Below are 232,611 nucleotides of genomic sequence, written 5' to 3'. Positions count from 1 at the left end.
TACAAAAAAGGATCAATCTTGAAATTTTGGAGTTAAATTCAAGACTGAAATTTTAAAAATTACTTAGAGGGTCTTAATAGCAGATATAAGCTGACAGAAGAAAGGATCAGCAAGCATGAAGAAATATTACTTGAAATTATCCAGTCTTAGGAATAGAAAGAAAAAGAATGAATTAAAATCAAGAGGGCCTCAGAGACCTGTGGGGAAACCATCCAAAGTCTCAGAATGAAAGAAGAAAAAGAAAGGAACATAAGGAATATGTGCAGAAGGGGCACCTGGGTGGCTCAGGTCATTTTTTAGCTCAGGTCATGAACCCAGGGTCTTGGGATCAAGGCCCACCTCAGGCTCCTTGCTCAGCAGAGAGTCTGCTTCTCCCTCTACCCCTCCCCACTGCTTGTGATTGCTCTTTCCCTCTCTTGCATGTTCTCTCTCACAAATAAAATAAAATCTTTAAAAATAAAAAAAGGAGTAATTGAAGAAGTAATGGACAAAAGCTTTGAAAGTTTGATGAAAAACCATAAATCTATACCTCCAAAAAAACTAGTACAAAAGTGTCCTGGAAGCAGAACAGTTAAAGAGGTAAAAATTCCCTACACTCATTTGATAATTAATGACTTTTTTTCTACTTTGTCTTGGAGACACAGGAAATTTACACATGTGACTATTGCTCATTGTACTAAAGTAGACTACCCATGTCCGTTTTCTAAATTGTTATCACATATTGCAACAAAGAAAACAAATGGTCATGCTCAAAAAATTCCTGAAAGAAAACTCCTTATCCAAATCAGCTGAGGTCTCACACTGATTAAGAAATGTCACTGTATTTTTTTTTAATGCTTAAAAAAAAAAAAAGAAAATTCCTTGTCCAAATCAGATTTGGGTTTTTCTGTTTTGTTTTTGTTTTTTTGCTCATAAAAGATGCTATTTTTGAAAGAAGAGAGTGGATCTTCATAGTGTACCAACCTCAAATTGGGCAAAGAAGTATGAAAGAATTTCAATATTGCCGTCATTTTTTTTTTTTTTCAAAAGGAATGTATGAGTCTGAAATCTTTCCTCTTTGAAGCAATGACCACTTGTGAGCAAAATTCCCTTTGAAATTTTGAAATCTCTAAAGTAGTGCAAAAATAGATATCTAAGTATTACCTGATATAATTTTGGCTTTAAAAAGACAGAAAAATGCCTAGTGTAAGTATATAAGAATCTTGAGGCTTTTTTCCCTCATTGCTTATTTAAAAAATTAGCTTAAAAATGAAATAATTATTGGGGTGCCTGGGTCACTTAGTTAACTGTTCGACTCTTGATTTCCACTCAGGTCATGGTCAGGGTTGTGGAATCAAGCCCCATGTTATTGGGATGCCTGGGTCACTTAGTCAGTTAACTGACTCTTGATTTCCACTCAGGTCATGGTCAGGGTTGTGGAATCAAGCCCCACGTTGGGCTCTATGCTCAGTATGCTGAGTCTGCTTGAGATTCTTTCCCTACCCTCTCCCTCCCCCTCTGCTCCTCCCCCACTTGTGCGCTCTCTCTCTCCCTCGCTCTCAAATAAATAAATAAATAAATAAATAAAATCTTTTAAAAAATCAAATAATTATTTTAAGGACTAAAAAATTAGTATTAGTCCAGAGGAGGAAATCACACCTCACTGGCAAAACAAATGGTTCTGGGTCTTTACTCTTTAATGGAGAGACTGACAACCTATGGAGTAATAGAATAAAGAGGTGCTGTATAATACAAAAAGTCCTCCGGATGATTCTGTGACTCCTCCCTTTCCCTCTATCTCCCTCTACTTCTAATCACTAAGTGATAGCCGCTCCTATACCAGGTTGATCATTAGACTCTCCTGGGGTGTTTCTAACAATATAAACTCCTGGATTCAAACCCTCAATACTTCGATTCAGTGGGGACCCTTCCAGGCTAGGCTTGGTGTGCCTATGGAGCAATCCAGCCTTGACCATACTTACATAACTCATGAATATGGCCACATAATGCCCTGTCTCATCAGGCTCCAAAGTCTCATTGTCAAATCCTTGTGAAGTTTAAGTGAAAGTGACTATGCAGGTCTTAGACTTAACTAGTGAAGAAGCACAAAAAACAGTTGTTTTCCTATCCATTATAATTAAGGATGTGATATGAGAAAAAGAAAGTAATCACAGTCAAATATAGGTCACCCCACCCCTTGGAATGGACATGAGCAGACAGGCATTTGAGAGCAGAACCAAGGCAGGAAGGGCAGATACTGGAACTAAGTTTTGCATTCTCAGGACAAACTACCAATTCATGTATCTGTCAGTGATGGAGATAGAAAACTCAACAAAGAAAGTGGGTTAAGCCGCTGCCTTTGGCTCGGGTCATGATCTCAGGGTCCTGGGATCAAGTCCCGCATCGGGCTCTCTGCTCAGCAGGGAGCCTGCTTCCCTCTCTCTCTCTCTCTGCCTGTTTCTCTATCTACTTGTGATCTCTGTCAAATAAATAAATAAAATATTAAAAAAAAAAAGATGACTAAAAAGGATTACATGCCACTCTTAGAAAACATTACATCTGAGGCCTGGTCAAATCAGAAAAAGTTCAGAGTAGAATCACAAAAGGGGATTATCCACAGGATAAGGTTGGCTTTTACTTTCAAGGTCTATGTGGTTACCTCTGTGAAGGCTGTTCCTGCAGCATCAAGCACACAGTTCCCCAAACTCTCCTAACCGGTGGGTCCCTTCTGACTACAGAGACAGCTGCCCTCAGATTATATTACAGCAGTAGTGAGAGGGCTTTGATCTCAGGGACATCTCCTCACGAAGGGTCAGATTTAAAGGAACAATTTTAGCTTAGACCTAGCTCTTCACAAAGTCTTCTCTGAATGCTCAGGTTGTGTGTCTGTTCCCTGGGTGCCAGGACCACTGCATACATACTTTCTTTATAGCGCTTATTCAATTATTTAGAAAGTAGTTGTTCATATGTGTGTCTCCCCCCAAAAAACCCTATGGTCTCTCTATGGGGACTGGTATTTCCCTTTGTTTTCCTAGCCCTAGTTCCCAGTAGAGTAAACAGCACACGAAAGGTGCTAACAAACATTTGTTGTTTAGTTTGCTAATTCAGGTTGTCTTTCCAAAAGGATAAAATATCTGTCTTCTCCTTCTGTTTGGCTCAGCCACACCAGGGAATTGTGCTGGCCTAAAGTACTGGAGCTCAAAGTGAGTAGACTCAAGTGCTCCCCCTGTCACAGAGGAGTGAGGTTTCACTGCAGAGAAGCAGAGGAACCTAGCACTAGAGGGCCTACAGGTGGGGGAAAGGATTCTGTGTGGTTCTGTCTTTATTACTTTCCATCCCAAGAATTCATCTCAATTCCAGATATGCCTGGAGGAGACAGCATCACATCAGAAGGAGGTAGAGGCTTTTCCTTTTCTGCGTGTGATTTTAAAAGAGTCCCCAAAGATTTATCTTTGATAATTTAGAGGATGCCTGAACTAGAAGACAAACCTCCCATGTGAGCTCTGACTTTCTCCTGCCACTTGAAACACAGTTCATGGGAATAACATTTGCCCTTACCAAAAAATAATCCAAATGAGGCTCAAAGAAGCCTCCAATACTGTAATCAGAAACGTGGCAGTAAAAAAAAACCAGACACGATTAGCTAGGTGGGCAACCTTCAAGTCAGCCTAGGAACTCTGCATTCCCAGGTCTGCTCTGAAGTAAAGACACAATAAGCATTTTATCTAACACCTGCATCTAGATGAGGAAATTAAAGGTCAGAGAGGTTATGGAACTTATCCAAGGTCATGAAGCAAAGCTTTGATTCATATCCAGGCTTTCTGGTTCCTGAGCACATGCTCTTAAACCCTCAACCATTTGTGGACCGACAGAAAGAAGGATGAGGCAGCCAATGATCAGACTGAGTACGTTTCTGTGGGAAGGGGTACAAAAATGGGGCTCAGGACATTTCAAGGCCAGTGGCCCCAAAATGAAGATTGGAGAGCTTCAGACTAGAGGTAAGCATGGCTAAGCTCCAAGATGGAAAGTCGCTGTAACAGGGGACAAGATAGAGATTACCTACCCACATTAACTCGGAAAACTCGTACCTGGAGAGATTTCTGTTTCATCCGGCAGCCCAGTGATAAGCTGAATCCTTCAATCTACTTGGCTAATCACAGGGTCTTTCTTCAAAAATACACTGAATAGGGAAAATCAGGCATAAGATAAGAACAGATAGAAAAGGGCACCAACGTGAGTCAGAAGCAGCAGATGGGGTAGAAAATGAGGGGAGGGATGAGGGGTTCAGAGATCATTCCTCCTGCCTATGTTACAACTGTCATTTTTGGCTCAGAAATGCCATGGGAGAATCTTCAGAATCCTCACAATGTCAGCATTCACAGAGTCCTCTGAACTAATCCCTTCCAACCCTCCCACTTGGGAAAAACAATTCCTTACTGAGGAATTAAATTGCCCAAGTTTATAAAATTAGTAAGTGAGCAATGACTATAACTCAAGGCTTCAAAATTTTAGTCCTGTGGCTCTTTTGGTGATTTAATAAGACCTCCCAAACTTTTACATAAAACTCAAAACTGGTCCAACTATAATAAAAAGGTATGTATTTAGGCTAGGACAAAATCAGTCCTGAGACCTATAAACAAACAGAAATCCTATACACATACATACACATTCACACATAAGCCCACAGAGAAGTATGCACACACAGTTACACACACCTAAGGATAGTGTGAGAGACAAACAATGAACAAGTGGGGAGACAACAGTGAACATCCAAGTCAAAGAAATCTCACATATATGAATGAGGTGACTGGAAGAGATGCCAAACCACCCCATCCCAAGATTATCTTTGGATGACCCTGACTTTAGATGAGTGGACAGAAGCTGAAGTAAAGACTCTGGATCGTTTCGTCTAGGAAATAGAACCTGAAGATGAATACAGGCTAGTATTCAAACTAGTGTACCCATACCTCCTATGGTGTGCACAATTTCAGCAAGAAATACATAGGGACTTACTTCCAAATCTTCAACATCTATACATCCTCTTTCATAGCTTTGTTCAAGTTTTCTTTTCAAGTAGTCTTTCCCCCTACTATTCAAAAGAAATACACCTATAATTTTACTGTGATATATTCCTCCCAGATGTAAAACTTCCAGAGCATCAAAAAAAAAAAAAAAAAAAAGGAAACAATATTAAATACTATTTCAGCGAAGTTTCCTCCCAGTGAAGTTTCCTCTAGGTTAACCAAGGCACCTAGTAACTCACCGTAGGGCTTCCTGTATCTAACATATTTGTGATAAATACCAAGTATGGCATTTGAAAATGGGGTATTCTGGCCTTTGTGGGGATGTTGTGAATAAAACTATTTGTAAATTAGGACAGTGTAACTTACATATATTTTTGTTTCACAACTTTGCCTCTTCTATCCCTTCATTATTTTCAAAGAAGATCCTACTCATGGGATGATATAGTAAGGGCAAAGTGAGTAGTAATATAGAATATTTACATGAAAAATGGATTCATATATTTAAATACAAGGAAGTCTTTTTTTTAAGATTTTTTTTTATTATTTGACAGAGAGAGAGGGATCACAAGTAGGCAAAGAGGCAGGCAGAGAGAGAGGGGGAAGCAGGCTCCCTGCTGAGCAGAGAGCCCGATGCGGGCCTTGATCCCAGGACCCTGAGATCATGACCTGAGCTGAAGGCAGATGCTTAACCCACTGAGCCACCCAGGTGCCCAAATACAAGGAATTCTTTTCAACTATTCTTAACATTCACCCATTATCCATGCTTACAGTACAACTAGAAAACAAAGGAACTACACATTTCTGTTTTCTTTAAGTAGGTAAATAAACACCAGATGTCAGCAGAGCATTCCAGAGACATCTAAGCAAAGAATCTGTCTGAGGCTCTACAGAGGGTGAAAAGTGCAATGTGCTCCTAGTGGTAGTGAAACACCATTAATGATGAAAAGGAAAGTCATAAAATTTCATCTGAAGTGTTGCTTCCAGAGGGAAAAGGCCCTTCCTTGAGTATGGAAATACTAAGAGAACACCTCAGGAGACTTAATCAATGAGTCAAGTTACTATAAGTAAAACAAACAAAAACAAAAACAAAACCATAAAATGAAAATCAAAACTTTACAGGAGTTGAAAACACAATGAAACAACTTATCCCCAGCAAAGAAATAGGAAAATTATAACAAAATACTATAATATAAAGTAAATATAATTAAATAAGAATGATAGACAGGAAAGAATATCACAAATCAGAAATTAAAAAACTTAGAATGGATACAGACAACAACAAAAAAGTAATATAAAAAACTAATCATATCCAGGAAAACTTTAAAAAATAGAATTATCTCGGATGTGTTATAAGTTATAAGGTGCCCAAGAAAGACAGGGATATGGCCAAAAGTATACTAAGTCACACAGAGGACAGAATGAGAAAAGTGTAGAAAATAAAGCAAAAATGAAGATGAAGTTAAACAGGATCATAAATAGTTGCAAATATAAAAGGTTGACAAACAGCAATATGGGTATTACTAGAGTCCTTAAAAAATGAAAAAGAATGGAAAGATATATCTTAGTAAAATAAGGAAGTATAAAATATAGTTAACTAACCTAAAATTATATGTCAAAACTGATACTAAGCATGTCAATCATGATTAGCTATTAATATTATTACTATTAGTTACTGCTATTTACTAATGATTAATAAATACTAGTCATTAATGTGGATAACTGTTACGATATTTATTAATATGGAAAATACAAATTTTTTTATTAAGAATAAAAGATTTTTAGGGGTGTGTGGGTGGCTAAGTTGGATAAATGTCCGACTCTTGATTTTGTCTCAGGTCATGATCTCAGGGTTGTAAGACCGAGTCCTGAGTTAGGCCCGGAGCTAGGCACAGAGCCTGCTTAAGATTTTCTATCTTTCTCCCTCTGCCCTTCTCCCATTGCTCAGTCTCTCTCTCTCTTTAAAAAAAAAATAATTAATTAAAAGATTTTTAAATATAATTGAGTAGGCTCCTATCAGACAGACCATAACCCTAGATACAACTATAAACACTGGACAAGATACAAAAAAAATAATTGCTTGAAGGTAGTGCAAAGTAAGCATGCAGATTATGGATGAAAGTCAATCCTTGAAATAAGGGAATGGTACACTGGTTTCCCATTTTTTTTAATGGCTATTAGCCTCAGGATGACCACGGGTGACATAGTTCAGGACTGCTAAAATTCTGATAAAAAATCCAAAGTTTTTCTAATGTGAAGAAAGATGTTACAGAGTTTGGGGCAATCACAGATGCTAAAAAGTGAAAAGCAAATCCCAGTAAGATGAGAAAGAGAAAGATTCAAATTCTATGTATAAGCTCTGACAAAATCTCTTGCAGACCTCGAAACAATAATGCAATGGAATAATAATGTAAGTTACACTGCAAGCAGCCCAGACAAGAATAAGAGAACTGAGTTGCACAAAAAAACAACAACAACAACAAAAAAAACCCAAAAACAAACAAACAAAAAAAAACGAAAGTTTGTACTGAACCAAGTTAACTGCCTGTATTGGAACAACAGGCTGTTGCAAGACGGTGATGTAGGAGGTTCCCAAACTCACCTCCTCCCGTGGACAAAATGAATCCACAGCTACACGTGAAACACCTCCCCCTGAAAGAAATCCTGAAACTGAGCGACTACTACCCACAGGGCGAATGAGAAACAAAACCCTCATCACAAAGGGTAAAAGAAACTGAGAAACAATCTCAACATAAAACCCAATCCTGGCATGGTGGCACATAAGTAGGAGGAAACTTACAGCTTCTCCCTAAAGAGCAATGAGTTTGAATTCCTTATCTAGCATCCCAACTTCTACAATAGGAGACATGGGCCTTAAAACATCTAGCTCTGAAAGCCAATGGGGCTTGCATCCAAAAGCTCAACAAGGATATAGTGAATTAAGATATGGTTCTTAAATATCGCTTGCACAGACTCACTGTGGCTAACCTCCCAAGACCCAGCAGAGGCAGCAGATAAACCAGTATGAGGGCCCCACAAGAGGCAGCAGATAATACCAGTTTTTTGTTGGAATAGCCCTAATTGCTTTTCTTAATAGCTGTGGCCCAAAGGATAGGCTTCTAACTTATCACATGTCAAGAGACAACTGCAAGATTCTGCAGAGACCAGGGAGGTCAGCCAGCACTATTCCTTGTGCTTTCCCACTGCCTCACTTTAGAATGCTAATATCTCTTTAAAAGAGCCTGTGCACACCTCTGATGCCATGGATTTTGTGGCAGCAGTCCAGGGAATGCCCCTTGAATGTGTGGCTCTGGTGGCCAGTGAGGATTATATTCATGGGTTTAATAGGATGGCAGCAAATAGAGTTCACCCTAGGGCTCAGTGCAGAAGGAAAAGACAGAAATGCCCATCTCCCAGTCTTCACTTGAAAGAAGTACATTTATATAGCTTAAAAGCTTCTGCCTGAACATAGAGAGACAAGGAAAATGAAGAAACAGAGGGATATGTTCCAGATGAAAGAATAAGATAAAACCTCAGAAAAAGGCCTTAATGTAATGGAGAGAATTAACTCTTTGTCTGATGAAGAGTTAATAATAATAGTCATAAAGATGGTCACTGAGATCAGGAGAATAATGTATAAAAAAAGTGAGAATTTCAACAAAGACAGAAAATATAAGAAAGAGCCAAGCAGAACTAATAGAGCTGAAGCACACAATAAATGAACTAAAAAATTCATCACAGGGGTTCAAAACAGCCTAGATGAAGCAGAAGAAAGGAACAGCAAATCAAAAAACAGAGAAATGGAATTCATCCAATCGGGGGGTGGGGTGGGGGGGAGAAAGAAAAGAAAAAAGAAAAGGGAAAGGAAGGGACGGGGAAGGGGAAAAAAATGAGACACAGTGAAAACAGCTTAAGGGACTTAGGGGACAATATCAAGTAGACCAATGTTCACATTATAAAGAAGGGACAGAACACTTATTTGAAGAAATAATGCCTGAAATTTTCCCCAACTTGGGAGAAGGAAACAGATATTCAGATGCAGGAAGCCCAGAAAGTTCCAAATAAGATAAACCTAAAGAGACACATTATAATTAAGTGGCAAAAAGTTAAAAACAAAGAATGTTAAAAGCACCAAGAGGAAACAAATTTTCACAAGCAAACCACCATAAGACTATAAGCATATCTTTTAGCAGAAACTTTGCAAGCCAGACAAGAGTAGCACAATTTATTCAAAGCACTGACAGGAAAACTGCCAACTAAGAATACACTACCTAGCAATGCTGTACTACAAAAGTGTAAAAGAGATAAACAGTTATCCACACAAGCAAAAACTGAAGGAGTTCATCACCATTAAGTTGGCCTTATATGAAATGTTACAGAGAATTTATTAAGCTGAAATTAAAAGGCACTAACTAGTAACAAGAAAACATATGAAAGCACAAGTCTCACTGGTAAAGATATATAAGTAGTTAAATAATTTAATGTAACAGTAGTGGACGAATCATTTATAAATCTAGTATAAAGGTTAAAGCATAAAATTAATAAAATAACTAGAGTTACAATAATTTGTTAATGGATACACAAGATAAAAAGATGTAAACTGAGACATCAAAAACAAAACATGGATGGGGGAGTAAATAAATAGAACTTTAAAATGAATTCAAACTTAAGTTATCAACTTAAAATAGACTTTATTTACAAATATATTTTATGTAGACATCATGATAACTACAAAGCACAAAAGTATAGTAGATCTACAAAAGACAAAAAGAAAAGAAGAGGGGTGCTTGAGTGGCTCAGTCGGTTACACATCTGCCTTCGGCTCAGGTCATCATCCCAGGGTCCTGGATCAAGTCCCACAGCAGGCTCCCTGCTCAGTGGGGACTCAGCTTATCTCTCTTCCTTGGCTCCTCCCAACTCGTGTTCACTGGGTCTCTTTCTCTAACAAATAAATAATCTTTTAAAAAAAGGAAAAGAATAGAGAAAATCATCAAATCACCAAAAAAAGAAAGCAAGAAAAGAAAGGAATAAGGGAATTAAAAAACAGAAAAAAATTAACAAAATGGCAGTAAGTCCACACCTATCAATGATCACCTTAAATGTAAATGAACTAAATTCACCAATCAAAATGCATGTAGTAAACAAATGGATAAAATAATACCAGCAATATACTGTCTACAACAGACTCACCTCAACTTTTTAAAAATATATCTTTATTTATTTAGGGGTGCCTGGGTGGCTCAGTTGGTTAAATGACTGCCTTCGGCTCAGGTCATGGTCTTGGGGTCCTGGGATCAAGCCCCTCATTGGGCTCTCTGATCTGCAGGGAGTCTGCTTCTTCCTCTTCCTCTGCCCCCGCCCCCCGACTCATGCTTGCTCATGCTTTCTCTCTCTCTCTAGAAGAATCTTTAGTTAAAGATTTTATTTATTTATTCCAGTCAGAGAGAGCTCTCCATCTCTCTTAGGTAAATGAATTTACCTCACAGGTAAATGAAACCAAAGAAAATGAAACAACAGATAAGGAGGGACTACTGTATTAGCAAACCAGATTTAATAATACATTAAAAGGATGATACATCATGATCAAGTAGGATTTATCCCTGAGATGCAAGGATTGTTCAGTATTCACAATTCCATCTTTGTGATATACGACCTTAACAAAATCATATTAGAAAAATCATATTAGGAAAAAGTCATATTATCATCTCAAGAGATACAGAAAAACTATATGACAAAATTCAACATCTGTTCATGACAAAAAAGAAAACTTTCAACAAAGTAAATATGACAGAACATACCTCAATATAATAAAGACAATATATGAGAGGCCTGTAGCTAACATCATATTCAATGGTGAAAAACTGAAAGATTTTCTTCTATGATTAGGAACAAGACAAGGATGCTTACTCTTGCTACTTTTATTCAACATAGCACTGGAAGTCCTAGCTAGAGCAGTTTGGCAAGAAAAAGAAATAAAAGGCATCCAAACTGAAAAGTAAGAAATAAAATATCAATTTGCAAATGATCGATCTTATACGGAAAACCCTAAAGACTCCATCAAAAAACTGTAAACTAATAGACAAATTCAGTAAACTTGTAGGGTACAAAATCAATATAAAAAAATCAGCTGTGTTTCTATACACTAATAATGAACTATCACAAAGAAGAATTAGATAAACAATCCCACCAACTGCATCAAAAAGAATACAATACCTAGGAATAAATTTAACCAAGAATGTGAAAGATCTACATGCTAAAAAATACGACATCATGAAAGAAACTGAAGAAACAAATAAATGAAAAGATATTACAAGCTCACGGAATGAAAGAATACTGTTAAAATGTTCAAACTACCCAAAGCAATCTACAGATTCACTGAAATCCCTAAGAAAATTCTAATGGCATTTTTCACAGAACCCTGAGTAGGCAAAGCAATCTTGAAAAAGAAGAACAAAGTTGAAAGCATCAGACTTCCTGATTTTAAACCATATTACAAAGCTGCCACCATTAGAAGAATATGCTATTGGTATTAGAACAGACACATGCATCAATGGAACAAAACAGAGAGCCCAGTAATAAACCTATGTATGTATGGTCAATTAATTTATTAAAAAGGAGCCAAGAATATACAATCAGAAAAGAATAGTCTCTTCAATAAATTGTGATGAGAGAACTGGACAGCCACATGCAAAAGAATGAAACCAGACCACTAGCGTATGCCATATACAAAAATCAACTCGAAATGGATGAGACTTGAATGTAAGACCTGAAACCATAAAAAACCTAAAAGAAAAAAAAATAGGGGATAATCTCCTTGACATTAGACTTGGAAATGGTTTTTTGGATTTGACACCAAAGGCAACAGCAGCAAAAATTAGAAAAGAGGACAACATCAAACTAAGAAGATACTACAGAGCCAAAAAACTATCAACAAAATGAAAAGGCAACCTACAAAATGGGAGAAAAGATCTGAAATCATGTATGTGATAGGGTCTTAATATCCAAATTATAAAAAGGATTCATACAACTCAATAGAAAAAAAGATCCAGTAAAAAATGAGTACAGGATCTGAAGAGATGTTTTCCCAAAGAAGACATTCAAATGGCCAACAGATACATGAAAAGGTATTCCATCATCAATCATCAAGGAAATTCAAATAAAAACCACAGGGAGATATAACCTCACACCAGAATAGCTATTATCTAAAAGACCAATAACAAGTATTGGAGAGGATGTGAAGAAAAGGAGACCTTTGTCCATTACTGGTGAAAATGTAAACTGGTGCAGCTACTACAGAAAACAGTGTGGAGGTTCCTCAAAAGTTATAAAACAACCATACAATCTAGCAATTCTACTTCTGTGTATTCATCCAATGAAAAAGAAATCACTCTTGGGGCGCCTGGATGGCTCAGTGGGTTAAAGCCTCTGCCTTCGGCTCAGGTCATGATCTCAGGGTCCTGGGATCGAGCCCCGCATCGGGCTCTCTGCTCCGCAGGGAGCCTGCTTCCTCCTCTCTCACTGCCTGCCTCTCTGCCTAGTTGTGATTTCTCTCTGTTAAATAAATAAAATATTGAAAAAGAAAAAGAAATCACTCTTTTGAAAATATTATCTGCATCCACATGTTCACTGCAGCGTTATCTACAATAGTGAAGACATGGAAGCAACCTAAATGTACACTGAGAGATGAATGAGTAACAAAAATATTTCACACACACACACATACACAGATGGCAATATTATTCAGCCATTAAAAATGAAGGAAGTCTTGCCATTCGCAACAACAGGGATGGCACTTGAAGGTATCAAGTTAAGTGAAAAGTCAGAGAGGGACAAATAGGGGATGATTTCACTTACATGTGGATCTAAAAACAAACAGGGCACTTGGCTGGCTCAGTCAGTGGAACATGGAACTCTTGATCTCAGGGTTGTGGTTTTGAGCCCCATGTTGGGTGTAGAGATAACTTAAAATCTTTAAAAACAAACAAACAATGAACTCACAGATACAGAGAACAGACTGGTGGTTGCCAGAGGTGGGGAGTGGAGGGTGGTAACCAGTGAAGGTGGTCAAAAGGCAGAAATTTCCAGTTATAAGAAATAAGCCCTGGAGATGTAAAGTGCAGCACAGTGACTATAGTTAACAATACACTACTGTACATTTGAAAGTTGTTCAGAAAGTAAATCTTAAAATTTCTCATCACAATGAAAAAAATTTGTAACTACATGTGGTGATAGATATTAACTAAATTTACTGTAGTAATCACTTAGCAATATATACATAAGTCAAATCATTATGTTGTACATCTAAAACTATAAAACTATAAAATGTTATATCTCAATAAAACAACAACAACAACAACATTCTTCAAAGGAATGTAAAAGATTCTAGAGCCCCAACATCATTGTTTTACAGAAGCCAGGATAACATAGTAAAAAAAATTACATGACATTTGAAGAATGAGGAACACGTGACCTATTCTCTAGAGATATGACATAAAAGAACTGACCCAAAGATGAAATAGATTGGAACTAGCAGACAAGGATTTTTAAGGAGTTATTACAACCGTGCTCAACAACGTAAAGAAAAGTAATTATTGAGAATTCTCAGATTAGAACTAGATGACAGCAACAACAATAAAGAATCTACTGAAAAACAGAACATCCATATTTAAAACTGTACTGGGTGGAATTATCATGAAAACAGAGATGACAAAGAGAGAATCCCTGAGGTTTGAGGTACTCTAACAGATATCACTCAATCTGAAGGAAAGAGAGGAGATCCTGTGAAAAGTGAAATGAAATGCAGTCATATTATGTGCGGGAGGTTTAAAATGGAGCCAAGAGGCCATTAAGGAGATTGGCCCTATGCTTATCCTCACTAGAGGAACCATGAACTTCTGAATTGGCCAAACTGGAAATACCCCAAGGACTTAGCCTGAACACACTGCACTGCATCACTTTGGATCCCATTTCTTTTGATACCAGAAATGTCAACCAAAGAAAGGAGGCAGAGTTAAAATAAAAACAGGTATTTTATTTGGGTGTCTCAGAATTGCAATCGGGGTGGGGAACGCAATTTTGGGCAGTAACCCAAATCGTGCTTCCTTCAAAGGAATAAATCAAACTTTCTTTAAAAAAAAAAAAGGGGGGCACCTGGGTGGCTCAGTGGGTTAAAGCCTCTGCCTTCGGCTCAGGTCATGATCTCAGGGTTCTGGGATCGAGCCCCACATTGGGCTCTCTGCTCAGCAGGGAGCCTTCTTCCCCCTCTCTCTCTGTCTGCCTCTCTGCCTACTTGTGATCTCTCTCTCTCTCTGTGTGTCAAATAAATTAAAAAAAAAAAAACTTAAAAAAAACTTTTTTAAAAAAACTTTGTAAAAAAAGATTTCATTTATTTATTGGACAGAGAAAGACACAGCAAGAGAGGGACACAAGCAAGGGTCGTGGGAGAGGGAGAAGTAGGCTCCCACTGAGCAGGGAGCCCAACATGGGGCTCAATCCCAGGACCCTGGGATTATGACCTGAGCCGAAGGCAGATGCCTAACGACTGAGCCACCCAGGTGCCCCAGTCAAGTTTTTTAAAGACAAAAAAAGCAATGCTTGTATCCACATTTACAAAAATATTGATTGGTACTGGTAGCAGAAAACTAAACTTGAATGAATATAACTGGTTGGAAAGTCTATAACTAAGCAAAATCTACTATAGCAGATGAATCACAGTTACATAGGTTCCAGGGACTAGCTGGATACTGCCAGAATTGGATCCCTAATTTTTCTGCTATTGCTCAACCCGTATATATCTTGCTTAACGCTAATCAGTCTGAGCCACTTCCATGAACTTAGCTAAGCCAGAAGGCATTTGAAGAAATAAAACATAGCTTATTTGACCCTCTGACATTGAAACATCCAAATTCTAAGTTATCCTTTTTTCTTTTCGTTTATGAAAACAAAGGCAATGCCTTAGGTGTTTTAACTCAAAGGCACGGAAGCCAGCAGAAGCTCTTAGGATATTATAGCCAGCAATTAGACCTTCTAGCCAAAGGACTGCCACCTTGTAGCAGAGCCACAGCAGCAACTGCAAGCCTGCTGGAAGGGCAGAAGAATTAGTCAGGGCTGCCCTTGTACTGTTTATGTTCCTTATTCCATTGAAGCTCTCCTTAACTCTCACCAGACTCAACACCTGTCTGCTAGGCAGATTTACTTCTTATGAAATCCTACTTTAATTTCCAAATGTCACCACTGCCAGGTGCCACTCCTTGAACCAGCTACTTTCTTCTTCTCCCTTCTGGCAAGACTCTTCATGACTGTATTACAGTGACTGGCTGACTGGTTACTAACTCCTAAACTGGATCTTTAAGAAACTCCTACTGACAATGCTGACTAATTTTGGTTCAGTGATGATTCCTATTTGAAAGACAGAATGGAGAAATATCAGGCAGGGGATGTTATAACTTCAGTTACTGAACTTTTTGAAGCAAACCCCATACTGGAGACTTTCTTGGCCCAATAGGATGAACTTTTTGCTTTAACGTGGTCCTGCCTCTTAGCAAAAGATAAAGTACAGCATGTACACTGATGCCAAGATGCTTTCAGGATTACATACACTTCCATATACTCTGAAAACAGACAGGATTTTTTTTCCCTTAAGATTTTATTTGGGGGGTGCCTGGGTGGCTCAGTGGGTTAAAGCCTCTGCCTTCGGCTCAGGTCATGATCCCAGGGTCCTGGGATCGAGCCCCACATCAGGCTCTCTGCTCCACAGGAGTCTGCTTTCTCCTCTCTCTCTCTCTCTGCCTGCCTCTCTGCCTACTTGTGATCTCTGTCTGTCAAATAAATAAATAAAATCTTAAAAAAAAAAAGATTTTATTTATTTGAGGGGGGGCAGGGCAAAGGGAGAGGGAGAGAGAGAGAATCTCAAGCAGACTCCCTGCTGGTCAGGGAGCCCCAGGTGGGCCTCAGTCTCACAACCCTGAGATCACGACCTGAGTCGAAATTAAGAGGTGGATGTTTAACCGACTGAGCCACCCAGGTGCCCCAAAACAAAGAGGATTTCTACCCTCTATTGAGCAACAAATTTAAAATAGTTCTTAAGGGGCACCTGGGTAGCTCAGATGGTTAAGCATCTGCCTAAGGCTCAGGTCATGATCCCAGGGTCCTTAGATCAAGCCCCACATCAGGCTCCCTCTAGGTGGGGAGCCTGCTTCTCCCTCTCCCTCTACTGCTCCCCCTGCTTGTGCTTTCTTGCTCTCGCTGTCAAATAAATAAATAAAATCTTTTAAAAAAATAGTTCTTAAGTGTTAAAATTACTTGAGTCAATTCAGGTACCCAAACTTCTAGCTATAATGAAAATCCATGGTCATTTTGCAGCCAATAGGAAAAATAAGGGCAATCGTATGAAAGGTACAGCTGCAAAACACAAAACAAAACAAAACTTCAGCTTTACAAAATCATTCCATATTAAAATTACTGTCAGCCTTAACTCCTTTTGGGTCCCCTAAGGATCCAAAACAATTAATGAAAGATAGAATGCTACTACTAAAGAAATAAAAGAAGGGCTCAGAATCATATTGTAAATTTTATCCCAAACACTCAACCTTGGTATGGCCCAAATGGGCAGTCAATCCTCCCTGATTACCCACAGAAAATGATTTTTAACATTATCCATGAAATGACCCACTGGAATACAGATAAAATGGCACACTAGGAAAAACATTTTTTTTTTTGGTACCCATCTCATATAACCACAGTGGAAACTTACCACTCCTGTTTTATTTGTTCTAAGCATAACCCTGGGAAGCCAATTAATAGATCCATAGGTCATTTCCCATTATTCTCAGGACCCTGTGAAGTTTAGCAGTGGGATTTCATCCAGCTACTCCCCTCACAAGCATACAAATATGTAATGGTAATGGTATGTGTATACTCCCATTGGGTGGAAGCCTTTCTTTGTCACAGAGCTGTTGCATTAGCAGTAACCAAGGTATTACTGAAGAAAATCATACCTACCTGGGGAATTCCATCTGAATTACATGGTGATAAAGGAATTCATTGCATAGGACAAATAATCAAGGCAGTTTGTAAAATCTGGCCTGTGCTACAGCATTTTCATTGCACCTATCATCCCAATCATCAGGGCTGATAGGAAGAACCAATGGCATCATTAAAACACAGTTAGCCAAAATGACAGAAACTTTTAATCTACCCTGGCCTAAGACTCTGCCACTTCTGTTATCAAACCTAAGGCCCACAACCTTTGGGAAACATAAACTATCTCCTTTTGAAACAGTAACTAGAAGACTTCAAGACTGGACTCTAGGGCCTGTGAGCCCACACTGGTCAAAACAGAAATACTTGAATACTGCAAAAAAAAACAACTAAAGGCCTTAAAGAAAAGGCACGCATACTCCCAGGAGATGAAGACCTCCTCTGCCATGATCTATAGCCTGGAGATTCCCCTACTAGAAAAGACATCGCTTGAAAAATACCCTACAATCCCCAAAAGAGAGACCCTATCAGGCACTCTTAACCAACCCTTGCACAGTTAAATTCAAAGGTATTGATTCTTGGATTCATATTTATCATTTAAAGCAAGCTCCAGACCTCTAATCTAAGTTCCAAACATTAAACCAACTGCATACCTAACACTCAAACTGACCCAGAGTTGAAGCACACAACATCTTGGTAGACAGTTTTCCCAAAAAACTAGACCAGGCCTATATATTTCCTCGTCCTTTTTAATTTTTATTTATTTTTTAAAAGATTTTATTTATTTATTTAACAGAAAGAGACACTGCAAGAGAGGGAACACAAGCAGGGACAGTGGGAGAAGGAGAACAGACTTTCTGCAGAGCAGGGAGCCTGACACGGGGCTCGATCCCAGAACCCTGGGATCATGACCTGAGCTGAAGGCAGACGCTAAACGACTGAGCCACCCAGGCACCCCTCCTCGTCCTTTTTTTAAAAAAAGATTTTTATTATTTATTTGAGAGAGAGCATGTGCACACATGCACAAGCATGAGGGGGGAGAAGTGGAGAAGAAAGAGGGTGAAGCACACTTCCTGCTTAGCAGGGAGCCCAATGTAGAGTTCCATCCCAGGACCCTGAGATCATGACAGAGCAGGAGGCAGACGTATAACTGACTGTGCCATCTAGGAATCCTGGCCCTTTTTTTTTTTTTAAACCAATAACTTATTTTCCTTATAACTCTTTTTCAGAATCATCTTATTGGGGAAGCTCCTTTATCTGCTTTTCCATAAAGCACTATGACACCCTTTGTAACGTATATCCTTCTACTCCTTCTTGAGGACCACTTTGCCCGAAATGAAGAATTCTTTCAATAGGTTTCCCCTCAGATTCTTTAAGAAATTAGTCAAGAAGGAATTTTGGATTTAACTATTTGAGCTGTTTTTGTCCTAAGAAGTATCTTAATGCTTTTTGTTACATTGCACATAGTAGGACCCCTTAATTGAAGGTAAAATCCTATAGTACTGGAAGAACTGGCTGCTTTCACAGTGGTTATGTGCCCTATGGATTAAATATCTCACTTGTTAATTACTCTATCCTACAAGGAACTCATATACTAACCGACATATCTGTTTTTCTCTAAGTTTGTCCTACAATGGTCTCTGTTATTAGGAATAATTTTAGCCTCTGGGTTAACATTTTATTTTTTCTTGTGACCCTCATTGCTGATGGTCAAGTGTTATCAGAACCCTTTGTCCTTACCCGGAAAAAACTTCCTGATTCTGAAAACCAACCTGACACTTGGATTTATGCCAGAGCAAATCACACTCATGAGGTGCTGAATCAACAGCTTCACCTCTATTTTGAGGAAAAGAAAAACTTAACTGCAAAAATGTCAGATTCTTTTTTTGGTGTATTTAAAATACTTACCAACTTCTATCTGGAAAACATACCCTAGATATAACTGCCTTCTACTGGGTTCCTCTTTGCTTGTTAAGGAAATACCTCTCATTCACATTGGGACATTGACCAATAATCTTTACTTATGTTTTGAAAATATAAATGGCACTGGTAGAACATTAGGTTATCTTCCACTGGATGTTTGTAACCACACACTTATAAAAGATTCAGACAGTCATGAATTCATTCTACACTGGAGTTTACACGACCACAGTGTGATGTCTCAAAATGTGTCCTTACAATGGGAAAATGAACTCTATGATGTAAGAGGATAGTGTGAAGCAAATGTGCCTCCCCTAATGGAACAATATGGGAAACTGATAAAAGAAAAATCTGGAGAATAGCAGAAACTTAATTTCAACTATCTTTTTCATAGAAACATGCCATAGCTTAGCCTGTGTCGCATTCCTAATAATCAAACTAATTTACTACTTCAAGTATGTAAAAATATAAAACACTCTCAGGGCACCTGGGTGGCTCAGTGGGTTAAAGCCTCTGCCTTTGGCTCAGGTTATGATCCCAGGGTCCTGGGATTGAGCCTCACATCGGGCTCTCTGCTCTGCAGGGAGCCTACTCCCTCTCTCTCTGCCTGCCTCTCTGCCTACTTGTGATTTCTCTCTTTCTCTGTCAAATAAATAAATAAAATCTTTTAAAAAAAAGATTTTTAAAAAATATACAAAACACTCTAATAATCACTTGCATAATTCCAGTAAATGAGATTATATGTACTCTGCGAAAATTATATCTTGGGTCATGATATTTCTTCCTCTGAAATTGACAAGAGTCTGGGCAAAGAGACCCACTTATCCCCCACCCCCTTTTTTAAAGATTATTTATTTTTGCAAGAGAGAAAGAGAATGCACACAAGCAGGGGGAGGGGCACAGAAAGCAGCAAACCCCCCGCCAAGCAAGGAGCCTGATGTAGAACTCATTCCCAGGACCCCAGGATCATTACCTGAGCTGAAGGCAGACGCTTAACTGACTGAGCCACCCAAGCACCCAAGACCCACTTAGCTCTTGTCCCTAGAAGGTTCTGGATATTTTTATGTGTGTGGCACCAATATTTACTCCATCCTCCTGTTAAGTGGAAAGGGTGTTTGTGAGGTTGTTCTTGCCCCAGACACCACCACTGGAAAAGTTCTTCCTTGCATTGCTCATTTACCAAATCTGAGATCCCTTTCATATCACTTCAAAAGAAGTTGGTAAAGCTGGAAAGGTTGTAATTTTGGGTGAATGCCATCCAGTAATCTAATGGCAGACAGAAGGGACCTTGGGTCTTTCCTTTATCCAAGACTTGTTTCCTTGGATGGGAATAATAGACCAGGAAAAGCGATATGCAAACCTATCCATAGCCATGGTGGTCACCACCTTTAATGCTCCCCTTCAAGCATCTGAATAGTAATACATGCAAACTAATAGCCTGGTAGAAGTTGTCCTACAAAACAGATGGGCACTTGATATCTTAATGTCCCAACAAAGAGGCACTTGTGTCCTAGTAGAAGAATGTTGTTTTTATGTTAATCAATCTGGCAAAATAACACAAGAACTAAAAACTATAAAACATAATAGCAACTTAGATAAGGAAGGATACATGCCAAGACATGAACATTATTTCAATCCCTTTAGTTGGTTACCATCAGGAATAGGATCATAGTTAAGAATGATAGCACAAACAATAGCACTATTAATCAAGTGCCTACTAAAAATAGTGTAACTTTTTACACTTTTCTGTAACTTGTCCAAGTGTACAGTTTATATTTGCACAGATGACCATGTAAGATGCTTTTCATCAGGATGGATTTTATGGACCCAAAGAGCTGGAGAAATTAGCTGTTGGGTTTTTATAAGACACCCCTTTGAGGGACTAGAAGGAAACAGAGCAGGTAATGAAACCACTCCCACCTTGAGAAACTAATGTTACTCCACGGATGTCTTCTCTAGAGAAATGGGAGCAAAGGGAGAAAAATATCAAAAGAGTTGCCAACGATGACTCCATTTTTATATGCTGGACTTGATCTTGTTAAAATGTGATTTTGTACAGGCCTTGTTGACTTGCCAACAATTGATATAGTTTTATAGACAAATCAGATCTGCTCTATAAAACTGATAAATTTGCTGAGAACTTACATAGTTAATCATCAACATTCTTTTTTTTTTAAACATTTTATTTATTTCTTTGACAGAGAGAGATCACAAGTAGATAGAGAGGCAGGCTTCAGCTCAGGTCATGATCCCAGGGTTCTGGGATCAGGCCCCACGTCGGGCTTTCTGCTCAGCTGGGAGCCTGCTTCTCCCTTTCTCTCTCTGCCTGCCTCTCTGCCTACTGTGATCTCTGTCTGTCAAATAAATGGATAAAATCTTTAAAAAAAAAAAAAAAAAGATAGAGAGGCAGGCAGAGAGAGAGAGAGAGGGAAGCAGGCTCCCTGCCGAGCAGAGAGCCGGATGCGGGACTCGAGATCATGACCTGAGCCGAAGGCAGCGGCTTAACCCATGAGCCACCCAGGCACCCATAATCAAACATTCTTAACAACTGAATATATTAATGCTTATTGTCTGCAAGATTTTTAGACTATTATTATTGCTAATTGCTCTTTTATGCTTATCACCTTGCTAAGAAAGTTCATCCAAAACCTCTAGAGGCATCTGATTATGGTTACTCCATACACTGATTCACCTGAACCTCCAGGTAGCTTAATAAAGCCCCTGGGGGCGCCTGGGTGGCTCAGTGGATTAAAGCCTCTGTCTTCGGCTCAGGTCATGATCTCAGGGTCCTGGAATCGAGCCCCGCATCGGGCTCTCTGCTCGGCAGGGAGCCTGCTTCCCTCTCTCTCTCTGCCTATCTCTCTGTCAAATAAAAATCTTTAAAAAAATAAATAAATAAAATAAAGCCCCTGATGAGGACACTACCTAAGAATCATTTCCTGCCTCCTTGTTTCTCACTGGGGCCTGACCATAACAATACTGACTCCTTGAAACACTCATTAAAATAAAAAATTCCCCCCAGGGCGCCTGGGTGGCTCAGTTAGTTAAGCGACTGCCTTCAGCTCAGGTCATGATCCCAGAGTCCTGGGATCGAGTCCCACATCGGGCTCCCTGCTCCTTGGAGAGTCTGCTTCTCAGTCTGCCTTTCTCCCCTCTCATGCTCTCTCTCTCAAATAAATAAATAAAAATAAAAATCTAAAAAAAAAAAAATATTCCCCCCCAATGTGAAATGGAATATGAAAAGTATATTTAGTATGTCTGAGGAAATGAAACGATGATTTAAAATAGGACAAAATTACACCCCCCAAAATGTGTGAAACAAAAACTACCTAAACGAAATATATAACTGAATTTAAAAATTTAATGCATTGGGACTTCTTTTAGCCATGATAATGTAGCTTATACTGAACTAACTTCCCTACCAAGAGCAACTATAACATATGAACAGAATCCATAAAAGAACTATTTGAAGGTAGCAGACTAACTTGAGGGCTATATTCCCTAAGAGAAGAAAGGTACTAGGGTTAAGCTTCATAGTCTTCCTAAACTTTCTAAAAACTGTTTCACTGTATAGTTAAAATAAATGGATTTTATGGAATGTAGTTCCTTAATAAAGCCGTTAAAAAATCAGAGTGCTTCACTATTACAAATTGAATAGCCCCATGGAAAAGATCAGATCTACTGGCATTTTGATGCTTCCTAGGGTAGAAGCAGCGCCCTGTCCAATAACTAAGCCAAATTCTGCCAGTATAAAAGTTCCTCCACATTTTTAGTATTTCCAACAGGTTTTTAGTTTTTTCTTTCAACATATCCTCTCTGATACCAAACTTCTCTAATATGAAGAGATAATCAAAAATTTGTCAGGCATTTAATGAAAATCTCCAACATCGAATCCACGATAATACAAAAAGGGAGAAAAAAGGTTCTCGGTGGGAGGCCTGACTGGCTCAGTCAATTAAAACTCTGTCTTTGGCTCAGGTCATCATGCCGAGTCCTGGGATTAAGTCGCAAGTTAGGCTCCTTGCTCAGTTGGGAGCCTGCTTCTCCCTCTGCCTGCCACTCCCCCTGCTTGTGACCTTGTGTGCTCTCACTCTCTCTCTCTCTCTCTGGCAAATAAATAAAATAAATAAAATCTTTTTTTTTTTTGAAGGTTCTTGGCCAGAACACATACAGTAATAGGAATCGATAAAAATTCCCTTAAAACTATTAAATAGGGGCATCTGGGTGGCTCAGTCAGTTAAGCATCTGACTTCGGCTCAAGTTATAGTCTCAGAGTCCTGGGATTAAGCCCTGTGGTGGTGGGGGCAGGGGGAGTCACCCCTGCTCAGCAGGGAGCCTGCTTCTCCCTCTCCCTGCTCATGCTTTCTCTCTTGTTTTCTCTCCCTCTCAAATAAATAAAATCTTAAAAAAAAAAATGTAAAACTATTAAATAGTACTTAGAGATATTTATGATGAGAATACTTCAAAAACACAAATGTAAAATGCTGTGTAAAAAAAATGATCAAAAAATAAAAATTTTATAAATTCAAAATATGACTGCCAAAATATAAAATTAAAAAAAAATTGTCAGTTCAAGGAAGCACAAAAATAGGTCAAGGTGCAAAAAATCTGAGAAAAAAGAAAAGCAACACTAGGATCAATGCAAAAGAGCCCCCATCCAATTTATTTGCGTTCTAGAAAGGGAGAAGAAAGAAAATAGAAGGAAAGAAATGATCAGAAATACAATACAAATTACCAGAGGTAAAGGAAAATACATCTCTGTATTAAACAGGCTCACAAAGTGGGAAAATGAGAAAAACAAAAAACTCCCTAATATTTAAAATACCAAAAAATGGGCAGAAGATATGAACAGACACTTCTCCAATGAAGACATACAAATGGCTATCAGACTGAAAAAATGCTCATCATCACTAGCCATCAGGGAGATTCAAATTAAAACCACATTGAGATATCACCTTACACCAGTTAGAATGGCCAAATTAGCAAGACAGGAAACAACATGTGTTGGAGAGGATGTGGAGAAAGGGGAACCCTCTTACACTGTTGGTGGGAATGCAAGTTGGTGCAGCCACTTTGGAGAACAGTGTGGAGATTCCTCAAGAAATTAAAAATAGAGCTTCCCTATGACCCTGCAATTGCACTGCTGGGTATTTACCCCAAAGATACAGATGTAGTGAAAAGAAGAGCCATCTGTACCCCAATGTTTATAGCAGCAATGGCCACGGTCGCCAAACTGTGGAAAGAACCAAGATGCTCTTCAACGGATGAATGGATATGGAAGATGTGGTACATATACATGATGGAGTATTATGCCTCCATCAGAAAGGATGAATACCCAACTTTTGTAGCAACATGGACGGGACTGGAAGAGATTATGCTGAGCGAAATAAGTCAAGCAGAGAGAGTCAAGTATCAGATGGTTTCACTTATTTGTGGAGCATAACAAATAACATGGAGGACATGGGGAGATGGAGAGGAGAAGGGAGTTGAGGGAAAGTGGAAGGGGAGATGAACCATGAGAGACTATGGACTCTGAAAAACAACCTGAGGGTTTTGAAGGGGCGGGGGGTGGGAGGTTGGGGAACCAGGTGGTGGGTAATAGGGAGGGCACGTATTGCATGGAGCAATAGGTGTGGTGCAAAAACAATGAATACTGTTACGCTGAAAATAAATAAATTTTAAAAAAAGAGACCAAAAAAAAAAAAAAAAACCATTGTGAAATCTCCAGCCCAAGGATAAAGATAAGATCTTCAAGAAAGAAAAAAGTTGGGGTGCCTGGGTGGCTCAGTGGGTTAAAGCCTCTGCCTTTGGCTCAGGTCATGATCCCAGGGTCCTGGGATCGAGCCCCACATCAGGCTCTCTGCTCCATGGGGAGCCTGCTTCCTCCTCTCTCTCTGCCTGCCTCTCTGCCTAGTTGTGATTTCTCTCTGTCAAATAAATAAAATATTTTTTAAAAAAAAGAAAGAAAAAAAGTATTTTACAGAGAAGTTAAAATTGGACTGCTAGTCTTTTTTTTTTTTTAAAGATTTTATTTATTTATTTGACAGAGAGAGAGATCACAAGTAGGCAGAGAGGCAGGCAGAGAGAGAGGAGGAAGCAGGCTCCCTGCGGAGCAGAGAGCCCGATGCGGGGCTCGATCCCAGGACCCTGAGATCATGACCTGAGCTGAAGGCAGCGGCTTAATCCACTGAAGATTTTATTTATTTATTTGACAGAGAGAGATCACAAGTAGGCAGAGAAAGAGAGAGAGAGAGGGAAGCAGGCTCCCCGCTGAGAAGAAAGCCCAATGCGGGACTCAATCCCAGGACCCTGAGATCATGACCCAAGCCAAAGGCAGCAGCTTAACCCACTGAGCCTCCCAGGCGCCCAGACTGGTAGTCTTTCTATGAGCAACACTGACCAACAGAACAACAAAAGTTCTGAAGCAAAACTAGTTACAATTTTGGCATACTTTTTATAAGAGGATACTTTTTATAAGAGGATCAAAGAGCCCACATATGATAAATACAAAGAAAACCACCCTAAGGCACATCATAACCAAATTACTTTCACAAAAACAGAGATGAAGATGAAATCATTATATTCAGGGGGGCAAAGACAAAAATGACATCAGATAGCTCACTGGAACTATGAAAGTATGCAGTCAAAAGAAACAGAAATAACACCCTTGGGGCACCTGGGTGGTTGGGTTGCTTAAGTGTCTGACTCTTCGTTTGGCTCAGGTCATGATCTCAGGGCCCTGGGACGGAGCCCCTTGTTGGGCTCCCTGCTCATTGAGCAATCTGCTTATCTCCCTCACCTCCGCCCCTCCCCTTGCATGGGCTCTCTTTCCCTCAAACAAATATACCAAGAAAGAAGAAAAAAAAAAAGAGAGAGAAAGAAAGAAAACCTTCAAATTGCTGAGACAAAAAGGCCCACATTGAATTTTATATTTCATGAAAATATCTTTGAGAAATAAAAGTGAAATGAAAACCTTTAAGACAAAGAGAAGTTAAAAGTGCTCATTACCAGATCTCCACTACAAGAAAAGTTCAAGTTCTTTAGGCAGAAAGAAAATCATACCAAATCTAAACTTGTATACATACAAAAAAAACAGAGTGCTATTAATGGTAATTATGTGGTTAAATATAAGAAAGATTTTTTCCTCATTATTTCTTTTAAAAATGACTACATAAAGCAAAAGTAATAGCAAGATACTGGGTAGTTCACAATGTATGCCCAAGAAAAATGTTTTATTCTAACAGCAAAAAGGAAGAGAACAAGAAAATGGAAGCATAGTGTTATATAAGGTTTTTATATTTATGTGAAGAGGTATAATATTACGTAAAGGCAGACTGTGATAAGATAAAGCTGCATGCTATAAACCTCAAAGCAACCATTACAAAAATAAGACCAAAAAATTAGAGCTAATAAACCAAAAGTGGGGATAAAATAAATCAATAAATATACTGTTAATCCATTGAGAAGAAAAAAGAAGATACTAAGAAAAAAGAACAGGAAAATGGTAGATTTAAAACAAAATATTTAGATAGTTAAACTAATGTAAATTGTCTAACCCCAATTAAAAGGCAGAGATAATAAAACTGAATAAAGAGCAGAACCCGCCTCGCTACTGTTGTATTAGGGATATCAAGACCACCTACAGGTACAAGTTTGACAATTCACTAGCAAGTTCTACATGTCCTGAAATACTGTTATACTCATAAATATTATTTGTTACAATAAAAGAATACAAAGCAGAATCGGCAAAGAAAAAAAGGAGCATGGAAAAAAGTCTGGAGGAAATCAGGTGCAAAATTCCAAGAGTTCTCTCCCACAAGAGTCACACAAGAAGCATCTAATTCTTCACAACTGTGGACAAATTATGAAATATTATCCACCAAGGAAGCTCACTAGAGACCAGTGCCAAAGGTTTTCACTAGAGATGGCTTGCTTACATGCTCTGCCTAGCCCATACCAGAAGAGGTTCTCAGAGGATGGGAGGCATTCAGTATAATCCATTGTTTGCACAGTTTAGCCAGTGAGTCACAACCATCAGAGTGGTGGGAGATGCCACTCAAAGGTCAACTTTACAAGCAGATCTCACCAAGAAGAGTAATGTCAGACCTGCCTTGTTAACTCATTTCTAATGCCAATTAGATCCAATTTACTGATGGTGCTATTCATTCAGTTCAACTATATCATTACTGATTTTCTGCCAGCTCTATCTATGAATTACTGATAGCAGAGTGTTGAGGTCTCCAACAATAATAGATTTTTCTATTTCTCCTTTCAGTTTCCTGTGTTATGTTATGTTATGTGTTAGGTATGTTATATGTTATGTACATCAGGTTAATTATGACTTCTTGGAGAATAAGTTTATTGTAGAATGCCCTTCTTTATCACTGATAATTTTCCTTGCTCTGAAATCTGCTTTGTCTGAAATTAATATAACTACTTCAGCTTCCTTTTTTAAATTTTCTGAAGTTTTTATTTATTTAAGTAATCTCTGTACCCAATGTGATGCTTGAACTCGGGACCCCGAGATCCAGAATCACATGCTTTTCCAACTGAGCCAGTCAGTGCTCCCTTCAGCTTCCTTTTAATTAGTGTTATCTTGGTATATCTTTGTCCAACATATTATTTTTAATCTATATATGTCTTTGTATTTACAAAAGGTTTCTCACAAACAACATGTGATTGGGTCTTGTTTGTTTGTTTTAAAATCCACCCTGATTGTATCTGTCTTTTAATTAGTGAATTTTGATTATTCACATTTACAGTGTTTTTAATACATTGGATTATACATACTATATTTGTTATTCTATTCAGTACCCTTGTTCTTTGTTTCTTTGTCTTCCAGACTTTTTCTGTCTTCTCTGGATTTAATTGAGCATTTTATATGAATCTATTTTTTATCTCCTGTAGCATATCGCTTATATATCTTTTTAAAAACTTTCAGTGGTTGCCTAAGAGTTTGTAATTTATCCACATCCACTTGTAAGCAATACTCCACAGTTTCATGGCTTGTACATGTACCTCATAACAGAGTATTCCCAATTTTTCCCCCTCATCCCTTATAACATTGCTATCATTCATTTCACTTATGCATAGACTAAAATCACATAATATATACTGCAGCTACTATTATTCTGAACAAACTATTATTTGTCAGACCAGGTCTAAGTAAGACAAGTGAAAGATTTTATTTTGTTGTTGTTGTTGTTTTAGAAAGAAGAGTTCTGTTTTGTTTTTAAGATTTTATTTATTTATTTGACAGATCAAGAGAGAGCACAAGCAGGCAGAGTGGCAGGCAGACAGGGAGGGAGAAGCAGTCTCTCTGATGAGCAGGGAGCCCCATGTGGGGCTCGATCCCAGGACCCTGGGCAGCCGTTTAACTGACTGAGCCACCCAGGTGCCCCAAAAATTTTATTTTGGAAAAAAAAATTTGTTTTTGCCTTCATTAATTTCTCAAAGACCCTTTCTTTCTTTATACATATCCAAATTTCTGACCCATATCATTTTCCTTCTCTGTAAAGAACTTCTTACAACATTCTTGCAAGGTAGGTCTGGCAGAAACAATTCCCTCAATTTTTGTCTGAGAAAAGTCTTTACTTTGCCTTACTTCTGAAGGATAATTTCACTGGATACAGAATTCTAGATCAGTAGTTTCTTTTTCTTTCAACACTTTAAATATTTCACTCTCTTCTTGCTTATATAATTTTGAACAGAAGTCTGATGTAATTTTTATCTTTATTCTACTATAGATAAGGTGTTTTATTTTCCCTATCGTATTCTTCAAGATTTTTTTCTTTGTCTTTTATTTTGTGCAGTTTCAATGTGATATGTCTAAGTGTAGAATTTTTGGTATTTTTCCTGCTTGGTGTTCTCTGAGCTTGTTGGATCTATGTTTTGGTATCTGACATTAACTTTAGAAAATTCTAAGCCATTACTACCTCAAATATCTCTTCTACTCATTTTTCTCTTTTTTCTCTTTCTGCTATTCTCATTATGCATATGTTATACCTTTTGTAAATTTCCCCACAGTTCTTGAATATTCTGTTCTGTTTTTTACATTAGTTTTCTCTTCAGTTTGGGAAGTTTCTGTGAAAACAACTTTGAAGCTCACTGCTTCTTTCCTCAGCCCTTCCCAGTATACTGATTAGCCTTTCAAAGCTATTCTTCATTTCTGTCACAGTACTTTTATTTCAAGCATTTACATCTGAAACTTTCTTAGAATTTCCAGTTCTCTCCTTACATTAACCATCTGTTCCAGCATGTTGTCGCTTTTCCATCAGAACCCTTAGCACAAAGGAAAAACTGGGGAATGCAAAATGTTCACAGAGAGCTTTGAAGAACTCAAATGTAGACTAGGACTTTCAAATGCCATATACATGCCCAGTGTTGTGTACATTAGCAAGAAAGACCTAAGAAATCCCTAATCTCTCCTGTCCCACTGTCCTTGACTCTGCATAGGCAAGATGTGAAATTTAAGGCAGAATTGTAGACTACCTGCCAGAATACTGAAGGTGTGCCCTGACACCCACAGAAGGTCCCTCAGCAAAGGCTGAGAGACGTCTGGTTCCAGATATTTTCAGAAATCTTAGTCCAATGATTAGCTGACCATCAAGTTAGCCAATCAGAGATCATCAAGTGGCCATATGAGAAAAAGAATATACATAAAGATTTACAGCATGAAAGTCACTAACAAACAGTATAAACAACAACAAACCCTGGGAGTGGGAGGAAGGGGAATGTGATTTCCAGAGTTCTATATTCTCTAAAATGTGCAATTTTCACACTCTAAAAGTACAAAAAATTCAAAGAAACAGTTAAGTATGGCTCCTGCACAGAAGAACAGCAGTCTGGAAGCCTACACACTGGACTTAGTTAATAAGACTTTAAACCAGCTATTATAGTAAGTATTTTCAAAGAGTTAAAGGCAACCCATGACTAAAATGTTAAAGAAAAAAAAAATACCTCATCAAAGAGAAAATATCAATAAAGAGAGCAAAAGTATAAAAAAAGAACCAAATAGAAACTCTGAAATTGAAAAATACAAGAACTGGAATATAAAATTCTGTAGAAGGGCTTACCAGCAGATCTGAACTGGCCTAAAAAACAATCAATGAACTTGAAGGCAGGTCAAATGAGATTACCTAGTATAAGGAAGAGAGAAGAAAAAAAATGAATAAAAATAACAGAGCCTGGAGTAAAAGGGAAAATACTAAAGTAGGAAAAGCCAGGAATCTATCTTTCTAGACAGTAACTGCTCTGCCTGAAGTTGTCTGAAGTGACTACTGAAAGTTTGCAACTTCCAGGGGAAAGCTTGACTGGTAAACTGCAATTAATATCATTTGATTACAGACCTCAGTAGAGTTGCAGCTCCCATCACTAAGGCAACCCACATTTCTGGCTGAAGCCACAGTGAGCAATGAAGACCTTATCCTCCAAATATCAAGACTCTCAGTTCTGAATAAAGATTCCTGTTTCTGATTATGGAGGTACAGAGGCTGGCTAGCATTGTTCCAATCCCTAAAGGCTAAAGCAATGCCCAGGAGATTTAAAGACACACATCTATTTTTATGGACATTCAAAAACAATTGCATAATTGATGGAATTTAGAAAGTCAATGTGCATGCCCAAAGAAAGGTACAGACTCAGAAAAGACGCTAAGAAAACCTTACACTTTCATCTCAGGCTGCTCCTGAGCACAGGACACCCTATAATAAAACAAAATATTCAAACCCTGGGAAGAGAGAGAATCTTGTTTCCAGAATTACCACATTATAAAATTTATACATTCAGTGTTCAACAAAGAAATGAAGGCACACAAAGAAATATGAAAGTCCGGCCTATTCAAAAGAACAAAATCAACACATACTGTAGGCAAGGAAACCCAGATGTCAGACCCACAAGAAAAAGCCTTAAAATTCTCTTTAAGATGTTCAAAGGGGTGGGGGGTGGTGCCTGGGTGGCTCAGTGGGTTAAAGCCTCTGCCTTCGGTTCAGGTCATGATCCCGGGGTCCTGGGACAGAGTCCCGCATCGGGCTCTCTGCTCTGCGGTAAGCCTGCTTCCTCTTCTCTCTCTCTCCCTGCCTCTCTGCCTATTTGTGATCTCTGTCTGTCAAATAAACAAACAAAATCTTTAAAAAAAGAAAAAAAAGATATTCAAAGGGCCAAATGAAGACTAAACAAAGACAGGAAATGATGTATGAACAAAATGAGAATGGCAATAAATAGCAAAATGTTAAAAAATGAGCTAAAAAAATGAGATCAAAGGAAATTATGGAGTTGAAAAGTACAGTTTATAGCTGCTTCAGTTAAAAACTGAAATTTTAAAAACTATACTAGGGGATTTAAAAGCAGATTTGAGCAAACAGAAAAACCAGACTTTAAATCCATAAAAGTTAGAACAGACTAAGAAGGACATTATATATCTATTAGAGGTTAATACATCAAGAAGATGAAACAATTATAAATATTTACACACCTAATAGAAGATCCTCAAAATCTATGAAGGAACAATTGATAAAACAGAAGGGAAAAATAGACAGTTCTACAAAAAGAGCTGGAGACTCCAATATCCCATTTTCAAGAATGGATAAATTAACTAAAGAAGATGAGTAAGGAAACAGAAGACTTGAATAATAAAATTAGCTAACTAGACCTAAGAGACACATACAGAACAATCCTTCCAACAACAGCAGAACATTCTTCTCAAGTGGACATTCTTCTCAAGTTCATATGAGACATTCTCCAGGACAGATCATATGTCAGGGCACAAAATAAGTTACAAAGATTTTATAAAACAGTTATCATAACAAATTTCTCCTGTGACTATTAAAGGATAAAGTTAGAAATCAGCTACAGAAGGTAAACTGGGTAATTCACAAACATGGAGAAATTAACAACACATTCTTTTAACAACCAATTGGGGAAAGAAGAAATCAGAAGTAAAAGTAGAAAATAGAGATGAATGAAAATGAAAACAGAATATAACAAAACTTCTAAGATGCAATGAAAGCAGCAGCAAGAGGGAACTTTGCAGCTGTAAATGCTTATGTGAAAAATGAAAGATCTCAAATCGATAACCTTACTTACAACTTAAGGAACTAGAAAAAGAAGAACAAACTAAACCCAGTAAGAGCAGTAGCAGAAGGAAGGAAATAAAGGTTAGACTAGATATAAGCAAAAGAGAGAACAGAAAAACAATACAGAAAATCAATAAAACCAAAAGTTGGTTCCTTGAAAAGATTAACAAAACTGACACACCTGCAGCTAGGCTAACAAAGAAAATAAAGAGACTAAGACACAGGATGCAAATAACCAAAATCAAAAAAGAAAGCAGGAAAAAACCGTCAGGGATAAAAAGGAGCATAAAGGAATTCTATGAACAACTGTATACCAACAAGTTAGGTAACTGATAATGGACAAACTCCTTGGATCATACAAGTTACCTAAACTGATGCAAGAAGAAACAGAAAATTTCAACAGACATAACAAGTACATAAATTGAAGCAGTAATCAAAAGCCTGATGAAGTAAAGTCCTAGGCCAGAAAGCTTCACTGGTGAATCTCATCAAATGATAATAATCCTTCTTAAACTCTTCCAAAAAATTGAAGAGAAGGGAACACTTCCTAACTCATTGTATGAAGCAAGCTATACACTGATCCCAAAGCTAGATAAAGACCTTATAAGAAGAAATTAAAGAATATAGAAACAAAAATCTTCAACAAAATATTGGCAAATCAAATCCAACAGCACATTAAAAGATTATTCATATTAAAGTGTTATTTATTCCATAAATGCAATGGTTATCATTGCAAAGCTTATCATTACAATAAGTCACATTAATACAACAGAGGAAAAAAACACATGATCTTCTCAAATGATGCAGAAAAACATTAGACATAATCCAGCACCCTTTTATTATTAAAAAAAAAAAAAAACAACTCTCTTATAAAACTAAGAATACAGGGAAAGTTCCTTAACACCATAAAGGGTATTTAGGGAAAACCCACAACTAACATCATATTTATTGGTGAAAGATTGAAAGCTTTTCCCTTAAGATCCAAAACAAGGGAAGTATACCCACTTTCGCCACTACTATTCAAAACTGTGCTGGAAGTTCTAACAAAGCTTTTAGTTATCTTTTAGACAACTAAAAGAAGTAAAATGCATCTAAATTGGAAAGGAAGAAGTAAAACAATCTCTATTCGTAGATGACATGATCCTTATACAGATCCTTAAAAAAATCTACAAGAAAACTAGTCCTGCTAATAAACTACCAGTAAAGTTGTTGGGTACAAGATAAACACATCTAAAGCTATTGTGTTTCCAAATACCACTAAGGAACAATCTGAAAAGTATATTAAGAAAGCCATTCCCAGGGCACCTGGGCGGCTCAGTGGGTTAAAGCTTCTGCCTTCAGCTCAGGTCATGATTCCAGGGTCCTAGGATTGAACCCCGCATTGGGCTCTCTGCTCAGCAGGGAGCCTGCATCCCCCCTCTCTCTGCCTGCCTCTCTGCCTACTGTGATCTCTGTCTGTCAAATAAGTAAATAAAATCTTAAAAAAAAAAAAAAAAAAAAAGGAATGAAGGAAAGAAAAGAAAGCAATTCCCCCTTTTCCCTGGCTGGTGGAGGGAGCTCTGGCAGCCTTCTTCAAAAAGTCTGGGAAGCTCAAAGTCCCTGAATGGGCAGGCACTGCCAAGCCAGTCAAGCATAAAGAGCTTGCTCCGTACAATGAGAACAGGTTCTACACCTGAGCTGCTTCCAAAGGCCGGCAACTGTACCTCCGGGGCAGTGCTGGACTCCACTCCATGACCAATATCTATGGGGGACATCACAGAAACAGGGTCATGCCCAGCCACTTCAGTAAAGCCTCCAAGACCGTGGCCCACAGGTCCTTCATGCCCTAGAGGGGATGAAAATGGTGGAAAAGGACCAAGACAGGGGCTGCAAACTGACACCTCAGGGACAGAGAGACCTGGACAGAATCACCAGACAGGTGGAAGCTGCCAACAAGAAGCATTAGAACAAATGCTGGGTTAATAAACTGCCTAATTTGTACTCCTGGGGGGAGGGGGAGAAAGAAAGCAATTCCCTTTATAATGCATCTAAAAGAAGTAAAAATTTAAGAATAAATCTAACCAAGGAGGTGAAAGACTTGTGCACTAGAACTACAATGCACTGCATAGTCTCCCTTTAAAAGGGAGCTAAATAAATGGAAAGACATCCATGTTGGTGGATAGGAAGATTTATTGTTCATATGTCAATACCCACCCAAAATAATCTAAAGATTCAATACAATCTCTACCAAAATTCCTAAAATCTTTTTTGCAGAAATGGAAAAGCTAAACCTCAGATTCCTCTAGAATTGCAAGGGCTCATGAATAGCCAAAACAATCTTGAAGAATAAAGTTGGAGTATTTATACTTACTGCCTTGAAAACATAATACAAAGTTACTACTATAATTAAAACAGTATGACTGAACAGCAGTAACAAAAAACTGATCAAAAAATGGGCAAAGCGCTTGAAAAGACATTTCCCCAAAGATGCACAAATGGCCAATAAACACACAAAAAGATGCTGAACAACACTAATCATTACGGAAATGCAATTCAAAACCACAAGGAGATACCACCTCATACCCACTAGGATGGCTTCTATCAAAGAAAAAACAGAAAATAACTAATGTTGGGGCACCTCGTAGCTTAGTCAGTTGAGCATGGGACACGTGATTTTGGCTCAGGTCATGAACTCAGGATCATGAGATCAAGTACCAAGTCAGCCCCACGCACACTCAGGAGGGAATGTGCTTAAGATTCTCTCTCTCCTCTCCCTTTGCTCCTCCCCTACACCCTACCCTCCACACCTCACTCATACACAAGGGCACACTATAGCTCAAATAAATAAACCTTAAAAAAAAAACCAACTAGCATTGAGAAGGATTTGGAAAAACTGAAATCCTTATGTACTGTGAAGGGAATCTAAAACATGAAAAACAGAATGGCAGTTCTTAAAAATTAAAAAGGTAATTACCAAATGATCCAGCAAATTCAATTCTGGGTATATATCCCCAGAAGAATTGGAGGCAGAGTCTCAAGGACTTAATGTACACTCACATTCATAACAGCATTATTCATAACAGACAAGTATCCATTGACAGACGGTAAATGGATTTAAAAAATGTGATATACATATCCAATGGAATATTATTCAGCCTTAAAATGAAGTAAATGCTGAACATGCTACAACACAGATGAACCTTGAGGACAACAGTTAACTGAAATAAGTCACTCACAAAAAAGCTAATACCATATGGTTCCACATATAAGTCAACAAGAGTAGTCAAATTCATAGAGACCTAAAGCAGAAGAGTAATATAAAAATTCCTGAAACTCAACAACAAAGCAAACAACATAATAAAAGATGGGCAAAGGATGTGAACAGACATTTGTTCAAAGAAGATATACAAATGGCCACAGGGACACCATTTATTAATCCTATATTAATATAGGATATATTGGGATATATTAGATATATATAAAGATAATCTTAAGAATGAATGCTGGGGGGGGGGGAATTAAGATGGCAGAGAAGTAGCAGGCGAGATGACATCAGGTAACCGAGATCAGCTAGTTTATCAAACCATTCTGAACAACTACAATTCCAACAGGAGATTGAAGAGAAGAGCAGCAATTCTAGAAACAGAAAACTGACCACTTTCTGAAAGGTAGGACCTGCGAAGAAGTGAATCCAAAGCAAAGGAAAGATAGACCGCAAGCGGCGGAGCAACTGAGCACAAAATCAGAACTTTTTTTTTTTTTTTTAATATTTTATTTATTTAACAGAGAGAAATCACAACTAGGCAGAGAGGCAGGCAGAGAGAGAGGAGGAAGCAGGCTCCCTGCGGAGCAGAGAGCCTGACGTGGGGCTCGATCCCAGGACCCTGAGATCATGACCTGAGCCGAAGGCAGTGGCTTAATCCACTGAGCCACCCAGGTGCCCCCAAAATCAGAACTTTTAAAAGTCTGCTCCACTAAGGGACATCACTCCAGAGGCTAAGCCAGGGCGAAGCCCATGCCGGGACAGTGTGGTCTCAGGTCCCACGGGGTCACAGAAGGATCAGGAGTATCCGAGTGTCACAGAGCTCACAGGTATTAGAGCAGGTAAGCTGGCTACAGAGATGGAGCTGAGGAGTGAGCTCTCAAGTCAGGGTTACCTTAAACTGTGATCCGTGGCACAGTCAGGCCACTGCTCTGTGAGCAGAGACTCCACAAGATCTGGGGAGACCCCCCTGGAAGAGCACAGGGAACTGCTAGGTTTGGAGACTCCAGGCAGGGCCCTATGCCAGACAGAGATGCTTGGTCACAGGCTGGGTAAGCTCAGAGGAGGGCTGGAGGCCAGGGAGACAGGAATGACTGAGCGCTTTTCTCCGAGGGTGCACTAAGGAGTGGGGCCCTGAGCTCTCGGCTCCTCCGGCCGGAGACTGGGAGGCTGCCATTTTCATTCCTGTCCTCCAGAGCTCTACAGAAAGCATTCAGAGAACAAAAGCTCCTGAAAGGGAACCCAAGTGGATTACTTAGCCTGGCCCCTGGTAAGAGCAGTGCAATTCCGCCTCAGGCAAAGACACTTGAGAATCACTACAACAGGCTCCTCCCCGAGAGGATCAGCAAGAAATCCAGCCAAGACAAAGTTCACTTACCAAGGAGAACAGTGGAATTCCAGAGGAAGAGAAAACAAAGCATGGAATTCATGGCTTTCTCCCATGATTCTTTAGTCTTGCAAAGTTAATTAATTTTTTTTAATTTTATTTTTTTCTGATGCTAAAATTTTTTTAACTTTTACTCTTTCCTCTTTTAATGTTTTTTAACTAGTTTATCTTAACAATACCTTTAATAAAAAAAAAACATTTTGAACCTTCATTATTATAGCCATATTTTATCCTTCATTGTATCTAACTTTATTTTTTGTATACACATACAGTTCTTTCTTCTAAAAAAATTTGGGATACAACTTCTTCTAACAGATCAAAATATACCCTAAATCTAGCACAGGGCTTTGTTCTAGTCTCCAGCCTGAGCATATTCTCTCCACATCATTTTTCTTTATTTTCTCAACCAACTTATCTTATCAATTCCTTTTTTAGAATTTTTTTTTAATTTTCATCTTTATAGTCATATTCCATCCCTTCATCGTGTCTACCCTTATTTTGTGTGTGTGTGTGTGTGTGTATATATATATATATATTTGTATATATATATTTATATGTATATATATATATTTTTCATTCTTTAAAATTTGGGGAGGTAGTTTCTTCTAAGAGACCAAAATACTCCCAAAATTAAGTGGGTGACCCTGTTCTAGTCACCAGTCTAATCTATATTTTTTTTCTTTTTTATATTTTTCCTTTATTTTTGTTTTTTTTTCTGAACTTCTTTTTACCCCCTTTCTTCCCCCCACAATTTGGGGTCTCTTCTGATTTGGTTAAAGCACATTTTATTGGGGCCTTTGCCACCCTTTTAGTATTTTATCTGCTCCTTCATATATTCTTATCTGGATAAAATGTCAAGGCGGAAAAACTCACCACAAAAAAAAAAAAAAAAAGAGCAAGAGGCAGTATTGAAGGCTAGGGACTAAATCAATATGGACATTGGTAATATGTCAGATCTAGAGTTCAGAATAACGATTCTCAAGGTGCTAGCTGGGCTCGAAAAAGGCATGGAAGATATTAGAGAAACCCTGTCTGGAGAAATATAAGCCCTTTCTGGAGAAATAAAAGAACTAAAATCTAGCCGAGTTGAAATAAAAAAAGCTATTAATGAGGTGCAATAAAAAATGGAGGCTCTTACTGCTAGGATAAACGAGGCAGAAGAGAGAATTAGTGATATAGAAGACCAAATGACAGAGAATAAAGAGGTTGAGCAAAAGAGAGACAAAAAGTCCACTGGACCACGAGGGGAGAATTCGAGAGATAAGTGATACCACAAGACGAAACAACATTAGAATAATTGGGATTACAGAAGAAGAAAGAGAGAGGGGAGCAGAAGGTATATTGGAGAGAATTATTGTAGAGAATTTCCCTAATATGGCAAAGGGAATAAGCATCAAAATCCAGGAGGCACAGAGAACCCCCCTCAAAATCCGTAAGAATACATCCACACCCCATCATCAAATAGTAAAATTTACAAATCTTAGTGACTTGAGAAAATCCTGAAAGCAGCCAGCAACAAGAAGTCTGTAACATACAATGGTAAAAATATTAGATTGACAGCAGACTTATCCATAGAGACCTGGCAAGCCACAAAGAACTGGCATGATATATTCAGAGCACTAAATGAGAAAAACATGCGGCCAAGAATACTATATCCAGCTAGGCTATCATTGAAAATAGAGAGATAAAAAGCTTCCAGGACAAACAAAAACTAAAAGAATTTGTAAAAACCAAACCAGCTCTACAGGAAATATTGAAAGGGGTCCTCTAAGCAAAGAGAGAGCCCAAAAGTAGTAGACCAGAAAGGAACAGAGACAATATATAACAGTAACAGTCACCTTACAGGCAATACAATGGCACTAAATTCATATCTATCAATAATTACCCTGAATGTAAATGGGCTAAATGCCCCAATCAAAAGACACAGAGTATCAGAATGGATTTTTAAAAAAAAGCAAAACCCATTAATATTCTGTCTACAAGAAACTCATTTTATTTATTTATTTTTTTAAAGATTTTATTTATTTATTTGACAGACAGAGATCACAAGTAGGCAGAGGAGGCAGGCAGAGAGAGGGGGGAGCAGGCTCCCTGCTGAGGAGAGAGCCCTATGTGGGGCTCGATCCCAGAACCCTGGAATCATGACCTGAGCCGAAGGTAGGGGCTTTAACCCACTGAGCCACCCAGGCGCCCCTACAAGAAACTCATTTTAGACCCAAAGACACCTCCAGATTTAAAGTGAGGAGGTGGAAAACAATTTACCATGCTAATGGACATCAAAGAAAGCTGGGGTGGCAATCCTTATATCAGATCAATTAGATTTTAAGCCAAAGACTATAATAAAAGATGAGGAAGGACACTATATCATACTCAAAGGGTCTGTCCAACAATAAGATCTAACAATTTTAAATATCTATGCCCCTAACGTGGGAGCAGCCAACTATATAAACCAATTAATAACAAAATCAAAGAAACACATCGACAATAATACAATAGTAGTAGGGGACTTTAACACTCCTCTCACTGAAATGGACAGATCATCCAAGCAAAAGATCAACAAGGAAATAAAAGCCTTAAGTGACACACTGGACCAGATGGACATCACAGATATATTCAGAACATTCCATCCCAAAGCAACAGAATACACATTCTTCTCTAGTGCACATGGAACATTCTCCAGAATAGATCACATCCTGGGTCATAATTCAGGTCTCCACTGGTTATCAAAAGATTGGGATCATTCCCTGCATATTTTCAGACACTATGCTCTGAAGCTAGACTCAATCACAAGATGAAATTTGGAAAGAATCCAAATATATTGAGACTAAACAGCATCCTTCTAAAGAATGAATGAATCAACCAGGAAATTAAAGAAGAATTGAAAAAATTCATGGAAACAAATGGTAATGAAAACACAATGGTTCAAAATTTGTGGGACACATCAAAGGCCATCCTGAGAGGAAAATATATAGTGATACAAGCCTTTCTCAAGAAACAAGAAAGGTCTCAAATACACAACCCAACCCTACACCTGAAGAAGCTGGAGAAAGAACAACACAGAAAGCCTCAACCCAGCAGGAGAAGAGAAATAATAAATATCAGAGCAGAAATCAATGAAATAGAAACCAAAAAAATAATAGAACAAATCAACGAAACTAGGAGCTGGTTCTTTGAAAGAATTAATACGATTGATAAACCCCTGGCCAGACTTATCACAAAGAAAAGAGAAAGGACCCAAATCAATAAAATCATGAATGAAAGAGGAGAGATCACAACCAACACCAAAGAAATACAAACAATTATAAGAACATATTATGAGCAACCATATGCCAGCAAATTTGACAATCTGGAAGAAATGGATGCATTCCTAGAGACATATAAACTATCACAACTGAACCAGGAAGAAATAGAAAACCTGACAGACCCATAACCAGTAAGAAGATTGAAACAGTCATCAAAAATCTCCCAACAAACAAGAGCCCAGGGCCAGATGGCTTCCCAGGGGAATTCTACCAAACATTTAAAGAAGAATTAATTCCTATTCTCCTGAAACTGTTCCAAAAAATAGAAATGGAAGGAAAACTTCCAAACTCATTTTATGAGGCCAGCATAAACCAGACAAGGATCCCATCAAAAAGGAGAATTACAGACCAATATCCTTGATGAACACAGATGCGAAAATTCTCACCAAAATACTAGCCAATAGGATCCAACAATACATTAAAAGGTTTATTCACCACGACCAAGTGGGATTTATTCCAGGGCTGCAAGGTTGGTTCAACATCTGCAAATCAATAAATGTGATACAATACATTAATAAAAGGAAGAACAAGAACCATATGATACTCTCAATAGATGCTGAAAAAGCATTTGACAAAGTACAGCATCCTTTCCTGATCAAAACTCTACAAAGTGTAGGGATAAAGGGTACATACCTCAATATCATCAGAGCCATCTATGAAAAATCCACCACAAATATCATTGTCAACAGAGAAAAACTGAGAGCTTTTCCACTAAGGTCAGGAACATGGCAGGGATGTCCATTATTACCACTGCTATTCAACATAGTACTAGAAGTCCTGGACTCAGCAATCAGACAACAAAAAGAAATTACAGGCATCCAAACTGGCAAAGAAGAAGTCAACTATCACTCTTTGCAGATGATATGATACCATATGTGGAAAACCCAAAAGACTCCACTCCAAATCTGCTAGAACTTGTACAGGAATTTAGTAAAGTGTCAGGATATAAAATCAATGCACAGAAACCAGTTGCATTTCTCTACACCAAAACAAGACAGAAGAAAGAGAAATTAAGGAGTCAATCCCATTTACAATTGCACCCAAAACTATAAGATACCTAGGAATAAACTTAGCCAAAGAGGCAAAGAATCTATACTCAGAAAACTATAAAGTACTCATGAAAGAAATTGAGAAAGACACAAAGAAATGGAAAAAATGTTCCATGCTCCTGGATTGGAAGAACAAATATTTTGAAAATGTCTATACTACCTAAAGCAATCTACATGTTTAATGCAATCCCTGTCAAAATACCATCCATTTTTTTTCAAAGAAATGGAACAAATAATCCTAAAATTTATATGGAACCAGAAAAGACCTCGAATAGCCAGAGGAATATTGAAAAAGAAAGCCAAAGTTGGTGGCATCTCAATTCCAGACTTCAAGCTCTATTACAAAGCTGTCATCATCAAGACAGTATGGTACTGGCACAAAAACAGACAAAGAGATCAATGGAACAGAATAGAGAACCCAGAAGTAGACCCTCAACTCTATGGTCAACTAGTCTTCGACAAAGCAGGAAAGAATGTCCAATGGAAAAAAGACAGTCTCTTCAACAAATGGTGTAGGGAAAATTGGACAGCCACGCACTGAAAAATGAAACTGGACCGTTTCCTTATACCACAAATGAAAACAGACTCAAAATGGATGAAGGACCTCAATGTGAAAAAGGATAACAGAGGCAGCAACCTCTTCGACCTCAGCCACAGCAACTTCTTTCTAGGAACATTGCCAAAGGCAAGGGAAGGAAGAGCAAAATTGTATACTGGGACTTCATCAAGATCAAAAGCTTTTGCACAGCAAAGGAAACAGTTAACAAAACCAAAAGACAACTGACAGAATGGGATAAGATATTTGCAAATGACATATCAGATAAAGGGCTAGCATCCAAAATCTATAAAGAACTTATCAAACTCTACACCCAAAGAACAAATAATCAAATCAAGAAATGGGCAGGGGACATGAAGACACTTCTGCAAAAAAGACATCCAGATGGCCAACAGACACATGAAAAAGTGCTCCACATCACTTGGCATCAGGGAAATACAAATCAAAATCACAATGAGATACCACCTCACACCAGTCAGAATGACTAAAATTAACAAGTCAGGAAATGACAGATGCTGGCAAGGATGCAGAGAAAGGGGAACCCTCCTACACTGTTGGTGGGGAATGCAAGCTGGTGCAACCACTCTGGAAAATAGCATGGAGGTTCCTCAAAAAGTTGAAAATAGAGCTACCCTACAACCTAGCAATTGCACTACTGTGTATTTACCCTAAAGATAAAAATGTAGTGATTTGAAGGGGCATGTGCACCCGAATGTTTATAGCAGCAATGTCCACAAAAGCCAAACTATGGAAAGAACCTAGATGTCCATCAACATGTGGTATATTTATACAATTGAATACTATGTAGCCATCAAAAGAAATGAAATCTTGCCATTTGCGACAACGTGGATGGAACTAGAGGGTATTATGCTTAGTGAAATAAGTCAATCAGAGAAAGACAATTATCATATGCTCTCCCTGATATGAGGAAGTTGAGATGCAACGTGGGGGGTTTGGGGGGTAGGAAAAGAATAAATGAAACAAGATGGGATCAGGAAGGAGACAAACCGTAAGAGACTCTTAATCTCAGAAAACAAACTGAGGGTTGCTGGGGAGAGAGGGGTAGGGAGAGGGTGGTGGGGTTATGGACATTGGGGAAGGTATGTGCCATGAAGTATGTAAACCTGGCAATTCATAGATCTGTACCCCTGGGGCTAATAATACATCATATGTTAATAAAAAAATAAAACATTTTTTTTTAAAAAATGAATGCTTGGGGTTGTGCCCCATATTAGATGTAGAGTTCTTTTAAAAAAAGAATGAATGAATGCTGCAGGGAAAACTGGATATACCACACAAAAGAATGAAATTGGACCCCTGCCTTAGAAAAGAATCAAGAGTCACACACTCCACTGACTGAGCAATCACGCACCCCAACAGTACTCATTCTTAAGATTTTTCTTTCTTCGGGGCACCTGGGTGGCTCAGTGGGTTAAGCCTCTGCCTTCGGCTCAGGTCATGGTCTCAGGGTCCTGGGATCGAGCCCCACATCGGGCTCTCTGCTCCGCAGGGAGCCTGCTTCCCCCTCTCTCTCTGCCTGCTGCTCTACTTGTGATCTCTCTCTCTCTGTCAAATAAATAAATAAAATATTAAAAAAAATAGCTGGCAGATCACAAAAATAAAAATATCCAGAAAAATAACATTATAAAAAAAAAAAAAAGATTTTTCTTTCTTCATTGAACAATCACAGCTTTCTTGTTGCAAATCAATTGACCATATATGTAAAGTTTTATTTCTGGGCTTTCTGTACTATTCCATTGGTTTATGTGTGTATCCTTAGGTCAGTTATAATTTTTTAAATTTTTAGCTGTGGTAAAATACACATAACATAAAATTTATCATCCTTACCATTTTTTTAAAAATATTTTGTTTATTTACTAGCGAGAGAAAGAACACACAGAGAGAAGTAGACTCCCCACTGAGCAAAGAGCCCCATGTGGGGCTTGATCCCAGGATCCTGGGATGATGGCCTATCAGATGCTTAGCAGACTGAGCCACCCAGGTACCCCTGTTTAATTTTTATATAGTTTATGCTGAAGATGATTTTTTTAAAAAGTTTTGGAACACAGAATGGTAATGGGTATGCTACTATCTTGTGAGTTTATTTAGTGCCACTGCATTATACTTTCACAAATGGTTAAAACGATAAATATTATGTTATATATATTTTACCATAATAAAGAACAGAGAAAAAAATAAAATGAAGACCTGATTCTTTAAGAATTTTTTAAAATTTATTTATTTGACAGACAGAGATCACAACTAGGCAGAGAGGCAGGCAGAGAGAGAGAGAAAGGAGGGAGCAAGCTCCCTGCTGAGCAGAGAGCCAGATTCAGGGCTTGATCCCAGGACCCTGGGATCATGACCTGAGCCAAAGGCAGAGGCCCAACTCACTGAGCCACCCAGGCGCCACAAGAATGTTTTTTTAAATAGTCAAAATGGCCAAGAAAAAAAATATATAAATCAGCAGTGAGTTAAGAATAAAAATAATCAGCAATGCCCAAGTGGCTATGTCAGTTACATGTTTGACTCTTAACTTCGGCTCTGATCATGATCTCAGGGCTGTGAGATGGAGCCCTGCATTGAGCTCCATGCTCAGTGTGGAGTCTGCTTGAGATTCTCTCTCTCCCTCTGCCTCTGCCCCACCCCCCACTCATACATGCACTCCCTCTCTCTCTTAAAATTAATCAATAAAATTTTTAAAAGAATTAAAATAATCAATAATACTAATGATAGTTAATAGCATAAAGAAAGAAATATAGGAACAGGAACAGGCTAATAAATTTCAAAAACCAGAAAATACAAAGTAACAAAAGCTGGTACCAAAAAAAATAGGAAGCTTAACCAAGAAATATTAAAGAAATGAAATACATCAAATACCAGTCTCTAAAACAATTTTCCAGATCTTGATAGTTTTGTTTGTGACCTCTAATAAAGTTTCAAGGAATACATTCTTAAATACCCTCACAAGCTCAGAAAGAGATTCAGAAGTATCAGGGAAAGCTCACGTGTACATGCGTATACCCAAGTGTGCACATGCACAGACATGCACACACACACAGACACACACAGCGCAGCTCACCAACGGATGGGTCCTGAAGGGCAAAGCTCTCTGCTAATGACTCAACTTGATTTAGACACTTCAGTACCTTGTACACATCCACTAACTTTCCCAAGTCTTCCTTGTCTTCAGGTATTACGAGGTTCAGTGCATTTCTTTTCTCAGCCCAGCTATGGGACTGGTTGAGGGGAAAAAAATGAGAAAATAAAAATAATTAATTCAAAATTAAGAGATTTTATTTTATAATAAATTTTAAAAGCACACCTCAAATACTGTGATTTTATTATGTACCAGGGCCTAGAATAAGGAATTATGACCATTAATCTTCCCAAATATCAAAGCTAATCAAATATGAACACCTCCCTGACCTCCAATGATGCAGATAAAACCAGCTCAGAGAAGTTGTTATATGACTTCACAAAGTCATACAATTGGTAAATAATAATAGTGTATACGCTCAGGTAGGTTAACCCCAAGACCAAAATGCTTTTAATAACTAAACTATAACTGCCTCACGGATCAGCAAACACGGCAGCAGTATCTAGTTGAACAGGTTGGGAAAGAAGGTAAGTACATCTACACGGTCAGCTAGATATAATCCTTCTGAAGGAAGCCTGCTTGTCTAGAATTGGCAACTTTATTCCTATGACTTTACCGCCAGGAAAAAAAAAAAAAAAAAAACCAGAAAGTGTGCAAAGATATTTTAACAAATTGTTCACTAAAGCATTTCCCAAGTATTTAACATGTTCAAGAAAAGGAAATTATGACACAGCTACATAATAAAAATACAGCACCATTAAAATGATGAAGAAATCTGTATTCACTAACAGAAGAGCAGTAGCTACCAAGTCATGTTACAATTGTTTTGATTAAAACTTAACTAAATTTGTTTAAAAGAAATATCTATTTTTTCTGTGCCAGTGTATGCCAAAAAAAAAAAAAAAAGTCTACACAGACATCATGATTATCTCCACTGGGCAGTCTTTTTTCCTACAACTGTCGTGTCACTGCCAACTCTGCTCTCATGCTGGTAATCCCCTTCTAGCTTCCTACGAAAACATGGAAACAGAGCAATTTACTTCAAGAACAGCTAGTGCCATCCACTGATCATGTCCTGAATACCCTCTAAGCTAATCAAGGTGGAGCTGCCGCCTTGCCAGTGATTTGTTTTGGAATGGTCATGTAACATAATTTAGGCTACACATACGCTTACTGAGAGACTTCAGAAAAGATTTGTTCTGGGGGCCTGGGTGGCTCAGTGGGTTAAAGTCTCTGCCTTCGGCTCAGGTCACGACCTCAGGGTCCTGGGATCGAAATTGGGCTCTCTGCTCGGTAGGGGGCCTGCTTCTCCCTCTCTCTCTGCCTGCCTCTCTGCCTACTTGTGATCTGTTGGTCAAATAAATAAATAAAAAATCTTAAAAGAAAAGATTTGTTCTACGTTATCAATACAAGTAAGAAATGGTTCTTTGGCTGTATATTGTGCTATGTCTAAACATGAACCTAAACTTTTAAAGACATTTTGGTTGAAGAGAGTTAATCTGAGAAGCAGATGTGTTAAGAGCAGCAGAAAAAAGATAAAAACCACCTGAGTTCATAATATTGTTGAGCCTCTTGATCAACCAGCCCAAAAACTGCCTGAACTTGGGATTTTTCACATGTGACATTACATTTTCCTGTTTAAGTTATTACCTCCTGGGGCGCCTGAGTGGCTCAGTCAGTTAAGTGTCTGCCTTCAGCTCAAGTCATGATCTGGAATTCTTGGGATCGAGCCCAGCAAGAGGCTCCCTGCTTAGTGGGCTTGTTCCTCTCCCTCTAGCATGCTCTCTCTCTCTCAAATAAAATCTTAAAAAAATACAAATTATTACCTTCTACCAAAAGCATCTCTGGCTACTTTAAAATATTTCTGTATAGCCTTAATTTTGTTTGCAATGTGAATGCATGGTTTTACATGTGTTTACCTGTTTACTGGGTTGTTTTTTACTGCTTTGCCTAGCTCCAAAAACCTGTGTCTAACGCATGAGAAGTAATTCCTAAATATTTGCTGAATGTTAAATACATGAGTATGTATTTAATGAATATTTGCTGAATGTTCAATACATAAATAAATGGGGCAGGTGGTGATAAAACCATTGTCATTGTTCCAAAAGTACATCTCAATCAAACTTATTTGAGAAACAATAAATTTCTCAAGGAATTTGAGGAAACTATCCAGGATTCTTAACAGGTCAAGCAGCTGACTACACAGTGCAAGATTAGTGCTGTGAAACGGGCATTCAAGGTTGTGATCAGACCCTAGAGAAGCAACAAGGAGACACAGAGCCTGCACTGGAGTCTATTCCTATGCAGCTAGCTGAAGAGGTGAGCATTCTTAGTAAAGTAACTGCCTGTCCCCTTTTCCCCCAACCTCAAGAACCCTGGATTCATGCCCTAATTGTCCAGGTACCACCCATCACACCAGGGAGAAAACATGGAACGGTTAACAATGGGGGAAGTCCAAAACAGGACAAGACAAAATGAGCAACTGCAAAGTAGGCATGTGAAATGTCAAGTTCACATTTTTTGAGCATGAACCATCAAGGGCTAGGCTAGTGGGACAGCTTTCTAAGTCTTACCAAGCCCTTGAGCAGCCCAGATCTTACACAGACTTTAAAAATAGACCACAACTGGAAATACAGTCACAAACAAAGATTTCCAAGCAAAAGCTATACAAAAACAGTTTCAAAACAGAAACTAATAGGGAAAGACTGATGATATTAGACTGGCTAAAGTAGAGGGTAGGTGTAGGGGACCAGTGGGATTTAAAGCTCCAAGTGGCTAGGAACCACATAAAGAAGGGCCATAGCTTCCAACTGGCTCTATCAACTCTTCCCTCACACTCTCACTGGAAAAGAAGAGAAGGGCTGAAGCCAATCAGGGCAGATCATAGGAACCAAAGTAAGAGTAATTACTATCTTTTTTTGGTAGAACTAAATTTCTGAATTACATCTTGAATAATTAATTATATGTCTATTCATGTTTTCAGATTTGGTAATTCATTTTTCTAAGCTTTTCATTTCATTCAACTTTTCAAAATTATTAGCACATAATTAACATAAAATCCTTTATTAATAAAAAAATTTTATTGATAAAATTTTAGTGATAAAATACATGTAAAGCTTACCATCTTAACCAGTTTTAAGTGTACCGTTCAGTAGAGTTACCTCTGTTCACAATGATGCGCAACGAATCTTTGCACATTTGTTAATCTTATAAAAATGAAACTCTAAGGTGCCTGGGTGGCTCAGTGGGTTAAAGCCTCTGCCTTCGGCTCAGGTCATGCCTCTCTGCCTACTTGTGTTCTCTGTCTGTCAAATAAATAAATAAAATCTTTAAAAAAAAAAAACCAAAACTCTATATCCATTGCACAATAGCTCCCCATTTCCCTCTCTCCTGCTGGCCACTGGAAAATACCATTCGACTTTCTGTATTTATGAATCTATTTTAGATATCTCATATAAGTGGAATCATACAGCATAAATCTTCTTATGGCTGGGTTATTTCACTTAGCATAATGTCCTCAAGCTTCATCCACATCACACCATGTACCATAACTTCCTTCCTCTTTAGGCTAAATTACATACCACTGTAGGTGAATACCACAATGTGTTTTATCCACTCATCTGTCAATGGACACTTGGATTGTTTCCACTTTCTGACTATTGTGAAATAATATTGCTAGGAACACATATACACAAATAAATCTATTAAGACTCTGCCTACAGTTCTTTGGAATTGTTAGATCATATGGGAATTTCTATTTTTAATTTTCTAAGGAACTGTCATACTGTTTTCCATGGACACTACACCATTGTACATTTCTACCAACAGTGCAACAGGTTCCAATTTCCTCCCATCCTTGCAAATGCTTGTTATTTTCTGACTGTTTTATAGTTCTTTGTTTTTAATAATAGCCATCCTAATATGTGTGAGGTAGCATCACATTATGGTTTTTATCAGCATTTCTGTAATGATTAGGGCATACTAGGCATATTTTAATATGCTTATTAGCTATTTGCATATCTTCTTTGCAGAAATGTCTATTCAAGTCCTTTGACAATTTCTGCAGTCAAATGCTCTGCCACCTTTGACAATTTTTGAATCAAGATGTTCATTCATTTTTAAATTCATTATATGAATAGTTATGTCTCAATTTTTCCTTTAACTAATGCTTACTTGTATTTTTTTTTCTTGACTAACTCACCAGGTGATTAGTTATCTTGTTAATATTTACAAACATTACCAGCTTCTAGTTTTGATAATTCTCTAAATTGTACCTTTTTTCCTACTTCATTAATTCTGCTTTATCTTAATTATTTCCTTTCTTCTACTTTATTAGGGGTTTCCTCTGTTGTTATTTTTCTAACTCTCTGATTTGGACACTGTAGAAACAGAAATCTGTTAAATCTCACAATTGCTAACTCAATGTGTCTGCAAAAATATAAATGAAGTCAGGGGCTGTTGGCAAGCCTCAGTTAATGGCACGAAAGAATTGTGAAAGCAAAGAAGACTCTTACAGATATTTTGAAAAGACAAATCATACTATAATTAATTAGATCAATAAGGAAAAAGACTTAGATAACTATTCATATAAAGTTTAATTTATATCTCTCCTAATTCCTTTTTTTTTTTTTTAAGAAAGAGACAAAGTGTGAGCAGGGACTGGAGAGGAGCAGAGGTGAAGGGAGAGAGAGAATCTTAAATGGACTCCATGCCCAGCACGGAGCCCCATGTGGGACTTGATCTCATAACATGAGATCAGACCTAAACTGAAATCAAGAGTTGGGACACTTAACTGACTGAGCCACCAGGTGCCCTTATCTTTATTTTTTATCTTGTCATTATATGTAATCAAGGTTCTAAGTCATGATGTAATGCTTGTTACAACAATTTCAAAGTATATTTAATTGTGTCTGTATGTGTTTGCTATAGCAAAGGAAGATTTTTAAAAAATAATTGTTATAGAAAAGGTATGTGTTCATTAAAGATGTAAACTGTATTTGTTGTAAGAGATTGGTTTTCTTCATAATAAAAATTCTTTTAAACATTCAAACCATAGGTCTCCTGGGTGGCTCAGTCAGTTAAGCACCTAACTCCTGATTTTGGCTCAGATCATGATCTCAGGGTTGTGAGAATGGGCCCCACATCGGGTTCTGCACTAGTATTAGAGCCTGCTTAAGATTCTCTCTCTTCCTCTCCCTCTGCCCCTCTGCCCCTCCACCTCCCTTCCTGCCCCCATGTGTGCTCTTTCTCTAAAAAAATAAAAATAGGTGTCAACAGTTCTTGGGGCTCTAATTTTAACTTTGCTTTCTATTGTTTCTGCTAACAGTTACCAAGAAATTGTTTTTATAATTTAGAATGTTAACTCATCTTCAGGAGGACCAGTGTGGTCTGGATTTAAAGTATGTCCCTTCAGAGATTTGTTTTACGTCTGCTAGGCAACCTAGAGGACCATGTTCATATCTGGAAAATGAGAGAAAGGCAGAGTCCCTTACTCTTACCTTTTCATTATAGACATTTTGGCTTCATCCAAAAGGATATATTCTTTCAGGGGCTTGACCAGTTGTTTTTCCACAGAAATTAAGTCAGCTAAGTGTCCTACAAGAGGACAGAAGAAAAGGCCAGTCAGAACTGGACAGATGACTTCAGCTTACTTCACTGGGGCAAAAGTGCCAATGAAAGAGGCAGGTCCCCAAAGCCAAGAGAGATTCAGCTTTTTCTCAATCACTGGATCTCACTGCTTAAGGATATAGTCCCACTATTCTATCCTACAGCTTCAAGAAAAGAAAGAGAGGAATTCCCACAAGGATGTTAAAGAGTGTGGCCAATCAGTGACCTCTGTCATCCGGGAGTGACCTTTACTTCATCCTTTAACCCAGCGAGTAATCTTGTCCTGTAAACTTGGAAAGTGTGGGGGAGAAATCATTTAAATACAGAAGAATAACCTCTGAAGTTTGAAGTGACGAAGGAAAACTGCAGACAGGACTTTCAGGCCATAAAATTGTACTTTGCCCACAATCAATGACCTTCCACAACAATTGTATGAACATTCCTTATATGATGACTAACTGAATTTAAGTTTTTTTTTAAAGGAAAAAAAAAAAAGAAGTGTTTGGGCATTCCTAAAGGCCCTGACAATATCTACACTCCACAAGAAGTAAATACACCACAAACACTTGTTTCCCAGAAAAAAACCTTTGCTCCGTTGAGGTTTAAGCCCTTAAGGGCCTCTACAAGGAACAGCATTAATGTCTGGAAACTCTTTTCTCACTGTGTTCTAGTTTCAAGTAAACTTATTGGTGAGGCTGTTCCACCCTGCTAGAAAACAAGCAGGCTATTCCTGAGCTAGGAGCTAAAAATCATTTGTGGAAAATACTACCTTCCCTGGCCCATACCAAAAGATGTGAAGATCTCAGCCCAAGTGAAGCCCAGGAAACCAGACCAGACCATCACTATAATGGACATGTGAAGTTTCATGATGCCAGATGTCAGCATCTGCAAGGCATTTAATAACATTCATGAGACCACTGTAGTAAAAAAAAAAAAAAAGACTATTATGAGGAGAGTAATACAAAATGCACAAACATGTGCAAAAACACCCAACACAAACCAAAATAAATGACTTGCAGTATAACAGCTTAAGGAATCTATTTTATTATACGCTCTTAGGAAACCAAGCAGTAGACTGGAGCAATGAGTTGGAAAGGAGCCAGATGTCGGTAAAGGAGTATTTTAACAGCAGGATGATCTACTAAGAATCACAAGTTAAGCAAACCATGAATTTTGGAACTAAACAGTTCAATCCAGAAAGGAAGTGATCAAAGCTGAGCACACAATTTATAACAAAGCAAAGTTCAAACAACTAACTGGTCAAAAATGACATCAAAAACAACAGAGCTCAATAGACAAAGTGTAATTCTAGATTTCACAGATAACTTAGGTGTCTTTATTTAAATTTGGTCCCTGAGGTCAAAAGAGAGGAGCATGTCCTGGAAAGTTACAGATTCCCCTGGGCGCATAAGCAAGAAGATGAGGGAGAACATAACAAAAAAGCTATATATTCAGACTCAGGAAACATACATTTACTTTTTGAAGGACAAATCTCTTCAGTAGTAAAACGATGTATCTACACGTCATGATCTTTAAGGCCACCTCTACTTCCAAACAATTCCTATGACATTTATCATATCTTGCCTCAAAGAAGAAATATAATATAGGTCTATATTGTTGTGACTCTGGAGTCAGCTTTTCCATTTACTAGCTATGATGCTTTGAGCAAGTTTATCTGCCTTTCGAAGTTCTGCTTCTTATTTTGCAATGTGGTTAGCACAGGATGAAGATTAAATAATAGATGTAATGTGACTGGCACATACTCAGCATTCTATTAAAGATAACTACAGCCATTACGGTTTTGGAAACATAAAAAGTAAAAAGTGTCTGCTTTTTTTAATGTTGTTATGTTTGCCCTTAATTCTGTCCTTGGTCTACTTCTCCTTCTATATCCTCTTAGAATAACAGTAACTAACATTTATTGGTGGTTGCCAGTGTTCTACATATTCCACTTGTACAAACTTTAGTCCTTGCAGCAATTCCATGACGGTAGGACCTCTTAATTTCACCATTTAATACATGCGGAAACTGAGCATTGAGGGATTAAGTCATCTGTCCAAGGTCACACAGCCAGTAAAGTGTCAAAGCAAAGCAATACGGGTTTAACGTTCACATTCTTAACTACTATGCCACAGCTACCTCAACTAGCAAACCTAAGCAGATAATTCCCAAACCTAGCATTCTGGGGCTTTGGACCAACATTTCAAAACAAGGCTAAAGCCAGGAGGGTGTTTAAACCAGCCAGTGGATTTTCTGTCCCTAAGAGTTCAATCCCAATGGTAAAAGTTGCAATGACAAAAAGTGCTACATTTGTAAAACCAGTTGGTAGTGACCACAGCAAGTTTCCTGCTACGCAGTACTCTAAGATGAATTATGTCAAACAGCAATGACATACACCATTCCTATAGTAAAAGACTTCTATACCCACTTATACTTGTTCCCATTCTCTGGAGGATGACTAACATTTACTGAGTGGTTACTACTTTTGAAACTGAGTCTACAAAAAGACAATTACCTTACCAAGGTAACACAGAGTTGAGAATACAGGATGTACAACATATGGCTTCAAACTCTAAGTACTGAGCGCTTTGTACCTGGTATCAGAATATATTAGAAATATTACTGAATCCCTGTTGCATACCACTCAACCTGTTCACCCCAAAAGCCATGGAATCATCTTTGGTTTCTCTTTTCCTTTCATGATGTGCATGCAATCCCTTACTTGTTTCTACTCTGTATACCAAAAGTAATTTCTTATTACTTTTCTTATTACTATTCTTATTATCCTTATTACTACCACTCTCATCCAAGCTACTATAACCTAAGTGTCTTAGCAGCGCTTTCTTCTACCTTGTCCCCTCTATAATCTATTCTGCACAAAGGAACCAGAAGTGATCCTTCATGCTCTCACTCACTGGAAAACCCCGAAGTCCTTGCCCCAGACTGCAAGGTCCTTCATGCTCTGGCATTTGGCTACTTCCATCTACTAAACCTCCCACCCTTGCTTGTCCACTCCACTGACAGTAACCTTTCCTTTACTGTTCCTCAAAAACACCAACTATTCTTCATCACTAGGTAGTTTGTATTTATTATTCCTTCTGCTTGAAATGCTTTTCTTTATTCATTTAGGACTCTACTCAAAAGTCACTTACCAAAAAAAGGACATACCTCCTCTTTCTATGCAAAATACCACACTCCAGCATTTTCTGTTCCCTTAGGCTGCTTTATTTCTTTTCACAGAAGGTACTCAGAAATAACTTCTCTTCTTGTCTTCTGTAAAAATCTAAGCTCTAAATCAGAGCTTATAGAAGAGTAACTTCTGAAAACAGAAAAAAAGGCCAGTAAAGTAAGGAAAAAGACAAAAGTCTAGTTAAGAGAACTGAATACTACACTCACAAACAGAATCCCTAGAAAAGAAAGAGAACTCAGAATTGATGGTTCTGTGGTAGCAAAGAGGACCAGGATCCCCATTCTCCACAGATTGCTGAACCTCAATGTGACACAAAGCAGAAAATTGTGATCCTTTAATAAAACACCATATACGTGAACAAACATCCACACACTACCAGCAACAATCAGGACAAAGTTAAAGGTAGAGGCGTTCCTTCTATTTTCTGGGGTCCTTGTTATACTTGACCACATAGACTGTGGTAGGAACTTTGTAGAGGACAGACCAAGAGTAAATCTCTCACCAACACAGCAGGAAAGAGGCTCTAAGTCTGATTTTTTATTTGAATTAATAAAATTTTTTAAAATATACTACTTTCTTGCTTAGCAAGATTTTGTCAAGTGCTCTCTGTGCCTCCTAGGTCTGGACTTCTGTTTCCTTCCCCAAACTAAAAAGTGTTTTCAGCTTTGATTTCTCCAAATAAATTTTTGCCCCCTTTTCTCTCTCTTCTGAGAGCCCTTTAATGTTACTGTTTTATGCTTGATGGTGTCACTGAATTCGCTTACTCTATTTTCCTTTTTCATTATTATTTTTCTCTTACATTCAGCTTGATGGCTTTCCTTTACTCTGTTCTCCAGGATGCTAATCCATTTCCTGCTTCCTTTGGTCTACTATTTATTCCATCTCGTGTATTTTTCATCTTAGTTATTGAGTTCATCTCTGAATGGTTCTTTTTTATGCTTTCTATCTCTTTGCTAAGGGTCTCACTGAGGTCTTCCACTCTTCTCAAGTCCAGTGAGTATCTTTATGACCACTAAATTAAATCCCTTATCAGGCCTATTACTTACCTTTGTTTCATTTAGGTCTTTTGCTGTGATTTTGCCCTGTTCTTTCATTTGGGACATATCCTTCTGTCTCCATATTTTGCTAAGTGTGTCTGTTTCTATGTCTTAAGAAAGTTAGTTGCATCTCCTGATCTTGAAAATAGTGACCTTATAAAAAAGAAATCCTTTAGTGTCCTTCAGGGCAGTCAATGTCCCATGTTCACCAGAACCTGGCCTTTTACAGGTGTCTCCTATGCACATGTTGCCTGAGCCCTACTGTTGTGGCCGAGCCATATCTGCCTTCAGTCCAGTTGTCTGCCATGGCTCTCTTAGCCTGCTATGGGCAGGGTCTGGTCCCTGTGTTAGTGGGCCAGTCTGAGGCCACCTTGGGCTTGAGTTGGTCTAATTAGGCATTTGTCAGATCTGCAGTACAACTAAACTGCATGGTGCTCTCACTGTATTGTCCCTGAGAAGTTTCATTGATAGGTAGGACCTCCAGTCAGACCAGATGTCTGCCCCCAGCCCACTGTGGGGTTGCAGTTGAACAAATGTGTGTGGTTTTCTTCTGCTCTCCCTTGGGCAAGAGCCAATTCAGGGTGGCACTGACTTCTGTTGGGCCTGCCTGCACACTGCTATGGAAATCTTAAAGCACATTTTGAATGAAATATAAACTCCTGATTGCAGTCTTCAAGACTCTACATGGACTTGTCCTTTTTTAGCAATCTAACCTCATCTACCCCCATGTTCCCCTCTCTCCTTATGTAGCATACTTCTCTTTTAGTTCTTTAAAAATGTCAAGCTGTCTTATAATTCAGTTTGTTCCCTTTACCTATAATGCTATTTCCCTTCGTCTATTCCCTCTCTGATTCCTTTTAGTCCTTAGGTCTCAGTTTATATGTCACTTTCACAAAGAGGTCTTCCTTGAGCATTGTATCTGAAACTCTCCTGCCCCAAGATTCTCCATCACTCTTGGGGCACCTGGGTGGCTCAGTGGCTCATTGCTGAGCTTCTACTTTCAGCTCAGGTCACGATCCCAGGTTCCTGGAATCAATCCCCACATCGTGCTCCCTGCTTGGCAGAAAGCCTGCTTCTCCCTCCCCACTCCCCCTTTTGTGTTCCTGCTCTCTCTCCCTCAAATAAGTAAATAAAATCTTTAAAAAAGAAAAAAAAAGACTATCCATCACCTCTACCTCTTTGATTTATCTTAGCAAAAGGCAGAGTTTTTCAGTTTATATAAATAAAACAAGATCCAAATACATACTGCATACAAAAAACAACCTTACAATTCAAATTATCTAAGACAATCTGTAAGTATAAGAAAAGTAAAAGATACAAGGTTCAATGGCTATATTAATACCTGACAATATAAAGTTTAAAACAAGAACTAGTACTAGAGACAAAAGGGAATATTTCAGAGCACGAGTGTGGCTGAGTGAGTTAAGCATCTGCCTTCAGCTCATGATCTTGGGGTCCTGGGAGGGAGTCTGCTTCTCTCTCTCCCTCTGCACCTCTTCCCACCGCCCCCACTTGTGTTCTCTCTCTCTTGCAAATAAAAATCTTTTAAAAAAGGAATATTTCATAATATAAAAAGTCAATATGTCAGAAAGATATCACAGTTATAAATATACATACTTAAAGAAAGTCCCCACATACATGAAGTAAAAACTGACACATATTTCAATAATAGCTGGATATCTGAATACCTCATTCTTAATAACTGACCTAATACTATACAGAAAATCACCAAGAATATAAGATCTGAATGATGTTACTGAAGAGTAGCAGAATATGTTCCCCCGGAATATGCCATTTTAGCATAAGAACTATTGTGAACTAAAGACATTTGAAAAACAGCAGATGCAAGAAAGGCACTCTGGGGGTGCCTGGGTGGCTCAGTGGGTTAAAGCCTCTGCTTTCAGCTCAGGTCATGGTCTCGGGGTCCTGGGGGTCCTGGGATCGAGCCCCAAGTGGGGCTCTCTGCTCCGCGGGAAGCCTGCTTCTCCAACCCCACCTCCCCACCCCCCACCCCACCTGTTGTTCTGCCTACTTGTAATCTCTGTCAAATAAATAAATAAAATCTTTAAAAAAGAAAAAGAAAAAGAAAGACACTCTGACCTTTCCTTTTCTTCCTAAAAGCAACAGATAAAACTCTTATGGGAAAGATTCCTATATCAGGAAGAAAAAAAATTCTAATCAGCATCAAAGAAAAGTAGAGGCCTAGACAAGTTACCTTGTCAAAGTAACTCTTAATTTCTGTTAGTCTCCCACTTATTTTGTTACTTTTCCACAACTGCTACTCTTTGTTCAACCTAATATAAAAGCACTTGATCCCAACCACTTTTGGGGTCTTTATTTCCCCATGGGGGCTCCCAAGTACATGTTAAACTCAATGCTTTTCTCCTGTTAATCTGTTTTATACCAATATAATTCTCAGGCCCAGCCAGATACGATGGAGGGTAGAAGTGAAGTTTTGCTTCTCCTACAATATCAATCAATTTGATCTGACATCTATAAAATATTTCACCAAACAGCACTAGAATACACATTCCTTTCAGGATCACACAAAGCACTCTCCAGGATAGTTCATAAGCTGGATCATAGAATAAGTCTCAAAAAATTTGAAAAACATTTATATCATACAAAGTATGCTGTTCAATTACATGAAATTATTATTTTTTAAAAGATTTTATTTATTTGACAGAGAGAGAGTGTGCGCACAAGAAGAGGGAGCAACAGGCAGAAGCAGAGGGAGAAGCATGCTTCCTGTGGCACAGGGAGCTCAATGAGGCCTCAATCCCAGGACCCTTGGATCATGATCTGAGCAAAAGAGATGCTTAACCAACTGAGCCATACTGGCACCCCGAAGTTACTATTTTTTAAGAGATCTTATTTATTTATTTGAGAGAGAGAGAGAACATGGGAGGGAGGGGCAGAAGAGGGAAACGCAAACTCCCCACTGACCAGGGAGCCCAACTTGGAGCTCAATCCCAGGACCCTCAGGTGCCTGAATCACATGAAATTAAATTAAAAACTTAAAAAAATAGCAAAAACTCCTGGACATCCTCAAGTATTTGGAAATTGAAAAACATACCTCTAAAAAATCCACTGGTCACAGAAGAATATTCAATGGAAAGTAGAAAATATTTAGAGCATACCTCTAAAAAATCCACTGGTCACAGAAGAATATTCAATGGAAAGTAGAAAATATTTAGAGCTTAATGAAAACAAAAATAAAATACATTAAAATTTATAAGATATAGCTTAAAACAATACTTAAAAGGAAATTTATAGCATTAAGTGCTTTTATCAGAAAAGTCTCAAATCAATAACCTAAGCTTCCACCTTAAGAAACTAGAAAAAGGGCAAATTAAACTAATCAAAGCAGGTAGAAAAATTAAATAAGCACTGGACTGAAAAGCAATGAAAGAGAAAACAAAATAAAGGAACCCAAAAGTTAAATACAGATTAAATGGACAGCTAGACAAACACATAAACACAAACGTACAGGAATGAAAAAAAGAACAGCACTACCGACCACGCAAGAATGTAAGGGATTATAAGGAAATATTATAAACACCTTCAGGCCAACAGAGCAGACAACTTTGATAATGGGGAAAATCCTAAAACTCTAGTATCCTAGAAGGTACGATTACCAAGCCAAACTCAAGAAGATATAAAAATTTTCAGAAAAACCTGAAAACATGGTGGAGTAGTATCTTAAGCTGATCTCCTCCCACAGATACACCTAGATAACAGCCACAGCAACATCACTGTTAACTAACCCAGATAACAAAACTAAGACTGACAGAATACACTCTCCACATTCAATCATAGAGAGGAGGCCACCTGGTGGTAATGGTGGGGGGGGAATGGTAGGAAGGATAAAGTCCCAGTCAAGAATCAAAGTATCATGTGAGACAAACTACAAACTCAAGGGACACCACAACCATGGAGAATGGAAAGGAACAAACCCCACATCAGGCACCCCAGAAAGAGGGGACCCGTACTAGAGACAGGGAAGACAAGTCCCCCCAACACTTGGCTTTGAAAACTAGAGGGGCTTAGCTTCTTGAGCTTTTACTATCAGTAGGGCTTAATACCAGAAGCTTTAAAAATCAGTAGGCTCAGTTCTGGGAGAGACAGAGGACAAAAGGAAACAGTCTCCACCTTTTAAAGAAACAGCATAACAAACACCCCATTGAGATATAGCAAAGGACAGCAGTTTAAAAAGTACCTAGGTTATATGGGAAGAAGATTGACTTACTAATCTCAGAACTATGGTGGAAAAGCAGTAATCTTTAGGAGACTTCAGGAACAAAAGAGCTGGTGAGTGTCCTTTCACTCTCCAAACCTCACCCTCCAGTCTAGATACTCAGACACCTGTGGGAACCAGTGTAACTACTCTCCACCTACCTTCTAAGGCCCTGTGCTCTCCTCCCACATTCCCATACAGACTAGCCCCATCCAGCAAGAATACCTACAAAGCATTTCATTCTGTAAGCAGACCTGGCAGTAGCCAGCAGCACTTCAAAGTGACTCCTCCTAGGGTGCCTGGGTGGCTCAGTGGGCTAAAGCCTCTGTCTTCAGCGTAGGTCATGATCCTGGGGTCCTGGGATCGGGCCCCTGCGTCGGGCTCTCTGCTTAACCGGGAGCCTGCTTGCCTTCCTCTCTCTCTCTCTGCCTGCCTCTCTGCCTACTTGTGATCTCTGTCAAATAAATAAATAAAATCTTAAAAAAAAAAAAAAAAAGTGACTCTTCCCCTAGGAACAGAGGAGAACAACCCCATACACCAGATCAAAGCAGCCCCACCAATGGACTGGAGGCAAACACCTGATCTGACTGCTATCCCACCACCAACAAAAATCTTACAGGAGGCAGCACAAAAAGAAAGCCCTTTAGTTCAGGGTCACTGAAATCCCAATAGACAGACTCCGGGCAGATATCTGGTCTGAGTGCAGGCTTCACCCACCAACAAAATCCTTTCAGAGTACAAAGCAGAGAGAGTGCCCTGCAATTCCAACTGACTACAATTCAACAAAACAGGCCAGAGACAAGTATCTGCTCTAACCCAACCACAAGCCCAAGATGGCCCGAGAATTGCCCTTTAACCAACACAGAGACCAAACCCTGTCCACAACAGGTTAAGAGGGCAATTGCAGCCAAGCAGACTGAAGGCAAACACAGCTCAACTGTAACACCAGGATGCACGCAAAACACATACCGGGCATCCATGAAGCATCAGGTCTGGTGAACAGGGGACACTACATAGCAGAGCACTACAGGACCTCTTCTTCATAATGCCACTACTTTCAAGATGAGGAGACACAGCAGACCTTCCTAATATATGGAAACAGATTCTCTGTAAGGAGACAGAGGAATCTATACCAAATAGAAGAAGAGAACAAAGCACAGCACAACAACTAAATGAGATGGAGATAAGCAATAGGCATGATAGAGACATAAAGACACTTACTGGACTTGAGAAAAAAGTGGAGGATCTTAATGACTCCTCTGACAAAAAGATGCAAAATTAAAAGGAACTAATCAGAGATGAGAACTCAGTAATTGAAGTTCAAAATATACTTGGGAGGGTGGGGTGCCTGGGTGGCTCAGTTACTTAAGCATCTGCCTTCAGCTCAGGTCATGATCCCAGAATCCTGGGATCAAGTCCCACATCGGGCTCCCTGCTCAGTGGGGAGCCTGCTTCTTCCTCTCCCTCTGCCTGCCACTCCCCCTGCTTGAGTTTGCTCTCTCTCTTGCTCTCTCTCCCTGTCTGTCAAATAAATAAAATCTTCAAAAAATAAAATAAAATACACTCAAGGGAATAAATAATAGACTAGAGGAAGCATAAGAATTAATCAGAGAGTTGGAAGATAGAGTAATGGAAAGTGACCACTGAACAGAAAAGAGAAAAAAAAAATAAAAACATGAATAAGTTAAGGGAACTCAACATATCATGATATGTAATAACATCAGCATTATAGGGATCCCAAGAGGAAAAGAGAGAGAGAAAGAGAGCAGAAAATTTATTTAAAGAAAAAATAGCTGAGGGGCCCCTGGGTGGCTCAGTCATTAAGCATCTGCCTTCAGACAGGTCATGATCCCAGGGTCGAGCCCTGCATCCGGATCCCTGCTTGGGGAGCCTGCTTCTCCCTCTCCCACTCGCCATGCCTGTTCCTTCTCTCACTGTATCTCTCATGTGTGTCTCTCACATATAAATCAATAAAATCTTGGGGAGCCTGGGTGGCTCAGTGAGTTGAGCCTCTGCCTTCGGCTCAGGTCATGATCTCAGGGTCCTGTGATAGAGCCCCACATTGGGCTCTCTGCTCAGTGGGGAGCCTGCTTCCCCCCCACACCCCGCCTGCCTCTCTGCCTACTTGTGATCTCTGTCAAATAAATAAATAAAATCTTTAAAATAAATAAAATCTTAAAAAGAAAAGAAAAGAAAAAAAATAGCTGTCAACCTGTCAAATCTGGGGATGGAAACAGAAATTGAGGTATACGTGGCACAGAGAGCCCTCAAAAGGGTCCACCACAGACACACAGTAATTAAAATGACATAAAGTAGGGGCACCTGGCTGGCTCAGATGGAGGAGCGTGTGACACTTGATCTCAGGGTCATGAGTTTGACCCTGTTTGACCCCATATACTGGGTGTAGAGATTACTTAAACAAAAAAGAAAAAATAGTAAAGAGAGAATTTTTAAAGCAGCAAGAGAAAAGAACACAATTACATAGAAGGGAAACCCTAGAAGGCTATCAGCTGATTTTTCAGAAGAAACTGCAGTCCAGAAGAAAGGGGCATGATGTATTTGAAGTACTGAAAGGAAAAAACCTGCAGCCAAGAATACTCTATTCAGCAAAGCTATCATTCAGAATAGGAGAGATAAACAGTCTTCCAGGAAAACGAAAGTTGAAGGAATTCATTCACTAAATCAGGTTTATAAGAAACTTTAAAGGGAATTCTGAGTGAAAAGAAAAGGCCATAATCAGGAGTAAGAAAATTAGAAAAAGAAAAAATTTCACAGGTACACACAAACATAACAAAAGTAGTAGATTAATCACTTATAAAACCAGTCCAGCAGCTTAGAGCACTAAAAGAGTAAAATCAATTATATCTACAAAAATCACTCAAAGAATTCACAAAATAAAAGGATATAAATAAAGTATGACATTATGTACATAAAACATGGGAGGGGAGTGAAAAATTAGTGCTTTTAGAATGGGTTCAAACTTTAGCAACTATCGTCCTAATACAGACTGTTGTAACCAAAGGATGTTATATATAAAACTAATGGTAACCACAAATCTAAAGCCTAAAATACACACACAATAATTAATGAGAAAGGAATACAAGCAAATCGTTAAAGAAAGTCATTACACCACACAGGAAGAGAACAAGAAAACAACAAACTACAAAAACAACTCTAAAACAAGTAATAATGGGGCAATAAGTACCTACCTATCAATAATTACTTCGAATGTAACTGAACAAAATGTTCCAATTCAAAGACACTCGGTGACAAAACAGATAAAAATGCAAGACTACTCCACATGCTGCCTACAAAAGACTTTCTTGATTTCACACCTAAAAACACATGCAGACTTAAAGGGACGAAAAACATTGATCATGCAAATGTAAGTGAAAAGAAACCTGGGGGAGTGGGGTGCCTGGATGTCTTGGTGAGTTAAGTGACTGCCTTTGGCTCAGGTCATGATCCCAGGGTCCCAGTATAGAGCCCTACACTGACCTCACTGCTCAGTGGGGAGCCTCCTTCTCCCTCTACTCTCCATTCATGCTTCCTGTCACTATCTCTGTCTCTCTCTCTCATATAAATAAATAAAACCAGGAAGAAAGAAAGAGGGAGGAAGGGAAGGGACAGGACCTGGGAGAATAATACTTACATCAGACAAAAAAGAGTTTAAAATAAAGACTGTAACAAGTAAAAAAGGACACTACAGAATCATAAAGGAAACAATCCAACAAAAAGAACATTGCAGCCACCATGGAGCACCCTAATATATAATGCAACTATTTTTTTTTTAATATTTTATTTATTTGACAGAGAGAAATCACAACTAGGCAGAGAGGCAGGCAGAGAGAGAGGAGGAAGCAGGCTCCCTGTGGAGCAGAGAGCCCGATATGGGGCTCGATCCCAGGACCCTGGGATCATGACCCGAGCCGAAGGCAGAGGCTTTAACCCACTGAGCCACCCAGGCGCCCCTATATAAAGCAACTATTAACACACATAAGGGAAGAAATCAATAGTAATACAATAATAGGGACTTTAACACTACACTTATATCAATGAACAGATCATCCAGACAGAAAATCAACAAGGAAATGGTGGCTTCAAATGGCACTACTCAAAACAAATCTAACACATACATTCAGAAATTTCCATCCTCAAATGGTGACTAAACTTCAGCAAATGGTGTTTTCTTTCTCTGATTTACTTATAAAGCTTAACATAATATACTCTAGTTCTATACATGTCATTGCAAATGGTAAGATTTTTTTAATGGCTGAGTAATATTCCATATTTGTGTGTGTGTGTGTGTACACATATACAGATACCTGTGTGTGTGTATATATATATACACACACATATACACCCATATACAAAACATTCCATGATCATGGATTGGAAGAACAAATATTGTGAAATGTCTATGGTCCCTATAGCAATCTACACATTCAACACAATCCCCAGCAAAATACCATCAACATTTTCACAAAGCTGGAAAAAATAGTTCTAAAATTTGTATGGAACCAAAAAAGACCCCAAATAGCCAAAGGAATGCTGAAAAAGAAAACCAAATTTGGGAGCATCAAAATTCTAGACTTCAAGCTCTATTACAAAGCTGTAATCATCAAGACAGTATGGTACTGGCACAAAAACAGACACACAGATCAGTGCAACAGAATAGAGAACCCAGAAATGGACCCTCAACTCTATGGTCAACTAAGGTTCAACAAAGCAGGAACAAATATTCAATGGGAAAAAAAGACAGTCTCTTCAACAAATGGTATTGGGAAAATTGAACAGCCACATGCAGAAGATTCAAAGTGGACTATTCTCTTATACCACACAAAAAATTAGACTCAAAATGGATGAAACACCTAAAGGTGAGACCTGAATCCAACAAAACCCTAGAGAACACTGGTAGGTCCTAGTTAATTTGACAGTGTAAATCCAGGGGAGTTGGTCAATGAGATGTCCTATTTTCCTTGTGAAATGTCATGGGCACAGTTAGAGAAGCAAAGAGAAATTGCTTTGCTGTGTGCCCACTACCTAGGTATTCATTTCCCAAGAAAAGTAACTACCCACAGATGAAAACAAACCCTATGGAGGCATAAATTATTCCCAATAGGGTAGTACAGAATTTCTGTGTTTACCTATTCAAGCCAGGGAACAGGTTCTCAGTGCACATGGGAAGAAAATCTCCTAGCCTAAAAGAATGAGTCATTCTAAATAACTTGCGAAAACAGGTGGGGCTAGTGAGATCTCTCAGGGAGCAGGGGCAAATTGAGTGTGGTAAGTGACTTCTTATGGGGTTCAACTATAGTTTAGGGTGACATTAGGAAAAAAAGAGAAATTAGCCATAGGAAGAACCAGGGAGTTTTTAGCATCATGGACAGACCAAAACTTTTGATGACAAATCCAACAGGCTAAAAGGTTACCCACTTAGCAATAACCTGGGATCATTAGCAATGACAAAGAGAGTTCTCTTTCCAGGCCAATGCTACAGTAAACAAAAGGAAAACTAAAAAAAGATTTTTTAAAAGATGTTATTTATTTACTTGAGAGACAACAAGTGAGTAAGCAAGAGAGAGAACAAGCACTCACACAGAGGGCAGAGGGAGAAGGAGAAGCACACTCTCCTCTAAGCAGAGACCCCGATATGGGGCTTGATCCCAGGACCCCAAAATCATGACCTGAGCCAAAGTGAGACACTTAACTGAGTGAGCCACCCAGGCAAGATTTTGTTTAATTAAAGTATTAAGTCTTGTTCTGGCATCTTGGGCAGAAGGAATCTACCTTGATGTAGTATTTTTATTATTATAGCACAGGTATAGGACCTGTGGGCAGAAAGAGCTGCTTTATAAGTGTGAGAAGTGTGAGGAGTGATTGATCACATAGGGTTTTCTAACCTATGGAGGAGGAAGGTGTATTAGGGCTCCAGAAAATCGAGTCTATAAGTTTCTGGAGATCTGATGATTCTCAAGATTGGGCTTTTCTTTTAAATCATTAAGACATGACAAACTGATGGAGTTTCATGTTCTTCATGACTGTGATCTTTATCAGCTGACCATTGGCTTCTTCCTTTCTTTCTTCTTGAGCAGTTGTGAGTTCCTGAAAAATGTTGTATACATCCCACTCCCACCTTGGCAGGGGCCATGAAAAATGTCACTTTCCCTATTGCCTTCAGCTTGCCTTTTGTTATCTCATCATTTTTCCCCCTGAACAATTCTGACCCTTTAATCTTTAAGGTTGTTGAAAGTGGAATGTCTCCTCTTCTGTAGCTTCTTCCTGCTGAACAAGGGCAGAAAGATGTCCCTACCTATGAGTCAACATAGGTCAGTTGAGGAATATATAGGGGATTTATGAAAGGCAGAGGCAGTAGAGTCCAATCTGGACAGCAAAGAAGTATCTCTGTGGGTGGTAAAGGCTACATGTCAACATGAAGTTATTGTAGTGATGGAGTCTCAACAGCAAATGGAGAAACACTAGAAAAGGCAACCTATTAGAATTAAAATGGCTATAAGAATAAGTCCAGGGGCACCTGGGTGGCTCAGTTGGTTGGATGACTGCTCTTGATTTCAGCTCAGGTCATGATTTTCAGGTTCCTGGGATCACGCCCTGCTATACTCAGTGAGGAGTCCACTTAGGGATTTTCCCCTCTCGCTCTCCCATGGCTCACAAGCTCTCTTTCTCTAAAATAAATAAGGAAATCTTAAAAAAAAAAAAAAAGAATGAGAAGCCCAACAGCCCAACAGAGACCCTTAATAATTGACCATAGTCCTCCTCAAACCAGGAATTTGGGGCCCCTGGGTGGCTCAGTTGTTGACCCTGCCTTTGGCTCAGGATCGAGTCCCCCATCAGGCTCCCTGCTCAGCAGGAAGCCTGCTTCTTCCTCTCCCACTCCCCCTGCTTGTATTCCTCTCTCACTCTCTCTCTCTGTCAAATAAATATATAAAATCTTAAAAAAAAAAAAGCCACCAGGAATTTAACCACAATATCTTAATTTTGAAGGATCACTGGAAAATGGGAGGAGACCTGTCTGGGAATATGGGCATCCCCAAGTGCATCATCCAATTCAATCATAAGCAAAGCTGTGCTATCCATTATCTCCACAAGCACATAATTAACCCCATAAAATGGAGTATGTCCCAGCTTTAACCACTGAGCCACCCAGGCACCCCGTATGTCCCAGCTTTAAAAGAGGAACCCTATCATCCCGGCCACAAAGAATTGATGAAGGTGATAGCTGAGTTATAAAATTGGTGGGGAATCCATCCCACTTTCCATCTTGTTCAAATAATCTTATGCCTATGGGATCTTGTTAATATCTCCACAGAGTAACAAGCAAGATTGTCTATACATTAGCTATTGTGGCAATTTCTCTGAGGTTTACCTCAAGTTGTCTAGCTTGGGCAAACAGCAAACATTCAAAGGCAATCAGAAGTAGAATTTAACATGCACAAAGATGTGTCACTGAAACATAATTTTTCTCTCCAAAATTATCATTATTTCCAGAGATAGACAGATTAAGACAAATTTATTCAAAAAACAAGTTCAATTTTAACAAATTTGGCCTATTTATTTATACAAGCTCAGTAAGAATAGTGATTGATCATATAGATCTTTTAAAAATTTGCTTTGCTAAACTTTTCATAAGGAATCTCGATTGAACTTGTAATAGCCTCTATTCTAGGCAACAAGCCAAGCCAAATACTTGCCATAAGACATGCCTGAAATACGTGTAAATGTGGGTGAATTCCTCTTCTCAAGGCCCCCAAAATACTCTGAGCTTCCTGCACCTGTCAGGAAATGAGATTCTTTACTCACCTGATAAGGCTGCTGGGAACTCTGTAAGTAAGGTATCAGGCCAATATTGGCTTCATGCTTCATAAAGTCATCCTTAGTTCCCTAAAGCAGTATGGTAATATCTGAATCTATGCATGTCTCTTTCAAATATGACATTACAGTCAAAGCCTTGGTAAAATAACCAACGTTTCTAATGGCATTCTGTTACAAAAACAGATTCTCATTGAACTTATGCAAACAACTGTAATTGCCATGAAAGAAAGGATATGCTCTAATTTTCTGAATTTCACATGGTCTACATAGAAAGAAAAGTTAAACACTTCAATTTGCTCACAAATATTTTATCGTACTTTTGTATATCATAAATATCTTTTTTTTTTCTTATTTGACAGAGAGAGGTGCAGCGAGAGATGGAACACAAGCAAGGGGAGTGGGAGAGAGAGAAGCAGGCTTCCTATGGAGCAGGAAGCCTGATGTGGGGCTGGATCTTAGGATCCCAGGATCATGACCTGAGCTGAAGGCAGCTGCTTAACTACTGAGCCACCCAGATATCATAAATATCTTAAGAGAAAGTTTCCTTAATCTGGATGAGCAAACATTGCAGCACCAACAATGTTTCAAAGCAGAGTCACGAAACTATCATCTTTGTCTTCAGCACATTTAGTCCCATGCTACTATTTCTTGTTCAGTTTGAATGCAGCTTCTATTTAGTTCTAGAAATTCTTACCCATTTCAGTTTTATGATTTTAAAGATACCAAAAGCCTGCATTTGTTTAAAAAAAAAAAAAGCACTTTTTATGAATCTCCTTGAAGACGAAACTCATTTTTGATGAAAAAAAAAAACTAAAAAAAAAAAACAAAAAAAAACTATAATGTAACTGACAAGGAAATTCAGTTATTTCTGTGACACATAACCCTTCAGTAATCAAAATATCAAGTGATGGCCTTATACCAAAACATATTAAAACTTTAGCAACTGCATATAATCTCTAGAATAGCTACAGAATTTACCCAAACATAACCCTTAACTGTACTTCCAGAGTAACTTAGGCCTAATTAGTCAAAAAGACTTCATTTACAATTCAAGTATTGGGGAAGTTTGTTAAAAACCCTCAGAAAGTTGTAAAGTACATGCCTAAATAGCATTATGGATCATTATAAATCTTAAAACTTAATTATTTATTTAACCAAGGTGACAAGAGATTCCAAAGGCAAATATGTAGGGTTATATGGTTGTTAGCAAAACTTAACTCCTTTAACACTGAGAAGTTTTTTTGGTTTCTTGTTTTTTTTTAAGATTTTTATTTATTTACTTGACAGACAGAGATCACAAGTAGGCAGAGAGACAGAGAGAGGAGGAAGTAGGATCCCTGCTGAGGACCCCAAGATCATGACCTGAGCAGAAGGCAGAGGCTTTAACCCACTGAGCCACCCAGGTGCCCCAAACATTGAGAAGTTTTAACTTTCTTAAGTAACCAAAGACCTGATAAAGACAAAACACAAAACAAAGAAACTTTGGTTTTCTGGGTAAAGAAAAGAGGAAAAAAAAAACTTCATTTACAATTTTTTCAAGTGCAAACCAACAATCCAAGAAAATTTTGGCTTTTTAACAGAGAATAAAGCAGAATTTCAAACTTATACCAGTATACTTTTAAAATCTATCTGATGTGGAGAACAAAAGCAAAAGGAAATGTAGATAAAAGTAAATTTCCTTATAACCTGCAGCCCACTGACAAATACTTGGGAAAGACAGAATATGACATTCCTCTAGGAACTTCCAAGTACCTTAATGTTAATGCTTTGCTAGAGGGAAAAACAACCTTAGCTCAAAAACAGCTAGGCCTCTAGGATTCTGCAACTCTTCCTTAATATATGAAAATCCTTTTGGAAACTTCCCTTGTGTTTACCTCCCCCAACTCCAAAGTATATCATCAATTGCTCCACACAACTGGGCAGCTCATTCTGTCCAAAGGTCCCCTCCCTGGGCTTTAATAAAACCACCTTTTGCACAGAAAACATCTGAAGAGTTCCTTCTTGGCCACTGGTTCCAGGAACCTACTGCACACATCACATTGATTTCAGCTTTAATCCTGACCATATATAAAACTCCTTTCCAAAGATTTCCCTTCAGCTTTCTACTTTTTCATTCAGAGTTGCTTCCCTTATTTCCATCAGTCTTAATTATACTAAGCAGAATTCTAATTCTTAGAAACCTTAGTCTCCAGAGAAAACTGAGTAGTGACCAATTGTGAACTGCTGTATCAGAATTCTTTAGATCTGAAATTTATTTTTTCAAGATCTTATTTATTTATTTGAGAGTTGGATACCAGGCCAAAGTCAGATGCTTAACCACGTGAGCCACCCAGGCACCTCTAGATCTGAAATTTATAAATACATTTTATAGTTTCTAAAAACATGGTTTTTTCCCCATAGTATAATTTTTCAACAAAGCATAAAGCATGTTTACAAAGAGATCCAAGTATCCTTAGTTTCTCTGCAATAAGAAGCCGAAAGTACAAACCTATGTTTGGAAATCAATGCTTTATACCTATTTGGAGAAAGCCTATACATCCAACGAATTCAATCCTATATATCATCTAAGAAAACTTTTAAAAGTTTCAGGTTACCAAAGACCATGAAAAGCTACCTTAACAGTTACCCACGGAAACTTTGAGACAGATAAAATTAACCCTCATTTTTTTTTTTAAAGATTTTTTATTTATTTATTTGACAGAGAGAGATCACAAGTAGATAGAGAGGCAGGCAGAGAGAGAGAGAGGGAAGCAGGCTCCCTGCTGAGCAGAGAGCCCGATGCGGGACTCGATCCCAGGACCCTGAGATCATGACCCGAGCCGAAGGCAGCGGCTTAACCCACTGAGCCACCCAGGCGCCCAACCCTCATTTTTTTTTTAAAGATTTTATTTATTTATTTGACGGAGAGAAATCACAAGAGAGGCAGGCAGAGAGAGAGGAAGGGAAGCAGGCTCTCCGCTGAGCAGAGAGCCAGATGCGGGACTCGATCCCCAGACCCTGAGATCATGACCTGAGCTGAAGGCAGCGGCTTAACCCACTGAACCACCCAGGCGCCCCAAATTAACCCTCATTTTAAGTCATCTTTTGGCTGACAAATTGCAACAGAAACCATGGGCTTATTTGACCTTCCACAAACCTGGATAAAAGTTTTATATTTAGGGGCGCCTAGGTGGCTCAGTGGATTAAGCCGCTGCCTTCAGCTCAGGTCATGATCTCAGGGTCCTGGGATCGAGCCCCGCATCGGGCTCTCTGCTCTGCGGGGAGTCTGCTTCCTCCTCCTTCTCTCTGCCTGCCTCTCTGCCTACTTGTGATCTCTCTCTCTGTCAAATAAATAAATAAAATCTTTAAGAAAAAAAAAGTTTTATATTTAATGCTGATAACTCTAAACACATGTCTATCTTAATTAAACCAACAACCTTAAAATGGTTTCAATAATAAATATGTTCCACCTGGGTCCACTTAACAGTCAATCAATTTGCTCCCCAATTTTCACCTGGGACCCTAGTGAGGAAGTCTGAAGTGGGCTGTCTAAGCCCAAAAAGCTCTCTTTGCTCCTCGACACTGAGGGGAGGAGGAGGAACAAACCTTGGCAGAGACACAGAGGACGGTATAGGAACCAGTTACGCAGGCTGCACCCAAGGTGGTGCAGAAAGATGAGGAGGGGTAGACAGGAAGGCAGAAGAGGTGCTGTGCTGCCTGGAAGGATAGAGGCAGCTAAAAGCCCAGAGGGCAGAGAAAGAGGTCTCTGGGTCCTAAAGCTCATCATCTTAGACAGATGAAAAGGTTTCCTTTCCACCAACAAATGGAAATAGGCAGGGCAATCCATGTCAGGCTGGAGAAGACAGGGAACTTCACCAAAACAAAAGGAGTTTCGGCAGCTGCTTGGAAATATTCCCGAAAGTCCCCATCCCAAGATGGGCTTACCAAAGACAGTTGGTTCCAATTATCATAGCCATTAACCCAGGAAATGAATGAGGGAGAAGGCCCCACATACAGCTAGAGTAGCCTAGGTTTATTAGAACAGTGAAAGAAGAGAGTCAAGTGTCCCCTTTATCAGGGATGGCCTGTGTTTCTTCCAGGAATCTGGGTTTATTCAGAGGAGGTCCCTTTAGATAATTATCATCCAATATGTCAGGAAAGGGTTTTCTAGCCTGGTTAGTAGCCAAACACACTCTGCAAGAGGGCCTTGCAGAGGGGTTCTGACTTAGGGCCATGAAGGCCTGGACATAGGGTACCTCCATCTACTTGAGTTTCCTGCAGAAGAGATCTAATTGGTAGATCTTATTTTAAGTTTTGTATACCACTAATGGGCCATTCCCCCTCAATTCCTAAGGAGTACCGAAGCCATGCAGTGTTACAAAAGATCAGTCCTTTCTTAAATTTTGCAGTCTGAATTCTTTCTAGGGGGTTAAAAGGCATCCCAAAGGAGAGTCCTTGGGAACAAAAGAAGCCTAAAGAAGGTCCATTACCAGGAAGATCCTCTGAGTCCTGGGTGGTATCCCACACAGGACATGTCAGAGGTTTCTGGTGTCAAAGCAAATGAAGACATCAGTCAAATGAAATTGCTATGATAGGGCACCTGGGTTGGTCCAATCGATTAAGCATCCAACTCTTGATTTCAACTCAGGTCTATTTCAGGGTTGTGAGTTCAAGCCCTGTGTTGGGCTCCTCACTAGCTGTGGGGCCTACTTAAAAAAGGAAGGAAGGAAGGAAGGAACCACTATGATCACTGCCATCAAGGTCCTATAGGAGGGATTGCCATTGCCTTCCCCCACCCCCATCCTAGGCTACAGATGAGTGCCAGTGAATGGACTGAAATGTTGTGCAGTGAAGAACCCACTGTTTTTAATCCATGGAAAACACGAAAAAAGTTTTACAAGGGGGAAATTACCCAATTTTGTAATTTAATTACAAAAGTAGGAGACACTGACAGCAAACTGTAAAGACAGAAATCCACCATGATCTAAGTGACATTCCATCACATGTAGTCCTTACAGCCAACTTCCAAAAAAACAGTCCCCAACTGGATTTTAATTTAATTAGGTACTGGCTTCTATAAGGACCTATTTAGCCAGAGCACTTCCATCCCGTTAAACAATAACCTTGTTGTTTAACCCTTAAACTGTCCCTGTCCCCCTTCCCTCAGTGGACTTACTTAAAAACAAGTCCGGGAAACTAGTCCCAGGTAACAAAGCCCAAATACAAGGGTGGGTCAGGCCAGGTGGAGACATCCAATCAGTGGGGGGGCTGATTGGTTACCAAGTTACCTAGTTGCCAAGGAGTATGGGCCCCACTCTTTGGGAGCCTTTTGGGCGCCAATTCTAACCAAGGTGATAGGCTAGTTCAAATATCTACTAGGGTAAATTGTAATTCAATTGGTCACTTGTGTGTGACCTAACATGACTGTGCAGCTTTCTCTGTGTGTTACAATTTCACTGGCCACCTGTGGTGGCCAGGCCCAACCACATGGCCTTTGCCCTTAAAGCTAGTCTGTGAAACAGAGAGAGGTCGCCCTCTCTGTAAGAGGCATGGCCCCAAACGTTTGGTTTGATTCTTAATGCTTGGCACAAAATAAAGCTTTGCTTGACCTTCGCTTTGTATCAGTCTCACTCCTTTAATCACAGACCCATTATTGGGGGACCTAACATTTGGGGGCTCTGTCGGGATTAAACTGAGAACTGAGCCAGCATCAGAATTTCTGGGAAAAGCCTCCGGAGGTAAGATCTCCAGATTTTATTCTGTGCACTTTGGTCTGTCTGTCTGGTTGCGGAACTCCAGGGTATGACCCACTGGGGAGAAGCTGGACGCAGCCATGCTCCCCAGGGCTGGAGTGGATGCAGGGGATGCCCCATCCCTCTTCTGGGACCTGCCGGGGGTTCGAGTCCCTCTACGCGGTCAGGGGATCGCCAGGGGGTTCGAGTCCCCCCTGGGTGGTCAGGGACCTGCTGGGAGGTTCGAGTCCCCCTAGGCAGCCAGGGGGTTCATGTCCCCCTAGGCAATCTCCTCAGGTTCTAAACCGCTGGGCCTGCAGTTGCCTTTGTTTTGTCTTTTTGTTGTCTGTTCTGTTGTTCATTCTGTTTGCAGGGGACGGAGAAAATTCCCACCAGCAGTAAGATCTGGTTGAGGACCGCTGGGCCTGCTTGTTGTCTTCATCTTGTATTTTTGTTGTCTATTGTGTTGTTTATTGTGTTTGGAGAAATGAGGCAAGCAGAGAGTAAGGGGACTCTGACTTTTGTCTCTCTGTTCCTCCTAATAGATATAGGGTTTCTCCCTCACTCATTTCGTGTGTTAAGGGCTATAACTGGAGCCAACTGGGGTTAGTCTAACTCGAGACAGAGACTTTAAGGAATATTCCCAAGCAGCTGCTGAAACTACCTTTGTTTCGGGGACATTCCTTGCCCTCCCTGGCCCAGCGTGGACTGCCTACCCTTTCCCCCTTGCTGGCGGGAAAGCATGGCATCTGCTCCTCTCTTGGAGCTGATGAGCCCTAGAACTGGGAACCCTTTCTCTGCCTTCTGGTGGCACTTTGTTCTGTTCTTAACTGTTGGGAAACAAGAAGAGCACCCCCTGGACCCCCCACTCCTGATCTTCCCACCCGGGTTTAGGTAAACATTCGAAGTGGAGTGAGCCCAGGTGGAACGTAAATCAGTATTTGAACTAAGTTGTTTGTTGGGTTAATTAGGATGAACATGTCTTTTGAGTTAACAGTAGTAAATGTGAAACTTCAGAGTTTTTACTTAAGGTCAAATAAGCTCGTGTTATTTGTTAAAATCTGTTAACAAAGAGATGACTAAACTGATGGTTAACTGTCTGGCTCAAAGTTTTAATGGGTAATTGTTAAAGAAGCTTTCAAAGTCTTTGGTAACCTGGAACTTAAAACCAAATGGGATAAAATGCTAGAGCGCTGGTTGCTGGAACTAGGTTTGTATTTTTGAAATCTGTTGGTAAACATGTTTTGTGCTTAACTGCTGTTGCAACAGTTCACGATTGGTTTATATTTAGTCTTCAATAGAGGTTAAGGTATTTCTAAGAGTACAAAATTCTAAGACTGATGGAAATAAGGGAAGCAACTCAGCATGTAGGAAGGTAGGAGATATGTAAAAAAGAGAGAAAAAGACCAGAGGCCTGATCCTGTTTGAATAAGAAAGAAAGAAAAACAGCCCCAGGGCCACTGAGCCAGACCCATTTGTAAAGAATGGAAGGGGAGACTGGTCACATCCCATTAGCCAGGGATACCTGGGCTGGGGGTGGGGGGTGGGGGTGGATGTCCAATCTGTTTAAATCTGAAGTGTGCGTGACTGTGTGAATCTGTCTGTATGGCTCCACCGCTTCGGCTACGGAGTCTAAGTGGGCTGCACCCTGAGTCTCGCGGGGCATCATATGGCAAACGGTCACCTACTCCATGGAGTAGCCTGGTCCGGAGCTTATACCGACAGACCTTAGCTAAGATGCTCCTAAGTTCCTGCAAGGGACACGAGCAGGACAGCATCTGAAAGATCCTCCTCCCTTTTTTCTGTGACATCATTCACAATGGGAGGGAAACCCAGTAAACCCACTATCTTAAGACTGCAGGCTTAAGAATAAAAAGGAAAGACACTGGTATTAAAAAAGCTGGTTTTTTCTCTGTTTAAAAGGGCAAAGTTTTCTTAGGTTAATTGATCTGTTAAAAAATGTAAATGGGGGGGGGCGCCTGGGTGGCTCTGTTGGTTGAGTGACTGCCTTCGGCTCAGGTCATGATCCCGGACTTCCAGGATCGAGTCCCGCATTGGGCTCCCAGCATCTTGGGGAGTCTGCTTCTCCCTCTGACCTTATCCTCTCTCATGCTCTCACTCATTAAAAAAAAAAAAATGTAAATGGTTTTCTCTTTGCCTGCTGGGAGTTGTAAATGAGACCTCTTTGACTCATAAGGCTTTTCCTTGATATGCTAAGTTACTCAGGGAGTACTGCTAAGCCAATGATAAACCTTGGGTTACATTTGGGTAAATGCTGTAACTACTCTAGAGGGTCTATACACATTTCCTAAAGATTTAATGTTTTGATAAGGGTCATCACTTAATATTGAACCATATCTATTCTGAGTTTTTGTCATTTGTAATTGTTTTAATTCTCTTGTAAGATGAATTCCGCCTTAAAGGAAATTCATATGGGAAGACTTCCAGGACAAATACAGGTTTTTGGTTTTTTGTTTTTTTAAAGATTTTATTTATTTACCTGACAGACAAAGATCACAAGTAGGCAGAGAGGCAGGCAGAGAGAGAGGAGGAAGCAGGCTCCCTGCTGAGCAGAGAGCCCAACATGGGGCTCGATCCCAGGACCCTGGGACCATGACCCAAGCTGAAGGCAGAGGCTCTAACCCACTGAGCCACCCAGGCACCCCAAATACAGGTCTTTGATATGTTAAAATCCTGGAACTGAAATGGGTAAGAATTTACAGAAGTAAAAGCTGCATTTGGACTAAACCAGAATTAGTAACATGGGACTAGATGAACTGAAAGATTGTAATGCTGTGTCTCCTAATGTTTTGTCTTATTTTAAACATGACTGGTTCTGTAATGTTTGCTCCTCCAGACTAGGGAAACTTTCTTTTAAGTTATATGTAACTTACAGAGATGTAAAAATACTCATTTGTAAACAAATCAAGGCATTCAACTTTCTATCTGAACCCTTTGAAACGAAAAGGTCTTAGTAAGTATTCTTTTTTCCATGGCAATCAGTCATTTGCATAAGTTCAATAGAATCTCTTCTCCTTTGTAACAGGACACCATTGGAAACACTGGTTATTTTACCAAGGCTTTGACTGGAATGTCATATTTGAAAAGACTCAGGTATGACCAGACAGCTTAAAGGAACTAAGGTTGACTTTATAAAACCTGGAGCCATAAAGCCCTTTGGAACTGTTGGCCTGATACCTTGCTTACAGAGTTCCCCGCAGCCTCACCAGGTGAGTAAAGGATGTCACTCCCTGGCAGGTGGGAGCCTCAGGATACTTTGGGTACCTCAGGAAGAGGAATTCACCCAAGTTGACAGGTATCATAGGCATGTCTGATGGCAAGTACGTGGCTTGGCTTCTGGCCCAGAGAGGCTACTAAAAGTTCAACCTAGAGATTCCTTATAAGGAGTTCCAGCAGAGCAGATTCTAAAAGATCTATATTATCACACTCACTGTTCTTGCTGAGCTTATGTAAGCAAATTAAGCCAAGTTTGTTAAAACTGGACTTGTTTTTCAAATGAATTAGTCCTGATTTGGCAATCTCTGAAAATGAGAGTTATTTTAGAGAGAAAAATTACGTTTTAATAACACACCTTTATGGATGTTAAATTCTAGGTTTGGTTGTCTTTAAGTATTTGTTTACCTAAGCTAGGTGACTTGAGGTAAACTTCAGAGAAGTTGCACGATAACTCGTGTAGACAATCTTGCCTTTGCTAGTCAGTCAGCCCCAGATATAAGGAGGAAACTTCAGAAAATTGAAGGATTTGAAGGGAAGAATCTGAGTTAGTGGGAATAGTGGAAATAGCCACTGAGGACTATGAGTCATGCTTTCGGGAGACGAGAGCTCTCTTACAGACTGCAGGAAAAAGGGTAGTGGGTGTGAGCAAAGAAAGCACAGCTTTGTCAGAACCACGCCACTTATTTAGGCTTTGATCTCCACGAGGGAGTTCCTTGGGACGGTGGGCTACTACAGGTTGTGGATACTGCGGTTCGTGGAGATGGCATGACCTCTCTACGAACTAAGGGAGGACTCACTATGGTAGAGTGGACAGCTGAGGCAGAAGGAGCATTTCGGGAATTACAATTGGCCATCCCAGATGTTACCAAGCCCTTCCACTTGTATGTGGATGAAAGGGCAGGGGTGGCTGAAGGAGTTTTGACTCAAACTCTGGGGCCTTGGCAAAGGCCAGTAGCCTATCTTAGCAAGAAACTAGATCCAGTAGTGGCTGGGTTCCCCCTTGCCTCCAAAAAATTGTTGCCATGGCCCTTCTGGTCAAGGAAGATTTAAGATATTTACAGAAATGGACTAAATTAGACTACGAAGGGGATTGGGCTAAGACTAGAACAGGAAAGTTAATCCTTCCTCAAAGACTATTAGAAATTAGTAAGCCAAATACATCAGGGCACTCACTTGGGGACACACAAGCTTAAAGAGCTTATGGATAAGAAGTTCCAGGTTTCTAAATTAGGGCATATGGCTCAGGATGTGGTCGATAGATGTGCTCAATGTCAGGTGGCCAATGTGGGAGGAACTAGAATGGGAAGAGGGAAAAGAAAAAGAGGTAAGGAACCAGGAATTTATTGGGAAATAGATTTTACAGAGATGAAACCGGGAAAATATGAGCACAAGTATATGTTAGTTTTTGTAGATACCTTTTCAGGCTGGGTAGAGGCTTTTTCTGCCAAACAAGAGATGGCAGGAATAGTAGCCAAAAAGCTACTAGAAGAAATAATTCCCAGGTTTGGGTTGCCCCTCGCAATCGGGTCAGACAACAGCCCTGCATTTGTGAGTTCAGTCTCATAGGCATTGGCCAAAGCTGTGGACACTAGTTGGAGGCTACATTGTGTCTACTGGCCTGAGTTCCAGGCAAGTAGAAAAAATGAACAGGATTCTTAAAGAGACCTTGACAAAGTTAATTCTGGAGACTGGGGTGGATGGGTGGATCCCCTTCCTTTCACCCTCTTCAGGGCACAGTGTACACCCTACTTAAACAAGGTGACCCCATTTGAAATAATGCTCGGGAGACCCCCCCGACTCTGCCCTCGGCTACAAGAGGTTGCCCTAGCAGAAATGACTGATCAGTCGGTCTAGCCCACACAGGGATCCGAACTGCCCACACGGAGACAGGGACAGAGGTGGAGCCACATCCTTACCAACCCGGGGAATTGATTTGGATACACCGCCACCAAGTGGGAAACTTGGAGCCTTGCTGGAAGGGACCGTTTACTATCATCCTGACCACCCCCATGGCAATAAAAGTAGAAGGCAGGGATGCCTGGGTGGCTCAGTTGGTTAAGCCACTGCCTTCGGCTCGGGTCATGATCCTGGGGTCCTGGGATCGAGTCCCACATCGGGCTCCTTGCTCGGCAGGGAGCCTGCTTCCTCCTCTCTCTGCCTGCCTCTCTGCCTGCTTATGTGTACTCTCTCTCTCTGACAAATAAATAAAATCTTAAAAAAAAAAAAAAAAAGTAGAAGGCATCAGGGCCTGGATTCACGTGGGTCACGTCAAATGAGCCGAGGACGAGGACGCCCCCCAGAGGTGGATGCCACTGCCAATGGACGCCGCCAATCGTGGACTAAAGCTAAAAAGACAACTTTGTATAAGGATAGAAACAAAGAGAGCAGGGCGCCTGGGTGGCTCAGTGGGTTAAAGCCTCTGCCTTCAGCTCAGGTCATGATCCCAGGGCCCTGGGATTGAGTCCTGCATCGGGCTCTCTGCTCGGCAGGGAGCCTGCTTCCTCCTCTCTCTGCCTGCCTCTCTGCCTTCCTATGATCTCGGTCTGTCAAATAAATAAAATCTTTTTTAAAAAAAGAAACAAACAAACAAAGAGAGGGCTTCAAGTTTCTGGGTCTTATTAGCATTCCAACCAGGGTACTAACGTCTACCCAAAAGGCGGGCTTTTTCTTCACCACAGAGCAGCCATAGGCTGGAGGATTACAGCCTCAACAATTAACATGAAAGTGTTTCAAAAAGACCATACTCCTTGAAAAGCCCTTGGAATCAAGTATAGGAAGAGAAGAGGAAGTATTCACTAAGTATGCACCCAAGCTCAAAGTCCAGATGAAGAAGATGGAGAATGCCAAATATATGATGCAGGATCATTGGGCCCAATGGTCAAGAAACAATTCCTAAGACATTTTAAGTGCAAAAAAAAAAGGGTTTTTTTTTTTATTATTATTATTATTATTAAAGCACAGACTCAGGATCTGTGGGTAGAAAGAACTGCTTTTTAAGTGTGAGGAATGACTGATTACAGAGGGTTTTCTCTTTTTTAAGATTTATTTATTTGACAGAGATCACAAGAAGGCAGAGAGGCAGGCAGAGAGGAGGAAGCAGGCTCCCGGCTGAGCAGAGAGCCCGATGTAGAGCTCCATTCCAGGACCTGGGATCATGACCTGAGCCGAAGGCAGAGGCTTTAACCCACTGAGACACCCAGGCGCCCCAGGGTTTTCTAACCTAGGGAGGGAGAAGGTGACTTAGGGCTCCAGAAAATTGAGTCTAGAGGTTTCCAGAGGTCTGACTATTCTCATGATTGGGCTTTCCTTAAATCATCAAGACAATGACAAACTGATGGAATTTCATGTCCTTCCTGACTACGATCTTTATCAGCTGACAATTGGCTCTTTCCTCCCTTTGTTCTCCAGCAACTGTAAGTGCTTAAGAAATGTTACATGCATACTCTCACCTTGGGAGGGGGGTAGGTACATGGTGTCACCATGCCTTTTGTTATCTCATCAATTTCCAGTGGGGCTCCTGGGCTGTTTTCCTTTGATGATGTTCCCAAAATACCTAGTTACCAACAAGATCTTTTGAAGTGAGGTCAGGTAAAGCTTTAATGTGGTGATGATAGGCGTTAGCATATAAGGCACTGAAGATTTACAGTAGCTGGTTATATTAGTAGGGGATAAATAGAGGATCAGCAGAAGGTTGTATACCAATATACAATGAACAGTCTACTGGTGACTATCTCATATGGAGGGAGTTCATGTTTCTGAAAGAGGATACTGTGAATAGTCAGCAGAGCCAGAGGTAATACCTTTGGTCAATATTTATAATTTGAGTCATGTCAAACGCACCACGTTGGATAAACAAATGCAAAAATAAAAAAATGGGATCTGCCTGGGAGCAGGAAGAACCAAGTGGCCATCATGGGTTTCCCAGAGCCTTGAATGTCATTGAATTTACAGCACACTTCAATGTAATTCGGGAACAGACTGTTGGCCATGTCACAAAAACATCAGTAAGGTAAAAGTCTGGCAACAGGAGGTCATTCTTTGAAGGAGCAGAATGAATTTCATCTACATCTGCCATAACCTTTACAGATTCTGTTGCTACTGCCTTTCCATGAAACTTACTTAGGACATTTCCCTGATATCCTGGTTCAGTCCTTTCAGTATGAGCCTCGATTTTCATGATGGTAATTTCAGAAAGAAGAACAGCACTGAGAAGACTGTTTTACTGGAATATTTTTTATTCAGGTCCCAGTGAATGTGAGGAAACCCCTTTCTTTCCATAACATTCCAAAGTCACAGAAAACCCTGAAGGCACATCAGCTATCACTATAAATATTAACAACTTGGTAAGGGTATAGAGCTCTGCTTGTTGGGATGATTTAGCTTGTGGGAGACTTCTCTTTTCAAATACTTCGTTATCGGGTGGTAACAGCACGGCAGCCTGAAACTCCCTTTCTCATTTTTATGATATGACACATCAAACACACAAAATTAAATCAGAATTAAAGGGATATCTTATAAATCAGGATATGTTGTCAAGAAATGTTTATTACCTGGCAGTCATAGGGCTCACCTTGGCCTGGCAGGGGTGGTAATGTAACAGAACTGAGAATGTTATATAATGTTTGACATGTAGATTAGGTGGTGAATGTAGAAAGATCTCATAAAAGGTAATCAAGTGATGGGTATTAAGGACACGTGTGGTGATGAGCACTGGGTGTTATACACAACTAATGAGTTGTTGAACACTACATCAAAACTTATGTACTGGGGCGCCTGGATGGCTCAGTGGGTTGAGCCTCTGCCTTCGGCTCAGGTCATGATCCCAAGGTCCTGGGATGGAGCCCCATATCAGGCCCTCTGCTCAGCAGGGAGCCTGCTTCCTCCTGTCTCTCTGTCTACTTGTGATCTGTCTGTTAAATAAATAAAAATCCTTAAAAAAAATTATGTACTATATGTTGGCTAACGAACGTAAAAACAAAAAGGATAGTGGGCTCACATAGAAATGTTGAGTTAATTCAGAGTTAACAGGCTTTGGACAGCAGTAGAGTTTGTAAATAAATGTCATTTCCTAAGGCTAGATCTGCTGAGGCTTCTACCAGTTTTGCAGCTGCCTTGAGGTAGTTTGGATAGGCCCAAGTAATTAAATCAAGTTTTATGCTAGAATAGGCAGTAAGCCTATGTTTAGTATCATGTTTTTGTGGAAGCCCAGGTCTTGATTCTCTTTCATGTATAAATAAGGTGAAAGGTTTTGAATAGTTAGATACCCCTAGGACATGTGGCTCCTGCAGGGCTTGTTTTGGTTTTATAAAGGTCTATTCATGTTCATCTTCACAGGAAAAGAGCTTGAGGACTGAAATTTTAGTAAGCTCACAAAGCAGGGAAGCAAATAAAGAAAAATTAGAACCCCCTGGCGTATAATAACCAGCTAGACCTAGAAATCCACAAAGTTGTCGTTCTAGGAAACTCTTGGTTTGGCTTAATTCTTTTTGGAGACAGCTAGATTCCTTCAGCACTTAGATTACGGCCTAAGTAATGAACAGTGTACAGAGAAAATTGTAATTTTTTTTTTTTAGGTTACTTACATCCCTTTTCAAGCTGTTATGGCAATAAATGGAATCTTTTATGGATGCCTCTTTGGTAAATGAGCACAGCAAGAAGTCATCCACATATTGCAAAAGGGTCAATTCCCAGTGAGTTGGAGGGTATTTAAATTTTGATGGAGCACTTGGGAGAAATAAGAAGGGGCCTCTGAGAACCCTCAAGGCATAAATGTCCAAGTATACTGTTGACTGTTGCAAGTAAATGCAAATAGAACTGACTATTGTGATCTACAGGAATGCTGGAAAAGGTCTATAAGAGTAAACCATTTTGACCCTGGTGGAATTTGTAACAAAAGACTGTTCAGGTTGCGAACAACTGGGAAACAGGGAATAACTACCTGTTTATAACTCTTAAATCCTGGACAAATTACTATCCCCTCCCATTAGGTTTCTGAAGCAACAGGAAAATAATAATACGGACTAGTACAGGTAATGATTAAGCCATGGATGATCAGTCTTATATTAGTAATGTGTTTTCATTGAAAATGAATGTTTCTCAATGAAAGGTCCCAGAGTCATTTGTACTGGCTGAGATATAAATTCTCTCTGAACTTTATTAGTACCCCCACTAAGGAAACTTCTTTGTCATTCTGAGGGATTTGTTGTGTACGGGAGTGGGGTTTAAAGCAGAAACAACAGCTCTGATATCCACCAGAATTTGTCAATGTTTTCATTAATTTTAATTTTTGTTTCTCCTTGGCTGTTTAAGGATATTACTGGTAGTAGTTTACCAGTGGGTCCCTGTCAATATTGGGAGGGGACCATATGGATATTTGATTAAGGAATTTGTATAGGATCTTATAAGACAATTTTTTTTTCACCAGTGTCCTAATTGATTACAAGTGAGACATCAATTCCTGATCAGCTTACTGGTAACAGACTCCCAGGGAGATGAAACATGGATGGCTTAGGTGTTAACTGAGGTCTCTGGCCTTGGAGCTGATATAGTTATAAGGACCTTAGTTCATGATCTCAGTCCAAAGCTTTTCAAAGTGTTCGGTATGGTGATGAGTTGAATTAGGCCAGTGGCCTCCTACCCTATTTTGTCTTTTTATTAATCTACTAATGTCAGGGATAATCCATTCACAAATAAGGTAGCTAGAGCAGGTTGGGTGGCCTTATTTACCGTGTGGAAGAAAATGCTGTAGGAAGAGTGTTTTCAGAGGGACCTTAAAGTGTGCAATTCATTTTTCTTTTGTTTGCATTCCTGAATAATGGACCAACCAGTGTGGACACTGTTGTGGACACAGTGTGGACAGGGAAAACTCTGGGAATGGCTTATAAAAGTTCAGTTGCTATTCTGTGAGTCTTTTCTGGTGGAGATCTCAAATATTATCCACCATGTTTGGCTATCTTCTTGCATCCATTTTTGGGGTTCCCCAGGTTTGACCATCATGTACACAATAAGGATTTGCCAGCTTGGGGTCACAGGCCCTGTAGAAGGTTAGGGAGGGACAATAAAGTATCTCCCAAAGTGAGAAGGCCCTTTGAGACTGGAAAACAAAGCAGGCCACTCCAGTTTACACAGTTTCAGACAGGGTAACTTACTGACAGGGGGAGTTGGGTGAATGACAATCCATGTGTGCAGTTATTCGCAGCAGTGTCTTAACCTTAGTCCACAGATTTTAGAGAAAGGGAATGCTCAGAGGAACACTGAAATAAAATCAAAAGGTCTGCACACACCTCAAAGAATTTGCAGGCACCTAACTGACAGATAGCCTTGAATTAGCTCTTGTGGCACCACCTCTCAGTTAGGAAGGGGAAAGGCTGTGTTATCTTCAACAAATCCATGGGAGGCCAGAACAAGCCTCCCTGTATCCCAGCCTTGGTGGGCATTTTGAAGGTATGTATATTAACTTACAAGGGGCACAGAGCCATAGGCCCAAGAGAGGTCACACACAAGATGGAGGACCAAAGACTGAGTCAACACTCCTACAAGCCCGAGTGAAGACTCTAAATTCTCCAAAACACTTTTGTGCTTCCTCTGGAGATTCAGAAATTTGACCAATGGGTGAAAGATAACTGAGGGGGTTTATATGCACCTTCAGGTAACTTAATTTTAAAACTTAACTATTTAACTGTTTAACAGACTGTTTAAGAGTCTCTCAGACAGTAAGTAGAAAGTAAGTTCAGAAAAAGAAGTACTAAATATGAGTACTCAAGTAAAGAAAAACAGAGAACAGCAGTAGCAGTCATATCAATCATTAGCCTTCTGTAATAAATCTTTCCATGAAGATATTTTAGAATCCTAAAGCCTTCTGGAAGCTTCTACATTCCAATTAAAAGAGGTATCCCATTCTGTTCATTTAAAAAAGGAATCCTTACTTTCAAGTGCACTTTTCAAATGAACCATCTTGTATTAACTGTAATGTTCCCCATAAAGGCCACTATAATTCAACATTTTAGCAAAATGTTGCCATTTTCTTTCTTTCTTTTTTTTAATATTTTATTTGACAGAGAGAAATCACAAGTAGGCAGAGAGCCAGGCAGAGAGAGAGGAGGAAGCAGGCTCCCTGCAGAGCAGAGAGCCCAATGCGGGGCTCGATCCCAGGACCCTGAGATTATGACCTGAGCCGAAGGCAGAGACTTTAACTCACTGAGTCACCCAGGCACCCCAAAATGTTGCCATTTTCAAAGATATTCACAGTTCCTAGTACCACAGTTTTTAGACATAAAATAAGCATGTGTGCTAGAAAATAGTGCCCTTGACTCTAGAATTTAAGGATCCCATTAACTAAGCCTTTCGGTCTCTTGGAGCTGAACTAATACCTATCGACCTGTGCCCATCAATTTTTAGGGCTTTTTGGTGTCCAAGATCCCAGCTAGCAATAGCCTTTATTTACACAAAACAAGACAAATAGATGTGCACTTTAGCACATCAGGACTGTGTGGACTGTCAAAGTGGACTGGCCAGCAGAAGGCCCCCTGTGCACCACCAGCAATTCCTTGCATGGACTAACCCAGCAAACCCCAGAAAATGAGGACTGCAAATGGGAAACGAGGGAAAGGACTCCAATGTGAAACTGAGGACTAAACCAAGAGCTAAGAATTAGTGCACCATTAGCACCTCCTCTGTCAGGCTAGAATGACTTGTTATCCTGGGCTGGAAAGCCAATTAGATCAATAGCTCAAATGCAAAAAAGAGCAGGGCTGAAACTCAGGAGGGACTTACCAACAGCACTTGGAAAAGGCAAGACAGACTATGAACTCAAAAAAGGTGCTACCCCTGTGTTTCTCCTTGTCCCTAAATGCCATCAAAGTTCACTTGGGATCCTGATGTTGTCACCGAATCTATTAAAACCCAAAATTTAACCAAGAAATGTGAGGATCTAACTGGCTTTTTAAAATGATTCATGAATCAGGGAGCATTCCATCTAGCAAGTAGAGGGGAATTCCACCGAAGTTAAACAAAAGGAAGGTTTCTTAAGGCAAGGATAGGGCATATAAAAAGGAATTTATGAGAAAGGAATGCATTGTTTATACAAAGTCACCCTTCTAAGGGGAATGGAATGAAGACTATCAGTAAATTTCCTAGTAGCGCCTGGGATAGTCCATGTTGAGTGATTAAAGATTATAGTCCTGGAAGCCTGAAACTAGTTAAGTTAGATATAAATCTTGTTTTGTTGACACGGGACCTTAACCTAAATAACTCTATCATGGGCCTATGATTTTCTCTTTAACAATATTATGAATATCTCATAATTTAGCATCATATTTAATGGCGAAGGACAGAATGCTTCCCTGCCTGCTAACAGCAGGAACAATGTAAGGATGTCTACTCTTGCCACTTCCGTTCAACACTGTACTGGAAATTGTAGCCAAGGCAATAGATGATTTTTAAAACTTAGAAAGGAAAACATAAAACTGATTCACAGACTACAAATAGAAAATCCAAGAAATTCATAAGAAAACTATTAAAACTGATCAAAAAGTTTAGTAAGGTCATAGAATACCAATACACAAAAATCCATTGTATTTATATATACGAATAATGAACATTACAAAAATAAAACTAAGAGAACAAGCCCTTTAAAACAGCTTCAAAAAGAATAGAGACTTCGATATGAGACCTGAAACCATAAAAATCCTAGAAGAAAACACAAGCAGTAATTTCTCAGATATCAGCCACAGCAACATTTTTCAGGATATGTCTTCTGAGGAAAGGGAAACAAAGCAACAATAAACTATTGGGACTACAACAAAATAAAAAGCTTCTGCAGAATGAAGGAAACAATCAAAAACAAAAAGAAAACCTAATGAATGAGAGATATATCATTTGCAAATGACATATCCAATAAACTGTTATTATCCAAAATATATAAAGAACTTATACAACACAAAAAAAACCTGCAAATAATCCAGGGGTGCCTGGGAGGCTCAATCAGTTAAGAGTCTGCCTTTGGCTCAGGTCCTAATCTTAGGGTTCTGAGACTGAGCCCTGCCCTGGGGTGAGTGGAGGAGGGGGAGGCTCCCTGCTAACTTCAGGAACAATATAAGGATCTTCTCCCTCTGCCTGCCACTCCCCTGCTTGTGCTCTCTCTCTCTCTGTCTCTTTCAAATAAATAAATAAATAAAATCTTTTTTAAAAAAATCCAAGTAAAAAAATGGGCAAGATACCTGTGGCCAACGACACATGAACAGATGCTCAATATCACTCACCATCAAGAGAAATGCAAATAAAAACCACCATAAGTTATCACCTCATACCTGACAGAATGGCTGACCTCAAAAACACAGGAAATAATAAGTATTGATGACAATGAAAAGGACAAGAAACATTCTTGCCTCTTGGTGGGCATGCAACCTTGTGTTTCTACTATAAAAACTAGTATGGAAGTTCCTCAGAAAATTAGAGGTTAAAAAAAATACTCTATCTGGTATTAACCAAAGAACATAAAGACACAAATTCAGAAAGATATATGAACTCCTATGTTTACTGAAGCATTATTTACCATAGCCAAAGTATGGAGACAACCCAAGTGTCCACTGACAGCGGAATGGATAAAGATGTGGTATATACACATACATACACAATGGAAGAATATCACTAGTGCATAAGAAAACTTTTCTACAACATGGATGGATCTAGAAGGTGTAATGCTAAGTGAAATAAGTCAGAGAAAAACAAGTATCATATGATATCACTTTTATGTGGAATCTAAAAACAAAACAAATAAAGAAAAAAAGAGACAAACTAAAAAACAGACTCTTAACTATAGAGAACAAACTGGTGGTTACTAGAGAGGAAGAGGGTGGGGGTATGAGTGAAACAGGTGAGGGTAATAAAGAGTACATTTATTGTGATGAGCAAAGAATACTGTACAGAATTGATGAAGCACTATATTGGACACCCAAAATGATTATAACACTGTACATTAATTATACTGGGATTTAAAAAACAAATATATGTTTTTTAAAAGGACCATAAGGGACATCTGGGTGGCTCAGTCAGTTAAGCGGCCATCTTCAGCTCAGGTCATGATCCCAGGATCCTGGAATTGATACCCACATCAGACTCCTTGTTCAGTGGGGAGCCTGCTTCTCCCTCTGCCCACTGTTCTCCCTGTTTGTACTCTCTCTCTCTCTAACATAATAAATAAAATTTAAAATATAAAATAAAAAGAATGCAATACACAGAAATGTATTTAATGAAAGCATAAGACTTACATATTGAAAACCATAAAACAAAGATAAGAAAACAGTTTAAAACTCTAAATAAATGGAAAACATTTTGTATTTTTGGGCTGAAGACTTAATATTAAGCTGGCAATACGCCCCCAAATTGATTTAGAGATTCAATGCAATCCCTATCAAAATCTCACCTGGCATTTTTGCAAAAATTGACAAGATGATTCTAAAATTCATGTGGAAATGCAAGGGATCCAAAACAACCAAACACTTTTGAAAAAGAACAAAGCTGAAGTACTTCTATTACCTGAAGTACCAAGAAAGTCTTCCCTCAAAGGCAACTATGCTTAGCCCACTGAAATAAATGAGTAGGACCCTCATTTTCCTATTAGTAACTTGAGGTCAGCCTCAGGACACCCTCCTCACTCCCCCAACTCCTCCAAAATACTTCAGTAATAACACATAATCAGGGAGTAAGGGGCCCTCTCTCTGAGATGATATCATAATTTCATCCAGAACTCCACAGTCTTTATACCTCTCTCCTTTGACTGACCAATTAGGAAAACTCAATCATTTGCTTAGTTCTTTTGTTTACAAATTCTTTCAATTGTCCTATCTAAGCAATGGGCTATTTGTTATAATAACAAAATTATGGTGCTCGCTTCGGCAGCACATATAATAATAACAAAATTATGGAATTGACTATTGTCCAATTTCTATAGCTATGGAAATTAGCAGAGCGTCATTAAGTTAACTTGCCTTAGATCACCCAGTAAATGGTAACTAATTGTGTAACTAGGATAGGAAGAGCTTACAAAGTGAATAATCATGATCTAAGTTAGTATCAACTAGTTCTGATACAACATTCAATGAACTCTACAGGTAGATAAAACAAGTATTTCCTTACTGTTTGGAAGAAACCAATACTCTAAATATTTAAGTAATATGTCCAAGTATAGACATTTGAGGATGATTTGCTGCTGGCTATTTCCAAAACTGGAAATGTGAAAAAAGAGAGAAAACTTAATTAATTTTATATGATTTATAGAATTTTTTTAAAGATCATATTGAAGTGACTGTGAACGTTGGAAATGAGGAACTAAGCCAACTTAAACAGGGCATTGTCCTAGCGTTATTCTGCTTTTGCTAAATGACTTTAGGAAGAAAGCCTGGTATTTCTCTTCAAAACAAAACAAAACAAGAATTATCACCAAGAGAGAAAAGGCAAGTCATTAAAGCAAGAGCATATTTTTGCAACATATAATACAGTATAAAGGTAGCATTCAGAATATGTAAAGTATCCCTACAAATGATTAAGAAAAACTATAGAAAAATGCACTAGAAACCAAAAAGAACTCATAAAATAATATCCAAATGGCCAATAAATATATGAAATGTGTTCAATATCATTCATAATCAGAGAAATGCAAAACAAAACTACAAGATACAATCACACACCAGCAGAAAGTCTAAAATTCAAGAGTGTGACAAACACAAAGACATAGTAGGCAAACAGTGCAATGGAAACTCTCTCACATGGCTGATCAGACAGAAGATATTACTGTTTCAACAAAGTGCCATAATCTAGTAAATTTCAATGACCCAAACATTCCATTCTTGTGTGTGAAATGAATAGAAATGTGTGTACAGGAAACAAGTACAAGAATATTCACATCAGAGTTCATTATATCCCCAAAGTGGAAGAAACTCATATGTCCACCAAAAGGAAAATGGATAAATAAGGTATACAGCCATTCAAATGGAATACCACAAAGTACTTAAAAAGAATGAACTACAGATACACAAAAACAACACGGGTATATCTTAAGAACATAACATTAAATTCAAAAAGTAGTTTGTAACTGATGATGTTAAAAGTGGCACATTTAAAAATTAAAAATTGAAGTGTGGAAAAAAAACCCACATAACACTGAGTAAAATAAACTAGATAAAAAAGAATACATGATATTCATGCACATAAACTTCTAAAAAGTAAAATTAAAATTGCTAAATTATGAAATTGAATTATTTCACAAGACCACTAAATTTAAATACCTAATTTTAGGGGCTGTTTTGTATACTGTAGACATTTAGCAATATCCCTAGCCCCCACCTTTTGGATGCCAGTAGCATCCTCTCAGTCATAACAAATTTGTCCTCAGTCAGTCAAAATTATCTTCAAACCTTGCTAAATATTTGGGGAGGGGGCTGCAAATCATACCCAGCTGAAAACCACTGGTCTAGAGACAGGAGGAAGAAGGCATTTTAACATCTTGCTCTGTTTCTGTTTTGTCTAAATTGTTTAGAGGGAGCATGTACATAGATGTTCTTATGTAATTAATAATTTACAAAGAAAGCCTGTTTCCTCATGAATAAAATGGGCAGTATATACCTAAACTCCTAAACTCTAAATATTAAAAACAAAATAGAAACAAATCAACTTCTTGTCATAGTTAAAAAAAATGAAAGAAAGTCATTTCACATGAATGTCATTAGAAGCAGTGGTAAGAGAAGATGGAATCTGGAACAACACAAAAATCTGTGACTGCCATTTACAGAGACAGGTAAAACAAAAACAAAAATCATTTAAGGGAAATAAAATGACCCTGGTTTGGGATATATTACAATGGAAGAACCTTAGGGCCATTTAAGTAGAGTTGACACTGCTAGCTGGAAAACGATAAAAATAAGAATTAAAGATTCAAGAGTTATCAATACATAGGTAGTATTTGCAATCATGAGCCCTCAGAGAAAGCAAAACAGTCACAAAGAAACTGACCATAACTTAGGAGTGAGAAAGAAGGACCAGGGGAGAGTGGAGAAGTTGAAAGAAATTCAACTCAGGAAAGAATGAGATGAATCTCAAAGTAGCAGTCACCATTAAAAGAGTAACTCTAGAGCTTGGAAATCACCAGCCCTACAAGTCATCACAGAAGGAAGGTTCTGTTAAAATAAAATCTCTCAAATCTCTTGTACCTCTATTATTCTTGCCTACTCAGACAGCAGCAGGCCTCAGAACCTGAGGTGTACTGTGGTCCTCAGGAGAGAAGCAGGCTACACTCTCAGTAGCAAATACTTTCTGAAAGGTGTGCAGTGCTCTGGCCTCTGACCAAAGTAAGGTAGATCCCGTTTGGACTATGAAACACACCATCCACAGTTAATCAGAAACTATCATGCTCGGGCTCCATTTTAGATTCTGCTTCTAAAGATCAAGCTTCCATAAATATGTCTGATGGATATATTACAACATTACAATTTGGGTAAAGGGTCCATGGAGGTTAGAATACAATGTATACTCATTATAAGCTTCTAAATCTAATGTATATCTATGAAAACACACTTCTGCATTTTCTCATTATTTCAGAAAGTCCTAATCCAGATCTACGTTCTTAAACTACACCAGATCTGGGAAGCTCCAAAACTAGAGGCAAAAATTAGTGTACACCATTTTAGGGAGAAAGTCCTTGATTTTCCTAAGATTCTAAAGATGGCCTGTCCCCCCAAGGGTTAAAAGCACTGTAAGTCGGGGCACCTGGGTGGCTCAGTGGATTAAGCCGCTGCCTTCGGCTCGGGTCATGATCTCAGGGTCCTGGGATCGAGCCCCACATCGGGCTCTCTGCTCTGCAGGGAGCCTGCTTCCTCCTCTCTCTCTGCCTGCCTGTCTGTCTCCTTGTGATCTCTCTCTGTGTCAAATAGATGGATAAAATCTTTGGAAAAAAAAAAAAAAAGCACTGTAAGTGCATATTTTCCTACCTAGGGTCCTATTTATGATAATTCATTTAATAATTTGTATTCATTCTTTAGATTCACATGGGAAGAACAGGTAGATACATCAACTAGAAACTTCGATATAAGCAACTAAAATATAATTTAAGAGAAGGATGTGACTGCAAAAAAAAAAAAAAACACAGTTTAACAAATCATAAGCATATAGCCATTGTTAAAGTAATAGGAGAGGATAAGATACTTCCTCCTAGGGGCGCCTGGGTGGCTCAGTTGGTTAAGCTATTGCCTTCAGCTCAGGTCATGATCCCAGAGTCCTGGGATCAAGCTCCGAATCTGGCTCCCTGCTCAGCAGAGAGCCTGCTTCTCTCTCTCCCTCTGCCTGCTGCTCTGCTTACTTGTGCTCTTTCTGTCAAATAAATAAATAAAATCTTTAAAAAAAAAAAAAAGATCCTTCCTCCTACAGGAAAGCATTGTGAAAAGGAAAATGGAATTAGATTATGGAACACATACTACGGAATTAGTCTGGGGAACACATACAGGAGAAAGGTGAGCTGATGAAGAAGAGCCAGGAAGGGAGGCTGGAGAAAAAGGAGAACCAAGAATCACTAAGTGTGCTTCAATTAACCAGAAGAAAAAAAAAAGTCAAAAATACCTACTGAATTTGGCCACTAGGAGGACCCTGACCACCTGACCAGAAAATTTCAGGAAATTAGCTGGCGTAGACTTACTGTGTCAAAAAATGAAGACAGGGAAGTGAAAGGGCAATAAACACAGTAATATAGTTTTAAGCCGCTTGACAATGAAATCAAGTAGATAGAAAAGATGACAGCCAAGAGCTCGTAATGTACAAGGGAGGGTTTGGTTATTACTTTAGTGAGGTAGAGGTACAGCAAATTCACGAGGTAAGGAAAGACTTTTCAGAGACAGTAACATCAGACAAGGTAGACCTCTGTGGTGGGGGTGGGGGGAGACAGCTGACACCATATTACAAAAGCACTTTCAGAAAGGCACTAAGAGAGTCCCTCGAAAAACAAGATTTTGGCTTTGTCTAATGCCTATGCCTTTTTCCAACCGCAAACTTCTCTCTACCCTCAAACGATTTACCAAAAAAAGTTATCTTTGGGGTGCTGGGTGGCTCAGTCAGTTAAACATACAACTCTTGACCTCAGCTTAGAGCTTGATCTTAGGGTCCTGAGTTCAAGCCCCACGTTGGGGAGGAAGCTTACTTAAAAACATATATACATAAAATAATTTATTTTCCCTCACTTCAAAAGAATAATGAATCTGCACAAAAGCGAAATAAACCTCAAGGAGGGGCGCCTGGGTGGCTCAGTGGGTTAAAGCCTCTGCCTTCAGCTCAGGTCGTGATCCCGGGGTCCTGGCATCAAGCCCCGCATCGGGCTCTCTGCTCAGCGGGGAGCCTGCTTCCTCCTCTCTCTCTCTCTCTCTCTCTCTGCCTCTCTGCCAGCTTGTGATCTCTGTCTGTCAAGTAAATAAATAAAATCTTAAAAAACAAAAACAAAAACCACCACGAAGTAGCCTCAGTCTTCAAAACGATTTCCAAGATACCACTGGGAACCTATACACCCCTCCTCGGGGCTCACACACTGCTCCGTTGTCGAGCAAGCCCCTCACAGGAACAGAGCCCACATGGGCCCTCTGTAGCCTCGCAGTCACAAGCCTCAAGTCAGAGCACCTGCAGGTACTGTATCACCCAGGTTTCACTACCCCACACCATCTCTCACCTTCACCTCTGGGAAGACCGCCACCGCACCAAAACTTTTCCAAGAAGCTTTTGGCACGGTTCCTTCCGGAGGCAACCACAACAAGCCCCGCCCCTTCCTGGCGCTTCTCCCACCCAGCGCCAGTCCTCATCCGGGTACAATCCAGCGATCCGGAAGCCGGTTGTAGCGTGACAAACGCGTGGAAAAGCAAAGCTGCTTCCTTCAAGAAGCTTCTATTCCAATTGAGGGATACCTACCATAAGCTAATGCACAAGGAAATATATTATTTAATGAGGGGGTGATAAGTGCTATAAAGAAAAATCAGGGAGGGGGGATGAGGACACAGTTCCTTCGTAGTAGTCATCTTAGTCACCTGATATGCCTTCCTGGTAACGTGGTATTTGATCGGCCGGAAGGGAATGAGGGCCATAACTCAGTGACTAACTAGAAGAAGAACGATGCAGGGAAGAGGGACCAGCAAGCACAAGGGCCCTGAGGAAGCGAGTGTGGCCGGGGCAGAGGCAGCAGGAAGGGTGATGGATGCTGACTCCGGGTCTCTCAGACCTGGTAGGATCCGAGGTGCCCACAGGCCGCTCAGCAGGACACTGTCCTCTTGTAAGCCGGAGTCACCCCTGCAAAACCAGCGGCAGGACTGATGAGTTTTTGGCGCGACAGTAAAACTGGACCAAGAAGGAGACGGCTTTCTCAACCATGTAACATAATTATGTTTAGGGTTGCCAGGTAATATTCAGGATACCCACTTAAATTGGAAGTTTCGAAAGGCAACGACTGACTTTTTGGTATAGCTTATGCAATTCGTTGTTTGCCTGAAATTGAAGTTTAACTGGGTGTCCTGTATTTTTTATTTGCTAAATCTGACAACCATAACGCTAGAGTTCAGACGCCAAGTTTGGAAACAGGAACAGTGCTGTGCCAGCCTTATTGGAGCCTGAGGCAAAAGAAACATGTGCCTCTTACATACATGTTTTTGTGTGTGTTCGAGTGTTTAGTGGTTAATGTTCCCAAAAGTTTTAAATAGTGAAAAACTGAAAAGTTGGTGTATTGAAATTCACATTATTTTAAAATTTAAATATTTAGACCAAAAAAGAAATACTATCAATTAATTTTCCTGGATTTAATGGAAGCTCACAAATTTTTCAAGACTTACTTCTCTTGACCAAGTACAATCTTAAATTTTTTAATCCTAAGTAATTTTTAATTAACATTGGTTTATTGAGACTTGTTTTGTAGGATGCCGCCACTGTGACTGGTAGTGTTTTAAAAAATCCGCCCCCTCCCCAAGAAAATTTTTTTTCCCAAGACCATTTATATATTTGGATAGGATTCCATTAAGAAAAATTTGTGAATCTGTTTTACAGGATCCAAGCACAATGCTGATTTTTTTTTTTTTTAAGATTTTATTTATTTGACAGAGAGAGAGATCACAAGTAGGAAGAGAGGCAGGCAGAGAGAGAGGAGGAAGCAGTCTCCCTGCAGAGCAGAGAGCCCGATGCGGGGCTCGATCCCAGGACCCTGAGATCATGACCCGAGCCGAAGGCAGCGGCCTAATCCACTGAGCCACCCAGGCGCCCCACAATGCTGACTTTTTAATTACGAAATTGTTTGCTGCCTAAAACCTCCTCAGATGGAATTTCCACAGGATTTAAATCATCAGGCTACTCTTTGACTGCTTTTGTTAATCAGATGTATTCATAGAAAATAGCCTTTCTCCATAGAAAATAAGTTCTCCAATTTAAAATATTCGAAGACATCTCCATTCCTAGAACATCTGTAATCTTCTTTAACTTCTATTTGGTAAACATATTTCCTATAGTAGTTGATACACTCAAGAGTGATTTGTTCATTTCCAGTCTCTTCAAGTTCAAGACATATATTCATATCTCTTGCTAATGCTTTACATTAATCAAACATACTTTCAGAGTACTTGCTCTCATTTCTTAAAAGCAAAGGAATAGGCCGCCTATTACGCAGGTAACATACTTTGTATATGGTCATAGGGATTTTTTATTGTAACAACCTTTAACTTTTTCTACTTAGTTCACAATATTATCCCATACAGATAAGATGCATAAAAATTTGTAATCTCTTTGCACTGAGATGCTTGCTATTCAGCATTTTTTGTCATTTGATGTTACTTTAATATTTAGCAGACATCTTCAATTTGTGTGAAGTACTTTGATGGCATTTGATCTTGATTCACCTTAAGATTCATGTGTGTGTTTTAGTATAGTTTTTATTTCTTTTTTTTTTTAAGATTTTATTTATTTATTTGACAGAGAGAGATCACAAGTAGATAGAGAGGCAGGCAGAGAGAGAGAGAGGCAAGCAGGCTCCCTGCTGAGCAGAGAGCCCGATGAGGGACTCGATCCCAGGACCCCGAGACCATGACCTGAGCCGAAGGCAGCGGCTTAACCCACTGAGCCACCCAGGCGCCCCTAGTATAGTTTTTAGAACAGAGTTAATATCCTGCCTCCTCACTGAATTCACAAAATACATAAATATCCTTTGTCTAATACAAAAAAGGGTTATATATGAATTCCTTGAAAACAGGATTTTTACACATTAGATTACGAGCTGAACAAGGTACAAATTTGGCATAAACATTTTTGGGGAAAATAATGGTTTGTATACTCTGCTGTATTTGTTCTATTATCATGATTCTGGCCTCTAAGACTTTTTGTCAATGCTTTTTCCAATTTAAGAATTTTATTATTTTGGGGCGCCTGGGTGGCTCAGTGGTTTAAGCCTCTGCCTTCGGCTCAGGTCATGATCTCAGGGTCCTGGGATCGAGCCCCGCATCGGGCTCTCGGTTCAGTGAGGAGCCTGTTTCTCCCTCTCTCTCTGCCTGCCTCTCTGACTACTTGTGACTTCTCTCTCTCTGTCAAATAAATAAAATATTAAAAAAAAAAAAGAATTTTATTATTTTTATTATAATTTTTTAAAGATTTTATTTATTCATTTGAGAAAGTGCATGTGTGAGAGAGCGAGCATGAGCAAGGGGGAGGGATAGAGGGACAGAGAGAAGCAGATTTCCCCACTGAGCAGGGAGCCTGATCAGCGGGACTCGATCTCAGGACCTCAGGATCATTACCTGAGCCGAAGACCCAACCAACTGAGCCACCCAGGAGCCCCCAATTTAAAAATTTTATTAGCTAGCCCATGTCCTTCTATCTCTTCAATAAAACCAGTAAAACTTTCATCCCTTAAGACAGTCTTAATGCACACATAATCATCTGACACATTTGTTCAAGATGGGCTACATCTGGTTTACAAAGAATAAGGAAAAGTACTTCCTTTATTCCCAGGTGTGTTTCAATCTGACACAGTTTTCAAATACCATTGTATGTTCCTCCTAAAATTGATGTGTTGAAGTTCTAACCCCCAGTACCTTGGAATGCAATATGACTGTTTTTGGACCTAGGGTCTTAAAGATGTAGTTAAGATAAAATGAGGTCATTACTGGTGGGCTCTAAATAATATGACTGGTATCTTTTTAAGAGGAGTTGAGGTCATACACTACACACAGACCAAGGGATGTCCAGAGTGAGGACTTAATAAGCATGTGGCCATCTGCAAGCCAGAAAGAGTCCTCAAAAATAACCAAACTTCCCACACCCTGATCTTGGACTTCTAGCTTCCAGAACTGTGAGAAAATAAATGTCTATTGTTTAAGCCACTTTGTCCGTGGTATTTTATTATGACAGCCCTAGCAAACATAAAATTTATAAATTTGTTTTGAATTTTATTAGACAAATACAGCACAGATTCCTTTTTGTGATAGCTATATCAATATTACAGCAAGTTCAATTAAATAAAGAAACATAGTAAATGGTTTTTCAACTGTTAGTACTAATCTACTTATCCTGGAAACGAAAACAATGTCTAAACTGACAAGTTGTGAAGTAAATGGGCATGTAATGGTGAATTTTATATGTCAACTTGCCTAGGCTGTTGTGGCCAGTTGTTTGGTCAAACAGTAGTCTGGATCTTCATCTCACAAATTAGACTGTTGTACAAAACAACCTTAAGCCTACGTGTAGAACAAAAAGGACGTTTATGTTACTAGGCAACCAAGAGAGGACTATAAATAGTAGAACTATCAAAAAGTAGCAAAGGGTGGGTGAGATATAATGAAGGATAGTGAAAATAGCTAGATGATCATCTCTCAAATTTCCAAAGTGTTAAAATCAAGAGATAGCGCTTTGCAGGCATATGATTTACAGTTGGAAAAATGAAAACAGACAGTGGAAAGAGGTAGCAGAGGAGAGCAATAGGGTGGGGAAAATTATTCATGGTTAGCTCTTGTTCTTTAAATTTCAAAGCCATGTGCATGTATTTTTAACTGGGATAGCAGAGAAAGCAAATTATTACCTATGCTTCAAGCCCCAGATCTAACGTTGCCTACTGTAGTGCCAACTTCCTGGTTAAGTTAGATACTTTTCCTACTACTTAAGCACTTGGTTCTCTGTTGTCAGACTTCTATTTTACTTACCTATTTAGGAATCTTTTACATTACTCCAAATTATTTAAAGGTAAAAGCAGTATTTTATCTTTGCTTCCATATCAGATCTTTTGTAACTGTTACATGGATGAAATATAAAAATAAAGATTTACTTATTTGAGAGAGTATGTGCAGGGAAGGGGCTGAGAGTCCTAAGCAGACTCCATGCTGAGTGCAGAGCCCAACATGGGGCTCACTCTCACCACCCTGAGATTACAACCTAAGCTGAAACTAAGAGTCAGATGCTCAGCCAGTGTGCCATCCAGGTGCCCCCAAAATACAAATTATTTTGAGCAAACATTTTGGGCAGCTTCCAGATCAGGATTTGATTCCCTGGCTTTTCACTGACCAGCACTGAAATCTCATGTGACCTCAGGTACATTACCTAACATTTCTGAGCTCCAGCTTGTTATTCTAAAGGTTTGCCTAAAAACCTGTTATTCTCAAGTGAATTTGCCTAGCAAATTCCCAAATGCATAGTGAAATGCTCAATTCTTTAGTGCCATATTGAACATGTTAATGCTAAGCTAAGTTAATATAGATTACTGAAAATAGTTTCCTGTCTCTAATTTTGTCCTTTGTTTCCAGGACCACAATGAGATTGGTAGGTAAGCACCAAGAAATAACAGATTCCTTAATGGTTGACTCCATGCTTAAAGCAGGAAATGTTCAAAATTAATGTGAAACATCTTGTTAGGCCATATAACAAAGGAAGATACCAAAGATAAGTTTTTCTGTATCTCTGTTTTATTTCACACGAAAATGAATTTTAAACTCAAAAGAATAAGAGACATCCACTCCCAGCTAAGAAGGAGTAGATTCTGGTGGACCAACAGAACCAAGTTGCTGGTGGTCAAACAGAACCATGACAGTTGCATAAAACCTCTTAAAAATCTGCTTTAAGGCATCAAAGGACTGCTAAAGCAAATAGGACTTGAGCATCAAAATCCCAGGAAAGAATGATTCTCAAGTCGGTGAGCCTAAAGTCCTTAGTCTCTTTTATCCTTAGATCATGTTTTGATTATAGGCATGGCATAAAAACTGAGAATGCAGATAAAGGATCCAAGAAATGGGCAGTTGCTAAGAGGCAGAGAAACCATCAGACATCATGGCAGTCTCGATGGGTTATAAAAGGTAAAAATTAGACTAATTTGTTGAATATTGAATAGAAGGGAAGGGTGGAGAGCTTAGTCAACCACTCAGCCTGTTCACCCATTTAGACGTTTTCTGAATTCTGAAGCTACGCAGAATGTAAAGTTAAGAAGGAGGAAAACCTATAAAGAAAAATGAGTTTTTCAGGCAGTATCTAGATACTAAGGATACAAAGATTAGAGCTGTACAACTGACAGAGGGACAGATCCAGTTAGCACTCTGGGCACTCAACTGGAAAACCCCTAGAGGACTAATTCTCTTAAGCGGGGGAAGGGGGAATGAAGATAAACCAGAAGTAGTGTCAAGAAAACTGAAACCCAGCCTTAATTAAGTTAGCTGAGACTCTGATTAGATTAAGTTGATCAGTCCCCACTCTACCTAGTAGAGGAAAAGGATGAACCCATTGTGTAGGACATTGTCACCATCCAGAGACTCTATAATTTGTCATACACAATGTTGAGCATCCAGTCAAAATTTATCAGCCATACCAATAGAAAGGACTAAATGATCAGCAGCCAAGAGAGAGGGGAAAAAAAAAAAAAAGATCTACAGAAAATTTTTATCATGGAGTTATCAGACAAGAACTTATTATTTTTTTTAAAGATTTTACTTATTTGAGAGAGATAGCAAAAGAGAGATCACGAGCTGGCGGGGAAGGGCAGAGGGAGAAGCAGACTCACTGCTGAGCAGGGAGCCAAGTGCAGGACTCAATCCAAAGACCCCAGGATCATGACCTGAGCCGGAGGCAGATGCTTAACTGACTAAGCCACCCAGGCACCTAGACAAGAGCTTTTAAATAGCTGATTCATTAGTTGGAGAAAAACACGGACAAAACACAAAGATTAGTTCCCTGGAGAATTAGAATCTATTAGAAATTGAATGGGTAGATATTCTAGAACTGAAAAATATAAGAACTGAAATTAGGAAGTCAGTAGATGGGTTTAGGAGAAGTGATAAATTAACTGGAAGACAGAAGAACAGAAAATATTTAGTATGAAACACAAGTGGGGAAAAAAGGATGAGAAACAGGAGAAGAGTATCAAACCTGAAACTAAAAAGGTCTAACATCCAGATTATTGGAGTCTCACAGAAGACACAAAAAAATGAGACCGTAACTTGTTAAAGACAACCTACAAATTCAAAAACCCTGTACACCTCAAGCCAGAAAATAACAAGAAACCCACCATAAGCACATCATAGTAAAACCACCAAAAACCATAACAAAAGTCTTAAAAAGCAGACAGCAGGGAGGTGATGGGGGGTGGGAATTACTTTCAAAGGAGTAACAAAAGGACAAAAGAGCTGAATTTTCAACAGGAATGGTGTAAGCCTGGAAATGGTGGAATTACATCTTTAAGCTGGCTAAAGAAAAACATGTAGATGAATTTAATAGAGTAGAGAATAAACTGGGTGCCTGGGTGGGCTTAGCCTCTGCCTTCCACTCAGGTTGTGATCTCAGGGTCCTGGGATCAAGCTCCACACAGGGCTCTCTGCTCAGCAGGGAGCCTGCTTCCCCCTTCCTCTCTGCCTGCCTCTCTGCCTACTTGTGATCTCTCTCTGTCAAATAAAGAAATTTAAAAATCTTAAAAAAAAAAAAAAAAAGAATAAACTAGAAAACAATTGTAAAAATTACCCAAAATATACTATAGTTACAAAAAAAAAAAAAATGAAAGCAGGTTAAGAGTTAAGAATAGTATGATATAGTCTAATTTACATATAATCAGAGTTCCAGAAGGAACATAGAAAATACTAGAAGAGAAAATGGAGATGCCTGGGTGGCTCAGTCACCTAAGCAGCTGCCTTTGGCTTGGGTCATGATCCCAGGGTCCTGGGATTGAGCCCTGCATCAGGCTCCCTGCTCGGTGGAGAGCCTGCTTCTCCCTCTCCCTCTGCCTGCTGCTCTGCCTACTTGTGCTCACTCTCTGTCAAATAAATAAATAAATCCTTTTAAAAAAAAGAGAGAGAGAAAATGGCTTAATAGTTTTCCAAAACTGATTAAAGAGATTACTACATACCTTCGAGAAGCTTGAAGACTGTCAAATGGTGGGAGTGGGGATGACCCACCTAGCATGCCAATAATTTTTCCATTGTTTCTTAGCTCTGAGCAAATCTTTCCATACTCTTGCTGCTATACTGGAGGTGCAACTCTGTAAATTGTGTTTCCCATATTCCTTCACCAGCTGACATCCTGTTAGGATCTGCCAATAGAAGGTCTAGAAGATTACATGGCATTAGATAAGTGACAGGTGCCCAAATCCAGCAATTTTTTTTTAGAAGAGTTATCATTTTATATATTAAAAGCCACTGAGATTTAGAGGTTTGATTACTACTGTAGCATAATCCTATTCTATCCTAACAAAATATGCAAGAAGATTTTAAGTAGACCCTTGCACCAAGAAAAATAAAGCCCAGGTATATGAAAGACATTAACGTAAAAGACAAGACTATAATGCTTTTGGCAAAGAATATAGGAAATACCTTCATCATTTTGGAGAATAAAACAATTTCTTAAACAAAATATAAAAAGCATTAAATCAAGAAGGGAAAGCTTGATAAATCTGACATAAAAATAAAGAACTTCTTAAGAAAAAACTTAGACTGAAAAGACAAACTAGAAAAAGGAAGATACTTGCAAAAAAAAAGGGAAGATACTTGCAAAACCTATAGCTTATGTCTATAACATGCTAAAAGTTCCAGTCAATCAGTGAGATAAAGACTTGAAAAGACACTTAAAGATGGAAACTAGGGACTAATAAAAAGGTATTCAATGTCATCAATAATGATGTTAAAATAGATAATAATATGCATATAATAAGCTAGCTGTGGCACCTGTAGGGTGGCTCAGTCAGTTAAGCGTCTGCCTTTGGCTCAGGTCAAGATCCCCAGGGTCCTGGGATTGAGCCCCTTATTGGGCTCTTTGCTCAGTGGGGACCCTGTTTCTCCTTCTCCCTCTGCCCCTCCTCCAGCTTGTACTTTCTCTCCCTCGCTTGCTCATTCTCTGTCTCTCAAAATAAATAAATAAAATCTTTTAAAAATTGCTAGCTAAAATGCAGATGTTTGACAATACCAGATACTGGAGAAGGTTGGAATAACAAGAATTCTCATTCACTCCTGATGAGAGTATGGATAACCACTCTGGAATACAGTATATGTTGAAGACTAATTACTAAAACTCCACATATCCACTGCTAGGTATATATTCTATAGAAATGTGTTTATGTGTACCAGGAATCATGTATAAAAATGTAAATGGTAGTTTTTATAATATACAAAGATTGAAGCCAGTTCAAATTATCTATTAACAGTACATTGGCTATGTTATATACTGTCACATTAACAAAACTGCTTCTCTACAAATTAAAACAAACCAGAGCTACACAACAGGAATGAATCTTAAAAAGATGTGTCAAACTTTAAAAGAAGCCCAACACCCTTAAAAATACATGATTCCATCTGCAAAACATTCAAAATCAGGGAAAACAAAATAACTACTTATTTAGGGAAGCAGACAGATAGTAAAATTACAAGCACAAAGGAGTACCTGCCACAAATCACTAGACAATGGTTACCACTAAGGTACTGGAAGCAGGACAGAAGATAGGATCCAGAAGAGGGTTACAACGGACTCCTGAGGAGCAAATTTGAAAATGATCCCTTCTCTAACCTGGGTGGTGGTCATATGAGTGCTTATGTTCACCTTCATATTCTTTAAATTGTACATCTACGTTTCAAAGTTCTATGTATCTCCAAATTTTTAAATAAGAAATTTTAAAAAAATATTTTCAGATTTTAATAGCAAAATACTCATGAACATACATGATCACTATGTTCTCTGGAAAGCAAGGAGAGACTGTTTCCCTCACTTTCCAGAAAGGATACCAAAGTATGGAACTGTAAGTGTTGAAACAAGATCTAGAACCCAAGGTCAAGGTTTTGCCAATCAAGTATTCACTACCCAGATTCTCCCAGCACAGAGGAGATGCATAGGAAAGAAATTGGAAACGTGGTATAAGCTCCCCCATCTCAAAAAAGACTCCAAATAAGGCTCTTTAAGGCTTCCGGCAGGGACACTTTATTTTTTGGTTAAAGCCACATTGACTGAAATGCCATAAAAACAAACATGTAAACAAGGTATCAGAACTTTGGTTCACTGAAAACACCTCACACCTAAAACATCTGAGGTACAAAGGCACCTTGCTAGGTGCTAGATAGCCTGATTCTGCTGCAGCCACCCTGACCCAACTTTTGTAGCCAGAGGTGGCACAGGCTGACCAGAGAGGTCAGGATCCAGGTCACCCAGGACCTTCCCCAGTCGGTTCTCCCTTCGCTCCAGACAAACATTTATTCCCACAAAGTCCCAAGTGATAGGGCCTGGAACATACAAAGGTGTCTGTCATGTTGAACTTGTGGAGGACATGGGCTGTAGGGCCAGGAAAGGGAGGGGCAGAAAACGAAGTCAGTCAACTTCTGTTGATCCACATGGCCTCAAGAACTCCTGTCCTCGTTCATGGAACCACTTATTGGAGACTGTGAACAAAAGGAATGTATGTTACAATCCTGTTGGTTAGTTTAGCAGCCAGAATGAATGACTCCCATTCATGATGAACCCCACACTGGGCCTTGGAACTCAAACATGAGTAAGATATGGTCTCATACCTCAAGTTGCTCATGAGCTGGTAAGGAAGAGCTCTGTATAAATAGATGACTGTTCAAAGGTGATAAAAGATACATACGTGTACATTGCCTTGGAAACTGAACCAAAGGGCATCTAACCATGAAGAGGAGACTCCAGGCTGGGACAGAATACTGAACAGGAGTTATCCAGGGAAGAAGATGGATATACCAGATGACTCCTTTATCAAGGTAGTCCAAGAAGTGGAAACAGGATGAGAAAGACATCAAGGCATGAACCACCCTGGCATGTATAAGGGACCTCAAGTGGCTTGATATTATTGGGAAGGAAGTGAGATATAGAAGCTAAGGGCGAGGAAGCCTGTCAGGACTGTGGAGGGCCTGGACATCAACCTCAAGACCTGGGGGCCAGCCGACCCAGTGTGTGTACTTTGGGCAGCAGAGGAGCAGAGCCGGTGCTAGCACTGTCATCTGAAGCTGTGCCCCCAATCCATGTGACACGCCAGTTCATTCCTTAACACAGACTCTTAGAATGATAAAACAAATTTATTCCAATGCACTACTAAAGCCATAGAGCTTTTAAAGTAGAAATGCACTTAGTCGAAAAAAATTGTTTACAAAGCTTAAAATGAATAAACAGCAATTTTCTACCCAACCCTTCCACTACCAAACCCGACTTCAAGAGGACACTCAATACCTTTCATTGTTTCTTCTATTTAACCACATATTTCTAAATAACATGCTTATACTGCTCTCTTGGCTTTTAATTTTTTAATTCTTTTATTCTACCTCTAAAACACATACTTATCACATCCTGTCTTCCCAATAGTGTTAAATCACAAATTTTAATTAAATCAACATACAGTGCTTTCATTATCATGTCACGTAAATGTTGCTCATGCCTGAGCCACCCAGCAGTGTATGCTGACATTTCTCATACAACGTTTTCTTTTCCTTGAAGTCAGCAATTGTTCATTTTGTTTCTAATTGCTTAACTTTCTGTGAACCTACCACTCTTACCCCCCAAACTCTCCAAGAGGTATAAACCCCTCTGTTTGCAATCACTTCCTATCATCCTCACCCAAGCCTCTCTCTGGTTCACCATAGCTGCTTCCAGAACAAAGCTCAAAGCTCTGGCTTCGGTCTCTGTAATATGGTCCCAGACTTGAGCCTCATGTTCTGGTCCCTGTGCCACAGGCCTCCCCTTATTCAAGGGACAAAATAGCTGGACCCCACGCCCATGATGCCAGTTTTAGTATGGCCCTTGTTCCATGTGAGCCTTGCTTGTCTGGGTCACCCCTTCCCCATTCTGATTCCAGTTCTCTCCCACTGCTCACTCAGAACCCCTGCCTGAGGCCACTCCTCTGGGAGCCATCCTGGACCTACAGTGGCTGTGCAGCTATTCTTCCTTGGAGATCCCTCAGCTCTGTGGACATCCCTGAGCATGTTCCCAACCAGCTGTCCTGGCCCATAATCAGCTTTAAGGACAGCTACATGGCTGGATGAGGCAACCAGTTAGCAGGGGGGAAAGGAAAAACTCAAAAAGGAAAACAGTCTTGGCACTGTGAAAATAGGGCAGCAGGCACCTCCCAACTCAGAGTCTAAGGCCCAGGCTAAGGCCACTCACCCCATTTGCAGCCCACAAGCACGGGACAGGCAGCGTGTCTCGTACGGTAGTCACCTTCCCCGCTCCGCAGGAGGTTGTACCAGAATACAGCTGTGCCCTAGGAAAAAGAGACAGTCCATCAGACAACACTCTTAGATATGGGGCTCAAGGACTTGACCCTAAACACCTCCCTAGGCAGAAACACCCTCACCTTCCTGTGTACAAAGGGACAGGGCCCTGGCATTCCAGCAATATAGAAGCATCCACCCTTCACAGTGGGGCAGGTGTTTAATAACCCACCTTCCCCCACCCTTCCCAGCCCATCTCCCTGAGATGGCATGAAGCCGAGGCTACAATGTCAGAGTTCAGGCAAGGAGGGGCTAAGGCCTCACTTCATAGTAAGAGTCAAGCAGTCAGGGAATGGGAACTGGGAGCTTCAACCTGTGACCCACAAAAACTAGAACTTACCTTCTTTGGCCAAATCGCAGCCCCCAGATCAGGAAAAACAGTGGCACCACCAGCTTCTACATCACTCATCTGGGAATACAAAGCATAGAGCTTGGCCCCTGTACTCAAAGCTCTCAGAGCAACTGAGCCACCTAGTATGCAAATTAGTATGCAGATTATCTTTCCTGAGCCGGAGTGGTACTGCTTGAAGGCTCTGCTCCACAGCCAGCCCTTCCACCAAGAGAAGCTCATCCCATGCACTACCCCTCCCTAAACTCTGCTTCATCTGTGTGGTTCATCAGAATAGTCGTATGCCAGGGACACTGGAGAGCGGTAGCCCTGCAGGAGACCCAAACCCTGGCTGTCCTTGGATGGGAACAATCCGAGTCTGTACATGGAAAATGCCTGATGGACCCCTCGCTCTCGCATCAGCATCCAGCCTGGGCCACACCTTGGGCACTGTGCCCTGGGAACTGCCCTAACTCAAAGCTCCCTGCTGCTCCCAACACCATCTGTAGCCCCCTCTGCGGGCTCTGTTTCTCAGTTCTAGCACCACCCTCACCTTCCCAGAACGGCAGCCCTCCCCCAGGGCCAGCGCGGTGATTACACAGGGTATGGTTCCACAGGCCCTGCTTTCTCCCAGGGAGGCCTCCAACTACATGGAACACAAGCACCACGGTATGGAGGCTACACTTAGGACCATAAAATGGGCCTCAACTGCTGCCCAAGGCACCACTTTGCTCTCATCTGGCTCACTTCAAGTATTTTTTTGTCTATGATGTAATAAAACATGGAGTTTTAAAAATATTTCCACAGGATGCATGCCAGACAGACTAAAAAGCACTCAACAGACATATGGTAAATGAGTAAGATGAAAACATTTGATGGCTTCCCACAGGCTTAGGGATCAAATCCAGGCTCTTTTCCAGAACCCAAAGGCCCTGTCCATCTCAGCAGCCATTCTCTCGCTCCAGCCACTCTCGCCTCAAGCACTGCCTCTGAGTCACACCAGTCTTCTTCCCTTTTTCCACTATGCCCAGCTCCTTCCCTTTTCCAGGTCTCCAGACATTCTCCCCTCCACCAGAAACCATGTTCCACCAACTAATTTCCACTCAACCTGCAAGCAAGTCTCCTTTGACACATTACTCCACAGGGAGGCCTTCTCTGAACCTAAACCCTGAGCCACTTTTTCAAGGTACTTGTCCCCATAGTAACTAAATAAATTACCTCTCCTATGGTTAAAGCAAGTCTCTCATGTTAGACTGTAAAGCCCACAAGAGACTCCACATGTCCTGCTCACTAGCACGTTCATGGCCAGCCCCAGAACATAATAACTACACACAAAAACATAAATGAGACATCAAAGGAAAAGGTGGCCACAGGATTCTGTCTCTAAGTTACCTGACATTCTGTATGCCTCTTTAGAGCAGGCTCTCTCAGCAGAGGGGAAAGCAAACTGCTCCTCGTGTGAGAGGTAAACCTGACGGCCTGTGGCTGGAGCACAGGCAGCAGATGGGAGGCAGGCCACTGAGCTCTGGGGAAACAAAGGCAGCTTTCATTTAGGAGGGCCTGATGGCAGCCTCCTCACTCTGCTGCCAAGGATGGAACTCTCCAGAGCACTCACCCCAAAAGTCCTGACTAGCACTGGGCCCATCAAAAAGAGCCAGGAATATGAATGTCAGGGGTGTGGGTGAGCACACAGATGGGAACACAGGCCAAATCTCTCCTCCAGCCAAGAAGAGTGCTGAGGGTCAAAAGGGTCAAGCCACTGAGCGACAGCTGTTGGTATCAGCCCTGGCAAGCGGGGATATGAGATAGCACTCTGGACCCAGATTCCCCGAAGGCCCATTTGCTGCATGCATCATACTCACGTAGTTTAAGAACGTGGCCACACGATTCCCCGTCCCTAAACGCTTGAAAGCATCTTGCTCATTTTTCTATAAAATTAAGTGAGAATGAACAGGTGGACCTGGCCCCAATACTTACATAGTTAAGAAACGTCGCTAACCTATTTCCCTCCGTTTTGAGGCCGCTGTCAAAAGGTCGCTGCAACAAACAACAACTTTCACCTACGTTTGCAGATGATTCCACCCCCCACTTACAGGACTGGGGCCAAAAGGGTCAAGGGACAACACTAAGCATGTGTTCCATACATCAGCCAGGACCATGGTTTTTCCTTTCAGCAAAGAAAACCCTGGCCAGGGCACAGGGGGACAGGGTCAGGAACAGCTTTCACAAAGACCTAGTCAGGGCCCATGCTTTATATCATGGCACAGTGAAACAACTAGGCTGCACTGGGCTCCAAAGGCCCCATGTTCCTGATTTGGACTTTTCCAGGAATAAAGACTTGGTCCTGGTAAGGCATGGGGTGGGGGGTGGGGGGCGCTGATGTCGAGGCTGAAATGTTCCAAGAAGCTTCAGCTTTCTCAAGTCAGAAGGAGCAGGGTCCTCTACAACACCCATGGTTTGGACCTTACCCTAGAGAAGTCAAAATGTGGCTCGTATTGTCCTCCCATTCCATAATTAGCAACCTGGTGGGAAAGAATAGCAACAGACCTTGTCAGCAGCATGAACAGTCCTGAAGCAGCCCATCTCCACAGGGACACTGTGTCCCCCAACATGAACTAAAATAACCTGCATCCTTAATAACCAGAACCCCCAAGTGCATCCTCTCGAAAGTAGATGGTAAGTATGCCCTGCCAGCACAGAAAGCCCACGTGCATCAAATGTATCCATGGCTCTGTCGCAGAGTCAGGCTGCAGCATAAATGGGGAACCTGCAGGCAGCCCCTGTGGAGAAGCTCCAGCCCTTCAGGGACTGTCAGAGGGCAGAAGAGAGTGTTTTCCTTGAGACATGCCCTGGCTGGGGCCCTATCTGTGTGCAGGATGATAGAAAGATAATCCAAGGAAATCCAATAAGAAACTCAAGACAGGAACTTTGCTTTTATGCTAGTTCAGTAGCTCCTGAGGACCTGACACCGCCCCTACCCCAGGTCACTTCACCCTGGTTGCTGTCCCAGGTCAAAGGGAGCCGGCAGAACATACCCTGCTCCCTCTCACAGTGCTTGCCTGCACGGAGTAGCTGTGCATCCAAGTGAAACAGCAGGCCCCGGGGCAGCTGAGGACTGCGGCGCCCTCAGCGTCCCCAGAGGGAGCCTGTGCCTGGAGTAGGACCTGAGCCATCTTAACTTCCGCAACTACCAGACATCATTAATTGGATTATAAGCTGCAAATGCCTGACTGAACAGTTTACCAGCAAAATGTAAGTCTTAAGTCAAACACGGTTATTCTAGCCACAGTGGACAGAATGAGAGACAAAATTCAAGACAAAGTGCAGAGTCTGATAAGGAAGATGATAGATCAGGTGGTACCACCGATGTCCACCTGGGAACACTTGGCTACTGTATTGTACTGAAACCCTGAAAACCTCTGGGGCTCAGCTATCGGTATTCAGGAAGTTGGGTTTTTTTTGTTTTGTTTTGTTTTGTTTAGGAAGTTGGTATTTTTTGCATATCCTTTTTGGCGATTCCAACAGTCAGATGTGAGAGTCTGCAAATGTGGCAATAATGAAGACCTATAGACATGAGGGAGAGAGTAGGAAGGGGAATACTTTACCAAAAAAAAAGAAATCCTCTTATTGGAAAAGAAAGCAGGATCTATCAAATGTGATGTAGTGAATTGGGACAGCATGATTTTCAGTGTCTGCAAAATTAAAAATTTGATATGAAGAAAATATGCTATCACAAGCTGCTTCAGCCTTCAAGATGCCTGCACCAGAAATACCTGGAAATCCTGTCAACAGTTCAAGAAGGCCAGATTCAGCAGATGGCCCTAAGCCTGGAGGTATATCTAAGAAGGGAAGTGCTGCAGCCATTGATAAAGTCATATTACAAACACTTTCGTTGGGTCCACGTGTTGGGAACTTGGAAGAAAATTTCCAACATGACTGGGATTAGGGTGCCAATGCTCTCTGCAAAATTTGATCACCGCTTGTTGTGGGAACTGCAGAAAATGACTATATTTTCCAATACTCCCATTTGCGGGATGGGATGCTTAAACTTGCAGATGTCATGGAATGAAAGAAGCCACATCACCACAGCAGGCTCATCTTTTAACAGTTTTGGGAATCCCACTGGATCATGCACCGATGCTATTGTGTTTACACTATTTAATACTGTCCCCAAAGAATGCAAGTGTCATGGGAGGTGGTGGATGTGCAATTGTGGATGTGGGAAAACTCCAAGCCCAGACTCACAACTTTAATAACAAGCAACTATACATCAAAACTGATTCCTTGGCTAAAATTAACAAGTCAGGAAATGATATATGTTGGCGAGGATGCAGAGAAACGGGAACCCTCCTACACTGTTGGTAGGAATGCAAGCTGATGCAGCCACTCAGGAAAACAGCATGCAGCTTCCTCAGAAAGTTGAAAATAGAACTACCCTACGACCCAGCAATCACACTACTGGGTATTTACCCTAAAGATACAAATGTAGTGATCCAAAGGGGCATGTGTACCCCAATGCTTATAGCAGCAATGTCCACAATAGCCAAACTATGGAAAGAACCTAGATGTCCATCAACAGATGAATGGATAAAGAAGATGTGGTGTATATATACATGCAATGGAATATTACTCAGCCATCAAAAATGGAATCTTGCCATTTGCAACAACACAGATGGAACTAGAGTATATAATGCTAAACAAGATAACTCAATCAGAGAAAGACATTCATCATGTGATTTTAATCACATGTGGAATTTAAGAAGCAAAACAGAGGAGCATATGTGAAGGGAGGGAAAAAATAAGATGAAATTGGAAAGGGAGACAAATCATAAGAGACTCTTAATCACAGGAAACAAGGGTTGCTGGGGGGCATGGGATAACTGGGTAATGGGCATTAGGAGGGCATGTGACATAATGAGTCCTAGGTGTTAAATGCAACCGATGAATCACTGAACTCTGCCTCTGAAACTAATAATACACTATGTTAATTAATTGAAGTTTAAAAATAAATAAATACCACCCCCCCAGCCAAAAAACACCCTGATTCCTGTGAGAGCATTCATTTGAATCATTAGATGTGTTGTTACAAAAATAGAAGAGCCGATCATTTGAAAACCATGGGTATGGGGCGCCTGGGTGGCTCAGTGGGTTAAGCCGCTGCCTTCGGCTCAGGTCATGATCCCAGGGTTCTGGGATCGAGCCCCGCATCGGGCTCTCTGTTCAGCGGGGAGCCTGCTTCCCTTCCTCTCTCTCTGCCTGCTTCTCTGCCTACTTGTGATCTCTGTCTGTCAAATGAATAAATAAAATCTTTAAAAAAAAAAAAAAAAAAAGAAAACCATGGGTATTTATCATACTGAAGTCAGAGTGAAGACAAAAAAAATGGTCAGAAATTACTTTTTTAGTAAAGCTGAGACATCAAGTCAGAAGTACGTTCAATCTTAGAGAATTCCGTCAGTGTAGCATCTCCTCCACTATCAGACAAGCCTTCATCCAATTCATAAGAAAGCCTCAATTGCTTTTTCTTCCAAATGATCGATTGCAAACACATCGGCCACAGGTGAAAGAGTGTCAACAGGGAGCAGAAGAACCAGCTCCTTTCCAGAAGCCTGTAACATTCTGAGGGGCCAGGGGGTACAGGCTCTTGCTGGTACCTAGGCACTGGTTATACCACAAACAGTCCATGCTGAATGAGCACCTAGGGGGAGGTGCTGAAACCCAGGTCCCTGTCCCCCAGACCACAGAGGGTCAAAGCTTTCAACACTGCCGGCAGGCAAAGTTAATGCCAATATAGTTCCTAGGAGGAGACAAACAAAAATGGGGCCTCAGTGCCTGGGCAGTGTGGTCTGGGTCTTCAGAAGAGCCTTGACTGTTAGAGCCCCTCCACACAGAGTCCTGGCATTTGGATCCCACTCATCACTGACCTACAAAAGGATGATAGGCCAAACTTGATGGAGCCAGGGTTGTGGCAGAGGAGCCAGTCCAAGTATGAAGCTGCTGCCTTCTCGGCTGCATGTGAGATAGCATACAGAGCGTGTAGCCAGGGAGTCAGCCAGGAGGGCAACAGTGGCACAGGTCCCATCCAGTCTCTTCAGCCCACTGGTCCAGGGTATGGGATCAGGCAAACAGAATGCTGTCCTCGATGGGGGCCATGAGAGTCCTAACACTGGCTCTGACCGCGAAAGATGTTTTATAACAGACCTGCTCCACAGAGACAGGAAACCCAACAATGCCAACAGACAACAGAGATGCACCTAGTGCACTGAGAGTCCCTACTGCTCCTGAAATGGTGGAAGTGGGAGATGTGGCAGAAGTCCTCTATCAATGTGCTTGTTTATGGAACTACCTTAAAATTAAATTAAGCTTGGGGTGCATGCGTGGCTCAGTTGGTTAAGCATCTGACTCTTGATTTCCACTCAGGTCATGATCTCAGGCTGGTGAGATCAAGCCTCAGCGTGGACTCTGCTTGACATTCTCTCTCTCCCCCTCACCCTCTGCCCCTTCCCCTGCTCACACACACTCTCAAATAAATAAAATCTTTTTTTTAAAGATTTCATTTATTTATTTGACAGAGAGAGAGACTGCAGAGAGAGAGAACAGAAGCAGGGGGAGTGGAAGAGGGAAAAGCAGACACCCCGCCAGGGAGCCTAACAGGGGTGGGGTTGGACTGCAGGACCCTGGGATCATGACCTGAGCCAAAAGCAGATGCTTAATGACTGAGCCACCCAGGCACCCCAATAAATAAAATCTTTAAAAAAAAATTAAATTGGGCTACTGGGTGGCTCAGTCATTAAGTGGCTGCCTTTGGCTCACGTCATGATCCCAGGGTCCTGGGATCAAGCCCTGTGTCAGGCTCCCCACTCAGTGTGGAGTCTGCTTCTCCCTCTCCCTCTGCCTGTCTCCCCAGCTCATGTACACATGCACTACCTCAAATAAATAAAATCTTCAAAAAAAAATTAAGTTTACAAACTCAACATTAAGTTGGATTGAACTGAAGATTATATAAAATTTTCACAACACTAAATGGTAATTAGCATGTATTTAAAAACTGGTGGATTTCACACAAATCCACAAAGAGGGTCTTCAAAATTGGTTTTCTGATTGCTGACAGAGCTACAGAAAAAACAAACAAACAAAACCTCAGTCATTTGCTTGATTAGAGAATCCTCTAAATGCTCTTCGGTTCAATATTCTAATGAAATCTATGGTTGCCAAGCCTAAAGATCAAAGGTGCAATCCTTAAATATACAGAAACTCTGGCCAGACAGACCCAGGGGACTCTTAAAAAATGCCAGTGAGGAGTACCTGGGTGGCTCAGTCGATTAAGCATCTGACTTTTTTTTTTTTAAGATTTTATTTATTTATTTGACAGACAGGTATCACAAGTAGGCAGAGAGGCAGGCAGAGAGAGAGGAAGGGAAGCAGGCTCCCTGCTGAGTAGAAAGTCCGATGCGATGTGGGGCTCGATCCCAGGACCCTGGGATTATGACCTGAGCCGAAGGCAGAGGCTTTAACCCACTGAGCCACCCAGGCGCCCCAAGCATCTGACTCTTAATTTCAGCTCAGATCATGATCCCAGGGTCACGGGATCAAGCCCCAAGAAAGGCTCTGCGCTCAGCGTACAGTCAGCCTGAGATTCTCTCTCTCCCTCTGCCCCTGCCCCTCCTCCCCCTGCTAGTGTGTATGTATGTGCTCTCTCTCTCAATAAATAAATAAAATCTTTTTTAAAAATGCCAGAAAAACTTCTCTGGCAGTGTCTCAGGTCATTACTTTACAAAAGAACCGAGAAGTTCCAATGTTCAGAAGGGAGCATGGACAAAACAGATTTGAACTCAATATACAATAGAGAATTTATTATTAGGAGCCCTACCCAACTGCCATGTGTCTTCACAAACACCTTCGAAATAAAGGCAGAAAGCCAGGGTTCCACAGGGGCTACTTTGAAAAAAGGTCTCCATTCTCATCAGCATCTCCCAACCTCTCACTTTTCTGACCAACATATCACAAAATACCTTACCTCCAGTTGCATGTGAACCACGGGCATCAGAACTATGACCTCTGCTTAGAAGTGTTCCTAACACAACGCAGGACTTCAGCTTCCACAGTCAAGAAATACAAATGGGTCTGCCATGCCCACCACCAATCCCTAGCTCCTCGTATGATACTTGGGCACATAGAAGATGATCACTACCTGTTGCATGATAAACTGTCAGAATGACAAGAGGCATGCTTACTTCTGGCTTCCCTGTGTGAGGTCACTCCATACCCAAAGCACTGTGCAGCCACACAGTTCACTGGGCAAGACTCCCGGAGCCTGGCTCTGGGCACCCTGCAAGACCTTTTAGCCAGAAACAGCCGCTTCCCAACCCCAGCAACCCGGGGGCCGGCCATACCTGCAGCAGTTCTGCAGTCTTTACGGTGAGCCCTGTGATGTGCTGCATCCGGCGATTCACTCGAGCCACAACGGGGTCATCGTCCTCCTCCAGCCATGAGCTAAGCCAAAGAAGGAAGAGAAAGGAAGGTGGGAAAGGCAGCTTACATGAGGTCTCACGATCTCCCCACCAGAGTCAGGGCCAGTACTAACAGGCAGTACAGGGTGAGTGTTCTACGTAGGGAAGGTGCTGGCAGGAAGGACAAGCCACGCCAAGCTCCCTGGAGTATAAACTAGGAAGCCCTGGAGATAGGGCTGGAGCAGCCACCCCTGCCACCGCCACCCTCGCCACCACCACCTCTGCTAACCTTTTGGAAACCCTGTAGCTGGCAACAGTGAGGACACCTGTCTTGGGATCACGTACAGTGGCTCGTGCAAGCTGGAAGGCAGGAAGAGAGGGCAGACTTATCCTTCTTTGCCTTGAGTGTTTTCCTAGAGAGACTGGGACCAGATCTGCCATTCAGACCAGTGGGGGAAAGAAGTTTTTCAGGCGGTTGGCCCTAGACGAGGCACTGTGATCCTGCAAGCCACACGAGGGCAGGAGTCTAAGGCCCCCACATTCCTGCTCTGCGGTCACCCCCGGGCCACTGCCCTGCTCTCATCCAGGTCTGTGCTGTCTGCAGAACTGTGCCTCTGGAGTCCCCTTTGACCATTCACCCATCTCATTCACCCATTCTCACCAGGCACAGATATCACCCCTGCCTGAGCACCACTCGTGCATGGCTACTCCCACCACATTCAGACTGTGTCTCTGTCCCTGAGCCTCAACCTTGCACGCTCCTCTTGACCTGGTCCTTCTCAACCACAGCAGCCTCCTCTGCCAAGAAACCTACCCAAAAGCCCTTCTGCTGCAGCAGCTCACACTGGGCTCCCACTGCTGTGAAGAGCAAAGATAGGAGGCACACCTTCTACTCACTTAGGAGCCTCACAAGGTCAGATGACAGCATCTGGAAAGGACTATACAAGTTGAAATACGTGATCTGCTGCCTGAAAGCCACCTACCTCTCCACATGTATGCTAACACACACACACATCCACAAACACCCCTGACCTATCTCATATCATCTCGCTCTCCACAGACAACTATAGTGGTGCTCCCAGGAAGCACATGCTGCCCAAAGGCAGCTCACCATGCTTCAGCTGTGCATGGTCCTAATGACCTCACATGGGTGGGCCCACAGACCCAGATATTCCCACCCAACAGCACTTCCCCCCAATTTCAATAAATACTTAATGAGCACCTGCTATGTGGCTGGCACTACACTGGGTGACCGAGACATGGCCCATGCCCTCACACAGCTCAGTCTGTGGGAAAGGCAGAAAACCAGCTGCCTAACCCCGCAGCACAACATGGGAGGAGCTGGGAGCAGGTAAGCTTCATGTCTGTGGAAGCTTGGTCTACACAGTCAAGCATGGTCAGGGGAGACCACCTAGCTGAGACCTAATGGGTAAGCAGGAGTTAGCCAGGTAGGGGAGCACTACAGAACAGCAATGCAGAGGTCCAGGCACAAAAATGGGTGTGACACCATGACCGTGGATTAGACGTTAGAGGTTAAGATGAGAAGAGGCCAAAGAGGCAAGTGGAGACCAGGCCTGGAAGCAAGTCTGTGGTGAACAAGAAATAGGGAAGGCAGGTAACAGACACTCACAATCACAATGTGGACACCTCAGGGAGAGCTGACTAACAAAGGGCTGGGGTGGTAACAAGGTGGCCAGAGAGGAGCTTCAGGCAGAGGGCAAGGCAAGAGTCGATGGCAGAAGGGATAGAGAGGTGTGGATGGACCAGAAGACTGGCCAGGAGACCACCTTGCCAGGACACTGTACTGCTGCACCCAGTTCTGGCAATGTGGCAGTGCACCCGGGACAGATGGCTTCCCTGAGCTCCTATCTATGATTCCTTCTGATGACAAGTGCAGCTGCAGCTAAGCCCCATCCAAACATCTAAGCCTCATCGCTGGCTTGACATCCACAAGGAGGCTGTGAGCAGCTGTGCTCTCCTCCCAGAGATAGGCAGGGCTATTTTGAAAGCAGGCCAGGGACCCAAAAAAGCAGCTGCCAGGCATTCTACACAGACCAAGTTAAACTCACAGGCTCTACTTCAAAGTCAGAATAGCATCTGTCCCTCACAGGCTCCAGAAAGGAGAGGTCAGCTTGTGACAGCCCATGTCATGGCTTCTATTCAAAGACAAGTTTCCCAACACTACCCCCCACACTGCCCCTGCCACACACGTGCACATACACACCCAGCATGAAAAGACACACAGAAATGTTTTAGTGCCTTCGCCTGAGGGACCACTGAGGAATCTCAGGAGGTCCTAGCATAACAAAGCCTCTCTCACCTGGCAACCAGAGAAAACAGTTTTCTTCCTTGGAGGACTTTGCAGCTGACCCAGGGAGTAGAAAGGGTGGATCCTGGTCCCCATTCTCCACACACACTTGCTAGATCATCCCTCAGCAACCTCAATGGCAGATTCTGGGTGCTAGATGTTCTTGGACCTCAAGCCAAGGTCGCTTCAAGATGAGGTGCAGGGTGGCCAGGATGGGAACCTATTTTCCGTCTCTCCACAAGTTTAGGGCCTCTTGGCCACTACAAGTCTATCAGGCACAAAGCAACAGAAGCTCCAGCTAAATGTCCCCCTTGTAATCACCAGTGATAGGAAAAGGGTGGGGACATGGTAGGAAGTGGTTCTCTGAATGACGTCAAATGGGAACAAATCTTGTATGAACTAGAAATACAAGAATAATTTTACAGCCTAATGACGCATGTACAAAACCAATGGTCAGCTGCATACTTAGCACCGAAATACCAGAGGGATCTCCAGGAAATTCAGGAAAAAGACTAGGATGCCAAATGTTAACAATGCTCAAGGAGTTCCGGGCAGTTCAATGAGATGATAAAAACAAAGGAAATATAATTATTAGGAAAGAGAAAACAATCTTTATTTGCAGCTGATGATAGTGTCTGAACAATGCAAGAGAATCGGCTAAAAAATCAAAGAGTAGTAAGTTGAACAACTAGCTGCACTCTGCACAGGTCTGTTTCCCTGTGGGTAAATGAAGACAGTAACAGTGCGCTTACCAGATGTGATAGTTAATGTATGTTTAAGCACTTAAAACAGGGCCTGTATCACACTTAAGAACTCGGAAAACAGGGGCACTTGGGTGGCTCAGCTGGTTACGAATCCGACTCTTGATTTCAGCTAGGGTCATGATCTCAGGGTTGTGAGATGGAGCCCTGAGAAGGCTCCACGCTCAGCGGCAGTCTGCTTGAGATCCTTTCCCTCTGCCCACCTCCCCCGCTCACCCTCACTCATGCATTCTCTCTCTCAAACAAATAAATCTTAAAAACAAACAAACAAACAAAAACCACCTCAGGGGCACCTGGATGGCTCAGTTGGTTAAGCATCTGCCTTCGGCTCAGGCATGAGCCCAGGGTCCTGGGATCAAGCCCCATGTTAGCAGGGAGCTTGCTACTTCCTCTCCCTCAGCCCCTCTCCCCCACCTGTGTTCTCTCTCACTCACACTGCTCCCTCTCTCTCAAATAAATAAATCTCCAAAAAAGAAAAGAACTCAGTAAACATTTGCTGTTATTATGAAATGTATTTTTATAATCAATACTTCAGCATATAAAATAGTAAACTAATAAAATGATGTAAGCAGTGAAAATATGATGATAAAAAAACAACAAAATCTACCTAGGAATAAACCTAACAAGAAACGTGCTGAGCATGTATGAATAAATTTTATAAGATAGGTATAAATAGAGAGACCCAGAGTGGGGATGAGAAGACTGAACACTGTAAAGATGTTCATTGTCCATGTCAATCACTTCTTCACAGCACTAACTGGGATCTCCACACGACCCAGGATGGTAACACCCTATGGTAGTTCCCCAAAACTCACCCACACACCAGCCCCCCAGCAGGAGAGTTGACACTTCCCGCTGTGGACCTGCCCTGCGCCCCAGGAGTCCTTCTGTCATAGCACTTGGCGGTCCACATTGCTTCCTTCAGTTTTCTTTGCCACTGGACCATGAATCCACAAGATCAAACTGAGTCTTCAGTACCTCAGGACCCAGAGAGCAGACTTACACTAGACACTGGCAAAGGCCAGTGGAGTAAGCAAACAAACCACCCCCATGATAATGGGGATAAGGCACCCAAGAAAGAACTGCAGACACACGTACTTTGGGTTTTGCGATCTCCTTGATCCTCTCGATTTCCTCGTCAGACATGACATCGTAGTACCTGACGATGTGTGGACTGTCCCACTCATCCTCCTCTTTGAAGGGGGCAATGAGGAGCTGTGGTGTCCTGTTGCCATGGTGGTACCTACAGAAAAGCCTCTTCTGCCTCCGGGGAGTCTGGGGAGCATACAAAGCAACAGACTCTGGGCATAATGAGTTCTAATCCTCAGCCCCAGACTGGCTGGCTGCAGATGTGGGTCTCATACCCTGTGTCCAGCAGCTGCTCCCTCCTGCCCCACCACAGAAGAAACAAAAGTCCCACAGCTTGACTGAGAGAAATGATACCCCCACAAATGATGCAATGTTTCCTCTTACAAAAATTCCTCATGTTGGGGAGCCTGGGTGGCTCAGTGGGTTAAAGCCTCTGCTTTGGGCTCAGGTCATGATCTCGGGGTTCTGGGATCGAGCCCCGCATCGGGCTCTCTGCTCAGCGGGAAGCCTACTTCCTCCTCTCTCTCTGCCTGCCTCTCTGCCTACTTGTGATCTCTGTCTGTCAAATAAATTAAAAAAAAAAAAAATTCCTCCTGTCTACATGTCCTGTGGCACAAGGTTAATCCCTGATCCTTCTCACAGAGATATGAGTAAGTCAGAAGGACTGAGGCAGGGGAGAAGCCATTCTAGGTGAAAGAGCCAGTGGGAGGCACGAAGATATAGACATGGACAAGGCCCAGAGACCGCCTCAGACCTGAGCCTACTGAGGAAGCACTGGGATCCCAGGGCTCTCAAAAATCAGTGACACTGAAGGCTGAGCTGTTAGCTAAGGCCACATCTTCACAGCTTCCCATGGGGCACATCCACACCCATGGTTTTCCTCACAGCGTGAGTCAAGCAGAAGCTGGCCACGCTGGGGTAGGGAAGGGAGCTGAGCAATAACTCAGAGGATTCAAACTCTGCCAGGGACATTGGGGGAGACAGTCTCCTGTCCTATACCTCAGAGAACACCCACCCGTCAGTCTCAGCAGATGCCTCAAAGAATTGGGCAAGATACTGAGGAAACAGCCTACACACAGAGGAACATCCGTCCCAAATCTCTCCATCCAGAGCCAAAGTCTAGGTCCACATGTGGCGTGCAGCTCACCAGTTTGACACCCTCCCCACGACAGAGGCTCTCATAGACGTCCCTCTCAGGCAGGTAGTCCACAGGCCTCTCATAGATGCTTTCCTGCGTGGCTAGCCCAGCTTCTGTCTGATTCAATAACATTTTTTCTCTTTCTTCCTCCAACAACCGTTCAAAGTACCGCAGATTTCCTCCAGCTCGTTCATGGCTTGGGTCTAGAAAGAGCAAAGAACAAGAAGGAAAAGGAAACCACAAACATCTGTTAGGTCATTTAGAGAAATTATTCTGTAAGAAGTTTTCTCTCCCAGCAGCTCATCTGCACGCAGCATTCTGCTTTCCACAGCATCTTACCAGGGCTCTCTGGTCAGAGCAGAAAAGCCAACATGGGCTCTCCGGCTTGGCCACAGATGGGAAAGGAGACACTGAGAAGGTCACTTAGCTAGCCACACGGGGGGCTCTTCTCTCAGGCCGCCCTGGAGGGCCCAGCACAGGTCTAGAGAAGCAGTCCAGACTCCTGCCACCTCCTCCCAACTTGGCTGTGAGTCACTTACATCTGTCTCCTAGAGTACATCCATTACTGGTGACCAGATCACATGCTGGCCACAGTGAGAAGGCAGGCTGAAATCCTGGCAAAAAAGAACAGCCACATGACAATGCCATAGCCTCATCTTGTGGGCCTCACAACACAAAGGAGCAAGCTTGGCAGGATTACTGTGTCACTCCATAGATGAGGAAACCAAGGCCCAAAGATACTAATAGATTTAGGCTAAGGTTAGACCGAACAGGAAACCAGGCTTCCTGACTCCCAGGCCAAGGCTCTTACTAACATGATAGCATCTACAAAGCTCTCTTCCCACATCAGTCTTGCAGAACACTCATATGGTAGCTGGCATCGGACTCAAGGCCCATGAAAAGAAGCAGCAAAAGAAGTCTTTGCTGATCTGTGAAATTCCAGACTATGATTATCCCATCTATCAGTAAGAGGTGGAACATACAGGATTTAAAAACACAGTGCTTTTAACCTCCTTCAATCCAACACCTCAAGACACTTACAACACCAATGCCATAGCAAGTCCCACCAGTAAGACCTTGAACCCTGAATGAACGGGTCAGGCCGCAATCACTGCAGCAATCGTGAAGCACGGCTTGCCTCCCCAGCCACTCCTGACCACGTGAAGGCTCACCCTGCAGAGCAGCTGTTGCACCGCACCATGGGATTCCTATTTTCAAAGGGACTGTATAGAGCCATGGGTCTAACTATATCCATAAGCAACCAAGCAATGGCTACGGCCAGAAATGAGGTGGGTAAAGAGCTAACCAGCAGCCAGAATGGGCCTGAAAGCAGTACGGCTCGGGTCACTGGCCAGGTAACATGTCAAAGTGGCTCAGTCCCAGGAAGCAGTCAGGTAGTGGCTGGTGGAGTGACCAGTTATCCTGCCAGCACCCCTCGGCTCTGACCTTCCCCTAGAACTTCCTCACCAAGAGAAAGCAGGCGGCGGGTGAGCTCCAGGGCACGGTGCAGGTCACCCAGCTGGAAGACAGCGTAGCTCAGGTAGTCCAGCACCTCGGCCTTGGCTGTGGTGGCCTCCTCGCCAGCATCAAGCTGCTTCAGTACCTGTTCCATCCATAGGACTGTGTGGTAATAGTCACCTTCATTGTAGGCCGAGCGGCCCATCCCAAAGCAGTCATCCACACTCAGCATGGCCTGGTACTTGGTTCCTGCAGCAGGAAATGCAAACAGTCAGGCTCTAAAGAGCCGCTGGGCTGGGGAGAGAGATTCCCACAAGGAATCCTGGGCCAGTGGAAGGGAGGCATCATCCCAGCAGAGTTCTACCCAGACTTCTAAGTGAGCACAAGCAGGCTGGGCCTGCCTGGGACCAGGATTCACAGCCAATCTCCTGGCCACAGACTCCCATTCTGCCATGTAGGAGGGGGCCTCTGTTATGAAGAAGCCCAAGAAGCAGTATTCAGGAGAGTATGATGGTCCTGTGAGCCAGAGGAGATGTCTACTGGGCAGCTGGCCTTATGAGTCTGGAAGGTAGAAAAATTAGTTAATATAAAAAACAGAACTTCGATGGCAGCCAAAGCCATGGATGGGGATAACCACTTCCAGCAAGACTATAAGCAGAGAGTAGAGAAAGTGGCTAAGGCCAGAACCCTACAGAGAAAGGACAATGAATGACACTGAGCAGGACCGGAGAGGTAGCAGGAACAGAGCAGGAGCAATGGGACAGATGCCAAGAGAAGTCAGAGCCAAGACTGCAGAGCCAGCTTTGACCGTTAGGTGGCGGGGAACTTGGTGAGCATCAGCACTGCAGGTCCTGAGACCACAGGTTAGTTGCCATGGGCTCCATACTGGAAAGTGACCGTGAAAATAGTCTCAGGTCAAGAAGGATGAGATACAGTATGCTTACCTATGGGAAAATGTAGGATATAGGGTAGGGGTAAGGTGGGAGGGGCATGAGTGTATTCCTCAGGGAACAATGAGAAAGCAGGCCCCATGCAAAGGAAGGAAGGGCTATGACCCTCCCTGGAAGGCTGGGGAGTCTCCGTTAACCCCATTAACAGACACCTAGACATGGGTGACATGGAAGAGCTGCCTTAGAGGGGCTTCTTTCTGCCTGATGTCCAAGGTGGGGCTCTGTCCACAATGAAACCCCTACTGCAATGGGTTGGCTACTTCAAAGACAGAGGTCTGCTCACCATGATGGCTCAGCATTAGGCAATGTGGGATAGGAAGATGAAGAGAGTACACATGAGATGGAGTTAGTAGACGGGCTAGTGATCAAGGGGTTCCTTGAGCCCCTGGTCATTATCCTTGGGCCTCTACAAATCTCCTTTAGGTATGCAGTTTTCCAGAACACACAATGAGGCAATATAACCCAGCAGCTGAGCCAGCTGCACAAAGCCAGCTCTGTGTGGGCCTCGCTAGGGCTCCCACCAGCTGTGTCACAATGGATAAATTACTGAGCCTCTCTAACTCTCAGTCCCCTTAGGTCTAGAGTTAATATCATCAATTTTAGAGAACTGGTGGCAAGAAGTCAATGAGATGACACATAAAGATGTCTTCTATGATCTCCAGGATGCTAATAATCAGTAGCTATGATCCACATATCCTACAGAGGCCAAGAAGGTAAAGAACAGCTCCCAGGGGAAAAAAAAAAAAAAAAGGAAGAGCTCCCAGATATTCAGCATCCTCCCCAGAAGCCCAACAAAAGTCTATGCCTTTGGAGAGCACTCCCTAGAGAGTGCTCTTCATTCGGAGAACTGAATGCCAAAGGGCAATCAGACATGAGATCCAGCTGATCAGGTGGGATAGGCAAGGAAGCTAGGTGGTGGGTAGTTTAGTACAAACTTAATATAGATAGGCAAGTAGGCCCAGGAGAGAGGCCCATGCAAGACCTCAAAAACCACACACAGGAGGAATTTGGGTTTAGCACTTAAAGTTAAGCTTTGTGATCAGCAACTGATATAAACAGAGATGCACTTAAGACCACATGGAGAATGATTTTTTTTTTAAAGATTTTATTTTATTTATTTAACAGAGAGAGATCACAAGTAGATAGAGAGGAGGCAGAGAGAGAGAGAGAGAGAGGGAAGCAGGCTCCCTGCTGAGCAGAGAGCCCGATGCGGGACTCAATCCCAGGACCCCAAGATCATGACCTGAGCCGAAGGCAGCAGCTTAACCCACTGAGCCACCCAGGCGCCCCTGGAGAATGATTTTAAGGAGTGATCTGGAGACAGAAGAAAAGTCAGAAAGTTATTTCAATAATCCAGTTGAGAAATAAGTGATGAAGCTGGAGTCAGGACCTCCAAGTAAAGAAGACATAAGAGAGGCAGGACCCATGGGCCTTAGGATTCTGACTTGGGCCGCCAGTGGCCAGAGCTGCTGTTTTCTCAGGCAAGGAGTAAGGGAGGAAGGTAAACATTTCAAAAAGCAATGAGGATTTTGGTTTGGAACACGTGACTTTGGAGGAGCCCAGAGAACACCCAAGTGGAGATGCCCCAAAGGCATTTGTCTTCAATAGCTGGAATCTTTGGTGATAAGCCTTGATAGGAAACACAGATGTGAATGTCATCTATGTACATTTGATGGAAATGGCTGGACTCACCTGCAGAAGGTGCTCAGGGAAAACTCTACCTAAGGGAATCCACCTTCCCTGCCCCTCTAGGACAGGCAAGGATCTGTTAAATGAATGTACAAGGTCAATGCTTGGTTGTGGCTCTCTCCTCCTACCAACCATTCTCATAGCTACACTGGGAACACATCTTGCAGGTGTCCTGAGGGGCCTTCTCTCACTGGCTTCATGGCCTAGCTTGATCTAAGATTTGACAGAGGCAGGAATAAGAAGCTTACACTCCTTCACATTGGCTCACCAGACTCCTCAGTGCTACAACTCTGGACCTTAACTAGCCGCCAACAGAGTGTCTCTTTGTCCTACATACTGTGATTCCCTGGGCTTGTGCCTCCTCCTGGGTCCTCAAGGGTGAGTGACATCAAAAGTATAATGGGGTCTAACTGAACCCCATGGTTTATTGGCCTCTAACAGTCCCCCAAACCAAATATACCTTCTTCTAATCATACTGAGGCAATCGGGAGAAAGGGGCATGTTTTTAAAAAAGAGAGAGAGAGAGAGCAGAAAGCCAAAAAGAGAAGCAGTAGAGATCAGCACCCTAGAATTCAGATAGTATCAGGAAGACTGAGACAATCAATGTGCCAAACACTGCTGAAAAATTAAAGGACGTTCTGCCTGAAACTCAGCCACTGGCTTTAGCAGCTGAGTGGCCACTGCAGACCTGGCAGGGACAGGATCAGTGGATGCTGAGCAAAAAGGCCAGACTGCATGTTCAGGAGGACTTGGGAAGCAAAGAAATACAGAGCATGTGGATGACTGTCCAGCAGCCTAGCCAGGTTAGGCTAACCAACAGATCCATCAGCACTGGAGACTCAAAAGGCCTTGGATCCTGAGGGAGGGATTAGTAAGATTAGTAAGAACCCCCAGTGTGTGAGCTCAAGGGGAAGAGCCAAGCGGGGTGGGCCAAGAATGAACAAGGCAGAGACTGTAACTGAGGACACACAGGACACAGGGCAGTGAGTCCAGAGATCAGTCTTTGTCAAAAAGAAATCAGAGGGTGTGGGGACAGAAGCAGGTCTGGAAGAAGATTTGAGCAGTGTTCAGGGGTTCTGAGCAGCAGCCTTGGCTCTCTCTAAGTGAAGAGAAGAGAAGAGAGAGGAGAGGGAGGGAAAGGGAGGGGCTGAGGGGAGGTGGCTGCCATAGGAATGGGGGAGAGGGGGACTGGCACCAACTGGAAACCCAAGAGAGCATCACCGCCAGCAGCTGACGGACGGTGTGCTTGAGGGTAGAGACCACAAGATGGTGGTGGCTCCAGCTCTGTCCAGAGGCCACAGTAGACACACACCCAGTGCATGGGCAAAGCCTAGAGTGGTAAGGTACCTGGAAGTTGTCCTTTGGAAATCGTGTCTGGGTCCAACTTGTATGTGTCCTGAAGTCTCATCAGGGCCTTGGCAGCTCCCATTTCATCCTCATCAGTGGGAAAGAACTGCCGCTGCACAGAGAGGTTGGCAATAAAACCTTCCAAATGAGAGTGAGAACAAGAGGTTACCCTTGATCCAGGGGCACAATTCCACCTGGGACCAGAAAGGTACCCAGTGGAGAGTTTCTGGCTAGTGCAATCTCCCTGCCCCCTCCCTCAAAGGCGGTTCCCCTTCCTCAAGGAAGCCCTCCCTGATGGCTCCAGTCCATGAAGATCTCTCTTTTCTTCCTCCTCACTGTATGGACTGCCTGTACTGCTCATTTGGAATTGAACAAAGATGGCCCACAAACCGGTTAACATGTGGGAGTCTGAGAGTCTTGGCTCCAAAGCACTCAGTCAAATCTGGTGGAGACAGAAGGGACAGAGGACAGAAACAGTAATTGAGAAGGACACAGGAGAAGACTCACAGAGGACCTATTGATCACTTAATGGAAAATGAATCACATGGAAAACCTCGATCCAGGATCACTGGGGGGACCAGATAAACAGAACTCCAGCCCACATTCCAGGTCAAGGAGTCTAAGGGACAGAGGCAGTCAACTCAGGGAACCTAGCTGGCCACTCATTACTAACCACTGGCCCTTATCATCCAGAAAGGTGATGATGACAGTCTTAGAGGGATTTAGTACTGTCTCCATCCTCCAGATTAGGGACTGGGGGACCATCTGGCCAGAACAAGCATTGAGGTGGGCCTGCCCAAACCCAGTGTAGTACACTGAGAGACCACACTTGTTCTCTCAAGGACTCCCACAACTCAGACCTGCCACGAGCTCAAAGGCATGAGCTCCTCGGATATAGCGCACAAGGCCACAGTTTGGAACCTAGGCCAGCCCCTGCCAGAGACATGCCCAAGGACACTGTTCTGGGACTCCAAGCCCTAACTCTTAAGCAGGATATGCACCTTTTGTATCTCAGGACTCCAGGTGGAGGCCAGGCCTTCCCAAGCTGATTCAGGAGTTTCAATGCTACCTCTGAGCTAAGAATTGGGAGGGGAACCCCAAGGTCCTTTCTTCCCTGGCCTCTTCCTCAGGGCAGCAGTACCCATGGTCACCTACTCTCAGGCTCAAACACCCACTTCTAACCACGCCTGGGGACCCAGGGATCAAGAAGTTGTAATCCTGCCTTTCTTGGTGGCTGCCCAGTCAGGGATTCTAAGAGTCTGGAATTCAGGAAAAAGAAAACATGCCCCCAGAAAAAGCCACACCGTCAGCACGTCCCCCTCATTTCAGAGGCAAGAACTCTCAAGTCAGAGGTGAAAACAACCTATTGCTCTCAGGGCCTGTCCTGTCTGCCTTCTGGTAATTATAAGGTTTTCTACAAGAACCAGATGTTGACGGTGGGGGCGGGGTGTGGAGAGCAAGACTAGGGAGCTGAAGGTCATCCAGACAGGCTTATTCTACCCGTCGGGCCGAGGAGTGCCGACAGAACAGCCAGTTCTGAGCTACAGCCCCAGGATGGAAGACAGGGGCTGGGAAAGGCAGCCACCGCTTCTGGAGGCAGTGAGCTCACTGGGCACAGCTCCAGCCGGGCTCAACTCACCAACCCCTCTCCAGAGGCCACCCTGCCCCCAGCCAAGCCCAGCCCAGTCTGGCCTCATGGGCTGAACTGCCTCAGCCAGAGACAACCAGTCTGAAGTTAATCAGCACTCCCGACTGGGGGAACAGAGGCACTCAGTCCAGGAGGCTGAGTCCAAGGCTGGCTGGAGTCAGGAGGGCCCACCTCCATGCCTGCCCCACCACCTCCTACTGAGAGGAAAATGTTAGAGCATAAAAAATACCAGCACAGTAAAAGACACCAAACACAGTCAAAGCTTTAAAGCTTTAAAAAGTTCATACTCTGGCCTAAATACCACTTCTAGGAATTTAAACTAAGAAAATAATCAGAGAGGGCACCTGGGTGGCTCAGTCAGTTTTAAGCATTGGCCTTCCACTCAGATCATGATCCCGGGGTCCTGGGATCCAGTCCGCAGCCTGCTTTGGCCCTCTCCCTCTGCTCTCCCCACCCCTCGTTGTGCATTCAGTCACTCTCTCTCTCTCAAATAAATATAATCTTAAAAAAATATAATAAATTTTAAAAAGAATTTAATAAAAGAAAATAATCAGAGATAGGCACAAAGATGTATATGCACAATTGCTGATAACTTGGAAACAATCCCACATCCACTAACTTGACCAATTTCACACTGTATCAGTTTGAGTTATTACTATGTAGCCATTAAAACCATGTCCTGTAACATTTAATAGACATTTAAAGAAGCTGGAAAATTTAGGAAATCACTGCATGCTTATGGCACAAATCTGCCTACAGATCCGTTTTATTTCTAAAAGGTATGAATGGGAATGAATTTAGATGAGGCCCATAATCCCCAGCTTATGCTGGCCCCATCACCCAGCCCACTTGACTCACTTTTGTTAATTCGTTTCGTCCAGCAAAGCAAGTGAGTTTGCACTCCCTGGACTACATGAATGAGTCCATTTCTTCTTTTAATGTAAATGTGAGTGTAGGAAGACAGGAATTTTAACAGTACTTATCACTAGACAACTGGGTTAAGAATTCTAATTTACTTACATCATTTTATTTCCTACCTTTTCTACAAAAACACACTAGTAAAGCACGTTTTTAAAAAGTATTTAAAAAGTGTAGGAAAAAAAAAGGAATGAATACACTAGGACAAAGCAAGAACTGATTATTGCTACATATTAAAAATAAGGACAGCCAACTGCTAGGTGCCCACAGAAAAGGGAGATGGCCACAGGCTGGCAGGGTGCATATCGACACACCGCACATGCCACCAACACCGACAGAGCCAGGACAGGCTCAGACGGACACTCCCCATACACGGGCACACAGAACACTGGCCCCCCAAGCTCCTGCTCACCATTCCTCACCTGCAGCCGAGTCCTGCAGGACAAGGTCCTCCAGTGCAGGCCAGTCTGTGTTCAGCCGCTTCACCAGTTTATAGGCATTCACAGGGTGGGCCAGGTAACCTTCAGGGTCAGCAGCTGACTTGCTGGTCAAGGCTTCCATTTTGTTGGCCCAGCTGTGGAAAGAGAGGAAAAGGAAGACTTAACATGCCCACTCACACAGGTCTTGACCTATGGTAATTTCCCTGGTGAAACCCCTTTTGCTATTAAGAGGCAATATAAAATGAATACAGCAACTCCCCACTGACATTTGTAGCCCCTTAATCTAGAGAAGAGGTGGGAATCCTCATGTATGCAAAAAGGCTCCTATATAGGGAAAAGCAGGGAGTCCTTAGCCGGTACACTGAGCCATTCTGGAGAACTGGCATGAAGTAACCTCCAGGCCAGCCCCTCATGGCTCTCTCAAGCCCTTGCTCTTATGAGTACCCTGGATGGGTTCTGGGGCGGGGGGTGCTTAGGACATCAGATACCTCTTAATCTTGGAGAGCTTGGCTTCCTCCACAAGGATATACTGCTTCAGAGACTGCACCAGGTCCTTCTCTGCATAAATTAAGTCGGTCATATGCCCTGCAAGGAAAGAGAAAAGGGCCAATAAGAAATAGATCAGGTACATCCATCCCCCTTCCCAAGGCACAGAACACCAGCACAGAGGCAAGTCCTCTGGATCACTGGCATAGCAACTCTCTTGGGATCAAAGAGACTTGGGAGTTAAAGGGGGGCAAAGCACTCACATGGTCTTGACCCCAGCTTCAGTAAGACAGGGGTGGAGGCTCCCAGCGGAGGGTTAGATGAGCACACTGGGAGAGCCTTAAGGAAGAAGCCCCAAATCTCATTCTCCTACTGGCACCTGGCTTGGTCATGTCACCAGGGCATGGACATCCTAAGGGCTTCTTTGCTCAGAACCACTCTCTGGCCTGGACAAAGACAGTCAGAATGGCCAGGGAGCCCAGGAGCAGTCTGTGCTTCTCAGGGAGGAGATCCAGTTGAGACAGCTGGCTCCCAGCAAGGACATTCAGGTCATCAGGGCCTCAGAAGGGGAAACGGCAGCTCCACAAACCCTACTTTCCCCAGAACTTGTCAAAACCAGTGGGTGAGCCATCCCACCTTGAGTGAGAACAGGCTTCAGGTGGTGACATTCCCTGGCACTTGAGCCAAGGATGGCTCAAGAAGACAGTCCTGTTGGCACATACCAATAGAAGTGAAGAATTCAGCCTGCACACAGCCCAGGACACCAAACCAGGCCACCAGCAATGTGGACACCCAGCGTTTCATGGTCACAGAGAGCAGTGTCTGAAAGGCATTCAGTGACAGCCACTGGATCAACAGGTGAAAAAAGCAACGTAGGTGAAGACATACATATACGTGTGCACACAGATACACCGAACGTGCCAAAATCCTGACCTAGGACACAGAAACTAAGGATATTCTGCACCAGCAGTGGAAAGAGGCCCGGGTGTGCAACCAGTGATGTGTGCTCCATTCTGGCCCCTGCTCTGGGAGGCCATGTCCCCCTGAGAGAGCCCCGCCCACCCGATTCCCGGTAACTGCCAGCAACACGGAAAGGCTGAATGGTATGGGAGACAGTCCCCTCTGCTTCCAATAGTTAGTCCAAGATTCTGGCCCACCCCTTCTCATTTTGCAGACTGCTTGTCTTATTTCAGTCTTTCTTTCCAACACATGTGTCAGGATAGTGCCAGGTGCTGGGGACCCATAGGTAACATGCAGCTTCTGCATGTGAGGAGACTAAAAGGACAGGAGAATCAATGACAGAAAGAGAATGTGCCACAATAGGTTCCAGAGAACTCACACCCAAAATGAGGTATACAGCAGATGGTTGGCCAGAGGGGAATAAAACTGCCCCCTGCCAGTCTGCACCCGGCCACAGAAAAGGCAGTGTGAGGAGCAGGCACTCTGGGCAGACACTGCTCTTCCTGTCTGCCACCTCACCAGACACTGTCCTCGCTAGCAAGTCACCACTCACAAATATCTGCTGAAGATCCACATAGGCTATTTACTGAGTTAGGCACCTGGGATATAAAAAGCAATCAGCCATGTAAAACCAAAACCCTGGGATGGGCTGGACTGCTGACATGGATGCAAGACCAGTCTGGCTTCTCATTAGCCTAGAAATAGCCAGACTCAGCTGTGAGGGCAGCAGGCACAACCCTGGGCAAGCTCCACTGGCAGGGGATCTGAGTACATAATAGAAGCTTTGAACATGGTCTCCCAGCTCAGCCAAGCAACCCAGCACACACCTGAGCCCCACCTCTACCAGTCCCTTCTCTTCCTGCTCAACATCAGCCAAGCCCCATGGAAATATACTAAGAGAAAAATGAAGAAAATACAAATGTTTTTCCCCAAAATGGAAGCCTTACCTTACAGAATTCCAAGTCTGAGCTAATGCCAGTTCATTTTTTGCCTGCTCTGGTTAATGAGACACATAGTCATGCCTACCACTTCTCACCTCAGAAGAAATTCCAACCCACTGTGGTTCCAGGTTAGTCTCAGCCCAACCACAAGGCCCAACCCCAAACGGGTTCCTCTATCAGAAAGAGGAGAGGATGAACAAACGGCCCGTCAGTGGGCTAGGTGTTGGGGGCAGAGATGCACAGAGTCAGATCTTTTGGGCCAGAACCTGTTGCAGAGCACAGAGTATCAGGCTAAGCAATGGATTATACAGTTAAGGCAGCAGAGAAAAGCAAGTCACTGAGAGAAGGTGAGTAGGCCATCAGCCCCAAAGTGGAGTGCAGGTCCTCTGTGTTCCAGCCACAGGTCTGCCCCCAGGCCTCACATCCTCTGTACCTCCAGCCCAGGATTCCTGAAAGCCTCTCGTTGTGCTTACAGAAGCCGCTTTACAGGGAGTACTATATGTTCCTTTTACCTCAAGAGGCTTAACTAACTCAGGAAAGCACCTTCTATAGGACTAGTAAAGCGTGCCTAGGTGGCTCAGTTGTTAAGCATCTGCCTTAGGCTCAGGTCAAGATCCCAGAGTCCTTGGATCGAGTCCCATACCGGGCTCCCTTCTCAGCAGGAAGCCTGCTTCTCCCTCTCCCACTCCCCCTGCTTATGTTCCCTTTCTTGCTCTATCAAATAAATAAATAAAATCTTTTAAAAAACACAAATTTAAAAAAATTTTTTTTAAAGAAAGAACAGTAAAGTCCAGGGCCAAGAGGATGGATCTGTGGACAGTGAGGGACCAGCCAACTGCCTGTCTGGGATGGTGGGAGAGCAGGGCCCCGGAAAGAGACCAGACAGACACGGTTGGAAGGAAGGGAGCCCAGCATTTCTCCCCTGCTCTGTCTCCAGCTGCAGTGGCATACCTCTTCAGAGATGGGGTGACAAGTTCAAGGGAGGGAGACATCTTTGCGTTCCTCTCAAATCCTCCTGGTGATAATGTCCAGGGTTCATGCCGTACGGCACTCAGGGAAAAGCAGCCAGGTTCCTTCATTACACGAATACCAGCTGTCATTTCTCTGGAATGTACTCTCTGGCTTAGACTAAGCCCATCCATGAATACCAGCCCAGAGGCAGAGCCCCAAAGAATCACAGATGGGGTTCTGGGAAATGGCTTGCCAAGAGCCTGTGAAGTCCTGCTCTGATGGAGGAGGGGAAGATTACTCCAATGGTCAGAGAGCGAGGTACCCCCAAGCAGCCCCTAGACTTGTCGCCTCAGGCAGGGATGCCCTAGAGTCCCAGCATTTCTCTGGATCCTGATCCTGAATGCTACAGGCTTTGTATGAAAAGTTTTCTAGGGCGCCTGGGTGGCTCAGTGGTTTAAGCCGCTGCCTTCGGCTCGGGTCATGATCTCAGGGTCCTGGGATGGAGTCCCGCGTCGGGCTCTCTGCTTGGTGGGGAGCCTGCTTCCCTCTCACTCTCTCTGCCTGCCTCTCTGCCTACTTGTGATCTCTGTCAAATAAATAAATAAAATCTTTAAAAAAAAAAAAAAAGTTTTCTAATTAGGGCCAGGTTGGGAAGAGGTAGCATCCAAGAGCAACTGTCCCACAGTGTGGGAAAGGCAAAGCCCCTACTTGCCTTGGCCCCAATTCTATCTCATATCTTGCTTAGGACAGAGTAGGTGGGAATGTGTATGCATGCCCGGTACCCCTCCCCTACCCCAAGTGTCTAGTGCTGCCAAAAGCCCTTCCAGGAACCCTCATAAATCCATGCTGAATAGACCTGGAAATGGGCAACATCGAACCTCTTTTTATGAAAAACAAAACACAAAGTGGCGCCAAGCCTAAGAAGAAAACCAATATTGAATTTTATCTGCTCTGCATCCCAAGTTTAGAATAATATCTGACCCATATCAGGCATCCAACAAATAACGCTGCACCACAGACTTGTTCAAGTTAGAAACAACAACAGAAAATGTTACATTTTTCCTACATAATGAACTGTTACGCATTGTTAAGAATGGACACTGTCTGCATAGTAAATCCCAAGTTTGGACACCCACAGGGAGGTTCTCCAAAGACCACCAACACCCCAGTGACAATGATTCACTCACCAGGTAACCAGCACTGTTTCTAAGCACAGGCAAATTCCAAGACATACAATCAGAGGCCCCAACAAGACTGCTCTTTGGAAAGGACATTTACAATCTGGCCAAATGGCCATGAAAAGAGGTTTCCAGCTGCAAACCAGCAGCGTCCTTAGCTTCTCCCCTTACCTCATCAGGCACGAACCTCTGCCAAGCTCCCAGCTGCAACCCAAATGCAACAGCTTGAATTTTAACAATGTATTTAACAGCCTAGAGACTGAACATGGGTTTGCAGAGTACAATCAGGTCTTGCCTGGCACGAATCAAGAAGCGGCCCGCCTTCTGTGAAGGAGCAAAAACCTGTCTGCAAAGGGCGCCCCCCAGTGGCCCTGACCCCCACTGGTGTGGCCAACTCTGGAACACCAAAGCCATGAGGACCTGTGAGTTGTGGAGAGAAGGTCCCGAACTTAGGCACATGGAGGTCCATTCAGGCCCAGAAGCTGAGCCCCGGGAAGGACTGAAGGCACCCTACTCTCCTTACCTGACATCAGGCCTCAATCATCAACCTGGTCTGAGCCACCTCCAATTCCCTCCAACAGCCATGCTGGCCCCTTCCCACGCAGGTCTCTCCTCTCATCTGGCGTCCCCCCCCCCCCCCGCCCGCCCGCCCCCGACCTCTGCTCTACAAAGCAGCCAGCGTGGCTTACCACAGCTCCTCGTTTGGTCTCTCTCTCCACTATCCTCAGGATCAAGTCCAAACTCCTTAGCTCCAGGGGTCTTTTTGACTCTGCATGACATGGCCTGATGGCCCTCCCCAGCCCCATCTCATGACTCTAGGTTTCCAGCTTCGGATGCTACCTCACATGGAAAAATATTCTTCACTGAGGGCTTTCTTCACTGAAACCTCGATGTTCACCTGCATCCATCCTTATACTTCTCTATCAGGTATACGAACATGTTAATTTGTACCTCCCACTTGGGTACCATCAAAACCACAGCATCTCCTGCTTCAGTAGTTAGGCAATGAAGGAGCAGAGAAGGCTGTAAAAATCAACATGCAAAGTCCAAACTGGACTTTCAGTCAGGGGCTTGGCAGAGGCTTGGTAATCTAAATGTGACTAACTCTTAAGAAGGGACTACAAATGAGAACACAATCCACAAAGCAATATATAGGATGCCTCCGATGTCTCACTTCACAGCCTCTTGGCCTCACCAGTCTCCTGGGCCCTGGGTCTCTTGCCAGGCCTCAGAGTCAGTGGAGAAGTGTGTACAGGTCCCCAATCTCTGGCTCTTCCTGTACTGCCAAACTCCACAGAAATACCGTACTGGCCTCCTCTGTGGCTGCTGGGGAACTCGGGTAATGCAACCAAGGAGCAAGAGGGAACTAACTCCCATGAGGCAACTCTGACTAATGAAGATAGAAGACAGGAGGAGGTCAGCAGATAAATTCCCTCACAAGGCCTCCGCTGACAAACTATTCTGCAGGCATGGAGTTCCTGCGGAGCTCCCCCAGAGATATCCTGCATGGCAGCTACTGGCCAGCTGACTAAAGCACCACCCTGTGCCAGCCTTCGCTCCCTCAGGTTTCTTTTTCCTTACCCTTGCGGTTCTGCACCTTCCAATAAGGCATGAAGCACTGCCTCAGGCTCTGCTTTTTTTTGGGAACCATGATTTGTATTTCCAAAAATCTCTCGTTACCATCTAATCCTCACCAAAACATGTAAACTAGACAATCATCTCCATTTCAGATACAGAAGCTAGAAAGTGAGGCTGAGCGAGTTTCCCGCATACCTGACCTGCTACCACACATCAGGGGCAGAGCTGAGACTCAAACGCAGAGCACACTTTCCATTAGATACTGCAACCATTCAGCCCCACTCAGTAACATCTACTGCCTTACAGCACGAGGGTCTCCCACAAGGAGGAGGCACTCTGACCTAGCAGAGCAGGCCTGCCCAGGTGCAGGACTTTATCAAGGTTCACCAATCAGCGCATGACATACTGGGCTGGATTCTACCAAAAGGTGGACAGCACTATGGGGCCTCAAGTTCAGGTGAGCAGTCACTCCCGCCTCAGACATCACGGCACTCAGCAATGACCATCCAGCTCCAGGCAAGGCAGCACCGTCCAGTCAGGAGTCAGACAACCCCAACTTCAATCTCAACTCCACCATCACTACCTGGCTTTGTGACTCTACACGAGTTCCAGATCTCTCTGAGCCTGTTTCCCATCTATATCATGGTGATGAGCACCTGTATCTCACAGGGTTGTTGCGAGGACTGATGGAGATGGCCATTATCAGTGGGCAGCCTACCATCCAGCACAGCGTATACCAGACATCAGCATCCATGGTATTGGAAGAACATCAGTAGACCTTAAGAGGCCAGCTGCTTGGCTAAAGCCTGGCATAGAAGAAGAGTCCAGTCTAGGGGACAGACAAGATGAAAATAAAGCAGATACCGGGCAATCTCCACATCCCACAAGGGCCAAAAGAAATGAAACATACTTGAGAGAGCAGAATCAGAACTAATGCAGCACAATGACCATCAGGGAATAACCCTAGAACAGGTCAAACAGTAGCTCTAAAGCTCATCAAGGAAAGAAAGCTCTCTGGCAAAAGGCAGGGGACTGGACTAATACTCTCAGATCTCTTATATTTCGTTATCTCTGACCTACTGGTTCTGAGCTCCTACAAGTACCAAGCCTCGGGATTGTGGCCACACACTGGTCCTTGGGAGTACCAGGTACAGAGCAGGCAATACTCTAGCAAGCACTTCCTGAAAGGTCTAGAACACGCACTGGTCTGTGAACAGGCTCAGACAGATCCAATCTGAGTGGAGAACTCACTACCCAAATAGTTAATCCTCTGCCTGGCAACAACACCACTTGAACAAAAACTCTCTTCTGGGGTCCAAGAAGTCTAGTCCATACTTTTCATTCTCCTCCACCCCTTCTGAGAATAAAAACCATATCCTTCAGTCCACATCCCCAGCAAAAACCCCAGAGACCACAAGAGCCACTAGCCCTTTCACTCTACAGGCTGATGTTCCACTTTGGGGCACATCCAAACTGCTAGATTCAAGCAATCTCCGTTTAACTCTCGCTCTAGCACTCTGTCTAGGCTTGCACGTGCCTGCATCAGAGCATTTCCTGCCAATGACCATCTGCATAAAATTAAACTCTTGACAGATCCCAAGAGCCAGGGACACACCCACCAGCCCAATGTACACTATCAGCCAGCGTGGCCACAAATCGGCCAAGGTCTTGCATCCAGCCTCAGAACCTCCCATGGACGTGGGAGGGCAGAGTAAAAAGTGAAGTTCTGTCAGGAAATGAGTACAGATTCCCTCATCCAAGTCATTCCTCAGGGCTGCACCCACCATCTCTTTCTGAGGAGTAGTCACACTCTGAGCTTCTCCTCTGCCACACGGCCAGCTGCCAGGCTGAAGCAGCAATCTCGGGGAGATTATGAGCTACCTATGGGCAAGGAGGGTGTCACCACCCCCTCCTTCCTCTCTTCCTCTCCCTCCTAATTCCACCCTAAGGCACACTCCAAGCAGAATGCAGGCACTGGGGAGGTACTCTGGGAATGAACAGAGATCAGCTATGGACAGGCTATAGCAGTGGCTAAGTAAGCACTCTCCCAGGCACCCTGTTTCAGAGCCTCCTTCCTCCTCCCTCCTTCTAAGTAAAAGTGCCTATCACAAGTCCCAGGCAATGCCTAGTTGTCATCATGTCTGACTGCTGAGCTCTCAGAGAATGAGGGTAGCCCAACATGACAGCCTCTCTGGGATGAGGCCCCCAGCCAACTCACTCCATCCTTGCTACGTGGCCTCCTTGGCTGGGCCGCACAGTGGACATACTTGGCCATCTGAGAATAAGAAAGCCCTAGGAAAAAAGGATTCAAAGCACACTCCCGTGAGTGTATTGAAGTGAACAGAAGAACCTGGGCTCTGAGCCCCAGAACCACAGTGAGAGACTGTACCCTAGACACTTCAGGGGCAGTTTAAGCACAAGTCAAAGGAAATCTCAGTTCATTTAACAGAGATCTAAATCACAGAACCTGTTGTTCCAGATGTGATACAGGGTGAGAAGCAGCAGCAGCAGCTTGCAAAAACATTCTACAAATTTTTAGGTGGACAGCAGATCTTGGCAAAACCTGGGACATGTGAGAATGCCCTCCGCTACAAAATCATGTCCCCCAACCCTTGTTCACAGAACCAGGATCTGGCGCAAGAGGGCTGAGGCTGTCAGGCCTCAGACAGTTCACATTAAGAAGCACAAGCCTTAGGTGTTCCTCCACAGCAGAAGACACAGCCTCAGACTTGGGAGGCACATGAAAGTTCTACACATCTTAAAGATGTCACATTAGAATAAAAGGCCAAGGCCCCAAGTGTCCTGATGTAGTAAGGGCCCTGATCCATGCTCAGGCTGAGCAGCATCCACATGCACGACACAGTACCAGGCACTGCCCTCTCACTTGAAACTCTTGTGGATTGGGTCCATGGGCAGCTATCCGTTAAATATTCCTTCCTCATCACCTTGCCTCAACTGGAGCGCCCATGTCTGCTCCCACTCACACGCCTTGTTCCTCTGTCTTACTCAGCTTTCCTCTGACCATTCCAGTTCATAGATCACCTCCTCCAGGAAGTCCTCTGGCCTGAAGCATCCTGTCCTACCAAGTGTCTCCTGTGTCTCCTAACCAAGGAGCCACAGCCTGGTCTCCCTCCGAGCACAGCACTCACCACACTGTTCTGGACTTGGACTTTCCCAGTCTTCAATCCGTCCGCCTCACTGGGCTAGCAACTCCTTGCAGTTTCTGACACAGAGAAGGGTCCGTCTGTTGAATTAGTTAACTAGTTACCATAGGTCTGCTCAGCTGCTGAGGAAAAACAAGCACGTTGGAAAGAGATGTCTAGAGGGGATAAAAACTTTCTCAACCAACAGCCCGTTTCCCAAGCACCAAGCAGGACCCCGCCGGGCCAAGGCCTGAGACTCCCAGCCTTTTGGAGGAAGGCAGGCAGACCTCGCTAACATTAAGCGGCCCCCGGGGGCCGGCCGACCGCCCCGCCTCCGCCTCTAACCTCTGGCCGTCCTCGGGGCCAGGCCGCCCGTTCCCGTTCCCGGGGAGCCTGACGAGGCTGGGCGGCCAAGTTCCCCGCCCCGCCCGGTCGGGAGCGGACGCCTAGGGACCCGCAGGAAGGGCGCCGCTGACCTCACCACCCTGAGCTCGGGGAGGGCACGCAAGCGGCGGGACAGGAACCCAGACGGAAGGAGAAACAGGGCGGAGGGCTTGGAGCTGCGGTCGGGACTACGCGACCCCCGGCCCCCAACTCTCGGCTCCGCGCAAGCAGCACGCACGGCCCGCCGCCCCAGGCCCATGCACGAGCCCAGCGACGGCCCCGACCGCCGAGCGGGCGGGGCGCTCACCTGAACACGCGCGGCCCCGGCGCTTCCAGAACCTCCCGCGGCGGCGCCCGGCCCGCTCTGCGCCTCCTCCCCGGGCGGCTCCGCCTCCCGCCGCGGCCGAGCCCCGCCCGCTTGAGCCGTTGCCACGTCCCCACCTCCTGCCCCCCCCACCCTGCCGACCGGCCCTCGCCCTGGCTCCGCGCCCTGACAGCCTCGGCCGGGGGTCGTCCCCGCCTGCGACCCCAGGGAACGTCCCGGCTGCCGGGCGCGCCGGAGACGGGCTCCGGGAGCGGGCGGGGGCCGCTATCCGCGCCCTTCATGCCGCCGGCTGCTCGCCGCACGTACGGCGCGCCCGCCTCCGCTCGCCCCGCTCCACCTGCGGGACTGGGCCCTCCCTCCTTCTCAGCACCCCCGGCTGCTGCTAAAGGGCCCGCCACCCGATCCTGGCGCGGGTGCGGTGGGGAGCGCCCCTGCCCGCGTGCGGACTCCCCTGGCCTCCGCTCCTGCCCATCTCTTCAGGGGTCCTGCTGGGCATCCACGCTCCTGCTGACCCTCAGCATCATCACCACCTCTGGATTACAGGGGCGCGGGGGTGGGGGGCATCCGGGCCTGGGGCCCGGGTATCAGCGAAGTGGATAGACCAGTGGAGAAGACCTTGAAGGCGACGGGGGTCCACCCACAGGACCAAGCTCCCGAAGGGATTCTGCCTGTCCCCAGCTCCTGTGTCAGGCACTTGTCCTGGCGACGAATGTGTGGGTGATGGGTTGATGAGAAGGGGACCAAGCAAAGACTGAGCAGGGAGGTGGCATATTGGAGCCAACTCTTGGTTTGCCCAAACCTTTTCATTCAACAGGGGCCAAAAACAGAGGACACCTCATTTGCCTAGGCCGGTGTTTGAGGGAGTGAAGGCTGGGAGGTAGCAAAAATCTCAGCCTGATTTGGAGGAGGCTCTGGCGGCCAAGCAGTTTCCCACGCCTGCTCTGTGAACCTTCCTGGTCATGAATGAGGGGAAACACGGTCTGAGAATCTCATCAGGGAGCTAGCCCAGAGTGGGAGGTGCCCCGCCTCCGCCCGGGCTCTGTGGGGATGTTCCCTGTGGCACTCTGTCCAGGCTAGCGGCCCAGCCGTCAGGAAGGCAGGAGCACACACATAGAACTACACACTGCACACATAAAAGAAGGAACAAGCCACTGTTCTGGCCTGCGTCAGCCACCAGCCAGAGCTCCACTAAAACCAAACAGAAACCTTCCTGCATCTGCTATATCCTGTTAGGACACAGGAGCCTCCCTCTGTCTGCCCAGATTTCCCTGTCCTTTCCCCCATCTCAGGAGCTTGCCCTGTGGATCAACCCTTCTCTCTCCTGAAGTTTCAACCTGCCGTTCTCAAATGGATCCTTCCCTTGATCTGTAAATATATTTAAGCCTCTAGTGTGGAAACAAAACCCTCATTCGACTCCACCAACTACTGCAATGTCTCTCTCCTTTTCCACCCCAGCAAAAGCCCAAGACAGAACAGTCTGTCAATCCTTGTCCTCACTTCTCCCACCCCTCCTACAGTGGGGTTTCTGGTGTGCTCACAACACAAAACCAGCTCTGTTAACTCTCTATAACTTCGGAGCCTCAAAAACCCAATAGTCTCTCTTCAGTTCTCCTCTGCTGAAGGCCCCAAACAGCATTTTACACCCTGGAACTCTCATTTTCCTTGGTTTCCATCGCCCTCTCACCACTTGCCCCAGCTTCTTCCCCCCAAAACATCCTCCCCTCCCCTTTTCCTCCTTATGCAGTAAAGTTCAGTCCTCTTCTCAAAGTTTAAGTCTGAACCCAACACTCCAAGCTTAGTAAACAGCACTGTTCTTAGGAAAAATCCTAAAGGTGATCTGTAAGGCCCCACATGATTTGGGCCCTGCTCACTTCTTTGGTCATGCTTGACCTTCTTCCCATCCCTCTAAAGACGATTCTCCCTCTCCATCACACTCCCAGGCCCTTGCACATGCTTTTCTTTTTGCCTAGAAAATCTTCCCTCCTCCCCAATTAAATCTTTCATGTCCCCTTAGAGGGATTTTTCTTATGTCCCCGGCTGGGTCAAAACCTTCTTTAACAACCTCTCAGAGCCTATATGCTTTGTAACACTTGCCACAGTTGATATAGTTGAATGATTATTTGATTAATGTCTGCCTCCTCCATCTGCCTGGGACCTCCAAGAGTAAATTAACTGTATATTTTTGCCCATGATCATATCTGCTGCTCTGATCACAGAACTGGGCTCGATAAATACTTGCTGACTACATGAAGGGATGGGTGTCTCTTTAAGGCCTCGCTCCACCACACACCAGTAGTCAAAGGCCTGGCTAAGTCTTCCACAGGCCCTCAGAGTCCTGTACCGCAGTCATTCCTTAGTGCCTGAATCTTCTGTCTCATAAGGATACTTGCCATTGAACTGAGGGCCACCTCCATAATCAAGATGATCTCATCAGACGATCTGAAAATTAATTACATCTGTAAAATCTCTTTCCAAATAAGTTCACACAAACAGGGCCCAGGTATTGGGACATGGTCGTATCTTTTTAGGGGCCACCATTCACCCTACTACCCCTGACATTCTGTCATGCCCTCCAGGAACTACTGAGCATGGGTAAATCCATGGCGCTCAAGTCCGAAGCTCTAGCTCAGGCCCATTCCAGACCCACATAGCCTTTTATTTGCAGCTTTATTTCCCCAAACCCTATCCACACCCCAGAACTGTTTCTGCTCCAGCATTTTCTGAGTCTCAGAAAATGAAATGAACATCTCCCAGTCATTTCTGTTTTCTTCCCGATTGCATTTGCCCATTATAGATGTTACATAGTGGACTGGACTTGTCTGCCCACATCCACTATCTCAAGGGAAGGACCTGGTGTCTCTCCAAAAAAGATGGCAAAAATACTTGGATACTTCCTACTTGGTAGATAGGTAATGGGATGAGATGTGTGGGTGCAATACGTCCCTCCAAACAGAGGCCTCCTCAAGCTGCCCCTGATTCCCCCCGGCTTACCTGTGATCTCTGGGGAAGGGGAGGGGGGCAGGCTGCACTGCTTGGCCCTGAGGCCTCCCTGGCTGCTAATGACTCTTGCAGACCTGGGCAACCACACAGCAGCAGTGTTGGCCTGGCCAGGAATAATGAGCACCTGGTCCCACCATGAAATTCCCTAGAGCCGGGTCCCCGGGGTCAATCAGTGCTGCACAGAAGGCCTTGTATATGCTGACATACATCTGTACATTTGCAGCACATTCAGCATACAGTTGTCCACTGGACTCTGGGAAGACCACCCCACGACTCCAGTTTCTTCACTTGAGGGATTGAGGAAAGACTGGGTGACCCAGCTGACCAGTACTTTGACTCCAGGCTGGCAACAGAGGGTAGCGAGGTGCAGTTGGAGTAGGGCCACCACTAGGTGGCCCTACTGCTTCAGAAATAGGGCCTCCCGGGCACTCTGGTCCAGGACCAGCTTGGTGTGTGACCCCTGAGAAGGGAAAGAAAATCTGGCAGAATTTCCAGGTCTCTGTGGGGCCAGCCCTGGACAGAGCCAAGTAGGTCCCCAAAAAGTGCTCCCCAAATCCCAATCCCATGTGGTTCATACAAAAAATAAGACAGGCCCCATGGAATGTCCCTTCCCAGCTGCCAACCCCCTGGACCTCTGCAGCCCAAAACAGCCGAATCACCACAGGCTGGGCTGTCATTAAAGGGTGGAGAGAGGAGTCCCAGGGCCTTTGGAGCTGTAATTACCCAGCACGTCCAGGGCAAGCCCTCGTGATAAAGATAGTAGGCCTAGATTTTAGCTTCCCTCCTCACTGCACTCGACTCCCTTCCATCCTTGGCAAGAAGCATCAGCTGGTGCAAATGCTCAGAGGACCGGAAGTTAGCTGGGTATGATGCTTACAAATCCTGATATTTTTGATATATACAGATAAATCACAGTTTTAAAAGTCATTAGTATCGTAACACAGAAGCCCCTCATTCATCCTCCCAGATCCTCGTGCCCAAATTGAGATTGGGTGAGGATTACGTATGAGCAAGGATGAGGGGACAGTTGGAAGAGCTACTGGACATCTGACTTAGCTACCTTTTAAAAGTCTGAAAGTGCAGTGGCTTTACTATGTTTTTTTTTTTAAGTCCTTGTCAAAACGTCGGGCAGCCAACAGAGAAGAAGGTAGGGGAGAAATGAGAGGTAGGGCTGCAGAGGTTCCAGGGACAGATGACATGGGAAGAGTTTAGGAAAAGCACCACGAGGAGAGAGGAGGAGGAGGAGGAGCAGAGCCTGGAGGTGATAGGGAGGGATGGTGATAGTGACCCGAACTGAGAAATGGCAATGCACAGAGGGAAAAGTGGGTAGACTTGACAATTACAAAGAATTAAAATAGGAAGGGCTGTGTTCATTCACTCATTTGTTTATTCAACAAACACTTAGGGGAGCCTGGATGACTCAGTCAGTTGAACGCCTGACTCTTGATTTCATGGGACTGAGCCCCACGCTAGGCTCTACGCTTAGTGCAGTCTACTTCAGATTCTGCCTCCCTCTCCCTCTCATTCACTCTCTCTCTCAAATAAGTGAACAAATAAAATCTTAGCAAAAAAAAAAGTTTATTAAATGTTCTTTCTCCCTATTCTGAGCTCATTTTCAGGGATGAGAACCTACTTCTCATCCACGATGAGGGTTTTTCACCGTTGGCTCCCTCTGCTCCACTCCCAGAGCAGGTCCTGCTGAAGGAAATCAGTGGCAGCCCCCAGAAAGCATAAGAATGAGGAGCCAGTTGACTACCCACAGAGAACACACCAGCAGCCTTCAGACTGACAAAGAATCTTAATCACAATGTCTGATCTCTTTAATCACCAGACTCCTTCCTCCAGGAGGTAACCATCCATTTAATGATAGTTTCAACACTAACTCACTCATGTTACCCTTCCTCTCCCTGTGCCTCATATCCCCTCCTATTTTTCGATGAATACATTTCATCTTGCTATAGTGATACATGTTTGTAAGTCACCTTATATCCCTTTTGGAGTGAGACGGGTGTCAGGCCATCTGTGAGTCTCCCTAGCCCAGTCTAATTTGTGCAAATTCTGTACTGTGTAAGTGGGGAAGCTCCATTCGTATCACAGATATTATAGATTTACATATTCATTACAACAGCTTTCCAAGAGATCAAAAAGAAAGTGAGTTGAAAAGTGGGTATCCTCTACTAATTGGTACAAAATCACCATATGCGTATGTAGATCACCTCCAAGGAGCCTGAGTCACCCATGTGGCTGAGGCCGGCTTACACCTGCCTCAAAGACTCCAATCTCTCCTGTGGGCTCTCTACTGCACTCCACTTTCCAGCCTGTATCTGGTCTGGTTGTGGCTTGGACTCTCCCGCAGTCCCTCGTGTAGACACTGTCAACCAAACCTGGTGAGCTCTGTCCTCTGCCCCTGTGGGACACTGCCTGGGACTCCAACGTACCCACCACAGGAAGGCCAGAGCGCTCACTCCTCTAGAGGCCCTGACCACCTGACACCACATCAAACATATTCTAATGCACCGATATCCCACAGAAGTACATTTTATCCTTGTCCAACAAGAACATGGCTGAGCCAGGAGGGACTAGTTTCCATGACATAATGCCACATTTGCTAGCATTTAGTATTTATATTTTCTTTTCATAGTTTTGCGCATTTTTTTCCTATCCCCAGCACTTGTGTGAACCTATGAAATGTCTGATGATTCCTGTGCCTCTGGTCCCTGAAAGACACAACAACTTGGCCCCAGCTTTTGGTGGAAGGGTCCTTTACCACTAGATACACAGGCACACGCAAACACATGCACACAGGAAGGTCCAAGCATGCACACGCTTGTGGAACTTGGCCTCCCTCATGAGGAGGAAGAAGCCCTCTGCTCTGTACTCTGGCTCTGCCCTTAAACTTGACTCATATTCAGAACTTGATGTTGACTTTGAACCAGAATCTGACCTGATCCCTGATCCTGAGCCAGGCAGATAAGACTTGGGATCAGGAAGATGTCTACCTCCATCATCTACAAGAATCAGAGCCCAAAGGCGAGTAGGAATGCCTAGGACAAGGATTCTCCCTGGCTGAAGAGTAAGTAATCCAGCCAGTGAAGGTGAAGAGATGGCTTTCCCACAATGGCTGGGCCATGAGACACTCTGGGGTTTCAGCAGTCTTAGAGGCAAGCCATGCTCTCCCAAAAGCTCCAGGCCAGGATGTTCCCCTACCCTCAGCAAGACCTGGGATTTTATCTTGCTCCACCCCAGGACACCAGCAGTTATCTGTGTCCCCAGGCAAAGACACAGGGAGGCTGAGAACCCTTGGGGGAATTCTGGTCCTGCCTAGGGAGCTGCATCTGCAAAAATGAGGACCGCCAGCAGAGGGTGCCTGGAGCCCACCATGGGACACCCAGTTAAAGAAGCAGACCCTGTCTCCTTCAAAAAGCCCGCCGGGGTCTGATCCAATGCCCTACCTTTCCCACCTGACAATGTTTAGCCAGAACCCTTGCTCAGAGCTACCTGAGCTTGAGCAACTGGGGCCGATAGAGATGTTTTCATAAACAATGATCAATGCTGCGACCTCTAGCGGTGGGGAAGGCAGGGAAGATGGGGGGAGGATCCCAAAGCCCTTACTCAGCCATGGGTGACCAGGGCCTCTCACAGCCAGTTAAGCTAACTTACAGTTTTACAGGAGGCTCAGGGCATAGGAGCCAGTAGGCCTAAGGAAAAAAAAAAAAAAAAAAAACCAAAACAAAGGCTAGTAGCACACTGAAGTTAGGGAAGGAGATAGGGGAGGCAACTGACAGGATTCTGGACATATCTAGAATATTCTGGCTCCTGTTGAAATGAGCCCCTGGAGGAGAGGGGCCAGAGGAGCAGGAACAGGCAGTCCTTATGTGGGTTCTTCCAATACTCTAAGCTGTTTCTGTGATTGCACAGTTAACATGTGGAGCACTTTCCCTGTACCAGGTGTAACTAACACTTGACGGACTTGGGCAATCTCTGCTAGTCTCTTCAGATCTGTCCTCCTCTCCCACCTTTGCCCCTGCTCTGTGCCCCTGGCTGCTGACCTGTGTGGATGACATCAACCAGTTCTCCCACTCTGTGACGTCTAATTGCGTCCAACCAATGGGGAATAACAAAGAAACATCAGTCAGAGGGAGGAAATGGATTTGGGGGAGGTTGCCTGCAACCTACACTTGTGGGCCTGACTCAGTGACCTGTGTAGCCTCAGGATTGTCTTTGAGATGCCCTGGCCATGCTCAGGAACAGCCAGGCCCATCTGTTCTAGAAGGGCTTCCATACTAGGTCACTCAGCCTGAGGCCTCAGAAGCCCACTACACCCTCACTCACCCATAAATTTGGAGAAATTTGTTCACTGGTCTCCTTCTCTGATAATTCCTCCTTTCCACAGTCTTCTGCCCCTAAGTTCTAGCCTCTTTGGCATTCCTGAACTCCAAACCCATCCACCAGCCCATCCCCTGTCTGGTAAGACTAATGCTTTCTGCTAGGTCTTTCCCTCCTTCCTCCCATGCAACAATGTAGGAAATGCCCCCAGGGAAAAAGCCAGGGTTAATGTGGAACTCAGCACATATTATTTCATTTTCTCAAGGACCATAATCCTTCAGTTCTTACCTGTATTGGTTGTTCTCCAAAGTCCTCGAATTGTTCTTTTATATATTTTATTCAATTTTTATAGGTTTTTTTGGCAGGGGGATTTGTCTGATACAATTTACCATCGTGGCCAGAACCGAGGTGTTATTCAGTACCATTCTGATGCCAGATTAGAAAGAACTGGAGATGAGTAGCCCCTACTAGCCCAGCTGCTTCCAGCTAAATTAGATTCCTAGACATGTGTGACATCACATCCACATCCTGAATTAGGGCTCCCTATTTTCCTTTCCTTTCCTTTCTTCTTTTAAACTTTTATTGGATTCCAAACGTGACTGAGTAATTGGTAATAAACTTACTTCCCTACTGTAAACAACTATAAAACTAGATAAAACATTTATAGCAACTGATTACAGGCATTGGACATCAAATAGCTTTCATCCTCGAGAAGGGAAACAAAAGGTGAATTCCACATTCACCAAAGTTTTGCCTGGGGCATTTTCCAAACCATGGCAGAGGGAAGGGGAACCCAAATGGTGTAATGGTCTCATTGGGTGAAGATACAGACATCAGAGATAAAAGATGAAGAGTTGGCTGAATTTGAGGAGCAGGGCATCAAAGAAGAGGGAACCATGTGTACAAGGAGCTCTAGAACTATGCACAGAGCTTGTCTTGAGATTTCGTCTAAGCAGCCTGTGAGCACAGAAAGGACCTATGAGGACTGGTGGATTAAAAACTCTGGCTCTATGGGGTGCCTGGCTGTCAGTGGACCATGCGACTCTTGAGCTCGGGGTCCTGAGTTCCAGCCTGATGTTGGGTATGGAGACTACTTAAACAAAACAAATCAAAACAAAACCACAACTTCTGGGTCTGTGAACTAAATGGGGATTCCAGAGGTCACACAGTGCTGAGACCTGTTGTGGCCAACCAGAGTGGAAAGACCTTGCTGGACATGCTGAGCATTTAATTAAAATCAGAGAAAGTCCATGCTGAGGAATAGGAACTACTCTAGCCATTTTGTATGCACTGCTTTATACTCAGCCAAACAATCAAGCCTAAAATCAAGCCTCGACAGGATCATATTGAGCCTCAAGTAAATTTACTGCCTACCATAACAAACTTAGCACTCTGTAAAGAAGACAGCATAATCCAGACTCTCAACAATGTACATCTACAATTCCCAGCATGGGATCAAATATTACCAGGCACATGAAGAAGTAGGGCAATATAATTCCATAACCAGGGAAAAAAATAATGAACAGAAATAGATCCAGAGATAATAGAGATATTGGAATTAGCAGATAAAGACTTTAAAACAGCTATTGTAATATATCCAAGAATTTTAAATGGTAGGATGGATATAATAAACAGATGAGTCATCTCAGCAGAAAAAAAGGAAACCAAAAAGGAACTAAATGGAAATTCTAGAATCGGAAAATATAATATCAAAATTAAATTTTACTAGGTAGGCTTAAGAGGAGAGGGACACTGAAGAAAACAAGTACAGTGAACCTGACATCAAGCCAATAGAAATGATCTAAATGGAAACATAGAAATACGTACAATAGAAAGAAAAAGAAATGAAACAAAAACAAAAAAGAACAGAACCTCAGTGAAATGACAGTATTAAGCCATCTAATATATATAAAATTGGAGTCCCAGAAAAAGAGAGGAGAAAGAGACTAAAGCAAAAACTGAAAGAAAAAAAAAGTGGCTACATTCCTAAATACGGTCGTAAAAATTATTAACTTACCACCGCCAGAAGTGTAGGATAAAGTGGGATAAAAGCAGAGGAAACCACACCTAGGTGCATCACAGTCAAATATCTTAAAACCAAAGATAACACCTTAAAAACAATGAAAAAACACAAAACTGATGACATTAAGAGGAACAATGATAAGAATTACTATTTACCTCTCGTCAGAAGTTAAGCAAGCCAAAAAACATGGAAACATAGAATGGTATATTAGATATACTATGAAGAAAAGAAAAACAACATAGAATTCTATATCCAGAGGAATTATCTTTAAAAAGAGGATGAGAGGGGCACCTGGGTGGCTCAGTGGATTAAGCCACTGCCTTCGGCTCAGGTCATGATCCCAGAGTCCTGGGATGGAGTCCTGTATTGGGATCTCTGCTCAGCAGGGAGCCTGCTTCCTCCTCTCTCTCTGCCTGCCTCTCTGCCTACTTGTGATCTCTCTCTCTGTCAAATAAATGAATAAAGTCTTTAAAAAAAATAATAAAAAAAAAATAAAAAGAGGATGAGAAATAAAGATATTTTGGGATTAATTAAAAAAAAAAAAAAACTGGGAGAATTCATCCCTTCATCCCCACTAGACCTGCACTACCAGAAACATGAAAGGAAAATTTTAAGGCCGAAAAGAAGCAATACCTGATAGAAATTTGGCTCTAAAAAAAGAACAAAGACTGTCAGTAAATATAATAAGTAAATATAAAATGTTTTCTTGTTTCTTAAATTATTTAAGACAACCGACTGTTGAAAGCAAGAACAGTAACTATGTACTATGTACTAGTTGATAACATTTGTAGAAGTAAATGTACAAGGATGCTAACATAGAAGGAGTAAAGGCAAGTATGTTACGGCAAGATTCTTACATTATATAAGAAGCAGTATTTATCCTTCATTCTTTGCCTTTATTTTCCATGTTATTATCATTTTTCTAGTTAAAACTATAACAAATTTATTTATGTAAAATTAAAACTAGACTAATATATAACCTAGAAAATGTAAATGTTCCAAAGTGCTATTGTCAATAATACAACTATCAGTAGTGTACACTGTATTTCTGATACTTTTTATCTCTATGTAATAGAAAAACATTTAAAATGTTTACCTTGGGGCTCCTGGGTAGCTCAGTTGGTTAAGCGTCTGCCTTCAGCTCAAGTCATGATCCTGAGGTTGCAGGATTGGGCTCCCTGTTCCGTGGGGAGTCTGCTTCTCCCTTTCCCCACCCCACCCCCACTTGTTCTATCTCAAATGAATAAAGAAAATCTTTTTTAAAAACAAAAAAAGAAAACGTTTACCTTGATGAAAAAGATGTTCATTATAAAAATATTTATCTGTATTTTCTACCAGCCCTTGTGTTTAAGTATATAAATAGTTTATGAAAATATACACATTGGAAAGATGGTGAATCAAAAAAAATTTTAAAGGTGTTATTTGTTTATTTGAGAGAGACCCACAGTGAGCAAGCAAGAGAGAGAGAGAGAAAGGACCAGCCAGGGGAGGGGCAGAGAAGCAGACTCCCTGCTGAGCAGGGGGCCCAATGTGGGTCTCCATCCAAGACTCTGGGATCATGACAAAGGCAGACACTTAACCAACTGAGTCACCCAGGCACCCACAGTGAACCAATTTGTGATTAATTTTATAGTGTGGAGAAGTACATAGTATGTAGGATTGTAACCGTTTTATGTGTGTGTAGATAATAAATGGCCTCAACCTGATTTAATAAACTACTCTTTATCCTCTAAATTAAGATGTTTCCTATATCATTTACTGTGAACTCTCTTTTTTCCACTGATGTATCTACCACCACCACCACCACCCTCGCCCCCGTGCTGTGGAGCCACTACATTCTTCAATTACTTTATAGCTTTATCACATGCTGGATGCCTATAAAGGCAAATCTTACCTTATCAGTCTTTGACTCAGTTTCTGGTTTTTCATCTTTTGTGTTGCCAAACCCAATTCCAATGTGGAAGGATCCCCCAAACACAACACCAAGTGATTCTCAGACACCAGCAGGGTGTCCAAGAATTTAACTCAATTCTGACATTACCTACCCAGAGATTGCACGAGATTCCACAGGTTAAGGGCTCTGTCCTACTTCAGGCCCTCCACCCCATACTTAAGATACTGAGTCGTAAGCCTAGACTGTTAACCCGTGTTTCTGACCTACTGGCTATAGATTGTGGCAGTTCTATCGACCTCCTCCTTCAGTACTTTTAATTTCCTAGAGTAGTTCATAGAACTCAGGGAAACACTTACTTAACATTTATCAGTTTACTAAAGGATATGATAAATGATATGAATTGGCAGCCAGATGCAGAGATAAATAGGGCAAGGTATGGGAAAGGGCTCAGAGCCTTTGGGCCCTCTGCAGGCACTCAGCTGTCACCCACCTCCCTGTGTTCCCTACCAACCCAGAAGCTCTCAGAACCACACATCCTTTCGGCTTTTTATGGAGGCTGCATTGCATAATCATGATTAAATAAGTCATTGAACATTGGCAACTTAAACCTGTCATTCCCTGCTACCAAAGTTGGAGGAGAGAGGCTGGGATGGAAGGTTCCAATTTTCTAATCACCTGGCTGGTCGCCCAGGCAGCCTGCTCCCTCCCGGTGAAGACCAAAAGTCACCTTCATTAACATAACAAAAGACACATTTATTGCCTTTATCACGGGACCTTCCAAGGGTTTTAAGGTGTGAGCCAGGAACACTAGGTGAAGGCCAAAAATAGATTTTAGTCATCTGAATGACCAAATAAATTATTTTTATAAATGACAATACTCATGTCCATATTAACTCTTTCATTTTGTCCTTAGGGTCATCTTGTCAATTTCCCCCCCACCCAAATGAAGTTTGATTGGAATTGCATTTATCAATTAATAAATTTTAAAATATTGAGTTTTCCAGGTACATGACATATGCATCTATTTATTTTGTCTTCTTTTATATCCATCCTAGAGCAAAGTTGATATGCCTTCTGTGTGCCCTAAATGAATTTCCATGTATTTCTCATGAGTCACTGTTATTGTGAATTGTAAATTATTTTCATCATATTTTCTAATTAGTTGTGACTTAGCACTCTTAAAAACTATTAAAATCTGTACACATATAAAAACTTATCTTATTCTGCACCACCTGACTCGATCCCCCTACTAGTCATAATAGTTTTTCAATTGATTTTCCTGTATTTTATGGAGGCACAATCATAATATTGTCTGCCGGTAATGATTATTTTGATGCTTTCTATTACTTATTACTTATTTCTTTTACTTAACCATTATTTCTTTTTCTCTAGTTAGAACATCCAGAGCAATACTGAGCAAGATCAGTGAAAGGGACATTGACTCTTGACATTAATGGGAATTTTAGAGTGTTAAGTATAATACTGGCTTTTGCTTTCCAATATATGTTCTTTAAGATGCCAAGAGGTGCCTGGGTGGCTCAGTTAGTTAAGTGTCTGCCCTGGGCTCAAGTCAGGATCTCTGGCTGCTCAGCAGGGAGTCTGCTTCTCCCTTTGCCCCACCCCAGCCCCCCTCACTGCCCATGCACTCTCTCAAATAAATAGGAGAAAAAATTCTTTAAAAAAACAATAATAAAATAAACTGCCAAGAACATTTCTTTCTCTTCATGGTCTTCCAACTTTTTACTGTGAATGACTAGTAAATTTTATCAAATGCCTTTCAAGATGATCACAGGGTTTCTTTTTTTCATTTTCTATTAGTCAGTGGATTTTCTAATATTAAATTAACCTTGTAATCCAAGAAAATCTCCAAGTTGGTAACTATTTTAACATACTATGGAAGCAAATTTGTTATATTCACAAAGGTGATGGATCTGTCGTTTTCTTGCAAGGGCGATCTTGGTGTTAGAATAATAAATAGATCTCACAAGGATTATGGAAGCTCTTCATCTGTCCCTGGCTCTAGAACATCGAGGTTCTGTGAGGGAGAATGTTTGTGCTCCTTCTCTGGGCCAACAATGCTTCATGCTTGAGTGCCCAATGTCACAGCTCTTTGTGGCCAGCTGGTCTTAATCCTGGACACAGCTACTTCTCAGGGCCTACTGCTCCCAGGGTTCTGGGCAGCACCCATTCCAACACTCAGTGCATCCCTAGTCCAGACCTGCCATTTTCTCTTTCTCTTCTCCGAGATGAGACAGCTCTTATTTAATTCTCAGCCCATAGAAGTTGTCATTACACATTCTTTTGAAACTATTCTGGCTTCTCACGTGGGAGAGGCATGTCCCCTCCCTGATGCTTAGGCAAGACTGCATTCCCACAGATTCGCTGATCTCACAGGCATCAAACAATCTGATCAGGAGTCCTCTCAGAGGGGGCTCAAGTCAGATGTTTGCTCCTACCCTTGTGGGTTGGTATGAGAGATGTGGGGTGTGAGTGTGGCCCCCAGCCCTGCGGGCTCCGCTGCTCATTCCCCACTGCTGAGCCTGGCTCTGCACAGCTATCCCACCTAAACTTGGAAGGGAAAATAAGTGGAAAAGGATTTTGAAGATTCTTAGGAGCCAAGAAAACAGCCACCTAGAACATGAGACTGCCTCATGGGTCCTATTCCAGTCCATTCTCACCATGGGCCTAAAGCAACCTCAGCCCAGTTTCGCCCTTGCTGGCCTGGATCTGGCTCTTCCTGCTCTAATCCCCGTGGCTCCCTGCACCTGGATTCCCAGATTCCAGGGCCAGCCGGCAGCTGCTGCACGCTGGTGGCATAGCTCTGCCCCACTCTCCCAGCAACACAGGCAGCCAGGCTCACACCAGGTGGTCACAGCTGGGGTGTCCCAAAGCCAGGCCCGGAGGTGAGGTCAGTCCAAACATTCCAGCCTGTGACTCAGCCACGAGGGGAACCATGGGCACCACTGGGCAGTGCTGTGCACCACTTGGCAGGACCCTTCACCAAGACCAATTAGTGACTAAAGGAGCTGGTGCTGCATAGGAGAAGGCAGAAGGTATAGAAAGGACAGGGCTGGGAGGACAGGCTAGAGGCAGGTCTAGGGTGGCTGGACTCCCAGTGAAGTCTCTGCTGGCTCCACGAATCTCACTGTGGGCCACAGGACCCCTTGGAGCAGGGGACAGAGCCTAACCCATACCAATGAGAAAATCATGGGGAGTATCTGCCTGCCTTAGTTGGTAGAGCCTGTGACTCTTGATCTTGGGATCATGAGTTCGAACCCCATGTTGGGTGTAGACATTCCTTAAGTAAAGAAAGAAAAGAAAATCATGGGGCAGGCAGGGAGAGGGTTGGGGGGGACTGTGGAGGTCTGCCTGAGGAAGGAAGAGCCAGGAAACCTAGAATTTAAATATTTGAAATTATCTCCAAATGATGCTTTACATTATATATGTGGGTTACAGACACTTAATTGTTGAGACACTAAAACAGTGCCTGACACATAAAAGACTCTCAAAGCTATTTGAATATTTTATGGAGTGAAACTGAATATAATACTTTGTGAAATAAATGAGCAAAGCATAAACAACATAATTCTTAAAACACAATTTTTATGGGCTGCCTGGGTGGCTCAGTCAGTTAAGCATCTGCCTTCGGCTCAGGTCATGATCCCAGGGTTCTGGGATTGAATCCCGCACTGTGCTCCCTGCTCAGGACTCAGTGGGGAGTCCTGCCTCTCTCCCTGCTTATTTTCTCTCTCTCTCTGACAAATAAACAAATAAAATCTTAAAAAAAACAACAACACTATTTTTACATTATTTCCATTTTTATTTTTCTGGGAGCCTAGAACTATGGAAGTGGCCTGCACCTCTCTAGCTCTGAGGGGCCCTGGATCTCAGCTCTAGAGGTAAGGAAGGGGAGGAGGGTCCTCATCCAAGAGACCAGAGTGCCCCAGCCCAGCCCTGCTGAATGTGTCTGTGGATGGGCAGACCGGGACGGGGCTGCAGTCCAGGCCCAGGCAGTGAGTCCCACGCTGATGGATGAGCAGTGTGTACATGAGGAGCCCCGCTAACTGGATTCCATGAGGCCCATGCTTGTTTCCTCTTTGTTGTTCCTTTGCTTTTGGTGGAACCTTACCCCCACCTGAGAGCCATGTCTCCCTCCCTGGGCTGAGGAAGGGAAGGGTCCTGCACCACTGCTTGTACCAAATCATGGTGATGATCAGGCCAAGGGCAAGCGTGTCCAAGGGACAGAATGAGCATAGAGTCCAGTTGCTCCCCGATTCTTCTGCTGCTCCACCTGGAGGAGCTGATTTATACAAGGAGGTACCTTCCTGCACAGGGCCCAGCCTGGCTGGCTGATAGCAGCCCTCACCTGTCAGGGGAAGCTGGAAACCTGAGAATCCCTGGGTTGGGCTTCTATTTGGAGGATACAGGTAGAATTGAGACATCTGGTACCACAGAAGGCTGGGTGATCTAGGGCAGGCTGCCTGTACCCTCTGGCCTGAATAAGAAGTAGGATGGAAGGTAAGGACGGGGGAATCCTTGTGGCTGGGCAAGACCATGGTGTCTTTAGAAGCTGTCTTCGTGAGGCCCCGGGGGCACAACACTCAGTCCTACTCAATCTTACTACCACCGCTGCTGCCAGCCTCTTCTGTCACTGCCCTGCCCCAGCTAGTGGAGCTACCTCTGGCTCTCCCATTGTCTGCTGCCTCCCCTTTGTGTGAGAGGGCACTCCTCCCAACAGCCTCCGCTCCCAAGCCTCAGGGCCCAGGCCTCCCTGGGCCCAGCTGGGTAAACCGGCCCCCGCCCTGCTGCCTGGCAGCCCCTTTGTTGGGACCCAGAGCAGACAGGTTTTCTCTGTGAAAGTGGACACAGAGCAAATCTGACAGGGGTGCTGCTGGGGGTTGCAGGTCTGACAAAGATACGTCCCGTCCCTGCTGCAAAGGGCATGGCCTAAAGCCACCAGGGTAGGGTCAAAGCCCCACATCAACTGTTTAGAAGATAGATGAGCTTGGATCCGTCACACGCCCTCCTGACAGGAACTGGTTCTGCTTTTGTGCCCGTCCTGGAACCTGGCTCAGAGCCAGGAACTAGGCTTCAGTTGTCAAAATCAGCTTTGTCTCCCTTTGACCCCACAGAGACTGCCCCCCCCCCCGCCCGCCCCACCCTGGGAGCCCCTAGCCTCTCAGGCCCCCGGGGAGATGCAGCAGGGTGGGAAGTCCCCACCACACCTCCAAGTCCTGTTAATCAGGTCTAGGCTACACACACACAGCAGGTACTCGGTGTTTGTTGAGGGATCGAATGGCACAAAACTAGAGCTGGGAAACTCCCTTGGTCGCAGGCACGCCCTCCCCTCTGTGTTCTGTGGCACCAAACACAGCTCAAAGACCAGCTTTGTTACCTCTCTGATGAAGTCTTGTCCACCCAAAATGTGTGGTGCATCAGCCTCCACGCGCCCCATAGGCCATAAGACCCCAGGTTTCCTTTTAGATACTGCCTGGTCCCCATGCTCCTGGATGCCTCTGTTCCTTTCAGATCCCCTCAAACCCTGCCTAGGACCCTCCTTGGCTCCCTATTACTGGGGGCCATGTCCTAGCTCTACAGAAGTCCTGCACAGCCCCTCCTCCTCCAGGCTTGCCACAGATTGCTGTTCTTTCCATCCTGCAGACTCTGAGACTCCTAACCTTGACCTGCAAGCCTTGTGGAGAGCAGACCCCTGGGTGACCAGAAGCTACAGAACTGGGAGCCAGGCCAAACAGGCCATTCTAAAATGGGAGCTTCTTAGGTTCTTCTTTGACTGTCCTCTGGGGCCCTGCAGTAGTCAGTACTGTGGACTGGGTATCTCATGAAGAAGAAGGGATGCCCCATCAAGGATTAAATCAAGGATTTGAATCCAGGCTATTGACTGGGGAAGGAAGCTGGGCCTACAAAAAGGGAGGTGTTGGCCTGAGGAGTTGAGTCTGAATGGGGCAGGCTCCACCCAGAGACCTGTGGTCACTGGGCCAGGATGGGGCAGGTCCAGGTCTGAGCTCTCCAGCTAAACTCTAGCAACTCACAGGGGGTATCCTCATGGTCAGCTCCATTAGCTTCATCCTACCCCACCCCCAAACCCAGATCTGCTTCCTGTGCTGGGCAGTCCCCTCGGCTGGCTCAGGTTGGCCTCAGGTTGGCCTGAGGTTCTTCTTGCCCTAGTGCTTCCCTCGCCTTCACTGTACCCTCAGCCCCAAGGGCATCTTCCAAATACTTCTGCTCCTGCTGGAGCTTGCCAACCCATTGAAGAAAGAGCATTGTGGTTTCTCCTGACCTTGGCTGCTCACAGAGCCTGGGCATAGTGCCTTGAGCCACTTGGGGCCCTTGAGAGTGATCTCCAAGGCAGCAGGAGCAGAAGTCTTCTCCCTTCTTGGGCCCTCGTGCCCTCCCTGCCTCTGGGTGAGGGCCAAGGAGTGAGCAGAGATGATATTTCCCATAATAGTGATAATACTATTTAATAGCCAATGTTTTTGAACACCCTCTGTGTACCAGACTCTCTGTTGGGTACCGGGAAAACAGAAATAAATAAGATAGATGCAGCCCCTGCCCCCATGGATGCCTTGACCCCAGCCCTGGGCAGCCACAGGCCATGGCATAGGAAAACCACTCTGTACATCTTTGTTGAATGAATAGAGAACACATGAAATGCATTGGCTCTACCCAACAGCACAGATACCTAGCGGTGTGCAGTGAACAAATGAAATCCTCTAGGACAGAGGCGAGGCATGACCCAACTGCCACCCATCCCCCACCTTGGAGAGGACTCCCAGACCCTGTAATGTGGTGCCCTGGCATGACAGAGATCCAACAACATAGGAACCCTGACAAATAAGGCTGTTATGCGTGAGAAGAAATCCTGAAGGCTTCCTGGAGGAAGTATCAGGGATGGTTTGGAAGCACTCGTCTGGCCTGTTATTCAGAACACAGGCTACCTCAGGAGCAAGCCCATAGTGTGGCTTCTAAGGTCTGTCCCCAGTCTCAGGAGCACAGCCTGCCCAGACTGTGTCCTGTGGGAGGGCACTGTCAGAAATGAGCCTCTGATGTCCCCTCAAGGATGTCATCAATGACCCACTGTGCAGGATAACTGGCACGGACCCTGGAATGGATCCAGAAGCTGCACATTAAAAAGGGTAAGTTTATGTACAGATTCGAGAAGAGCCCCCCCCGCCCCATCTTCAACTCTGTGATAGAAGCCCCCACAGAGGGATTACACTGATAAGATGATAAAGGGATAGGAAAGTCATATTCAGGAGGACTTCTGGGAGGGAGTGATATGCTTCCCCCCAAAAAGGACGTAAACAGGAAGGCAGTAAAGTGATTTCAGGATGGGCCAGGGTGGGGGTGGAGGGGGCAGTTGACAGTCTCTGGAGGTGTGTAAGTTGGGTGATGGAAGCAGGGTTAAGGAGGAGTTTCAAGAATATGTTTCAAGTTTCAAGACTGTGGGATGTCTCAGGTAGGAGCTTCCACAGACTCTTTTTTTTTTTTTAAGATTTTATTTATTTATTTGACAGAGAGAGATCACAAGTAGGCAGAGAGGCAAGCAGAGAGAGTGAGAGGGAAGCAGGGTCCCTGCCGAGCAGAGAGCCCGATGCGGGACTCGATCCCAGGACCCTGAGATCATGACCTGAGCCGAAGGCAGTGGCTTAAACCACTGAGCCACCCAGGCGCCCCGATTCCACAGACTCTTAATGACCCTTTTGTACCAGCATGACTTGTGTCGCTTACATTCACTATTGTTCTTGGAATCCAGATACAGGGTCTCTTGCTACCCAGCATTTCTGTGCATCTAACCCTTGGATGGTCTGTGATAGGTGATGGTTGCCCCCACTGTCCCTGTCCTTTAGTCGAATCAAAGGTCCGCAGAGTCTCTGGCCTAAGGATCTCTGAGAGACCATCCAGAGACCAGCTTTCCGGCTGGCCCCTCCACTCTGTCCAAGTCCACTCCTCTCCAGGTCTGTATGGGGCTGAGCAGAACCTCCACCTCACAGGTCTGAGAGCCCAATATGTGGCTTCCCCCCATGCATACCACTCACCTCTCTCTGCCAGCTGAATAGACAGCAGCACCTCACCTCCCAGGAAGGAATCCATGTTCTACGGTGAAGGCACCCCCCCTTATTTGGACTACTGTAAGTTTCTCTCTCTCTCTCTCTCTCTCTTTTTTAAGATTTTATTTATTTATTTGACAGAGAGAGCACAAGTGGAGAGCTTGTTCAGCTTGCTCAGAGAGGAGCCTGTTTCTCCCTCTGCGTCACTGCAGTCCCGCAGTTAGATGGAGAGGGAGAAACAGGTTCCCCTCTGAGCAAGCAGCCAGATTTGGGGCTCAACCCCAGGACCCTGGGATCATGACCTGAACCGAAGGCAGATGCTTAACCAACTGAGCCACCCAGGCGCCCAACTTTGTGCCTCTTAAGCAGCTTTCCTTCTTGGGGCTGCTAGAGACCCCATGGACATATCTCACCCCATAGCCTGTTAGCCTCCTGGGGGCAGAGCCCTTACCTAAAGTTGGCCAAGACAGCACACAGGGTTGTCAAAAATGGCTAAATTAGGGGCCTCCTCAGAATCGGGGGGAATCCCGAAATAAACAGTGCTTCCCTGACACAGCCAGACACAAAGTGTTTAGGGGAGCCAAGTCATGGCGCCTACAAGGGCCGTTCAAGGACTCCCTGGAGGACAATGGCTGAGAGTGAAGACAGCACCAGGAAGGGCCTCAAGCAAAAGCCTGCCCACAATTCCATGCCCCTCAAACACATCACTCCCCTCCAGTGATGCAGCCACTACTCCCAAACCACCTAAGCAGCTCCTTTTCTAGGAAGCCTGGGAAAACAAAAAACCTTTCAAAGGAGGATGGGAAGAGGCAGCGCAGCCAGGGACACGGCCCCAGAGGGGAAGGAGTGAGTGACACCTGGAAGGACAAGACACCACCTTGCTTCTAGACTCAAGTCGGGGGGCCACTTCTTCCAGAAAGACCACCTGACATCCCAGAATGAGGCTGGGGACCTTTCTGTTCTGATCTTTCTGATCTGACAGAATTCCAGACCAACCTGGTGCCCTATCCCCGTATCCACTTCCCTCTGGCCACCTATGCCCCTGTCATCTCTGCTGAGAAAGCCTACCATGAACAGCTTACAGTAGCAGAGATCACCAATGCGTGCTTTGAGCCAGCCAACCAGATGGTGAAATGTGACCCTCGCCATGGTAAATACATGGCTTGCTGCCTGTTGTACCGTGGTGATGTGGTTCCCAAAGATGTCAATGCCGCCATTGCCACCATCAAGACCAAGCGTACCATCCAGTTTGTGGACTGGTGCCCCACTGGCTTCAAAGTGGGCATTAATTACCAGCCTCCCACTGTGGTGCCCGGTGGAGACCTGGCCAAAGTCCAGCGAGCTGTGTGCATGCTGAGCAACACCACAGCCATCGCTGAGGCCTGGGCTCGCCTGGACCACAAGTTTGACCTGATGTATGCCAAGCGTGCCTTTGTTCACTGGTATGTGGGGGAGGGCATGGAGGAAGGAGAGTTTTCTGAGGCCCGTGAGGACATGGCCCATACTTGGCACTGCCTGCTGTCATCCTGGGGCTGTGTCCGGGGCCCAGGCTTCCTCAGGCAGGAGCCTGCTCCTCAGGGCTTGCTGTTCAGAGAACTCCTCGCACCACACCGTGGGGTAGGCAGGCATGTCTGCCAGGTCCTTGAGGAGTTTTCGGAGCAAGGCAAGGCCCCATCCCCCATCTGGGCCGCCCCCACCCCACCCCCCCGACCCCCCCAGTCCCTCATCAGGCTGGGGCGCCGCCCGGTAGATGCGACTTCAAAGGGCCTGTGCCTGAGCTTCCGCAGCCAATGTCGGGTCCCTGGCCCTCAGAGCGAGGCCAGGGCAGGATCCCCGTCGTCGGGGCTGTACTAGTCCCGGGGTCTCCGCGACTGCCCCGGGGGTGCGGGGCTCTAGGCGCGGGAGCCAAGGGGCGGGTCCTCAGAGCCCCCGAAGTGGGCGGGTCCGGCCGGCCTCGGGGCCAATCCGGGCGCGAGGGGAGCGGGGGCGGGGGCCGGGTGGAGCGGGGTTCGGGGGCGGGCGGGCCGGGGGCGGGGCGCGGCGTCCAGGCGGCGGCTGCGGCGGTGGCGGCGGCTCCTCAGTGTCCGGCTCAGGCTCCGGCTGCGGCTCCGGCCCGTGATGCCCCATTCCGTGACCCTGCGCGGCCCTTCGCCCTGGGGCTTCCGCCTAGTAGGCGGCCGGGACTTCAGCGCACCCCTCACCATTTCGCGGGTGAGTCCGGCGGCCACGGGGCGGCGGGGAGGTCTTTGATCTGAGACCCTGTCCTAGCGGTCCACCCGAGACCCAGATCCCCGACGTCCCTGAGGTTCGAAAGCTAAAAACTGGCCTGGGCGACACATGGCCTCTGGAGGCTTCCAGGCAGGGCAGTACTGCCCCAACCCCCTCTCTCCCCGTGTTGGGCCTGCCTGCCCTATCCCTTGAAGGAAACCCCCACCCCAGTTCACACACCAGCCTCCCTGCTGGTCTTATTTTGGGGGAGTTGCTGCAGGACGGGGAAGGAGCTCGCTGGGCCAGGGGTCTGGACAGATCTACAGAGGCCGGGAAATGCTGCCTAAATTGAACCCAGCCTGAGCATTTGGGGCAAAATGAGTGAGAGCCCCTTCTCCTATCAAAGGTCCCTGCCAGTAGAGCTGGGTAACCCCAGGGAAGTCTGGGGTCCTGTCTGAATATGAAAAGGAGAAGATCCATTCACTTCCTCACTCTAGTTTTGGTCAGACTCTCATCTGTGACCTCAGTTGTCCGGGGAAGTGACCAAGAGGAATTTGGGGCTTCCAGGGGAAGGGGAGACTTGACTGGGAGGTTTTGAGACCCTCTCCCCACAAGACCACACAAGGCTAGGGGCCAGAATAACCTCAGCCCAGTTTCTCTGGTATCCAGGGCCATGCATTGCCCCAGCCTTAGGACAGAGGAGAAAGAGGAGTGGGCACAGCCTTGGGGGGGTGGCTAATCTGGGGAGACAGAGTAGCTGAGGAAGGGATTCAGGCCCTGTCAGAAGGGGTGCCCAGTCTCAGGGAGACAGGATCCTGGTCTGGCTTCAGGGTCCCTTAGTTTGAAGGGCTAAAAAAAAAGGGAATCAGACTGTGCCTTTGGGGATCTCAGACTAGGGGACAAAAGAGGACAAAACCCAGGTCCTGCCCTTGAAGGCTCTCACTCTGGAAGGAAAAGCAAAGGGACCTTGGGGCCATTTGAGGGCCATCCTTTATACGCACACAGGCTGCCTTTGGAGGCCTGAGTCAGGAGAACTGAGAATCACCTTCCCCCACTGTGCTGCCACCTCTCTCTGTGGAGGCTGGACCAAGTTCGTTGGACTTTCAGAGGCTTCTTTCCGCTACTTGGAAGGGTGTGGGCACCCGGTGGAGTGAAAAATCACGGAATCCCATTTCTGGGGGCCAGGATGACAGGCAGGCCCAGCTGTCCTGGGAGACTTCCCACATCTGCCCTTACCCCACAGTCACCAGGTTCCTGGGGCTAAGTGAGGTGGGCCTTCAACACATCCGGGAGTCTTTCATCTCCCACTTCCCTGAGGGAGACTGCTGTGTGTGTGTGTATGCGTGCGCCTCTGTGTCTGTCTGCATGTATGCCTTGCTGTGTGTCCGCCAAGGCGGGCTGGTGGGGGTGCTAGGCCAGCCAGCAGTCCAGCCACCCTGGGCGTGAGGCTGCTGACAGGCTCAGTGGCGGCGGCTGACGGCCACAGGCGGCAGGGAGCAGAGACATCTGTTGCCCACGCGGCTGCTGGCCCGTGGAGGAAAGGCCTCCACACGTCACAGTGGCAGCAGCAGTGGCGGCCTTGTTTGGAGCTAACTGGGATGCAGGCTCCTGGCAGGCAGGCAGGCAGGCTGGGAGAGGGTTTGCCAGGAAGAACCCCCCCTCCCCGCCTTGTCCCCAAACGTCATGCAGCAGCAGCTCAGGCCTAAGGAACCAGGATGCCTGAGCCTGGATTTGGGGGGGATCTGGGAAGATCTTTGAGGCTGGGGAGACACAGGCCACAGCTTGCCCAGCAGGTGTGTCAAGGGCAGATCTACAGACACAGATGATGTGTGAGAGTGTCCTTACCAGGAGGGCTCAAGACCCAACCTCTTCCATGCTTCCAGAGCTGCCACCCCTCCATCCCCTGCCCACCCTGCTGTGAGGACAGTGAGGACAGCCACAGTCAGACAGGGAAGAGGCTGGCTGCCTGGCGGAGCTGCGGCCTTACACCTTCAGCCCATGAAGCCTGGGGGAGCCCTCATGAACCCTGGCCTGGGCTTCTTCCCCTATGAACTACAGTGATTGGCGGCCCTGGCTGAGTGTCCGCAGCATTCCAGGCAATGGGTGCTGGTACCAGCTCCCCAGTGCTCAACCCACTGTGGGGGCTTTTTGCCCTGATTGCCTCAGATAGTCCTTACAAGAGCTCTTACCAGTAAGGGCTCCCTCTGGGCTCACATTATAGATGGGGATACTGAGGCTCAGAGAGGCCAGGGCGTATCCAGAGAAGCAGAGCAGGGACAGGAATCCAGGCCTGCCTGGCACTTGCTGTGACTATACAGGACAATATGGCCCCAGACTCTGTGACTCCCGGTCCACCACAGTGCTGGGCTGGGCAGAGTGGAGATGGGGCCGGGAATGTAGCTGCTACAGGTGAGGAGCCTGCTTTGTGCCCCAGCCTCCCAGCTGACCTCGCTGTACTTCTCTCCCTTCCTTCTGTCTATTTATCCTGCACTCGGCAGCCAGAGGGAGAGGCCTGAGTTAAACTGTGTCCTGTGACTTCCCTGCTTAGAACCTTCCATAGTTCCCAATCACCCAGGAGAAATGCCAGCTTCTCACCTGGGCCTACAAGACCTGCAGGTCGGGTCCCTGCTTCTTCTCTGACTTTTCTCCCACTCTCCTCTCACTTATGATGCTTCAACCCCAGGAGACTGCTTTTATTCTCTCTCTGAGTGAGCCATTATACATGCTGACCTTTTTACCTGTGACACTCTCTCTCCCCTAGGACACTCTCTCCCCTCACTCCCTTTCTGCAGCAAATCACACAGGGGTTAGTGGATAAGACTTGGAACATACCGGCTGGCTTGCAGTGAAATCCTGACTCTGCCATTTACCAATTGAACATCCTTCTGCACTTCTCTGGACCTCAGTTTCCTCACCTAAGAAATGGGCTTTCCTGGAGGATTGAGACAATGCTTATAAAGGCAGTTAGGAGAGTCATGGTTTCCTGGCCTCATGCCCTCTCTGACCAGAACTCCCCGAGCTAGTGGAGCTGGCAGAGTCCCAGCCACCCCTGCTTTCAAGAACTTCCTCCACCCACAGGGGCCTGAATGCACCCCTTGTCCTGGCTGAGTCATCGTGCAGCTAGCCGCCCCCCTGAAGAAGAAGACTTCTCTCCAGCATGGGGACTGGGGCAAAGTGCCCCTTCCCCCAAGCCTCCCTTACTTCATCTCTAGGAATGAGAACAGCCTTTGTCTCATCAGGTGGTTGAAAAGTTGCCATGAACTAGTTATGGGTAAAGCACTGAGCCCAGGCCATGTCACAGAGCATGTGTCCACGAAGGAGAGGGACCTGGAGCAGGGCCTTGAATGGAGGGTGGGATAATGCCCAGTAGGTCCTTCCCCCAGGATGATAGGCTGTTGCAGGTGCCCAGGCCCTGTGGATGAGCATTCATGGTGGGCTGGTTGCTGAGGGGGTCATGCTCCAGAAAAATATTCCTCGGGGCAGCCTATTTCAGGGCGGGCCAGCTCCAGCACTGCCCACACCAGGACTCCAGCCAAGGAGCTGCTAGCATCTCGGCTTTGTCCACTCACTACTGAAAACTGGATAGGCTGAGCCTATCCCAACGGAGCTCCCAAAGGAGCTCCCAACTCCAGCAATAGGAACGGGGTCGCTGGAAGCTCTTGAGGACACCACTGGAGAGGCTGGGTAGGAATGAAGGCACCTACACCTTGGCTGATTCAATTGGTACACAGCATGTGACTCTTGATCTTGCACTTTTAAGTTTGAGCTCCATATGAGGCATAGAAATTACCAGAATTTTTTTTTTTTTTTTTTTTTTTTAATAAGGGTGCCTAAAGTTTCTTTCCAAAGGCGGTACTGGGACCAGGGTAAGGGCAAAGAGTGCCCTGTTGCCTGAATTCCCCTGGACTCCTTACTCTGGCCTCTCTGTTAGCCTATCCTCAACCCCACGTGGACCTCGTCAGGGCACCAGCATTGTAAGAAGCTCCAGATATGGACACTATTTGCCTGGAGTCAATAGTAGCACTGGGGTGGCCTGATAGAGTGTCTGTCCTGCTGATGAAGTGGAGATAAAATGGCGACTCATGAGTGCAGGCAGCGGGAAGTACGTGGTCCTGGACTTGCCTGGGGAGGTGATGACACAGACCCAGAATGAGGCACTAACAATGTTAGGGGAGCAAAGTGGTAAAGGGGTGCACAGAGACTGTGAGAGCCCGAAGAAGAGGTTCCTAGGGGAAATGCCATCTCTGCTAAGACGTGAAGGTGAGGAGGAAAAAGCTGATAATTAGGGTTTGAGGTCAAAGGAAAGAGTGTTCCAGTTAGAGAGAAGAGTATCTGCAGAAGCATGGAGGTGAGAATTATCTGGGGCTGTCGGTAGCCCCTGGATATTCAGTTGGTCTGGATAGAGTGTGGGGAGGTGGAGGTGAATGTGGGGGTTAGGGATGAAAGGAAATGAGTAGGGAGACAAGGAAATATCAGGTCAAGGGGCTGCTATGCTCTGTGTCTGGGCAGGGCCCTGTCTATGTAGGGTATATGTGACCTATCCATGCTTTGTATGTATCTGGGAGCTTATGTGTCCCCATGTATCCCTTGCATGTCTGTGGGCACATATGCAAGCGACAAGATTCGCTTGGAACTGGGACATCCCACTTGTCCCAGTACCAAGGAAGGACTGCTTATATGCCCTCACACCCCAGAGGTCCTTCAGGTGCTGGAATTGGGGGTGTTTACAACAGAGGCTGTGGCAAGACCACATGGGAACTCAACTAGTCTCCGGGCTGGCCCACCCACAGGTCATGTGGGCAGAAGGGCTGCAGAGCCCAGGTTCTGAGGTTGGAGGGGGTCCAGGCCCAAGACCACAGCAAGGCCACAGAATGGCCGATGCCCAGCCTCTGGTTTGTCCCTCTGTAGGTCCATGCTGGCAGCAAGGCTGCACTGGCTGCCCTGTGCCCTGGAGACCTGATCCAGGCCATCAATGGGGAAAGCACAGAGCTCATGACGCACCTGGAGGCGCAGAATCGCATCAAGGGCTGCCACGACCACCTCACACTCTCTGTGAGCAGGTACGCACAGGGTAGGCTGGCCTGGGGGGCGGGGGGTGGAATGAAGGGGAGGATAAGTCAGGAACAGCCAGCATCCTTAGAGAGCCAGGCTCCACACAGCCTCTCTGCCTCAGCTCCATGGCACCCCAGTCTTAGGAACTAGTGCTTTCCCAGGGGCGTGACAGACACTGTTTGGAGAGGGCGGTGCTTAAGAAGGAAAGAAGCCCCCTGTTAGCTCAGGGCTGGAAGTCTGTTGAGGGACTTATGGGAAGGGACAGGCAGCCCAAATCAACGATGAAATAAGACCTTGGGCGGTGATTTCAGTCTTCTTCCCACCCCTGAATGAATAATCCTTTTGATGATCATTTCAAAGTGGTCCTTTTCCACACTTCACTTAACCTTTAGACCTGCTTTATAAAATGGAAGCTGGTATGGTCCTCATATTACAGATGAGATACCTGAGGCCCAGGAAGGTTAGCAGGTGTCTAAAGTCCCACAGCAAGGGAGTGGGAAAGCAAAGCTTGTCCTCAGGTGTCTCTCACTCCTAGGAAAGGCTGCTGACCACTCCTGCCCCCACAAAGGCTGCCCTGCCTCAGCTGGCCCCACCATGCCTCATGCCTCTGCAGCAGATTCTGGTTAAATCTGGATGCTAACGACTGTATCACGCCACATTGCCTACATGAAGGGGGAGGATTGGGGTTCCCCAAGCCGTGTGTGTGCCTTATAAATGATCTAGGATGGAAGGTGCACCTGAGGTGTCCCTAGCCCTAGTCAGGCACTGGGTCTTTGTTCAGCTCTAAAGGCAGGTGGCTAGGTCCTGGCTTAGTGGGATCTCCCTTCCCCCTATCTTGCTTGGATCCAGAGAAGTCAGACAGAACTGCTTAGCTCTGCCACGTTCACTGCTAACAGGGACTTTCCATGACCCTCCTGTGGACGCGTGTCAGCAAAGCCTCTCCAAACCACAACACGGCTAACTATGCGTTAGAGCTGGCAGGGCTGGGAGCCATTAAACATGTTAGGAAGGCTTCTGAGATAGCCTCCATGTGTGTCTGGCCTGGTTTTAAGTCCAGGTTGGGGTCAGGACCCCTGACTGTGCTCTTGGAGCTGAGTGCAACTCCAAGGGCAATGGGCCCTGGTGTGGGAGTTCAGTAGAGCTGGTTCTAATCCAGACTCTGTGGGATCTTAGGTATACCAGATGACCTCTATGAGTCTGGGTTTCCTTCTCCACCAAACAGGATCACATTCATCGCCCTCTCCCAGACTGAGGTATAGTCTGGCTGGGGAAAACATCAGCACTGCTCTGCCCACGAGTGGCCTCTGCTGCCGCCCCACTTGGCTGGTTTCCCCGGCCCTGACTCACCTCCGGCCTTCATTTTGCATGGCTAAAGAAGGGAAGCCCTGGTAGTAGTGGGGTGGGGGAGGCAAGGGAGCTTGCAGGGGGTCTGAGTCAGGAGGTTCCCAGAGGGAATGATGTCAGGGGAGGGTAGCAGGATGGGGGCAGGGTGGAGGTTCCCCTTCCTTCCTTCCTTGCTTCCTTCCTTCCTTTCCTGGTCATTTGTTCCAAGCCAAGCATAGATGGAGCCACGGGTCCCCTGATCTGTTCTACTCTGCCCCCAAATGCTCTCTGGCCATGGACCAGGTGAGAGCATACTCTGTACTATCACAGATCTGGGTTCAAGTCCCAGCTCTGCACTGGAGAACTGTTGTTGTCCTCCAGCAAGTGATTTAATCTCAAAGCCCTCAGTTTTCTCAACCCCAAAATGGGACCATCTTATGATTGGGAGATTAAATGCTTATGATGTACTGGGTTTGCTCAGGGTGAAAATCTGGGGTCCTGTCCTCTAGCCCCCGCCCCCAGTGCTCACACATGCAGATTCTGAGAAATTAAGACATGAAGGCCACCTTGACCCTCTGGGCCAGCATTTCTTCTCCTGGGCACCATCCACAAGGCCTCTGACCCTGATCTCTGACCTTCCTGCTAGGACGGGACCTATGCTCCACAGACCCCCTCAGCATGGTTTCTGTGGAGGATTAGCCTGTTGAGCTTACTGGAGAGAGCTATTCTCTGCCCCTGCCCACAGAGCTTGACACAGACCAGTTCCCTGCCTGCCCTCTTATTTTACAGAGGGCTCTAATCCTCCACAGACTTTTCCACGGGATGAGAAGTGAAGGAAGGGCCCAGCTTTCTTGCTATGCTTATTTTGTTTAGAACTCAGAACCAGTTATCCAACAATCCAAGCTAACCCATACTTTCTGGGCATGTTCTCTAGGCCCAGAACCTTCCTGGCATCAGCTCCAAACCCAGGCTTCTGGTGAGGTCTGTGTTGCCCATTGTATATGTTACAAGATGCAATTACATGGCCCACCCTTGGGCTGTCGTTTTGCTTAAAGATGGTAGATGCTGCCACCTGTCCAGCCTGAAGTGAAGGCCTATGGATGGAGATTGAATAAGCCTTCATTCTGATCTGCTGCCTTGGACCACGCTCTTTGCTCTGGGTACTTTGTGCACTCTGATCTCCAGACCACAGCCTTGTACTTCTCTTCTGGGCAGAACTTCAGGGGAGTATAAGGTCGCCGTAGCCACATGCGATGTCCTAGACTGATTCCATCAGAGTTCGGAGCTGGCGGAGGTCAAAGGTGGAGATGTGAGTTAGGGCAGTTACCGGGAGCGTGGATGAGAGGCTGGGGCCAGGCGCCAGTGGGGATGGTATTGCCCTCGGGCAGCAGAGCCTTGGTGGCACAGGCCTGTGGAAGGCTCTGGGGGAGAGAGGCTAGTCTGTACTGGGTTAAGGAATGGGCCACGGTGAGGAAGTGTGGGGGGAGTGTGGTCTACATGTGTAGACAGATAGTTAAAAATCCTTCAGTGAACTGCAGGGAGAGAGGCCATGTTGAGCTTCTGGCCCAGTGGTGAGTTCTTGGAAAGCCCCAGGAGGCCTTTTGAGGCGAAGGGGGACATTATTCCCCTTTGGTCTAATAGGCCTCCCTTCACACCCACCTGTGAGTCCAGGGTCCATGCAACCTCCTGGCTTGCCTCCTCGCAGGGCTACTGAATGGAAAGACTGGGCCCCAGGCCTGTAGCCTTTCAGCCCCACCAGCCCCGCCTGCCCCACTTATGGCAGGTTTATGATGTTTTTCTCCCTCCTGAGTGGTGTTTGGCTTTTGGTTTCTATGGTGAAGCAGGAATTTCCTAATGGCCTGTTTCCCATCTGGGCTGGGCAGACACTGGTGATGACTCTGCCGGCAGCAAGAGGGAAGGCGCACCCCTCAAAGCCTCTATGTCACCTCCCCTAGAACCCAGGGATGCTTGACCTCCAGGCCAGGCCAGAGGCTGTAGATAGAAGAGGATAAGCAGATGGGCTCCTCGCTGATCCATGTGTGAGGCCTGGCACGCCCTGCTATGAGCTCGCCTTCTTTTTTGCTGAGGCCACGGGGAGGGTGAAAAAGTGGGGAAGTTGAAGGGCTTCTGTTGCATCCTGTCTGGGAATGAGACCAGAGAGGCCTCGAACAGCTGGTGGGGATGGAACACACAGCCCCGCCCAAGGCAGGTGGCAGATCTCGAATTCTGTCTCCTCGCCACAACAGCTACCATCTGGTGCAGGGGCAAGTGCTGCGGCGGTGGCTTCTGCCATTCAGGGTGCCAGGCCTGGTCCTGGATGGCTCTGGGCCCGGAGCCCAGCCCCTCTTAGCCATGGTTCCAGTCATGGTAGACACAGTAAGCAGACCTATCTGACCATCCTAATTCCTGTCACAGACCTGAAGGCAGGAGCTGGCCCGGTGCCCCAGAGGACAGCAAGGCTCAGGCACAGAGGATCCATATTGACCCTGAGGCCCAGGTATGTATGGACACCACGTGGCCTGGCCTGGTTCAGAGCAAGCCCAGGGCAGAGGGGCCCGGCCTGCACTAGATGTCTTGTTGTCTGGCTTTCAGATGCCCAAACCAGAGATTGAAGCAGCAGACTTCTCTGGGCCATGTCCATGCCCCATCCTGTGCTCCCCAGGTGATAAGCATCTGCTGGGGGCTCTGTCTGTCTGTACTCTAAATAGTCCTAGATTCTGAGACAAAGGTACTTAGAGTGGGTAGGAACAGGGCTAGGCCTTGGCTCAGGGCTACCTCGCCCCCATCCCCCTACCTGGGTTTCACTCTGGTGCCTAGTGATTCCAGACCAAGAGGAAGTCACTAGCTTGGGGGCTGGGTCGGGGGAAGCTGTAAGCTGTGGAGTGACCTCAGGCTGTTTGGGTATTCTTCTGTCTTATCTTAGCCTTGGGCACCCACGTGGCTAGAGCCAAACTCAGTCCTCAAGGTCAGTCCTCAAGACTGACCTTAGAATGTAAGGCACTTCGATGCCCTAAGTCTGAAGTTTTCTCCTGGCTGTTCTGTGATTGCACCCAGCAGACCCCAGGCCACAGTCATCTTTCCATGTTTGACAGGAGTCACAACTCAGATACTGTCTTCAAATGAGGGGGGGGGGGGCAGGAAGAAGCTGCTCTAGGGCCTCATTTTGTCATGGGCATGAGGGGTAGCCAAGGGGGCAGGGCTGAGGTATCCAGAGCCAGCTCAACATCCCTGGGCTACAGAGTTTGGAAAAGGTGGAGACTGGACTGCTCTGTGATGGAGCCAAAGCTGTGGGACTCAGAATGTGGGGCCATAGCCGTCTAGTCCTGCTTGTGTCTACTTTCTTGCCCTGTAGAGAAGGCTATCTCCCTCACCCTTTATCCCAATCCTCTCATTCTGGTATTTGTTCCTTAACTTACTTTTGCTGGAATCTCAGAGGCCAGATGCTTACTACATGCTGGAGAGTGCCCATTATGAAAAGGAAGAGGTACTTAGCAGTTCTGGAATGGCAGAAGCCAAGGGCCAAAGGAGTCCAGAGTAGGCACATGGTTCACCTAAGGGTTCAGAGAGGGCTTCCTGGAGGAGGAAGTATCCAAGCCAAGACCTGCAGGACTAGGAAGAATCCGGCCAGCAAAGAGGCATGGAGAAAGGCAGTGTGCAAGGAAGCACATGCAAAGCCGCAGAAGTGAGATTGTGCATCACAGGTTCAGAAAAAAGCAAGCTCCTGTGGGTGGGAGGGCAGAGGCAAGGGATGAGGTGATGGGACAGAACCACAGTCTTTTGGTTTCCTCTGTCCAGGACCTCAGCTGTCCTTGCAGAGATTCGTGGCCACACTTGTGTCTCCACAGCGTGATCTGGTCCAAGGGGCCAGGGGTGAGCAGGGGTTGACAAGTCAGCCAGGCTTGACGCAGGCCAGCCGGAAGGCAGCAGCATTGTGTAGGCCCCCAGCACACCTGTGAGGCCAGCTGTCATGTGTGAGTGCAGGGTGGATAGGGCAAGAGCGCCTGAGTTTTGGAATCTGAATCTCAGCTCTAGTCCATCCTTCAGGAGGGGCTCAGGGCCAGGGCGCCTGGGGATGGTGGGCTGGAGAGCAGCTGCCCCTGCCCCCACAATTTCCTTTACTGACCTCTTCAAAGGCCAGGCTGCCAGTGGCTCAGGCTGGAGTCAGAGGGATTTTCTCTAAGCAACAAGGCTGCTCCTCAGCTGCCATCCCCCTCTTGTGCTTAAAAGTCATGAGCTCCATGGGTGGTGACAGAAACACCCCCACCCAGCCCCCACAGGGTTGTGTCCTCAGTAACACAGACACAGGGCCCATTGTCCCCACAGTGTTCCCACCCTCTGCCTGCAGTGGGCCATGGGTGGGCGCAGCCAGAGACATCAGAGGAGAAAACCACAGCTGGCCCTAAAATCAGCACAAAATACCCTGGCATGCACCCCTGATGCAAATAGGTTCTGCAGGTCATGTAGGGTCATAGGGGACCCTTCTTTCCTCAGGCCTTACTTATGTGGGAACACAAGAGGCATTTGGTCCAGCCCAGGGCAGAGGAAGGGTGACGATAAGGGAGGGTTTCCTGGAGAGGATGGCATTTAAGCTGAGAACCAGGTGATGGGTTAAAGCAAGCCGGGTAGAGCAAGCAGCCCTTGCACACTCATCCTGTCCTCTCCAGACCTGCAGGGACCTGGGGTTTGGCCTCCCGGAGGTGCCACCTCATCCTCTGGAGTCAATGCCCACCTCCCAGGGTGCGTCCCAGGATATTTTTTTTTTTAAGATTTTATTTATTTATTTGAGAGTGAGCAGGGAAAGGGAGAAGCAGACTCCCCACTAAGCAGGGAGACTGATGGGGGCTCGATCCCAGGACACTGGGATCATGACCTGAGCTAAAGACAGGTGCTTAACCAACCAAGGCAACCAGGTGTCCTGAGTGTCCCAGATTCTGACCACGGTCACATGGGAGCTGATGAACAAGTAGGCAGTTACCCCCATTCTGCCGATTTTCCCACTGAGGGTTCAACAACCAAATCAAAGAGCTGGTGGATACTCAGAGAAGGGGAGCACGTGGCACTAGGTGCACTACCACACAAAGCAGGGGACATCCAGAAATAGGAATAAGAACTCGGGAACGTCCATGACAGCCCAAGCATCTGCTGTGTGCCAGGCACTATATTAAGTCTTTGCATGCAACTGTCTCATTTTATCCCCACAAGGAACTTAGGATGTAGAGACCATCACATTCCCCCATTTAGCAGATAAAGAAACAGATTCAGAGAGGTGATAGAGGTGTGGGACTCATACCGAGACTGTGGTCACCATGTGTGTCCTAACCACTGAGTTCAGACCGAGAGAGGCAGCTGCATGGGTGGCCCTGAGGGGAGCAGTGGCTCTGATGACCCTGCAGTGGACTCCCACACCCTGCTGGGTGAGTGAGGGCCTCCTTCCTCCAGGACCTTCTGATTCCCCTTCCTGTCACAGCCTCCTCCTTACCAGGCCCAGCCCTGCCCCCACAGCCCATGGCCCATCTGGTCCCCATTATAGACCAGGCCAGCCTTGCCTGCCCATCTGCCCTGCAGACACATGTGCAAAAGTGCTCGGGTTTCTCGGGGGCTTTTGTTCAGCCAGTGGGGAAGACGGTTTTCCTACTGTGATTGCCTCACTGATAGGGGCCCACCTGGACAGTGAGTCCCTCCCCTTTGTCTGTGGAGGTGAGGGAAATGGGGCACCACTCCCACTCAGTGGCTGGTCTGCCCATTCCCCAAGCTCCCAGCCAGGTCCGAGGCTGCAGAAAAAGCGGGGCAGTCAGGACAAAGCTCTGCAGGCTCCCCTGTGCCCCAGTGCTGGAGGCTGCCTGAATCCCGCACAGTCTCTGAGTATCTGCAACTGTGTCTGCGTGATTAGGTATATGTCAGTGGACTGGCTAGACCTTGTGTATTGTCTTCGTATGTGTGTTTGTGAAAGTTCTCATGAGAGTGTGCACGCCTCTGTGTGCCTGCAAGCCAAGGGGCAGCATAGCTCTGGACTCTACAGAGACGAAGATCTGCAGTCCCCATTCAGATCCACACCCACGGAGATATGGCCCTTTTCTCCGGAGCTGAGGAGACATGGTCAAGGCATTTCCCCAAATGTTTCAGCCTAGGGCACCAGGCTGGCCATGGAGTAGTAGGGTGGCGAGCCTTGAGCCTGGGCCAGCTGCTGGCCCTCATCTGCTTTGCCTGTAGAAGGCCACATATATTGCCCTGCAGAGCATGAAATGGAGGCAAAGGGACAGGCCTGAAGGGGGCTAACCTCACAATGATGCCTTTGAACCTCAGTCTGCCCCCCAACCCCATTGTGTGCTTTGGGCACACAGTGATTGATGACTTTTCCTGGCTGTAGGATGGGGCTTTTTTTTTTCATGTTCCCAGCTACAGGCCCGTACAATACCCAGCACAGTTCTGGCAGGTGAGAAGGCTTGGCACCAGGAGCATCTCTGCAAGGAAGCCACAAACTCTGCTCCAGTCACACTGGCCTTAAAAGGTTACTTGGAATGGTCGCGCCCCAACACCATCCGTCACGGGCACTGGTGGTCAGAATCACCATGTGGTTCATGTGCCAAAGTTGAGTCTCAGGCACTTAGGTTTTTGTGTCTGACTTTCCACAGCCATTTCTCATTTCTTTTGGAGTTGAACTGGGCCCAAGTTGCAGCCCTTCCCTGGCTGGGCACCACAGCCCAAAGATGCCAGAGCAGGGGTAACCAGCCAACATCCAAGAAAGCCTGGCATAGCAGGGCAAGGATGGAATGTATAAGGAAGGGCCAGAAGCCCTATCCCAGATGGTTTCTCAGTGCCTCAGGCCTCTGTCTCTCCTAGGATGGCAGTCCAGTGACCAGCAGGAGGCCCTCAGCCACCAGGATTGGGCTAGAAGATGGCAGGCCAGGCCTGGGACCTCCTTATGGGCAGCCATCTCACCTCCCATTCCATCACAATGGCAGCAGCAATGAGGCTACCTTACTGACCCAAATGAGCACCCTTCATGTGTCTCCACTTCACAGGTAGTACAGAGAAGTGGCCTTTGAAGCCACACCCAGATCCCATCTTAATCCCAGATCTCTTCTCTCACTGGGTCACATCTTGACCCCTGACACTTGATCTTTGGGTCTCGACTGGTTTCACTCTGAAAAACCTCACCAGACTCCTGAGCTGGCAGAGGGAAGGCTGGTGTCACAACTGTGCCCTTTGATGCATCTCTTTTGCCCAGCACGGACACAGCCAGAGGTCTCCCGCGGAGCCGTGACTGCGGAGTGGACCTGGGCTCAGAGGTGTACAGGATGCTGCGTGAACCGGCGGAGCCCTTGACTTCGGAGCCCAAGCAGTCAGGCTCCTTCCGCTACTTGCAGGGCATGCTGGAGGCCGGGGAGGGCGGTAAGACTCCCGCCATCTTGCCCCACCTGCCTAACCACTCCCTCAGGTGCCCTGATGAGCGCCGCCCGGCCCCCGCCCCTTTGCGACCCCACCCTCTTCCTGCATCCCAGCCATCTACCCCTGCAGCTTCTCTTTGAGCGTCCCATACCCCTCGCAGCGCCTCAGCCCGGATTCCCACTCCACCCCCGTCGCGGCCCCTCCCCCTCCAAACCTCGTCCCCAGTCGTAGTGCTGGTGGTCCCGGAAGCTGGGTCCATCCCACACCGCGAAGAAGTGAAGTTTTCTTTCCTGACCTCCGCACCTGGCTCATGCCGCTTGCGCTCCGCCTTTCAGGGGAGCGGCCTGGGTCCAGCGGTCCCCGCAACCTCAAGCCCACGGCCAGCAAGCTGGGCACTCCGCTGAGTGGCCTGCAAGGACTACCTGAGTGCACGCGTTGCGGCCACGGCATAGTGTGAGTACCCTCCCCTGCTTCCCCCATCCCCACCCCCGGCATTCCCCTGGCCCCGCCCGAGGCCCTGGATGGGAGCATGCTCCCGAATCCCTCAGTCGCCAGAAGCAGTCCTCTCCCGGTTTCCCCATCAGGGGCACCATCGTCAAGGCGCGGGACAAGCTTTACCACCCCGAGTGCTTCATGTGCAGCGACTGCGGCCTGAACCTTAAGCAGCGCGGTTACTTCTTTCTGGACGAGCGGCTCTACTGCGAGAGCCACGCCAAGGCGCGCGTCAAGCCACCCGAGGGCTACGACGTGGTGGCAGTGTACCCCAATGCCAAGGTGGAGCTCGTCTGAGCTGCTCCCAGAACTTCCAGTCCCCGCTTCAGCTTTTAATGCCCCCTCGCGGCCTGTGTAAATACGTATTTGCCCCCTGCCTAATAAATTCCCTCTGTTCAGCCTTGAACATGTCAGTGCCTCTGTTCAGGTGCCAAGCATGTCCTAGGCACTGAGGCCATTGGTGAGCAACACATGTGCTGTGCCGTCTCAAGGAGGCCACAGCCTAGATGGATGGCAGACCTAAATCACAAGGGGCAGTCATAAGGAGGTGAGGTCTGGGGTGTTAGCTGTGACGTCACGCCAAGGGGTTGGACCTCGGTGGAGTCAGGGAAGGTGTCAGCTGAGAACTAAGTGATGAGGGAATTGCTCTTCAGGGTAAGGAACTTTGTGTGCAAAGGTATGACAAGGGCGAGTCCAGACTGGAAAGGTCCCATCTGGCCACGAGCAGAGCGAGGGCAGCCCCGAGGACGCACCGTGGAAAGATCGCCGGGACTGCCACGGACGGTAACCTGACTCCTGGCTTTTGCTGCCGCGGCGTTCTCACGGGTTTCTCCCCGTCTGCTTTTCTGTCGCCTGCCCACTATATGCTTGCCCAGACGCCATTTCTTTCCCCTTCCCCCTGTTCCCCAGCAGGGGGCGCGCTTTGAGTGTCGGTAAGGGACAGAGGGACACAAGAGTAGCCGAGGCAAGGCGAGAGGAGGAGGGGCGGGGCATGGGGTGTTTTGGGGAGAGGCGAGATAGGAAGAGGGGCCTAGGACCGCACCCTTCGCTTAGCTCCTATGGCCAAAGCCAAGGGTAAACACACCCCTCCTCCGAGGCCTGGCGGTTACAGGGTGATGGGGTGACCTGGAGCCTTTCACTGCTCGGTTGCACAAGCAGGCACAGACTATAACTTATTACAAATATAAATGATATCAGAGTTGGTGAATTACGGCTGTTCACACACAACAAACTGTCCCAGACTCCAGGTCACACGGATCTGTGTTCTCCACAGCGAGCTCCAGGCCAGAAGCAATGTCATTTACTTAGTCCGGGTTTATTTAGGGAGCCCCAACTAATGAACATTTGTGCTATTTTCAATTTTGTACTATCGCAAACCACAAAAGACTTATCAGTTCACACTCTTACCATAAGCACACAACAGTACCCTTTTCCTTTATGCTCTTGCCAACACAGGATATTATCTTTTTTTTTTTTTCTTTTTGGCAATCTGATAAGTAAAAGAAGATATGTACTTGCTTTAATTTGCCCTCCTCTGATTACCGATGATGCGCATTCATTCGACAAATATTTCTTGTGCTTGCTGTTGGGCGCTGACTGAACAGTGGGGAACAGGATGGTCTTCTCTCTCCAAGAGTTCTTGTGCGAATTGCCCTAAACCCTTCACTCATTTTCTGAGGCTTATTTAACTTCTTAGTGATAGGACCTTTTCGTATTTTTAAGAGTCTCTGTTCCTGGACTCGATTCCACGGACACCATCGCACTGATTTAATTACTACTGTTGTAGAGTTTAGTATGCCAGTCTCTCCCTATTTGTTCTTCATTTACAAACTTGTCAAGGCTGCTCTTGAACATTTCCAGTTGTCAAGTTTTAGACTCAGTGTGTCAAGCTCTGGAAGAACAAACAAACAAACAAACAAACCTTTTTGAACTGTGACCCTGTCTCTACACACTCACTTGGTAAAAACTGCCCTGTCCCGAAGAAAGCTGTGATCCGTGCTTACTCTGCATTTTTTCAGGGGTTGTGTACATAATTTTGTGTACATAAATTTTTACTTCTGCTTGCTTCTCATAGACATCGTGTTCCTGCTTTAAGTAGTTCTGAGAGGCGTGTTCCAAAGGCTCCTCCCAATGACTCCTCCCTTCCCGGAGGGCGCAGAGGCCGGGGCAGCGGGCAGGTGTCCCTTGACAAGTGAGGCGAGAAGAAAAAGGGCTGGAGTCCAAGGCTCGGGTCCTGCGGATGACTTCGGGCGCCGCCCCGCCCGTGTCTCCTTCTGCTTCGCGAGGGGTGAGACGGTGAACAGGGAGGCCGAATCTGAAGCGCACTAAGTGTCCCTCCCGGCTGCGGCGCCGCGCGTGCGCGCGTGAGCGCGTGAGCGCATGCGCACACACGCACTCACGCCCTCTCACTCTCGCCCTTTAAGGCCCCGCGGGCGTCGGGTCGGGTGGTAGAGGCTTCTGCCTTTTCCTTCCCACCCAACCTCGCCTGCGGACAAGGTCCGGGCCCCACCCCGTCTGAGGCTGGAGCAGAAGGGATGACAGGCAGCCAGGGAAGCCATTAGGCGCAGGAGCAAGCGGAAAGTAAATACCTGAGCCACAGGAACCAGGGCGCCCACGGCTTAGTGAGGATCAAACTCGCAGTCTCGGCTCCCCACTCCTACCCGCCGCTATGGATCCACCAGGCACTTGTGCTAGCCTTAATCCCGGGATACACAGAGAGTGACTGCGTCACAAGTTTTCTGTGACCCAGGGTCCCACTTCTGAGACAGGGCAGCAGTCCCTCAGGAGGAGACACAGGTTCAGGATTCCCAATTCAGAGTGCCCCAGCCCACCTGGCCCAGACCCAGGGCTCTTTACTGACCCAAGCCTGCCCCTCTCTCAGGTCCTTACCTCAGAGACCTTCAAACCAGAGATTTGGGTATCATCTGCACCCTCACCCAATCATCACATCCTACCCATAACTATGTCTGGGATACTGCTTCCTAACCATTTCTGGGATCTGTTTCAGGGCAGCTGGCGCATTCTCCCACTCCCTTGTTTCAGGGACCCCTTCAAGGCCCCCAGGGCCCTCAGGATAGAGTCCATGATCTATCAGTTGTAGGCCTAGCCTTTCAAGCCTCTCTGACTCATGTTACTGACTGCTTGGTCTCATTTCCTCCGCTACATCATACCATCCTGCCTTTTCATACCTCTCAGATCTTCCCTCAAACTCAAAATGCCTTTATTCTTTCTCCTCCATCCAGCAAACTTCTACTCACTCTCCAAGGCCCAACTCCACTGCCCCCATCGTCCACTCCCTTAGAACAAAGCCTTGGTCTACGCATCCCCAGGCGGAGTAAGTAATTCCCATCCATACCCTTCCATACCTACCCGATGTTTCTGGGCACAACCTATTATCTGCTTTGTCAGAGCTTGGTTCAGACTTGTGTCTGTCCTACCTGGACCTAGGCTGCTAAAAGCAGCACCCCACAGCCCTTCCCCTACACACACACGCGCGCGCGTGCACACACACACACACACACACACACACACAAGCTCTAGGCCTCTATGCCTCCCACCATCTTCCTCCTGACTTTGCTGTACTTGTTTTTGCTGTTATACTTCCTAAAACTCGCGGAAGGCAAGGCCTAGAGGACAACTATATCCCTCTTATATCCTCAACCTCCCTCTGGAATCCTTAGTCTCAACTCATTCATTCAACTAATTATTTGCTAAGAATCTACTATGTCTCAGGCATTGTGCTTCATCTGTGGAAAACATTTTGAACAAATATAAAGTAAGTACAGACTATAAGCACTGCCATAAAAGAAATAAATCAGATATTACAGTAGAGAATTAGCGATCTCTTTGTATAGGGAATTGAGAAAGATTGCACAGTTAAGGTGACGTTTAAGCAAAGACCTGAGGTGATAAGGGAGCATCTGTGTGGGTATTCAGGGAAATTGCATTGCAGGCAGAGGGAACAGGAAATACTGCTGTGTGGGAGCAGGGGGAGGAGGCGTGTGTTTGCCATGTCCTAAGAACAGTGAAGAAATGGCTGGATTAGTGTGAGTGATATGCCTAGGAGGGGTAGATGAGGCCAGACAGATGTGGGGGCAGTAAAGCTGACTCTGGTTGACCCTGTAAGCCACAGGAAGGACTTTGGCTCTTACTCTGAGATGAGAAGCCAGAGGAGTGGCCTGACCTGGACTTTTATGTTTTAACCAGGATCTCTCTGGCTACTCTATGAAGAATACACTGTAAGGGGCAAAGGTGGAAACAGGGAGACCAGTTAGTAGGCATGACTGCGTTCATCTCTAACTAATCCCTAACTAGCCCATTTCCCTCTGCCTTCATAGCTCCAGCCACCGTCCAGGCCCCCACATTCTCTTGCCTGGGTCCTGTAATAGCCTCCTGCTTGACCTTTCTGTCTTTTGTCTGGTCCCTCAATCCTTTCTCCACAGAACAGCAAAGGGAGCTTTTTAAAATGCAATTTTGATTACATCACTCTTGTCTATTAAAGCTTCCATAGCTCCCCATTGGTCTTAGGACACAATCTAAACTCCCAATCCCAGCACACAAGGTCACATGAGGTGCAGCCCCTGCTGATCCCTGCTGACATCCCTGCCTCTTGTCTTGACTGCAATCATGCTGACCTCTAAGTTTAATTAGAGCTCATCAAGCTCTCCTCCAGCCTCCTACAGCCTTCCTGGACCCTCCAAGGAGCCTGAAATTAAAATGGAGTCCTTCATTTTAGTTCTCTGTGTAACAAGCTTTGTTTGCCCCACCTTTATCCTTGAGATCCAAAGAAAGGGCTGAGGGCAAGAGAAATGTCACTTCATGCTATCCTTCCCTTCCAGTCTAAGGACTGAGCCACTCTAGGGGGCACAGTAGTCTGGCTCTGAGCTCATAACCAATGAACAACTAAGTTGGGGTATGTTGTGACCAGCACTGTGATGCCCAGATGATTAGGCTGGGGGCCCAGGGTCCCTCTGCCCACCTGGGGAGCACCCTGCCCCCTCCTTGGCCTCTGGGTCTCCCTGCCTAGCTTACCTACACTCTGGCTCCATCTTGGGCTGTGCACTCTTACCCAGGGTAACAGCTTCTTGCCATTGCACCCCAGCCATCCCCTGACTTATCTCCACAACTCTGGATAATTTCCTGATTTATCATTTTCCCACATAATATTTAGTATTTTTCCATATGCTATTCTTTGGCACCTCTCAGTGGAGGTGGAAGTCTAAATAGGATTGAGGGTAATAAAGGGACCTCTCTAACAAGCAAGGGCTATCCTCCTGTGCCCTCTCTACCACGACGGGGAAATTCTATTTGAATCCCCACAGAAATCAAATTTCTTTTTTGCTCCTATCTAACAAATGATTTGCAACCACTGTGGTTGAAGGCAGTGGCCAGAAATCCCAGAAGAGGTTGCCAGAAGCCTCACCTATTCCTGCAGGGTCTGGAGTCGGCCTTAGCCATGCAGGCTCAGAAACCTGACTGACCAGGTTGAAGGGTCTGTCTCCACAAATGGATCAAGTAGCCAAACTCAGAGGTTGACACACTTCTCCCCACACACATCTGCACCGAGAAAGGCAGCAGCAGAAGGACACTCAGCGGTTGTCCAGGGCACTCTTGGCCTACGGACATGTTTTCATGGGCAGCTAGAGCACAGCCACAGACTTAGAGAAAGATAAGTGGGCTGGATAATAGCTCTCACAAGAGCTGATGTGTCCCAGGCCTTCATCCCAGAGTCCTTGGTGAACTGATATTACTCTTCCTTAATCCTCATTCACATCAGTCTGAAAGGAAGATATTCTCCACATTTTATGGATGAGCTGAGAAATGTTGAGAAACTTGCCAGTGTCACATACTGGCTAGCTAATCTTGATGACAAGGGCACGTAGGACAACTGCAAGTACTCATCTGCCTTGGAGAACACTGCTGCCCTGCTAATGATCTGGTGACTCCAACTAGGTCACTTCTGAAGGGTGCTAATCTGTCTCTGCTTGGTAGGTCTCCAGAAGGCCAGAGTGCAGGCTTCAGACTCATCGTCTCCTCACCCAGGGCTAAGCTTCCAACCCTCCATGGAGCATGAAATGGTACAAATTGGGCTGAACCAAGGTGACCCCTGAAGTTTGGGGTCTGAGTGTAGATGAGGCTGGTGTCCACAACATCTCATCATAAATTGTGGCATGCATGAACCCAACCCCATGCCTGTTTCTGGGGTCAGGTCATGATTTATGCTAAACAGCTGTTGGCTGCTCACCAGCTCCTCAGTGGTTCTTGGCGCTACTGAGAGAGAGCTGGGAATGGCTCCCTCCAGCTCCCAGGGCTCTTGCTCTGACCACTGGAGCCACCCGCATCAGTCCCAGAGAGATTCCTGGGCAGGGAGCAGTCTCTTGCCCCCAGGCCCTCAGGCCATGCTTCCTCATCCTATGTTCCTGCCCCTCTCCTGACTGTCCCTGAGGCACCCACTACCACAAGGCTCTGGCCCAACTCCACCCATGCTCTCCAGAAGCTCATTCTCTACAATGGCTTGGGTTGTTTGGGCTAGACCCCTTCCAAACTGCCCCTGCCATCCTTTTGTAGTCCCACCTCGAGCACAGCGTTTGGTCTGGGAGGACAGAGAACAAAGGAGGAGTTCTTCCTCTAGGATCGATCTGAAAGCGACTGTCCTCCTCAGACTCCACTTAGGTTTGTTTACTTCCCAGCACCCAGAGCCACCTCCATGGCAGATTTCCACTTATGCCTGCCAGATGCCCAACTCTCCCATCAATTCTTTGAGTCTGCTTGCAGCCAGGCACCCTGACTGGCTCCAGTCCCTGGTGATCGGACCTCTGCCGTCATGAACACTCCCAAGTAGGTATCTCCAGCCCAGACCTCTGACTGGTTGTGCATGTCTACCCAGATGTCCCAAGGACACCTCAAACTCAAAACATCCCAAACCCATCTCACCATCTTCTCTCAAGCCTACTTTTACTCCTATGCTTCCATTTTAGACAGAGACAACACCCCAGATCAGGCATCTTCCCTTCCTCCTCTCCCTCCTTATGCCCTCATCCAGCAGGTCGTCAAGACCTGTCCTGCCACCACCTTCAGAGTTCCAGAATCCATCTCTCCCTTGGCCACCACCCCCATCACCCTCTCCAACCCCTGAAACAGTCTCTGGGGTGTTTTCTGCTTACACCCTAGCTCCCTTCCCTGCATTCTCAATTTGGCCACCAGAGGGAACTTTCTAAAACACAAATCTCATTAGGTTTTGCTTGGACTCTCCTTGGCCTCGGATTAAATCTAACACCAAGTAACAAGAATGTTTAAGGTCAAGCACGGTGTAGCCTCTGCCAACCTTTCCAAACTCATTCCTCTTTCTCCACTCCTGGTTAGTGCTCACAGGGGAAGGGTCTGAGCTGGATCGGATTGTTCCGGTGCCCAGAGGTAGCCCATGAAGCCACATTTGCCCACTGGAGACCCTCTTGTCCAGAAGGAGCAGAAGCAGGAGTTCATCTTATTAGCGAGGCTGCCAGGGGCCTGCCTCCCTCACACTCCCGAGAAGCACCCAGTGAAGGGCAGCACAGGCTGTGTCCTCCCGGCTCATACACAACTAGGATGACGGAATATGACACCTCCCCCTCGCTGCTTCAGTCAGTCCGGGCCTTAGGGCAGCCGCAGATATCCAAGCTGGCCCAGTCTCAATGTGCTGCTCACTTCCCACTTGGTGCTCCTGGGCGTCTCGGAGCCTGAGGCATGGAACACAGACAGAAACCTGCTCAACACTCACACATGTGCCATCTGAAAGTGGGAGGGGAGTTAACACCCAAAGCAGCACCCCTGAGCCCAGGAGGGATCGAAACCTATGGATAAATGTTGCCTACTTCTGAAACTGAGATGGATATTTCTGAGACACTGTCCTCCATCTCCCACAACTGGGACAACCCTATGCTGTACCCGTGGAGTAGCTTTTCGTCTCTGTTTCACTCTCTTCAGTCCCTTACTCTTGTTCCATTCCCAGATGGAAGACTGACTTTGAAGGGAGGGATTCTACAACTGGAACACTCTCCTTTCAAACAGGGTTAAGGAGCCCATTGCTGTTAGTAAGTAGGCTGGTAGTGATCCCTGGTACTGGGTGGCAAAACTCCCATCCATGGAAGATAAGAAAGAGAGATAAGTGGAAAGTGAATCGTTGACTGGCATCAGTGTTTTTGAACCAGGGGTGCTATAACCCTCCCCACCTCCAGTGGACTTTACTGATGTCTAGAGATATTTTTGGAAAAGATTTTATTTATTTATTTGAGAGACAGAGAAAGAACACAAGCAGCGAGAGGGGCAGAGGGAAAAGGAGAATCAGACTCCTTGCTGAGCAGGGAACCTGACGAAGGGCTCCAACCAAGGAGATCATGACCTGAGCAGAAGGCAGACATTTAGGGTTCCTGGGTGGGTCAGTTGGTTAAGCAACTGCCTTCAGCTCAGGGTCATGATCCTGGAGTCCCAGGATCGAGTCCCACATCAGGCTCCCTGCTCAGCAGGGAGTCTGCTTCTCCCACTGACCTTTCTCCTCTCATGCTCTCTCTCTCATTCTCTCTCTCTTTCTCTCAAATAAATAAATAGAATCTTAAAAAAAAAAAAGAAGGCAGACACTTAGCCAACTGAGCCACCCAGTTGCCCCCAAATATTTGTTTTTCAAAAGAAAAATAGCTCTCTGCTACAGAAGACATGACCTTGCTCTGGAACTCTAGAGATCTGTACTGAAATTCTTTTATTACAGCTTATCAGAGACCACCCAGCATTCTTATCACCAAGCACCATTGATTTTGCTGAATCATGTGAACCAAATGGCAGGGAACCTTGTACTATAGTTGGACACAGTGTAGAGCTCTCTCTTGCTCCAGGCTTCACCCACAACTGTGAGCCTTCCAAGGCACCCAATAAATGGGTCAGAGTAGTATTCTCATCAAGCCCTATGACTTTATTACTCGTGGAAGGGACAGGGTACAACGACTTGACTTTCTCTTATGGGGAATCGCGTGGCATACTCCACACTACTGGTCCTCTGGTAACTTGCCATATTATTTTGAAACAAATTGCTAAAGCTATTAGCATGTGAATATCTTACTAGGACATCTAGAGCACTTCTTTATTCTTGCTTATTAAGTCATATTAGCATTATGTCATCAATACAGTGGCTATCATGATGTTTTAGGGAATATCAAGGTAGCCAGTCACTAAGTACTATATTGTGACAGAGAATAGGAGAATTGACATAATCCAGGGGTAAGAAAGTGAATATGGAGTGCCTGGGTGGCTCAGTTGGTTAAGCATCTGCCTTTGGCTCAGGTCATGATCCCAGGGTCCTAGGATTGAGCCCCACATCAGGCTCCCTGCTCAGTGGGGTGTTGGCTTCTCCCTCTGCCTCTGCCGCTCCCCCTACTTGTACTCTCTCCCTTTCTCTTTCTCTCTCAAGTAAATAAATAAATTAAATATTTGGAAAAGTGAATATGTACTATTATCCATCCCACAGAAAAGCAAATCACTTTTGATTCTCCTTACTGAAGGATTTTGAAGAGAAAATCCATGATGTTGGTGCTAATCTCACAATTCCTTCCAGGATATGGTATTACTTTTGATTTAATAAAATGGTCAAAAATGTGGGCATATTAGAGGCTTCTATTTGTCCCTACCTACCATAATGGCTCTTATTTAATAGGGCAGAGAGTAAATATTAAGTTCTTGATAGAACCTACCTATCCCAGCTATGCACTTAGGGACTAGGTATACACTTAGGGACTGCTACAGTATGGATCTTTACAACCATTAGACCTGTTTGAATGAGAACTCCATTAACAACCTGACTTTCATGAGCTTCCAGTTAACTGGGGGACCATGATAGGGTTTCCCAAACCCTGGGAGCAAAACTGGCTCATACTCTGAATCCAACAGCTCCAGAAAGGTCTAGGACTTTACCTTTTCCCAGGCCAGAGTTGTTCTGGTAAAAGATCACCACTATAGATTGAACTGTGTCTCCCCAAATTCATATGTGGAAGCCCTAACCCTCAATCATATTTGGAGATGAGGTTTTTGGGGACTAATTATGTTTAGATGAGATCATGAGAGTGGGACCCTTATGATGAGATTAGTGCCTTTAGAAGAAGACACATGAAGGGGCCCATAAGAAGGTGGCCGTCTACAAACCAGGAAGAAGACTCTCATGAGAAACTGAATCTGCCAGCACCTTGATCTTGGACTTTCCAGCCTCCAGACATGAGAAATAAATTTCTGTTGTTTAAGCCTACCAGTCTGTGGTATGTTGTTATGGCAGCTTGAGCAGACTATGATAGCCGCAGATGCCTTGTGGGAAGAGATTAGAGAAACAATTATCATATGTACTTTTGGCAGTATAGGAGACTTGGCCTCCTTTTCAATCAATAGGCTCTGAGCCTATGAACTGGCCTACATCTGGGAAATTAATGAGAAAATACTCTTTCCTATTGTGGTAGCATCCATCAGCCTTCTGCTTCTTAGTTTTTGCTTTTGGAGGTGAGTTGTTATACAAGTTAAGTAACACTTGGTCATCTGCCCATTCACTTAACTCCTAGGAACACTGTGGTCAATTAGCCATCACCACCACATGGCTATAGGACCGAGCATGGTGGTTGCTACTTTGGTCTTGTAATGACCTCCACCCTGCCTCTGATGATTGAGTTACCATCTAGCCTCTGCTATTCTAGAATCTTATCCTCACTGACACTAGGAATCCTCACCTTGTGTATTTTGTATTGCCTTAGAGAAGGGAGTTTCCTCAGGACGTGCCATGGGAATGCAATATGGTGATATGTTCTCTGGTCTGGCATGATAAATACAATCTAACACTCTCACTCCCCTGAGCCTTCCTACTCCTTTCATAATCGGTCAAGAAAGTTCTGGCATCTCCAGCTTCTTTCAGTAGGCCATAATTGTGTCCAAAGAGCCATCTCGGAAGCAAATGGATATGTTTTTCTGTATCCTTGCTTCGATGTTAAACCCAGCATTATGACAGAGTGCTCCTATGTTAATAAAGTCCCACATGTTACTCCTGTTTCTACCAAAACATAGGGCTTATTTTTCTTTTCTTTCCTTTCCTTTCTTTTTCTTTTCTTTTTCCCCAATGAGTATGCCACTTCCTTGTGGATCAGGGTCTATATTTCCCCACCTGGGCTGTGCTGAGACTTCACCATAGTTGTTGGTCTGGAGGCAGTGGTGGGGGATGGGCAGGGGAGGATCTTGAGGAAGACAAGCATCATCTTTGGAGCCCCTTGCCTCTAGAGGAGTCTTAGCAGGGATTCCCATCAAGGGAGGTTGCTCTCATATAGGAAGGAGAAGAGAGCTGCTGCTGCTGAACTTGAAGGTTTAAGAGAGTCCAGGAATTCAAAATGCCCACACTAATTTACCAAATGTTTCTGTTCCATGTTTCAGGATCCTATGCATTTCCTATTAGGGGCATGACTTTTTCAGAGAACACCTATCAGACCTGTGCATGCAGAGGTGTATGGGTGACTCAGTTGGTTAAGCAACCAACCCCCCCCTTTTTTTAAAGATTTTATTTACTTATTTGACACAGAGAGAGACAGTGAGAGAGGGAACACAGGCAGGGGGAGTGGGAGAGGGAGAAGCAGGTTTCCCGCTGAGCAAGGAGCCCCATGCAGGGCTTGATCCCAGGACCCTGAGATCATGACCTGAGGCAAAGGCAGGTGTCCAATGACTGAGCCACCCAGGTGCCCCAGCAACCAACTGAGAAATTTCTGTTCAGATTGTGATCTCAGGGTCATGAGATCCAGCGAACCCCGTGTTGGGCTCCTTGCCAGGTGTGGAGTCTGCTTAAGATTCTCCCTCTCCCTTTCCCTCAGCCTCTCCCACCCCACCCCCACTCATGCTGTCATGCTCTCAAGCTCTCTCTCTTAAAAAAAAAAAAAAAAAAAAAAAGGCTGTGCATGCTGTCTTTTTATGTAGCTGTCCCACTCTTACAGTTAAATCAGTTAAATCCTGGATTTGATTTCCAGTACAATCTTCCTTGAGGCTGCAGGGAATGAGGGCCTTGTTAAGAGCTGCCATGGAAGTTTCCAGGCTTAACAGAGTGTGTCTTCAGTTTATAGATGGCTGACCTGGGCCTATCATTTTCTCTCTCTCTCTCTCTCTCTCTCTCTCTCTGTGTGTGTGTGTGTGTGTGTGTTTAAGCTATTATTTATTTATTTGAGAGAGAGAGAGAAAGCACATATCTGAGAGAGAAAGAGAGCAGGAGGAGGGGCAGAGAGAGAGAGAGAGAATCCTGAGATTACAACCTGAGCTGAAGCCAAGAGTGGGTCACTTAGTCAAATGAGCTACCCGGGCATCCTGGCCCTATCATTTTCTTTCTTCAAGCCTCTAAAGCACTTAACAAAAGCCATTCAACTCCATGATCCTTATAATCACCATACATTCTATGTGCCATAATTGGGGTTTCTTGACTTTGGCACCTTTGAAGTTTTGGGTCAGATAATTTTTGTTTGTCGTGGGGGGCTGTCCTGTGCATTTTAGGATGTTTCATAGATTGCCAGCCTCTGCCTACTGAATGCCAGTAACACTTTTCCTTCGTTGTTGTTAAGAAAAGTATCTCTAGGGGCACCTGGGTGGCTCAGTCAGTTAAAGGTCTGCCTTTGGCTCAGGTCATGATTTCAGGGTCCTAAAAATCCATGGGTCTATATAAAAATCCATGATCAACAATATCAAAATTTGAAGTAAAGATAGGATCAATATTATTAATTTTTTCCTTTGGCTTTAGGATCTAATATATTTCAGCATAACATAATTACTGACCCAGGTTCCAATAACCTGCTCAGTTACACAGTCTTTGCTGGTCTTACTTTCTTCCCTGTTCATTCTTCCTAGCCCCTCACTTCCTTTTCCCGGGATCACTACTGGAAATTAGCTATCTCCACATAAATTTTTTTTTAAAGATTTTATTTATTTATTTGACAGAGAGAGAGATCACAAGTAGGTAGAGAGGCAGGCAGAGAGAGGAGGAAGCAGGCTCCCTGCTGAGCAGAGACCCCGATGCGGGGCTCGATCCCAGGACCCTGAGATCATGACCTGAGCCAAAGGCAGCGGCTTAATCCACTGAGCCACCCAGGCGCCCCTCTCCACATAAATTTTTACCTCAGACTTTGCTTTTCTCTTGGGGGAAAAGGGAAGGATGAAATTCAAGGTAAGTAAGACAATGATGACATAATTATTGTTTAAAGGAAACTTTTAAAAAAGATTTCTTTATTTATTTGTGCAGGGGAGTGGGCAGGGCAGGAGGAGAGAGAATCCCAAAGCAAACTCCGCACTGAGTGTGAAGCTCTCCGGGGATGGGGGAGTGTCTCGTGCAATCCCAACACCCTGAGATCATTACCTGAGCTAAAATCAAGAGTTGTGTATCCAACCAACTGTGGCACTCAGGTGCCCCAAGGATACTTTTTAAAGTAAAGAGATGTGCTATTAATAATTTCACACGACTAACAGGCATAAATCAGACCTGTCCTGGCACAGAAGGACATATGGTCTTTTTCCTTTTTTTTTTTTTTTTTTTTTTTTTTGACAGAGAGAGACACAGCAAGAGAGGGAGCACAGGCAGGGGGAGTGGAAGAGGGAGAAGCAGGCATCCCCTCCCCTCCCCACCCTCCAACCCCTCCCCACCATCAGCCGAGCCTGATGGGGTCTGGATCGCAGGACCCTGGGATCATGACCCCAGACGCTTAAGGACTGAGCCACCCAGGCACCCCAGACATATGGTCTTATCACAGAAAAGAAAACAGGCTCCAAGGGAGTGAAAAGCCAGCTTAAGTGGAGGTGTCAGACTGCAAGCTATAAAAACAGAGGCAGAAACGTCCCTCAGTCTCCTAACCCGGGCCTGGAGAAGCAAACACCCTTGTACACAATCTCCAAACACCTGCCAATCTCATCTGATTGCCTCATGGACTGCAGGACCCAGAGCACAGTCTCTGGCTAGCTCACGCAATAGTCGAGGGCCCTAAGCCTGGGCACTGAGCAATGTGTGGTCCCTGCTCTGGTTTCCCTGCCAGATCTAGCCAAACTGGACCTTCTCCTCCCCGCCACCCACCCCCCCTTCCCAGAGTGGGGGTAGTGCCTTTTGCAACCCAGAGGCCTTCCAGTCCAAGAAAACTCTGGCAGTCAGCCCCAGTAAAGAACCTTGGGGCATGGGGACAATGAAGAGATCCAAATCAGACCCCAGAAGTGGTGAGAGGAGAGCCACTGTGACTGTGCTCTAACGGCCAGGATCCGTGTGCAAGTCCTCTGTAGAGGCCCGGGCGGGATCATGGGACTACCCGGTGGCCCCTGCCCTCACCTCCCTCCGTCAGAGCCTGTCACTGACACCGAGTGACCTTGCTCATCCCTTCCGGGCTCTGGGCTTGTTTCCCCCTTTTCTAAAGGTGAGGCTCCGGGCTACCCGGAAGACGCTTTCCCGAGAGGCGCCGCATGGGTGACAGCCCAGCCCTCCGACGGTGGGGAGTGAGCGCCCTGGCGCCCGGCGCCTGGCGCCGGGCACCTGAGCCGCGTGCGTGCCAGCGCAGAGGTCGCACTCCCGTCACCCCTGCGCCTGCAGAGGCTTCCCAGGAGCACCGACTCCACGGACTTGCCCGCCCGCGCTCCGCCGGAGGCCCCCTGAACTCGGACTTCGGATTGGAAGGGCCAGAGAGAGATCCCTGTCCCGGGCGAGGACTGGGGCGACGCTCTCCTCTGTGGGACCCAATACCGCGGCTTGGGGCTGGGAGCTCAGTATTTGGGGTCGCGGGCGACGCGGGGTGCGCGGGAACCGAGTTTCCATTGCCTCAGGCAGGCTACACCCCGGCCGGGTCAGGCTCGGCACAGGGGTCGCGGGGGCAGAGGGGCGGAGCACGAGGCGAAGCCGGCGGGGAGCCCCACCCCGGCAGCGCGGGCTCCCTCCCCTCCCCTGCGGGGTTGGGGGTGTGGTCCCGAGAGCCTACGGTGGCTTCCAGCTTTGCGCCTCGCTCCCAGGAGCTTTCGAACGCCCGCAGCCTGTTTCCCCGGGACGTTTACCCGGCCGTGCGCCCCAGTCTCCCGCAGGCTGTCTGGCCGCCGGGAATCCTCCCGGGAAGCCCTCGACCGCGCGACTCTGTCCGGGGGCCGCTCTCAGCACCCCTTGTTGCAGGCGCGGAGCCGCGGTGGGCAGCATGCGGGACTACGACGAGGTGACCACCTTCCTGGGCGAGTGGGGGCCCTTCCAGCGCCTCATCTTCTTCCTGCTCAGCGCCAGCATCATCCCCAACGGCTTCAATGGAATGTCTGTCGTGTTCCTGGCCGCCGCCCCGGAGCACCGCTGCCGGGTGCCGGACACCGCCAATCTGAGCGGCGCTTGGCGCAACCACAGTATCCCGCTGCGGCTGCTGGACGGCCGCGAGGTGCCTCACAGCTGCCGGCGCTACCGGCTGGCGGCGATCGCCAACTTCTCGGCGCTCGGGCTGGAGCCGGGGCGCGATGTGGACCTGGAGCAGCTGGAGCAGGAGAGCTGCGTGGATGGCTGGGAGTTCAGCCAGGACATCTACCAGTCCACCATCGTGACCGAGGTGGGTATGTGAATGACCCTCCATCTGCTTCAGACCCCTGGAGACTCCCTGGCAGTCCCTGGGTGAGCGTTCCCCGCTTTCCATCAAACCTGAGTGGCTGGAGAGCAACCTGGGTGACCCGTCTAACATATGTGGGCCACCCACAAAAGCAGGACTTCTGTGAGGCTTATTCATGATGGGTTGGAGGAGATGGCGCAGGGACTGTTGTCACCAACTGTCTTTTCCTTTAAGAGTTTCACAACAGAGGAGATTGTTTCCCAAGAGGCCTGTCCTGAACTGCTCAGATGTACAGTCCCTGTCAAGTTCCTGCTCCCCACATGAGGATCTCTGCTGAGCCCAAGTGCAGACACAAAGAGCCTTGCTGACAGGTGTGCGATAGGCAGGTCTGACCTGTTCTCTGGCCACAGACATCTTCAAGCAGCAGGGAGTCTACTGCCATCCACCTTTTGGTGAGGCTTGAGGTCCTGTCTTGGGGCTCCAATTTCTTTGAAAAGGAGCAGAGGCCCTCCTGATGGTAACTAGGTTCAGGGGACCATAGGAGCCATAAACCCAGCCCCAATGTACTGATAAGCAGACCGACTCACTCAGACCCCTTTGAGCATAAGATCCAGTGGTGGACAGGGGTTTCAGATTATGCCATTAGCCCCTTGGGATCCTAAGTGGTTTGGTGGCAAGTTTTCTAACTTTCAGGAGTCAGGCTACACAAACACTTCCTCCCCTATACCTCTTGCTTTGCATCTGGTGAGGGCCATGAGATGCTGGGTCCATCTGAGGAGGGTATACCTAAACTAGTTTCCTGCTTTTCCTTATCAGGAAGGTAGAATTTTCCCAGTTTCTTTTCCCCCCACTCTATGTTCCTCCCAAGAAAAACCTGAGTGTGGTCACTCTTAGCCCTTATTTCTCTTCCCAGTGTGGCAATTGTCAGATACCACAACTGTCCTTGTGCGGGCATCAGGCTGTAGACATCTGGGGTTTGGGGCCTGCTCTCAAAGCTCAGATGCCCATGGGGCACACTGCCACGTTATAGAGGGGGGCTAACTTCCACCCTGATTGCTAATTGAGTTCTGGAGCCTGAATTCAAATTCTTACTGGCTTGCTGTGTGACCTGGGACAGTATATATTACCCTCTCTGTAGGGATAACAGGGTGAGGAAATACTCCAAGAAGAAGAGATAAAATTTGACCTGAATCTGGAAATATGAGTAGACCTTGTCCAAGCAAAGAACATGGCAGATTCTGTGGATGGAATTCCCATTGATCCAGGTAGCTGGAGTTCAGGGAATGGCAGATGTGGCTAGAAATGCCTGCAGAAATCATTTCACAGTGGGCATTGCAGGAACGTTGAGGAATTGATTTTACTCTGAGGAGAGTGAGGAAATAAGGAAATAATAAGGGTTCTAAGCAAGGGGTAACATGGCCATAGTTGGCAGAGGCTTACTCTAGTTGCTATGAAAAACAAGACCAGTGAGGAATCTGCAGGAGTTTCCTTGGCAAGAGCCTGGTGGCCAGCTAGGATTGGTGACTATATAGTCCATAGGACATGTGAAAAGTGGGCTCAGCCTCTGGACCCCCTCTGGATCCCCCCAGCATTGGCACCACAGCTACCTTGGGCTGTGAATTGACCCTGATTCTCTGGTGTTGATCCCCTAGCAGGGACTTCTAGTGTGTGCCCATCCTTTGCCCACAGCCTGTTCCTGGGGCATCTAAGATTGGGGCAACTCCCTCCAACTCAATTCCTGGAAGTCTCACCGGAGCTTGAACTGGAGCTAGCCCTGGTAGCCACAGCACCCCCCGACAACTGGTTTGACCTGTCTCTTTTCCCTTCCTTGCTGGTGTCATTCACATCAGGGTGAAGAGTGGGGTAGCTGTTGGCCTCCAAGGTCGTAGCTCTCCCTGTTGTGCTCTGCTCATAGCATCCTGTGAGCACCTCTGGGGCCGCATATCATCACATGTTCACACTAATGCAAAATGGTTTGCTTTTTTCAGCAGCCTTTCCCTTCTTTGCTTCCTTTTTGGGTTGTGGGGTAAAATAAGAGACAAATGGGTCCTGCTGTTTGGGAGGAAGAAGGGGAGAAGCACCAGGGTAAGTAGGGGGAGGCGGCTTTCCCCAGAGAGATGGTGGCCCAGGGAGAAGTTCTGGAGTCGGACTGGAGGGCCAGTTCTGACCCCACCCCTAGCCTCTTGGCTCACCTCAGCAGGTTACATCACTGCTAAAAGCCTCAGTTTCCTTAACTGTAAGAGAGGGTCCAAGTGTATGAAAATAGGCTCAACATGACTAATCATGAAGGAAATGTAAGTAAAAAACACAATGAGATGTCACCTCACATCCATTAGGATGGCTCCTATCAAAAAATACAGAAAATAACAAGTGTTGGCAAAGGATGTAGAGAAATGGGACCCCCTGTGCACTACTGGTAGGAGTGTAAAAAGGTGTAGTCACTGTGAAAAACAGTATGGCGGTTCCTCAAGAATTTAGAAGAAGAATTCCATTGAATCCAGTAATATCACTTCTGGGCATAGATACACAAGAATTCAAAGCAAAGTCTCAAAGAAATATTTGTACGTTTATGTTCATAGCAACATTATACACGACAGCCGAAAGGTAAAATCATGCCAGATGTCCATCAATGGATTAATAGATAAAGAAAATGTGGAATATAGATATAATGGAATATTATTCAGCCTTAGAAAGGAGGGAAATTCTGACATATGCTAAAATACAGATGAACTTTGAGGACATTATGCTAAGTGAAATAAGCCAGTAACAAAAAGACAAAAACTGTGTGATTTCACTTACATGAAATAACAAGAGTAGTCAAACTCATAGAAACAGAAAGAAGTAGTTACTAGGGGCAGGGGGGAATGGGAGTTACATAGGTCAATGGTACAGAGTTTAGATTTGCAAGATGAAGAGTTCTGGAGATTGAATAACAATATGGATATATTTAACTCTACTGAACTGTATACTTAAAAACCATTAAGATAGTAAATATTGTGTTATGTTGTTTGGATGGGGTTTTTGTTTTTTTTTTTACAATTTTTAAAAATGAGGATCATAAGTGTGCATAGCTTCTTTGAGTAGTTGGGAGGACTCGGTGAGGCCATGCTACAGTCCCCGGCACCAGCAAATGGGCAGCATCCGCCAGTGGGTGAGAGAGGTAGGGCAGGACCCCGTTACCTCTGGCTATACACATGGGCATTGTGGGAGCTGTGCTAAGGTCAAGTTGCAGCCAGTATCACGGGTTATGGGACTTGCTGCAGGCTGAGCCCCTTTCTCCCTGAGGAAGTTCCAGGACCCACAGAATAAGACATAGTTCCAACCCCACACTGACTTGGCCAGTGCCCATGGGAGAAGTGGCCCTAGTTCAACCATAGGTTCAAGCCCAGGGGCCCTGAACAGGTTCTCTGTGTCCCACCTGGCACGATACAGGTAGAGGGACTGTTATCAAATTGTTTCTGCTTTACACCTCCGTGCAGGATCTCCCAGTGGACATACTCTTTGGGATAGCTGAACCAACACCTGACCCCCACAGGGATGGCAAGTTCAGCCAGGAACCCAAGGATGGCATGTTCTGCTATGGAAATGCCTTTCATAGAATGCCAGGAGGCAGGAGTCTGGTGTTTGAGCTGGGACTTGCTTGAGTGCATCTATCTGTCTGTGTGTGTGTATGTGCATAAGGTGGTTTCCTTCCTCAGAGGTTGTTTGTGAATACCAATTTACTATTCTTGTGTAGTCACTGAGAATTACATTTTTAAAAACTTCATTTTGATTTCATTTTTGACAGAGAAAAGTTGTAAAAATCGTACAGAGAATTCATATATACCTTTCAACCAACTTCCCTTAGTGTTAATAATTTACATAACCACAATTCATATATCAAAATCAGGAAATCAGTGTTGGTTGAAGTACAATTAACCAAACTACAGACAGTATTTGAATTTCACTGGTTTTTCTAGTAATGTTCTTTTTCTGTGTTTGGATCCAAGCCAGAAGCCCATGTTGTATTTAGTTGACATGTCTCCTTAGTCTCCTCCAGTCTGTGACAGGGCCCCAGTCTTGCCTTATCTTTCATGATGTTAACAATTTTTATGAGTCTATCAGTTATTTTGATGAATGTCCCCTGGCGTGGATTTGCATGATTTCTCTCATGATAAGATTGAGCTCATATACTATTTGGTCAGAATATGTAGAAGCCATATGTCCTCAGGGCATCATACCGGTGGGTGTATGGTGTCAATATAGCTTGTTTGTCTGTTTCTAAGATTTTATTTATTTATTTGTCAGAGAGAGCACAAGCAGGAGAAGTGGCACACAGAGGGAGAAGCAGTTTCCCTGCTGAGCAAGGAGCCTGTTATGGGACTCGATCCCAGCACCCTGGGATCACGACCTGAGCTGAAGGCAGCCGCTTAGCCAACTGAGCCACCAAGGTATCCCTTGGTACAGTTTGTTAATGGCAATGTCAACCTTGGTCACTTGGTTAAGTTGGTGTCTGCTGGGTTTCTCCACCCTAAAGTCACTATTTTCCCTCTTCATAATTGATAAATATCCTGGGGGAGAGAATTTGAGACTCTACAGGTATCCTGTTTTTCCTTAAACATTTACCCACTGGTTTTAGCAACCATCTGAGGACCTTCACAGAAACAAGTAGCAGGTGGTGTTTGCCTAGTGGTGATTTTGCATCTCCCACGTTCCTTCTACATTCCTTCCAATTTATTAATTGGAATTCTTCTCTGCATAAGAGATTCCCTCTCACTCCCACTTATTTATTTACACAATTATTACTTTATATAAGTACAGACTCATGCACACTTATTTGATTCCATGAGTCACCATCTAATACTATTCTTATTTATTTTGTTGTTCCAGCTGGTCTATCTTGACCCAAGTTATTTTTTACTTCAAGGATAGAGACAGTAAGAATCCAAGGAAAGGTCCTTCTTCTGTCTCTGGAGTCAGAGCTGGAGGAACCTGTATCTTCCCTTGCAGGGTGGAGTGCCAGACACCTCTTAGCTATGTTGTCTGCAGGCTGGCAGCAATGGGAGCAGGGACTGGTGAGATCTGGCTCCATGGATTGGGACTGAAACTTCTGGTGAGACAGGAAGGGACCTCAAGCATCCCCAGTCTGTCTGATATGGAGTCCTTGTTGCTGAGACCTACTACTGCAGTGGCGAGACCAGTCTCAAGAGTGTGGCTTTCCATATAGCCCTTCGGTGCCACAGACCCCAAAAAGAAAGGGACTTCATGTGAGAAAACTCAAAGGCCTCTTGCCCTAAGACTGAAGGAACAGAGAGGGCAGCAAATGTCCTGCTCTCTAGGGGACCTAGATTTATCAGAAGGGCCACAGGACAAGCAGTAGGGGTGAGCCTGGCTGGTGGCATGGGCTCTCCTTCTCCTCAAACATGCCCACTTTTCTCTTGGAACATCATTAGGTAGACCTGACCCCCTTCAGTCCATAGGTGGGGAAAATGAGGCACTCACTTCTGAGCTGAGTACTGCTTCCCCTCAGCCCCATGCTCCAGAGGCCCCATGAAAGCCTTTTTGTTAAGGACCAGCTTTCTGTGACAGGTTCCTAGTGGCGTGAGGCAGGCATATTGCTTCATCACATGGACTTCTGTCCTCTGCAGCAGGTGGCTGCCTCCTTTAGGAGCTCCTGGTGGGTACACCCTTGAGCTTGATACAGCCTTCAGCAAAGGGTCTGGACCTCTAGAGGCCTTGTGCCGTCTTTCCTGGGACCTGGGGTCAGAGCATGGACAGAGCAGGACACAATGATTCTCCACCCATAGCCCAAAGGTATGAGGTAGGAACAAAGGGGCCTCCTCTGTTATCAGGGCACTTATGGGAGGCATTGGGAGTAGCAAAGGAGGGATGATGAGACAGATCAAGGCCGGTATCTAGTTGGCCACTGCATGGGACTGCATATCAAAGCTCCCAGGGATGTGAATCCTCTGAGGCCTGGGTGGGCTCTGGCAAAGGTAAACACTTTGAGTAATAGGCAGGCTTAGACTGTATTCTGGCTGTCAGGCCTACAAGCTACCAGAAATACTGCTGGCTGGCATGGGGACTGGCCCCTCAGCTGTCAGGACAGCCTGAATATTAACCACATTCATTCTCAGACTTAGCTCTCTGTCCGATTCCAAAGGGGAGAAGGTGTCAGGCCTCCACCCAGCCAATAGAAGCAAGGTTTTCAGAAAGGTCTTCTAGAAAACAAGTAAAGGACACTCAAGGGTTTTCCCTAGCTCTGGTATAAATGTACTTCCCTGTTTGTTTATCATCTGCATCACCCCGAACCGTTTGCTTGTTGCCTCCCAGCTGTGTTCCTCTGACAAAGGCCACCAGGATCTGCGTGTGCTTTTGTCTGGAGGCTACTTCACCCACATCTCCTGCCAAGTTTCTGGGGAAACAGACTTTGTCCACCCCTCCTGATGAGCAGCAGAAGCCTCACACAGAGTGCAAGAGGTAGAATGGTGTACTGACCAAAACAAAGCTTTGGCAGGGTGGGTCAGAGGAGCTGCGGGTGCCTCAGGCCTCTGCATGGACAGGAATTTGTGGCAGGCTAAATTCAGTTCATGTTCAAGGCTAGCACAGGGCTGCTGTCTTATCCAAAAGCTTGGTCTAGTTTTAAGCATGCCTCTGGAGCACAAAAGAAAAGCAAGGATCCCCATTTGGAGTATAGTGACAGTGGAGAGAGAATGGAGGCTCTTGGGAAAGGCTTGAGCCATACGTCCCAGCAGTGGGCACAAATAGCCCAAGTCCGGAGGCTTTTGCCATGTATTTGCAGGACTGGAGGGCAGATTCACAGCAGCACCTTCCGGAATTTCCTCTCCATGCCCTTTATTTATGTTCCCAGAGCAGAGCTTGGAGACCTGTGGCAGATCCAGCACCGGGATGCAAGGGGGAGAGCCCCGTCTCTGACTGCCGCTTCTCCTTCCCTCAGGTCCCTTCGCTCCCATCCTCACCATCCCACTCAAACCCTCTGGGTCTTTTGCTTTGGTTCTGCCTCCAGTGACCACAGAGCTCTCCACCGAGTCCTCCCCACCTAGGCTGCTTTTTCTTTATCTCTAATCTGAGAAGAAAGGATACGAAAACATTTTAAGGTTTAACTCACCTCGATCCCGTGAGCTCTGAGCAGTAGAGACTGGATTCCTGGTGAGTATAACCAATAGAATCTCTTGGTTCAGCTTGTCCCAGATTGTTTGTAAGGGAGATGTTCCACCCAGGAGAGACAATCCGATAAGACAGAGGATACCACCCTCATCCAGGATCCAAGCCATAAAGCAGGGTGTCTCCCGAGGGCTACTTTGCCTACCACCAGCTCTGGAGCAAGGGTTCAGAGATTTTATCCAGGGGGACATGTAGTCCATAAGAACAGAGAAGCTGTCCCCACAGGAAATAATTCCATTTGAAAGAGGTTGAAGAAGAAAAAAAACTAATCTATACAGCTCAGAAACTCAATGAATTTCAAGTAAAAGAAACAAAGAGTTCCACACACAGACACTTTATGGTAAAACTGCTGAGAGCCAAAGACAAAGGGAAAGATTCAAAAGCAGCAAGAAAAATATGACTTGTCACGTACAAGGGAACCCTAATAAGTTTTACATTTGACTTCTCATCGGAAACAATGGAGGCCAAAAGGCAGTGGAATAATGTATTCAAAATGCTGAAAGATAAAAAGATGTCAACCAAGAATCTTATTTCTAGCAAAATTATCTTTCACAAATGAAGTAAAGACCTTCCCAGATACAAAAACAAACAAAAAATATGGGGAGAAATTTTGATAGTCGTGCTGTCTTATAAGAAATACTTAAAGAAGTTCTTCAGGAGTTAAGTTTTTGTTGTCGTTGTTGTTTTGTTTTTTAAAGATTTTATTTATTTATTTGACAGAGAGAGAGATCACAAGTACGGACAGAGGCAGGCAGAGAGAGACAGGGAAGCAAGCTCCCCGCTGAGCAGAGAGCCCGATGTGGAGCTCCATCCCAGGACCTAAGACCATGACCTGAGCCAAAGGCAGAGGCTTTAACCCACTGAGCCACCCAGGCACCCTAGGAGTTAAGTTTTTTTTTTTTTTTAATGCACAACTTAAGCTCTGAAAACTAACAAACATCTTTGAAAGAAATTAAAGCAGGGATGCCTGGGTGGCTCAGTCAGTTAAGCATTTGCCTTCCACTCAGGTCATGATCTCAGGGTCCTGGGATTGAGTCCCACATTGGGCTCCTTGCTCAGTGGGGAGCCTGCCTCTCCCTCTGCCTGCTGTTCTCTTTGCTTGTGCTTGCTCTCTCTCTCTCTCTCTCTCTCTGACAAATAAATAAGTAAAATCTTAAAAAGAAAAAAGAAATTAAAGGAGACCTAAATAAATGGAAAGACATGTCATGTTCTGTTCATGAAGCAGAAGGCATAATATTGTTAAGATGGCAGCACTCCTCAATTTGATCTATAAGTTGAACAAAAAGGTGTTCAGAATCATTAGTTGTTAGGCAAATGAAAATTGAAACCACAATGAGATACTTCTTAACACCTGCTGGGATGGTTAAAATTAAAATGACATACAATAAGAAATATCGGTAGTAAAATGGAGAATTGAAACCCTCACTTAGTGCTGTTGGGATTATAAAACAGTGCAGCCACTTTACTGTTTAGAAAACAGGGAGTTTCTCAAAATTTAGCAGTTCCACTCCTACAGATATACCCAAGAAAAATGAAAACATATATCCATGCAAAATCTTGTATGCAAAAGTTCATAGCATCATTATGCATAAGAGCTGAAAAGTAGAAACAACCCCATTGTCTAGCAACTGATGACTAGTTAAGTAAGATGTGGTATACCCATACAATGGTATATTATTCAACCATAAAAAGCAAAGAAGCAGTGATACATTGCTAAAACAAGATGAATGAACCTTGAAAATATTATGCCAAATGAAAGAAATCAGTTACAAAATACTACATATTGTATATGTTCCGCTTCTATTAAATGTCCAGAATAGGCAAATCCTTAGAGACGGCAAGTATGCTAGTGGTTGCCAGGGGGAAGAGAGTGGGGAGGGACTGCTAATGGGTGTGGGGTTTCTTTCAGAGGTACGGAAAATGTTCTAAAATTAGATAGTGCTGATGGTTGCACAACTCCTTGAATATACTGAAAACCACTGAATTGTACACATTACAAGAACGAATTTTATGGCATGTAAACTCTATTTCAATGAAGCTATTATAAACAGAAAGAATAAAAATGCCAGGTTCCCTTCCCCATTTGCCCCCCTGCCCGCCCTACCACCACAGTGGCCAGGAAATGTCTTGCTTGGTCACAACAAAGTTATGAAAAAGAGTGGGCGTGTGTTCTATTATTAACTACTCCCTCGTGTTGCCCTGGAAAGAAAAAAAAGTGTAAGATGGCACAATAGAAATTTATTTTTCGTTCTTAAATGGACTATTGCTAGCTTTTCCTTCACAGTCATCTTTGAGATTGGTATCCATTTATAAAAGGAGTTAACACTTTGTGTCAAAAGTTTTTTCAGTCTTTAGTCATTGACCAGGAAGTTATTATTTCTAAGAATTACTGTTTCCTAGTCAGGTTTAAGTGTAACCTGCTTCACTTACTTATTCATGCTGTTTATTCTAAGTCACGGTTTTGCTGTGAGGACAAAGGCAATAGCTCTGTGGAAAGGGAACTACCATTTCATGATGACTGAAATGTGTCAGACGCTGTGTTAAACACTCCACTTATATTTCCTATCCTGTGCTCACAACCCCAGGAGGGGGTATTTTTTTTTTTTCAAGATTTTATTTATGTATTTATTTGACAGAGAGAGAGAGAGCATAAGCAGGGGGAGTGGCAGGCAGAGAGAGAGGGTGAGGGAGAAGCAGGCTCCCCACGGAGTAGGGATTCCCGATGTGGGGCTCAATCCCAGGACCCTAGGGTCATGACCTGAGCCACTGAGCCACCAAGGCGCCCCACCCAGGAGGGAGTATAATTGTCCTGTCTCTGAAGATGAAAAAGGAGGCCAATCCAGGTGAATGAGTGCCTAAATTCACACAACCAGAAAGAAAGTGCCAGGGCCCAAAAGAACCTATGCTCTTCGTTCAGCATCACCTTCTGGAGTTCTCAGTTCTACAGAGATCACAGGGATGATTTATCGTTATGGTCCTTCGATGTCTTTGGTAAAGGCTAAAACCGCAGGACTGGTTAGTTGGAGAGTTCAGGGTTGAGGGTGATTTCCAAAGAACAGTGTGTGATACCTCGCATTTCCCAAACTCATTTTCCATTACCCCAATCGTTCAGCATTCAGCACTCATGCATCAACAATTTGTGAAGAATCCAACACATGCCTAGCCTTGTGCAAGCATTAGTTATTGAAAATGAGTTTAGGTTTTAGAATTCTGTCCATGTAGAGGAGGATGAGGAGGGGGTGCCTCTTTTCCTGTCTAGCCAGAGAGCAAGGGCACAGTGGCCCAGAACAAAGCCTGCCCCACCCAGGACAGCCAGGCTCATGCATGTACATATGCACACCTGATCTGTCCCGTAAAGTATGCTTGACCTTGAGCTTTGTGGAGGTAGCAACCATGTCTGTTTTGTGCCCCACACAGAGTCTGGCCCAGAGCAGGTGCTCAATGACAGGTGAATAAATAAGCGATTCGTTTTATCATCCACTAGAACTTGGTCTAGTTGTTTCATTTCCTCATTTGCAAAATAGGGATAAAGAGAGTACCCATTTCACATGGCGACCTTGAGACCCCATGAAATAATACAAGGCACACAGTGAGCACCCAACATACACTAGTTATCATTTCTGTTATTACTGCTAAGCAGCATGAGAGGCACACTCTTCAATGCTGAGAGTGACCTCCTGTCTTCTAGTACCTTGTGACCTGCGTTTTTGTTTCTTAAAGCAAAGCTGAAGGCCAGATGGCCCTTGTGAAATTTTGGTAGCACAAAGAGCTTTCTCTGCTGTGTTATGGAATTGTTGGTCTAATACCCTGAGGATAAAACAGACACAGTAACCCTAGGAAGGCATATCCAGTGCCCTACCCTGCAGAGCTTGGGGCCAGTGAGTTCCCACAATCCACTCTCTGTCCTCTGTGTGTGTGTGTGTGTGTGTGTGTGTGGGTGGGTGGGTGGTGGGGGAGGGATTATGTTTTAGAAATGTTGGCGCTTGGCCTGAAAGCACAGCTCCAGAGCCGTGCCAGTCAGCTCCTCCCCAGACTGTCCACCACGAGTCTCTGAGCAGATCACATGTATGCGTTTGTGTGTACATGTGTGTATGCATATATGCAGAGACCCAAGGGACAGCTCTGTCTTATTTAGGAAAAGACTGTCTTCCACTGGGTCTAACACTGTCATTGTTAGCCCCAGGGACTTCTCTGGGCTCTGGCTAGTGGGGACCCCAAGACACACCCCTCAAATCCCAAGGGGCTGGTCACAGGTAGGGCCTGGCCTTCACTAGAATAACCCCATGGAGAAAAGGGCCCTTTTTCAGGCTGGCAGCTGATTTACCAGACTCCAGTCCCATGAGTTACAGCTGGAATTTGTATGCCAAGCCTGTGTCCTATTCCCGTCCTTCGCAGCTTTCCAACAAGATTCTTTGGGCACAGTAACTCCTCAAGAGACAGCCCAACCTTGGAACCAACCATTAGTAGCCATGACATCAGCTGCCTTCCTCTGCTGGGTATGAGCAGGATTTCCAAAATCCAACAGCACCCACCTGAGAGAGGTGGCTGCACATGCCTATCTCCTGTACCACATGATGCCCTTTTCAGGGAGGAAGAGGGACCTAGGGCCATGGCTGCATAGGGTCCAGTAGGAGAGCGATGGGGAGCTGGCCCATATCTCATTCTTCCCAGCACCCCACTTCAGAATTTGCCTTACTCCATTCCCACTCTATTCTCCACTACAGGGGCATCTTTATGGGCGTGCAAGCCGTGCAGTCACACAGGCCCTCACACTTGGTTGTAATGCTCTGCTACTGATGTCTTGAAATTCATCATGATTTTTGAGCAAGGGGCCTTACACTTTCACATGGCAGTGGGCCTGCAAATTAAGTAACCAGTCCCGCTCATTACCCACGCCATGTAATCCCTGCTTCCCCATCTGACAATCTTCTTTCCTTCCTGTCTTCAAGTCTTATTTATCCTACCCTAAGGCAAAATCCTGACAGAATAAATATTCAAAAAACTCACAAAGGAAAACACATTCTCTTTGGAAGAGCTTTTCTGCTTGACTGCAGATAGAATGGTGACAGTGGATAATAGACACATGGATACCGCGACCACTCATGAGATTTTCTCAGCTCTGCCCAGTGCTAAAGGCTGTGGTAAACGTTCTTCACCCCAGTCCTAGCATCTTCCTTGTAGTGGATAGTATTTAATAAGTTCATTTGTCTGTCCTTTGGAGTTCTTGCTCAAAGCATAACATGGGTAAAGATTGAGTTCTGAGGCCTGAGTTGGTACCTAGCAAGCCTACATACTTGCTCTGACATCAGACCAATACTAGTCTCAGAGCCTGAGTTTACTCTTTTTTTTTTTTTAAGTTATCTGCTTATTTGAGAGAGAGAGAGAGAGAGAGAGAGAGAGCGTGAGTGCGTGGGGAGGAGCAGAGGGATTGAGAGAGAGAGAGAGAGAGAATCCCCAAGCAGGCTCCATGCCCAGCGCAGAGCCTGATGCAGGGCTCTATCCCACAACCCTGAGATCATGACCTGAGCCAAAATGAAGAGTCCAATGCTCAACCAACTGGGCCACCCAGGTGCCCGAGCCTGTTTACTCCACTACAAAACAGGCAAAAAAACACATTATGAGACTTTGGAGTCTCAGTCCCTAATCTGTCTGGGGCAGATTCTAAGCTCTTTTCTGACACTTCGGCCGGTGACTTTTTGGAAGGGTGTGGCCATTACTTTAGGTGCATGTCCTACCTATGCCTTCTGACCCATGGTGCAGCATGAATCCGGGCATACAGTTTTGGAGGGTTTGTGCCCTTTCCCCCGAAGCCCATTAGGAACCTCAGTTGAAGCAACCATACTCCGGGCATGGTCTCAGATGAGTCCTCTGGTTGTGCCTGAGGATTAGAGTCAAGTGCCTGGCCCGCTGTATTTTTCCCCTGCAGAGCTGTGCTTAGGCCTTCTGCCTCGAGCCAGCATTGTGAGTGCCAGGAGAGGCGGCCTCATGAATCTTGTTATTGTCTTTAGGACCCGGGTGTTCTCAAGGACATTATCCTCAACATCATGGCATGACCTCTTAGTGGAAGGAAGTATACAGGGGGAGACTTCTCTCAGGTCTGAGTACTTAGAAAAACTAGCTTTTGCAGAATGAGCTTAACACTTTGCATAAAATGGGGATCATGTGAGCTGAACGGCTAGAATCCTCGGAGCCTGGCAAGCAGGCAGGCCCCTGGGCAGGATAACTGGTTGTCAGTCTTACCCTTGGCTTATTTATTTTGCAGTCCCTCCTCCCCTGTGCTGCTTGCCCTCATTTCTTAACGTTTTGTTTTACACTTTCCTCTGGTCTGTGTCCTTCTAAACACCTCTCTCTGCTACAGAGTGAAGTGTGATATAAACATGCGAATGCATTTTTGAATCTATTATTTCAGGGGAGATGTGAGGATTAAGAACTGAATTGCTTCACGAATGTCAGGAAAGCTGCACCATCACCGAGGGCAGGTGGGACTGGGCAGGAGGAAGGGGCTTTTTCCACTAGACGGAATCATCTTGCTACATACAGCAATCTCCTGATCCACAGCCCCCAGAATATTTGTTGGTACCTGTGTGTATGTATGTATGTATGTATGTGTATGTCTATGTATGTATATATGTATGGATATGGATAGATAAAATATAATGAAATATATATATACAGAGAGAGCGAGCTCACTGAACACACTTGGAAATGTTTGCAGGCTCCCTTGAGATTCTGCTGACTTGGCTTAACTGAAGAGCTGAGAACTGAAGTTTGTGTTGAAGCCCTCATTTTACAGATCCACCAGCAGGGACTTATTAGGACTACAACAGCCCACAGGTCCTGGGGAACGGAAGGAACCACCCTTCTAGGAAGGCTGGGTGGGAAGGAGTGTGGAGGAGTGTCGGGGGAGATAAAGAGCCCTGGAGAGGTGTAGCTACCCACCCTGACCCCCACCACCCAGTGGGCCCTGAAGTCAGGTCCCAGGCTTGGCCTGTGGTATGAATGGAGCAGGGAGGAGAGGGTTTTCTACAGGAGTCAGCTCAGAAGATATTATCACAGACCACTTGCCCTTTTCACCAAGGCAGAGGAAACTTCTAAGCCAGGACCAAGCGACCAGGCCTTCTGCCCTGCCCCTGGGGAGTTTCCAACACCTTCCCTCCAGGCTCGGATGCCTTCTGAGGCAGAAATACTACCTTGCTTCACACTGCTTCACAGCTCAGGGGTCAGCAGTCACAGCCATGGCCTCGCTAGCTTCTCGATATGGGAGGCAAGCAGAGAGCTGAGGTATCGCTCTCCCTTACCCTCAGAAGAGGAAGGTGGGTCCCAGGGAGGACAGTGCCTTGCCCCAGTAAGTGGCAGAGTGAGGCATCAAGGCCGGGGCTGTGAGGTCTCTGCTCTCAGCACAAAGTCAAGAGCCTGTCACAGGGAGGAGAGAGCCCGTTCTAGCCGGCCATGTGAATACTCCCTCAGTTCTGGGCTGGGGCTGGACTGGCTGGAGGGCTGGGCTCACACTTCATGTTGTCTTCCCTGGCAGTGGAGTCTAGTGTGTGAAGATGATTGGAAGACACCCCTCACCTCCTCTCTGTTCTTCGTGGGCGTGCTCCTTGGTTCCTTCGTATCGGGGCAGCTATCTGACAGGTAAGGAGCCTGGGAGGGAGGAAAGGTGCAATAGGGCCCCTTGTCAATTCACTGCCTATCTTGGGGTTGAAATGGATTAACGGCATTTCTCCCCAGAGAAAGAGAAGGCCCCAACAACAAGTCAGTAAAAGGAAGAGCCATGACGTCTCATGGTTTCCGGTCTCTCCGTCCCTTGCTTGAACCTCTTTTGTTCATTTTTCCAAGACTCGTCCTGCCAGGGCTTTGGCCAACGGTCAGGAGAAGGCAACGGCCCCACTGCAAGCCAGTCCTTTTTGCACCAAACCTCTCCAATAAATACAGTGCTGCCATCACCACTGCCTCCCCATCCCACCCCTAACTTTTAGATCACAGGGGATCTGTCCATTACAGAGTAAGGGCCAGACAGTGGGTACCCACATTGCTGCTGGGGGTCAGGCCCCTGGCAGGGCCCCAAGGCCGCAGAGCTGACCCATGCTGGTTGTCGGCCTCCTGGAATGCAGAGTCTAGAGGAGACAGCTCCAGGAGAAGTGCCCTGCTGGCCCCTGAATGTTCTAAGGGCACCAGAGCAGGAAGATGGGAGTGCAAAATAGCAGTGTTGGGAAGGCTTCCTGGAAGACTGCCTGTCCCTCCTCCTGTTACAAAGTCCCAAGGGAATGCAAACCCAGCAGCCTGAGACCTGATTTTGGAAAATGAGGTAGGAGACTGTTCTGCTCACAGCTGTGTTCCATTCTACCCACTGGTCACTATCTGAAAGTGAAATGAAGACTCAGGCCAACTCCCATGTCATGGGTACGGTGTAGAGCTGCACTCCCTGTAGAGTGTACATGTGGTTGTACATTAGACTCACCTGGGTAAACTGTTTAAATCCCAATACCCAAACGGCATCCCAGAAAATGAGGATCTCGGGGGAGGGGTGCTGGCGCCAGCATTTTTTGGCACCAGGGAATTTTAAGCGCAGCTAAGATTGAATCCTACTGCCGTAGAGGGGATCCTCATTCTGGATGGACAGAATTCCCATATTGCTGATATTAGATGTCTCTGCAATCTGTACTTACCCATTTTCTAGAATGGGGTGGCAGCTTCTACCTGTGGTTTGCTCTGAGGACCAGATTTCTATGGGGACCTTGCATGAGCTGGTTTGTGCTTTCAAGATACGGGGCCTCTATAGAAGTTTTAGAATCTCTAAAGGCACCTCCTGGGCAGATGGATGCCCGAGACATCACCAGGGAAGAGCTCAGGAGGATGAGACAAGGAGAAAAGTCTGTCACAGCCCTGAAAACAAACAGAATAAAATGAACAAAGCCTGCTGCAATGTGTGACTCGGGGCCTGCCACGTGCCCGGAGTTACAGCTGCTGTGGGCTGCGTGTGCCACGTGCTGTGCTATGTTCTACAGGTTTGGCAGGAAGAGCATCCTCTTCGCAACCATGGCTGTGCAGACTGGCTTCAGCTTCCTGCAGATTTTCTCCATCAACTGGGAGATGTTTACTGTGTTATTTGTCATCGTCGGCATGGGCCAGATCTCCAACTATGTGGTGGCCTTCATTCTAGGTAGGAATGTTCTCAGACCCTCAGAGCTTCTCCTTCCAACCCTCTGAGAGGCCCAGAAAGAGGGGAGCCCCTGAAGAGGGCCTAGGGAGCACCTTAACTCGTGGGCTGTGTTTTTACAACAGGATCGGCCTTGGATATACATGTGTTGGGCAGGGGGCTGTGGTCTCAGGATCTTTGATCTGGTCACAGGCATGGCAGGCGCTCACAGGGAGCCTGCTCTGTGCTGCCCCTGAAATGTGGTGGTGAAGAGAAGCTGGAGCTGACCGGAACCACCCACACAATAACGGAGACACATTTCAGGAGCACGGGGCTTGGGAAAGACACAAAGTTGGGGTGCTGGGGGAGGAACCACCTAGAGAAGTCTTTGATCTGAGTTGTGAAATCCTGGAACTTCTGCCTGGGCCAGGGCAAAAGTGTTTCTGACAGCTGTGCACAGCCCATGGAGGGACTTAGAGCAGCTGGTGTGGCTGGTACACAGGCGGAGGAGGCAGGTGTGGACAGAAGTTCAGAGCCAGGTCTGCCATCACCAGGCAGGGCTAGTCTCCCCCGGAGTCACCGGGCACCCCAGAGCCCATCAGCTGTGTGCAGGACACGTGTTCTGTGGATAGGAGTCCTGTCTCCTCACTGTAGCCTTGCTTCTGGAGTGTAAGGCAGCATGAAGGGGACGCACAAGCTCAAGGACATGAGGAGGCCTCCGGGGCCCTCACCAGAGCTTCCTGGGAGAAAGTGAGGTGAGCTCCAAGCGGCCTGGCCAGGGTCAGCCATAGGAGCCAGTGTCCCCCGACATACTGTCTGTGCCGACCTGCTCTCTGACCAGCTGGGGGGGGGGGGGGATGAGGGCCACCTCTGGGACAGCAGACACCCATTCCCATAATCTCTTGTGTGATGGTATACCCCTGTTGGCTCAGTGGTGGCCCAGTTTGTCCCTACTGTCACAGTGTAATTATTAATAATGTCCTTTTATTGTCAGTCTAACAATTCTTCCTGTCTCAAAAGTCTAAATCTGTTAAGATAGATTCTGATTGCTTTTAGGATTCTGAAGGACTCATTAGCTTTGGAGATGCTGTGTCCTCTTAGTTGAGGAGGTGTATACTCTCCGCGAGGTTGCCAAGACGGGATTGCTCACATTCCGCTCCTGTAATCATTTGTGAAGAGCTCGTTGCCACAGCCAAGGTGTCTGAACGGCGGGGGTAGGGGGAAGGGAGAGCATGCTGAAACCACATGGGCCCAGCAGCTAGCACCCTCTCTAGCAGGCCCCAGCAGGAAGGGGGCCTCTCTCCTCCCTGCGGGGAAGGAGGGGAACCAGATGTTCTTAACGAAGGTCCTTTGTGAGGACGACACAGAGCTTCGGGCCAGTGGCACTAGAAACGAGGGATTAGAGGAATTTGGGATGGAAACTCTGAGTTCCTCATGCCTGATGGCCCTGAGGACACAGGGCTCTTGAGTAAAGCCTATTTGTTCTCATGGGCAAAGTCTCCAGGACTCCATCTTCCTAAATAAATCCAAATTTATTTTGCACAGTTAACTGCCTTCCTGTCTTGACCGATCCACTAATTCAGTATTTTCCTAGTAATCCTCCCTAAACTCAAATAGTCCAATTTGTGGCTCTGCCTCTGGACAGAGATATACCAACATACAGACACAGACACCTAAGGGACTGTGCAGGCCTCAAAACAGGATTCTGCCTGAGGCCAGTAGACCTCTTTAAGGAGGATCTAAAGGACTGTCTGAAATGGAAGGGCAGAAAAACATAGAGAAGCTCCATCATTAGGACTGGGACGCAGAAGGGGTTTGTGCCAGTCATGACATCCCCCAGGTTCTACTGAATGGCCAAGATTGAGTCCTTCCTTTCCAGGGGCTGGGGATGCTTGTGGGGGCCTTGGCACCTCCCCTCTGGGAATGGCTGAGGCTGGGAAAGCCCACCCAGGGCCTCCTGCAGGGAAGTCCTGCCCCGCTGGCACTGGCGCTACAACCTGCTCCTCTCCCTGCTCCCCATGCCAAGGGGAAAGTAAGATCTTGTAAGATCCATCGGAGCCCAGATTTACAAGCCAGCCATCAGTGAGCTGGATGCTGGGTGCAAGGGGCTCCCCATTAGCCTGGGTCCCGCCCTGGCTGTCGATTTACAACATTGTGCTCTAGGAAAATTGCTCACTTTTTTGTTCTTGCATGAGACTCTTTGTGTTGGGTTCTCGGGTTTGGGCATTTAAGAATGTCACTGAAAACCCACCCGCTCCCTCGTGCCGCCCTCTCTCCAGCAGGGCCTGGGGCGGGGCGGGGCCGGGCGGCGCGGGGCGGGGCGGGGCGGGGCGGGGCGGGGCGGGGCGAGGCGAGGTTGGGGCGCGAAGTTCCAGCGCTGGGCGGCTCCCGGCTTCTCCGCAGCGCAGCAGCGCTCTCTGGCGTCCTAGGGCTAAAATAGTGAATTCTGGGTTCTGAGTAAAATAAACGAAACGCTTGGGGTCTGGGCCTTCTCTTTTGTCTTCTGGCTCTAGCGCAGGGGTGGCAAGACTCTATGATAATAATCTCAATTTAAGGGAATTCCCAATAAATCGGGAAACAATTACTCCCATTCTCAAAACGATGTAGCAATGGATCCTTTCTTTCCTTGATCTACTTTTTAAAAATTGTAAAGCTTGCCAGAGTCATAGGAGACAAGAAAAGGGAGGGAAGAAACAGTGCCAGCCAAAGAAACATAAAGGGGATTCACCTGGTAGTGAGCACTCTGGCAAAAAGATGCTTTTCTAGGAGGAAATGACCACTCAGGACCAATGACACTGACCTTGCCTGCACTCCAGCTCCCCGTCACCATCTCCTACCGTTTCCCAGAAATAGTGCCTGGAAGCTGTCCACCGCCTTCTGGGTAAAATGCCAGGGGCTCCTCCTTTGTCCCTCGTAACTATTTGTTCAAATTTATTTTGCACAGGGCGCCTGGGTGGCTCAGTGGGTTAAGCCGCTGCCTTCGGCTCAGGTCATGATCCCAGGGTGCTGGGATCGAGTCCCGCATCGGGCTCTCTGCTCAGCAGGGAACCTGCTTCCCTCTCTCTCTCTCTCTGTCTGCCTCTCTGCCTACTTGTGATCTCTCTCTCTGTCAAATAAATAAAATCTTAAAAAAAAAATTTATTTTGCACAGTTAACTGCCTTCCTGTCTTGACCGATCCACTAATTCTGTATTTTTCTAGTACTCCTAACATCAACCTCCGGTGCACTATTTGTGCCAGCATGCTGACCTGTTTCAAACTCTGCTTCCTCTGGTGAATAGATGCATGCTTCCTTTCCAAAAGGATGCAACTGATGGCATCCTCCTTTACAGCTCTCCCCGCCAGAAGATGGAGGCAAAATTGAAATTTCACTCTGTCAATTGTACAGTCTTTCTCAGTCACGTATAATTTTTAAAGTACTTTTAAATTAAGATACAATTTGCATACCATACTATTCACTCTTTTAAAATGTGTAGGTTAGTGGTTGTTAGTATATTCCAAAGCTGTACAGTCATCAGCTCTTTCTAACTCCAGAACATGTTCACCACCTCCCCAAAAGCCCTGTATCCATTAGCAATGACTCTCCATTCTCCTCTCTTCTTAACCCCTGGCAACCACTAATCTACTTTTCGTCTGTATGGTTTTATCTATTCTGGACATTTCAGATAAGTGGAAATATACAACCTGTGGCCTTTGTGACTGACTTCCTTCACTTGATGTTTTCAAGGTTGGTCCATGCTGTACTGTAGTGTGAACCACTATTCAATTGAATGGATTTACTACATCTTCTTCATCCATACATCAGTTGATGGACATCTGGGGTGTCCCTGCTTTTTAGCTATCAAAAATAATGTTACTGTCAACTTTTGAGGACAGGTGTTTTTTGGATAAGTGTTTTCAGGTCTCTTGGACATGTACCTAGGAGTGGAGTTGCTGGGTCATATGTTAATTTTATGTTTAACCATTTAAGGAACTGCCATACTGTTCTTCAAGGGGATCAGTTGCATAGTTTTTTCTTTCCTCCAAGACAGAACTTTTGCCTTTCTTTGTATTTTACTTTAATGCTACTGTTTGTTACCTTATTGTGTTTGAATTATAAGGTACGTCAAAGATGTCAAGGGAATGAGATGGGATATAAATACATTAAGAGGACGTAGAAATTTGCTGGCACCCCTTGTTTGCACTGTACTATGTGAAGAAAGGCATTTTGGGATATATGCAAAGATAGTGAGGGTCACTTTTAACTAGAATGATCTCTAAGTTCATGAGAGGAGAGAGGAACGACTGAGTAGAGGAATGTCTGTTAATTTGGAGAAAGTTCTGAATATTTCCAGGGAGCAAAGAGGGGTTCTACTGTCTTCCATTGGGTGTTTCAATCAAAGGCACTGTACTTTCTTCATTCCTCTGACATTCAGCACATTTCAGCTGTTGGACCATGGATAGAGAATTAGCTATTCCTGAGCACCTGCCACATGTCAGATCCTCTACTAGGCTCTTTACACATGGTATCTCAGTCCTCGTAATAAAGACCTCCATGAAGTAGGACTTATCAAAGTCACTCTAGTAGCAAATGACCGTCGAGGAGGTTCTCTACAGATGCCTCTCTGCACATGGCCTTTCTACAGGTCCCTGGGTCCTGGCAACTGTACCATCTTCTTATTTCTTGAGCTGGGGTCTGGTGGGGTCTGCTGCAGGCCTCTGTTGGTCATTCACAGAGATGCACGTCCTGCCTTGCTGTGGAATGGAACCAGTGGTTCCTGGGATGACCACCAAAGAAGGGCCTCGATCAGTGTTGATGTTTTCTACAACATCTCTGTGTTGAGTGACCCTAGCCCTCTCTGAGTCACTCCATCTCAGAGAGAGTACTTGGATTGGGGTAGTAGTGACAAGCAATAGACAAACACTCCTGATCAGGACATGCCTGTCAGGCTTAGATGACAGAGTTCGTTCCCAAGAGACACTCTGAGGCCCAGTCAGACCGAAACCTACTAGGAACAAAACCCTAGGGGGCAAACAAACCCAGGACAGGTATCCCCAGCCAGCAGAGCCAGAAGTCACTGCTGTCATCTGTTGGACAGCTGCAGGCCATGGAGGGTTTGCAGGAATCTGGGCTCCTCTCCTAGTGCTCCTCACAGGGGGCTGGTCGGCTATCAGTTGGTTCAAAGACTACCCCAAGAAATCCTCATTTCTTGAAAGGAGGGTCTGTCATGGCCCATCTCCCATCAGCATCTCCTTTAGGCATCTCAGCTGAAGGACTGCTTGATAAGGCCCAGTCTTTGCCTCCCGGTGATTTTTTTTTTCTAGATGGTATCCATAGTTCAAACAGATCAGGCTTATATCCTTACTGCCCCCACCTGCTCCCTCTGTGTGAGTTGAGGCAATTTGCTTCAACTCTTTAAGTCTCAGCGGATGATGTGTAAAACAGGAGTAATATTAGTTCTTTTTTTTTTTCTTTTAAGATTTATTTATTTATTTTGCAGAGAGAGAAAGAGCGAGTAAGGGGGAGGAGCAGAGGGAGAGGGGCCCAAGTGGGGCTCCGTCTCATGACCCTGAGATCATGACCCGAGCTGAAAACCAAGAGTAAGACGCTTAGACGACTGTGCCACCCAGATGCTCCAGAGGCAATCTTAATTCTTGCATAATTATTGTAAAGCTTCAAAGAGATGATGTTTGTTAACAGTCTAGGACTGGCTCAAACACAAATGTTAGCTGGGAAGATGATGCTGGTGAGAACGACCACGATCATGTGTCAGGAGGGGTGATTGTCTAAAGGTCAGAGGGCAGGGAGTCGTGTTGACAATGTGCTCTTCAGGGTCGTGCCATCTCTGATGCTCCCGGAATGGCAGAAGGGTAAATTTAAAAGGTTCTGTCCCCCATGGGTACTGTACAAAGTCAGAACAACTCTGTTCTGGCCTGAGACTTGAGCTTAGAGACAGAGGTTATCCAGGAATCCAGTGGTGTCTCTCTCTCTTCTCTTACCAGGGTCATGGAAGCAGTGGGGAGCTCCCCTGCCCTCATGATTCTACCAGATTCTCACTTGGTCCCATGCACTTGCTCTTTTCCACAATCAGATCCTCTGCTGCTTCACTTCTGAAACTCTGCTTAGGAACAAAGTGCCCCCTATTCATTCCCACGTCACGATAATGACAGCCAAAGTGTTTAGAAATGTGGCATGGTGAGTCTGCCTCTGGAGTGGTAGGGGGGTCATTACCTCCTACCAGGAGGTAGGAGGTAAGGAAAGATCTGGAAATAACTCATGGTCCTCAAAGAAGTCAGGCCCCGTCTTTGGAAATTAGCAGAGAGGCTGAAAAGTGCCCTAAGGGGTTATGCCTATTGCCTCCAGTCCAGAATGGGAGAAGCACACATTGTTGGCCATTTCCATCAGTCTGGGTTTTAGAAATGGCTGTTCAAGAGGGAACCACTGAAACACACCTCTCAGTTATGATGAGTGAAGAAGAAATGGGCTGGGGATAAGGAACAGATAGGCAGTGAGAATGGGAAACTAGCCGCATATAATTGATCCATGAACAATGGGGGCTTGGGGCAATGACCACCCTTCACCCATGCAGTCGTAAATCCACATATAACTTTTGACTCCCCCTGAACTTAACTACTAATATAGCCTACTGTTGATCAGAATTGATCAGAATGATCAGAATTACTGATGATGAAGGAAGGAAAATTATTAAATTTCCTTACAGCCTGCAACCCATTGACAAGTCCCTGAAATAAGCAGAGAGACATTCCTCTAGGAACTCAGCTGCTTCGATGTTAATACTTTGCTGAGGGCGAAAGACAATCCTAGCCTGACCCCATCTGCTCAGTATCCTATAAGTCTACTTTAACATATAAAAACTCCTTTAGAAATTTCCTTTATCTCTAAACCCCCCAAGATACGTGTTGGCAATCACCCCCTTTTCCAAGCATATGGCCCACTGATATACATCTGAAGGGTCTCATGACTAAGGTTTTATTAGATGATAATAAATGACCTTTTCCCAACAATAGCTAGCCCCTCAAGGTCCTAGAAACCTTGTTTCCAAATTCCTTAGAGACTTACTCTATCCCCAACCCCCTCACAACTTAAAAGTATAAAATGGGCCACTCCTCATGACCCTGGTGCAGCTCTTTCTGCCCACGGGTCCTGTCCTATGCTTTAATAAAATCACCTTTTTGCACCAAAGACAACTCAAGAATTTTTTCTTGGCCGTCGGCTTCGAACCCTAACGTTATTCCCTACATCAATAACATAGAGTCAATGAACACATATTTTGTATGTTATATATATTATATACTGTATTCTCAAAATAAAATAAGCTAGAGAAAAGAACATATTATTACAGAAATCATAAGGAAGAGAAACACATTTATAATACCCTGCTGTATTTATTGAAAAAAAAAATCCTTGCATAAGTGGACCCAGGGACTATAGTAATCAAACGGCTCCTCTGGAATTAGCCCTTAGTTCCTTAGCCTGTGCTCAGGGCATATAAACACAACTGAGAAAATACCTCCTGAAAGGCAAGACTGAATGGTCCTTTGAATGGTCTGTTCTGTGTTTCCTGGGCTACTTTTCTGTACTGGTGGGCTGATCTCAAACAAAAAGCAGAGTTGTTGCCATTGGCCAGATCTCTCTGTCAGGCGAGGCGGGGAGGCAGAAGACCAAGAGTAGGTTCTGGAAAGGACCTGGAGCTCTGTGCCAACAGAGCTTGGGCTCCCCATTGCAACCAGGAGCTCCAAGAGGCAGGTCATTATCTTTGGAAGACCCGTGGCACTGAGCAGAGCCAGAGCCAACAGCCACCTGTGTGTCCTGTCCCCAAACAGGGCCCAACACCACCAAGCAGTCTTGGGCCTTTGTGGTGTTCTGGGAAAGCTCTGTGAAGTTCTCTGGGTGTGTGGCCAACTCTAGGGCTGCCAGCCACCTGCTGGGCCTCCAAAATAGCTCCTTCTTTCTTTCCTTGTTCTAAATAGACTGTCTGCCTGGGCCTGATCTCTGGGTACAATGTGGCTGCAGGGAATTCAGCTCCGGGTGTGTGCGGAGAGGTTGGGGCGGGGCAGCTGCTCTGTGTACCTCCCAGGCCAGCTGGATCACAGTTATCATTTCTCAGGGCTCAAGGGTTGCTAATGGTATCCTAGCACGACTCTGTTAACTATGAACTGTCCACTGTTTCCCAAGACCCCATGGCTGTCTGTTTATAGTGGGGAAACCTGGGAAAGGCTACATGCATCGTGACCTCACAAAGCCCTTCAGAAGAGCCCCCACCATCTCCCGGCTGGCCATCACCACACCCTGTCGGCTCCTCCCCCTGGGCATTTATTTGGGAAACAGGGCCTCCTCAGAAGAGATGACCTCTCCAGGCTGGGCACAAGACAGCCTGCAAAAGATAAATCTGTGGCTCCTTTAAAATCTCATGAAAACTCATCCTTCTCTCAAGGGACAAGTCCAGGGTTGCCTCCCACTTTCCTTCACCCTGATCTCACCTTCTCTGGGCCCAAAGGCAAACGCCTTTCCCCTTTTCCCAGCAACTGTAGTTTGAACTCTTAACTGCTAGGTAATGATATAAAATGGCAAATATTAAAGTGAGCTAAAATGCTAATACTCCTCCCTTGTTTTGAACAGGAACTGAAATTCTTGGCAAGTCAGTTCGTATTATATTCTCTACGTTAGGAGTGTGCACATTTTTTGCAGTTGGCTACATGCTGCTGCCCCTGTTTGCTTACTTCATCAGAGACTGGCGGATGCTGCTGCTGGCGCTGACGGTACCCGGGGTGCTGTGCCTCCCGCTGTGGTGGTGAGTGTGGCTCTGTCCCAGACAGCCCCCTGCCGCGGGCCAGCATGCCCGGAGCCAGCACCTGGTGCTGACGCTCTCACGGGCTCCGTCATCTCCTTCATCTCCGTGGAGCTGGCTGGGGCCCAGGCTTCCAAGCCCAGGGCGTGTTTGCCTCTCTGCAGGTGGGCCTGCGTGCTAGGGTCCTTGGATTCTCCCCGGTCCCACCCAGCACCGTTCTCAGGAAGCCCATCCCTGCGGGGGCCCACCCCACTCTTGTCTGCTGTTGGTTGTTGATGTTGTTTGTGGAGATGGTACTGGTGGGTTTTGTTTGTTGTTTCTAACTCTGCCCCATGCTGCTCTTTGGACACTTTTCTCTCTCTAGGAAATCTCTTTCTCCTTCTGGATTCAATTAATATAATTTCCTCAAGCTTTCCTATCACAGGGTGATTCACATCTAGGATGTGCCTGTTTATCTACTTTGTCTTTTTAAAAATATTTTATTTATTTATTTGCCAGAGAGAGAGTGCTCACAGTCAGGGGGAGTGGCACACAGAGGGAGAAGCAGGCTCCTGGCTGAGCAAAGAGCCCCAATGGGACTCTATCCCGGGATCCTGGGATGATGACCTGAGCCCAAAGCACTTAATCAACTGAGCCACCCAGGTGTCCCTCTCCTTGTCCGGAAGGGCGAGAGAATTACTTTCATTTAATGAGAGAATTGTTCTCTCCTTCCTCAATCGTGCCACCCAATTTTGAGACATCAGTGTGGGATTAACCAAGTTTGGAGATACTGGCCCCAGTTTCACCCAACAGGATTATGTGGGAATTTTCAGGTGAGATTAGAAGAGATTAGAAGAGTGAGAAGAGATTAGAGTAATAGAATAAGGTCCCAGCTGCACCTTCTTTGGGGGCTTCCCCGTTTTTTGTTTTGGGGTTTTTTTTTTCCTCCCATATTTAAGTAAGAGGAAAGGGGATTTCTTCTATTGGTGGGTCTCTCTCTCTCTCTCTCTCTCTCTCTCTCATTCTCTCTCATTAATTCTTCTTGCTTTGGTTTCATGATATCAATATCAAATCTCCCAACAATGATAGGTTTTACCAAACTGCTTGATCTCCACCTACTTACACACAATGCAAGTTTCTTTGACCATTTTTTAAAAACTCGTGGTTTAGATTCGCCCTCATGGTCCTGTCCTTTGTACACAGCCTAGGAATTTGTCAGAAGGTCCTTTATCTTGCCACAACTGCTAGGCAACCTTAGAGGCTGACAGGTGGCACATTTTGGCCCTGTTGGACCAGTTAGCTCAGGTTGGACCACTCCCAGTTACGGTCTTTTTATCGTGTCTAAGACTGCTATCGTTATTTGGTGTAAACTCTTGGCATGGATGTGCCTGGGAGGAGAAAGCACTTTTTCCCTCAGTTGCCTGGAATTTGAGAGACAGTGTGTTAAAGGTTAGATACTGCTCTGGTTTGGAGGTTTCCTCTGCAATCCAGTCTGAGGGTCAGGAAACTTTATGGTAAATAAGGACAGGCCATTAACTCCACAGCTCTGTCTCCAAGGTAGCACCCCAGATTTATAAGAGCAGGGCAATTTTCTGGAATGAGAGCCATCATGATCATCATCATAATCACCAACATCAGCTTCGTCACATCTTCCGACCCTCCTTCCACAACTCTCCTGCTGACTGAATTTGTTGTAAACAAAGTTCGTGACCAGAGGTTCTCTCAAGACACAAGACAAGACTATTCAAAGGTTATTTTCTGCCTCCACAGATGAATGATGTTAAGAATCTGTGATCCCTGGTTCTAGCTGTCATTTTGGCCCAAGAGACCAGTACTTCTAAAATACGTTATAACCAACCTTATTACTGTGTGATTCTATCAGAGAGAGAGAGAGAGAGAGAAAGAATAAAAATAAAAGGGCCCTGACTGACTATAAGAGGTTAGTAAAGATTTTAATTTCTAGGGCTTGGACTTTTGCTTCGGGTCCCAATACTGCCACAAGGAACAGCTCTGATAGGTCATCCCCTGTGGTTTACAGCAAAGGCAGTCCATCGCCTGAGGAGCTGACTTACCCTTGCCCTAAGGAAAGTTCTTCCTTCCAGGCTGGCTTGTGAATGCTCTGGGCTGTGGGCACACTGTACAAGGGACAGAACTGCCCCAGACAGAGGGCAGCCCGGGGACAGCACTACAAAGCCGTGTGCTTGTCCTAAAAGTTTAACAACAGTCTTAGCGTTTTCCTATAAAAACAAAATAGCTTTCTTAGGAACACCTCGTTCTTGAGGGTGGGACTTCCTGAAGCCATGCTCATCAGTCTAGGTGGGCTGGAGTCATGAGGGGTTGGCTTCGAGCTGCCGTGCTCCCTGTTGCCCGCTCTGTGTAAGAGACTTTCCAGCAATGCCCTGCCCCTGCTCTATCTGAATTCAGTCTACAGAGAGCCTATAGTGTAAACCTTGTTTGGCGCTCCACTAACTTCTACAATGATCAACTAGACTTGATTCTCCATCCAGCACAAAAGCCATGGCCAAAGTAGAAATCATGGCACCTTGAGCACATGGGCTGGAAATGGGAGTAAGCCCTGCAGGTGGTTTGGGGATTTTTATATCTCAAGTTCCCTTTAAAAGGTTTGGCAAGAACAGACCACAATCATGAATGGAGTATATGTATAGGGGTGGGGAAGGAGCCCATAGATACAGCATGGGGGAAGCTTTGCAATATCTAGCCAACTAAACATTAGGAACTTGAGGTTCATGAGGGCCCTTAGAGCCTGTGGGCAGAAAGTAGGGTATTTCTAAAAACAACCCTGTGGAGGAAAGACATGGCTCAGAATTAGAAGTGTGGTATACTTGGATATAGGCGTGAATTACACAGTGGCTGGAAAGCAAGAGCTCTAATGCTGCACTAAAGCAGTAGCCACTAGCCACATGCACATACTTTAAATTAAAAGTAAATAAAATAAAAAAATTCCTTTGCTCATTCACACCAGTTACACCAGCTTAATAGCCACACAAGGTTATTGGCTACAATATTAGGCAACGCAGCTATAGAGCCCTGCAGAAAGCTTTCCTGGATAGAGCAGCTCTAATTACGGAAGGTCAGTGACCTAACATCATCAGAGTTACTACAGGGACCAACTAAGGGCATGTTCCAAAGTGACATAAACTGGGTTCCTTTTTCAATCCATGCGCTAGTAGGCTGGGGAAGGGAGCTGAGGCTTGGCCATTTGACAAGTTGTGCTTTACTCTGAGGTTGATTCCTGGTGAGGCTTTGGAGGAGCCCCTTTAATGAGAGGAGGCCTCTGTGTCTGCTACATATGATGTATTTTCTCAGATCACTGAGTACTGACCGATAGGTAAGAAAAACAAGAGCTGGCAGAGGAATGGCTAAGAGATACTGAGAAGCAAAAAGTAAGAATAGAAAATATGTAAATAAATATGAGAAAAAGAAATAATAATAGAAAAAATAGAAAAATTAGGAAAAAAATAGAAGCGAACTCTGTGTAATAAAAAGATTCTAGACATTAAAAAAAAACAAAACTGTCTCCCAAAACCTCATTTGGTGACTCATTGCCCTGCAGATCTGAGAGTCACAGGGACAGCCCATGGGGGTGCTGTCCACATTTCCACTTTTTCCTGTGACTACAAGAAAAGCCCAAAGAGCACAGATGCCTTGGCCACCTTTACTTGGTAAATTTCTGACCATCATCAGTTGGGGCACCAGGAGTTCTCCAAGGGATGGACGCACTGAAAAGACACTAGATTGTGTTTCTTTAAGAGCCACATTGGTTATTAAGTTTGAAATGACTTTCTCCCCCTGCCCTGGCTTAACAGCACCTATAGTTAATGTTACCCTTTATCGTCTGATCCTGCCTTCCAGTCCAACTGATGATCAGCCTCGTGATTTGATCAGAACTTTGAGACTTGAAGGTGCTTTTATTTATTCCTATTATCAACGGAAATCTTATGAGGCCTCCTTCCTGGGTTTTTTTTTTTTTTAAATAGACAAACTACAATCTGACAAAATAAAAATTGCTTGGGGGCAACTTACGGTAACTAGTATTAAACCCTGTTATTGTGAAAAATTATAAACAATTACAAATTTATTCCAGGTTTATTCCTGAATCTCCCCGGTGGTTGATATCCCAGAGAAGATTTTCAGAGGCTGAAAGTATCATCCAAAAAGCTGCAAAAATGAACAACATAGCTGCCCCAAGGGTGATTTTTGACCCTATGGAGGTAAGCGTTTGCAGATGTGTCCTTTTTTTTTTTTTAAGATTTTATTTATTGATTTGACAGAGAGAGATCACAAGTAGGCAGAGAGGCAGGCAGAGAGAGAGAGGGAAGCAGGCTCCCTGCTGAGCAGAGAGCCCGATGCGGGGCTCGATCCCAGGACCCTGAGATCATGACCTGAGCCAAAGGCAGCGGCTTAACCCACTGAGCCACCCAGGTGCCCCTGCAGATGTGTCCTCTTAAAGTCAGCAATGCATTCTTGATTTAATTGAATCTGACGTGTGCCCACTGTGCACCAGGCTCTGTGTGAGTCCTTGAGACCCTGTGATGACGAAGTGCTGATGTGAAACCTACCTCAGAGGGCTGCGAGGGAATGAGATGCAATCATATATGTAAACTGCTTCGTTTACAACACGTGTTGATTAAAAACTAGTCCCCCTTCCCTTTGGCAAGTTTTATCTCCAACTTTATGTTGGTATTGCTCCATACCACTGGTGCAGTTACATACCAGTTATTTCTCAATGTCCAGATGAAGTGGAAAAAATGTGGTTGAGGGGTATGCCACCCATGATGTCCCCACCGTACTCTGAATCGTGCTGCAGCTGCTGAGGAAGCTGTGTTTGCCTTTGGTTTGCTGCGTCGTGTCTACACCCTAAAGGCATGAAGGCACAGGCTCAAGGGGTCACCCCTGAAAACAGGAGGCCACAAGGGAAAGATGATATTCTGTGATAGCTGCCGTGCTCGCTGACAGTCAGTGGGGAATTGCGGTGTCCCTGTCCAGGCCCTCTGCTGGGTCCTAGAGAAAATAAGAAGAGTTAGATACAGTTTCTTTTTTTTTTTTTTTAAGATTTATTTATTTATTTGACAGAGATCACAAGCAGGCAGAGAGGCAGGCAGAGAGAGAGGAGGAAGCAGGCTCCCTGCTGAGCAGAGAGCCCGATGCGGGGCTCGATCCCAGGACCCTGGAATCATGACCTGAGCCGAAGGCAGAGGCTTTAACCCACTGAGCCACCCAGGTGCCCCTAGATACAGTTTCTATGCTTAAGGAGCACAGCGTGTAGCTAAGGTGGTCAAGAGGATTAGATGTAAACATAAACGGGAGGAAGTGCTAAGTATCCAAGGTAGGGATGCTGTGTAGCAGCAGAGAAAGGCAGCAGACAGACTCCAGGCTGAACAGGCAGGTCCAAATCAGGGTCTGGGGGCTTAGATGAATGGAGAGAATGGGGGCAGGGCATTCCTGGGTAGGAGAAGGGCAGGGGACTATTCAGGATACCCCAAGAAGAGGGGGACAGCTGCAGCAACAGTATGCCTCCACACTCAAGTCTACAGACTCAAGTCTGGCCTCCCCAGAAAGCAGGACTCTGTGGAGGTTGGGAGGCACGTGGAGCCTGAACTGGACGAGCCTGCTGAAGGAAAGGGAGCTTGTGCTCCTTTCCGCTGCTCCCCTCCTGGCAAAGATGTATATGCCAGCACATACAGCCTGCTTGGAATGACAATGGAGAGTCTACCAGATGTCAGGCACGGTGTTAGCTTCTTTGATGTTCATGCAAGCCAGAGCTTGTGGGTACTACTCCAGGCCCTTTTTCCAGGAGTGGACACTGAGGTACCGCATAGCTAGAAATCTCACTAGGTCTCTCCGTACCAGAGTACATGCACTTAACAGCATGTCATTTCCTAACTCATGTTAGAGGCAGTGGATACAAAAAAATATAGAATAGTGTCATGTTGGAAAGCTATCTTGGGTTTCCCTGGCTTTCTTTCTGAAGTACCTTCGGCTTGCTCATGGCGTCTGGTCCAAAGGTATTTTGGTGATTCCATATAGGCACAAGCCCTGGACATAAGGCTATTCTTGTCCTGAGTTTTCTAAAACTGGCTGTTATCAAAATCTCCCGGGGTGGGGGGAAGGGGCGGGTTGGGAAAAATCACCCAAGTAGCTTTAAAAATACAGAGTTGTAGGCTTCAGGGCCCCAGGGAGGATTCAGAGTCGGCACGCTCTAGGTGGGACCTGGCAAGCTGCATTTTCATAAGGGCCCTGTGGAAGCAGCAAGTGTGAGCATGGGCCTGATGCACAGGTCCTATCCATGCATGGCACCACTTCCAGAACCCTCCATGAAGACTTCTAGTTCCCACTAGTCTATGCAGGGGCTTTACTTTGGTTGTGATAATAGGGTTTTGCTGCCAGGGGCTTTTTCTAGGACTGTTCACTCCAAACTGTATGGAAGAAGAAAAGTAAAATGTCTGTGAACAGCAGGTGGGAGTGTCTGGTTATTCTTGGAAAGAAGGATGCTCATATCTGGGGAGCACCTGCTACAAAGGCGGGTCTGGCAGTCTTACTCCTTCATAGCAGACATTCCTTCCTAAGCCTCTTATTGCATATACCTCATGTCCTAAAGAGATTCCACACCTCAGAGCCTTGTAACTTTTTTACAAGCTCCAATAAACTTAGTTATCTAGATTTCTACCACATGGCAAGTTAACTTTAGTAAATTAAAAGTAGAGGAAGGAAGCCCATTGACAGCAATGAGAAACTGCCACCAACCAGATTGTTAGCATCTTATTCTCAATGGTGCAGTCATAGTAATAATTATAGTGAAAAAGAGTTGGGCATCTATCATGGTTCAAGTACTATGCTAAGATATATATATATATAGATAGATAGATAGATATGTGTGTGTGTGTATATATTGATGATCTCATTTAATCTTCTCAACTCCCAATTATTATATCTTTTTTTTTTTTAAAAAAAAGATTTTATTTATTAACTTGACAGAGAGAGACACAGCGAGAGAGGGAACACAAGCTAGGGGAGTGGAAGAAGGAGAAGCAGGCTTCCCGCCAAGCAGGGAGCCAGACGGGGGGCTCGATTTCAGGACTCTGGGATCATGACCCGAGCCGAAGGCAGATGGTTAACAACTGAGCCACCCAGGTGCCCCTATTTATACCTTTTTAAAGGAGAAGTGAACTGACGCTCAGACCTCTTGTCCAAGGCCCTCCGTGAATCCAAATCTCTTCTGACCCTGAGACAACAACAAGAAAAATACAAAAAGCAGACATGGACCTCAAGGGAGTTGGGGCTATTTGGCCCTATCCGCTCAACAGGTCCTAAGGATCACAGCTCAGTGTGATTCGAGTCACCACGGTGGTGACCATGAGTCAAGAAAAGGCTGTTAGCAGTCAGAGTTTATATAAAAAGGCAGTGAAGCCAATGTTACATATTTCGAAGGCTCTGTCTAAAATGGGCTACAAGTATTTTAAAGTGTTAGGATAAGCATCTTATATGTAGATGCCCTTATTCCCCTCAAATTCCAGACTTCTGAGCATAGTCAAGGTGAAGGAGCATTATATGCATAACAGGTCTTTCCCATAATGCCAATGGTTGAAGATACCTTCTCATTACCTCTTAATCTCACAATTATTTGCATTATTTTAGCTACAGGAACTAAAACTCCCCGGTCAGCAGAAAGTTCTCATTCTGGACCTGTTCAGGACTCGGAATATTGCCACAATAACCATTATGTCCTTGCTCCTGTGGTAAGTAATAAGTGATCTATGGATATGACACCTAAGGATACAACTGATTTTCTCTAATTCACAGCAACGTCAGGGCGAGGGTTGAGTCTTCCTGAGACAAAACAGAAATTCTAGAATTCTAAGTTATTTGGAAATGGCTCCATTCAACTCATGGAACTGGATGCTGAAAAAAAGCCACAGGGAACGTAAAAAAGTAACATGACATTTGAGCCTGCTTACTGTGGGCCACCGGGAAAGGGTCCCTCCCCTCCTAAAGGAATTGGGATTCATATTAATTACATTGCTCATTCCTGAAAGTGAGAGGCTAATTCAGCTCCTGCTTCCAGAAGCTATACTGTCAACAGAATGGTGACATCAGAGTAACAATGTTCCTGAAAACATTTTTCAGATATCCTCTGCTTTTCAGCCATGTTAATAGTAAGCAAACTTCTGCGTAGAGGAGTCTGCAAGGTGCAGTTGTTTTTGCACAGAAGAGCTTTACAGTTCTGCGGAAGTCGATTGTAATGGCAGGGCGTGCAGTGTGTACTCTGTTCCATGGGACTTTCATTCTCTTCCCTAAAGTGAGTTTTAATAAATCGATTGGAATTCACCAAAAGAGAATCCCACAGTATTACCTATGTGTCCTCGTTTTTCTTTTGGGTAAGAATAAAATCTGGATTTTGTGTTCACTGACGTGACTGACGGTCTTTCTTCAGATAATAGTTGTAAGGGAACAAGAATGTACAAACTGTTCAGGAAATGCTGAAATTTGAAATTAACTAGACCAGGATAGGTGTTGTTAAATGTTGGCAGATCTGGACTAGTGCTGTCCAAGAGAACTTGCCACAACAATGAAAATGTTTTATGTCTGAATTGTCCATTGTTGTAACCACTAGCCACAGGTGGCTCTGAAGCAGGTGAAGTGTGGCCAGTGTGACTAAAGAACTGAATTCTTAATTTAGTTTAATTTTAATTGACATACTTTTTAAATAGCCATATGTGGCTAGTGGCTACTTGTAGGACAGAAAGACTGGGACAATTTCTTGACCATCATGGAATCATTGAGTGCTTCGAGCTATCCTTTTGGCATTTTTGCCTTTTTTCTTTTGTCTTTCAGGATGCTAACCTCAGTGGGTTACTTTGCTCTGTCTCTCAACGCTCCTAATTTACATGGAGATGCCTACCTGAACTGTTTCCTTTCTGCCTTGATTGAGGTTCCCGCTTACATTACAGCCTGGCTGCTGCTTCGAAGGCTGCCCCGGCGTTACATCATCGCCGGCGTACTGTTCTTGGGAGGAGGTGTGCTTCTCTTAATTCAGTTCGTACCCGCAGGTAAGAAGTTAACCAATATTAACCGCTAACTGGAAAAGAGCTGCACCTTGACTCGACTAATCATTAGTCACTGCGCCCTGTTTGTGTCGCCTTTGCATCATAAGCTCTTTGTAAGTCAACCGGACAAGCGATAGCTAACTACGGCATTTCCTGTGTTCACAACAACTCCCCTGACATGGGAGTCAGCCTTAAGGGATCAGAAATCACTGCCTGAGAGGAAGCCTGATGCCATCCATCATTCCCTCGGTACTTTCAGACCTCTTCTCTGAGGAGCATTTTCCAGCGTTGCAGTGCGTAGGACTGCCAGTTCCCATATAAGGCAGTGATTTTTAGGGCCTGTAATCCTTAAGCAGTTGAAGAGCACATGAAGACATTTGCTTCTTTTTTCTCTTTATGCCTAACTGTCTCATATTAAAATGTTGTCAATAGATCATTGATAACCTAGTATTATACATAAAACATATATCTCTTTGATAATTATAAACAGGTTAGAAAGGATAGGTCTTTCTCTTTGAAGATTAAACTTAACTATATTAACATGCTAACAACTTACCATGAAACTGCTGTAACAAATAAAAGTGGGCAAAGGTCACTGAATGCATAAATGATCTAGAAAAACAGTAGAGCAGAACAGAAAGCAACCCGTCACTCTCCATCTTTGTTTGTGTCCAATAATTAAGATATTTGAAGACAAAGTGTTACTTGGGGAATATCTCCTTTTTTTTTTAGAGAAAGACACTTGGGAAAGAGAGGGGCTGAGAGAAAGGGAGAGAGAGAATCTTAATCTTAAGCACACTCGGTGCAGAGCCCAGGATAGGGCTGGATCTCACAATCTTGAGAACATGAGTTGAGCTGAAATCAAAGTTGGAAACTTAACTGACTGAGTCACCTAGGTGCTCTGGGAACATCTTTACATTATAAAAACATTGCTGTACAAGCAAAGAGGACAATGAAAGCAACTGAGTTAACAAAGTCTTACTTCTAGAAGCACCTCTATTTACACGGGGTCTCTTTTCCAGATTACAACTTCTTGTCCATTGGTCTGGTGATGTTAGGGAAGTTCGGGATCACCTCTGCTTTCTCCATGCTGTATGTCTTCACCGCAGAGCTTTACCCCACCCCGGTCAGGAACATGGCCGTGGGGGTCACATCCATGGCCTCCAGAGTGGGCAGCATCATTGCTCCCTACTTTGTTTACCTCGGTGAGATGCATCTTGTCAATTTGTTCTTTTTTAAAAAATATAAAGGAATAGATTTTTCATTGCGAAAAAATGCAAACAGCACAGAAAGTACTGGAAAAAGTACAACTTCACTTCTTCTCCCTCGGCTCCCCAGACTGCAGCCCTAGAAGTAGCTAATATTAACACTTTGGTGAGTAGCCCTTCAGACATTTTGTTTTGTAAAACATATATATATACACACAGTAAAATTAAACACATAAACAAAATTATATATATTGTTTCACAACTTTTTAAATATAACATTGTATCAGAATATCTTTCCTTATTAGTGTATATAGCTTTTACCTTCTTTTTAGTTAGTATATATTCTTCCATTGTATGTATATACATAATTTGTTTAACTAAGCTCAATGGATAGACATTTATGCTATTTCCTGGTTTTTGTTATTACACATAACACTTCAATGAACATTCCTCTATCCCCCTAAGACCCTTTGTTCATTTAATTACATACACTTGGATTCGTGGATTGTTGGAGCAAATTAAAATTTTCATAGATATTGCCAAACTGGCCTCTAAATATTGTACTAATTTACAATCCAACTATCTATAAATGAGAGGGCCTATTTCTCCATATCCTCACTAACAATGGGGATGACCCAATTTTTTAATCATTGGTAATCTGTTATCTGAAAAATGGATATCATTATTGCTTTCATTTCTAATTCAATTATAAATAAGGTTGAATTTTTTTTTAAAGATTTCTTTATTTATTTGAGAGACAGAGCACAGGAGCATATGCTCACGTGAGTTGGGGGGGGGGCAGAGGGAGAGAATCTTCAAGCAGAAGCCCCACTGAGCACAGAGTCCGATGCGGGGCTTTATCTCAAAACCCATGAGATCATGACCTGAGCCGAAATTAAGAGTCAGACACTTAACTGAGGGCTGAACCACCCAGGCGCCCCTGATTTGTGAGAGCTCTTTGTAATTGAAAGAAACTAGCCCTTTGCATATATGTAGTAAATATTTTTCCTAGTTCATCGTATACTTTGACTTTATGATATTTTAGTTTTTATATGGTCAGATTTTGCAATCTGGAGTAACACCACAGAGGGCTTTGGTGGGTTGCTCAATGAATGTAGTAGGATCTCATACTCCAAGCCTAAGCCTCATTAAGGACTCTGACGGTGAGAGACGCTGATACACCTCCTATTCTTCCTAGTCATCTGTTGGTTATCTACTAGTTCAAACACACATGCAAACAAATACTATATCTGAATTCTCACAAAAGGTACACCCTAATTTTGTGGAGAAAGTGAAACGTTTTTTTATCTTAAACATACTCTGCATTGCTGCCCTGAACAAGCCCTAAGAAAGTACATTACAATATTGAATGGTGTCGGGGAGCCTGGGTGGCTTAGTGGGTTAAAGTCTCTGCCTTCGGCTCAGGTCATGATCTCAGGGTCTTGGGATGGAGCCTCACAACGGGTTCTCTGCTCAGCAGGGAGCCTGCTTCCCTTCCTCTCTCTTTGCCTGCCTCTCTGCCTAGTTGTGATCTCTGTCTGTCAAATGAATAAATAAAATCTTTTTTAAAAATGTTGAATGGTGTCATTTTCCCTTTGTTCCTTCTTCTTTCAAGCCCTGCTCACTTGGTCTAAGGGCAGACCGCTGGTACAGATGAAAGGGAGGAGTCTGAGACAGCTTTGTGTTCTGCAACAACTACTCCTGTTAGTGACACAGACACCTCAGAGGAGCTTCCAGATTAACATCTGTCAAATAAAATTCTTGGGTGTGTTGTTTCTCTATAATCTCTGTTTGCAGAAAGGAGGCAAGATGAGGATCTGTTATTCTCCTGTCCAAGTAACGCCACATAAGGAAGAGGTGGAATGGTTCTTATAAAACCAAGACACATAAATGTTGCAAAAAGAAACCAAATCCAGGTGTATAGTGCATTCACTATGCCTGACATTGAGTGATTGAAATTGGATTAAACATATTACTTGGGTTTTTTTTTCTTTTAAGAGTTTCATGGTTCTTTGGACCTAGCTGTCCACTGCAGCCTACTTCACAGTTCAGGCAAAAGCAAAGTTCACACCAGTCATCATGGCCTGTACCTGTCCCTGTGATGTCCTTTCTCCTCCTTGATGTCCTCTCATCCCCATCTCCAATGACCTCCACCTTGAGAGGGAAAACTTCGTTGGCAAAGACTTTCATCAATGGAACATCTGTCACTCATCGTTCAATAGTGGCTTAGAGAATGCCAAATGGCATGAAAGACTTTACGATATTGCAAAAGCACACAGGGAAATGATTATGGAAATCACAGAGGCAATGGCTTCTGCCAAAAAGGAACTGTGATCTTTTGCATACTTTTTCCTTCTGAAAATGTTCAGATTTGAATACTCTCAAATACTGTTTGCCACCATGACAAAACAATTCCCAGGAGTATCTGGAGAATCCCTGTATCCAATTGATGTTCTTGTGCCTTCCAGGTGCTTACAACAGAGTTCTGCCCTACATTGTCATGGGTAGCCTGACTGTCTTCATTGGAATCATCACCCTCTTCTTCCCTGAAAGTTTTGGAATGACTCTACCAGAGACCTTAGAGCAGATGCAGAAAGTGAAAGGGTAAGTGGAACTTTAAAAACTGGCAGGAAAATCCCTCAGAAGGAATAAACATTCAAGAATAGCCAGGAAATTTCTGAAAAAGCAGAGTAGAAAGTAGAGAGTAGCTCTATCAGATAATAAAGCTTATTACTAAGCAAAGATAATTAAAACTATATGATAAGGGTGTAGGAATAGAAATCACTGGAATAGTATAGAGTTCAGAATTAAATCCAAGAAACTATGAGAACACATATTTTTGTTACGTTTTGCTCAGAGAAGGCCTTTCTGAGCATGATATGAAAAGCAAAGAGATGTAAAGGAAAAGATAGCTACCACTGATTATGAAACTTTAGAAATTGTTGGCACAGCAAGAAAGGAAACTGTAAATAAAAACAAAAGTCAAAAAGCCGGGGGGAAAATATTTGCAACACACAATATACACATGGGGCTTATACAGCTAATATACATGAAACTCTCAGCAGTCATTGGGAAGAAGACAGACAACTCAGCAGGAAAACTGGCAAAGGTCACCAACAATCAGTTGACAGAAACAAAATCTCATTGGCAGGTATATACATGAAAAATAATACTTGTCCACATTAATAAAGAAATAGGAAATGAAACAATTTAATATCTTTTTGGGGGGCCTATGAGATTTATGAGAGTTTTCCCTCCTGATACCCACCATTTCTGACACCAACTAGGTGTCCTACAATATCATTCAATTCCAATACTAACCACCGAGTTTGCATCAGAATCCACAGGTTTTAGAGCTTAGTCCCACAAGACTGCCCTTCCTTCAGATGCCAGTGGTAAATATCAGGTCCCCAGGTTATTCACACTTCTATCCAACTTGGTTACGAAGTCTGGTGTTTCCACAACCTCCCCTCTCTCCACTCAAGTTCAGTAATTTGCTGGAATGACTCATAGAACTCAGGTAACAGTTTCCTTACCATTTCAGGTTTATTATAAAGGATGCACATGAACAGCCAGATGAAGAGGTACAAAGGGTGAGGTCCAGAAGGGTCCAGAGTGCAAGAGCTTCTGTCCCCATGCAGTTGGGGAACACCACCATCCTCATACATGGATGTGTTCACCAATTCAGAAGCTCTCCGAACCTCAGTGTTCAGGGGGTTTTATGGAGGTTTTATCATGTTGGCATGATCCATAACTAATCCAACCTTTATCCCCTCACCCCTCCTTGGAGGTTGGAAGGTAGAGCTGAAAGTTCCAGGCTTCTAATCAAGGCCTGATCTTTCTGGCAACCAGCCTCCATCCTGAAGCTATCAAGGGGCCCTCCAGGAGTTGCCTCATTAGAACAAAAGACAAGATGCTCCTACGCCCCCTATCACCCAGGAAATTAGGTTTTAGGAGCTCTGTGTCAGGAACCGGGGACAAAAATCTAATATCTTTCTACAGTATCACAGATTGGCAGACAATTAAAGATGAGTAGATTTATAGAAGTTGAGATTCTAGAGTGACTGCCTGGCTTCAAATCCCAAATCTAGAGCGTGAATTTGGGAAAATTACTTAATTTTCACTAAACCTTGGGATTCACGTCTATTATATGGAAATAGTTCATATGACTATCTTGAAGTTCTATAAGATAACACATCTTTAGTGCCTGGCCATGAAGAACATAAATCTATGTATGAATGGATGATTCTGATCTCTGACAGAACATGTATAACAAAGTGTGCCCCAAAAGTTGTTTTCTTCTAATGATATAACTATTTCAACATTAACTTTAGCATGCTGAGAAGTCATGTTTACCATTCCATCCTTTCCTTGGGGAAACTGTAGAATTAGAGAATACAAGCTCTAGACTCCTGAGCTATTATTAGAGTTATATTCATTGACTGGATAAATGTTTTTCTTTTTTCTTTCTTTTTTTTTTTTTCAGTGTTGGATAAAAGTTTTTCAATGTCAGTCTGGCATTATGAAGAGGAGAATCTTGAGTATTTAATTTTCTTTAACCCTTATTTTATTTTCAGGTTCAGGTTTAGGAAAAAACCAAGAGATTCAGTGGAGAAGGAAGAAAATCCCAAAGTTCTAATAACTTCGTTCTGATAAGATCTCCACCCCATTTGGTGACCTGAAAATTAAATGCATCAGACTCTGCGAGGAAACCAAAGCCTTTCCTAAGGAACAGGACCAAGCCTGAAGATGAACACTAAGATGACTCTGCTCTTGAGAAATACTTGTCATAGAGTACACTCTGGGCCACTCTTCCAGATGATCTCCTTGTTTTAAAAACCATTTCCAGAGAGTCTACCATCCTAATGAATTCGATGAAATGGGTTCATAAGATTTTTTGAAAATCTTATGGTCAAGGACTGGTAAATCCATACAAATATTGACACTCATTTCCAAACATACAATTCAAACATACTATTCAAATAAACAGAATGTCATTGTATTAATGCAACTATCAGGTGACAACAGTATGTATGTGTGTATGTGTATCACTGAAACAGCACATTCAAAATTATAGTCGTGTTTGAGGCAAACTCATATACTGCTGTAACTAAATGATTAGATGTGGTATTCCCATCCAGAAAATTTTACACAGTCCTTTGAAGGGAATTGATGGCAGATAACAGTAGTGTTTTACAAGTGAAATGCCCCAGGAGATCGAGTAGCTTGGGTCGTATGACCCACTGGCCTTTAGGAAGGGAACCCAGACAGTTCCCTGCTACAGTTTCAGCGGCTATAACTCACCAGTCCGCATTCACTGTGATCTTTTTGAGCATGTGTTTAAACCATCTGTTTCTTTAGAGCTGCTGAAGAGGTATTTTTGCTAGTAAACAGAGAATCAGGAGAGCCACAAACCAGTTAGGCCGGTAAAGACCGTTGGTATGCCCTGCAGCCAAGAGCTACCCGCCCCCAGGAAGGAAGCTGTTTAAAGCCAACAATCTGGAGAGACTTTTGAAACAGTTCTTTCCATTAATAGATTCCTTCCTAAGTGTCGTCTACCGCTGCTAGTCTCTCCAGCCAGGGCTGCATCTGGTTTTAGTTCCACAAGTGAACCGGGGAGAAGAAAGCTGAGGTCGTGTATTATGATAAGCTCAGGAGAGACACAACCAGTCTCTGTCTTAGCATGTTTTAGGCACACTGAGATGACAACTGAGCAGGACATTACTCCTGGACACCTGGGCGACATGCTTTCATTGAAAGTGGCCTCCGTGACCGCAGCACAGTGGTAAGCTCCCCTTTCCTATACCCAGCACTATGCTGTGTGCATAGAAACAGGTAGCCACTGGTTTGAATATGATGCTTGATGGCATCAGCTCCGAAAAACAATTATCCTCAAAAGTAAATTTTCACAAACTATTTTTTAGAGGAAACTTGGATGTAATATTTTTGATAAATAGTCCTTATTATTTCAGGTTCCTTATCTTGAACTTTTCTGATTAACCCCTAATTTTTTTTCTCTCTATTGCCATATTTCTAACACATATTTTATATCCTACTGACACACTGATCCTACCTTTTGACTGTTACTTTAAAATCCACCAGAATACCTAGAATAATTTATGTTTCTCATTGGAGACAGAAGCATAGCTTCATCCACCCAGTGCTTTCATCTCCCCCATGGATGCAGCCTGTCTGGATCAGCTTTCCACCTACCTTGCTGAGCACTGGGCAGCCTGTCCCACAGAGAGCAGGCCAGGCTGCCTCCCAAGAAGCTCTTCTCGAACTTTCTTTCTTTCTTTCTTTTTTTTTTTTTTAAAGATTTTATTTATTTGACAGAGACCACAAGCAGACAGAGAGGCAGGCAGAGAGAGAGAGGAAGGGAAGCAGGGAAGCAGGCCCTCCACTGAGCAGAGAGCCCGATGCGGGGCTAGATCCCACGATGCATCAGGCCTCAACCCACTGAGCCACCCAGGCGCCCCCCCTTCTTGAACTTTCTTCCCACCCCATCGGCAGTGGCTGTTCCCTCCTCTGAGCTCTTCAGGTACTTGTTAACCCTTACTAAGCTGGACTCTTGTCTTATTGCCCCCACAGCCTCTTAGCCTCTGGGGAGCTAGGAACCTTACCTTGTTTCTCTTTTTATCCTCTAAGATCTGCTTAGCACAGTGCTTTCTTGCATTTAACAAGCACTGATAAATATTTTTTAGTTAAGAAACTTTGTAACTCCAGTTTGGTGGAAATGTTTGTTTGATACATAGACATTAAAATTTTTAAATGCCTATTTACAAAATGCTCTTAAAGCTTTTTCTAAATATAAGAAGTAAGGATATGATAATTAACTTTTACTGTTGTTTGTACATTTAAATAGTAAGAGATGACTTTTTAAAATGTTTCTATAAAGGCAACAAGTACACAGATGATTATCTCTTTGATAGCTCAGAGGCCAAGTGGATCAACAGATGTCAAAAGATCATTTGATTAAATTCAAGATACATTCCTGATTTTTTAAAACTGCTTTTAAAGTTAGATCTACAAGGCAACATCCCATACTGACTTATGAATAACAGTCTCAGACTGGCAGCCAATCTCACATTGCATGTTCTAGAATCTAGTGTCTTGCCTGGATTCTGTTAGCTTCTGAACCAGACCTTCCTCCTTAATTCTGCTCCTGACCACCCTGAGTCTATCCTCAGCACAGCAGCCTGAGTTATCTAAACAAGACCATGTCACTTTTCCACTCAAAACCTTCCAAGAGCTTCCCATCTCAGGTACTCTTCTTCCCCCCCTTTATGGTCTCACGGCACTTGCTTTTATATACATGAGTTTTGTCCTACTTCTGTCAGGTTTTTGAAAAGTTAAAGTCTTTTTGATAGTCTATACATAGGAGGTTCATATGTCCCAGTTTTCCCAAGATAGTCATAATATCTATCTATGGGCCTAGAGTGATTATTAATACCCCCCCAAAACCTTTCACTCTAAAAATGTCCCAGTTTGGATGAGGAGTTATGTATGCTCACCAATTATAGGGTCCTGCTCTGTGTGTCCCTACCCTGCTCTGTGTGTCTTTGCTCAAATGTCACCTGCTTGATAAATACTTACCTGACTACCCAATTTTAAATTGTATCTTGTTCTTTCTGTCCCAAACTCACCTGTACCTGGTTCATTTTTCACCATAGTTTTTATTACCCTCTAACATCCTAATTTACCTCTTCATTTTTTTTTAATGTCCTTCTTCCTCATGGAGCTTAACATTCCATCCCCAGCAGTTAGAAGTATGTTTGGTACATAGTTGATACTTGATGAATATTTGTTTAAAAATGAATAAATAGGGATACCTGGGAGGCTCAGTCGTTAAGCATCTGCCTTCAGCTCAGGTCATGATTTCAGGGTCCTGGGATCTAGTCCCATATCAGGATCCCTGCTCAGCAAGGAGTCTGCTTCTCCCACTCTCTCTCCCTCTGCCTGCTGTTCCCTGCTCATGCTCTCCCTCTCTCTCTGTCAAATAAATAAATAAATTTTTTTAAAAAATGAATAAATATATTTTATAATCATTATTATAGTTAAATTGAAAAAAGTAATTATTAGTTTTCAAACAAGAAAAGATTAGCCAATAAACATACCAAAAAAGTGTTCTGGGTCCCCTGGGTGGCTCAATTGGTTAAGTGTCCAACTCTTTTTTTTTTTTTTTTTTTTTTTTTTTAGAGAGAGTACATGCAAGTTGGGGGATGGACAGAGGGAGAAAATCTTCAAGCAGACTTCCTGCAGAGCAGGGAGCCTGATGCAGGCTCAATCTTAGGACCCATGAGATCATGACTTGAGTGAAAGCAAGAATCAGAAGCTTAAGTGACTGAGCCACTCAGGGGCCCCAAGTGTCTGATTCTTCGTCTCAGCTCAGGTCTTGATCTCAGGATCGTAAGTTCAAGCCCCATGTTGGGCTCCAAGCCAGGCACAGAGCTTACTTAAAAAAAAGAAAAAAAAATTCTGCTTCATAAGCAATAGAAAAGAATACTAATTGGTGTGAAAATGTGATGCCATTTTCCAGTTAACACATTAGCAAAGATTACAAAATGATGGTATTCAGTATTCAGTAATGAGAATATGACGAGATATATTTTCATATTCCTCTGGTGAGAATGTAAATTGGATTATTTTTTCTAGAAAAGAAAATGGCAGTGTTTCCAGGGCCTTAAAATGCTTGGGTATTTTTTCTTTTTCCTTTCCTTTTCTTTCTTTCTTTTTTTTAGAAAGAGAGAGACAGTATGCATGTGGGAACAGGAGGGGGGATGGGGTAGGGAGGAGGGGTAGAGGGAGAGGGAGAGAGATATTCTTTTTTTTTTTTAATTTTATTTATTTATTTGACAGACAGAGATCACAAATAGGCAGAGAGGCAGGCAGAGAGAGAGGGAGGAGCAGACTCCCCGCTGAGCAGAGAGCCCGATGTGGGGCTCGATCCCAGAATCCTGGGATCATGACCTGAGCCGAAGCAGAAGATTTAACCCACTGAGCCACCCAGGAGCCCCGAGAGAGAGATTCTTAAGTAGGATCCGTGCCCAGCACAGAGCCTGATGCAGGGCTCAGTCTCACAATTCTGAGAACATGACCTGAGCTGAAATCAAGAGTTATACGCTTAACCAACTGAGTTACCCAGGCACTCCACAAACAGTCTGATTTAAAAATGGACAGAAGATTTTAATAAGAAGTTCTCCAGAGAAGATATACAAATGGCCAGCAAGCATATGAAATGATGCTTAACATCACTAATCATGAGAATCTCAAACCAAA

General features: G+C 44.6%; 4 protein-coding genes across 16 annotated transcripts; 3 read left to right on the top strand and 1 right to left on the bottom strand.

Moving 5' to 3' along the window:
- Positions 1–101,859: 101,859 nt before the first annotated feature.
- P4HA2 (prolyl 4-hydroxylase subunit alpha 2) lies at positions 101,860–136,727 on the bottom strand. 11 transcript variants are annotated; one of them, XM_045999905.1, is made up of 16 exons: positions 136,627–136,727; positions 135,942–136,075; positions 127,907–128,006; positions 127,187–127,283; positions 126,681–126,832; positions 123,693–123,830; positions 119,716–119,955; positions 118,258–118,451; positions 117,120–117,296; positions 113,242–113,312; positions 112,896–112,995; positions 106,974–107,027; positions 106,368–106,433; positions 104,518–104,586; positions 104,071–104,167; positions 101,860–102,338 (listed from the first exon to the last, which is right to left on the bottom strand). In XM_045999905.1, exons 3-16 carry the CDS (start codon positions 127,986–127,988, stop codon positions 102,268–102,270), a joined length of 1,608 nt encoding a protein of 535 aa, XP_045855861.1. In that variant the 5' UTR covers positions 127,989–128,006; positions 135,942–136,075; positions 136,627–136,727; the 3' UTR covers positions 101,860–102,267. The 11 variants fall into 11 exon arrangements, with proteins under 11 accessions (XP_045855861.1, XP_045855865.1, XP_045855867.1 ...); XM_045999909.1 differs by having other exon boundaries at positions 127,907–128,030; positions 135,942–136,078; positions 136,627–136,724; XM_045999911.1 differs by lacking the exon at positions 106,368–106,433 and adding an exon at positions 106,483–106,542 and having other exon boundaries at positions 135,942–136,078; positions 136,627–136,724.
- A 196-nt stretch (positions 136,728–136,923) lies between these two features.
- Positions 136,924–157,810, top strand: LOC123939265 (tubulin alpha chain-like). Its single transcript, XM_046001163.1, has 2 exons — positions 136,924–137,062; positions 156,900–157,810. Exons 1-2 carry the CDS (start codon positions 136,924–136,926, stop codon positions 157,808–157,810), a joined length of 1,050 nt encoding a protein of 349 aa, XP_045857119.1.
- Positions 157,811–157,993: 183 nt separating this feature from the next.
- On the top strand, positions 157,994–172,823 carry PDLIM4 (PDZ and LIM domain 4). Of its 2 annotated transcripts, XM_045998728.1 has the most exons (7): positions 157,994–158,167; positions 163,073–163,224; positions 166,955–167,036; positions 171,380–171,561; positions 171,768–171,931; positions 172,264–172,381; positions 172,513–172,823. In XM_045998728.1, the coding sequence occupies exons 1-7, from the start codon at positions 158,075–158,077 to the stop codon at positions 172,715–172,717; spliced, it is 996 nt and encodes a 331-aa protein (XP_045854684.1). In that variant the 5' UTR covers positions 157,994–158,074; the 3' UTR covers positions 172,718–172,823. The 2 variants fall into 2 exon arrangements, with proteins under 2 accessions (XP_045854684.1, XP_045854685.1); XM_045998729.1 differs by lacking the exon at positions 172,264–172,381 and having other exon boundaries at positions 172,513–172,583.
- A 14,180-nt stretch (positions 172,824–187,003) lies between these two features.
- SLC22A4 (solute carrier family 22 member 4) lies at positions 187,004–232,239 on the top strand. 2 transcript variants are annotated; one of them, XM_046000453.1, is made up of 11 exons: positions 187,004–187,992; positions 202,685–202,788; positions 204,162–204,316; positions 212,912–213,083; positions 217,165–217,291; positions 220,716–220,816; positions 221,913–222,127; positions 223,147–223,329; positions 225,801–225,936; positions 227,910–229,117; positions 232,192–232,239. In XM_046000453.1, exons 1-10 carry the CDS (start codon positions 187,600–187,602, stop codon positions 227,983–227,985), a joined length of 1,662 nt encoding a protein of 553 aa, XP_045856409.1. In that variant the 5' UTR covers positions 187,004–187,599; the 3' UTR covers positions 227,986–229,117; positions 232,192–232,239. The 2 variants fall into 2 exon arrangements, with proteins under 2 accessions (XP_045856409.1, XP_045856411.1); XM_046000455.1 differs by lacking the exons at positions 204,162–204,316; positions 212,912–213,083; positions 232,192–232,239 and having other exon boundaries at positions 187,005–187,992; positions 227,910–229,624.
- Positions 232,240–232,611: the final 372 nt, after the last annotated feature.

This window comes from Meles meles, chromosome 3 (assembly GCF_922984935.1).
Source record: "Meles meles chromosome 3, mMelMel3.1 paternal haplotype, whole genome shotgun sequence".
Lineage (NCBI taxonomy): Eukaryota > Metazoa > Chordata > Mammalia > Carnivora > Mustelidae > Meles > Meles meles.
Note: the sequence above shows the minus strand (reverse complement) of the source record. Positions and strands in the feature narration are given on the sequence as shown.

Bases quoted from the DNA above. Each gene is read 5' to 3' on its own strand.
- PDLIM4 (XM_045998728.1), top strand. From the start codon at position 158,075: ATGCCCCATTCCGTGACCCTGCGCGGCCCTTCGCCCTGGGGCTTCCGC. The intron at 167,037-171,379 runs GTATGTATGGAC...TGTCTCTCCTAG, and splicing joins ATATTGACCCTGAGGCCCAG to GATGGCAGTCCAGTGACCAG. The intron at 171,562-171,767 runs GTAGTACAGAGA...TCTTTTGCCCAG, and splicing joins CATGTGTCTCCACTTCACAG to CACGGACACAGCCAGAGGTC.
- P4HA2 (XM_045999915.1), bottom strand. From the start codon at position 127,988: ATGAAACGCTGGGTGTCCACATTGCTGGTGGCCTGGTTTGGTGTCCTG. The intron at 113,313-117,119 runs GTACGTGTGTCT...CCTGCCTTCCAG, and splicing joins AGGAGATCGCAAAACCCAAA to CTTGCACGAGCCACTGTACG. The intron at 102,339-104,070 runs GTGAGTGGCCTT...TTTTGTTCACAG, and splicing joins GCTTGTGGGCTGCAAATGGG to TCTCCAATAAGTGGTTCCAT.
- SLC22A4 (XM_046000453.1), top strand. From the start codon at position 187,600: ATGCGGGACTACGACGAGGTGACCACCTTCCTGGGCGAGTGGGGGCCC. The intron at 202,789-204,161 runs GTAAGGAGCCTG...TATGTTCTACAG, and splicing joins TCGGGGCAGCTATCTGACAG to GTTTGGCAGGAAGAGCATCC. The intron at 204,317-212,911 runs GTAGGAATGTTC...TGTTTTGAACAG, and splicing joins TGTGGTGGCCTTCATTCTAG to GAACTGAAATTCTTGGCAAG.
- LOC123939265 (XM_046001163.1), top strand. From the start codon at position 136,924: ATGCCGCCGGCTGCTCGCCGCACGTACGGCGCGCCCGCCTCCGCTCGC. The intron at 137,063-156,899 runs GTGGGGAGCGCC...TCCCAGAATGAG, and splicing joins CCGATCCTGGCGCGGGTGCG to GCTGGGGACCTTTCTGTTCT.